Genomic DNA, 213604 nt, shown 5'->3' with positions numbered 1-213604 from the left:
GATAGATGGAACAGAATAGAGTTCAGAAATAAACTAAAATACACAGAGATTTATTTCAGCTACCATTTTATTTTTTTAACATCTATATTGGAGTATAATTGCTTTACAGTGATGTGTTAGTTTCTGCTGTATAACAAAATGAATCAGCTATATGTATACGTATATCCCGATATCTCCTCCCTCTTGCGTCTCCCTCCCGCCCTCACTATCCCACCCCTTGAGGTGGTCACAAAGCACTAAGCTGATCTCCCTGTGCTAAGTGCTTCTTCCCACTAGCTATCTATTTTACATTTGGTAGGGTATATATGTCAATTCCACTCTCTCATTTCATCCCAGCTTACCCTTCCCCCTCCCCGTGTCCTCAAATCAATTCTCTACATCTGTGTCTTTATTCCTGTCCTAACCCTAGATTCTTCAGACTTTTTTTTTTTTTTAGATTCCATGTATATATGTTAGCATATGGTATTTGTTTTTCTCTTTCTGACTTGCTTCACTCTGGATGACAGTCTCCAGATCTATCCACCTCAATACAGATAAATCAATTTCATTTCTTTTTATTGCTGAGTAATATTTCATTTTATATATGTGCCATGTCTTCTTTATACATTCATCTGTTGATGGACACTTACATTGCTTCCATGTTTTGGCTATTTTATATAGAGCTGCAATGAACATTGTGGTACATGTATCTTTTTGAATTATGGTTTTCTCAGGTACATATACGCAGTAGTGGGATTGCTGGGTCATATGGTACTTCTATTTTTAGTTTCTAAGGAACCTCCACACTGTTCTCCTTAGTGGCTGTATCAATTTACATTCCCACCAACAGTGCAAGAGGGTTCCCTTTTCTCCACACCTTCTCCAGCATTTATTGTTTGTAGATTTTCTGATGATGCCCATTCTAACTGGTGTGAGGTGATACCTCATTGTAGTTTTGATTTGCATTTCTCTAATGATTAATGATGTTGAGCATCCTTTCATGTGTTTGTTGGTAATCTGTATGTCTTCTTTGGAGAAATGTCTATTTAGGTCTTCTGCCCATTTTTGGATTGGGTTTTTTGCTTTCTAATTTTGAGCTGCATTAGCTGATTGTATACTTTGGAGATTAATCCTTTGTCAGTTGATTCATTTGCAAATATTTTCTCCCATTCTGAGAGTTGCCTTTTTGTCTTGTTTATGGTTTCCTTTGCTGTGCAAAAGCTTTTAAGTTTCATTAGGTCCTATTTGTTTATTTTTGTTTTTATTTCTATTTCTCTGTGAGGTGGGTGAAAAGGATCTTGTTGTGATTTATGTCACAGAATGTTCTGCCTATGTTTTCCTGTAAGAGTTTTATAGTGTCTGGCCTTACATTTAGGTCTTTAATCCATTTTAAGTTTATTTTTGTGTATGGTGTTAAGAAGTGTTCTAATTTCTTTCTTTTATTTGTAGCTGTCCAGTTTTCCCAGCACCACTCATTGAAGAGGCTGTCTTTTCTCCATTGTAAATTCTTGCCTCCTTTATCAAAGATAAGGTGACCATATTTATGTGGGTTTATCTCTGGGCCTTCCATCCTGTTCCATTGATCTATATTTCTGTTTTTGCGCCAGTACCATACTGTCTTGATTACTGTACCCTTGTAGTATAGTCTAAAGCCAGGGTACCTGATTCTTCCAGCTCCGTTTTTTCTTTCTTAAGTTTGCTTAGGCTATTTGAGGTCTTTTGTTTTTCCCTACAAATAGTGAAATTTTTTGTTATAATTCAGTGAAAAATGTCATTGGTAGTTTGATAGGGATTGCGTTGAATCTGTAGATTGCTTTGGGTAGTGTAGTCATTTTCACAATGTTGATTCTTCCAATCTGAGAACATGTATATCTCTCCATCTGTTTGTATCATCTATAATTTCTTTCATCAGTGTCATAGTTTTCTGTATACAGGTCTTTTGTCTCCTTAGGTAGGTTTATTCCTAGGTATTTTATTCTTTTGTTGCAATGGTAAATGGGAGTGTTTCCTTAATTTCTCTTTCATATTTGTCATCATTAGTGTATAGGAATGTAAGTGATTTCTGTGCATTAATTTTGTATCCTGCTACTGTACCAAATTCATTGATTAGCTCTACTAGCTTTCTCATAGAATCTTTAGGATTCCCTATGTATAGTATCATGTCATCTGCAAACAGTGACAGCTTTACTTCTTTTCCAATTTGGATTCCTTTTATTTCTTTTTCTTCTCTGATTCTTGTGGCTAAAACTTCCAAAACTATGTTGAATAAGAGTGGTGAGAGTGGACAACCTTGTCTTGTTCCTGATCTTAGTGGAAAAGGTTTTAGTTTTTCACCATTGAGAACTATGTTGGCTGTGGGTTTTTCATATATGGCCTTTACTATGTTGAGGTAGGTTCCCTCTATAACTACTTTCTGGACGGCTTTTATCATAAATGTGTGCTGAATTTTGTCAAGAGCTTTTCCTGCATCTATTGAGATTATCATATGTTTTTTATCCTTCAATTTGTTAATATGGTTTATCACATTGATTGCTTTGCATATATTGAAGAATCCTTGCATTCCTGGGATAAACCCCACTTGATCACAGTGTATGATCCTTTCAATATGCTGTTGTATTCTGTTTGCTAGTATTTTGTTGAGGATTTTTGCATCTATGTTCATCAGTAATATTGACCTGTAGTTTTCTTTTTTTGTGACATCTTTGTCTGGTTTTGGTATCAGGGTGATGGTGGCCTCATAGAATGAGTTTGGGAGTTTTCCTTCTTCTGCAATTTTTTGGAAGAGTTTGTGAAGGATAGGTGTTCGCTCTTCTCTAAATGCTTGCTAGAATTCACCTGTGAAGCTATCTGGTCCTGTGATTTGTTTGTTGAAAGATTTTTAATCACAGTTTCAATTTCAGTGCTTATGATTGGTCTGTTTATACTTCCTATTTCTTCCTGTTTCAGTCTCGTAAGGTTGTGCTTTTCTAAGAATTTGTCCGTTTCTTCCAGGTTGTCCATTTTATTGAAATATAGTTGCTTGTAGTAATCTCTCATGACCCTTTATATTTCTGCAGTGTCGATTGTTCTCCTTTTTCATTTGTAATTTTATTGATTTGAGTGTTCTCCCATTTTTTCTTGATGAGTCTGGCTAATGGGTTATCAATTTTGCTATCTTCTCAAAGAACCAGCTTTTAGTTTTACTGATGTTTACTATTGTTTCCTTCAGTTATTTTTCACTTATTTCTTATATGATCTTTATGATTTGTTTCCTTCTGCTAACTTTGGGTGTTTTCTGTTCTTCTTTCTCTAATTGCTTTTGGTGTAAAGTTAGGTTGTTTATTTGAGATTTTTCTTGTTTCTTGAGGTAGGATTGTATTGCTATAAACTTCTCTCTTGGAACTGCTTTTGCTGCATCACATATGGTTTGGGTCTTCGTGTTTTCATTGTCATTTGTTTCTAGGTATTTTTTTTATTTCCTTTTTGATTTCTTCAGTGATTTCTTGGTTATTTAGTAGCATATTGTTTAACCTACATGTGTTTGTATTTTTTACAGATTTTTTCCTGTAATTGATATCTAGTCTCATAGCAGTGTGGTTGTAAAAAATACTTGCTACTATTTCAATTTTCTTAAATTTACCAGGGCTTGATTTGTGACACATGATATGATCTATCCTGGACAATATTCCATGAGCACTTCAGAAGAACTGTATTCTGTTGGTTTTGAATGGAATGTCTTGTAAATATCAATTAAGTCCATCTTGCTTAATGTGTCATTTAAAGCTTGTGTTTCCTATTTATTTTCATTTTGGATGATGTGTCCATTGGTGAAAGTCCCCTACTATGATTGTGTTACTGGCAATTTCCTCTTTTTTGGCTGTTAGCATTTGCCTTTTAGCTGTTAGCATTTGCTCCTACATTGGGTGCATAAATAGTAATAATTTTTATATCTTCTCCTCGGATTGATCCCTTGATCATTATGTAGTGTCCTTCTTTGTCTCTTGTAGTAGTCTTTGTTTAAAAGTCTGTTTTGTCTGATATGAGAATTGCTACTTCAGCTTCCTTTTGATTGCCATTTGCATGGAATATCTGTTTTCCATCCCCTTACTTTCAGTCTGTATGTGTCTCTCGGTCTGAAGTGGTTCTCTTGTAGACAGCATATATACAGGTCTTGTTTTTTTTTCCATTAGCCAGTCTATGTCTTTTGGTTGGAGCATTTAATCCATTTACATTTAAAGTAGTTATCAATATGTATGTTCTTATATCCATTTTCTTAATTGTTTTGAGCTTGTTATTGTGGATCTTTTCCTTCTCTTGTGTTTCTGCCTAGAGAAGTTCCTTTAACATTTGTTTTAATGCTGGTTTTGTGGTGCTGAATTCTCTTAGCTTTTACTTGTCTGCAAAGATTTTAATTTCTCCATCAAATTTGAATGAGATCCTTGGTGGGTAGAGTAATCTTGGTTGTAGGTTTTTCCCTTTCATCACTTTAAATATGTCCTGCCACACCCTTCGGACTTGCAGAGTTTCTGCTGAAAGATCAGCTGTTAACCTTATGGGGATTCCCTTGTATGTTATTTGTTGCTTTTCCCTTGATGCTTTTAACATTTTTTCTTTGTATTTAATTTTTGTTAGTTTGATTAATATGTGTTCTGGCATGTTTCTCCTTGGATTTATCCTGTATGGGACTCTCTTTGTTTCCTGGACTTGATTGACTATTTCCTTTCCCATATTAGGGAAGTTTAAAACTATAATCTCTGCAAATATTTTCTCAGTCCCTTTCTTTTTCTCTCCTTCTTCTGGGACCCCTATAATTTGAATGCTGGTGTGTTTAATGTTGTCCCAGAGGTTCTAAGAGTGTCCTCAATTGTTTTCAGTCTTTTTTCTTTATTCTGTTCTGCAGTAGTTGTTTCCACTATTTTATCTTCCAGGTCACTTATCTGTTCTTCACCCTCAGTTATTCTGCTATTGTTTCCTTCTAGAGAATTTTCATTTCACTTATGGTGTCATTCATCTTGTTTGTTTGCTCTTTAGTTCTTCTCAGTCCTTGTTAAATGTTGCTTGTATTTTTCCCATTATATTTCCAAGATTTTGGATCATCTCTACTATCATTACTCTGAATTCTTTTTCAGGTAGACTGCCTATTTCCTCTTCATTTGTTAGGTCTGGTGGGTTTTTACCTTGCTCCTTCATCTGCTGTGTGTTTCCCTGTCTTCTCATTTTGCTTAACTTACTCTATTTGAGGTGTCCTTTTTGCAGGCTGCAGGTTCATTGTTCCCATTGTTTTTGTTGCCCCCAGTGGGTAAGGTTGGTTCAGTGGATTGTGTAGGCTTCCTGTTGGAGGGAACTAGTTCCTGTGTTCTGGTGGATGAGGCTGGATCTTGTCTTTCTTGTGAGCAGAACTACATCTTGTGGTGTGTTTTGGGGTGTCTGTGAACTTATTATGATTTTAGGCATACTCTCTTTTAATGGGTGGGGTTGTGTTCCTGTCTTGCTAGTTGTTTGGCTTGGGGTGTGCAGCACTGGAGCTTGCTGTTGATAGAGTGGAGCTGGGTCTTAGTATTGAGAAGGAGATCCCTGGGAGAGCTCTTGCTGATTGATATTATGTGGGGCCAGGAGATCTCTGGTGGTGCAGTGTCCTGAACTTGGCTCTCCCATCTCTGAGGCTCAGGCCTGACACCTGGCTGGAACATCAAGACCCTGTCAGCAACATTGCTCAGAAGAAAAGGGAGAAAAAGTAAAAGAAAGGATAAAAAAAAAATAAAATGCAGTTATTAAAATAAAAAAATATTTAAAAATTATTAAAGTTAAAAGAAAAAAAGAAAAAAGAGAGCAACCAACCAATAAAGAAATCCACCAATGGTAACAAACACTAAAAACTATACTAAAAAAAAAAAAAATTGGACAGACAGAACCCTAGGACAAATGGTAAAAGCAAAGCTATACAGACAAAATCACACAAAGAAGCATACATATACACACTCACAAAAAGAGAAAAAGGAAAAAAATATATATACAAAAAATAAAGCAAGAAAGCAAACCCTAAGTATACAGTTGCTCCCAAAGTCCACCACCTCAATTTTGGGATGATTTATTGTCTGTTCAGGTATTCCACAGATGCAAGGTACATGAGGTTGATTGTGGAGGTTTAATCAACTGCTCCTGAGGCTGCTGGGAGAAATTTCCCTTTCTCTTCTTTGTTTGTACAACTCCTGGGGTTCAGCTTTGGATTTGGCCCCATCTCTGCATGTAGGTCACCCTCTGTCATCTGTTCTTTACCCAGACAGGAGGAGGTTAAAGGAGTGGCTGATTAGGGGACTGTGGCTCACTCAGGCATGGGGGAGGGAGGGGTACATTAGTCATAATTGGAACGTGGGGTGAGCCTACGGCAGCAGAGGCCAGTGTGATGCTGCACCAGCCTGAGGCATGCTATGTGTTCTCCTGGGGAAGTTGTCCCTGGTTCATAGGACCCTGACAGTGGCGGGCTGCACAGGATCCCAGGAGGGGAGGTGTGGATAGTGACCTGTGCTTGCACACAGGCTTCTTGGTGCCTGCAACAGCAACCTTAGTGTTTCTTGCCCATATCTGGTGTCCACGCTGATAGCTGTGGCTTGCGCCCGTCTCTGGAGCTCGTTTAGGCAGTGCTCGGAATCCCCTCTCCTCACGCACTGTGAAACAATATTCTCTTGCCTCTTCGGCAGCTCCAGACTTTTTCCCGGACTCCCTCCCGGCTAGCCATGGCGCACTAGCCCCCTTCAGGCTGTGTTCACTCCGCCAACTCCAGTCCTCTCCCTGCATCCGACCGAAGCCCGAGCCTCAGCTCCCAGCCCCGCCCGCCCCGGCAGGTGAGCAGACAAGTCTCTCGGGCTGGTGAGTGCTTGTCGGCACCGATCCTCTGTGCGGGAGTCTCTCCACTTTGCCCTCTGCACCCCTGATGCTGGGCTCTCCTCCGTGACTCCAAAGCTTCCCTCCCCCTGCACACCTCCTGTCTCCACCAGTGAAGGGTATTCCTAATGTGTGGAATCTTTTCCTTCTTCCCAGCTTTCTCCCTGAGGTGCAGGTCCCATCCCTATTCTTTTGTCTCTGTTTTTTCTTTTTTCTTTTGCCCTACCCAGGTACATGGGGAGTTTCTTGCCTTTTGGGAAGTCTGAGGTCTTCTGCCAGCGTTCAGTAGGTGTTCTGTAGGAGTTGCTCCACATGTAGATGTATTTTTGATATATTTGTGGGGAGGAAGGTGATCTCCACATCTTACTCCTCTGCCATCTTGAAGGTCCCCCCTAAGTTGCCATTTTATTGTTTGTTTGTTTGTTTGTTTGCGGTACACGGGCCTCTCACTGCTGTGGCCTCTCCCGTTGCAGAGCACAGGCTCCGGACGCGCAGGTTCAGCAGCCATGGCTCACGGGCCCAGCCGCTCTGTGGCATGTGGGATCGTCCTGGACCGGGGCACGAACCCGTGTCCCCTGCATCGGCAGACGGACTCTCAACCACTGTGCCACCAGGGAAGCCCCTCAGTTGCCGTTTTAAACCAGTAAGGAATAGATACTCTTCAGGGAAAGATGAAGAACTGAGTGCTTAGGTGCAAAGAATGCAACAAATGACTTTTAAGATGCTTAAACATATTCATAATTAGATACATACAACTTACCATTATAATCAGATCTGCAAGTTCAAAAAATCTATAGTGAATTAAGGAGAGATAGATATGGGGAGTCAAATCCTGTCTTATATGGTTGGGAAAACTGCAGAGCCTCTTTGGAAAATACTTAGGCAATATCTATTAACCTAAATACTGAATATACCCTTTGGCCAAGAATTTCCCTTTCAGGAAAGTATCTTACAGATACTACTTACACATGGCACAAATCATTACATGCAGTGATGTTCACTGAAGCATTGTTGGTAATAACAAAATATTGGAAACAACAAATGTCCATCAAAATGTGACTGATTAAATACAAAATGATTACATCTACTCAACAGTTTATGCAGTTTAAAAAGTTGTTTAAAAAGGTGGAGGCAGATCACAGATGCTGATATATTGTAGAAAAGCTTCTAAGATTTATCATTAAGTAAAAGGAACCAGTTTAGAGCACTGTGTACATCTCCTATCTTCTATGAAACAAATAGGGAAGTATAGCTTATAGTGTTTTCTCTCTATATAAAATCTGCATAGGCTTCCCTGGTGGCACAGTGGTTGAGAGTCTGCCTGCCGATGCAGGGGACATGGGTTCGTGTCCCGGTCCGGGAAGATCCCACATGCTGCATAGCGGCTGGGCCCGTGAGCCATGGCTGCTGAGCCTGCGTGTCCGGAGCCTGTGCTCTGCAACGGGAGAGGCCACAGCAGTGAGAGGCCCGCGTACCAAAAAAAAAAGAAAAAAGAGAAAAGAAAATCTGCATATATATGCTTATACGTGGATAGAATGTCTTTGCCTAAAACTATTAACAGTAATATATCTGTATGAAGGAAATGAGAGTCTGAGGAAACAAGAGTAGGAGGGATTTACTTTTCACTGTTAGTGTCTAGTATGTTTGATTTTATTTTTATTTCTTTCATCCAAACATTTTGTACACACAATGCATTTCTAAGGGCCAATTTTGAAGCCAATCATCTAGAATTCAGAACAAGATATTGTAGTTCAAGCCCCAGCCAGCATAATTCATGAAATCCAATTCAAATGATAATACATGGATTCACTTATGAACACACACATACACTGGAAACAAACAAGCCATGTTAGTTATCTAAACTACTGCTCTGAATTGGCCATTAAGGTATATGGATTAGTTGAGCTGCATCTGGATGGGCTGAGCAGGCTGTGTGCGGGCCTCAGTCTGTTTAGTATGCTGCCACAGACACAGCCATGAATTTCAAAGCAGAGGAAGGGCTTGGTGCCACTGCCAATGAGGAATAAGTAAACCAAGCCTACAGTATTATTCGTCTCTAAGACACCCTCCATTTTGAGTGTCTCTGAAGCCTGTAATTAAACAGAATGAAAAATAGGCTTTTCACTGGTGAACTTATTTATTAGGTGGTCAGAAGCCTGACTTCCATCAGTGGAGTTGGTGATCTTAAGAATTCCTGGGAAAGGAAGGGAACGCCAGATAACTAGAAAAGAGGTGAAATTGAAACACGGGCAAGATATTTGGTTTAGCCTTAGAAACTGGAACTATGACTAACCAGATACATAGATTAAATAATTCTCATGAAACACACACACACACACACACACACACACACACAGGATCCCACAGCAGGTGGCTGACTGGGACTATGGCAGCTAATTGGAGGTGGAGTCTATCTTCACAATAATACCACAAGTGCCATTACTATATCTGATGCTAAAATAAGTTTCATACTCATCACTACCTTTCTCTTCACAGATTGCTATTTATCTGTTTAATTCTGGACTTTCTCAAAGCACTCTCAAAGGCCAGCATGGTAGATTTTCCTAAGACAGTAGTTTTCCTAGAGCATTCCCTTCCCAGCTTCATGACAGTTTGATGGTCTTGGAAAAGGAAGTCTGCCCATGAATGTCTTTTTACATGCATATTTAAGCTTTTTATTTTGAATTAATTGTAGACTCACATGCAGTTTTAAGAAATAATACATAAGCCTCATGTACCATTTACCCAGTTTTCCCAATGGTAACATTTTGCTTAACTACTGTACAATATCACAAGCAGGAAATGGATACTGATAAAATCTACCATCTGCATGATCTTTGTACTTTATGTTTTAACATTTAAAAGTTGTGATTAATCTAATAATTTTGTTCAACTGCATGCTTATGTACATGGACTTGTGGTAGTGAGTGAACATCCCTAGGAATTCAAGCTGAAGATGGATGACTGTTATCCATAACAATATGATCTCTTATGTCGCTAAGATTCTATGGACTCCTTATGTTTGGATGTAAGGGTGGAAAGAAGCAAAACTCTTGGAAAGAATCAAGAAGAAAAAGAAGAAGAAGAAAGAGGATGTGTACTGTGATGATATATGAGATTACACTCGCAAGATTTATTGAATATTTGGATGCTGGACCTATAATTATTATCTTTGTAACAAGAGAATGGGCAGATATATGTTCAATAATACAATGCTGGTCATTTTCCCAGCCTTTTACCTATGCTAAAAGGAAGTAAATCCTACAGGGAAGGAGGGACATGAGAGCATATGAAAGTATTCTCTGGATTCGGAGCCTGGCAGAAGTTCAAATTCCCTGAAGCTCTAAAGTCATATTGTTGTTTGTCCTTAAAGGTCATGGAATGCACCTGTTCAAAAAAAAAAAAATCTAAAGACCAAAATTCAAAGTACTAATAAGAATAAATAGAAGGTATGAATAGAAGTGGGCAATGCATAAAGGAAGGTCCAAAGAATAAGCAAGAAAGCATCAGCCACTCTCTTTATGGAAGTTAAAGGAGCAGGATCAGAAGGCCTGGGCTGAGTCATCACTTTGCCACTAACCAGAAGAGTGACAATGAAATGTTCATCTTCTCTAAAAACTGTGTTTTCTGCATAACTGTGATAGTAACATTGACTTATCTCCTTCACGTATTTTTTTTTTTAAGAATATGTTGGGGGTAGGAGTTTATTAATTAATTTATTTATTTTTGCTGTGTTGGGTCTTCATTCCTGTGCGAGGGCTTTCCCTAGTTGTGGCAAGCGGGGGCCACTCTTCATCGCGGTGCACGGGCCTCTCACTATCGCGGCCTCTTTTGTTGCGGAGCACAGGCTCCAGACGCGCAGGCTCAGTAGTTGTGGCTCACGGTCCTAGTTGCTCCGTGGCATGTGGGATCCTCCCAGACCAGGGTTCGAACCCGTGTCCCCTGCACTAGCAGGCAGATTCTCAACCACTGTGTCACCAGGGAAGCCCCAGTTCACGTAATTTTTAAAAAAATATCAACTTGAAAATATCAACATGGAATCAGATAAGGCACAGAGATAAGGAACTAATTACTGGAGCATAATAAAATAAAATAAAGAATTCCAAAATTAGTTCAGTTCATGGAAGCTATGGGAGTCAGGGTTATACACAGAGGACATTAAATGAAGAAGCATATCTTGTTGTCCAGTTTCATCATTTGCTTCTTCTCCCCAGTGAAGAGAAATATTGATCACATTGCTAAATCAATGGTTGATTTTCAGTCTTCATCTTACTTGACCTAATTGGTAGCATTTCACTTAGGTAATCACTTCTTCCTCCTTTAAATACTTCTTCACCTTGCTTCCAAAACAATACGTTTCCTGATTTGCCTCGCACTCCACTGACTGCTTCTCTCTATCTTATTTGCTGATTTCCCCTCATTTCCCCAGACTTGATGTGTTAGAAGTGTCCTAAGGCTGAACCTCAGACCTTTTACTTTTCTATACGCATTCACACTTTTGGAAATCTCATTCAATCTTGCACACTATCATTCATAAACTGACAACTCCAAAACTCACATGTTCAATCCAGATCTCTTCCCTGAACTCATAACCAACTGCATACTCGATGTCACCATTTGGTGTTTACTAGACTTCTGCAAATAAACTTGCTGCAAATCTATCTTCTCATTTCCCCCATCTCCCCTTACCCTTATTCCCACAGATCTTCCCTGGATCAGTGCATTGTAACTCTTTCCTCTTGGTTGTTCAGTCCAAAGAGGCTGGTAAACATTGTTGAGTTCTCTCTTTCATATACAATCTCCAATCAATCAGCAAATATTGTAGTCTCTACTTTCAAGGTACATACAGAACCCAACACTTTTCATTACCTCCACCAGCAACTTTTCAGCTGAATTAATTGCCAGTCCTCATCATTTGTTGCCTGAATTATTTCAATAGCTTCTTGTCAGTCCTTCTGTTTTTACACTTGCCTGCCCACAGTCAACTCTCAATACAGCAACCACATGATGCTCTTAACTGTAAGTTAGCTCTTATCACTCCTATGCACAAAACTCTCAAGTGGCTTCTAATTTCCTTCAGAGTGAAGAAAGGAAGTCCTTACAATGGGTTACAAAGCCTCACAAGGTCTGTTCTCTCTTCCCTTTCTGGCCTCATGTTCTACTGGTCTCCTTTGACTCACTCTGTTCCCAGCACACTGAAGTCCTTGCTTTTCCTTGAATTTCCCAAGCATTCTCCTACCTCTGGGCCTTTGCATTTACTCTTCCCTCAGCCTGTGAGGCACCTCCCTCATTTATCCATGTGACTTACTCCTCCACCTCCTTAAGCTCTTTGCTCAAATGCCACATTCTCAGTGAGGCTTTTTCTGACCTCTACATTTGGTATTACAACTTCCTTCCCAGCCAACACTCCCTATTCTCTTTGTGCGATTTATGTTTTCAAAAAAATTTTGTGAAATGCCTATTTATCATATACATTTATGACATTTATTTATCATTTTCTCCCTTTTCTGGAATAAAAACGTTATGAGGAAAGGAAGTTTTTTCTGTTTGGTTCACTGTTTATCTCCAGTACCTAAAACAGTGCCTTTCACATATTAAGTACTCAATAAAGATTTGTTGAATAGAAGAACTAATTGATTAATTGATGTATGAGTGAATGAGCTAGCTTAGAGTCTGGCTAAAGAACATCTCAGACAGCTGGCTGACTCTACAGAGAACAAGTTCCTTGTGGGAGCAGGGGTCCAGGCATTCTTCTACAGTGAAAGTGTCTTCCAGATTGTATGAGATGGAAAAAATAAGCATAAATTTAAGGTCACTTTTGCTCAGATTTTACTGACTGCACTACTCTTACATGGATATAAGAAGGTGTCAACCAGAAAAAAAAATGCAGCAGGAGGAAGAGAATCAGAATGATAAAAAGGCACAGTAGTCAGATGAATCTAAGATCACCTTGGAGAGATAGAGTCTCTACAGCTTTTTGAATGGAAAAACTTGACATTGGTTTGTTCTACACTCATTACTAGATTGTACCAACAACTAAGAGGCCATGTCTGAAATGGACCATTAAGTGTAGCCCTTTGCAGATTTAACACAAGTTATATCACTCTGAAGAGTGCTTTGACATAACTTAGAGTTAAACATTTGCTGTAAATGCCACTGTTTATGGTAATAATTGACAAAGCTTGCTTAGGTTAGATGTGAGTAAGAGTAAGAGTTGTTTTGTTAACTGGTAACATTATTGAATTCCTGAAAATTGCAAATTCTGTTTGTGTTTTAAAAACCATTGGATTAACATTGCAGTTGCTAAATAGCTGAGTTTGTTGCTCTGTTAAATATAGTGTGACAGATATTAAACTCTACCTCTTGGTTCCTCTCGCAAATTTCAGTGGAAAATTTTTGTCAAATATTAAAAATTTAGGCTTCTAACTTCCAATTTTGATTTTATAAAACATTACTCAAACCTTTATTAATGTGAGGGATAAATATTCTTAACTTCTTTTTCTATCTCACATCCTTCCCTCCCTACTTTCATTTTGGAGTGCCTGATTTTCTTCCTTTCACATAAAAATAGAGTCAATGTTTCTTTCAAAAGAATAATCAAAAAAGGCTTTTGAAATTTTTGTTGTCTTAAACCCAGAATAGGTAGTGGGAGAATTCAGAGTTTACCAATTTTGCTAACTTTGTTGTCATGACAGTAAAAGGCAAATGTGTCTTGCTTGGACCAACTATCCATGTGGAAATTAGTTCAATTTGGTTTGTAGAAAGAATACATGCTGCAGGAGGTTTAGTTTATTTCCATACTTTGTACTGACAAAATAGCCAAGACTTTCTGTTCCAAAGGGATTGTACTAACTGTAGCTACTAATTAGCAAGTGTCTGTCACTGTGCTAAGCAATTTATAAACATTGATTCACTTAAGACTAGCCATGCTTTATTTTCATGTAAAGTCATTCCATTTACAGTTGGAAAAACTAAAGCTATGGAACTTCCTTTACTTGCCAAAGTTCACACAGCTAGGAAGTAACAGAGGTAGAATTTAAATAGATGACTGTGACTGCCCTATGTATATACAAATGCTTTTCTTCTCCCTCTAACTTCCACTTATTGCCTTGTAGACATGAGTACAAAGTCACCATTCTGTTATCATAAGAATATCAGTGATGGTCACTCAATGAGCTTTGTTTCCACAGGACTTTCTTGGTACCCAATGTGTGCCAGATACTGGGATAAATAGGTGGAATCTCAAGGCTGTTCCTCATGTCTATTAAAGACTGACTGGAATAAGTTTTCTCTGATAGATGTGTAAAGAAAATTCAATTGGAATTTACAGAGATAGCAATTATTTTTGCATTGGAAAGAGTTGAAAGCAATGATGACTATCCAAAATCTACTCTGCCTTCCTTATAATACTGATTTTACTGAACCATTTTTTCTTCTCTCAACGCCATGGATGGCTCAAACATTTGTGTTGTCCATTCATTCACCTTGTTAATAATTAGTGTAGGCATGGTATGTTACCCAGTTATAGACAATGAGATATGAGAGGAAATATGCTGTAATAGACATGGATTATAGGAAATGTTCCTCCACACTAATGAAATATTAACCAGAGAATGATTTTAAAAAAGCTTTCTGACTTTGGATATTTTGTGTTTAAAATATTATGTCTATTTCATAGCAGGTTTCATGGGAGATGATACTGAAGATAGATCCAAGGTGCATTGTAAAAGATGCATAGAGGTAAACTGAAGTGCAAGGGTATCTCAGGTAGAAATAACAGAGTTAGCTAAGGTACAGAGAGTCAAAATTGTGTAAGATACAGTTGGGAATGGCAACCAGGGACTCCAATGGACCTAGGACCAGGAATGTAGGCCCAGATCATGGAGATTTTCAATATCAGAATAAAGAGACTAGAGAAGTCTTTCCCTTCAGGAAATAAAAATGGTTAGAAGATTTTGGGATAAGATGACACAATAATCAGTTTCTAATCTAAAGATGACTCTGGCTGAAGAAAATAACAGGTGAAGTATTTGCAGTGATTAACATCTAAATTCGTAAAAATGACTACATGTACTTCAGCGTATTATTAATAATTAATCATGTGTTTACTTAGTTTTTATTCAGATGTTAGACATACTAATAATTAACCAGATTTCTAACAGAATGATGAAAATAATTGACTATAAATATACCAAAATGTCAAAGAAGCAAAATATTTATTTTCCTTTCACATAAATTTGCCAGAAATTTTTTTCAATGAGGAATGTGAAAGAAAATAAAAGATTGACTACGGCATGCCCTGGGGAAAAATTTATGCTCCATGGAGTCTGCATTCCACTGTGGCTGAGGAAAGGAGCACTTTGTATTTGTAATTTAGACTATAATTTGGGTTGTGATAGGCTGACACTAAGTGGCTGAAAAGGGAAAGGCTTAGTCAATAGAAATCAAAATAAGAACAAAAAATTGCACTTGTGGTGACATTTATGACTCCCAGGCAACAGCATTAGGAAATTATACTCATAGTAGTTTGGAATCATTAAAAAAAATCAACATTAGCAATTTCTCTCCTTCTAAGTAGCTCAACTCTCATCCATTCTTATAAATGGATGATAAAAGCCAATGGAAATTGAATCATACAAGATAAATCAGTAAATAAGAGTTTTCCCTTTTAAATTAAAATATATATATATTTTTTCTATTGTATTTCCTGGCTCAAAGGTATATTTATTCGATGACATTTTTTCCTTTTGTGGTGTTATTAATACCAATAGTAAAATAATAATAATTTTACTTTTCAGCTTATAAAACTTACAGAGTTTTTTCAACTCAATATCTCTGAGTAAATTTACTCAAATAAATAAATATATACATAATATTTAGCTGAGATATTGCTTTTGGACCCCTTCAAAAATTTCTACCTGAAGGTGGAAGAAAACATGACATTCTGGCAAAATTTATAATCAATTTTTGTTGTTACTTCCCTTAATGCTTTGAGAACTCTCTTTTTAAAAGCAACTATATTTTTATTCACTGAAAATCAAAAGAACTTCCTAGTCCAATATTCAATCGTTCCTTATTTATTTATTCATTTCTTTTTTCATTCAATAAATATTAGATTGAACCATATAAAATTGTTATTTTTTATTTGTTAAAAATGGCTAGGACTTCTCTGGTGGTCCAGTGGTTAAGATTCCACACTTCCACTGAAGGGGGCACGGGTTGGATCCCTGGTAGGGGAAGTTCTGCATGCTGCACGATGCGGCCAAAAAAAAAAAAGGCTAAATATTGGCAATTACATATTATTCAACCTGCTATTTATTAAGTTATTTTGATGATGGTGGTAGATATATGGTATCTCTAATCATGGACCTCTGACCTCTGACATGTGACCCATCAGTCTAGTAGGAACAACCTCCACTGGGACAGCCCATTTTATCTTTTAGATAATTCTCATAAAATGTAGAAATTGTCTTCCTTCAGTTGAGCTAAAATCTTGCTTTCTGCACCTTCTAATATTGGTTCTAGTTCTGGCTTTTGAAGCCACAAAAAAGAAATCTACTCCATTTAATACATGATTAGTCTCTGAATATCAGAAAATCAACTGCACTTATTTCTGCTTCTATTTTGTAGTTTTACCTCTCTCGATTAAACATTTTAGTTGCCTCATCTGAAACGTGGTAATCCCAAATTGGTATTTGAAAATGTTGGCCACTGCATCTTCCAGATATTTTACCTCTCTGAGCTTCTGTTACATCTCTTTTCTGGCTTTCTTCCTGCCTCTCAGATTCTCCTTCATTTTCTCTGGATTATTGTTCTTTTACTCACCCCTTCAATATTATTGTTCCCATCCTTAGCCCTTTACCTTGTTCACTAAAGGGACCCTAGATGACCTCATCCTGCCCCTTGGCTTCAACTGTCACCCACTTGCTAAATGTTTCCAGCTCTAGCTGAAAATTCTCTTAACCACAGACCTGTATATTCAACTGCCTCATAGATATCTCTACTTGGAAGTTTCATCGGTACTAAACATATCCACTGCTCATGTATCCACAATACATCATCTTATATTCATCAGTTAATCTGTATTCTCTGTGTGTTATCTTTCCATTCACCCTGTCACTCAAGGCAGAAGCATAGATGTTGTCTGATACCATCATTCTTATCCCCTGCTCACCCCTCACCCCACACATATAAAAAGTAATTAATCAGTAATAAGCACAAATTCTATTTCCTTAATTGCTCTCAAAACCATCTCTTCCAAACTCAGTTCTTTTTCATTTGTGCCATAATTTCCAAATAAATATTTTATTTTACAGAATTATTGCAGTATAATAAATGTGACATAAACTACAAATTATTTAAAGTCTATACTTCAGTGAATTTGACATAGGTATACACCCATGAACCTGTTACCATAATCAAGATGCTGAACAATTCCACAAACCCCAAAATTTCCTCAAGCCTCTTTGTGTTCTATCCCTTCCTCCAACCAGTCCCCAAGCAATCACTATCTGATTTTTGATTCTACAGCTTACTAGCAGTCTTTAGAATTTTATATAAATGGAATCATACAGTATGAGCTCTTCTATGTCTGGCTTCTTCCACTCAAATTCAACCATGTTGCTGCATGTTCATTTATTTGTATTGCTGCATAATATCCCATTTGCCACAATTTATTTATTAATTAACCTATTGATGAATATTTGATTGTATGCAGGTTTTATCAATTACAAATAAAGCTTCTATGAGCATTCATTTACAAGTTTTTATTGGGGCACAGGTTTTCCTTCCTCTTGGAAGTGTCTAGGAATGGAATGTCTAGGTCATGTAGAAGATGTATGTTTAACTATTTAGGAAAAGTTGAAAATGTTTTTCAATGCAGTTGTAACATGTTACTTTCCCATCAGAAGTGTATGATAGTTACAGTTGCTCCACATTTTTTGTCAACATCTGGTACAGTCATTTTAAGGTATGCAGTGATATATCATGGTGTTTTTTAGTTGAATCCTCTGATGACCAAAGATGTTTAAGCATATTTTCATATGTTATTGGACATTTGTACACCTTTTATGAAATGCGTGTTCAAATCTTGCCAATGTTTTTAACTGAGTTGTATTGTGATTTAGTTGTAGGAGTTTTTTTTTTTTTTACTGGTTCAAGTTTTTCTTATTTTAAAATTTTTTTAAAAATTTTATTTAATTTTTTTATACAGCAGGTTCTTATTAGTTATCTATTTTATACATATTAGTGTATATACATCAATCCCAATCTCTCAGTTCATCCCACCCCCACCCCCATTTTCCCCCCTTGGTGTTCATACGTTTAAGAGTTTTTAATATATTCTGGATACAAGTCCCTTTGTCTCATATATGTGTTGCAAATATTTCCTCTCAATCAATCATTTGTATATTTATTTTATTACAGGTGAAAGTTTTTATTTTGATGAAGTCCAATGTATATATTTTTTTAATTTTATATCTCACATTATGCAAGATAAATAATGTGGAGATCTACCATAAAGTGTCTATAGCTAACAATACTGTATGATATACTTAAAATTTGCTAAGAAGGTAGATCTTATGTTAAGTGTTCTTACCACACTTAAGTAATAATAATAATAATAATAATAATAATAATAATAATGGAGGTGGAGGGAAACCTTACGAGGCAATGGGTGTATCTATGGCTTTGATGGTGGTAGTGGTTTCACGGGTGTATATGTATCCTCAAACTCCTTGAGTTGTATCCATTAAATATGTACAGCTTTTTACATGTCAATCTCGCCTCAATAAGGTGGTTTAAAAAACAAACATAATTTACTCTATAACAGAATAAAGGAGAAAAACCGTATGAGCATTTTAGTAGTTAGATGTAGAAAAAGGTTTTGACAAAATTTAACATTGATCTTCAACAAAAGTACTAACTGTACAACTAAAAGTACTAAAAGTACAACTCAATGGGGAAAGGAAAATCCTTTCAACAAATTGTGCTGAAAAACCAAATATCTTTATAGAAAAAAAACAAACATCAATTTCTACCTTGCCACATACCCAGAAATTATTCAAAGTGGATTATGGACCTAAATAAAAGAACCCAAAGTACAAAATACTTAGAATAAAATATAAGAATATGTCTTTGTAAAATTGAGGCAAAGATTTATTACAAACACATAAAACCTCTGTGTGTGCCATCTGTCAAGGCTCATGTATTTTGTCTGTGGGGTGTGTGCAACACCAGCCAAAAGGGAGAAGCCAAAAGCAGATTGTTGGGAGCACATGTCAGCTAGCTGTGTGGGTCTGCAGATGGGCTGTTCCTCAGGGTTGGTGTTCTGGGCTCTTGGTGGAGTCCACGAGCAGTGGATAGGATCTGTGGCCAGTTGTTGAGATCAACATGCTATTTGCTGTGAGTCCCTGTCCCTATTTTTTCTGCTCTTACCTATCCCCAGACTACAGCCATGCTAGTCCTCTCAACGTTCAGGTGGGGTGAGCCAGAAGTGGGCCTCCTGGGCAGGGTCCTGCAAAGCTGGGGAAGCATAGTGTAATAGCTGCTTTAAAGTACTATCTGATCATTTAAACAACTATATCATCTTGGTTTGGCATCTTTTGACTGTCTTTACTCTTAGAATGGAGTACCTTTCCTAATTCCTTTTATGTCAATTAATTTTGGATTGTGTCACTGAAATTGTGAATTCTTTTTTTGTTTATACTGTGTATATATTATTCTGCTATAATTCTATGGAAAACATTCTTATTTTTCTTTCAGCAGTCAATCAATTTGGTTATATTTAGAGTATAAGTTCCAGCTCACTTTCTGAGGATGGTGGCTCAGTTTCCTTTCTTGAAACTTCATGCCATTGTTTGAGTCAGTCCTGTCCATGCAGTTAGGCTAAGACTTGTGTGAGATTCATTCCCAGAATTAAGACTTCTTTCCCTAGCTCTTTTCCATCTTCCCACACCCCCCAGCCCACTTATGCTCCTTTCCTTGTTTCCTATGGCCAGAAAAAATGTTGAGTTGTTGGTATTTTAGTTGCTCACACTGCATCACTTTGCAGCTGAGGTTCACTTTCAAATATTTCCAAAGGGGGGAAAAATCCTGAAAATCCACTCTCATACTTTTCCATATTTTGACTCCTCTTCATAGCTACTACATTTGTTAACTCTCCTTAACAGACAAAATGTAGTTGTCTTTTTTTGTATTTTGTAGAGTTTGTAGCTGTTGTCAGCGGGAGGGTTGGGTTATTGGGGGTTCACATAACCAAACAAGAAATGGAACTCACACTGTTTCTTTTGTAAAGTGTTCTCTTTCATTTTTTTTGTCATATATTCCAGAGGGAATTATACTTTAGATTATAGGGGAGGAGAAGGGGTTTGACAAAAGGAGCTGTATTCAGTTACTTATCCTACACATTCAGTGTATGATGTAGCTCATGCTATAGAGGAAAGAAAACCTGTGTTTTTTCTATTTGAAATTAATTGGCTGTTCCTGCTTGAGAAAGTAACTTTGATTCTTAGAGCCTCAATTTACTTAGGAATATATTACCAGAACTTGGTGTAGAAATTCTTTAAAAACTCCATATTTCTACAGAAAATAGGAGTTGTTATAATCAAAATTCTGACACAGCTATTTTAGTAGATAGCTTTGTTTATTATTTTTGGTTATTAAGAAGCATTTTAGCATTAATGAACCTATTTTGTCCAAGTAAGAGAGAAATCTAAGAAGCCTGCAGAGATTGGGTTTTGATCTGTGACTTAATCTACATTGTTGCTGCCCTTGTTAGTTGAGGCTGAAATAATCATAATCTGCTGATCCAAAGCATATTTTTCTTTGCCTAGTTTTCAGGCAGGCTTGGAATTAGGGACCTAAATTAGAAATTATCCTATCTGCTTACTAACACATATTGGTTTCATTTTTTAGAGAAAGCAATTAAGAATATGATGAGCCCACAGTAAGAGAGGCTGTCTGAAAGCTCTTTACGGTCCTCATCACTTAAAAGAATAGCTATTCAATAAAATACATCTGAAATTTATGGATTTAAGACTTAAACCACTGTGACTATGATTTTTTATTTTAATAAGCTTTTTACTCTTCAGTAAATGAATGAGAAGTAATTTTTAAATTACATTTTGTCCTTCATGCAGTTACTTTTATTTCTGCCTCCTCACAACATACCCATTTGCTCATTAGAATTTGTATCCAGATATTACTTATAACTGGCATATAGGTAAAAAGCTATGACAAAAATAATTTCTTTGTGATTTCAAGACTTAAATTTTACTTAATCCTGGGAAGGAAAGGACAGAATGGAAATAATGACTTTTTAAAATATAAAAGTTATATTTTTTATTCCATTTTTGAAATACTGACACTATTTTAGGCTGGACTTTGAAATTACATGATAATAGCTGACACTTTTCATGAAACATTATCAAGTCAATTTCCTTGGCAAAATCATTTAGCCATGAATACTGAAATATATTATGCTTTAAGGCATTTTATCAGCTAATTCATGCATACCATATTTGAAATTTCACATTTGGGTGGCATATATGAACGTAGCATGAGAAATACCAAAAATTATTGCTGAGAACCTTTGAATTTCAATGGCTGTGAAGAAGTTATTTTATTATTTATTTCAGATTTTCAAAGAACTTGTCCAAAATTCTTACTTTAATATAATTCCAGCACTTTATTTTTCACTCATAATTCTTGTATTAGTAACATCTCTGGAACTACCATGCACGATTTTTGTATTCTTATGACCTCGATAATCATTTCTGCTCTTTGAAATTGTGTGACATATAAGATCCTAGAAGTGAAATCAGAAGAAGTTTCTGGGTGGTTCTAAATTTTGATTTTTGATAAACCAAGTAACCTTCTGGCTTCCTACCACTTGTAAATGGAGAAATCCTATTACCATTACCATAACAGAGGTTTGAATTAAAAGCTCTTTGTAAAGTGTTGTTTTATTCTCCTAAGATGTCCTGTGCATGGGAAGCTTTCAATACATAAAGTATTGAAATTGACGGACAGTGCTAACCCATCTGATTCTGGTAAAATGGTATATTAAAATGGTATAAAATTCCTCCCATTGTGAACAACTTGAGATGCTAGATATAATCAAACAATATATAAAATGTGTAGCTGAATTAACAAAATGCAATAAGAATCATCAGGTGATAGAAATTAAAACTGAAAAGTTCTTGTGATAGAAACCATAGGGCACAGTTGATAGAAACATTGAGAATAAGACTTAGTATGTCTAGTGCTTGGATTTTTTTTTTCTTCCATTTTTAAAGTCTTTATTGAATTTGTTACAATATTGCTCCTGTTTCATGTTTTGGTTTTTTGGCCACGAGGCATGTGGTATCTTAGTTCCCCAACCAGGGATCGAACTGGCACCCCCTGCATTGGTCTTAACCACTGGACCACCAGGCAAGTCTCCTAGTGCTTGGATGTTAATAACCTTACTTTGGTAAGAAGTTGGAAAGAGACTGATGCATGTAGCTGGGACCCTAAAAGATTTGAAACCTCAATCAAAGGGTAAACTAGAATAAAATCTATTTGCTGACATAGGAAGCAGATAGACAACAATGAATCTTCTCATCTTCTCTCTGCCTGGCTTTTGAATGGAAAAAAAAAGGCAGGGGGGAACTTGTAAACTTGGACCCAAGTCTTTGAAAATTGGAATCTAAATTACCAACGACTGCAAGATGTAGGAACCTCCATTTCAATAATTAAGATAAATGTTAGTCTCAAACCAGTGTGTTCCTAACAAAGGCAAATATAAAACCAACCTAAAGAGATATTCCACGGTCCCAATCACAAGAAAATCTCACAGAAGAAGGCTTCTTGAAATGATATCATAATAAAAGTAGTTTACAGGAAGTTATAAGAACTGAAAAGTGAATTAGAGAGTTGAAAGATAAATTGGAGAATATCATCTGTAATGCAGCACAAAGACAATGAGATAGAAACATGGAAGACATGTTTAGAGACAAGGAGAATAGAATAAGAATGTCCAATTATGTTTGATAGGTGTTCCAGAAAAAGAAAATACAGAAAAGAAGGACATCTATATTTGAAGACAGCATGGTTGAGAATTTTTTGAATTAAAATTCTTCATTTTCAAGAAGCATAAGTTCAATAAAAAATAAATAATTCCACAGTTAGACATATTTTAGTGAAACTTCAGAACATGAAATCAAAGACAATATGTAAAATCCAACTAAATAGAAAAGACAAATTACACACAAAAGAGCTATAATTAGAATGACTATAGATAGCTCAACAAAAACAATAGCAATCACGATTATGGTGTAACATCTTCATAACATGGAACAAAAATAACTGTCAACCTATAACCCCCTGCCCAGATAATCTATCAAGAATGAGCATTATATGAATCAAATTTCAAATAAACGAAGACTGAGAGCCCCTGACAGACTCCTCCTTCAGGAAGAAGAATTTTAAATCCTGGAAGAATTGGGATACAAGAGCAATGGTGAGCAAAATATTGGGAAATATGTGAGTTAATATAAAGTATTTTATAGTCTTTGCATTGTTTTTGTGGAAGGTAAAGCTTTTAAACTTTAAGTCAAATCTGAAGTTAAAAGTAACCACAAAAAGAATACAAATGAAAATGTAAAACCTTGAAACTAGTAGTGACCAAAAAAAGGAAATAAATTATATAACATTAAGATTAATCCAGTGGAAGAATAGAAAAGAGAAAAAGAGCAAAGAAGAAAGCATGATATGGAAAGCGTAAATTGTATATACAAATAAAATTTTGAGTGCATATAGTAAAATTAGGTAGCATTATTAGTGTGTCAGATGTGTTTTCTCATTTAATCCTTATACTGATGTCAGGCAATAAGTATAATAAGCATGTCCTTTTATAGATTATGAAGTTGGCATGCATATGATTTAAATAGTTTTTTCAAGCTTGCATAACTAATAAATAGTAGAACTTAGAGAGTCTGGCCTGGAGTCCATTCTCTCAGCACTATAATTTTTTTATATACAAAATTAAGATGGTGAAATAATTCTAAATTTATCAGTAATTATAGTAAATGTAAAAGATCTATACTTTCCAGTTAAATATAAATGGTATAATATTGCCTATTAAAAGACTCTCAGAATGGATTAAAAGAACAGTGACAACAAAGAGCTTGACATAATAAATAATAAAATAATTAATAATGAAAGTATCTGGGTGAGAAAAATACCAAAAAATGTCTAATGAAAGGAATATTACTTTATCTATATTAATGACAAAAAATAGACACTAATGCAAAAATGTCTTATTAGGAATTAAGATGCTTATTATATGATGAAACAGGAATAATTCATCAAGAAAATAGACAATACTATTAAATTGCATTTTCAAGATGAAAGCAAAAAAAAATTTGCAATTCTAAAGATTTTTTGGAAAATATATGAAAAACCTGCTAAAGAATAGTAATCTCTCCTTGATATTTACATATTAGAAAATATTCACAGTATAATTTTTCTCTAGTTTTACAAATGCCCTTTACTGACACTCAACAAATCAAGCTTGTTGAGAGCTCAAGAGATGAATATTTTAGCCAAAATTTCAAACATGTTTTGGACATAATTGCTCATCTTAACTTTTCCATGAAAACTTTCCTGATTTTCCCCACTAGGTATTTCTCTCCCTGTTTTGAATCTCCAAAGCACTGTGTTTATATTGCTTTATGGTACCTGTCTTTATTTAACTCGGTGGTCCTCACCAGGGGCAACTTTGCCCACCGGGGACATTTGGCAGTGTCTGGAGACATTTTTGGTTGTCACAACTCAGAGAGTATTATTGTGGGTAAAGGCCAGAAATGAAGCTAAACATCCTACAGTGCACAGAACAGTTCCCCACAATAGGAATTATTTGGCCCAAACTATCAACAGTGCTGAGGTTGACAATAAGAAATCTGGTTTTAGTTTGTAGTATATTCATTTGATTTTCCACCTTCTCTGCTTTCAGTTACATTATAAGCATGGTGGGTGGTGTATTGCTCACTTGGATTCCATATAACATGTAGTTTTTGTGTCTGTTACATGGTAAGTGGACATTTGTTAAATAGAATTTTTATTCAACAACAATCTTTAGTGTCCCTTATGTCTCAGGTGCTCTCTTCAGAGTTTGTGTAAAAGAGTCTAAGGAGGTAGTCTTTATCGTCTAGGAATTCTGAACTTAATACTGAAAGAGAAATAGAAATCGATAATTTATAATACAATACACTATGTAATTCAACAAAAATATGAGGGAAAATATGCAGTGGGAAATGAAAATAATCTGAGACTAACTCTGCTTAGAGGAGAAAACTTTAGTGATAAAACCACAGTGAGTTGGAGTTTGAATAAGGAAAATAATCTGAAAAAATAGAGAAGTGAATGAGACAACTTGTGATGGGTAGATGAGCAAATGATTCTATTCTAGCACCTCTATAACCAATCTACTGAGAAAAACAATGGATGATTGGGAGATTGGGATTGACATATACACAGTACTATACATAAAATAGATAACTAATAAGGACCTACTGTATAACACCGGGAACTCTACTCAGTGCTCTGTAATGACCTATAAAGGGAAAGAAGCTAAAAAAAGAGTTGACATATGTATATCTATAATTGACTCATTTTGCTGTACAGCAGAAACTAATACAACATTCTAAATCAACTATAACCAATAAAATTTTTTTAAAAGCCATGAATGGAGTAATTGTTTAAAAGTCATAGAATTGCAAAGGTGGAAATGATCGTAGAGTTCATCTACTCAAACCCCCAATTTTATAGATATTGGAAACTGAATTCTAGATAGGTGAAGTGATTAATAGTGTCTCAGAGAGTTTCTAGCAGAGACTGACCCAGGCCTCAGGTCTCCTGATTTCTATCTGTTCATTCTTTCTATTATAACCCATTGCTATCCTTCACCTAATGTCCAAGGAACAGCATATTTTCACCAAATTATGGAGTTGTGAGATGGCTATTTTGCCATGGTAATTTAGCCAGTGTATTAGTCAGGGTTCTACAGAGAAACAGAAACAGAACCAATAAGGTTCTGTTATACACACACACACACACACACACACACACCATAAAGTATTTGATTCGCACACTTATGGAGGTTAGACAAGGTCTGAGGTCTGCATTTGGCAGGCTGGAGATCCTGGAGAGCTGATGGTGTATCTTTAGTCCTAAAGTTGGCAGGCTCGAGATCCAGAAAGATCAGATGTGTTATTTTTGAGTCTGAATGAAGGAAAAGAACCAAAAAACTGATGCCCCAGCTAAGCAGTCAGGTAGAGGAAGTCCTTCTTATTCAGAATTTTGTTCTGTTCAGGTTCAATTGACTGGATGAGGGCCACTTTCATTAAGGAGGGCAATTTGCTTTACTCAGTCTCTGAATTCAAATGTTAATTTCATCCAGAAACATCCACCCAGAGACACCCAGAATAATGTTTAATCAAATGTCTGGATACCATGTGGCCCAGTCAGGTTATCATATAAAATTAAATATCGGATGCCTTCTGTTTACATACTGCAAAGTGCTTTAGAGGGCTATTTTTATTTGGCTTGGAAGAACTAAGATTTCGTATAGTAAATCAAAACAAACTATAACCTATTTGGTCTATAACAATACTAGACAGTTGTGTGGACTATTTTGGTTAGGTAAACTAGAATTAGAAAACAAAATGCAAGATTTAAAAATGTAACATTGGGGTTTCCCTGGTGGCACAGTGATTGGGAGTCCACCTGCCGAGGCCCGGGACGTGGGTTAGTGCCCCGGTCTGGGAGGATCCCACATGCTGCGGAGCAGCTGGACCTGTGGGCCGTGACCACTGAACCTACGCATCCGGAGCCTGTGCTCCACGGTGGGAGAGGCCACAGCAGTGAGAGGCCCGCGTACCACAGAAAAAAAAAAAAAAAAAAAAAGTAACATTAACAAGATTCTTTTCTACCAAAATAGAGAATTTTATTAGGTTTGCATAAAAGTGAGAGATTTCCTTGAACTCATCTTTCAGCATTTCTCTTGAATTGTTTACCTGAGTAATTATTCTAAATTCCAAGAACTGTTCCTTGTATTCATTTTTACCTTTTCCATGGCATTCTATTTTTGTTTTATTTATGAAATATTTTCTATAATCTCTCTGAAGCCTGATTGGAGTGTTGTTTTTGTTGGAAGATGGAGGGAATGAAAGTTGCCCACCAAACAGAAAAGACATCTTTTTTATTTTTTTAATAAATTTATTTATTTATTTAGGCTGCGTTGGGTCTGTTGCTGTGTGAGGGCTTTCTCTAGTTGTGGCGAGCGGGGGATATTCTTTGTTGCGGCGCGCGGGCTTCTCATTGCAGTGGCTTCCCTTAATTGTGGAGCACGGGCTCTAGGTGCAGGCTTCAGTGGTTTCAGCACATGGGCTCAGTAGTTGTGGCTTGTGGGCTGTAGAGTGCAGGTTCAGTAGTTGTGGCACACGGGCTTAGTTGCTCCGTGGCATGTGGGATCTTCCTGGACCAGGGCCCAAACCCGTGTTCCCTGTGTTGGCAGGCGGATTCTTAACCACTGTGCCACCAGGAAGCCCCAGAGAAGAAATCTTGAGACAGAAAAATGAGGTGGACAGCTCCATATAACCAATGAAACAGTTTCTAATTAAAGGATCAGTTTATTACTGGGTAACTTACTCAAAGGGTGAGATCATGATTGGGCAGACAACAATCTGGAAGCATTTGCAGCCACACTTCTCACCACCAAGGGGTCACTGGGACAATTTTACAGTTAACCTAGGGTCTGAAGGTAGAGGCTTGGAAATGGAACCTTCATTCCTAAGTCAAAATTCATGCATGGGTAACTGGTCTCCTGGGCACCTGGAATAAGTTAGGGAAGGTTTTCATCATTGTTTGGGGACTAACAGAGCATAGACTCCACCTGATCCTAATGATTATTTAAAAATATCTATTAACTACAAAGCCCTTGATGACAAAGAAGTGATTCGCTGCACAGTACAGTCCTGGGTAGGGTCAGCAAAAGGACAGGGGAACCTGTAAAGATCCAAAATGGAGTCAGTTATGCTAACAGTTATACATTTTTATATGGAGCTTAGTTTTTTTTTTGAATTATCTGTATTAGCCCCAGTGGTATATTTTCTCTGCTTATTTATTTTGTTCTGCTCTTTCATTTTGAAAGACTTATTTTATGTCTGATCACTATTTGTGTATTCATATTAAGATTGTGACACTAGGGCCTCCCTGGTGGTGCAGTGGTTGAGAGTCCGCCTGCCGATGCAGGGGATACGGGTTCGTGCCCCGGTCTGGGAGGATCCCATATGCCGCGGAGCGGCTGGGCCCGTGAGCCATGGCCGCTGGGCCTGCGCATCCGGAGCCTGTGCTCCGCAACGGGGGAGGCCACAACAGTGAGAGGCCCGCATACCGCAAAAAAAAAAAAAAAAAGATTGTGACACTAGAATTCAGTAAGATTCCTTTGTACAAAATTATATATAAAAATAAATATTTCCTATATTCAAACAAGTTCCATGTGAATACAAGTTTAAAACTATCCAACAACTCAAATAAGACTTGAAAGAGTGACAAAGAATGTCAGTTTTTCAAGGGAGCTATTATAAAAAATTATATCTATATAAATTACAATAATATAGAAATTAATTTATAATATGAATGAAATTTTGGTTTTATAATTATATTAACTGTTTTTAATATTCACATGGAAAACTAGACAAGCAAAATACCCAGGATATTTTTGAAATAGTAGAGAAATGAGAGGTAACACTACCATACATGAAGTGTATTATGACAATATAATCATTCAAAATGTATATTAAAATGTAAAAATAAAGATGACGTCCTACCTCACCTTCTACACTAAAATAAATGACATAAATGTAATTCATGGAGTAAAATGTGAAAATTTAGCCATCAAGGAACCAAGAAGATTCTGAGAGTTAAACACACGTGTACAAAAACACACCCATAAATGGCATGAAGTTGTCCTTTCTTATTATGAAAGAAAATTCAAAAGCCATGAAAAAAGTAAAAGATTATTGAATTAATTTTAAAATAGGTTTTAATCTGCATGGCAAAGTAGTATAAATAGTGAAAAGAAGAGGGAAGTTTTTTGGAACATATATGACAGATAATTGATCCAATTTCCTTAATACAGGGCTCCCATAAATCAGTAAGCAAAAATCGAACAGTGCAACTGAAAAGGGGCAATAATTATAAACAGAAGTGCAAGTACATATGCATTACTCAAGGTTCTCCAGAAAAACAGTATCAGTTGGAGATAGATAGATGATAGATAGATAGATAGATAGATAGATAGGTGATAAAGATTAGAGGAGACTTATAGGAAATGGCTCACATAGTTTTGGGGGCCAGAAAGACCCACAGTTGGCTGTCTGCAAACCGGGGACCAAGAAAGCTGATGGTGTAATTCAGTCTGAGTGTGAAGCCCTGAGAATCATTGGGCCAGTGGTGTAAGTTCTGGCCTGAATTTGAAAGCCTGAGAATCAGGAGCACTGTTATCTGAGGGAAGAAGATGAATGTGTCAGCTTAAGCAGAGAGGGAATTCACCCTTCCTCCACCTTTTGTCCTATTCAGGCCCTCTGTGGATTGGATGATGATCTTTGCAGGTGGTCTGCTGACTCAAATGGTAATCACTTCCAGAGATACTCTCACAGACACACTCCAGAATAATGTTTTACCAACTATCTGGGCATCTCTTAGCCCAGTCAATTCGACACATAAAATTAACTGTCACTACATACGACCCAAACATTTGAAAATATGCTTAACTACCATCAGAAGAGGAGCAATACAAACACGTTGAAATACAATTTTTCACCTATCAGAATGGCAATTATTTCTTTGAAAAATATTGATAGCATTCAGCATGGGTAAGAATGTAGGGGGATAGATAATCTGATGCATTTTCGGTTAGAGAATATTGGTTCAACTGTATAGATAGGTATTTGGCAATATCTATCAACATAACAATTCACATACTTTTTTTTTTTTTTTTTTTTTGCGGTACGCAGGCCTCTCACTGCTGTGGCCTCTCCCATTGCGGAGCACAGGCTCTGGACACGCAGGCTCAGCGGCCATGGCTCACGGGCCCAGCTGCTCCGTGGCATGTGGGATCCTCCCGGACGGGGGCACGAACCCGTGTCCCCTGCATCTGCAGGCGGACTCTCAACCACTGAGCTACCAGGGAAGCCCTTCACATACTTTTTTACTCGCAATTATATTTCAAGGAATTTATCTATTAGTAATCTTCCACATCTCTCAAAGAGAGATGTTATAATGCAATGATTAAGAGCACAGATGCTGGCGCCACACTGTTTGGGTTTGAATCCTGATTTTGCATTTACTAATTGTGTGGCCTTGGGCAAATTATTATTATTATTATTTATTATTATTATTATTATTATTTTGCCATACGCGGGCCTCTCACTGCTGCGGCCTCTCCCGCTGCGGAGCACAGGCTCCGGATGCGCAGGCTCAGCGGCCATGGCTCACAGGCTCAGCTGCTCCGCGGCATGTGGGATCCTCCCGGACCGGGGCACGAACCCGTGTCCCCTGCATCGGTAGGCAGACTCTCAACCACTGCACCACCAGGGAAACCCTGGGCAAATAATTTAATATCTTTTGTGTCAGGGTTTTCTGATTTGTAGAATTGGGATAATAATAGCAAGTACCTCATAGGGTTGCCATGATTGTTAAACATGGTAATATATATAAAATGCTCAGCACATAATAGGTGCAATATAAGTGGAGTGATCATGCATCTCAGTTTGCCTAGCATATAGTCCTAGTTTACACCTGTCCTGTTCTAGTGTAAATAGAAATACCCCTGCCCTTTTAGTCTCAAAGATGTCCTGATTTGGATGATATATAGGCACTTTATAGTTAAGTGTGAAAGTAATTATACATAAGGATATTAACTGTTGGTCTGTTTATAATAACAAAGATTGGAAATAATGTCCATCGATTACTTGTTAAATATGTATGTATACATAATATTATATATTAAATATCTAGTCCATCTTTTCAGAGGAATACTCTGCATCTATAAAGAAGAAAATTAAACCCAGCAATTATTAAGAACAGTGGTGGGCTTCCCTGGTGGCGCAGTGGTTGAGAGTCCACCTGCCGATGCAGGGGACACCGGTTCGTGCCCCGGTCCGGGAAGATCCCACATGCCGCGGAGCGGCTGGGCCCGTGAGCCATGGCCGCTGAACCTGCACGTCCGGAGCCTGTGCTCCGCAACGGGAGAGGCCACAGCAGTGAGAAGCCCGCGTACCGCAAAAAAAAAAAAAAGAACAGTGGTTTTCAGGCTTATTGGTCTCAGGATTCTGTAAACAATTAAGATTCATTGGAGATCTCAACCTTTATTTCTTATTTTTCTGGGTTATATCTAGTAATATTTACCATATTAGAATTTAGAATGGGAAAAATTTTAAATATGCATTTAAGGCTCATTTAAAAATAAAAATGATAAGCATATTCCATATTATTCCATTTTTTATAAAAAAACTACACTAAAATTAACATGAAAGTACATTGCTTTACATTTTATCTAATGTAAAACACTCTTATTTGCTTCAACATCCAATGTGCTGTACTATCACATTCCAGCTTCTGGAAACATCATTGCACACTCGAAAGAATACGAGAGAAAAAAACAAGTAAACTTTTAGTTTTATTATGAAAATAATTTTGACCTCATGGCCTCCCTGAAAGGATTTCTAGTATTCCCAGAGGTTTATACTTTGAGAACCACTGGTTTAGAACTTGGACCAAAAAAGAATTTTTTCAAGGAGGATTATTTTATTATTGACATTTCTTAGAAGTGCCTGCACATGATGATAATAAAAATAAGACTGACTTTTAGTCAGTTTTATTATGGTTTATAAATTCTCTATCAACAATGCACCCTCTTATTGCCTATGCCTGGGGTAGACCCCTCTCACCACCCCACCATTTGTATACCACCGTGTGACTGAGAACAAATTAGACCCAAATCCATCTGATGGACAAAAGCTGACATGTCATAGCATGTTAAAGAATTATGTTGGTACTAAGGTCTAAAAATTGATATACTCACTCATGGTTATTTAAATTGGAAAAAAAAAACCTGATTACACAGCGAAAATTCCCATCATAGACTATGAGATCAAGTGGGGAATGAGGGCAAAAATCCTAGGAAAAAAAGAAAACAACAGTTTTCAATCATTCTATTGAATATAAACAGAAGATCCAAACACACTCATATTAAAACAGATACAGTTACAGCAAAGTAAAAGGCATTTAAATCTCTGAAAACTTGAAGATAGTTAATTATCATTCTGAGATAACTACTGCTGTAAATTCAGTCATTCAACCTCTGTTTTTACAACCTGGCATTTTCCACCAAGAATAATCTGCCCTCCTCAAGAATTTTATTTTCTGGATCTTTCAAGGGTTCTGCCTGCTCAGCCCTGACTCACCAGCTGAGGCTCCCTGAGGAGGGGCAGGAGGGGAGAGAATTCCCAGCGCACATGCTCCAAAAAACTTCCTGGAAGTCCCTGCACATTTTGCTGTGACAGTTAGACTGTGTACCTGCAGAAAATAGTCTCATCATCTTAATTAAGTTAGTTTGAAGGAAACTAAACTAAAAAGGATCTGAAGTATGGAGCATTTCTTCCAGTGTAGCTTGAAATGAGAGAGAAGAGGGTCCATGTGAAAGACTTGTTATAAACCTAAGGAAGGTGGAGAGCAAGTAGCATTTGACTAATGAAAATGCAATGACTTTGGAAGCATAAATTATATCTTTAGTGATGAGGAAGAAGAAATGGTGCAAAAAAAAAAAACCCCACAATTTAATGGCTGAAGAAATAAAAAGAGAAAAGGAATGAAGGGGAATGTGAGTGGTATTGGTAATGACACATGAAGTGCCTTAGATTATTGGATGTCAGAACTAGATTACCGGATGTCAGAACTGGAAGGTATTTTACAGACCATCCAGACCACTCAAACCAACCACTTTATTTTTTTATATGGAGGAAATAAGGCCCAGAGTAGATAAAATAAAAGGACTTGATGTTTATAATGTTATTAATTTATTTATCATCAAACTAGAAGATATATAATACCTCTCAGAATCTCCACTTTTTTTTAAAGGAGGACATACTATAGTTTTTGTTTTGTTATACTTTCTTTTTTACATAACAATATTTAAATATTTTAACATTTTGTAAACTGATAGAACAATAGTGAGTGAATGCAACACAACCCTAAGTCAAAACCAAAGCCTAGCATAATGATTTGAACTTATAATTTTGCATTAGCCACATAATTAAATAAAATTCAAAAACACTGTTTTGATGTTTAATGCTTACAGGTACTATTCTTCACTCTGCAGAGAAACCATAAATTAATTCAACAAGGTTCCTGACCTCCAGTCATTTACAGTTATCCCAATGAGATTAATTATAGGCAAAAAATACAAAATTTATAGGCAAAAATATTTTTTTAAAGGAGTTTTGAGAGAATAGGTCATGGTGAGTTTAATTCTATTTAGAATTTAGGAAGTATTTGTGAAATTAAATTGAGAACAAATCTTGAAGGAATAATAAGACTTCAGTGGACATAGATTGAGAAAGGAGGTCATTTCAGACCAAAAGGAATGTACCCACAAAGGCAGAGAGGTAAGAATGTCTAGTGTGCTTTTAAGGAAAGATAAATATACTGGCTGTGTGTATTTAGGGTAGGGGAAAGAGAGTACAGTTGGCTTACTGACTGCAATGCTTGCCCATACACAGCCTATTCTTTGAGGCCACCCATGTATCCAAACATCACTCAGGACTTTCTCTTAGGTGGCCATGGACTTTACCATGTGACTTTGTCTCCAAATGCCCCTCATTGGATTAGAGGTAAGCTACTCCACAGGTTCATCAAAACATATATGTTGACCTGACCAAAAAGATGAATGAGGCTAATCATGTGCCATATTTGATTATTTGAATTTAAAAACACAAAGTTTCAATGGAAGATAAAAATATAGAAGATATTCTGGATATCTTCTGGAAGAAAAGATATAGAGAGAAAAACTGTAAGATAAAATCAGGGCTATGACGAATTGTAATTGTGAGGTGTTAGAAGCTCCGTGAAGAGAACCCATGGGGTTCTTGAAAGTCAGGAAGCAGTTTTTCCCCGGAGTTCCCTCTTGTTGATAAGTCCTTCTTATAAACCGAAACTGGAAGGAGTCTGTTTCTCAAACCAAAAGAACCTGGCTAATCCAGAGACAAAGTAAACCAGTGAGGAATTGGGCCACATTTTAGAGTACCTCTTATGGCAAGCTGAGTATTTTAGACTGTACTGTGTATATTAATAGCTGCTGGTTTAAGAATTACCAAAAAGTTTCATTTGAAAGGTACACAAGTTCTGACTCACTAGATTGAGGATGATACTAGGAATCTACCTTTTTTCCCCAAATTCCCCTGGGGATTCTGAATCAGTGTTTATGGACCATACCTTGAAAAACTCTGATGTAGATTTTTTTTTTAAGTAGGGAACTCCCATAATAATTTATACTTTATTTTGTGGGATGCAGGCCAAGGAGTGAGACCAGGAAGTAAGCTACTGAATATTCTAGATGGGAAATAAGCAGTTGTGGAAAAAAGTGGCTGTTGATACAATAAATAATCTTTCATAACTTTTCTCTATACTATCTCTGTCTCTCATATGCTCCTTTTATCTCCCTCCATTATTTTCTATCTGTGACTTATCTATTCCAGGGGTATTGAGCGTAATTCTATAGATGGATGTGAGGATTAGTACATTTGATTCCCAGGATCTAGTAATCTAACCAAAACTAGCTCAGTCTCATAGTATAAAAGGCTAAATCTTAATGCTGAGAAAACGTTTATACAATTAAGGGGCTCAAGTCTTTTAAGGTAGGGAATGGAAAAAAAGAGGTGAAAATCTAAGTGGTAAAAAAATATTTTTTAAAGTAGGAAACATAAAATCTAGTCACAGGTAATTGCATAGTACAGATTTACTTAGAGTAGAGAGAGATCCTTTCAGTTTTAAGTAACAGTAAACTAAAGCATGATTTTGGTGATTGACCAATAAGAGGGAGTTGAAAATGGTCATCCACAAAATGCAAAGCTCAGACTCCAGTATTTATGCTATATCCCTACTTATTAAATGGATTTTCAAATTGGGGTCTTTTTTTTTTTTTTTTTTTTTTTTTCGGTACGCGGGCCTCTCACTGTTGTGGCCTCTCCCGTTGTGGAGCACAGGCTCCGGACGTGCAGGCTCATGGCTCACGGACCCAGCCGCTCCGCAGCATGTGGCATCTTCCCGGACCACAGCACGAACCCGTGTCCCCTGCATCAGCAGACAGACTCTCAACCACTGTGCCACCAGGGAAGCCCCAAATTGGGGTCTTTAATACAAGAAACTGATTTTACTGATGAGTCACTGGCAGAAAGTGATCTTTGAATTATCATTATGATTTACTTTGGAGATTTAATTTTTAAGAACTCAAGTAGTTCTTCTGTATCTCTGAATGTGCCCAAAGTCACATAAACTACCAGGTTGTGAATAATTTCTAATCCAAAAGGGCAGAAAGGGAACTACAGAAGTAGGAAGACCTGATAAATTTGAAAAGACTTTTAGTTCTGTAATTAGGACTTTAATGCTAAAATAGAAGACAATGATAAAATAGAAGACACAGAGGAATCCCCCAAAGCATTTTTGGCTTAAATTAGCAATATAATTTCCTGAGTTCCCCACTCTTCTTTACATTCTTCTACATTATCTATGTTGCATATACTAAGCTGAGTAACTAGGCTCAGATGTGCTTTTGAAGGTTCCATGTAATAGCCAATCTACTCAGACTTCTAATTGCCTTAACTTAAAAAGGAAGTATACTTTTCTTTAAACATCTTTATTGGAGTGTAATTGCTTTACAATGGTGTGTTAGTTTCTGCTGTATAACAAAGTGAATCAGCTATACATATACATATATCCCCATATCTCCTCCCTCTTTCATCTCCCTCTCACCCTTCCCTATCCCACCCCTCTAGGTGCTCACAAAGCACCGAGCTGATCTCCCTGTGCTATGTGGCTGCTTCCCATTAGCTATCTATTTTACGTTTGGTAGTGTATACAAGTCCATGCCACTCTTTCATTTTGTCCCAGCTTACTCTTCCCCCTCCCCGTGTCCTCAAGTCCGTTCTCTACATCCGCATCTTTATTCCTGTCTTACCCCTAGGTTCATCAGAACCTTTTTTTTTTTTTTAGATTTCATATATATGTGTTAGCATATGGTATTTGTTTTTCTCTTTTAAAAAGACAGTATATTTTTTTAAAGAGCATAACTCCCTGCAAAACCAAATTAATAGCAAGGCAGAATAATTACAGCTTCTTCTGGTTGCTATAACGCCTCTTATACCTACGTCATCTTTTATCACAAGTGTTTTTGAGTGTTAGTAGAAGAGAGGATAGTGACATAAGATTAAAGGAATGAGAGAAAAAAGATCTACTCACTAAGGGTGACATTAAGAAATAATTTAATGTCAGAATTCTATCTAATGGAAACCTAATTTTCTTCATAGCAAATAATAGCACATATGTCTTATGATGCAATGACTTTAAGAGCTGGTACTTGAGGGACTGATCAGGAAAGAGTTTAAAAGTTTCTCACAAATGTAAAAATACAATAAATCTATCTATAATAAAACTGGGGAATGTTTGAGCTTTTCTTTAACCCCTAAGTGGTCTGGAACAACTTAATGATCATATAAAACAGCCGTGTTTTAGGAGAAAGACTCAATAGCAGAGTTCTTAGCGATGAAGATTTTTATCCTCTGGCAACCACTTTTGTGTGGTTGTGTGGCTTCACCCATTTGGTGGGAAAAGGCAGGATGACTCTTGCATAGGGAAAGAGAAAGGAAGAGATCCGGAAGAGGAAAGCAGTAGACTGAATGAATGGTAATGAGTTCAGAGGAGCCCCTTAATCGTTTTTCTACCATGGGCTTCTATCTGGATAGGACCAAAAGGGCTTCACTTAATGAGAAGATTTATCTTTGGTGTCTATGAAGCGAGAGTTGATCTGACATTGTTTAAATAGACAACATCAGAATGGAAGGGTTTAAAGCTAGTGTATTACTAAAATGTTCAAAGAATCTCATAACAAATACATTCAAAATACACAATCTAAATCCTTTTCAAAGGGCAACTCACATTAATCCCTCAGCTGGGGTTCCTCATTTTTATAGCATCATTTATCACTTTAATGTAACATTAGTTTAGTGACTAAAAGCCATGGCAGAAAACCTGCACTGAATGTTGGAACATTAATGACTTAAGCAAAAAGGAAACACTTGAAAGACCAGCCACTGCTCTAGTTCTTTCCCCTAAGGTTATAATCACAGATGCAGGAAGCAATTGCTGCTATATAAATAATACTGCAGTGTGGTTCATGTTGGCAGACCAGACTTATTTGTGACGCTAAAGGGTAAATAACAAAGGCTTGACAAACTGACTCAAGGGAGAAATGTGTGTTTATGTGTGTAGGGGAGGAGTGGTAAGGGGGAGAGGAATGAGCTCAATCAGTTCTTTGCTTCTGGTGCAGATTTTCCTAAAGAAGAAATACAGGGTGGAGATGAGACATAGGGGCGGGGCGTGGAAATACCAGGACATCCTAGCAGCGCAGATGGCATGGGGACTCACTGCCTCCTGCTACTCTTGAGGCTATGGAGGCTGGCTGCAGAAAAGCGGGTACGGATGTGGCTGGAGAGAGGGTTGGTAAGGCATTGCAAACTCCATTTAGGAGGGAAAATCCCACTCTTTGTGAAATTAAATTCCCCTCATTGCTTCAGCAACTTCCTTTTTTGCTTTCCCAAAACATGTATCTGACATATATCTGATTCTTTCCCTAACTTTTCCTAACATGATCTTAGGAAAGACACTTACCTTTTCTTGAATTATTTTGTGCACATTTATGAAAAGGATCTGAGATGGGGATGGTAAGGATGGGGCTGTCTAGATGAACTCTTTAAGCCCTTCTTGAACTTATCTTTTATAGATTTCCTTTGTTATTCAACACTGTTAATATAGCTGGTAATTTTTTAAATGATTGCCTTAGTGCTGTGATTGCATCATATCAAAAGCCTGAATCCATGGGCATAGTTTTCAGCCTCCAGAATTTCCTAAAGGTGAAGCAACCTGGGAAATTCCAAGCACCTTCAATGTCACACTTTGTCACTGAGTGACAAAGACTTTCTTCTCTATGCTCCTTCTGGACTAGACCTTACCCTCGGCCTATAAAGACCTGAACAGAACACTAACTTTATTTCTAACAGCTTAAGGCTGCATCCCTAGGATGACTCTGAAAACACCTGCCTGAGAAAACTCAGGGCCGCCAAAAGAATTTTTTGTTTGTTCCAGTCCACACCTAAGGACAGGGCCCCTGTCTCCCAGCCTCTGTGGGAGACCAGGAGCCTGACTTTGATAAGTGCCAGTTAACAAACACAAATGGGACTCTCCTTTCCTGCTTTTTGTAATTTTTCACTTCCCTGACTCTACTGAGCACTTGTTCTCTCCCTTCCTTATTCCCCCGTTCTCCCTTTAAATGCCCAGTCACCTGTGTACAAATCTAAATTGAATTCAGTTCATGCTGGACTCTTTTCCCTATTGCGATAATATACTACTGATTAAAATCTGCCTTAACCACTTTAACTAGTGTCCAGTTTTATCTTTGACATGAGACAGCCGCCCTCCATATTTCCCTAACATCCTTTTGGTTCAAAAGAGTAAAATACAAGCAGGTTTCTCATCCTGTGTTTTATATAGCCCATGGTGGGCATTTTCCAACTGCCCCACCTCTTCTGCTGTCTTTGGGGCCCATCTGGCTTTTGTTTTAATCTCAAACACAGCAGATGACATTCTCTGCCAATGAGTCCTATTTTCAGCTCCCTTGGGCAAGCTACGGAAGCTGAGCCATGCTCCCAATTTATTGCCAGTTTTAAAACAATAAAAATCTAGTACTTATTATTTCCCACTGACTGAAGGCAGGGTCTAAAAGCACTGACTCTGATTCTTCTGCAAAGATTTGAAAGCCTATTTTTTTAAAGTATTTTTATATCATTTGATTGCTTCACATGGCCCTCTATGGCTTGTGGGTCTTGGAGGAGTTCTTACTTGCTGAATTGAGAGTCTTCTCCAACCCAACTCTCCTCAACCACTGCCTGGGGAGGTAGGTCAAGCTTAGCTTGTATTGAGCTCTTTTGAGCTCTTTCACCCTCTCATTCTACACTGTAAATGTTGAGTGATCCCCACCTGCTGGTTCAGACTTGTTGCCTTCAGGATGGCTCCTTACCTAAGACAGCTCTGTGGTGCCTGGCAGCTAACTTGTCCTGACTCACTGCTTTGCTGTAGAGCTTTGTTACTCAGGAGAGGATCATCAGCATCCACACACCTGAGAGCTTGTTAGAGATGTAGAATCTAAAGTCCTACCCCAGACCTACTCAATCAGAATCTGCATTTTTGAGAAGACCCCCAAGTGATTCAAATGCACCTGAAAGTTTGAGAAGCATTGCCATTTTTAATGCTCTGACTCTGGCTTTCTCCTGGAAGCCTCATTATAATTCCAGAATCCTGTCTTCCTAACAGGCTTAGGAGGTTGTGGATGTAGACTTTTCCTTATTCTTTGCAGACTCTTCCTACATAGACTGTAGTTCCGCTCCTGAACCTGGAACCCACCACAGAGTTACCTCTCTGCCTGCCTGCTGGCACTCAAGCATCTCATGCATGTTCCATTTTCCCCTCCTAAAATACAGGGTTTACACCTGCAGGCTGGTCACTCCTTTGCATCACTACTCTGCTCACCACCTGCTTCATCTTGGTTAACATACCTGGCTCTAGGTCAGCCTGTTCTCATCAGCCCCATACTGTAAAGTATACCCTTTTGTGCCCATAGGGTCCAGAACACCAAGACCAAGTGAACTGCAGTGATAGTTGGGGGATATTGTAAATAGCAGGGACCTGAGGGCACAAAACATGGGATTTAGCTTCATGTAGTAGAAAATATAATTTCATCTATCTCAGAGATTGTTGTAAGGTTTGAATAATAATATGTACAGAAACACTTGGTAAAGTCAAGCAGTAAAATGTTATTTGACTGAGCAGTAATTATGGGACCAAATTACTTATCCATGCTGCATCCCTCTTACAAATATATTTTAGAAAATATTCAGGGACTACGATAAATGATGGATAAGAATTTCAGGGGGAAATGGGGGAAAAAGAAGCCATTCTCATTGAATGGGATTATGATTGAATATTTTCTCTCCAAAAAAAAAAAATAAGGAGGGGAAAAGAGCTTAATGGATACCCCTTAGTATGGCATTCATTCAATAACTTCTATGATGTGACACAACATATCCATCTTTCCACATCTCTCACTTTATTCCTCCCTTCACCATCACCTTAACCCACCCCACATAATTATTCCTTCTCCTATTTATTTCCCCTGAACACACTTGAGTTGCCTTTTCTCTCAACCTAGATGCTTCCTTCTAATTCCACGTATACTTGTGAAAAGATAAATTTTTGTTCATATGCCGAAAACCTCACATTTATTTATTATTCTAAATTAAATATATCTGGATTTGCCTCTACGCAGAAGGATTGGCATGAAATTTATCACAGTCATTATTTTTCTAAGGGTGGAAGGGTTTCTTCTCTCCCTCAGAATCATGTACAAATCCGGAAGGCTTATGGAGTCCAGAAAACTTGGAAAATAGTTTTTGGACCTTAGGCATTCATGGCTGTTTCTAGCAGGGATATATATACAGAAAATCCCATTTTTATGTGAATTTTCTTGATTTTCAAAAGTTGACAAATAATTTTATATGTCTAAAAATCCCTCATGGACCAGTCAAAAGATATCTGTGGCCAAATTCAGCCCACAGGCTACAAGTTGGTGAACTTTGTCTTAGACTTTAGAATACAAATTCTTACCCATCTACTTAGAATAGTGAAAACAGAGGAATTTTAAATTGGGTTTTCATCTTTATAAATTTCTTACGACTCTGAGCATAACATAGAATTTGAAGTTGAATAAATTACTTTGTTACACATATTGAAACCCCATGAAGTCTTCTAAACTTAGGTCAGATACCTTCCATGACTTTCCTGAAGACAACACGGACTACTTTATGCAATAAAATTGATTGGTATCTCCTCTATACCCTACAGAGTTTTGCATCCTCCATCCCTCCCATCTCCTCCCTTCCCTGCCTTCTTCTTTCTTCCTTCCTGCTTTCCTCTGACTAGTTTGATATATATGATTCAAACTCAGAGGGCAGTATAATCCAATGACTGAGCTTTTAAATACTATGCCATGAAACTTACAATACAGTGAAGACACTAGTAAATTATGCAAGCCAATACTCTTCAAAAAAAAAAACTGTTATGGACTTAAACAGGGCTGCTTTTTATTAAATTAGTTTATAGACACATACTTTACTATACTATAATTCTTTTGAATGGAAGATTTACATCTGATTGATTTATTGCTCTCCTATAGCACCTGGCACACTGACTGTCCCATAGTAAGCATCAAAAAATATGTATTGAATTGACTATCCATATCTGAACATTACCACTCCATACAGTCTGATTTAAATGTGTTTAACTATTGCCTCACCCTCTCCCCACCCCACCTTCACCATACTCTACCCTCTTTAAAAGACACTCAGAAACACACTCTACATCACCAGAGAGAATCTAATATCCTTTACAAACGTTGTGTGACGGAAAACTTAACAGACAAGGAAGCAGGAGGCAAAGGTTTGAGTTCTGATTCTGTCAGTCCATACTATGTACATTTCTCAGGCCTCTTTCTCTTATAAAACAGAGTGTGCACTAAATGATCTCCAGGCTCCTGTCAACTCTGGCAGTGCAAAAAACTGGCTTTGGAGTCATCACAGCAGGATTCAAATCTGACATTTCTAATTTTCCAGCATGAATTTATCAAGTTACTTAATATTTAAGACAAATGAAGTGCTTACCATGGTACCCGGAAAATAGTGTGCTCTCAATAATTGTTAGATATTTTTATTATTATAGTATTGTTGATTATTATAAATCCTTTAGGATGACTTTATCTAAGGCGTATATATATGGCAGCTCATTTTTGGTTATGGGCTGTTATTGTCTGCTTATAGCTACCATATATCCACCTCACATTATCAGAGGTTATGTATACTGCAGAAGATCCTCATAGGGACATGGAAACTGAAAAACTGAGTCATGTAAGGAGTTGTTTTACATCTGACATCTCCTTGATTTATTTCTCACTCATTTGCCTCTCTTTTCTTTTCAACCTGAATTGACAAGATTTATGGTTTTGTGTAGGCATAGCCCATGTCTGATCCTTAGCCACTGTTAAGAAAAAACAAGATCAAATGAGTGAATTCTTTATATTTATGAATCTTTCTGAAAATTCATCAGGGCTTCCACTTTCACCAAGAGAAATCAGCAGAGACAGGCAATACACATAATTTCTGATTGAGGAAATAGTAAACTTTCTCTCCTTTGGGGAGAGCTGTAAAATTTTAGGAACTGTCTTAAAATATAAATCTACTGAAGATTCAGCTTTGTTGAATTATAGAGTGTTTAGCTTCAACTCTCTATGGATCTTTGTGGTTCTTTATCCTATACCTATATATTTGTTATTCCTCCTAGCATCTGTTATTTGAACATTTAATGAATCTCCCTACTTTGTTTTTATCCAGTAACAGAAGCATTGAACCAAATTAGACACAAGATGGATTCCTGTGTCACTCCATTAGAATGTTTCCTCCAAGTTGGGACAGATAATACCCTACAAGCTCCTAAAGGATAGAACTGTCCAGACAAAAACCTCCTAGGTATTGTGAGAGGTCAATTTCACTCCCAATTATATTGCTGTTTCCTACAGTTCAAAATGGTTTCACAATATTAAGAATAGGGGAGGAAGGGGTAGATATTTGGAACCAAAATTGAATATGCAGTTTTTTCAATGACCCAAATTTCTCCTCAGTCTTCCCTTAGGGTTGGTTGCTAGACCTCTCTTTGACAATCCTCCCTCCTTGCTCCATTGAGTCAATCAGGATGAACCTGAGATCAATGTCTATTGAAAGTTATTTCTCCAAAATATGATATCCTCTAAAATGTTATTCTTTTTAATGATTGAGAGCTTCACCTTCCCTCTAATAAATATAATACTCTGTTGAAATATGTCACAAATTTAATTCTATTGATGTTTCAGTCTGGGCCCAGTTAAAAGATAAATAGAAAACACTTAGATTAAACTGGGGAAGTTAAATATAAAGAACTATTAGCCATGATGAAAGAATAACAGTAAGATATAAGGAAACTGTATAGTACCCTAGAGCTGATGGAGTGCCCAAGAAAGCACAAACTTGGAAGTGGTTCAGACTTCACTGGAGAAGGTGAGGTTCAGCCACACTATAGCAGAGATGGCTGGAGTTGGTCTGGAGTTGCAGGGCAAACAATAGGTAGCCCTCTGATTGCAGATGAGCTGCAGGGGCTCAGCAAACTGTGGTGTAGGAGTGCAGTGGGAGACCTGGCACTGACAGGGCAGAAGGGTTTCTGCCCTTCTGGGGGTTAGGGGTGGAAGCTGGGTGTTGGAGAGGCTTGAATATGAAGCCAACTGCAGATGTATGACCCTCTGGGCCACAGTGGGTTTGGGCTCACCCAGAGAGTCTAGGTGACTGCGGGAAGATTATCACCAGACAGAGGCTGAAAGATCCTAGAGAGACTGCGTTCTGAGCCCATGGCTGAGGCAGGCTCCACCAGATGTTCTCACACCCACATTGTTGACACCTAGTCTGCAGAGGAAGCCTCTTCCTTCTGCAGTGTCCCTCTAGTGCCCTCTCATGAGAAAGCTTGATGCTTACTTTTAAGGAAAAAAGATTGTAGGAATTTCATTTTTGATCACCGAGTATGTATTGAAGGATGCATTTGGAGCAGAAAGACAATATGCTGTTAATTTACTTGTGTAATTTTACCATAGCTTGGCTCTGATATATTGGGAAATTCTCTATACTTAAGAATCAGACAATCAGGATTAAAATATTAATGTTACTTACTAATATTACTTAGTTGCCTGTATGTGATTTGGGGCTATATATTTTGCTTTCCTGAGCTTTAGTTTTCTTGTCCGTAAAATATTCATACGACCTTCCTAAGAAGATTTTTGGGAGAATTAAATGAGATATATAAATGAGAATTCTTGGTAATGAAAATCTAAGTGTATTTTATTTAGTCTATGTCTCTTGAAATCATTACATTGTTTATAAATTGCATGTTAACAGCTGCATCTCGAAGCTAGAATGTTGACAAAAATGAGACAATTCCATCACTTACTTTTAGGTCTAAAAGAGGTTTTGGAGGTCACTGAATCACCTTCTTTGACAGTTGAAAAAATTGAGACTTGTATATACTAGCTGACAGCTTGGAGTAAAAATCAAAACCAAAACTCCAAACTAACAAACAAAACCCAGTTTTTAATTTGGTTTTCACTTTATTTCCATGGTCTGTGAGTGTGGTAATAAGAGCAATGAATCCAGCTAAACAGGAGGGGTAGGGAAGATTTGTGTATAGTGAGTCTATTCTGGTGTATGTGAAGAACCTTCTGTAATCTGACCAGAGTGTTCTCCCTAATTTAGGAGATGCAAAGGTTCCTTATGAAAAGGGGTCCTTTCATCTTTAGCATGTCACATTCATGTTCTTTCTGGAGCAATTGTTTGGAGCCTTTTCTCAAAAGCATTTCTCATAATTATTTAATATACTTACCAGTTCCTAATCCCCTCACTGTTTTAGGCCTAACATCACTCTGCCTTCCTTAGAGGAGAGAGCTCAATACAAAATGCTGGTTGCTAAGCAGTGCCTATTTTTACTCCACTTGAACAGAATAGAGGCTCACTCAATGAGATTCTATCACTGAGGCTAGCTACCAAGCTGCTTTTGTAGGTTAAGCATTTAGTGCTGTTTTTCTATGAAACTACAAACTCCATAGTTTGGCATCCAGGATGAGAGTGTAAAACTCAGGCCAAGGACCTGCACCAGGATTGTATTAATAAAATAATTGGAAAACCCTCAAAATACCTCAATACCTCAAGAATTTATTGAGCTCCTAATACAGTTTATGGTTCTGTATTAGGCACTGGGGAAAAATTATGGAATTAAATAGATTTGGCCCCTGATTAGAGTTTACAGATTAAATGGAAAGAGAGGTAGACAAACAAAAGCACCAAATGACAAATTGGGATAAGAAATAAACATGCTACTGAGACAGAATAACAAGGAGAAGGGGAGTTTGTTTAAACAGAGAACAAAGAAGAGGGTTTTCTGAGACTGTGATGCAAAGACCAAGAAGGCACCTGTCATGTGAAATGTATTACAGGCAGAAGGAACAGCTTGTGCAAATGTCCTGGGAGAGGCAATGTCAGGGTGGGGGTTGGGATAAGAAGTGGAAAGTGGGGTAGGCAAGGAAAGAGTTAGCCATGAGGAACTGAGAAAACACCAGGACAACTGGAGGTTAGTAAGTAAGGAGATGAGGTTGATATTACAGACAGGGATTTGGATTTTAGCTTCACCAAGTGAATGGAAATCATTGGGAGGACTTTATGCAGTGAATGCTTTGATCCATTTACATTTTTACAGGATTATATTTATTTTCTGGAGAGGAACTGGTAGTAGGAGGAAGGGAATGAAACAGTCCATTTAGGAGGCTATGGCAAAGGTCCAGGAGAAAGAATGATAGATGATTGGTGAGAGGCAGTGGAGATAGCAAAAAGGCAAATCTGAAATACATTTGGGAAGTAGAAGAAAAGAAACTTAGTGATAAACTTCTGGACTTCTACCATAAACCTGCTCCATTTACAATCTTCCCAAATTTAGTTGATGGCCACTCCATCCTTTTTGCTGATCTTTGAAATTTATTCCTCACATCCTTCATGCAAACACTAAGCAATCTGTTGGCTCTACATTAAAAATGTATCCAGAATCAACCACCCGCACCAATTCTACCTCTAAATCTCTATCCAAAGTGACCATCATCTCTCCCTTAGATTATTGCAATAACCTTGCCTGTTTTTCTGCCTTTCCTCCTGCAGTCTACGGTCCTACAACATTCAGAAATTCCATTAAAAATTAGATCAGATCATGTTAATCCTCTGCTCAAAATCTACCACAGCTTCACATCTCACTTTGAATAAGAGATAAATACCTTGCAATGGTTAAAAGGCCCTACATGATCTAGCCAAACATTATATCTCTTACTTTACCTTTCACTCCATTACAGCCACACTGGTATCTTTGCTATTCCTCAAACATGGCAAGTTTGCTCCCACCTCAGGGCCTTTGCACTTGCTATTCCTTCTTCTTGGAATCTCTTTCTCCAGTTAGCTATGTGATTCACTGTCTTACCTTTTAAGTCTTTGTTCAAATGCCACCTTCTCAAGTAGACCTTCTCTAACCACTCCAGATAAAATTATATTATAAACAACATTTTTTTTGCTTTATTGTTTTTCATAGGATTTATTTCATCTGACATACTATGCATTTTACAATTTATTTTACATAAATGATTAAGCTCCATTAAGTGGTGAAATTTTTAAAATAGACTTTAATTTTTAGAAGAGCTTTATATTTTCAGAAAAAAATTAAGAAGATAGCACAGAGAGTTCCTGTATACCTGGTACCCAGTTTCTTTTGTTATCAGCATCTTACTTTAGTATGGTACATTTGTCACAATTAATGAACTGATAATGAAACATTATTAACTAAAGTCCATAGTTTATTCAGATTTCCTTAGTTTTATTTAATGTCCTTTTTCTAATCTAGAATCCCATCCTGTATACTGTATTACATTAAGTTGTCAAGTCTCCTTAGCCTCTTCTTGGCTAGGACAGTTATTCAGACTTTTCTTGTTTTTGATGTTTTTGACAGTTTTGAAGAGTAATGGTCTGATATACTGTAGGATGTCCTTATATTGGAATTTTTCTGATGTTTTTCTCATGATTAGACTGAGATTATGGGTTTTGGAGAGGAAGATCATAGAGGTAAACTGCCATTTTCATCACATCATATCAAGAGTGCATACTATCAACATGACTTATGACTGATGACATTGACCTTGATCACCTGGCTGACGTAGTGTTTGTCAGGTTTCTCTACCATATTGTTACTCTCCTTCACCCAATTTCCATATTGTAATCTTTGGAAGGAAGTCACTGTGCACAGTCCACACTTAGTGAGTCCACACAGTCCAACTCCTTGAGGGTAGAGCATCTATGTAAATTATTGGAATTTTTCTGCATGGGAGATTTGTCTCTTCTCACCCATTTATTTATTTTATTTTTATTTTTATTTATTTATTTATTTTTGCGGTACACGTGCCTCTCACTGTTGTGGCCTCTCCCGTTGCGGAGCACAGGCTCCGGACACGCAGGCTCAGCGACCATGGCTCACGGGCCCAGCCGCTCCACGGCATGTGGGATCCTCCCGGACCAGGGCATGAACCCACGTCCCCTGCATCGGCAGGCGGACTCTCAACCACCACGCCACCAGGGAAGCTGTCACCCATTTATTCATTTATTCCATCATTTAGCTTTATTGGTATAAATGTACACTGCTTTTATTTTATGTTTTGGGTTACAGTCCAATACTACTTTATTTTGTCTCTCAAGTTGTTCCATCTTTGTCCATTCGGAGTGCTTTCTGTTGCTCCTGTACCCATTTGACATATTGTCACCAATTGTTTTTAGCACTTTCTTCATTTCTGGCATTACAAGATGGTCCAGGATTACCCCGTGTATTTTCTTTTCCTATCTTAGAATTAGCCATTTTTCCAAGGAACCAAGGTGAATCTTTGTCAATTCAGTTATCTCTATATCCCCAGCACCCAGAACAGTACCTAGCACAGAGGAGTTGCTCCATATTTGTTGAGTGAATGAATGAATTAATTAATTAATTGAAAGCAGGATTAAGCAATAGGGCAGTTATGGTCAGAATCCCCTCCTCACATCAGCCTCTTATCTCATCAAGGCCAGTGGGATCCAGCACTTTGGCATAAAACCTTCTACTGGCAGAATTGCAGAATCTAGATTTGCTCTCTTCTCAAATGTTATTATTTTTTAAGGAAATGGTCATCCTAAGAAAAGTGTCTGGAACTGTACAATTCATTTACTTTAAATTACTAAGCATTGCTTCCTTCAGTCAGAATTAAGTACTCTCCCCTCAGTACTCCCCACCTTCCCATGCCCTGATTAGAGAACTGATTTTATTCTTCCACAGTTGTCTTGTCTCTCTTGCAGGCCCTCACTAGGCTGTGAACAGCTCGACGAAGGGGACTGTGTCTTATTCTGTGCAGTGTACATAGAACCAAGGCAGCTGACACCCAGGAACCTCTCTCTCAGCAAGTGGTTCGAATGGATGGGCTACACAAAGAGAGAATATGAGAATAAGATTAACTGTCATTGCTGGTGGCAATAAGGATTCAAATTACAAAGCAAGCATAATCAAAGATCTAAGTTTTTAGCTGTGGGACAATTGTCTGAAAAAGGGTGCACTTCAGTTTTGAACACTTATGGGACAGAGGAAGTTCAAAAAAATGTAGCCATTCTTCAGTAGGCTAAATAACTGTCTTTTTTCCCTTCTATTTGTCATTTCCCATAAATTCCAATAAGCAAGAGTCTTTTTGTGCATGCAGAATCACAAAATTCTTAGTATAACCCTCAGATATGGTATAACTTCCTCATTTTAAAGCTGGAGAAACTAAGGCCCAGAGAATGGAGAAATGATTTTTCCATGGTCACATAGGCTTGACGTATGGATCTCGGTCTCCAAAATGCCATGCCAGCCTTATTACTGCTCTACCAGGAGGTCTCCACCAATGGTTGACATCATTGCGATATAAGCATATATTTTAGATACTTATTACACTGGAAAACACACATCTGCTGAATAAAACAATGGATAATGTAACTGAACTAATTCAAAGGTCTAATATTTTTAAGCATTTAATAATCTTGAAAGTGGGAGGGAGAGTGCACATTTAAAATCCACAAAAGACAAAGTTATTATTTCCAAATATTAAACAGCTAAAATTTGGTTAGAATAGAAAAGGGGAAAGAAAGCAACATAATACTGAGTACTTACCATGTACTAGTTGCCTGTACAGATTATGTGGCTTGATGTTTCAAACAACAAGGTAAGTACTGTTATGAGATGTTAAACAAATCACCCCCAGTCACACAGCTATTAATAACAGAGTTGAAATTCTCACCTGGGTTCTATGACTTCTACATCTGGATATGCCCTTTTTCTATATCATAGTACTTAAAACGCCAGGACTTGAACTATTCTGATTATAGATTTAAACCAAGTCTCATTATGCCTATGTTATACATCATATCGAAGTTGTATTGATTTAGTTGATTATTTGTAGTATTCACCATTCAATTCAATTTAGTTCAAACAATATTTACTAAGTGCCTTCTGTGTTTTGGGCACTCTATACCACGTTCAGGGCAAATAAAAAGGACGGATTCACCTGATCCTAAATAGGAAACACACACTCACACTTAACTGGATTGAAGGGGAATATATGGAAACTTCTTAAACAGATGGACAAAGTGCTAAATAAAGTGTTGCACATGTGTGTTTTTGTGTACACGTACATATATAGCAAGGGTACTTCCTGCTGTGTGTGGGATGTGTGTGTGTGTGTGCACTCGTGTATATATGCATATGAAAAATCAGTTCCATAAATTTATACTTGCCCTATATACATATTGTATATATGTAAGTAGATGTATATGAATGCTACTGTTTTGTTTCAGCAGGTTCTTTATTTTACCCACCGGGGCTTAAATCTTAAAGTGCAGCTTAAGGTGTTTATTTGCTAGTTTATACATAACACAGAAAAAATTTACACCTGCCTTTTATGTGCTTTTTTTTTCATGGTGATGATCTGATCCTGATAGTGGCTCAAGATTTTGGAAACACAATAAAAATGGGAATAATAACATAAAAGAAAAAATAGAAAAAAGCCTGACTGGCACAAAGTGTTAAGAAAAGGAACTTCTTCACAAGGACTTGGGATTTTCTAATAGGTTCACTTTTTATTTCAGACTTGGCACATTGTATAAGCATGCCTTATTTGTCAAATTCCAAATTTATAACTCTCCTTTTCTATTCTCCAGTCTCAAATTAATTTACTCTGTCATAACTCAAAGAAATTCAGAAAAATATGTTCTTATGATGCTCCATTTGCCCTGACATACATAAACGGTGAGTTTATAATAGTCATTTTATCTAGCTAATCTCTTCAGAACATTTGTTCTTTAGTCATTGTGAAATTCACATATAAGAGCAGGTCACTTGCAGTCTGACCTTTAAAACTCTCAGTAATGGGTTGCACGTTTTGCTTGTCAGATGTTGTCTCTCCTCCATTGTCCTTTGCAAGAGATGGTCCTAAGTAAGAAGTCATGAGCTGGAGTCCAGACAATTGGGCAAATCCCTTTTTCCGTCTCCTTTGAAAATTTAACTCTATGAATGCCAAGACTTCCATCAGCAGTAAATAAAACATAATATTTAAAAGCAATTAATGAGCAGAACTAACCTTAAAGCCAGGAGTGGAAATAGGAGAGGCAAAAAGATATCTTTAATTTTTTAATGGTAGTTAATTCAGGAAGAACCAACATAGGATATAAAGTAAGAGTGTGAGATGTTAGGTTGTAACAGAATTGTTTAAAACCAAGGAATATACACAAAGGAGACAATTTGCCAGATGGAACCAATTGGAGGGATTTATCTTTAATTTCTCTGAACTCCTTTGTACTCTATAACTGTCTATAGCTCTCATCTCATCTTCCTGGTGTGATATCTATTTGTGTATTCTTACCTCCTCTGAGATGCCAAGGTTTTGTTGAGTGGAGAGAATGGATGTGATTCAGAACATCCTTCTCCAAAATGCCTTGCACAGTACTTTGTACATAGTAGGTGCATGGTAAACAATGATTGATCGGCTGCAGGCATGAGAAGTAATGCAAGGATGACATTAAGGGCATGTGGATTACAGTGTGTGGTTTCTGTATCCCTGCATTGTGTCACCAATCAGTTCTACAGAATCAGTTTTGCTCCCTGTACCTTAGAGTAAAAGATACCAATGGGATGAGAAAGACAGCCACGTGATTTAACCTTGGCTAATATATCAGGGCTTCTTAGATGGCAAGACATCGTCTTGTTATATCAGCCAGGCTGACTTGATGAAGCCAAACCACATGGCATTTGGGTTCATGTCAGGCAGCTACCCTCAAACGTCTGGGAAAGATGCTGGCGATCTCCCTCTTGAGATGCCGATTTCATTTAAATAGTTTGCAGACTATGCAATTTCACCCGCTCGTTTTACACTGAGGTTCTTTTCAAAATCTCAGCTCTGAGTTATGGGTTTTCAAAGGTAAAGAACTCCAAAGAGTGATGGTTATTGTATGTGAATGGAGTATGAAAAGCATTGAGTAGTCCATATGAAATAATAATGATGGTTACAATAATTTTAATAAAATTGTCTTCTTGTGTCTTTCTCATGGGGAAGTCAACTGTCTCATGAAACCATAATGCAATACTAGGTGGAGCCTCGGAGTTAACACTGAATCCTAGTGATGAAGAGACTGACTTGCCCTGTGTTCCATGGGCATAGGCAAATAATAAAGCCAGAACTGCAGGCTGAGTGGGGGCTTGTGACTGAACAAGACTACACCAAACAGCATCATAAAGAGAATACAGTGGCAGACCTGGATTCAGGACCCTTTGCTGATATTTACTACATATTTACAATCACATCAACCAATTTGAGCCTCATGTTAAAATGGGAGTAACAATTCCTGCTTCTTAGCTTTCTTACATAATTGTTTTGTGGATCAAGTTACAGATGATAATGACTTGTAAGATACATAAAGTACATAAACATAAAGAATTATAATTATTACAACAATTCCAGGGAAGGACCTCTCTCTCTTCCTAAATTATGTAGGAGCTGACTCTCCAGCTACACCCCATTTGGTACCTCTGCTTCTCACAATAAATCAGGAAAGCATTTTAAAAACATAAAACATCCTTGCTGCAGGGTCAATCGAGAAAAAGTGCTTATTGAATGCTTCTGTAAATCAATAAATGTGTATCAAATATCTATCACCCGTAGGGAATTGTGTTAGACTTTGGGGAGAATAAGAATTAGTATCAGCTATGGTTCCCTTAGGGTACCTGTGGTTTCTAGGTAACAGGAGACAAATTATTAATTCATTTTAAGTCAAGCGCTGGAGCAGGAACTTCCATTTTCTGTGCACACATAATGCACTAGCCACTGTGGTAGGCACTTTAAAAGAATTACCCCATTTAATCCTTGTAGTAATTTACCTTTGGAGATAGAGGGATTTTTAATCCTCATTTTTCATGTGTAAACACTGAAGCTTTCTGACTTTATGTCAGACAACTTATTCAAGAATATGCCACCAATCAGTCAGAAAGTTGGAAATTCAACCCAAACTGGGGCCTTGGCAAATAATAGGAAATCCTGGCCAAGTATGGTGGGGCCTGATGGGAGTGTCCTTACCTCTCTTGTTTTCTATGGTTCTACTTTCATGTGTTCACACTTTTGGGAGGCTTACATCTCTCTCTTTCTCTCCAGGATTCAGCTTCACAATGAACTCTTCATTTAAGTGTTAATTGTTTCATATATGATGGTATCATATGATTTCATTTATCTCCACAAAATGCGTGATTATCACAAAGGAGATGAGGGCTTTACCTCATTTTTACAGGTAGAAATTGTGACATGTTAAATAATATCTGACATGTTTTGTGAATATATGATTTAAATATCGGTTATCACAAATTATTTAGTGAAGAAAAACAAATGTGCATTTATTGAATGAATAAACACATAAAGCTAGTATTGTTACCTCTAAAAATTATTTATTACAAAGAATATGTATCAAATCATACTTTTCTGTTGATGTCCATTATAAAATTGGAGACATATTCCAATAGAAAATTGTGTTTTGCAGCATTAGGTATGAACAAATACAAAGGAATATTACTAAACTCTTAAAACCATATATCTAAAACAAAAAAAAACTTTTCAGTAAAACAATAATAATATTAAAAATGAATCACGAATTAGATATGCTAAAACATAAAATGATAAATAATATTCTCAGTTTATTTGTATCTTTGGAATTTTCTATAGTTCATGATTTAAATTTCAGGTTTCTTTCCTTGTTTTTGTTTTTTTGTGTTTTTTTTTGTTTTAATTTTTTTTTTTTTTTTAATTTTTGGCTGCGTTGGGTCTTTGTTGTGTGTGGGCTGTTTCTAGTTGTGGAAAGTGGGGGCTACTCTTCGTTGTGATGCGCAGGCTTCTCACTATGGTGGCTCCTCTTGTAGCGGAGCATGGGCTCTAGGGGTGTGGGCTTCAGTAGTTGCAGCATGTGGGCTCAGTAGTTGTGGCATGCAGGCTCTAGGATGTGCAGACTTCAGTAGTTGTGGTGCAAGGGCTCAGTCGTTGTGGCTCGTGGGCTCTAGAGGGCAGGCTCAGTAGTTGTGGTGCACGGGCTTAGTTACTCAGCAGCATGTGGTTTCTTCAGGGATCGAACCCATATCTCCTACATTGGCAGGCAGATTCTTAACCACTGCACCACCAGGAAAGTTTCCCGACATTTTTTTTTTTTTTTTTTTGCTTTTATCCCAAACTAAATATTGTGCTTTGATCTTTCTTTCCAAAGGGGCCTTTCTGTGTCCAAATTACTTATTTGTTCACTTCTCCATGGGGAGAAAGAACATTTATTTTTAGTTATTTGCCATAGAGGAAAATATATTGACACCCCCTTTTAGAGGAGTAGTACCAATTTTATTTCTTTCACAAATAATACTGTTGTAGAATAATTTAAATAAACCATCATGAAGTTTAAATACAGTCCTATCATCTTAACACTTCAATTGTTTTCATTTTTATATTAGGCTGCAAGCCTATAAATATGTTTTGAATTCTGTGTTTTAAAATTTAAATATCATAAAAAAATTTTATACTTTGTATAATTATAATGACTAATGGATATATAATACTCTATCACATGACATTTCAAAATTGACTAAATCATTTTCCAATTTTTTAAACAAAACTAGGTTATCATTTTTTTAATTGTGGTAAAAAAATACATATAGCATAAAATTTATCATCTTAAACATTTTTAACTTTACAGTTTGGAAGTGTTAATTATATTTGTATTCTTATGCAACCAATATCCAGAACTGTTTTATCTCTTGCAAAACTGAAATTCTGTACCCATTAAACAACAACTACTCTCTCCCACATGCCCCCAGCCCCTGGTAACCACCATTCTACTTTCTGCCTCTATGAATTTGACTACCCTAAGTATGACACGTAAGTGGAATTACAGTATTTATGTTTTTTGACTAGCTTATTTAACTTAGCATTATATCTGGAAGGTTCATCCACATTGTAGCATGTTCCATAATGTTCTTAATGTTTAAGGCTGAAAACATTCCACTGTATGTCTATACTACATTTTGTTTATCCATTCGTCAGTCAATGAACACTTGGATTGCTTCTACTTTTTGACTGCTGTGAATAATGCTATGAATATGGTGTACAAATATCTGTTCAAGATCCTGCTTTCAATTCTTTTGGGTATATACCACAAAGTGGAATTGATGCATCATATGGAATTCTATTTTCAATTTTTTTGAGGAATCATCATACCACTTTCCACAGAGGCTGCACCATTTTACATTCTACCAGCAGTGCACAAGCATTCCAAATTCTCCATATGCTCGCCAACACCTGTTAATTTCTGGGGCTTGGGGAAGCTTTTTGTTTTGTTTGTTTTTAGAGTAGCCATCCTAATGGATATAGGTGGTATATCATAGTGGGTTTTTATTTTTTAAGATAGGAAACTTATATTTATTGAAATAGAAGTTGGTACAGCTACATTTTTTTACCTGTTGATCCTTAAACATTTAAATTATACTTTTAGCCCTCCTTTGAAGGATTCTCAATGAACTGTTAGTACTCAGCCTTTTACCCACAGTATACCAGGACTTGAATATATTTTGAGTCTTATCCAATAAAAACCTTGAATTATGCTATTTAAAAGGGAGGGTTAACATCATCTGTTTTGCAAAACATTAGACCTAATAATTGTCAGATTAGCCAGACCATTTCACACTGTTTTATTTAAAATCTCCTGGTAAAAGCAAAATGTCTGTATTGTATCTGCTCCATTATCTTTAATTAATTAATTAATTTATTTATAAACATCTTTATTGGCGTATAATTGTTTTACAATGGTGTGTTAGTTTCTGTTTTATAACAAGGTGAATCAGTTATACATATGTTCCCATATCTCTTCCCATATCTCTTCCCTCTTGCGACTCCCTCCCTCCCACCCTCCCTATCCCACCACTCTCGGTGGCCACAAAGCACTGAGCTGATCTCCCTGTGCTATGCAGGTGCTTCCCTATCATAGTGGTTTTGATTAGCATTTCTCTGATGATTAGTGATGCTTACCATCTTTTCACGTGCTTATTGGCCATTTGTATACCCTCTTTGGACAGGTGACTATTCAAGGTTTTTGCCTGTTTCCTAGTTGGGATATTTGCTTTTGTTCCTGAGTCATAGGAGTTCTTTATATGTTTCTGGATATTAACCTCAGGTTACCATTCAATCTTGCAATGAATACTTATGTGGATATATTTTTCTTTTTGCTTGAATTATTTCTTTAAGTAAATTTTCAGGATTGAAATTTTGTCTTGAAGAATATAATATTTTTAAGGTCTTGACTTTAATTGCCAAATTGCTTCTTCTAGGAGCTGTGTTTATTAAGCTTAGAATCATGGAAATTCAGCACTGTACCAGTAATGCCAAAATTTCACTAGCAAAATTAGGTTTAAGTTTTTTTCCAATAGTAAGCGTAAAAATGTTCCTCATTGTCTACATCTGCATTTCTTTGATTACTAGTAAAGTTGAATACTGTTCCATATTTTACATTCCCTTATTTATTAATAGTTAGATCACGTATTTGTCTATTTGACTATTGTTATTTAGGTGTTTGTCTCATGACTTTTCAAATATTTTGCAATATTGTCCCTATACATATTTTTTATTTTAGTCATGCTTTAGTTTTCATTGTAAAAAAGTTATGTGTGTGTATGCATAATAGTTAACTAAATCTTTCTGAGCTTTGAAATGTAATACTAGATTCTACTTCTTGCTATATTTTTTATTGTATATTTTCTATGATTCTTTCTTTAAAGCAAGGTCAGCCTGTACAAATTTTTTCAAGGTAACTCACAGCTGACTTGCCGGAGCTGTGGAATTTACACAATCTGCTGGCTTTCCTGAGTGGTGACCAAAATGTTAGCCTATGCTATTATGTGGACAGCTGAATATATTTGTGGAAGGAAACGCATCTTTTGTAAACATAGCACCAATAAATAAAAGGGACTTCAGGGGCAAAGAAAGTGTCTTGGTGTCAGTAGCAGCAATCAAAGCCATACTGGAAACACTATGGCCAAGAAAAGAAAGTAAAGAGTCCTGGTTTTGGGGGGGAAAGGCTGAGACATGCTGTCCCATGAATTTTACAGGAACAATAAAATTGAGGTCTCTGACCACAGAGGGTCTTTACAATGATGTAGGATAAATAGTGATATTAAATCTTGAGACCTTGGCTGAATTCCAACTTGGATAATTACATTCGGTCAATTTAAAATTCCCTCCACAGTTTCTAATGCAATGCCCTTCTGTGCTTCCTGATGCCAACCCACTGCATGTTGCTGCTCTGCATCAATAAGTAACTGGTAACCTCTACCCTGGAGAAGGCCTTGAAGCCACCAGGGGAACAGTCATTATACATATCATTGTGATCTTTCACTTCTGAAGAATCTCACTTCCAAACGTTTAGGCTGTTATAGAAAATTCTGGATATCTTGAAGTGTAGTGTATTTGGCATGGGTATTCTCCCATGACCCTACCGACCCCATTTCAGTAGATTGGGGTCAGTCAAAAAGATCTTTAGACTTCAGATCTGGTAGTCTGAATTCCAGTCTAAGGCCTCTGTCTCTTATTACATGTGTGACCTTAGGCAACTCACTCCCTTACTCTTCGACTTTCCCAAGGTTGCAGAAAACAATGCCTTAACGTGGCCAGGCCTGCCATGACTAGTCTCTCTAACTAACCTTTCCTACCTTATTTCTACATCTTCCTAAGGATAGAGATTATAGACAGGAAAACTGGACCATTTCTTTTCTTCTTGCTGTGTACTATGCCTCTGTCCCTGCTGTTACCTAAATTTCTCTTGCCTGAATGCATCTTGCCTCCCTCTCTTTTTGACAAATCCTATCCATCTTTCAAGATAAATCTCAAATACCATCTCCATAAAACCTTGCCTGATTTCTCAGCTGGAAGTCATCTTGTTATTCCATAGTATGAATGTGAGTGAGTGTACATAGCTATCATAGCTTTCATACTAGAAATTTATCTTCTTAAGTTTATTGTGCACTTCCTGTGGAACATAATACTGGATTTTACATTTACTAATTGTTTAAAATCTCTGTTTTAATCTTCATTGTCATGTGATAACTTTCTAAATAACAGAGCAGATCTCAAATAAGCAAATCATATTATAGTTCATTCAAGGTTAATAAGTATATGCAACCAAATAATCTCTTCCTTCTTGCGGACTTTATGTGATTTCAATCACTAACAATGTGTAAATTTTACCAAAGGTATTTTAAATTTAATTACCTCATGATAAAAACTGTGGGGTCATACTCTCAGCTGAATACAGTTTAAATATATAGTTTTTTAATGCAGTTTCTTTTGGAGTCTGGTTAAGTGACCATTTATGAACTTTTCAAAATTTATATTGGAACTAATATGTAATCTTAGAAACTTAGCCCTGGAAGATAACTGAAGAATCAACAAATCCAGTTTTTGTTTATATCAAATTTCAGTTTTTAGAATCACTTCTGGAGTGAGGTGATTCATCTCACACAAAGCCCATAACCCACAGGGTAGCATAAGAACTGGGCATCTCTAATTATTTGTAAAACCATTCAGAAAATAATAAAACAAAATTAAAAAGCCATGGGTGATTTACCTGCTTAGTTATAAGGGTTAATGATGACTGTTCCAGTATAATATTGCCAAGTCCATAACCATCTTAAAGGAAAGGAATTATAAGCTCAGAAAACAGAAGTGACTGTGTCCAGATCACACAGAAAAAGAGAAGCCAGACCTAGACTGGAGCTCAGGTCACCTGGCATCTGTCAAGTGCATTATTTTGCCTCTTTACTCTCCAACATCTTCACTTTTCCTTATCTTTTGCAAAATTTTTCTGTATCCAGGATAACTCTCTGACAACGTTAAATTTTACAGGTTACAACTGTAGAAATACAACATACCAGCATGTTAATCATTGATCATTTTCAAAATTAGATGCAGAAGTCTCACTGTCTCTTCTCTTTCTGCTGCTTGGGATTCAGAGCCATCCAGGTCTATCTCAGGTCTGATAATGGCTCTGGTGCTATTGTTTAATGGAGATAACCTCTGACTTAACAGAACAAACATGCTCCCTAAAGAGAGCTATCATGTACTGACTAATTCATTCATCAGGTAGGTTATAACTCTATAGTGCTTCAGTTCTCATGAAGAGTGTGTGTGTGAATAAAACTACAAAGGGAGTATTTTACCCCAACAGAAATGAAGATATTGATACCATAGTAAGTCAAACTCTGTCACCTGTGATAATATGTTTTCCTTGATTGTGTTTACTTTGTGAAAATTGATCATGCTCTACACATATGATTAGTACAATTTTATGAATTCATGTTATGCTTCCATAAAATGTTTATTGTAAATAATAACAACAATACTAACAAAACAACACTGCCCTAGCCTTGCATTTAGGGTAAGGCAGAGAATGAGAAAAAACTACAAGTTCTAGAGTAAAACTTTAAAACGTAGCTTTATATCTTCCTAGCTCTGTGATGTTGGGCAACTCTTTACCTCTATGAGCCTCAGAATTTTTCATATCTCTTAAATAAGAAAAATAAATATGTACTGACAATCCTGCAGCCTGTGGAATGAAAACCACATTCACAGAAAGATAGACAAAATGAAAAGGCAGAGGACTATGTACCAGATGAAGCAACAAGATAAAACCCCAGAAAAACAACTAAATGAGTGGAGATAGGCAAACTTCCAGAAAAAAAAAAAATTCAGAATAATGATAGTGAAGATGACCCAGGACCTCAGAAAAAGAATGGAGGCAAAAATTGAGAAGATGTAAGAAATGTTTAACAAAGACCTAGAAGAATTAAAGAACAAACAAACAGAGATGAACAATACAATAAGTGAAATGAAAACTACACTAGAAGGAATCAATAGCAGAATAACTGAGGCAGAAAAATGGATAAGTGACCTGGAAGACAGAATGGTGGAATTCACTGTTGCAGAACAGAATGAAGAAAAAAGGATGAAAAGAAATGAAGACAGCCTAAAAGACCTCTGGGACAACATGAAACAATAACATTTGCATTATGAGGATCCCAGAAGGAGAAGAGAGAGAGAAAGAACCCGAGAAAATATTTGAAGAGATTATAGTCAAAAACTTCCTTAACATGGGAAAGGAAATAGCCACCCAAGGCCAGGAAGTGCAGGGAGTCCCATACAGGATAAACCCAAGGAGAAACACGCCAAGACACATAGTAATTAAACTGGCAAAAATTAAAGACAAAGAAAAATTATTGAAAGCAGCATGGGAAAAATGACAAATAACACACAAGGGGACTCCCAAAAGGTTAACAGCTGATTTCTCAGCAGAAACTCTACAAGCCAGAAGGGAGTGGCATGACATATTTAAAGTGATGAAAGGGAAGAACTTACAACCAAGATTACTCTACCTGGCAAGGATCACATTCAGATTCAATGGAGAAATCAAAAGCTTTACAGACAAGCAAAAGCTAAGAGAATTCAGCACCACCAAACCAGCTCTACCACAAATGCTAAAGGAATGTCTCTAAGTGGGAGACACAAAAGAAGAAAAGGACCTACAAAAACACACCCAAAACAATTAAGAAAATGGTAAAAGGACATGCATATCGATAATTACCTTAAACGTCAAAGGATTAAATGCTCCAACAAAAAGACACAGGCTCGCTGAATGGATACAAAAACAAGACCCATATATATGCTGTCTACAAGAGACCCACTTCAGACCTAGAGACACATACAGACTGAAAGTGAGGGGATGGAAAAAGATATTCCATGCTAATGGAAATCAAAAGAAAGCTGGAGTAGCAATACTCATATCAGATAAAATAGACTTTAAAATAAAGAATGTTACAAGAAACAAGGAATGTTACATAATGATCAAGGGATCAATCCAAGAAGAAGATATAACAATTATAAACATATATGCACCCAACGTAGGAGCACCTCAAAACATAAGGCAACTGCTAGCAGCTATAAAAGAGGAAATAAACAGGAACAAAATAGTGGGGAACCTTAACACCTCACTTACACCAATGGATAGATCATCCAGACAGAAAATTAATAAGGAAACACAAGTTTTAAATGACACAATAGACCAGATAGATTTAATTGATATTTATAGGGCATTCCATCCAAAAACAGCAGATTACACTTTCTTCTCAAGTGCACATGGAACATGGAACATTCTCCAGGATAGATCACATCTTGGGTCACAAATCACAAATCAAGCCTTGGTAAATTTAAGAAAATTGTAATTATAGCAAGCATCATTTCCGACCACAATGCTATGAGATTAGAAATCAGTTACAGGGGAAAAACAAAAAACACAAACACATGGAGGCTAAACAATACGCTACTGAAGAACCAAGATATCACTGTAGAAATCAAAAAGGAAATAAAAAAAAATACCTAGAGACAAATTACAATGAAAACATGATGATCCAAAACCTATGAAATACAGTAAAAACAGGGTTTTGGGGGGTTTTTTTTGTAATTTTTTTTCTGTTTCCCCATTTTTATTTTTTATTTTTTTTCACACACACACTGTATTTTATTTTTACAAGAGATAAATTAAGTACCACCAAGCATTGTAAATGGATGACCACAACAAAAGCAACAATGATTGCAATTATCAAACATGAAACACACTCATACTATGTCATAATATTGACATTCAGTCCAGTAATCCTCCACAGTAACAGCTCCTTTACTTTTCAGTGAAAATTGTTTTGTATATTTTTACCTCTGAGTACTTGTGGACAGTTTTACTTCTTCTTTTCCAATTTGTATTCCTTTTATTTCTTTTTCTTCTCTGATTGCCATGGCTAGGACTTCCAAAACTATGTTGAATAATAGTGGTGAGAGTGGACATCCTTGTCTCGTTCCTGAACTTAGAGGAAATGTTTTCAATTTTTCACCGTTGAGAATGATGTTTGCTGTGGGTTTGTCATATATGGCCTTTATTATGTTGAGGTATGTTCCCTCTATGCCCACTTTCTGGAGAGCTTTTATCATAAATGGGTGTTGAATTTTGTCAAAAGCTTTTCCCCCATATATTGAGATGATCATATGGTTTTTATTCTTCAGTTTGTTAATGTGATGTATCATATTGATTGATTTGCATATATTGAAGAATCCTTGGATCCCTGGGATAAATCCCACTTGATCATGGTGTATGATCCTTTTAATGTGTTGTTGGATTCTGTTTGCTAGTATTTTGTTGAGGATTTTTTCATTTTTGCATTCATCAGTGATATTGGTCTTTAATTTTCTTTTTTTGTAGTATCTTTTGTACTATCTGTAGTATCTTTTTTTGTAGTTTTGGAAGTCCTAGTCATGGCAATCAGAGATGAAAAATAAATAAAAGGAATGCAAATTGAAAAAGAAAAATTAAAATTGTCACTGTTTGAAGATGAGATGATATTTTACATAGATAACCCTAGACATGCCACCGGAAAATTATTACAGCTAATCAATGAATTTGGTAAAGTTGCAGGAGACAAAATTAATGCACAGAAATCTCTTGCATTCTTATACTCTAACAACGAAAAGTCAGAAAGAGAAATTAAGGAAACTATCCCATTCACCATTGCAACAAAAAGAATAAAATACCTAGGAAAAACCTACCTTAGGAGGTAAAAGACCTGTACTTAGAAAACTATAAGCCACTGATGAAAGAAATCAAAGATGACACAAACAGATGGAGAGATATACCATGTTCTTGGATTGGAAGAATCAATATTGTGAAAATGACTATACTACCCAAAGCAATCTACAGATTCAATGCAATCCCTATCAAATTACCAATGACATTTTTTTACAGAACTAGAACAAAAATTAAAATTTGTATGGAGACAGAAAAGACGTCAAATAGCCAAAGCAATCTTGAGGGAAAAAAAACGGAGCTGGAGGAATCAGACTCGCTGACTTCAGACTATATTACAAAGCTACAGTAATCAAGATAATATTGTACTGGCAGAGAAACAGAGGTATAGATCAATGGAACAAGATAGAAAGCCCAGAGATAAACCCAAGCCCGTATGGTCAACTAATCTATGACAAAGGAGGCAAGGATATACAATGGAGAAAAGACAGTCTCTTCAATAAGTGGTGCTGGGAAAACTAGACAGCTACATACAAAGTAATGATATTAGAACACTCCATAACACCATACACAAAAATAAGCTCAAAATGGATTAAAGACCTAAATGTAAGACCAGACACTATAAAACTCTTAGAGGAAAACCTAGGAAGAACACTCTTTGACATAAATCACAGCAAGATCTTTTTTGACCCACCTCCTAGAGTAATGGAAATAAAAAACAGAAATAAACAAATGGGACCTAATGAAACTTCAAAGCTTTTACCCAGCAAAGAAACTATAAACAAGATGAAAAGACAACCTTCAGAATGGGAGAAAATATTTGCAAATGAATCAACAGAAAAAAGATTAATTTCCAAAATATATAAACAGCCTGTGCATCTCAGTATTAAAAAAATGAACAACCCAATCAAAAAATGGGCAGACTTAAATAGACATTTCTCCAAAGAAGACATACAAATGGCCAAGAGGCACATGAAAAGCTGGTCAACATTGCTAATTATTAGAGAAATGCAAATCAAATCTACAATGAGGCATCTCACCCTGGTTAAAATGGGCATCATCAGAAAATCTACAAACAACAAATGCTGGAGAGGGTGTGGAGAAAAGGGAACACTCTTGCACTGTTGGTGGGAATGTAAATTGATACAGACACTATGGAGAACAGTATGGAGGTTCCTTAAAATCTAAAAAATAGAATTACCATATGACTCAGCAATCTCACTACTGGGCATATACCCTATGAAAACCATAATTCAAAAAGACACATGCACCTCAATGTTCATTGGAACACTATTTACAATAGCCAGGTCATGGAAGCAACCTAAATGCCCATTGACAGACGAATGGATAAAGAAGATGTGGCACATATATACAATGGAATATTACTCAGCCATAAAATGAACGAAATTGGGTGATTTGTAGAAACGTGGATGGACCTAGAGACTGTCATACAGAGTGAAGTAATTCAGAAAGAGAAAAACAAATATCGTATACTAACGCATATATGTGGAATCTAGAAAAATGGTACAGGTGAACTGGTTTGCAAGGCAGAAATAGAGACACAGATATAGAGAACAAGCACATGGACACCAAGGTGGGAAAGTGGGTGGGATGAATTGGGAGACTGGGATTGACATGTATACACTAATATGTATAAAATAGATAACTAATAAGAACCTGCTGTATAAAAAGTAAATAAATAAAGTTAAATTAAAAAAATAAATACCTACCTCATGGAGATGCTGTGATGATAATATAATATTTGTAAGAAGCACCAGGCTTGGAGAGCACCTGGCCCTCAACAGATGTCAGTAATTGATTCATTTGTTCACTTTTTATTTCAAGCACCATTCTGTGATATAAAAGCCAATAAGTCACAGTTCTTGCTTTGTAATGAGCAATTTCAATAATATTTTCCCCATTTTTATTCCAATATCCAATTAAAGTACATTTTTTCCACTTTTCTTTTCCCATTACCTCCCGCGTGTTTTCTAGCTGGAGTCAGGGGAGTCTGACTCTTCCCCTTTCCCACCTCTTGGGGCCATGTGCAAACACCTTCCTCTGGGTTCATATGGAGGACTGCACTCTGTTTACAAAAGCACTTACCGCGTCACGTTGAAGTTATTTTATTTATATGTCAAGCAATAGTTGGATGGATAAATGAATGCTTTTCCTTTGTCCTGTAGTGTCTTACTACTTCCTCCTTTGTCACCATACATCTTTATTTCACCTCTCCTTCCAGTCCCTGCTATGACACCCTCTCTGTTTCTTTCCTTGATCCCCTCCAAACAGAAGAAATTTTCGTTCCTCAATACTCCAAGAGTACTTTATTTCAACTTTTTGGGGGACCTCATGGTAGTATGGGAAAATGCGACCTTGAGAATTTGTTAAACCTGAAGTTTGCTATTGGGTTCAACCTTAACTAGCTGTGTGTTCTTAGGTTAGTAAGCTTCTCTCACTCTATTATCTCACCAGTAAAAGAAGGGAAAACTATGTCTATTTCTGAAGGCTATTGTAAAGCTTAGAAATAATGCATGTTCAAAGGACATGCCACATAATAGTTGTTCATTGGAGGGGAGGTATTATTTCAACCTTGTTTTGTATAATCTATGTAGACATTGTGTCTTTTTCTATTATGAAAGATCCACGTCGACCCTATTTCAGCATTGCTCACCGTGCTCATGTAGAGCAAATATTCAACACATGTTTGAATACACGAATGAGAAAAAGATAAAACAAATTCCCCAATGCTGGTGGCAGAGAAAGAATCCTATACACAGTCTCTGAATCTCAGATGACTAGTTGAAAATCCCTCTCTGGAGATGAGTAATATAACAAGTGCCTGCCTGTTAGGGGATCATTCAAGCTTCCTATTGCTGCACAGAAAGAAAAAATAGGGCTGAATGGCATAGCCCTCTCATATTGCTGTAAGAACAAGCAAATATTAGCATGATTTTAACTGAAATGGACTGGTTGTTATTCACCAGATGGTGACCAATTTAGATTGAGTCTGCCCAAAAGGATATTGCAGGGGTTTGGCTTATGGGACAAGACAGGTTATGGTATCTATGTGAAGAGTATGCCTTCCATTTTGATTAGATTTTTGGAGGCTGGAAGCTGGTAAATGTGTTGTTAACTACTTACAAGGCTAAGTTAGAAACATAAAGATAAGTTTCTCCTGTTTACGTGCAAAGTTCTTGTCTTCAAATTTCCTGCTGTAGTGAAGTGTCAACATTGCATAATAACCATCCCCCAAGACTTTATTAAAATCCTGACCTTTGCTTCAAAGCTTCTGTTTGGAAGGAGAAAAGTAAGGAGAGAAAATTAGGTCTTTTCTAACAGTCTCCAGGAGCTTTGGGCCATAGGCCAAGAAGACTCAGTCTGTCAAAACATGTCTTTGTCCCTCACCCTGTCACTCATCTAGATCCGGTCCCTTGGAGGTGCTGGAGGAGCATCATTGTGAAGACAAGCATTCTAAGGGAGGAGGAGCCAGCCTTAAAGGAGAAGCAAATGGGAGGTTGGGGTGCTTTATGTAAACATAAAGAGTTGGTTTTGAACAAGTGAAATTTGAAATGTGTATGAAACATCTAAGAAGAGATAGTAAGGAGACAATAGTAGTGGCTTCCTACTGTGGATTTAAGTTTGCAAGTTTTTATCTCATAGATGTTTGAGATGAGATCCCCTAGGGAGGGACTAAGCACACCAAGGATTGAGCTCTGGGACATTCTAACTCTCAGAGGTCACCAAGAGGTAAAGGATCCAATGAAAGAGTCTGGAAAGGAGCAGCAGAAGAAATTGATGGGAAACAAGGAGTCAAATAAAAAGGAGTTTGAAGGAGAAACTGAACAACTGTGTCTGATGCTGCTAAATAGGTCAAGTAAGATGAAGACCACAAATTGACCACTGAATTTGGCAAAGTGAAAGTCATTAGATACCTTAACTATGGAGTATTAGGGACAAAAGTCTGACTGGATTGGTTCAAGGAGAAAGCAAAATTCTGTGGCCCCCTTAGAACTACTGCAAAATTATTAAAGATAACCTGAAAAAAGAAGTAGCGGTTAGTAGCAGAGGGAAGAAGAGAGTAATGATGCTTTTCCAAATATTCAGTCAATTTCAAAATATTTTTCTGAGCATTTCTTACGCACCCAATACTGTTAGGCACTGACACCAATGAGTTTGCAGCCTCATTCATTCATTCACTTAGGCCACAGTTGTTCATTGAATGCCTAGTATGTGAGTTTTCAAACATTTTTTAATTGTTACAATAAAATTTTGCTGTTAAGCAAATTTAAAAAAGAAAAATACTCCCATAATTCTGACACATTAACACTTTCCACATTTCTTTCAATTACTGTCAATTTTTTCATACATTTTATACAACCTGACTAACTATATTGTAAGCCTTTTCCTTTGTAGACACAGTTTCATAGTCTGTTAATTATGGCAGCAAATACTTTATTGTGTGAATATACAGCATTGGTTATCTAACCATTTTCATTCCCAGTCACTTATGTTGTCTTAAAATTACAGTATTTAATACAGTGATGACTTGTCTATATGACATCATCCTCATTAAACTATGAGTAGCTCCTCAAAGTGAAAGACTATGTCTGGTTCAGTTCTGAATCACCAACGTGTGCCTGACACAGAGTAAGGACTTCTAGAAAGCACATGAGACCATCTAGTTGGGTAGTTAAGAGCAAGGAGACTGCCTCAGTTCTCATTTTGCATTCTCTTCTTGTAGGTTTGTGGCCTTGGACAAGATACAACTTCTCTATGTCTCATCTATAAATTGGAGATAATAATAGTACCTTATAAATTATTGTGAGAATTAGCTGATACATGCAAAGTGCCTGCTGCATTGTAAGCACATGTTACAAGAGTGTTCAATGAATGTATTATATAAGAAAAAAAATGGATGCCCTGAAATATATTTAATGAGTGAATAATACATCAAAGAGCAGTTTTACTTCTGCTTCATACAATAAACTTTTAAAATTTTATATTGTTTCCTTTTTGGCTTAATAACAATGTCGTGAGCATGTACTGTGTGCCAGATATCCAGAGACAAATCATTTCTCAGGATTAATTTCCATAAGTGATATCAATAAATGAAACAACATGAACATTGCTACAGCTTCAATTATACTGTGGTTTTCCCTTGGGGAGTTAAACACTTTGAGGGCAGGGGCAGTGTGTGAGTTTTGCACTGCTGTCCATCTTTAGCTGGTACCTAGAGACTGGCACCTCCTACTTCCACCTACTAGTTCATGAGGACCTTTTCTTCTTTCCTGTCTTTTTTCCCCGTCTCTTTAATTGCTTTCTTTGGATCTCAATTTCTTGGATAAATAAATAAATACGATTCAATTAGGTAACTCTAAGAGCAGAAGAAAAGTCATGGAGGTGGTGGAGTAAAGCATGTGTGAAGAGACAAGTCAACTTGGTAGATAGCTTTTGTTAGGGAGTCCCAGAAATGGGGAAAAGTGATGAAGGGCCTTGCCAGTCAGGAAGACATTGTGATGGACTAGCGATAGAGAACAAGAGAAGGTTCTTGAGCAAAGGAGTTGACAGTCATTGTAAAGCTTCTCAGGATGACTATACAGACTACCATCTAGAGTGTTAGAGGGTGGCGGAGGGCTCTCTCAGAAATCTGGAGAAACGGGAGTGCATGAAAGGGAGTAATTCTTTTGAGATTGTTTGCTTCTATAATGATTATTTCATTCATTCACTCATTCAGTGCACATGTATTGAGTGCCAACTTTGTGCCAGGCACCGTCCTAGGCACACTGGGTATACACCAGTGGAAAATACAGGTTCCTTTTGGCTGTCCTGAGCAGTAGTTTGTTCCCATGACTGTCACTTTTGTAGCGGAGAGGAGCGCCAGGCCACCGAGATTGAGTCTGTTTCTTCCCGTCGCGCTCTGGGCTTGGCACACGATGGGGGCTCAAATCCTGCGGCCTGAATTGATTTATGGCCTTGGTGCAGCACGAGAGCTAAATACACAGAGCCGGAAAGAAAAGGCGATCTCGACTGTGAGGCCAGGATACTGCAATGAGCGCAAGTATGCGTCTATGTGTATAGCCGGGGACGCATCTCCCCAGGGCGCCTGGCATCGTGCCAAGCTGCAGGACCCACGCTGTCCCTTCCTGCGCGGTCCAGCCGGCACAGGCGGTGGCTGAAAGGCCTAGCGCAGCCTCTTGCCGGTCGCTGGCCCGGCGCCGCTCCTCCTCGCCGCGGGCGGGGCCGATCTCGGTGCCGCCCCGCGGCCTCCGCTCTGGGGAGCGCTGGTGGCTGGCGAGGCGGAGGGTGGAGCGGCAGCCGCGCAGCGCCGGCCAATCGCGCGGCGGCAGGGGAGGAGCCCCAAAGGGGGAAAAAAGAAAGTGCGGCGGAAAGTAAGAGGCTCGTTGCTGGAAGACTGGCCGGATCCGGGTCCCCGGGACTCTGCTTTGGCCAAGCGCACCGAAAGACACGGTGCTGGGCGATCCTGCACCCATCCCCGCCGCCTTCGCTGCGCCCGCTCTGCCTCCCAGGAAAGGTGAGTCTCGCGCGGTGATGAGGGCTCGGGGGATCACCGATCTACAGAATCTCAAGGTGGAAGAATTCTTAAGCATCGTCTCCTTCAACCCTATTTTACAGAAGGGCAAACTGAGGCACAGAGCGAGACAGCGGCTGGGATAGATCACAGCTAAGTTAGTGCCGTGGGCAGGACTCGAACCCACTGTCCAGAGTCCCGTCTTCGCTTTGTAGGCATTTAAGCAACGCAGTTGTGTGAGGGCTGCGCGTCACTGCAGCCGTCTCCCAGCTCTTTAAGGGATGTACCCCGGTATACCCCCGGCCTTGGTTTCTCTGGAGTGCTGCTGTGAACGGTGAGGATAGAAGGGGGCAGTGTGTCCCAGCGTTGCCACTGGGTATCACGTCGTTTCCAGCTTGGACCTGTGACAGCCTGGGTAAAGGCTGCTTGCAGCCTCTCTTTCTCTTCCCCTGACCTGTTTTCTCAGAAGGATGCTCCGCCGAGGGTGTCCGTCAGACTCCTGGTAGAGTCCATGGAGAGGTGAGGGACGTCCGGGCGCCAATCACCTCGTTTGGTACAGTGCTCTCTCCAGCCCCAAGGGAAGCGGGGCCGGTCGTCCTGTGGGAAATAGGATGCTTCTCTTACAGGAATAGCTGACCTCACGGAGCCATAGCCCCTCTCACTTCTAAGCCCTGGGAGGGAGCAAGGAAGCTGAGTTAAAGAGAAAAATCACAAACACAAAAGCAAACTTCTGCCGTTTCCTTTAAGAGCCAGTTCCCAGTCTGTCTTGCCTCCACCCGCTGGTTGTGAAATTGTGAAACACTTCTAGGTTAGCTACCAGCTGAGGAGGAGGATTTACCTGGCCTTCACTCCAGCTCTGCCACCTATTAGCCGTGTGAACTTGGGCAAGTTATCCAATCTTTCTGATACTCAGTTTTGTTTTGTTTTGTTTCCAGCCATAAAATGGAGATTTTCACGGTCATAATGATCCCTTAGGGCACTTGGGAGGATGAAACAGGATAATTCAAATAACATGCTTAGAACAGTGCCTGGCTTGGCACCTGTTCAGTTTGACATTGATGGCAACAATTATAAATATTACTGCATAGTAACCTTGGAGACAGTGGGTTTTTAGGAAGCTGAATTTTCAGATAGGGTGACTTTTTTTTTTTTTTTTTTTAATCTAGATGTTGTGGTTTTTTCTTCTTTGGAGTTTGAACAGGTCTTTTATAGTGTTTTCTGAATGCCCTCTACATGTGACTTTGATCGTAGATGCTTGACTTGGTGTATAAGATGTTTCCCAGTGATGCCAATGCCCTGCTAGTTTTTAGGCCAAGCCTCAGGTCTGTGAAACTTTGATCTGAGGCATCCTTTACTGGCAAAGAGGGTCTTGAATTTGATGAGAGGTAGAAAGACAAGAGGAGAAGTTGCAAGTTTCATCTATGTCACAGACCGTTCTAAGCCTTTTTTTCCCCCTGTGTCAGGTCAGACAAGCAGCTTTATATTTCTCAGCTAATATAGGAAAACAACAAGATTCCCGTGTATTTCTTTTGGATTATACAGTGATGCTGCTAAATTCAGTCTCTTTTGGACACAAACTTACCTCATATAAACACAAACATCCACATGTGCCCTCACTAGGCTTCCTTTATTATTGTCATTATTGATATTTTAAAATGAAATACTGTCCTTTACATACCCCCCACCTGGCTCATAACAATTGATTTTATTCTGATTGACTTCATACAGTTTTTACTATCATCCCCTGGCTATGCCTTAAGTCCCTGAACTGAGCATCCAGTATTTATAGTTGGCTACCTGCTCCACAGTCCATCACATATACCTGTGTTATTGATGTATGCAGAGCAGGGATGTGATACACCTTGAGGAAAGGAAAGAGTTCGGTGGTACCCTCTTAGGTAGCTCCCGCACCAGACATTTGCAGAGGATTGGATCGCTTGCTTCCGTCAGCCTGTTCCGTGTGCATGCATTATGATGAGCTGGCCAGGATACATCTGAACGCGTGCCTGAGAGACTGGGGACTTGTAGGGAAAAGGAGAATGTTCAAAATAAGGTCAGAACAAGGGGATGGGAGATTGAAAGCTAATTCCTTTTAGTTCTGGTTTTTTAAAGAAAGGATAGTCAGTTATACCCTTTCTCCTTATAGAGATTATTTGTTACCAAATATATATATATATATAACTTTAAAATTTCCACAGTGTATTCCATATATATTATCTTCCTTGTTACTTGCAATAGCCTTGAGAGAAGGACATGGCGGACATATTAATAGTGGAAGGATAATATAATGATATGATAAAGTATGAAAAAAGCTGGTTTTGTTGTCAAATTCAGATTTCAGCTCTAATTCCTATGTAGCTGGGTAATACTAAGCAATTTATTTCACCATTTAGAGTTTCTGTTTTATCCAATTCTAAAGTGAAATAAAAAAAAAAGCTTACCCCAAGGATGCATGTGAGGATTAAATTAAGTAGTATAATGTAAAGTACATGTAGTGAGTAAGTGCTCATTAAATGATATTTCTTCTTAGTTGATCTCAGTTTATTGAGAAAAAAATTGAGTAAGAGTCAGAGAAATGAGAAGTTGCCCAGGGTCACATGGTTCATAAGTTTCAGCCTTGGGAATACAGATCACAGCTTTTGACTTCTAGTTAAGGGCTTTTCCATCACACCCTGTCATCTCTCCAATGAGATCTTCAACAATTTACTTCAGTTGTTGGGTTGACCTTATTTGTTTGGTGATTTCAGGGTATCCTTTTTGTCCCAAAGAGGATATTTCCTTGCTAAGAGAACTATGATCTGTAGAGTTTAGTGGGGCCAGCTCTCAGGAGAGGAAGTTTCAGGGTGATGATCTCTAAGGCAGCCTGCCGACTCACATGTGTTTGAAGTAATGTACCTTCAATTCCTAGGAGTGAGGGTACTATGAGGACATAAAGCTTAGAATTATGTCATGTTTTTCTTCCTGTTCTGAGTGGTTTCTTTTTTCTGCCATCCTCGTGCTAATACGCAGGCTGTTAAGAAGATTGAGGAACGAATATCATGAGTGACCATACCATTTTTCTCTTCTTTTGCTAATTCCAAAGTCAGAAAGGATGGAATATAGTGAACAGTGTACAGAGGCAGCATTCGCAGGAAAGGCCACTGCTGGCTGGTGATGCTGATCATTGGTCTGGAGTTTCAATCCTCCCTGTGGAAACTGACGGCTGCAGGCTTATGTAGGAAAATGAACAGATCGGTTTCCGGCCCAGGCAATGGGGCCATTTATCTGTTGAGACTTCCCACAGGCCTTTAGGTTTCTTTGCTTTGCAGCAAGCAGACAGGCTTGTAAAGGCAGTTTGGGGAGAAACGCTGTGCTCCTTGCGTTTGGCCTATGGAAGCATATGTTTGCTTTTGCCAAAAGGTAGGCAGTCAGCGGCATCTTAACCTGGCACGGTTAGAAAAGCAGAATGTAGCTGTAGAAAATCAGAGGAAGAAGCAGAAGGAAAAAATAAAGGTTATCTCCAATATACACAGTTTCATTTGTTGCTCAACTTTGTCAGGCTTTTGCTGGTGACACAGATGTAGGATCTGTTGAGTCACTATTGTCTTGCCCGTGAAATATTAAAGAGAGCCACCTACTGTGCTCTTTGCTCATTTTGGAAATTGTTCTGTGGGAGAATAAAAACCCCAAAGAACAGGAAGGTTACAGAACATTTGGTATCTTATATTTTGGGGGATTAAATCAGGTTAGCTACTGATTTGCTCTTTTTTTTTCTCCTTTTTGAAAGTGAGAATGCATGGTTTACACTGACAAGTTTGTTAGGAGACCTCCTTCTAGCCTGACCATGTTCTGCCTAGCTCTAGCAGCTGTGGCAGTGTGGAGTCTTAGCGTCTGGAGGGTACCTCAGGCAAATTATTATGTTGAGATGTGCCTCGGTCTCCTCAGCTGGGAAACAGGAACACTGATGCCTACCTAGAAGCTTGAGTCTCTTTCTCAGTGCCTTTTTCATAGGAGGCGTTTAATGAACATGAATTCTTTCTTCTGCCATCAGTTCTTTCAGTTTATTAGTCTGTTCAGTTGTGAAAATCAAAATTTAATAGCCGCCCTTTAGTGAACTCCATCATGGCTTGTACTGAGTGTTTTACATCTGTCATCTCATTCAGTCCTGGCAGTAATCCTGTGTTTTTTTTTTTTTTTTTTTTTTTTTTTTGTGATACGTGGGCCTCTCACTGCTGTGACCTCTCCCATTGCGGAGCACAGGCTCCGGATGCGCAGGCTCAGCGGCCATGGCTCACGGGCCCAGCCACTCTGCAGCATGTGGGATCTTCCCGGACCGGGGCATGAACCCGTGTCCCCTGCATCGGCAGGTGGACTCTCAACCACTGCGACACCAGGGAAGCCCAATCCTGTCTATTTTTTGAGCCACCTGAGACTCAGAGAGGTTAAATAGCAGGACCTTATCGCGTAACACAAAGCAAGCACCAATGCTGAGACTCATCTCTGCATTTCATTTCAGAGCTAGGAAAGACCTGAAATTGTGCAGCCTCTGGACTAGAAGTGAGGATGTGAATTAGGACCCATGACCCACCCATCCCCATCCTGTCTTTCTGATCCTGGTATTATCTTGCCTGTGCCTGGGAAGTCGCTTTACCTTTGGGCCTAAAGTATGAGACAGCTGGTCTAGTTCATCTCTAAGGCTCTTCTGCTACAATACATTGTCATTTTTTTTAAAGATTCCTTTCAACTCTGAAATTCTATTGCCACATCTCTTTGTAAAAGTCAAGGCTAAAGATTGAAAGGGGAATAAAGAGAAAATACCCTGATTGTATTATGCCAAGAAATCTATTTTCTGGTTAAACAGAGGAGGGCAAGGGAAATCAGCATTCATTGGTGCATGTACTTCTGTCATTTCATTTAAGCATAAAAATAACTCTCAGGTCCATATTATTGTCTACCTTTTACAGATGAAAGAACTGAGGTTCTGAGAGACTTAGAGAATTGCCCACAGTTATCCAATTAGTGAGAATTAGATGTGTGTGCCTGAGCACAAAGCTCTTCGGTCTACTATCCCATGTTTACTAGACACCACAGCGTAAGACCTGAGGACTCGTATAACTAGATCCATAAATGTCCCCTCCTTGTGTCCTCACACCACCTCAGGTGCTATCTCCTTTCCCCTGCTTTCCTTCCCAAACCTACTACTCAAATCCCTTCTTGATTCTTCCCAGTTTTGGAGAACCCTTTAAATGCTTGTAACATATTTCTCTATATATTATAATTAAACTTTTTTTTAAAGTTTCTTTTTTAACTGTGGGCCAGTAATTTGTCCCTTTGTATTCTTGTCCAAGTCCCTGATTAGCACCCAAGCAGCTGAGAGCATGTTTTATCCTGCCCCATGCCTAGCACAGTGCCCTGTACTCAAAAGGTTGAGTTAAATAGACGATGGATTCATGCTGTGTCAGGTACGCCCAGCATTGGCTTTCTAGTTTTCTCATACTTTATCATATCATTAATTATTTCAAAGGCCATCTCTACAGACTAATAAGGTAACTTTATTTTATTGTTTTTTAATTTTGTGGTCACAAAATCAGACAAATGGTAAGGAGTCACAGACTCTAATAAGATTGAACACCACTGGCTCAGTCGTGGAAAAAGACATTTTTATCCCAATAATACAGGACATTTTGCAGCAAGCACAATGAAGGAGGACACTGAAGTTCCTGCATGCATTTACTGACAACAAGGCCAGTGTCAAGTGTCCTAAATAAATTACCTGAAAGAAAGTAGGAAGTTTCCAGGGAAGTGGGCAGCTGCAGTGAGCTTTGATCTCACTTTCTAAAAGCAGTGAAGAATTCATACCAGTCCAGCTATTATTTGATATAATTGGACATGAGGGCAGGTGACCTTTTATGTCTAGTTTATATGTAGGAGATGCCTGTAGTTTCTTCCTGTCTGACACATAAGTCCTTATGATTACACTGGCTTCCTCTTTTCCCAGTCAGCGCTAAAGGCAACAGAAAAGAGAACCCGTCATTTCTGAAGATGTTCTTTTCATAGATAACATGGTTTCTTATGCCAGTTTTGGTTAGATGCTATGGTGACCTAAAATTGTGGTTGTGTAACATCATGGGCTTTAGCATCAGACCACCTTCCCTGGATTTGACCTTAGATAAGTTATTTCGTTTATCCCTACTTTATGCTCATCATTTGTAAAAAGGGGATCATAAAACCCATTTCATCCAGCTTTTGGTAGGTGTCAGTCAGGTGCCAAAACATTTGTTAAGAGCCTGGTGTGTGGGGATTTTAACCTTCATTATGATTAACAACTATGGAGATATTCAACTGCATGCCCAAATCAATATTGGATTAGAAAGTAGAAGACCTAGATTCAAATTAACAGTTTTTGTTTTTTTATAGAATTTTAAGCCCTCAAAATACTTATTATTATATATGCACATGCACACAAGTAATTTTTTCTAACAATAATCTGAGGTAATCAAAGTAATTGTTCTCAACACCATTTTACATCCTGAGTCTGAGAGGCTAAATATTTTCTAAGGCCACACAGCCAGCGAATAGTGGAGTTGGGACTTGCACCCTAGATTTCTCACTCCAAGGTTATGCTTTTTCCCTCTCAATCATTCAGTGCAACAACCCTGGTACTGGTTAGTGGTTTTTCCTTCTCTAAGAGGCCTTTTTCTAACCTCCAGAGTGAGGAACTTGGACAAGGTCCTCTCTAAGGCATGTTGTTCTATGAATCTGTGCCTGGAAGGTAATGACTTAGGAGACACCGTGAAAAGCTAAGAATAGATCCATACTCTTAGTTCCACAGAGGCATCCACATGTCAGCATGTGGAGCATCATCAAATCCAGATACCTGGCAGCCTCCTTGCCCTCAATGAGAATCACAAGTGACCACTGCGTTAGGAGTCACATCCATAAAGACACTTTCTATGTCCTTAAGGATGTGATTCTGCTACATTCCCACAACCTGCAAACTGTTTTCTCCCTCTGGATCCAGGTTTCGGGGTGGGAGGAGTACACAGACACCTGGGTTAGGCACAGTGACATTGTTTTGGGGGGAAATAAAAGGAGAGCTTTTTTTTTTTTAATATAAAGCAAGCTCTCTATCACCATTAATTACCATAATCTTCTACAAAGCAGTAAAGGGATAAAATATTTAGCTTTAATTTGGACTGTAGCATTATGAGTGCATAATTTCTGCTTTCTTCTTTTGAGCTAATTTAGTGCCCATGGAAGAAGCTAGACTCTCACTGAAATAGATACAGGGTTTTTTTCCACTTAAAGAAATGATGGACACTTGAGAACGATAATACACACTCCATAGCTCTTTTCCGGAAGATTAGACTTCAGTTTGCCAGTTACAGTGTGAGACAGTGGCAGGGTTTGGGGGTTGAATGGATGAAGTGGGTGGTGAAAAGTTGGCTGGCTTTGAAGTCAGAGTTGGGTTTGAATCCTAGGTACAGCTTGCTTAGCCTGTCCAGACTTAGTTTCCTTTTCTGTGAAATGGTAATAAGCCTGCTCTAGCTATCTCCTGGTTGGATAGACCTCTATATCTATATTTATTCCCATCTCCACTCCTGCCATTCCTGATCTCACTTACCCTGCTCAACTTTTTCTCTTGTCCATAGCGGTTGTCACCTTATCAGCTTCCACATACTATTTAATTAATTTGTTTAGCCTGTCAACTGTTTAGTATAGCCCCACTAGACTGTCAAATCCACAAAGGCAGGGACCTTTGTTTTCCTCACTGCTGTATCCTGGGTGCCTAAAATAGTGTCTTAGCAAACAGTATCTGCCTAAATGATGCAAATATCATCATGAGTAAATGATGAACAAATAAAAGTATAGATGTTAGTATTATTTATCCTCAATGAGTAGAAAGAAATAGATAAGGAAATGAATTATAGAGATATATAATATTGAAATAAAAAATTTGTTATATATACACACACATATATATATACACACTTATACACATACACATATACATATATATGTGGGCATATATATTTAGAATATTGACCATATATTTAGAATATTGAAGTATAAATTTATGTGTATGCATATGTACGTGTGTAGATGTAAGTGTGTATATACATACATTTAGAAGTTATCCAAAATTGCCTTGGGAGACAGAGGTGTTAAGGTAATTCCTTGCTGTTAGCATTACTAAGAATAGTTTGGGAGAGATAAAAAATATATATATATATATATATATGTATATATATATGTGAACGGACAACAAACAAATAAACAGAAGACATACACGTGATTTCAAGGTAAGAAATAAGGGGCTGAGATTAAAACAGTGGCAAGAACAGCAATGTTGGAGGGCTGTGGAGGAGAGGCAGTTTTAAATAGGGTGGTCAGGGAAGACAACTCTGAGTAGGTGATGTCTGAGCTAAGAAAAAAAAAAGCCTGAGAAGGAGCCAGGGTCGGTCTGTTCATGGTTGAGGTGGCAGGGCCTGGTAAGAGGGAGAGAAGGGCTGGAACTAAGGCTCTAAGATAAGCAGGGGCTAGATCAGGCTGGCCTTACAAGCCAAGGTAAGGAGTTTGGATTTTATGCAAAATGCAGCAGGAAGTCACTGAAAGGACTAAAGTAGAATGATGACCAGATTTGACATATTTGGAACCTCAAACAGAGAGTGAAGGAGAATGGAAGAATTCATTTCTAAGATGAAAACTGTGCTGACCTCATGGAGGTTCCTAAGGACAAATGAGAAGACAGCTCAGTCTCATTGATCTGTCATTCATGGCCTTTCTTTCCCATTAGAATGTCCAACAAAACAACAACAGAAAAAAGCAGGCTAAATAGGCAAAATCAGATCCCTTTTCTTTTTCTCAAACGGTATCATTATTTTTTCCGAATGCACTAAGTAATAGATGGATATGTTAAGTGATGTTGCTCAATTCAATTCAGCTGGAAATTTTACAGTTCTTGTGTAGGTGTTTTATGTAATCAGTCCCCCAAAACACTGGACCTAGAGCTATTTCTTTATGAGACTTTAGGTACCAGTTTCTGAAATCTGCCGTGCTGAAGAGTGTGTGAAAGACAAATTTAATTCCATATTAGATCAATTTCTTCTTTCTGGCTCTAAAAGTCTAAAAGGTGCCTAACTCTTCTCTCAAGAGGTAGAACTCCTCCATGAAGTCTTTACTGACACATGGATATGCAGGCTCATACATGCCTCGTAATAATATAAGCTTTACAAATATTAGCTTATCAAAATCTTGGAATAAATTTAAGAGAGGCAGGTACTATTATAATCACTATTTTACAGAAGAGAAAACTGAGCCCAAGCTCACAGACTTAGTTGACAGTAGAGTCAGTATTTGAACTTGGGCAAGCTTAACCACTATACCATACTGCCCTGTGATTGTAAGATGTGACCCTGAATATTTTATGTATCTCTACTAGTCCCACTTCACGGTGCCTCCTGTGAAGGAATAGTTCAATAAATGTATTGAATCAGTGAATGAATGCATGACCTTTTAAGTTGCATTATTTCATTAGCATATAGTAGTAAATGTGTGGGTTTTAGACTGAGATAACCTGGGCAGGGTAATGCTACTTACTACCCCTGGGCTATAGTAAAATTACTTCACATCTCTAAACCTGTTTCCTCGTTTGTGTTATTGGCATAAGGTTATAGAACTGTTTTAGGATTAAATATGTTTATAGAGTACTTAGCAGAGTGCCTGCAATTTAATTAGTGCTCAGTCCACTTACGCTATTTTTATTTTTTGAACTAAAACAACCTCTCCAAACTTGCTTACACTTACATACTCCTTAGTTTTTCAGTTATGCTAGTTTTATTCACTTTCTTTAAAAATCAAAGCCAAAAATCCAATCATATAATCAGTGATGTTAATTTTGTTCCAGAATCCATTCTGGTACCTTGCCCTCAGCATGGCACTCCTGTAGGTAGAAGGGCCAGTCCTGGGGAACTGCATGGGGGCAAAGGTGCTATAGGACCGCCCTGTTTCTCTACTCCAAACATCCCTGTAGGCAGCACTGCCCATCCTTTCCCCAGCCAAAGCTGGCTTGCTGAAAAATTATTTTATATTCTAGTGGTGGCCCCAGAGCATTCTGGGTGACAAAGGAAAAACAGCCGAAGACTCAAATTTTGTCCCAGATAACACTTAATGAGGCTATTTACAAAGCTTGCCGGACGTTTAGGACCCCTTCTAATCATAATCACTGATATTGATCCAGTGCTTCTTGTGTGCCAGGAGCTGTGCTGAGTGCTTTATTTTCATTATCTCATTCAATCCTATTTCCAACCTATGTGAATTAAACCAGGGGGAAAAATTAGAAAGTGCCACAGTTGCCTCCTTGTGTGTATTGGGGGCTGTGATGGTGAAAACAAGTATTTCTTATATGTGTTTTTCTCCACATTTTTCTTCCAAAGCAAACTGTACAGGGTTGTAACACCTGTAGAGTCTCCAGGGACCTTCCCTGCCGGGAAGAGATGCTTGGCAGAGAAATGAGGCAAAGGCTGTGTGGGGAAGGCAAGCAGCTTCATTCTAGTTGACAGTTTATTTTGCCCTGGAAGAAGCTGGCAACAATGAACTCAGTCCTATTTTGCTGGCTGCATTTACTTGCTTTTTTGTAAGAAACCAATGTGGTGCTGATTTACAATGACTGCTGTTTATTTATTTATTTTTTGCTTTATGAGATATTTAAAAGGTGTAATTTTTATTGTCCCACTTCTCCCAAGTTTGATGATTTTCTTGGGGGAAAAGTACACACACACACACACACACACACACACACACACGAGAACAGTGCCTTAATCATAGTTAACTCTCACTACTTATTTGTTGAATAAATGCATGATAAAAAATAAAAATCCTCTTTTTTTCTGAGAATGGGAGCTACTATGGGATTTTTTAATGGTGAAATTTCAATATGTAACTTTCTTTTAAATTTTTTGTTTTAAATATAGTTTCAGAGGGAGATTATTCTAAAATATGTAGCATTACTAAATGTTGGTGACTCAGGACAGTTTGTTGGAGTAGGCTGTAATTCTTTTAGCATTTATTAAGGTGAGATCATTTACCTATATACTAAATGGTCCCAAACTGGTATACTTTAAATTTGTGTAATCTGATTTTCATAAATTTTCTGTCCACTTTCTCTTTCATTGTCTGCTATTACTTCTTGCTTTCAGCATGTTTTGCTCTAGCAGTTATCTATTCTCCATACAATTAGCTGTTTCTGCTTTGTTGTGGACTATGGAGTCAGCTAACAAGTTTTATTAGAACCATGTATAAGATAATAAAAAGCATTGGATTCGGATTGGAGAGGCTCTTCTCCAAGGGAAGAGAATGGAAAGGTAAAGTGACTCTAGAAATAGTCTCCATATAAGTGAGGCTACACCATACACAGTAGCATTGGGTTTTCCTTACCTGTGTTATTAAAAAGGGAGTAGTTGCATGGATAATTCATTTACTCTTTTGGACACTAAGCATTTTTTGAGATCCTTCTGTAGTTAAGACACTGGTGAGATTTGGAGATTAAAATGCAATCACACTAACACAACTCCAGAAGAATAAGAATTTATAGATCATTGTGAAAGATAAGATGCACCAGAGGTTGTAATACAACTTATATAATATTTGGATTAGTCTAAGAGTATATGACAGAACTTTTAAAAGATATGTGGTAAAATATTTTGATGTTTCAAAGGAAGAGGCAACTGTGTCACTCAGGAAGGGGTTTATGAGGAAGTGGCATTTGAAGTGAATCTTGAAATGATGGACAGGCAGGTTTTGGACGTAGATTGGTGGCGAGGAGTGACGTATGAGCTAGGGTCTGGCCAGGGAAGCAGAAATGATATGGATGAATGATATAGAATGTGGAATTTATCATAGGGATTAGTCTTACAATTGTGGGAGAAGGTGGGCAAAGAAAACCCCAAAAGGGGACAGTTGGGAGTCACTAAGGACCCTGAGAAGGAGCCAGTGAGGAAGTCTATTGCCCCTGCCTGTATTAGGCGGGCAGTCAGGAAGAAATGCTGGAAGTGATGGGGCTTCCCTGGTGGCGCAGCGCTTGAGAGTCTGCCTGCCGATGCAGGGGACGCGGGTTCGTGCCCCGGTCCGGGAAGATCCCACATGCCGCGGAGCGGCTGGGCCCGTGAGCCACGGCCGCTGAGCCTGCACGTCCGGAGCCTGTGCTCTGCAACAGGAGAGACCACAACAGTGAGAGGCCCGCGTACCGCAAAAAGAAAAAAAAAAAAAGAAATGCTGGAAGTGAAATGCAAGAGATCAACCTGGGGACAAACTGCAACCCTTAACTATCTCTGTCTGTATCTAACCATACTGTATGGGTGGCCTGCAGAAGGAGCTGGTGCTCTTAGCCATGGAGCTTCATACTTACCTGGCTTTGGGCATGAAGAAGTTGAAGGAGGAGATCTAGCAGGAGCTGAAGGAGCCATGGGCCTGGTTGCTGCCCCCACCTAAGAGGTGAACCGTCAGATCAGCAATAAGGTGCATGAGCTGCAATAGCACCCAGGTGCCTAGACAGACCCTCCCAAAGCAATTGCTACTGCTTCACTTCTCCTCTCCAAATCTCATGAACATTTCCCTGTGGTCAACCCTAACTCAGAACCATGCAGAGAAGGGGATTCTGGAAAACATAATTCCAGTTGAACTAAATTGACACAGTTAAAAACCACAAGTGATACTACAGATAAAGGGAACAGGGTGAAAACATAAAGTGAAGGAGGTAATCGGGTGTCTTGCCGGGGCAGAGTCCAGTTTGACCAGGAGATGGTATATGAGCACTGGGGTCATTGAAGATCAGACTTTCAAAAGGTGAGCAGAGGCTGTATTTTGAAGAGTTTACATACTCTGTTGAGCAATTTGTGTTTAATCCTGTAAGGCAGGAAGAAACACTGAATATTCTTGAGCAAGGGAAGGGTGTAATCAGACCTGTGTTTTAGACAGGTCTGGCAATGCAAAGCATTGGAGCTTCGAAAGGGAATAGGCGGGGCAATTAATGAGCATTATATTATAATAATCCAAGGAAGAAAATTTGCATTCCCAGAGCTCTCTTCTATTCTCACTGAGGGAGGTGACTCAGAGTCATCATAGAAAGTTGTTCAGGACCATCCTGGGAATAAAAAATATTTGTGTACATTGCAAGCCAAGCCGATTTGATCTAGGGCTAATATTGTCAGCTATAATATCCTTATGGCATACCTAGATCACTGTTGTTTAAAATCCCCTGATGCTTCTGCCTGTGGTATGTGAAGGGCAAGAGAAAGTGTATACGTAATTGGAACACTGACTGAAATGAAATTGGCTTACGAACCACGTCAGTATCCTTTTGAGAGGAAGATCCTATAAAATAAATATTACTTGTTTCACTTAGTAAAATAATGCTTTTTGGTTTTACTGAGTGGTAATAGGAGTGTCCCCATATGTCGGTCCAATGCCTTACAATCTGCATATTACTCGCATGTCCATTATCGCATTTGATTTGACAACAACTCTGCAAGGTCAGTTTGGTCTGAATTAGTATAAGTGAGAAAACTGAAGTTTAGAGATGATAACCATCAAGCGACCACTTAGCCCCTGATGATTCAAGAGCGCTCACTGCAGTTCCATAGATTCATTCAGTGGACACCTTTCTATCACTCATCCCTTCATCTCACTCAATGCACCACTGCCTGATAATTTTCTTGGGACACGTCTCTGGTTCTGCTGTGTCTCTGTTCTAAATCTGTCCTTAGTTTTTGGACTTCATTACCTTTAAGGTCTGTTCCCACCCAGAGAACAGGCCCCTTGTAACCCAGGTGTTACAGTTCCAGCTGTCTGATTCCTCACCCTCTTGCAGGATTTTTACTGCCTTCCCTCAAAGTGCAGAACACCAAACGCAGGGCAAAGAGGAAAGCCTTCTTTACAAGAGCATACCTGAGCAGGTACATTAGCATCCCCAGGAGATCCACACAATCTTTGAATTAGACCATTCCATAAGACTTCCCTGACAGTGCTTCCAAGCACATACTCCTGAATGTTTGAAAATCATATCTCCTGGCTTTCCACTTGTCAAAAGACAGCAGTTCATTCACTTGTCTTGACTTATTTAAAACACACACTTAAACCCAGTGCTGTATCGCTGAGATATCAACAGTGAACAGCAAGTGAATAAGAAAGCTATAACCTCCATTCAATGCACCCCTGCAGTGTTTTGTCCACTTAGAGGGGTCCCTATGGCATAGCAAGTTAGGGTGACAACTTCAGGTGCTATACTTTGGGACGTCTAGAACTGTTGCTGTAATTAATGTAGAGACACGGCTCAGGAGAGCAGGAAGGGGCTTACAGGAATCAAGCTTTCTAGTTGCCATTCAAAGGAGTACTTTTTTTTTTTTTTTAACATCTTTATTGGAGTATAATTGCTTTACAATGGTGTGTTAGTTTCTGCTTTATAACAAAGTGAATCAGTTATACATATACATATGTTCCCATATCTCTTCCCTCTTGTGTCTCCCTCCCTCCCACCCTCCCTATCCCACCCCCCTAGGTGGTCACAAAGCACCGAGCTGATCTCCCTGTGCTATGTGGCTGCTTCCCACTAGCTATCTATTTTACGTTTGGTAGTGTATATATGTCCATGCCACTCTCTCACTTTGTCCCAGCTTACCCTTCCCCCTCTCCATATCCTTAAGTCCATTCTCTAGTAGGTCTGTGTTCACTGCAGCTCTATTTACAATAGCCAGGAGATGGAAGCAACCTAAGTGTCCATCATTGGATGAATGGATAAAGAAGATGTGGCACATATATACAATGGAATATTACTCAGGCATAAAAAGAAATGAAATTGATTTATTTGTAGTTAGGTGGATGGACCTAGAGTCTGTCATCAGAGTGAAGTAAGTCAGAAAGAGAAAAACAAATACCGTATGCTAACACATATATATGGAATCTAAGGGAAAAAAAAAAGGTCATGAAGAACCTAGGGGTAAGATGGAAAAAAGGGGTACTTTTAATGGTTCTCTGAGAATACTGAATCGTAGGGTTGAAAAGACTAAATTGCTGGCTTTACAAATAGTCTAGGAAAGGATGTCCCTGGTTTAGTCAGTCAAGCCTGTCTATACCTGGCCTTCCAAGTTCTAGTACAGTGTACTTTCTACTATAATATGCTGCTTCTCCTGCTTTGGTTCTCCCCCGTGAGAACTGCCCTCATTTCTCTCTACCAAACAGGTGAGTTTTCTGTTTCCAGAATTTGCTACAGTGTGTAGGGGAACGTTTAGGAGAATTGAAGGCTAGACTTCTGGAATAAAAAATAATAATATCCAAGAAACTGGAGAACTTTCTATGTGCTAGGTGCCTTATAAAATTATCTCACATGATCCTCATACCTCTAATTCCGTTACTGACCCCACGCATGAATAAGGAAACTGAGACTCAGCATGGTAAAGAAGCTTGCACAGCTATAGAGGATTTGAGGCTAGGTCTATGTGACTCCAAAGCGTATGCTGAAGCCATGTGTTTTGATTCACTGTGGTGCGGTGTCCCCTCTATGTCAGGGACCCATCCCATTGCTTACACGCACATGAGAATCTTGTAAACAATCTTTAGTTACTACACTGATCTGTCCAACAGTTCCCCAGAAACCCAGCTTGGGTGAGCTAGCCCACTGGTCATTGGAGTTTCTGGCCGCTTATTGTTTTCCATTCTCCTTTTTCAATTTCCTCTTAAGCCTAACTAACATAGGAGCTGCATTAACCAACAGACACCAGTTCTTTCCATTTTAATGGCATTTTCATTTGCTCAGTACGCTTTTCTCACTATGAGGTTTGGAGAGGCGAGTAGAGAGCTCTATGGAGACACGGAAATGATGTCTCAAATACCGGAACCACTGGGTTAAATGTCCAAAGGTGTCCATAGAAGAAAGAGGCACGTTCCTGACATGGTTCCAGAGACCTCAACCAGGACAAGTAGGTAGAAATTCCAGGGGGTCAGAGTCCTGCTCAACATAATGAGATACTTACACAGTTCGGATCATATGAAAAGTAAGCTGGTAATGATTTCACCATCACTAGAGATATTTAAAGAGGCCCCGTACCTCCACTTGGCAAGGATCTTACAGGGAGAATTGAATATCGCAAAAAGAAGTTTGAATCAAAGTGACACTTGAGGGCCTTTCCGGCCCTGAGATTCTGTCTTGAATTCACTTAGAAACTTTATCTTGGGAATAAAGGTTTGCCCTTGTTACAATTAACACCAACTAGTGATATCGCCTCCTCCCTCCCCACTGTGCTTCCCCCGTCTGAACAACCACTCGATTTAGGACGGGGACTCAGGATGAGGAAGGATGTGGCTTCTTCCCGCTTGGCAGCAACTCTGTGTCAGAATGGAAGACTTGTGTCTGCGCCTGGCACGGATCCGTCGGGCCCTCTTACCAGCCCAGTCGTGTCTGTGACCAGAGCACGTGGGAGGTGCACATCCGTGTAGAAAAATCTCCCACTGGCTGCCAGCTCTGGATTTTTGTTTTGTAATTACTAATGAATGCAGTCTTGCCCAGGGCAGACCTCTTGGAGGAATGAAGACACACCCTGAAACAAGTCCGAGTCAGACCACATAAGCATCCCCTGCAAAATAATCCCTCTGCAGTTGGCAGCCTATGAGAAAGTGCCTTTGAGACCAGTTTCTTCTTGCCATTTCAAAGGAGAGCCGCTTACGGGCCAGGATGTCAGCAGTGCAAAGCTCCTGTTTTTTTGTTTTTTTGTTTTTTTTTCCTATTTTTTTTTAAATTTTGAATTGGCTTACTACTAATCTGAAAGCTATGCTGTTCAAAAATGATAATCCTTTGACTTAATGTCAGAAGTGAGACAATACCTCTGTTCTTGAAGGAAGGCATGCTAGAATGATAGAAAGTGTCCAGGAGTTGATTAACATCTTGGATTTGAAAGAATAAAAAGTTACCCAAACTGGCAGTGGGTCATTCAGACCAGTACTGCGTGTAAGAATGGACAGTGCTTTTCAATTACACGCGGTTCTCTTTCCCTTCAGGACTTATAAAAACTTTAACAACCTCCAAACCAGTTCAACTTTTTTATTTTTTAATGAAATGCTATAGCTAAGTATACTTTGCTCAAATCTGTCACATTTGGATATCTCAAACTGTGAAGTCCCTTACAGGGATGCTTTAGGAACTCACAGCTACCTGGTCAGGTCAACCCCACTGTCCTTAGGAAATAAACACGTGAGAAACTTCATAGGTGCAGGAATTTCTTTAGGGATCTGGTTCCACACTGCCTGAAGGTAGTTTGACCAAGATTTCATGCATACACCATACATCTTCACAATATCTTGGGAAGAGAGCAACAGCTTCAGCTTCTCTGGCAGCTGGCTTAGTGTTCCTGGGCCCAAGTAGCTGTCCTCTGTGACACAGGACCATTGCCTGTTTAGACATGACTCTTTCCTGGGATATAAATGGTGTGTTATTTTTATGGGACAGTTATATTTCTTAGTAGTTTTTCAGAGTTGGGAGGCAGCATGGCTTCACCAGAGAAAAGCTTGAATTGGGAATCAAAAGCCATCTTTTCACATTTCACAAGCAAGCTATTGACCTCATGAAAGTCACCTCTCCTTCCTGGGCTTCTGCTTCCTGAATAGTACCCCAAATACATTGTTTGACTTCTGAGGCCCTTTCTGATTTTCTAGAGGTCATCTTGATAAGAAGATAGATAAAGGGGGGGGGGCAATTAAAAAAACAACTAATTGTAGGATAAGGCTTAGGAAAATATGTTCTCTATTTTAAACAGAGGAAGCCTTTGTTGCAACAAGCTTATATTGCAAATATATGAAACTTCATCTGTATTGTATAATGCAGGGTGTTCGGATTTCCCCTGTCATTTCTATTTGCTAAGACTTGACTAGAAATATGAATCATAGCCACGAGGAAGCTTAGAAATCATCATGTTTAATTCACTCATTTTACGCATAAATAAACCCAAGGCCCTTACACAGAGTTACACAGAGCCTTGAACTCATCCCCTGCCTTCTTGGGCAGTTCTCTTTCTAATGCATCGCCTCTTCAGTTTATTTAACAGTAATGAGCCTTTAGAGAAAGAATCAGGCCAGATTCTCAAAGTTGATCGCTTCTAAACCATAGTTTAGTGACTATAAGAGCATGCTAGCAAGAAGATTTGATTTATGTATATGACTTATTTTCCCCATGATAAACGTTTTGGACATAAGTTCCCTTTTGTGCAGCTCTCTTTCTGGCCAACATATAACACCTTTCTTTCTCTTAGGTTTAGGAGGTCTCTTCTCCATGGAAAACTTATAACTCATTCTCAGTTCCCTACCAGGGCCACTCACTCTGACAATTCTGATTACAGTATTTCTTACGGTAAAACCTCAGCTCTCTGAAAAGACTCAGTTCTTTCTGGGATATAGAGCATTATGAAAAGTTAAACTTTCAGTTCCTAATTACCAATTTTGTAATCCTGGGGTAGCCACAAACACGGGATAAGATTCAACCTATCCTGGATTATAGGACTGATTATTTCTAACAAACAGGTGACCTTGGATCAGTCATGTTATCTTTGTACTTTTGTTTTTCTGTCTGTTAAGTGAGGTAGTTGACCCAAGGCCTTCCACAGGTCTTCTAGGATCAAGGATCTTGTTGTAACTGTTTTAATAGTATGTCTTTCTAAAGTGAATTCCATACCACACAGCTGTCTTATAGTGAGTATCCTGAGAAATTATACCTTTAATTAATAATTCAGGGCCATTATTTTGAGCATCAATTACTTTTTACTGTGCATAATGATGTCCCCAGGACCTACTGAAATATGTAAGACTCCAACACTATGTGGCCCCAGTCCTCCATATCACTGTTTTTTACTTTTCTTCTTGCTTTTTAGTTTTCTTGTTTGGCTTTTTTTTTTCTTTTTCTTTTAAATCCTTTGGTAATTTAACGGTAACACTTTGAGTGGAAACTTTTTTATTGATTGATTTTTTTGGCCACACCATGTGTATTGCAGGATCTTAGTAACCTGATCAGGGATTGAACCCACGTGCCCTTAGTAGTGAAAGCACGGAGTCTTAACCACTGGACTACCAGGGAATTCCTCTTGTTTGCTTTTAATAGCTCAACTTTCCCACTGCCATCAACATGCCTACTTATAAAAGATTTGCCTGGGCTTCCCTGGTGGTGCAGTGGTTGAGAGTCCGCCTGCCGATGCAGGGGACACATGTTCGTGCCCCAGTCCGGGAAGATCCCACATGCCGCGGAGCAGCTGGGCCCGTGAGCCATGGCCGCTGAGACTGCGCGTCCAGAGCCTGTGCTCCTCAGTGGGAGAGGCCACAACAGTGAGAGGCCCGCGTACCGCAAGAAAAAAAAAAAAAAAAAAAAAGATTTGCCTTCCATCGAAATTTGCTACTCTTCTGTACTTTGCCATAAAAACTCGGATAACCAAGTTGTTAGAATGGAGATATGAGGAATGCAGTGTAAGCAAAGTTGACTAATGTTTTTAGGTTGATGTAGAACTCATTCTGGTTGCTGTTAAGAGCACTGTTATTGGCTACTGAGTATTGACTTGGTGATTGACACTGTCTAGTAATTGAGTTACCAACTGTTGAGGTATAACCATATGCCTTTGATTCTGTGTGTTTTGCTTTCCTCCTCTTTTATTGATAGATGTTATGCTTCTTAGCCACTAGGATCACTTCAGAGTTTTACTGTGGTTTTCTGGGTAGATGCTAGGAACCTTATGGACTTTTTAATTAATACTAAATTCACCATAAGCCTAAGTATGGTATGAAAAGAGCAAATTTAAAAAAAAAATCAGAAGGCATCAATAGGGAAATGGTTAAATACACTATGGTATAGTTGGTTAATGGACTTGTATTTATCCATTAAAAAGTATTAGTAGGGGCTTCCCTGGTGGCACAGTGGTTGAGAGTCTGCCTGCTGATGCAGGGAATGCGGGTTCGTGCTCCGGTCCGGGAAGATCCCACATGCCGCGGAGCGGCTGGGCCTGTGAGCCATGGCCGCTGAGCCTGTGTGTCCAGAGCCTGTGCTCCACAACGGGAGAGGCCACAGCAGTGAGAGGCCCCCCCCCCAAAAAAAGAGTATAATTTTATGAACTGATCTGTCAAAATGGGAATGATATATTATTAAATTAAAAAAAGCAATTTGTAGACCTACACATGATTTGATTTTTGTAAAAAAGAAAAAGAAAGAAAAAATTACGTATGGAAAAATCTGAATCTAGGAGTTACATATGATTATGGTGGCAGTGGGATTAATGAAGGCTGAAAAGAAAGGGAAGGGCACATGTTTTCACTTCCTACCTAATACAATTTTTTTTAAAGGAGAAGTAGGATTATAGATAATTTCCTCCTCAACATTGTTTTATGAAACTGTAAAAGCATATAGTACCGTTGGAAATGTGTTACAGTAAACACCCATATAACCACCACCTAGATTCTACCGTTAATATATGATACCTGCTTTATTACTTGTGTATCCATTTATGTATTTATGGGTGATATTTATGTTTTTCAGTATTTTCAGACTTATTTAAGGAATAACCTGGAGCCGCTTGCTAAATGAGATTCACAGCCTATCCCAAAGAACCATAATGCCATATTCACAGATTTTACTGATTTGGGAAGACCCAGAAACAAATACTGATAGAGGCTTTTTAGACATCCTTACCTTAGATACCTTTTATCTTCTTTTTTACTAGTAACAATGTTGGCAGAGGAGTCAAGGAACTTGTCCATTAGGGCTGGCGACTTGCTTGAATTTCCTAGGCATCCTGTGAGTTCCCTTGTCCTCTGCTACCATGCATTGACTCTGTGCCGTGCCTTTTCTTGCAGGTAGCTGTGCAAACCCTACAAGCCTCATTAGCTTCCTTTTCCAGTATATTACATTATGAAATGTTTCTGGAAATTATCAGTTTTGGAGAAACAAATACAAATTATTAGTGATTCCACTGACCCGCTGCTTGATTTTAGGGTTCTGAATGCCTGAACTGTAAGACGCTTGGGACAGACCATATTTTGTTTCAGTCCTATGCAAACTCATTTGAAGAAAGGGTATTCAGCTGAGGATGGGCTATGATTTACAGAAGGCTGTTACGTTAAAGAACAATAATGATTTAGGTACTTAGTTATAAATATAAAATTGTGGAATATGAATAACTTTAGATCAGACCTAATTTCTAGAATGTATCATTCTGCATAATTTATTTTAACAGGTAGAATTTGCCTATCTTGTTGGGGATCAAATGTACACCCCACACTCCCCAAAAAAGGGATCAAATCCATATAATATCTCCATCGTTTTTCCCTGGCTTGTCGTTCTAGGCCCATTTCCCATAATCCCTTGTCTGCTCCTTGCAGACTCCACTCTAGTCTTACCAGATATCTTGCATTGCTCTAAATAGCTCAGGCACTTTTTTGCTTTCAGAACTTTGCTCAACTTATTTTCCCCTTTTGCAGTTCCTCCTCCTCTTTCCTTCTCCCCCCTTCCTTTTCACTCCCCCATTCTCCTCTGTGCGATCTCTCTGATACCCACCACCTACACAGACATACACATCTATTGCCTCTGCATCTCCACCTGTTTCAGTACAGGGTCTTCTCTAGGAAACCTCTCTAAACCTTTGGGCTAGAAGGAATCACATCTAACTTTACATTCCCATAGTCCTTTATTTACAAATACACTTTATCCCTTAGGCTGTTGCTTGTCAATCTATGGTCTGTGGAACAGAAGCAAAAGCAGCCTCTGGGGGTGGACTAGAAAGATAGAATCTTGAGTCCTAACTTAAACTTGCTGACTAAGAATCTCCATTTTACCAAAATCTTTAGATCATCTTTATACACATTTGCGAAATAGCATCTTAGAACAGATATCCAGCTTTGCCTTTCACTGATTGCTTTCGTGTAGTGGATTCTGATAGACCGCGTCTTGTGATCAGGGACTATGTCTTCTTCCTCTTTTACCTGCAGGGCCCGGTGGATGGCTTTGCATACAGTAGTGGCCCTTTAGTGTGTGTTGCTGAATGAAAACCTGTGTTTTCAATGAGGAGGGTATGTGAGGGAAATATATATGTGAATGCAGGGTATTTTCATGATTCTTTCAGTGAGATATCTTTTAAACTGCCTCATTCTTGTCATTGCCATGGTTGGGTTTTACAGCTCCTGGTCAAAGGGGCTTACCCCATTATCAAATCTGTTTCCTCCACTCACTTCTTTGAGAAGTGCCACAATGACATGGGGTATTGGAGCTTTCAGAAGCTCATGTGAATTCACTGTCCAAGGAATTACATTTAAGGCACAGAGAAACACTTTGTATCTGTATTTTATTAATAGAGTTGTATCTGTACAACTGACATAATTGTGTATTTGTTTCAAAAACTGGAAGCCTGATCACAAGTCAGAGTAAGGTTCAGAATCAGATTTTGGTGCATCTGATCTCAGGAAAATAATGTTAGTTGGTTCGGTTCGCTTTTTGAAAATTGAAAAAGGGCGAAGCTTCATAACTTCAAAAGGGCTTTTTCTATCTCCTGTTATAGATTATCTTCAGATACTTTCTCCCATCATCTCCATCCTTCCCACTTTGCCTGGAGTTATTATTTTTCTTGTTGTCTGTCCCTTCTGTCTTCTCTTCTAGTCACAACATATTTGTTTTGTAGTTTTCTTATTCATTCTACTCATTAGTCCCATACTCAGAACTTCTGAATTGTATAACTTTGATGATGTCTCTGATCCTTCACAAAAATGCTGAGTGTAAAATTACAATAAATATAAATAAATTAAAATAAATAAATACATACAACAAGTAAGTCAAATAAATATAATAAATATGTAGTAGCAATAAGTAAAATAAGTATAATAAAATAGATACAAATAATATAGTTATAAATAAAATAAATATAAATAATATGACTGTAAATTAAATAAAATAAAGTAAAAATAAAATAAAAAAACAAACAGTAGACTTTTTGACTTAAGTAAGTACAAGCCCAGTGGAGACTTGCTTTTTTTTCCTGTTATTAAAAACTCATCTTGACTATGTCATGCCTGTTAAATCCATTTCTTTTAGATTAATAAGGTGAAATTGTTTGAATATTTCTTTCTACTTCTAGTCATTAATTTATTTAGGGGATATTTTCTAGGTCTGTGCTCTCCATGTGGCATTGTAATGAATGAAAAAATGAATTATAAAAGACAAAACAAAATTTGCTTTTCCTTCAAGTCTTTAAAGTGCTCACGATAAATAGAAGAGATGAGAAATGTTGAGGAATAACCATAATACAATGTACAATAGGATAGATACTAACAAATGTTTAACAAAATTGTCATAGAATTTTTATTTAGAGAAATACAGGAGGGCTTCCCTGGTGGCGCAGTGGTTGAGAGTCTGCCTACCGATACAGGGGACACGGGTTCGTGCCCCGGTCTGGGAAGATCCCACATGCCGCGGAGCGGCTGGGCCCGTGAGCCATGGATACTGGACCTGCACGTCTGGAGCCGGTGCTCCACAATGGGAGAGGCCACAACAGTGAGAGGCCCCTGTACCGCAAAAAAAAAAAAAAAAAGAAAAAAAGAAATACAGGAGGTATTCAGTTTGCAGAAATGGCAGGATTTTTTTTTTTTTTTTTTTTTTTGCGGTACGCGGTCCTCTCACTGTTGTGGCCTCTCCCGTTGCGGAGCACAGGCTCAGCGGCCATGGCTCACGGGCCCAGCCGCTCTGCGGCATGTGGGATCCTCCCGGACTGGGGCACGAACCTGTGTCCCCTGCATCGGCAGGTGAACTCCCAACCACTGCGCCACCAGGGAAGCCCGGCAGGGAAGTTTTTAGACTAATGAGGGACTAGTTTCTATGAATTATGGTTACTGTTATTCACAGTAACATTTTCCTTCTCCTTCTCTCTCTCTCTTTCTCTCTCTCTCTCTCTTTCTCTCTTTTCTATCTCCCTTTCTCCTTCTAACACTCCATTTCTTCCTCCTTCCCAAGGTCTCTTTTTACCTTTCTTTCTTCTGTCCTCACAATGTTTTGTCTTTGGTGGACCAGTGTTTGCATGATGTCTGTTATGAAGCTGAAAGCCTCCAAAGTCACAGAATTCTCTTTTTGGAAGTCATTCTACAGCCCCTTTTCATGAGCCTGTCTACAGGGAAATTTCTACCTGTCTTGGCTGTACAATTAACCATTGATTTGTTTTCATAGATACCAATACTTGCTTGTCATTTTAAAATTTGTTTTGCCTTTTCTTCCAGAAGTTAATTTGGCCCTTTCTTCTGGTTTTCCTGCCAGTTTGTAATAATAAAAATTAGCCTTTCTCTTGTGCATCTGTGTTTTCGGGGTTTTTCCTTCTTATTTTAGTGAAAATTGTATGTTACTGGTTTAGGAGATGTTGGGGAAATATAATTAAAAACAAAACCTCTCAACCCAGAAATCCTCTTCACAAAGGTAAGAGAGAAATAAAACACTTCTATTATTGAATAAGCATTAAAATAGAATGTGATGCCAATCACAGGCTGCCCACTAAGAGACTGTAAAAACAGAAAGAAATCTCAAACCTTTATATAACCAAGCGGCCCACTGCATACATGTTTTCAAGATAAACAATAACTTGTTCTCAAGTAAGAGGACTTCATAGTATCATTTGTCATACAGAGTTTATCCTGATATTATTTGGTAATGGAGGTGACCATCTGTGTTAGTTAACTGGCTTTATCCAAAGGAAAAACTTCTCATATCTTTAATGTTTTTAATTATAATTTATTGTGGTAAGAAGACTTAACACAAGATCTATACTCTCAGCAAAATGTTAAGTCTACAGTACACTGTCGTTCACAATAAGTACAATATTGTACGGCAGACCTCTAGAGCTGATGCATCTCTCTTAACTAAGTCTATGCCCATTGATTACAAACTCCCATTTCCCCATCCCCCAAGGCCATGGCAACCACCACTCCACATTCCACATAAGTGCAATCATGCATTATTTGTCACTTGGCATAATGTCCTCAAAGTTCATCCAAGTTGTCGCCTTGCAGAATTCTTTTCTTTTTTAAGAAAGAATAGGATTACATTGTTTATGTTTATACAACAATTTTCTTTATCCATTCATCTGTAGATGGACATTTAGTTTTTTTCCACATCTTGGCGATTGTGAATAGTGCTGCAGTGAATATGGGAGTGAAGATATCCTGATTTCAATTTTTTTGGATCAAGACCCAGAAGTGGAATTGCTGGGTCTGACAGGGAGTAGTTTTGCAACCACAATGCAAGCAACAAAGGATTAATCTCTAAAATCTACAAACAGTTCATGCAGCTCAATATCAGAAAAACAAATAACCCAATCAAAAAATGGGCAGAAGACCTAAATAGACATTTCTCCAAAGAAGACACACAGATGGCCAAGAGGCACATGAAAAGATGCTCAACATCACTAATTATTAGAGAAATGCAAATCAAAACTACGAGATATCATCTTACGGGAGTCAGAATGGCCATCATCAAAAACTCTACATACAATAAATGCTGGAGAGGGTGTGGAGAAAAGGGAACCCTCCTACATTGTTAGTGGGAATGTAAATTGATACAGCCACTATGGAGAACAGTATGTAGGTTCCTTAAAAAACAAAAGATAGAGCTACCATATGATCCAACAATCCCACTCCTGGGCATATATCCTGAGAAAACCATGGTTTGAAAGGTCACATGCACCTTAATGTTCATTATGGCACTGTTTACAATAGCCAAGACAAGGAAGCAACCTAATGTCCATCAACATATAAATGGATAAAGAAGATGTGGGAGTTTGGGGGAGGAGAATGGGTACATGTATGTATGGCTGAGTCTCGTTGCTGTGCACCTGAAATTATCACAACATTGTTAATCAACTATACCCCGATAGAAAATAAAAATTAAAAAAAAAAGGAAGGAAATCTCTTCCCTTATTTTCAACAAGGAGAATAAGTCCTCTTATTTTTAACTTATATTTGGTCTTACAGAGGCTAGGACATATTTTAGTATGTTTAGCTAATTCAGTTTAGAATTAAAGTCTTATTTTTTTCTGAGTTGTGATCAACTAGAGATTCAGCTGAAGTTTGTCTTTAACCTTGTGTAACAAATTGTATCCCTTCCTAATGGAATTTGATTTGAAAATTCATTCGCATTTTAAAAATTTTTATTTTTTATTGTGTAAAATATACATAAAATTTACCATTTTAACCATTTTGAAAGTGTACAGTTCTGTAGTCTTAAGTACATTCATATTGTTGTGCAGCTGTCACCATTATTCATCTCCAGAACTTTTTCATCTTCCTCAACAGAGATCGTACCCTTTTAACACTGACCCCCTCTTCCCTCCTCCCCCAGACCCTGGCAACCACCATCATTAGCATTTTAACCTACCTATTAAAAACTACCCATGAAATTTCAATATCCTGCCTATGGGCAATAAGTGGAGTTCTGTTTGCCCAGGATTTGAAACACAAAGATGTTTCCTTGGGAAACTGCCTGGGAGAAAGAAGTTTAAAACCTTTGAATGTGATGCCCTCATTTATACAAGTGATGCTACACTAATTACAAATAATCTGAGTCTGTGCAGTTCCCAGAAACGTCTCATTTGTGCCACTCCATTACTTTCAAAGTAATAAAAATCATTTTCCCAGTGAGAATATTTTTTGCTTATAATTCAAGGATTTTACTAATGTAGATTGGCATTTTTCACAACCTTTGCTTCAGTGAATCTTTATCTTTTTTTAATTGATCTTTTGGGTTATTTTGTGAAACATACCAAACTAAATATTGAACAGTTCCTTCATATGTTTTGTTTATAGCCTGCCACGGGCATTGGGTGGAGGATAATGTAAAAGAATCGGGAGAGACACTCTGCTGTAATCAGAGGATCTTATTTAAAGCCAAGCTCTGGTCTTTGATTGCTGTGGTATCTTGAGTAAGACACTTCACTTTTTTTTTTTTTTGTGGTACACGGGCTCTCACTGTTGTGGCCTCTCCCGTTGTGGAGCACAGGCTTCGGACACGCAGGCTCAGCGGCCATGGCTCACTGGCCCAGCCGCTCCGCGGCATGTGGGATCTTCCTGGACCGGGGCACGAACCCGTGTCCCCTGCATCGGCAGGCGGACTCTCAACCACTGCGCCACCAGGGAAGCCCGACACTTCACTTTTTTGCACCTAATTTGTTCATCTGTAAAACAGAAAAATTATATTCCTTTCTCAATAAAGCTTGTGAATGTCAAGTAAGATGGAAATAAGCACTGTGTATACTGTCAAAGCATGAATTATTTCAGTGGAATAAGGTACCTACATATAGAGGGATTTGGAAAATATTTGTTGAATGAAAGAAAGATACTGTTCTCAAAGTTAAATGTCCTAGGGTTTCCTTATCTCCACATGTACTCCTGGTTCGGCTTATAACCTCTCTACTCCCTGCTTTCCTCTGGTTTCTGATCACACCCCTCTCTCCTGACCAAAATTATGCTTCAGGTTTAAAAATTCCAGAGTGCAGGATTTGGGGAGTGATAGGAAGAGGTCAAGGAAAGCCTGTTACATCCTCACATCAGCTCTTCCTTTCTATGTCTAGATGTTGCCTCAAAGCTTTTGAGGTGTTAGAAATGGCAGGTAGAAACATGGTTATCTGCTGGAATATATACAGTTAAGAAGAAGGGAATTTTCTTCTTGCTCAGTACCAGCACGATCAGGGGATTTCACCCAGGCCAAAAAATAATAAGCTGCAGTAATGTTGAATCAGACACTGTGAATCTAAATTAAACAATATTCCAAGGTTAGTCCCAGGAGTTCCCTCTGTGGACAGGTGGGCAGGAGCTCACTCTGGGTCTCTCTTTCTCAGTGTAATCATGCACAGAATAAATGCAAATATATGTATTAAAAGACATAACCAGTTCTTACACTGATGAGACAGATGACAGTCCCGGGGTATTCTTGTAAACTGTCTGACAGATTTTAGTGAGGAAACACCTCCCTAAAGATGATCTGGAGAAATAAATGACTGTTAAGAGGCCAGCGGTGTGAAAAACAAATGAAAGAGTTACAGCAGTTTCCTGGACTGAGAAACAGCTTGTAGAATCACTGTGTGCAGAAGACCACAATCATTCAGTCCGCAGCATGGAGCACTTTCATGTGCCAGGCTTCCTGCGAGGTCCTGCAAGACAGATATTCATCAGAGGTAGACCCTGTTCTCAAGGGTCTCAAGAGAGAAGACATACACACCTAACTGTAGTACAAGGCAAAGGATTCCATTACTGCTACTAGACGGGAAAGTTGTAGGGGAGAAGGAATAAATTACATCTGGCTAAAGGAAGCAGGGGGGTTTCATGAGGAAGTGTTTTTGGAAATAGATCTTGAAGGATGGGCAGTGTTTGTACATGTGAAGAGGGGAATGCAGGACATTCCAGGCAGAAGGAATGATTAAAAGGGAAAGGAGGAGTGGGGGTGACTTATAACCCCATCTGTGTGTGTACCTGTGGCCAAAGGCTGGGGTATATGAAGAGTGATGTGGAAAAACATTGTCTAGAGGAGTTTGCCGCCAGATCTTGGAGGAACCAGAATGTCGTATGAAGGACATCAGGGAAACAGAATTAACATGTGCTGTGTGGGAAAATTGATTTGGTCTTTGTCATTAGTCAGCCTTTACAGGTGTCCTCATGGCACCCAAAACTTACCTAAGGCTTTTACAGCCTTCTTGTTTGTGATGTGGTAAATATCTCTTCTTTTGGCTTTGGAGAACAAGATTTCAGTCTGTTTTTCAAGCATCAGTGGATAAAAAGAATATTTACATGCAAAAAGCCACTGATTTTTAGGTCAGCCTAATGAATACACATTTTCTCATCTTTCTCTTTTTCAGAGTAAGGCAGGCCAATTAAAAATAATAGCACTTTTAATGTATCTAGCATATATTCAGGTCGCAGAGGTTATTTTCCGGGTCTCCTCATGTATGCTGACTCGTTTTATAATTAGAGAAATAAGAGCTCTCCTCTGTTTTCTGACTCTTTCTCTATGGTGTCTTATGTTCTGATTTGGCAACAGCCTCAGAAATGCTAGAAGAAGTGAGATCATAATCACCGCCAATTAGCAGTACTGGCCGAGCATAGCACTATCATGCTTATACCCACGGGCATGTCCTATGTCTCACGTTAGCTAGTCATTATGCTCCTGTTTCTCCATCAGCTTTCACCACAGGGATGGCTTCACAGATTAGAAAATTGATTTGAATTTCCCACTTTTTTCTCCAGTTAAGAATTCATGACCCTTATCTCACTTAAGAGTTTTCTCTAACACACCTCCTGAGAGAATTGCCAGGAATTTCTCAAAGCTTAGTCTATTGCTGGGATGCCTTATACAGATGAAACCCCCCCTTTTTTTTTCTGAAAGAACTTCAGTCAGCATTTCTAAACTGTGCTGAGAATCCTAATGTTTAGAGATATTTTAAACAAGGATTCCTAAAGTCAATTGAGTTGGAGGGGCACTGTTAATGATTCCTAAGTAATTTAGTTTCACAGTATGCATTCTAAAGACCCTGAGATGTCATGTAGAAAAAGATAACTTTTTAACCTGATACATCACCTAATACTAACAACTTAATGTTTCTCTAAAATGAGGGCACAGTATCAAAGTGTAATTTCTTGAAATCACTTTGTAGAAGCCTAAGCTGGACAATATGGATCAATATGTGGTCTTTAGAGGGTCTAAGTTAATCCAAGAATAAAAAGTATCAAGAACCTTGAATTTAGTAGGTGTATTAGGACTATGTGTCGAATTCATCCTGTCTACCTACCAAGATTTATGTGAGGGGTTTTCTTTTTATGACTTGGTGATCCTTTAAAACCCTGTCTGTGTCAACAGAGCTGCTGCATCTAATATTATTTTCCTGAATCCAAGGAAACACCAAAGGGGACTAAAATAATAAGACATTAATTTTGGCTGCAAAATGCCAATGTTGCTGACCCTGCAGGGTTATTGCAGGGCAAGATTAATTATGCAGCTGTACCACCCTAGGCTTTGGAGTTGAAGTACCCTGTTGTAATTCACTGCAGGATCATTCATGTAGCCAGCATATTGATATGATTATTATTCCATCAAGGTTTTATTCACTCCTAGACAATTACAGAACCACTTACCAGCATCTCTCATTGACTTCTTATTTAAAATTCCCAGGGCCACAGCAGGTATTCAGGTCCTTTGTCAGAGACAGCTACAGATCGATGTCATGAGCAACATGGGATTTTCTTTAGGACACGATGAATCCTGTGATAGTTTGCTAAGCAGAAGGTAGACATTCAGACTCCAATAAAAAATCATGTTTCTGTGGCCCCATGTCTCTAACACAAACTTTTAAAGTAATGACAAGAGCAGAGAGGGAGCATGTAGTGGAAAGACCATGAGATTTGGTGTCATGGTATCTCAGTTTAAATACTGGCTTCACCATTTATTATCTGTGGAACTTTGGAGAAATCACTACTACTTCTGTAAAATGAGATTGATATTAAATACCAAACTCTAGGCAGTCTTCAGAGGTTTAAATGAATATATATGTGTGAACAAAACTTTGTGAATGGAAAAGTGTTTTAAAAATATTTTCTGTGCTAATGAGAAAGACTTCCATTCTTGAACTGGCAGTGTCGGTGTAATCGAACATGCTTTTTGTGGCCCCAGTGCTTGGGTAATGCCCTACTAACTCCTATAATCATTAGTATTGCTACCTAGGGCAGAATGTGGTAACCATGTGTTGATATGATTAGTGGCTCCAAGGAGTGTATGCCGTTGAAATGATGTGCAGAATAAAATTCCTATTCTGAATCACTGTTCCTAGTACATGGTTTTAGGGACTTCATAACTGCAAGATAATATTCATCTAATTAGAATCTTTCAACAAGTTTTCCTTCCTGTTCTATGCTCAGTGGTAAAATGTAAGGCTTGTTTTATTTTAATTTTGCCCTAAATGCCTTTCTCTTTATGCATGGCTGCATTTCAGAGTGTTAACAGTCTTCAGAATCCAGCTGTAAGGCCATCCAGTCCAGCCGCCGACCCCCCTGCCTCCACCCAACCCATCCCCCCACCCCCATTGAAGCACAAGTAATTCCTTCCTTAGAGCATGTTCCTTGGACTTACATGATACATAATAGTATGAGTATACACAGCTAAACTTCTGTATAGTTAAAGGAATCATAGATACTGTTATTCTCCCCATTTTACAGTTGAGAAAACTAAGGCACAGATAGATTAAATATCTTGACCAATATTCCACAGGTACTAAGTGGCAGAGCCAAGGATTGGAACATTTAACTAAAATAATAGGCTTTTAACTACAAGGTTAAATTAGCAAAGTGCATGCTGGAGATCCCTGCTTGGTTGTGAGGTCCTAGATGCCTGAGGCATGTTAAAATCTGTTTCATCCTTTAGCATTTAGCACAGAGGGTCCACATAGTGGGTACTCAGTTACTATTTATTAGCTTTGTATTGGAAAAGAATGCCCCTGAAAAGCTTAAGGTGCAGCCACAAAATGCCGCCCCTTGTACTCTGTCCATATTGTTTTTAGTGTATGTTCTGCCATCCTGCTCAATTTTCTTGTCAAAGCATTTTAAAGCCTCATATTAAGCACTGCTTGAGCACCTCTCTGTGAGGGCACTGGCTTTTTGTTTTTTTCCCTAAGTTGCTGTATAGTGAAGATAAGGCATACTTGTTGAAATTAGGGTCACTTGAGTCTTTAGTGGTTTATGGATCAGTAGATAACAGCACTATAAAATTTCAGCTCATTCTCATTCTGATTAGAGGGGGATTTCATGGTCTTACTTTGCTTGCCACAAAGTCACCAAATATCAAATGCATATATAACAAATTGCTGCCAGACCCCCCGCCTTTTCCCTCCATCCAGAGTGATCTGGTTGACTGAGGTCACATCCCAGACTATGGGACTGGTGGGTACACATTGCCATCTGTCAGGATGATCCTGGTGCCCAAAAATCAGTGAAAGAAGCCATAGAATTTTCTCAACAGGGACACAGACTCACACAGACCTCCTCAGTGTTAGTTCATAGGGGGATTTTCTTTAACACTTTAGATACAGAAAGATAATATTTTCCTTAACACTCTCTAGTTTTGGCTTATGTGGGTTCCCAGGAAGACTTGGAATGTTATCTTTGTGTTTCAGGGACAAGGTTGGGGATGGGAAGGAAGTCCGATGGGCTGTGTTCTCCAGTAGACTGAATGCCTCAAGGTAGAGGCTGTCCTGAAGCCCCTGTGCTTTCTCACGATCGGCACAGTGTCGGTCTGGTACATGGGAAGTCTTTTGTGAAAGTTCTGCTTTAACTTTTGATTTGAACTCTTCTTAACAAAGCCAGTTGTGAGAACTGTGGCACCAGGACAGTAAAGTGCATAGGCAAAGTCACACAACTAATTCATGCAAGAAGCAGGACTAGGACCTGGGACTCATCCCTCCTGTTTCTCTGTGTAAGTGAGAATGAGGAGCCCCTGAGTGCTGCAGGGTCTGTTTTTTGTTTGTTTGTTTGTTTGTTTTTGTTTGTTTTTGTTTTTTTGTTTTTTTGCGGTACGTGGGCCTCTCACTGTTGTGGCCTCTCCCATTGCGGATCACAGGCTCCGGACGCGCAGGCTCAGCGGCCGTGGCTCATGGGCCCAACTGCTCCGCAGCATGTGGGATCTTCCCGGACCGGGACACAAACCCGCATCCCCTGCATCAGCAGGTGGACTCTCAACCACTGCGCCACCAGGGAAACCCCTGCAGGGTCTGTTTGAATAGCTGAAGCTACTGAAACTTCCAGGTCCCTAAATAGGGGAGAAGGTGAAGTTCCATTCTGATAGATGATCTCTAGCAAACCAATCTCTTTCTCTCTGATGGAAGCAGGGGGATGACACAAGGAAATGCTCTTGTGAAAGGACAACTGACTTGGTGTTGTGAGACCGAGGATGACTTAGACCCATTCAAGTCTAGTTTCTGAAAACAGGTCCACTTTTTAGGCAGTGGATTTTGATGGGAGTCATAGAACTCACAGTGACATCTGTTTAGACCCACTCCTGGAGGAGACTGTATCCTCTGCATGGCCTTCAGCTTTGCTAAAGAATCTAGAGTTCATGTAAATACGTGTGCAAAATAAAAACAACAGTGCTTCATATTTGCATCATACTTCACCATTTATAAAGTTTTTTCATAAATATCAACTAATTGGATCCTTATAACAGCCTATGAAGTAAGTATTTGTTAGTCTATTTTATTGATGAGGATACCAGGCTCCACAGGAATTCAGTAAATTATCCAAGGGAGAAAAGTTACAAAGTGACCAACACCAAATTAGAACAGATGTTGACTGTATCCTGGGGAGATGTTCTTTCTACTACCCAGTAGTTGCCCTATAATTATATATGTTTATTATGTAATGGCATTGGACTATATAACGTGGGCACAAACTTGGAGTCCTAGCCCGAAAAGGGAGGTAAAAAGAAAAAAAACTTTAATAAAACAGATTAGGACAAAAATTTCTCAGGGCTCTAAGGGAGATACAGATACCTGAACTGAGTTTTCAGAGAAAGCATAGTATATTTCCAGCCAATGGCCAGACAAGAGAGAACCAGGAAAGGCTGCAGAGGGAAGGTGAAGCTGTGGGAAAGCTAGGACTCATTTCTTTCCCTAGTTTAGTCTCAAGTGCAGTTGGATGATTTTGAAAAGCATCAGCATCTTATGGACTGAAGATTGATCTGGGAATTAGGGCTGGGGCTCTTCCTTCCCTAATTAGGGCTTTCACTATTTACTTCAGTATTTCCAATGGAACCCTAAGAGTCTTAATGCATCAAAAAGGGGTTCACGGCCAGATAACTTGGTTTAATGCTGGGTTAAAACAAGTCAACCACAATATTTGCTTGGTAGATGACCTGAGTCTTTAAAATACTTATGTACATTGTGAATCTCCAAGAAAGAGCTATGTGACATATTACTTTTCAGAATCATTTGCTCACATGGTCCTTTGGCAGAATGCTCACCATGGGATGTGATAGTTTTCATCATGCATTTTGGTGTGATTGTATTGTCCTCGACCATTTACTTGTTCTTTTCTCTCTACTTTTCTTTCTATTTGTTTTGTGTTTATGTCTGACTTTGCTCCCAAACTATGAGATCCATGATTACAAGAGCTGTGTGTTTATTTCTGTATACCACACAGTTTCTATTAAAGTGTATGAAATAGGAGTTCAATAAATACTTCTTGATTTGAACAAAACTCGATTCTGTATACTCAAAAGCTAGAGCATACAGTCTTTATGGATAAATCTATGAAAACTTGGCTGCAGTTTTGTTCCTGTGGCCTCTCTGTGTAGATGGTGTCTCTCTCTAGACAGCCTCCCAGACAGGATCGTGATCTTCAGACTATCTGTTCGAATTAAAGAGGTTATTGGTGGCAATGCAGTTGTATTAAATTTAAGGGGAGAAAACCTCAGATGGTTAAGAAGCTTTCCTATGCTGAGAAAAGTAATGACTTTCCTAACCTGCAGGTGAGTAGATCTTAGTCTTTCAGGTGATAGGACTGTTTTGTGTCCGTGGTGGTTTAAATTTCTCCTAATTCTCTACTTTAACTTCAAATAACATCACATTTCCCCAGCGAGCCGCTCCCTCCTCTATACTCACATACTGTGAAATGCTTCTGCTGCAGCCCCGTTCTTTAGACTCTAGACGTTTATACGCCTCAGGACTGCAAGCTCCATGAGAACAGGGGAAGTTTCCACCTTTCTTCCTCCTTCAGACTGCGTCCACAGCTTAATAAATATTTTCTGAATGAATTAGAAGGAATGTGAGGTTCATCCTAAAAATTCCCCCCACAGCTTTGAAGAGCTCTGAGATATCTCTCTCACTCTGTGTTGGATTTTAAACTGCTTTCTTGATTTAAAAAACTATACCGTTATCCTATATCTTTCTCTAACCTCTCCTTGTTGTTTTAAACCACATTTTAACTTCAAGAAAGCAAAAGTTTTTCCATATTTTTTACAGAAGCATAGAATATTAACACTAAAGTACATAAATATTGCATGTACAAATTGCTGAATTTTTACAAATGCATCATCATGTAACCATCACCTGACTGAGGAATAGAACATTACCAGACCTTAGAAGCCTCATTCTTGCTCCTCCCTGGCAATGTCACCAAAGGTAATCTATGTTGTGATCTGAATTAAGCAATTTGTAACATTATTTTCTTTTTGACTTTAAGATCTCCACTTCTTCAAATTCTTTAAAATCTAAACAAAACAAAACAGCCCATCTCGTTTCATAATAAAAACCAATGTCATGACACTTTATGTTAGTGTAACACTTTATAATTAAATTCTTCCATGTGTCACATCATTTGATCCTCTACAACTGCCCTATGAGATATCAGGGCAGAGGTTTTCACTTCATTTTGTAAATGAGGGATTTGAGGACTAGAGAAGTGAGGCCATCTGGACCATGATTTTTCCAAGTTCAAGTTTTTTGTAGAGTGTATCATAACCATCTTGGCTTTTCTGTAAGGTACAGAGGCCCGACTTAAAACCACGACTGTCTTTTCTGAAATATTTTGGGAACAGAGTACTGAACTTGGACCTAGTACCTGCAAAGTGTAGGACATGGCACATTTTGCCCAATGGTCAATGGTCAATGGTCAACTTGAACCAAGTAACTTAGTCTATTATTTGTACATGATATTAATAGTAGCTCACATCTGCCTACAGCTCCACAGTTTCTGAAGTGTTTCTCATATATGACCTCATTTAATAAGAGTTAATGATAACCAGAATTTGCTGAGAGCTATTTATGTTCCTGGACAGTGCTAAGTACTCCACAGGAATTATCAAGTACACTCCTCCTAACAAACTGATGAGGTAGGTATTAGTTTCTTTCACCCCATGCAAACTCCAGCCTCAGTATCCATAAGTACAGAATACTTAGTCATCAAATTGTCCACCTACTAGGGAGAAAGTACATTGGAACACTCTTCCTGCCCTAACTAAGAAGTGTCCACAAATGCTTAGCACATCAGTTTTAAATTAGTCATCAAGACAGTAACCAGGTTATAACTGTAAGTGGTTGTTGTGAATAGTTCTCTCCTCTTCTGCCAGGCTGTCCAAGATCATACAGTGAAACTTAGAACTCCAAGTTCATTGCACTTTCCACTGAAAACCTAGTTCTAGTTCCCTCTTGTGAAGGGTGAGACTTAATGATGACATTTCTTCCCTCACCCCACTGAGCATGTTGCTATTCAAAATATTAAAGGACAAAAGGAAATCAACCTGCTCACATTCTATTCCAAGCTTCTAAAGGCGGAAGGTGGTATATTATGTTACATATGTCCTCTCAGAGTTCCAAACACTTTGAAGCTATTTAATAAGAAAGAGGAAGGCAGTATCTAAGAGGAGTGTGCTCATGTTTTCTAAACTTTGAGTCCTCTGTTGTATCGAGGTTAGCAACACTGGCTTGATGTGCTGAAAGTTAGAACAGTTTCATTGATCTCTCCATGTTCCTCTACTGCTAGACTTTTTTGGAACATTTTGTACTTAACGACAGGACTGTGTTATTTTCAAAGTGACCTTTGAAAATAGAAGCCAAATTTGGGTTAAAACAGCTTTCATTTATTTAAACTGTCTAAAGGGGTTCACAAATCATTTGTGGAGTTTTTAAAAAGAAAAATCATGCCACTTAAACTTTTTTTTAATTAACATGAAATAAAATAGACTTTTCTGGAAGTACAATTCTATGAATTTTAACTTATGGATAGACTCATTTATTTAATCACTGCCCCAATCAGGACAGAGAATTGTTCTGTCTCCTAAACGATGCCCTGTGCTGTCCCTTTGCAGTCACCCTTGTACTACCTCTAGCCCCTGATCTGTTCTTTGTCACTTTAGCTTTGTCTTTTTGGAAATGTCATTTAAATGGACCTGGATGGTGGTAACCTACTGAAACTGACTTTTTTTTTCACTCAGCATAGTATCTTTGAGGTTCATCCCAGTTGTTATCAACAGCCCATTGCTATGTACTGCTGGCAAGCATCTATTTTTTGGATGTACGAGTGTTTGTTTATCCGTTTCCCTCTTGAAGGCCATTTGAGTTGTTTCTAGTTTTTGACAATTAATAATGGAGCTACTATAAACATTCACATACAGGTTTTTGTGTGAACATCTTGAGTAAAGAGCTAGGAATGGGATTGCTAGATCCTATGGTATGTGTGTGCTTAACTTAGTAAGAAACTGACAAATTGTTTTCCAGAGAGGCTGTACCATTTTGTAGTCTCAGCAGTAGGAGAGCTCCAGTTGTTCTGTATTCCCTTCAGCACTTGGTATTGTCAGTATTTCTTACTTTAGTTATGCTGAAAGGTGTTTAGTGGTATCTCATTTTGTGGCTTTAATTTTCACTGCCCTATGGTTAATAATGTTGAACATCCTTTCTTGTGTTAATTTGCCTTCTAAATATCCTTTTTTGGTAAAGTGTCTCTTTAAGACTTTTGACATTTTAAAATTGGGTTGTTTGTAGTATGATTCCTACAGCTTTATTCTTCTTTGTCAAAATGGTTTTCAATATTTAAGGCATTTCTCTTTCCATACAAATTTTAGAATCAACTTGTCTATATCTATAAACAGATCTTGCTAGGATTTTTGACTGGAATTTCATTAAGTCTGTCAAGTAATTTGGGGGAGAATTGACATGTTTTCTATGTGGAGTCTTACAATCCATGAGGCTGGTATGTCTCTTGTATTATTTTCTATTACCAATGTAATAAATACCAGACACTTTGTGGCTTAAAGCAACATCCATTTATTACATCAGAGTTTCTGTGAATCACATGTCCAGGTACAGTGTAGTTTAGCTGGTTCTCTGCTTAGGGCCTTACAAGGCTAAAGTCAAAGTGATCAAATTGTCAGCAAGGTTGTGTTCCTTTCTGGAGGCTCTGGGGAAGAACACACTTCCAAAGCTGTTGACAGAATTTATGCCCTCTGGCTATAGGCCTGAGGTTCCTGTTTCCTTACTGGTTGTCCACTGGAGATTTCTCTCAGTTCTCTAGGGCCACCGACATTCCATGATACGTTGTACATTTATCTTTTAACATCAAAATATGTTGCTACATTTATCTTTTAGCATCCAAAGCCTATAGCTTCCCATTTCTTTGGCTCATCCTTCTGCTGCATCTCTCTGACTTTAGCCAGAGAAAGTTCTCTGCTTTTAAGGGCTCATAGTGGTTAAATTAGGCCCATGTGAATAATCCAGTATAATCTCCCTATTTTAAGGTCCATAACCTTAATTAAAGTTATTTTGCCAAGTAAGGTAACATAACAGGTTCCAGGGATTAGGACACGGTTAGCATTGGGAGCCATCCTGCCAACCACATGTTTCCATTTATTTAGGTTCTTTCATTTCTTTATCAACGTTTTGTAAATTTCAACCAATTTTGCACATGTTTGGTTAGGCTTTTTTTTTCTTTTTCTTTTTTTTTTTGCGGTACGCGGGCCTCTCACTGTTGTGGCCTCTCCCATTGCAGAGCACAGGCTCCGGACGCGCAGGCTCAGCGGCCATGGCTCACGGGCCCAGCCGCTCCGCGACATGTGGGATCTTCCCGGACCGGGGCATGAACCTGTGTCCACTGCATCGGCAGGCGGACTCTCAACCACTGCGCCACCAGGGAAGCCGTGTAGCCAGTATTTTTAAAAGAAGATTCTTTCCAATTGCTCATTGCTAGTCTATAGTAATATGTTTAATTTTTGTGTGTTGACTGCACATGATGTGACTTTGCTAAACATACTTATTTAGTTCCATTTTTAAATAGATTCCTTAGGATTTTCTATGTTGAAAATCATGTCATCTGTGAATAGCCTTATTGCACTGGGTAAGACTTCTAGAATGATGTTGAATAGTACTGAGAATGAACTTCCTTGCCTTCCTCCTGATGTTAGTGGAAAAACATTCAGTCTTGCAATATTAGATGTAATGCTAGCTGTAGGTTTTTTGTAGTTTTTTTTAATCTATTTGAGGAAGTTCCCTTCTATTCTTAGTTTGCTGAGAGTTTTTATCGTGAATAGATATTGAATTTTGTCAGATATTGTTCCTGCATCAATTGATACGATCATATGGTTTTTCTTCTTTAGACTTTAAAAATACTGAAACCAACTTTGAATTCCTGGGAGAAACTCTGCTTGGTTGTGGGATATCTGTAAATTTGTTTTCTTGTGCTGTCTGTGGTGGGTTTTGTAATCAGAGCAATATTGATCTCATTATGTAAATTGAGAACCGTTATGTCCTCTTTTATTTTCTGGAAGAAATTATGTAGAATTGAGGTTATTAATCCTTAAAATGTTTGGTAGAATTCACCAGTGAAACCATCTGGAGCTTAGATATTTACTTTTTGGAAGGTTTCTACCTGCAAATACAATTTCTTCTAATAATATAGGGCCATTTAGATTGTCCATTTAATTTTGGGTGAATTTTGGTAAATTGTGGTTTTTAAGATGTTGGTCCAATTCATCTAAATTGTGGAATTTATGTGCCTAGAATTTTTAGTATTGCCTTATGACAGTTATAATGCCTGTGTAGTGAAATACCCTCTTTTATTACTGATATTAGTGATATGTGTTATTCCCTCCTTGTTGGTTCTCCTGGTTAAAGGTTTAGCAATTTTATTGTTCTTTTCAAAGAACCAACTTTTGGTTTTATTATTTTTTTCTATGCTTATATTATTTCTGATTTAAAAATCTTTGACCTCTACTCTTCATTATTTCCCTCATTTTGCTTGCTTGATTTAATTTTCTCTTCTTTTTGTAGGTTCTTAAGGTGAAAGATTAGATGATTTTCTTGAGATCTTTCTTCTTTTTATATTGTGAGCTTTTAATACAGCAAATTTTTCTCTAAGCACTGCTTTAATTGCATCCCATGCATTTTGGTATGTTGGATTTTCAATTTTGTTCAATACAAAATGTTATCTAATCTCCCTTGAGATTATGTCTTTGTCTCATGGATTATTTAGAAGTATATTCCTTAATTTCTAAGTGTTTGGAGATTTTTCCTGTTATTTATTTATTTATGTATGTTTATAGTTTAATTCTATGTTCAGAGAATGTACTTTGAATTCTTTAACATTTGTTAAGGTTTTATTTATGGTGCATAACATTGTGGTGAATGCTTACGTATACTCGAAAAGAATGTGCTCATTTTTCCTTTTTAGAATCCTCAAAAAGTTGCTCCATTCACTCTGCCCAGGTTTATAATTACATTGATTAAGAAAGACAAAGTGCCGTATGCTTACTTCATTTTACCCAGATTCAGAGCCTTCTGTGTTACTTTGCTGAAACTTTTGTTTATTAATAAATATTAGATTCTGAAGTATTCTGCACAAGAATTCTTTTATGGTTCAAAAGCTATAAATTAGATAAAAGATTGATGAAGAAAATAACTCTGATTTATTAATAAGTGCTATCTCTTTTTCTGTAAAATGGAGTAATTAATAACTTCTCCTGTGTCCTTCAAAAGCTTGTTTGTCATATCTTAGGTCGGCATAGAAGCAAGATGCACTCAAACTTTATCAGAAAGTTAGAGAAAGGTAAAGGAAAGACCTAGATGGAATTAGGACTCAAGGAAGTAATTTGGCTACAGGGCCAATTTGGGGATGACCATTTTGGGCTTGTGCCTTGGTGTTTATGTCCAAGTATTCAGTGAGCAGGTAAAAACAAAGGGTCTCTGTCAACCAGGAATGAAGCAGATAAAGCTTCATGGTTGTAAGAGGTTAATCCAGCTTGGAGTAGGACCTTACAGGGAAAAAAATGCAGGCTCTTGGAACAGAGTGCTGATAAGCACCAGGTTGAAGGGCCAAGCTCCAACCAGGTTGCTGGGATTCAAAGAGTGCCTATGATCTGATTGTGGAGCTGCATATGGAATTAGGAAACTGATGGATGAATCCAGTCTTGTGGCCTTGTGAATGCTGTTGTACAGAAGGAAGGCTGAGCAAATGGTGATTCAGAGGTAATACTAGCCTTGGGGTAGCAAACCTAGTTTCAGCCTGGCCTAGTGAGAAAATCTAGTGGTCAGGGCTGACCCAGAGGCAAGGAAATCTTGAAGCTCAATAACCCTAGAGAATACAGACACTAGAAATATTGATTTGCAAGGATAGATGTTAAAGTATATGATAACAATCATTATTAACATCATGGTTTTTTTTTAAAGCTTTTTTTCATGTGGACCATTTTTAAAGTTTTTATTGAATTTGTTAAATTATTGCTTCTCTTTTATGTTTTTTGGTTTTTTGGCCGCAAGGCATGAGGGATCTTAGATCCCTGACCAGGGATCGAACCCACACCCCCTGCATTGGAAGGCAAAGTCTTAACCACTGGACCGCCAGGGAAGTCCCAACATTATGTTGATTGCATAGAACTAATTATATATTTGAAACTTCTTGCTAGATGGTACAGACATTATACTAGGAAAAATGGCATTAAATATGAGAGAAGTACTAATATCTAAGGGGAAGTGCAAAAATGATCATATAGTAAATAAAATGGATAATGCAGGGAAGGCTGACTTGGGAATTTATTATATGTAAGTTCCAATCATCTGAAGCAAGGGCAGGGGCTGTTAAACCCCATCACAATAATCTAAAACTAGGTAGTACTTCAGACCATGAGAAGCCATGCATTATTAGACAGATTCCTTTGCTTTTCTGACAGTTTCTTCATGTCTGAAAATACCCAGCACCCCCTCCCCACAAGAAATAAGAATCAAAAGTGTATTACTGGACTTCCCTGGTGGTCCAGTGGTTAAGATTCTGCGCTTCCACTTCAGGGGGTACAGTGGGTTCCATCCCTGGTCGGGGAAGTTCTGCGTGCTGTGCCGTGCAGCCAGAAAAGAAAAAAAAAAAGTGTATTACTAGTAAAAATAATAAAATTCTGAGGCTGAATGCAACACAAGGTTAAATGAATCAGTCTTCCCAAAGAGGTTTCAGACCAGACACTAACATTGATACCTTCAGTCTGTCAAAACCAGCCTGCACAATCACATTTTCTTTTCAGTCTGCTTTATTCTAATTCATCACAGGGCAGGACTGACCCTGGATTTGTGTTTGCACACAAGTTAGATCAGCTTTATCTTGGTGACCTGACTCCTTGCTGCCTCAAGTATAATCCAGTTACTCATGAAATTATCAATTAAGACTCTCAATCACATTAATTAGAATGTTTTCTAAGTGTTGCCATAGGAACTCAGAAGCTTATAAACAGGCAAATTGGGAAAATCTAGAGGTGTGAGGCTTTTTTTTTTTTTTTAATAGCCAAAAGCAATTTGGAAGGCTGGAGTGCTTTAGCATAGCTGAGTATTGGAACTGAGATTACCCTGCCCTGAATCGGCAGTTAAATGTCTGGTTGCTCTCTGTTGACAAGGATTATACAGAATGATTAATTACTTTTATTAATGACTTGGATGAGGACATAGGTGGAATGTCGATCAAGTCCTTAGATGACACAAAACTATGAGGATAACAATTATTGTGAAGACTCAGGAGCCACAGTGATTATAAGACAGAATTTAGTGGCAATCCATCCAATATGTGCCTGGAAGAATGCTCTCCATACGGCATAATTTGATGATCATATCATTCCTCTAATCAGAAACTTTCAGTGATTCCCTATTTTCTGTTTAAATGAAATCCTAAGTTCTTAGCCTACTGTTCAAGGCCTTGCAATATTCTAATCCTAAAACCCCCTGCTTTCCAACAAAATCTTCTATAGTTCTTTTTCTAATACCCTGTGCTTGAGTCAAACTGAATTATTTATAGACTATTTCCTATTTATGTTCCATGCTTTCCTCTTTGAGCATTATTCTCCACTGAGTTTCTTTTCCCCACATTTTTCTTCTGCCTCAATTCTAAATTTCTAAACCAGTTCTTGCTCAGTTCAAAGCTACCTCTTGCGTTTAGTCTTCTTTGACTGCCTTAGCTGGAGTAATCTCTTTCTTTGGCTAATCTTCAATAGCGCTTATTGGCCCTTCTCTATTTTTACCACATTACTTTGTGTTGCAGTTATTTCTTGTACACATTTTAAGTCCTTGCTAGAGCCTGCTTAGTGCTAGAACTTCCGATAAATCTTTGAATATCCTAGAGTGCCTCTGCGTGTGTATTATTCAAAGTTGCTGTTGCTGCAGTGGTTTGCATGTGGTTTATCTCCTCTACTGGGGATAACAGCCCTACACTTTGCTTGCCAGAGGCCCCTGTGATTATATCATAGTGACTTGTGAACAGAAAGTGTTCAATACATGTTTTATTGAATTAATGAGTGACTAATGGAGAGAACTCCCTAAGTTAATGGTATAAGAACTGGAAAGGAATGGTAGCATTAAGAAAGACATTTAATTTCTGAGATAAAATAGTTGTTTAAGATATAATATACTCTCCTGTGATTTGTGTACAATCATGCTAAAGAAGAAGCACAGTAGAGATTTTTGGTGATGTGTGGTCAAGAGAGGTGACAGATGTTGGAAACTTGCATTGTCCTTTAAAGTGACCACACACTCTGGATTGCTTGGACAGTACCGTTTTGGACCGTACCTTTTGGTACTGTCCAAAAGGTACCTTTTGTTTCAGTGTAGTGCTCTTAAAAATGTCCCATTTCAAATGCTGTTAATGTTACCCTGCTTATTAAATATCTCTTTGACCTTTTTAGACTACTGGGTTCCTGTGGTTGTGAAACTTGTGACATAGGCTAATGTTTAGGATAATAAACTTGTAGTTTTCCAGGTGTGGATATAAATCTCATCTCTGTCACCTACTAGAAATATAGTCTGGACAAGTTACCAAGACCAATGTAAGCACCCAGTGTGGCTGTTGTGTTCAAAACAGAGAGTGGAAGTCTTAAGTATGGAATTTATCAGTAATATTCAGGTTTCAGTATTTATAACCCCACAGTGGTTTTATCAGGGGCCAATATGTCTGGAGTAGTAGGGAAAGAAATATTTCACAGAGTTGTTAAATCTCCAGCCCTTCTGCATTAAAGGTCACACAACCAAATATAAGGGCATCGTTCTTTCTAGTTGGCTGTTTCAGCTGGTTATCAACAGAAAGTCTAAAGATCACAGAAATTGGAATTCAGCCTCATCATTTGTCTCTTTGAATGAGAAGATAAGAGCAGGCACAGCAGGGCATGAGGATTATACATTTCCCCTTACTATAAATTCAGAGTATGATGGACTGCAAACCAAGTCTGAATCCAGTATTTGTAGACTTTCTATTCATCACTAAGAAGGAAAACTGTCTGGATTATAAAATATTTCCAATTGGGAATAAATAAGAGAATATGATGAAGGGTTAATAGGAACAAACTCATCTACCAGAAATTCAACTCTGATGAAAAAAATCCCTAAAAATATTTTTTTTAGTAGGCAGTTAGAGTTCAGTGATTAAGAGGCTGTTCTAGAGCCAGGCTACTGGAATTTGATCATTACTCTACTACTTTCTAGCCACAGGATCTTGGGTATGTCATTTACATGTGTCTCAGTTTTCTTGTCTGTAATATGAGGATGAAAAAAGCCTATCTTACTGGTTGGTTCTGACAATTAAGTTTGTTAATATTGTAAAATTCTTAGAACAGTTCCTAGTCAATAGTCAGCATGCATATGCACAAATATTATTTAAGCACTTGAGAGTAATAAGTACTCTCCTTACCTTTGTATTTATATTGACAGGATGAGACTTCTGTGGTGTGTAATGAGTCTCTACTTCTATGGGATCCTGCAAAGTGATGCCTCAGGTAAGTGAATGTCTTTTGACAATCTATTAAAATGCAAGTCACACATAGGGTAATGTCTCAAGTCTTTCTGAAAATGAGTTAAGAGAACATAATGTTGTTTATATCCACTGACTTCTGTGGTAACATGGAATCTTATCTTTGTCAGAATTATAGAATTTTGGTGCTGGGAGGAACCACTGATATCTTTAGTCTTCATGGAACAAAGTGCACTGGGGGGAGTGCACTTTCTAATTATAGGAATTTTCCATCACCTTCACAGCCAAGCCAACTAGAATCCTATTTCTTCCCCTTACCTCAGGTCCTATGGGAAGAGAAATGACAGTGATGGTAGTATGACTCTGTTTTCCAAACTTGAGCCAGTGGTGGAGAAAGCCTCAGTGGTACCAGTCCACTGATACCTTATAGAAACAAGTAGATAAAAATGGCTTTTTTGTCTACTGCTTCCATATAGGAAAGAAAGAACTGGTCATTAAGCTCATTCTTTCTTTGGATGTTGCTTCATAAGCATAAGAAGAGGCAGCCAAAATCTTTATTGAGTTTAAATAACCAAACTCAGTTATCATGGACTTGGATCATATGACATCAGAGTTACAGGGGACTTGAAAGTCTGTCCTTGCAGGTCTCGTCTCATCTTCAGAGGTACTGCTCAGAACCATTCTATGGTACCTCTAACTAGTGGTCATCGAATGTTAGCCCATTATGTCTTTGGACTGATCAAATTCTTAGAAATTTTTTAGTACATATAACTGAAATTTGTCTCTTCATATCCATATATTTCTTTGGTTCAACTACTGGATTTAAATAGAAAATACCTAATCCCATGATTCTCTAATTTTAATTCAGGGAACTAAGGTATCTTCATTTAAAAAAAGCTTGCCATGTATAATTTCCCTGAAGACCGTGGACCATACTTTGAATATCATTGCTTTACTTCCTCTTCTATGTGACAGGCTGTCAGAGATGTTAAAATAGTGGTCATAAAACCATGACCATGTTGTCCAATACATGCCTTCAACTGTTCTTCACATGGCATGGATTTGAGCCCTCCTGCCATCCTGATGATCTTTTCTGGGTGTGTTTCAGTTTTGCTACACCACTTAAGGCATTTTATTGGAAACCAATAATAGCACTAAAGGAGGGGTATAATTAGGACAGAGTACAGCTCAAAGCCAAGAGAAAGAGTGATAACTTCTAACCTTGTTGGCCCTTGGAGACTTCACAGAGGAAAGGATATATTATAAGCAGAGCTGATATTCAGCTGGGATGCACTAGTGTACAGCTCTACTGGCTGTTTAGACCAGCATCTTTCCTGCTTGACTGAGTGTCCCATTTGACTGGCCGGTGTCCTGATGTCCTGATTTTTAAATATGCTGAATATAACGCCTGATTGTTGTTTGTTCTTATTTGATTTAGTTCTATCCTTGACTGGTATCTTCTTACAGAGGCCTTCCTTAACCATCTTAACTAAAATAGCCCTGCCAATCACTTTCTATTCCTCTATCCTGCTTTAGTTTTCTTCATAACACTCATTATTTCTTGACACTATATTAACTCTTTCTTTTTTCTCCTCCTCCTTTTCTTCTCCTTCCCTTCCACCTTCTTCCTTTTCTTTTTCCTCCCCAACCCCCATCCTCCTCTCCTTTCTTTCTTTCTCTTTTCCTCCTTTTCCTCCATCCCTCCCTATTTCTCTGTTTTTAAGCTCCCTAAGGACAGGGACTTGTCCATTTTGTTTGTTACCCAAACACTTGGAGTAAAGATTGACATATAGACACAGAGTAGGAACTCAACTTTTATATTTATACATATATATACATATATCTACAAATACATATTTGTAAAATGGATGAAAAAAGTGTCCCTTCACATCCTTTTTTGCCCAGATTGGTTAAGTTTATAATGGAACTTGTTTCGATTCATGCCGGCAATTCATCAATGTGGTTTTATGTTCCCACCTTGAAGGAAAAGGGGGAGATGACCTTGTTACTCCTGTTAGAGATCAATGAAGTTTCAGAAGTTAGTGGTTGGTTAGTGCTGGTGCCTCCCTACTGGTCCTGGCCACGTTGCTTTCTGAATGACCTTTACTGTAATCCATCCAACGGGCCCCCACCCCACCCCCTCAAATGTTGTTGGAAAATGAGCTTTCTACCCAGGAACTGACTCATAGTTCTGCCAGGGAAGCTGATTTCTTGAATAAGATAAGTTCTCATACCAGCCCCATTGAGTCACCATGGGAGCAGGAAACATGTTGTAATGCCCTCAGCCCATCTGGCCCATGTTTATTTGCCTTCCTTATGAAAAGGTATATTGTGTCTGTGTCAGTGATGTACTTCCTAGTTGGAGGGAGAGGAACAAAAAGGAAGTGTTGTTGACAAAAATAAAAGGGGCAACTGGCTCTGGGCTATGAGAGGAAAAAGGGATCAATGCACATACCGGGGGATCAACCAACCTCTCATGCATCATGCCTCTTACAACGAGGTAGATGACAGTAGACTGGTTGGTCTTTCATGAGGCTCTTTTTGTGCTTTAGGTACCCATGTTAATTGAACCACAAGATTGATGTGAGGAAAAAAGGAGAAATAGCTTTAAAACCCTAAATCTCTGTACATGCATATAATATTAGTAAGAGTTTTGTCTTGTTGCTCTGGACCCCTCCATGTGGACCCTTCTTTTAAGAAAAGCCCACAATTTTAAAAAGGAATCATAACAACATAAGAGCTTTATTTCCACGTGGTGCATTCAAGTGCAGTGAACTGGGCTTCAAGGCACACAATTCTGACTAGAGAACATAACCTTTCTATAGCAGTACAATGATTTCCATCTTCACTCAGGAATGTGGGAGCAACATTTCATCTCCGGTGGTGATAAAAGCAAATAATCAAAAACCAACATTTACTTTCTTTTAAGGAATTAAAGCTTGGATAATTATAATAGTGATAATATAATTATAATGTGGTATAGTGGTGATAATAAAGCTTCCTTTGCTGAAATAAAATTCCCTTTGAATTTTACATATTCTGTGTCATTTAGTTCTCACACCCAAAACAGAGCAGTCAGGGTACTTCTTATTTGGATAAGAAAATTAGGATCAAAGTGGCTAATTGAGCTACCCAAAGTCAAACAGCTAATACTTAATACACCTGGGACTTCAACTAGTTCAGTTGAAGTTACCAAGAAGCATGTTACTTTTACTAAATGCATTCCCCTTATACTCTACTGGCAGATAAATAATTCAGAAAAAAATATTAAGATCCAAGGGGTCATGGGTTTTGCCAACTGTTAAAGAACCACTCAGTAATATATTTCTGTGTTTTCTAGATAAGAAGTATCTTTACTCACCCTGCCCCCTCACTTAAGGTGCTCCCGCCCCCCAATTGCAGTGATTTTCCCCCAGGAAGCAAATCACTGTAGTGTAAGCTCAAAAGTCAATATTCCTGTTTCCGCTTATTATAGAATTAAACATTTCTAATACTAAACTCAAAGAAGTGCTCCTTTGCAAGAATCCCAAAAGCAAACTTTGACTTGTCACGCATTTCTCTTTTGGTGTGTTTCATTGGAAACATGTTAAAAAGTTGAATCGTTAAAGCTGCCTTTAGAGTAGAAATAGACATTTGGAACTTGTGATTCCAAGTTGGGGAGGTAGTTAGAATGGCACCACATATAATATGGTGAATTTAAAAAATACTGCCATATCAAAATTATTTGCTACACAGTCCACATAAAAAATGATAGCAATGAATTTTCTTCCCCAAAGGCATGCACGCACACACATACACACACACACACAGATCTTTGAATACAGCCTTTTATTTCAAAGTCAACAAACAGTTGACTGTGTGCCAGGTGCAGGGCTAGATTTCACTCACATTATCATTAACTTCACAGAAAACACTGTGATGTGGATGGGGTGTAGGTATTCTTACACCCGTCTTATAGTTTAGGAAATGTAAAGCCAGGGAGTTGTCTCAGTTAATGGTACTCATGATAAGGTTTCGTAGGCTGCCTTCCCTCCAAAAGCAGAGCTCTTTCTTTTATACAGCATTACCTACCCTTAGGGCTTTCTTCTGCTAATGGAGGTAAGATCCCCTTATTTCTTTATCATTATTTTTAAGAAATTTGCAGAGGGTGGAAATAATCGTGTGGCTTATTGAGAGTGAATTACACTCTGTAAAATAAATAAATAAATAAAAACATTGTGGCTTACCAGGAATCAAGAGACACTGGTTCAAGTTCTGACTGTTTCACTTTGTGAGCTGTTTAATGACATTAAAGTCATTTAATCATTCTGTTTCACTGTGTCCTTACATATAAACCAAAACAACCAACCAACTAACAACAGCAAAATAACCATCCAACCAGCTAAACCAACAACAGCAAAACCCCAACCAATTCTTCCTTCTTGCTTTTTTATTAAAGAGCATTATGGGTCTTATTATACACCATGGACATACTCAGGGTACACTCTTCCTATTATTTAATTATTTCTAATGACAAGTGTTTATCTTACAATGATTTCACTTTATTCTAAAGGTCATGTGTTTGACCATTTCATACTGTAGAAACCAAGGAGAATAAAGGAAGGTTCTTATTGTAAGTATCTTACAGTAAAATTTGAGAGAAAGAAGAGAAAATAAATACCAAACAAAATTGCATAAGACGGCAGAGAAAGTTATTAGTCCTGTAGGGTGGTACTGAGGACGACTTCTTAATCAAACAACGACTGCTGTTTTCTAGGAGAAAATATATCTCTTATTTGGGAACAGAATAGTTCAGTTCAGTTGAATTCAGGGTTAGTGTGAAGGCGTTTAGAAGCCAAGCTGGAAAAGTAAGTTAGGAACAGATTGTGGAGGACAGGAATCCTTGCAGGTGAAGGGAATATTTGTGTTTAATGTATTTTAGACATAGTTGGCTAGTTCCTTTTTTTTTTTTTTGGTCTTTCTTCTACAAGGATCTATAATATTTTAATGCTATGAAATGGTTCTTTCAGCTTTTGGTAAAGATTCAATTTGTTGCCAGCACCAGTGGCCTCATATTATTTGAATATGCTCTTTGAAAAACTCCATACTTGGATCTACTTGTGACATTAAGTCCTATCTCTGTTGCTCATGGCTGGTCATCCTGAACACGCTTCATTTCTATGCAATTTAGTCCAAACGTTTGAAGAATGTGTGAAGAATATAGTTCCATTTTATTCTTAGACCTAAAGGTCATTGGGATTATAACATTCACCCTGATGTCCTATAAATGTCTCTATGTTTCTTCTTCGGAGCAGGTATCTTCACTTTTTTTTTTTTTTTTTTTTTTGAGCTGCATTGAAAGACACTGATGTTTATTTTTAAGTTACTTATACTTCCCAATGGTGGGTACTGAAAAGGGATTTGAGTACCACAATTTATTGGCCTGATGCTAGCTTTGCAGTTATAAATTCTCTAGAAAGGCTTCTTGTATCACAGCGATAATTCTATGTTTAGAAAAATGACCTGATTCTTCCATCACATGTGTGAGTTAAGAGAAGCCACTATCTTTGCAGGGAATACATGGGTGTATATGGTTATAAGTGACAATATCTGGCTTATAAGACAGTCTTCTGCACTTTGAATCGCCTTTGTTTTTGCGTTCCCCCCTCCCCAATATTTGTTTCTGCCATATTGAGATGAGCTTTATAGAACCAGATGACCATCTGATTATCAGTGCCTCACTCCTGGGCTAGTTCTCACTCCTTTTATTTCACTACTTTAAAAATTCCTTTTCTATTTAGTTGATGAACTTCTTTAAAAAATAAAATATACACCTACCCTTGAGATAACAACACAATAATTACTTAATTCTAAAATCCACTAGGTGCTGCAATCACTCATTTATTTTTGAGGGACAGAGAGAAAATGGATACATTTTATAAATAATATGAGAACCTCAGTCAATAACTTCAAGTACCTGCCATCCAAACCTATAAAAGCAATATACAGAATTGCCTTCTTTTGTCTTTCTCAGTTTTAGAGGCAGTAGGAATAATGAAAATACAAGGCGGCTGAGAAAATAAGAGAAAAGAGACAAAATAATCACACACTTGATAATCTAGACTTGGCTGAATTCTGTTGTTTTCATGAATTTCATTTCTCCTTCTGCCACCAGAATCAAAACTCTTGGTAAAGCTGTAAATTATTGGGAAATAAATACCACTTTCCTATGGTGTTTGTCAGTAGTGTCTGGAATAATAGTTTAAGGCTCTTTGCCCATCATCTCATTGTTTTGTTGTTGCTGTTGTTGTTGTTTTTTGGTGTACACGGGCCTCTCACTGTTGTGGCCTCTCCCGTTGCGGAGCACAGGCTCCGGACGCGCAGGCTCAGCGGCCATGGCTCACGGGCCCAGCTGCTCCACGGCATGTGGGATCTTCCCAGACCAGGGCACGAACCCGTGTCCCCTGCATCAGCAGGCGGACTCTCAACCACTGCGCCACCAGGGAAGCCCTGTTTTGTTTTTTTTACTTCCGAGATACTTTCACATTTTTTGAAGTACTCCTTGAGGTAAGCAGGGGTGTCCATTTTGATATATAAACCAAGGTACTGATGTTTGCATTTTTCCCATAACTTACATAACAGAACATTGTGGTCCTTTTAAAGTCTGGGCTTTCCATGCCAGCAAGAAGGACCAACTGAAGAGTATTTGCCAACTATGCTTTCTCCATGGAACCTGTGTAGATATTCAAGGGGAAAGAAACAGAGAGGCCATCCATCTGTTACTGGTAGCTTTTCTATATAAACATAACTATTAATATAATACCGTGGGTTTTATTTGATTCTTAATTGCTTGCATACAACTGTAGTTGAAATATAGGACTCTATTATTGTTAAGGCAAACACAGATATACAAATGGTTTTTCCCAAGCAGATCTCAACCATTATCAGCCATTATTTAACATAGCTTTGTTTGCTCTTTTTTACTTTGGGAAGAAACCTTTAATCCTTCACCATGGACTTGTCTGCTGTTTAAACACATTACACCTAATAGCTTAAATTGATGCACCTGAGTTAATTCTGTCCTTCCCTAGATCCTCTGGGACTTCAGACTGCCCCAAAGGTCTCTTAATGAATTAATTTTTGCTTTTCAGATAGAAAGCATTACTTTTTTCCTCATAGTTTTCTAATTTGCTTTGGACTCTTTGATCTATTTGGTCCCCTGAGGAAAACAGAATTTCTCTTATGCAAGACTTTTTCACATCCATGGCTTGCTTCTAAATGTCTTTTCAGCACTTTTAAATTGTCCACTCAAGGTAAAGGAAAATAAAGAGATGGAGTGGGGCTGAGGAGAGAAGAAGAAAGAAAAAGGAGAGAGGAAGAAAGACAAGAGATAGTGATAGAGATAGAGACAGGGTGAGAGAGAGGGAGATACAAAGAGAAAGAGGAGATACAGAGATAGTCTTTCCACAGAGGGACTTTGCTGCATTTGATGCAAACCCAGGTATATACTTTTTCAGATCATTAAAAAAAAACCTTTTTTAAGTACCACACTTAAATACTCTCTTTTTTAAACTGAACTTTACATTGGATGGTATCCTTTTAGAACAGTTCGGTTTTGTTTTGTTTACCTTCCAACTCTTTCCTTTAGTATGTTAAAATGATGAGCTGAAATAGAAGCCTTAAGTATGATAGAAGTTTCCTTGTATCTAGTGTACCTCTAGCCAAGAGAGCCATCAGTATCTTCAGGATACTTGTATTATGAAGGAAGTATACAGCAGAGAGGGTGGAGGCATAGATCTGTGCATGGCCTTCATGATATTGAAGGAAGAGGAGATGACAGGCAAGAGTGCTCCCTTATGCACTCTGCATACGTAAGGTCCAGGGCGGAAGCAATCTGCTGGTTGCAACTGACACTGAGCTGTAAAATGTCTTTTCTTTTAGCAGTGTATTGCTGGAGGCTCAGTAGAAACCCAGCTTGTATTTAGGTCTAAGAGGAGGGTGTCGCTTTGTTTGGAGGATAATTGAAATAATGGAAAGTGTGCATATAGCAATTAATAACTGGAAGTGTTGGAGGAGTCCCTCCCACTACATACAATGTTCTTCATGAGATGCTAAGCAGGATTTCAGGAAGAAAGTGAAGACAGGGTCTTTGTTCCTGGTTGCTTTATTAAAGCAAGCTCTTAGTTATCTCACCTTTATTACTCTAAATATCCTGTTTTTAAAAATGTTCTTCCTCTTATCTACAATGCAGTGATAGTTGATGACTGCAAAATAGCCATGAAGCATTATACAATACTGAATTGTTTTAATGGCTAAAGGAAGATCGTGTTAAGTGAAGCATGGCTTTAAATATCTTTTATTCTAATTCTCTTTAAATTGGAAATAACTATATAGTGGAATGTGTGTGTGTGTGTGTGTATAATAAAAAAAGAAGGAGGGTGAATGAAATAACATTAATTGAATCAGGGAGTAGTGTTTGTGTGAGTGTGTGTGTCTGTGTGTGTATTAATATAAAATATTACATCAATTTCTGAAGAGCCTCATAAGATAGAGATAGATGTTTTCATCTGTCTTTACCAGTGAGGAACTCCAGATTCACAAAGGTGAATTAAAAAGCTAAATTAACAACTTACTATAGCTATTATAAGTAGTAAAACTTGTCTACCTGATTGACTTTAAAATGCATGCTATTCGCTCAATACCACGCTGCCACTGAGTTCTTTATTTTTTTTATTTATTTTTTTTTTCTGATAAGATTTTAATTATTTTTTTTTTTTTGCTTTATAACAAATTTAATCAGTTATACATATACATATGTTTCCATATCCCCTCCCTTTTGCGTCTCCCTCCCACCCTCCTTATCCCACCCCTCCAGGCGGTCACAAAGTACCGAGCTGATCTCCCTGTGCTATGCGGCTGCTTCCCACTAGCTATCTACCTCACGTTTGGTAGTGTATATATGTCCATGCCGCTCTTTCACTTTGTCACAGCTGACCCTTCCCTCTCCCCATATCCTCAAGTCCATTCTCTAGTAGGTCTGTGTCTTTATTCCTGTCTTACCCCTAGGTTCTTCATGACATTTTTTTTTCTTAAATTCCATATATATGTGTTAGCATACAGTATTTGTCTTTCTCTTTCTGACTTACTTCACTCTGTATGACAGACTCTAGGTCTATCCACCTCATTACAAATAGCTCAATTTCATTTCTTTTTATGGCTGAGTAATATTCCATTGTATATATGTGCCACATCTTCTTTATCCATTCATCCGATGATGGACACTTAGGTTGTTTCCATCTCCGGGCTATTGTAAATAGGGCTGCTATGAACATTTTGGTACATGTCTCTTTTTGAATTATGGTTTTCTCAGGGTATATGCCCAGTAGTGGGATTGCTGGGTCATATGGTAGTTCTATTTGTAGTTTTTTAAGGAACCTCCATACCGTTCTCCATAGCGGCTGTACCAATTCACATTCCCACCAGCAGTGCAAGAGTGTTCCCTTTTTTCCACACCCTCTCCAGCATTTATTGTTTCTAGAGTTTTTGATGATGGCCATTCTGACTGGTGTGAGATGATATCTCATTGTAGTTTTGATTTGCATTTCTCTAATGAGTAAAGATGTTGAGCATCCTTTCATGTGTTTGTTGGCAGTCTGTATATCTTCTGTGGAGAAATGTCTATTTAGGTCTTCTGCCCATTTTTGGATTGGGTTGTTTGTTTTTTTGTTATTGAGCTGCATGAGCTGCTTATAAATTTTGGAGATTAATCCTTTGTCAGTTGCTTCATTTGCAAATATTTTCTCCCATTCTGAGGGTTGTCTTTTGGTCTTGTTTATGGTTTCCTTTGCTGTGCAAAAGCTTTGAAGTTTCATTAGGTCCCATGTGTTTATTTTTGTCTTTATTTCCATTTCTCTAGGAGGTGGGTCAAAAAGGATCTTGCTGTGATTTATGTCATAGAGTGTTCTGCCTATGTTTTCCTCTAAGAGTTTGAGAGTGTCTGGCCTTACATTTAGGTCTTTAATCCATTTTGAGCTTATTTTTGTGTATGGTGTTAGGGAGTGATCTAATCTCATACTTTTACATGTCCCTATCCAGTTTTCCCAGCACCACTTATTGAAGAGACTGTCCTTTCTCCACTGTACATTCCTGCCTCCTTTATCAAAGATAAGGTGACCATATGTCCGTGGGTTTAACTCTGGGCTTTCTATCCTGTTCCATTGATCTATCTTTCTGTTTTTGTGCCAGTACCATACTGTCTTGATTACTGTAGCTTTGTAGTATAGTCTGAAGTCAGGGAGCCTGATTCCTCCAGCTCCATTTTTCGTTCTCAAGATTGCTTTGGCTATTCGGGGTCTTTTGTGTTTCCATACAAATTGTGAAATTTTTTGTTCTAGTTCTGTGAAAAATGCCAGTGGTAGTTTGATAGGGATTGCATTGAACCTGTAGATTGCTTTGGGTAGTAGAGTCATTTTCACAATGTTGATTCTTCCAATCCAAGAACATGGTACATCTCTCCATCTATTTGTATCATCTTTAATTTCTTTCATCAGTGTCTTATAATTTTCTGCATACAGGTCTTTTGTCTCCTTAGGTAGGTTTATTCCTAGATATTTTATTCTTTTTGTTGCAATGGTAAATGGGAGTGTTTCCTTGATTTCACTTTCAGATTTTTCATCATCAGTATATAGGAATGCCAGAGATTTCTGTGCATTAATTTTGTATCCTGCAACTTTACCAAATTCGTTGATTAACTCTAGTAGTTTTCTGGTAGCATCTTTAGGATTCTCTATGTATAGTATCATGTCATCTGCAAACAGTGACAGCTTTACTTCTTCTTTTCCAATTTGGATTCCTTTTATTTCCTTTTCTTCTCTGATTCTTGTGGCTAAAACTTCCAAAACTAGGTTGAATAAGAGTGGTGAAAGTGGGCAACCTTGTCTAGTTCCTGATCTTAGTGGAAATGGTTTCAGTTTTTCACCATTGAGGACGATGCTGGCTGTGGGTTTGTCATATATGGCCTTTATTATGTTGAGGAAAGTTCCCTCTATGCCTACTTTCTGCAGGGTTTTTATCATAAATGGGTGTTGAATTTTGTCAAAAGCTTTCTCTGCATCTATTGAGATGATCATATGGTTTTTCTCCTTCAACTTGTTAATATGGTGTATCACGTTGATTGATTTGCGTATATTGAAGAATCCTTGCATTCCTGGAATAAACCCCACTTGATCATGGTGTATGATCCTTTTAATGTGCTGTTGGATTCTGTTTGCTAGTATTTTGTTGAGGATTTTTGCATCTATGTTCATCAGTGATATTGGCCTGTAGTTTTCTTTCTTTGTGACATCCTTGCCTGGTTTTGGTATCAAGGTGATGGTGGCCTCGTAGAATGAGTTTGGGAGTGTTCCTCCCTCTGCTATATTTTGGAAGAGTTTCAGAAGGATAGGTGTTAGCTCTTCTCTAAATGCTTGATAGAATTCGCCTGTGAAGCCATCTGGTCCTGGGCTTTTGTTTGTTGGAAGATTTTTTATCACAGTTTCAATTTCAGTGCTTGTGATTGGTCTGTTCATATTTTCTATTTCTTCCTGATTCAGTCTTGGCAGGTTGTGCATTTCTAAGAATTTGTCCATTTCTTCCAGGTTGTCCATTTTATTGGCATAGAGTTGCTTATAGTAATCTCTCATGATCTTTTGTATTTCTGTAGTGTCAGTTGTTACTTCTCCTTTTTCATTTCTAATTCTATTGATTTGAGTCTTCTCCCTTTTTTTCTTGATGAGTCTGGCTAATGGTTTATCAATTTTGTTTATCTTCTCAAAGAACCAGCTTTTAGTTTTATTGATCTTTGATATCGTTTCCTTCATTTCTTTTTCATTTATTTCTGATCTGATTTTTATGATTTCTTTCCTTCTGCTAACTTTGGGATGTTTTTGTTCTTCTTTCTCTAATTGCTTTAGGTGCAAGGTTAGGTTGTTTATTCGAGATGTTTCCTGTTTCTTAAGGTGGGATTGTATTGCTATAAACTTCCCTCTTAGAACTGCTTTTGCTGCATCCCATAGGTTTTGGGTCGTCGTGTCTCCATTGTCATTTGTTTCTAGGTATTTTTTAATTTCCTCTTTGATTTCTTCAGTGATCACTTCATTATTAAGTAGTGTATTGTTTAGCCTCCATGTGTTTGTATTTTTTTACAGATCTTTTCCTGTAATTGATATCTAGTCTCATAGCATTGTGGTCGGAAAAGATACTTGATACAATTTCAATTTTCTTAAATTTACCAAGGCTTGATTTGTGACCCAAGATATGATCTATCCTGGAGAATGTTCCATGAGCACTTGAGAAAAATGTGTATTCTGTTGTTTTTGGAAGGAATGTCCTATAAATATCAATTAAGTCCATCTTGTTTAATGTATCATTTAAAGCTTGTGTTTCCTTATTTATTTTCATTTTGGATGATCTGTCCATTGGTGAAAGTGGGGTGTTAAAGTCCCCTACTATGAGTGTGTTACTGTCGATTTCTCCTTTTATGGCTGTTAGTATTTGCCTTATGTATTGAGGTGCTCCTATGTTTGGTGCATAAATATTTACAATTGTTATATCTTCTTCCTGGATCGATCCCTTGATCATTATGTAGTGTCCTTCTTTGTCTCTTCTAGTAGTCCTTATTTTAAAGTCTATTTTGTCTGATATGAGAATTGCTACTCCAGCTTTCTTTTGGTTTCCATTTGCATGGAATATCTTTTTCCATCCCCTTACTTTCAGTCTGTATGTGTCTCTAGGTCTGAAGTGGGTCTCTTGTAGACAGCATATATATGGGTCTTGTTTTTGTATCCATTCAGCCAATCTGTGTCTTTTGGTGGGAGCATTTAGTCCATTTACATTTAAGGTAATTATCGATATGTATGTTCCTATTCCCATTTTCTTAATTGTTTTGGGTTCATTATTGTAGGTCTTTTCCTTCTGTTGTGTTTCTTGCCTAGAGAAGTTCCTTTAGCATTTGTTGTAAAGCTGGTTTGGTGGTGCTGAACTCTCTCAGCTTTTGCTTGTCTGTAAACGTTTTAATTTCTCCATCAAATCTGAATGAGATCCTTGCTGGGTAGAGTAATCTTGGTTGCAGGTTTTTCTCCTTCATCACTTTAAGTATGTCCTGCCACTCCCTTCTGGCTTGTAGAGTTTCTGCTGAGAGATCAGCTGTTATCCTGATGGGGATTCCCTTGTGTGTTATTTGTTGTTTTTGCCTTGCTGCTTTTAATAGGATTTCTTTGTGTTTAATTTTTGACAGTTTGATTAATATGTGTCTTGGCGTATTTCTCCTTGGATTTATTCTGTATGGGACTCTCTGTGCCTCCTGGACTTGATGAACTATTTCCTTTCCCATATTAGGGAAGTTTTCAACTATAATCTCTTCAAATATTTTCTCAGTCCCTTTCTTTTTCTCTTCTTCTTCTGGAACCCCTATAATTCGAATGTTGGTGCGTTTAATGTTGTCCCAGAGGTCTCTGAGACTGTCCTCTGTTCTTTTCATTCTTTTTTCTTTATTTTGCTCCGCAGCAGTTATTTCCACTATTTTATCTTCCACCTCACTTATCCGTTCTTCTGCCTCAGTTATTCTGCTATTGATCCCATCTAGAGTATTTTTTATTTCATGTATTGTGTTTTTAATCGATGCTTGATTCATCTTTAGTTCTTCTAGGTCCTTGTTAACTGTTTCTTGCATTTTGTCTATTCTATTTCCAAGATTTTGGATCTGGGAAATAGAATCTTGGATCATCTTTACCATCATTATTCTGAATTCTTTTTCAGGTAGAGTGCCTATTACCTCTTCATTTGTTAGGTCTGGTGGGTTTTTATCTTGCTCCTTCTCCTGCTGTGTGTTTTTCTGTCTTCTCATTTTGCTTATGTTACTGTGTTTGGGGTCTCCTTTTTGCAGGCTGCAGGTTCGTAGTTCCCGTTGTTTTTGGTGTCTGTCCCCAGTGGCTAAGGTTGGTTTAGTGGGTTGTGTAGGCTTCCTGGTGGAGGGGACTAGTGCCTGTGTTCTGGTGGATGAGGCTGGATCTTGTCTTTCTGGTGGGCAGGTCCACGTCTGGTGGTGTGTTTTGGGGTGTCTGCGGACTTTTTATGAATTTAGGCCACCTCTCTGCTAATGGGTGGCGTTGTGTTCCTGTCTTGCTAGTTGTTTGGCTTAGGGTGTCCAGCACTGTAGCCTGCTGGTCGTTGAGTGAAGCTGGGTGCTGGTGTTGAGATGGAGATCTCTGGAAGATTTTCGCCGTTTGATATTATGTGGAGCTGGGAGGTCTCTTGTGGACCAGTGTCCTGAAGTTGGCTCTCCCACCTCAGAGGCACAGCACTGACTCCGGGCTCCTCAATTTGGGATGATGTGTTGTCTATTCATGTATTCCACAGATGCAGGGTACATCAAGTTGATTGTGGAGCTTTAATCCGCTGCTTCTGAGGCTGCTGGGAGAGGTTTCCCTTTCTCTTCTTTGTTCTCACAGCTCCTGGGTCTCAGCTTTGGATTTGGCCCCGCCTCTGCGTGTAGGTCGCCGGAGGGCGTCTGTTCTTCGCTCAGATAGGACAGGGTTAAAGGAGCAGCCTCTTCGGGGACTCTGGCTCACTCAGACCGGGAGGGAGGGAGGGGCACGGAGTGCGGGGCGAGCCTGCAGCGGCAGAGGTCGGCGTGACGTTGCACCAGCCCGAGGCGCGCCGTGCGTTCTCCCAGGGAAGCCGCCCCTGGATCCCGGGACCCCGGCAGTGGCGGGCTGCACAGGCTCCCGGAAGGGCGGTGTGGGCAGTGACCTGCGCTCGCACACAGGCTTCTTGGCGGCGGCAGCAGCAGCCCCAGCGTCCCACGCCTGTCACTGGGCTCCGCGCTTTCAGTCGCGACTCGCGCCCGTCTGTGGAGCCCCTTTAAGCAGCGCTCTTAATCCCCTCTCCTCGCGCACCAGGAAACCAAGAGGGAAAAAAAAGTCTCTTGCCTCTTCGGCAGCTCCAGAGTTTTCCCGGACTCCCTCCCGGCTAGCTGTGGCACATTAGCCCCCTTCAGGCTGAGTTCTCGCCGCCAGCCCCAGTCCTCTCCCTGCGCTCTGACCGAAGCCTGAGCCTCAGCTTCCAGCGCTGCGCGCCCCGGCGGGCGAACAGACAAGCCTCTCGGGCTGGTGAGTGCCGCTTGGCACCGATCCTCTGTGTGCGGATCTCTCCGCTTTGCCCTACCCAGGTATGTGGGGAGTTTCTTGCCTTTTGGGAGGTCTGGGGTCTTCTGCCAGCGTTCAGTAGGTGTTCTGTAGGAGTTGTTCCACGTGTAGCTGTATTTCTGGTGTATCCGTGGGGAGGAAGGTGATCTCCGCGTCTTACTCTTCCGCCATCTTACCCGGAAGTCCCCACTGAGTTCTTTATGATTAAAACTCTTCTCTTTCTAAATATGCCAACCAAAGCTGTCAATAATTGATGATACGGAGCACACACATTTGAAAGGAAACATTCAACCAATTAAAAAAACAGAGAACATAGGATATAATTTTTTCATATTGCAAATACTATTTCAAATTTATTTGTTCCAAGCTTCCTCAAACATATACAGTGTACTACAATTGTGTACATTAGATAACATACATTTTTCCAAGGTTATAAAAAATTTCCTAAGGGAAAGCAGTGCTTAACAAGATTACAGATGGATGAAAGAACAATGGTTCAGTGCAGATGCAGCGGGTTTGAGTGGAATGGGAAGCTGTTAACTTTAGTATGTGGCAAGGTTGCTTTGGCGTTATTCATTTGGCTTCCCCTGTGGCTAACTCAGAGATATTGACTGTAACTCCCTGTCTTCTCCTTCTTCTCCAACTACAGAGGTTCTGTCCCTCTTGCTAGGTGTCTAGGGACTTTGTAAATGATGTTTACCTGTGGCTCAGAAATTTTTTGGTACCCAACAGTGTATAGCTTTAGAAAATTATTTTCAGTCAAAAAATGCCAGTTTTTTTTTTTTTTTTTTTTTTTTTTTTTTTCCTGCTAGCCTTTGGCAGTGATTGGGTGTGAATTTTGAAATTTGATGGTGGATTTACTCCACGTTCCATTTTATTTCTGGTGGGGCTGGAATGTTTCATCTTTTTCAGAAACTATCCCTTTGTATGTGTGTGTGTGTGTTGGAGGACAGAGGGAACAAACATACCCACTGAACTGAGAAGGCATCTTGAGGCTGAAAAATGAGGCAGACAGCTCCATATAATCAATGGATTCATTTCTTATAAGTAACTTACAAGGTGGGATCAGGTTTGGGTGGACAAGTATTCAGAAGCATTCACAGCTGCTCTCTGCACCACCGAGGGGTTATAGTTAACCTAGGGTTTGGAGTTAGGTCATTGGAAACAGGATATGCATTCCTAAGTCAAAATTCATGAATGGGTAACTAGTCTTGTGGGTGCCATGAATACGTCAGCAAAGGTTTTCATCATTGTGTGGGGACTAACAGAGCATAGAGGCCATCTGATCCTAATAATTATGAAGCAATATCTATTAACTACAAAGCCTTTGATGACAGAGAAGTGACTCAATGCACAGTACAGTCCTGGGTAGGGTCAGCGAAGGACAGGAGAACCTGTAAGGGCCAGAATGGCGTCAGTTATGCTAACAGCCAAACACTGTGGCAATAAAACTGCTAGAATAACTGTTATCTGGATTCAGCAAGTGCACAAAAGTTTTGACAGGGGGCATTATCCTTGATCCATACCCAGTGCAAACTCTCCAGAATCACAAACCTGAAAAAGTGTTCAGGTTTAATGCACAAGTCCTCTTTAATCCCAGGGAAATCTGTGTTTTCATAGGCTAGTTATCGATTTTAAAGCATGCAATACTTTTATCACAGAAGGATAAGTATTTCCCTCCTGTTTTGAAAATGTACCTTTGTGATGTAATAGAAACAGGTCAAACATCTACATGACATCCATATCTAGGGTAGGTGGTCCTCCATGACTAGATGTGGAACCCAGCTCAGCAGATGTTTCCTGGGCACCTGTTAATATGCAAAGCTTTGTACCACAGGGGACGTAAAGAAGAGTAAGACACTTTGCATTCATTCATAGTCTATCAGTATGTGCTATACACTGTGCTTGCCTGTATTTATTGGTAAACAAGACAAAAGTGGTATCTGCCATCATGGAGCTTAGTCTTGGGGAGGCTGTAGGACAGAAGAAAATAAGTAAATAAACACATTTTTAAAAAGTGAAGATTATCTATAGGGCATTATACTGATGGAAAATAATAGGACAGTACTCCCATTGTTGGGTGGTTGAGAAAATCTATTTGAGAAGATGACATATTCTATTGAGAAGTGAAGGAAAGAAGGACCACCATGCAAAGCAGAGACAAGGCAGTGGATGGCAAGTGTGAAGGCCCTGAGCCATAAGGATCATGACACCAGTATTGCTGGAGCTTCAAGAACTGGGGGAAACTTTCAAATATACAATTCAGTGTTATTAATTATAGTCCCCATGCTATACATTATATCCCCATGACTTACTTATTTTGTAACTGAAAGTTTGTACCTTTTGACTCCCTTCCCCATTTCATCCACCCCTCCATCTCCCACCTCTGGCAACCACCAATCTGTTCTCTGTATCTATAGACTCAGGTTTTTGTTTATTTTATTTTATTTTTTAGATTCCACATATAAGTGAGATCATATGATGTTTTTCTTTGCCTGACTTATTTCACTTAGCATAATGCCCTCAAGGTCCATCCATGTTGTTACAAATGGCAAGACTTCATTCTTTTTTCATGGGTGAATAATGCAATAATAATATTATATCTTTTTTATCCATTCATCCATTGAAATTGCTAAGTGGGTAAATCTTTTTTTTTTTTAACATCTTTATTGTAGTATAATTGCTTTACAATGGTGTGTTAGTTTCTGCTTTATAACAAAGTGAATCAGCTGTATGTATACATAGATTCCCATATCCCACCCCCTTCTTGCGTCTCCCTCCCACCCTCCCTATCCCACCCCTCTACATGGTCACAAAGCACTGAGTTGATCTCCCTGTGCTATGTGGCGGCTTCCCACTAGCTATCTATTTTACATTTGGCAGTGCATATATGTCCATGTATAAATCTTAAAAGTCCTCATCACAAGAAAAAAAATTGTAACTATGTATGGTGACAGATGTTAACTAGACTTACAGTGGCAATTATTTCACAGTATACACAAATATCAAGTCATTATGCTGTATGCCTGAAACTAACATAATGTTATATGTCAATTATACCTTGATAAAAATATTTTTAAAATTTGCACACACACACACACACACAAGAAAACTCTGGGGGAAAGGGCCTGAGATGAGGAGGAAGAGGTCTGAGATGAGGAGGAAGAGGTAGTCAGAGTCCAGGGCCTATTACGGGTGTTATTTCATTTACCTTCATGCCACAGAAGGTCACTGAAAGGACTTGAGCAGGTCCCTGACATTATCTAGTTATTGAATGTTCATGCTACTCACCATGTCGGAAATAGCTTGGAGAAGATTTTAGTTTCTCTCAGTATGGTGGACAAGGTCCCCTAAAAAACCCTTTTCCTGTAAAGCAGCTAGAAATGCTGCATTTAAAAATAAATGTCTTGCTGAGTTGGTAAGAAATTCTCGGAGGACAAAATTGAAGTGAAAACAAGAATCCAGAACAGAAAGGAAGCCAGCTCTGCAGCTGGCGGTTACCCAAGGTAGCATCCAGAGTCAGTGGAAAAAGATGTATTTAAATGCTAAGACATTTGGATAATTTCTATAAAAATAAAGTTAAATTCTTACCTTATTCCTTACCCCCAAACAAATCTCACTTGAATTAAATATTTAAATGTAAAAAAATAAATTAAACCCTAAAAGTGCTTGAAGAAAATATATGCAAGTGTTTTTATAATGTTGAGATAGAGAAAGCCTTTCTAGACATATCATCAAGGGTAAGGGCCATTAAAGAAAAATAGATATATTTGACTACATAAAGATTGACAAAATTAGTGGAGCATCAAAATATTATAAGTTAAAGGATGAATGAAAACTTGGGAAGATACAGGTATATGGCAAATGGTTAAGTCAGTACAACACAAGGAGCTCTTGCACACAAAAGAAATCCTTCCAAGGTAAAGTATACTCTTTGAAAAAAAATGAGAAAAGATTTTTAACTAGAAGTTCAGGCAGTTCAAGAAGAGAAAAACAAATGGATCATACTTAAAAAGAAGTCAAGTTCATGAGTAAGAAGATAGATGCAAATTAAACCAACAATGAGATGTCATTTTTCACCCATTATATTATATTAGCAACAATTAAGGAGAACAGTCCTACCTAGCATTAGACAGGATGTGGTGACCTAATGACCAAGTGTGGTGTTCTCATACCATGTGGGTAAGAGTGTCCCTTGAATAGGCTTTGTGAAGGGCACCTTGACTGTTCATTTCAAACACACCAAAGTGCCTCCCATTGACCTTGTAATGAACATTGCACACATATATCCTAAAGAAATAATCAGAGAAGTGCATCAAGCTGTATTCACAACTTTATTTGTCATACGGTTGTTCAAATAGGTAACATTGGACAAAGCAACGTAAATATCCATTGATAGAGGATACCAAAAAAATGGAGAATATTATTGAGTCTTAAAAAAGATAAATTTATATTTGTTGATAAAGAAATGAGTTTATGATAGATATTTCTGTTTAAAAATAGGTACCATACAGCAGTTTTTTAAAGTCTGAAACTTTTAAAAACAGTGGCAGTTGTTTGCTGAAGCTAGATTGCAGTGGTTTATGAGAGCCATTTGTTCAATTTTGAGGAATTATGTGAACCAGCTATTAAATCATTTCTAGTTTGAAACTGGCCTTGGTGAGAGTATTTACCCTATGGAAATTAATAAATGGATGCTGTAAATCAGCCCCCGCCCTGACCCAACCCTGGTTTACCACACACCACTGTGTGTATGTGTGTATAATTACATACGTGCGCACATATAGAAAACCTTCCGTACAATACACCCAAGTCTTAACAGTGATTATCTTTAGAAAGTGGAATTATGTTTGAGTTTATTTCCACCATTTAAAAATAATTTTGTGTCATCTGAATATATTACAATCTAATTATATGTATAACTAGAAATATAGAGTAACAATTTTTGGAAGTAAGAAGGAATGAAGACCTGAACCTTTGGAGTGCTTGGGATGGTAAACAAGGGGCAATTGTGAGGTATTGTTGTTTAAACATTGTTTTTTTGTTTCTATATTTAAAATGATATGTTAATAACTTCCATAGAACAGAGATAATTTCAATATTCAGGAAATGCCCTTGGTAAACTATCAAGTTAGGTGATTTGTGAGGGAAAAGTGATATTACTCTTGAATTTCCTGCATTATAAGTGTGGCTAGTATTTGTGTATTAGTTAGATATGTAATGTCAAGAAGATGAAAATTAGCCACCCAAATTTTTGGAAGTTGAAATCAGTAAGTTCTAGCTTCTCCACTTCAAAGTTTTCCAATACTGGTTACTCAACCCAAAGAGTAGTTATGTACCCTAATTCTTGCCTGTTTTATCTGCTCATTTAAACATTTTGATTGATTATAGGCAGTTTTCTTTTCCTTTTTTTTTTTTTTTAAGAGATCAGTACTACAAAGTATACTCAGCCAATTGCCAATATTTCAGTATCTGTAGACATGGTTATACATATGTTAAACAAATGAGTACTTCTTCCTTCACCTGTCAGCATTCCTTCATTTCTCTATGCAATAAACACACATACTATTGGGCTTATAGTATGTGCCAAATATAGTTCATATTATCATTATATCAACTAATCATTATAGTGATGAACAACATCATATAGTGTTTTATAGTTTAAAAATGCTTGCATTCTATGATCATCAGAAAAATGATAAATTATATCATTATTCTTGTTTTGCAGATAAGGAAACAGAGACTTGGAGAGACTAGGCGACTTAGCCATAGTCATAAAACAGTAAACAGAAGAACCAGAGAACCAGGACACAAACCCTTGTCTTGTACTCCCAACCTATTATTCTTTTTCCTGGTATACCCAGGGGATTCCAACCCTTTCACTACTAAGGACATTATTTATTTTATATTTTTTCTAAAGACTCCATGTGTTGAAAACAGTAGCAACCAGTCATGTTAGCACTCATCACTACATCTATGTTAAGAACATATTCATCACTCAAAATAGAAACTTTGTATCCATTAGCTGCCATTCCACATGACTTCTTTCCCCCTTCCCTCAATCCTGAACAACAACTAATCTACTTTCTTTCTCCATAGATTTGTCTATTCTGGACATTTTCTAGAAATAGAATCATATGTAGCTTTTTGTGACTGGCTTAGAATAATGTTTTCACTTAATGTTTTAAAGGTGCGTCCATGTGTAGCATGTATCAGTACTTCACTGTCTTCTAGTGATGAATAATTCTGTTGTTTATCCATTCATCACTGATGGGCATTTGGATGGTTTTTACTTTTTATCTATTATGAATAATCCTGTGAACATTTGTGTACAAGTTTTGTGTGGACATATGTTTTCATTTCTCTTGGGTATATACCTAGAAGTGGAATTGCTGGGTCACATGGGAACTCTTTGTGTGACATTTTGAAGGACTACCAAAGTATTTTCCAAAGTGACTGTGCCATTGTAAATGTCTTTTGAATTATGGAGTAGCAGATGAGTCTCAGGCTGTGTATGATAGACACCACAGCCGCATTCCAGGATGGTTCCTTAAGGTTAAATACATTGCATCAAAAAAGAAGAGACCATGGTGAATTCAGAGGTCTTCCCAGGACTCACCCCCCTAATCTGTGATCTAGGAAGGGAACACTTGAGCACTTCCTTTTTTGTTAGTGTAGCAAATTTAAATCTCAGTGCTATGGGAGCTCAGAAAATGCCCTGGATAATTCACAATATGTAATGTAGAGAAAAAGAAATCCTGCAATAGAGTCAAATTTGGCTCCATGTGACTCTCTGTCTTTATGAAATGAAGATGATACTGTTGGCCGTACCTACCTCGCAGAGTTGTTCTGGAGATTCAGTGAGATATACACTTCAAAGTTTCCCTGTAACCAGCAAAAGCAAGTAGGTAATCAGGTACTCAGTTGAATAAACTTGAAAACTGACACCATGCACTGGCATATGGGTAAGTACCAACTGGTTTCCTTTATTATGAGATTAGGATTGAGATTTTTGTACTTGAAGGTGGGTGTTTGCCCATAAGAATCCACATTTCCAAGTGCAATTAATCTCTTGTCAAAGTCCCTAGCCAATCACTGATCTGTTTTCTGTTTCTATAATTCTGCCTTTTCCAGAATTTTATACAGATGGAATCATATGAGCTAGGCTTCTTTCACTTAGTATGATGTATTCGAGATATATCCACATTGTTGAGCATATCAGAAATTCATTCTTTATTGCTGAGTAGTATTCCATTGTAAAGATATTACCACAGTTTGTTTATTCATCAGCAAGTTGAAGTTAATTTGGCTGCTTCAAGGTTTTGGTGATAATGATTAAGTCTGCTATAAACATGTGTGTATAGGCTTTTGTCTGAACATGACTTTTCATTTATCTTTGGTAAATACCTAGAACTAATATTGCTAGGTTGTATTGTAAGTATATATTTAGCTTAATAGGAAAATGTCAAACTGTTTTCTAAAGTGATTGTACATCATTTTGAATTTCCATCAGCAACAAATGAGAGTTCCAGCTGTTGCATATCCTTGTGAACACTTGGTATTTTCCACTTTAAAAATTTTAGCTATTCTAGTAGGTGTGTAGTAGTATCCTGTGTGATTTTTAATTGGCATTTATCTAATAACTAATGATTTGGGCATCTTTTCATATGCTTATTCACTCTTTGTATATCTTCTTTAATAAAATGTCTGTTGAAATCTTTTATCCCTTTTAAAATTATTCGTTTTCATATTGAATTTTGAGAGTTCTTTATATATCCTGGATGTATACTTTTTTTTTTAAAGAGGCAGCTTTATTTTATTTTATTTATTATTTTTATTAGCTTCTTTTTCTTTCTTTCTTTTTTTTTTTTTTCTTTTTCTTTTTTTTTGGCTGTATTGGGTCTTCATTGCTGCACTCAGACTTTCTCTAGTTGCGGCGAGCGGGGGCTACTCTTCGCTGTGGGTCACAGGCTTCTTACTGCAGTGGCTTCTCTTGTTGTGGAGCATGGGCTCTAAGCATGCGGGCTTCAGTAGTTGCAGCACTCGGGCTCAGTAGTTGCAACATGTGGGCTTTAGAGCACTAGGGCTTCAGTAGTTGTGGTGCACAGGCTTAGTTGCTCTGTTGCACGTGGGATCTTCCCAGACCAGGGGTGGAACCCGTGTCCCCTGCATTGGCAGGCAGATTCTCAACCACTGAGCCACCAGGGAAGTCCCATCAGATGTGTAAATTTTTAATTTTTTTTTCTCATCTGTGGCTTGTATTTTGCTAAACTTTAATTTTTCCAGTTATTTTCAAGTCCTATTCTTCAGCCTGTCACTGAATCTACCCTATTCTCTTTTTCACTCTGCATGTTTACAGAGATTCTTGGCTTTTTCAGGCACGGCGGGGGGATGGGGATGGGGTGGGGTATGAAGATGAAAAGGACAATTGTCCTATTAACAGGGAAACCTTAGGTAGTCAGAAAGAGAGTCCAGATATCTAATCATCTATAACTCACGGGCTGATGTTCTGAGTACCATAAGGGATGCATAGACAGTGTGCTATACTACAGAGCATTGCCATTCATTGAGGTTTCTGGTTATTAAAATATTTTGAGCACAAACTCCATAAGAGAGAAGCAATAAAAGTTCTGGATAATTAAATTCCAGAAACTGACATAAAGTGGCTGCCCCCTCTACAACCCCATGTATGATCAGTGATGATAGGAGGGCTGGGGGATGGAAAAGGAACAGGCAACGTCTTTCTCATCTTGGTAAATCATAGTCCTCTAATCCAACAGTTGTGGAGCTAGAGGACCACCTCAGAAGTGATTAGCTTCACTGCCTCCACATCCCTGGAGCCCAGGTTACTGTAATTTTCTCTTTTGTCATCATTTGTGGTTTGTGTAAGTAAAAGCAGAGATAACAAGTGGATAAAGAAATTCCATTCTTGACACTTGTGGAGGTGCATGTGTGTGTGAACCATCAGACAGCCTCAGGGGGCACAAACGTATTTCCCAATCCAGTCTTCATCTGTGCCATAATTATCATTAATATTTGTCACTCATAAGTCAGAGTTCCTTACCCTGTATAATCCTAGTCTCCCACTCTCATGCTCAACTAAACCATCCCACACTCTGTAATCCAACCCCAGCTGATTTACAGACCAGTTATGGTTCCTTTGCCCTCCCAGCCTTTACTTACAATGTTCCATCAGCCTGGATTCCTTCCTCTGTATCTGTCAGCACACATTTTATTCATTTTTCAGGCTTAAATCAGATGCTATCTCTTCTGTGAAGGCTTCATTGAACTCCCCACCCTCCCCTGCAGTCAGAATTAAGAGCTCCTTCTGCCCTCTTATGTCACATTGTATCTTTTTCTTTTTCACATTTACTTTATTTTGCTTTGCATTAAGATTAATTATTTGGCTGTCTACCCTCTCTAGATAGTGAGACCTTTGAGGGCAGAAACCATGTCTTCCCTGTGTCTTTATCTCCCCATTGGAGCTGATTATAAACTGTTGCATGTAGTAGGTTCTCACTGAGGGTTTATTGATTAAAAGACATGGCATAACCCACGGTTCCCCTTGCTTTGTGAACCAGACAGAAGAGGTGTCTGAGTGGCTGATAGTTGTAACTGGAGGTGACAGGGTGATCTGATGTGTCCTAAGCAAGTGCAGTCTTGTTTCCCTCTTGGCTGTGATTATGCTCTCCTGTCTAGAATAAGAAAAGGGTGATTTGATTTTGAGTAATAAGCAACCCGGTTCTAACTGTGTACCGTAAGTGCCTTCCATTGTTCTGCTTAAGGTGATTTTCTACCAGCATGAAATGTTCTCCTTCCCAGACAGTTGATAGAGGAGCTGAGTCATGCCTGACCATATTTAATAAGACAGAGGCAGCTAATACCTGAGGGAGCTGCCTTTGAGGACAAGCTGACTTTTCTGACTCCTCTGCTTTTTAAAAGTGGGTGTTGTGAGAGAAACTTGTGCATGAAGATAGCTTCAGAGTCTCCACTGGAAACAAGACTAGATGATGACACTCTATAATTCAGACAGATGTGATCTGCCCCACTGCCTCTTGGCTGTGATATGTGTCTTCAGATGCTGGAAACTGCTAATCATGGATTTTCTGCTCCTTATTAAAGAGACTCATTCAGTTTGTTCCACTTTCTATTAACAAGTGCGCACCCACTCCCACTCTTGTCCTTGAAAAACTGGCTTGATTTTATATTTTTAAGTTTCAGGCTAGAAAACACGGTTGAAGTTAGCACTGATTATAAACCCATCATATTATAGAGGTGGAAAGGGTTAGAGATCGTCTGGTTTTACTTCCTTGTATTATACATGAAAAAATAAAATCCAAGAAAAGGGAAGTTACTTGGCCACAGTCATGGTTAAATTTTAGACCCTGGAATGAGGCTGATCTGTGTTAGAATCCTTCTCTCTCACTTACTTGCTGTTGTTAAACGATAAACTGGGGCATATTGAAATTTTTAAATTTTAAGAGGGTATTTGAGCAAAAATCGATGCAAATTGGGCAGCATCAAACTGGACATAGTTAGGAGCACTCCACAGAGGGGAGCCAGGGGCAAGACTTCTATCGGGAAGAGGTGGAAGCAAGACAAGGAAAGTATTTGATTGGCTACAGCTTAAGTGGTTGCATTAGTTGAGAAAGTCCAGTTGGCTGTTTGTAAGTGATTGTCCTTAGGTTTAAATTTTCTTGACCTTGAAGCATTCCAGCTTAGGTTTTGGTTTGCTTAAGTAGGCTTCCAGGACATTACAGCCACCCCAGTCTAATGGCCTCTTTGTTTAGTTAATTTAACACTGTGTAATCCTGCAGATGCTCTTTTACTTATCTAAGGCTCCTGTTTCTCATTTGTTAAATGTGGACAATAATAAAACCATCTGAAAGAGTTGTTATGCGACTTAAAAGAGACAATAAGTGTAAAGCACTTAATACCTGGCATATGGAAAGCATTCAGTATTAGGTGGTAATTATTATAATAATGGTGGTCTCACTGGCAGAGTTAGTGCAAGAAATCAGGTCTCCTGATCCTATGTTGTTATTCTCCATAAAGAATACTACTAGATGTACCTCAGGAACTCTGTTTAATGGCAAGGAAGTTTAAAGATATCTGTCTGACCATGAATTCTATGGTCAAAGAGAAGTCTCAGCAGTTAGCTGTAAGACAAAAGAACATGGTTTAAGAGGCTCAAGAATCAATGTGAATGGAGTATTTGAGGGAAGATTGTATATAGTCTCCAAACTAGAAGCCAAAGGACTGAGTATGATACCAGAGTCTTAGAGGATCAGTAGAGAGAGGACTGGTTCTGGAATCAGAAACTTCTACTGCCCAATAGCACTGTGAGCTTCCCATGTCACTCTCTGAGCCTCTCCAAACCCCCAAACGAGGCAACAACCCCTACCTCCGTGATCAAAGAATACATTGTGTCTGAAACTGCAGTGTCAAGTATAAATTATTGTGGACTCTGTTAACAATTACAGATTTATAAACTTTGGTGGGATGTGGTGAGGGAGGGGAAGTAGGCACTGATTCCTGAGTAATAAGTTTGGGACATTTTACTGACTTAAAGAGTATGAAAATAAAAAGCCATTTCTAATCAACCACCTCCATCATCACTTTCTCTACGAGGCAGGGAGCCACAGCATTGGGAGGCTAAAAGTGCCCAGAGAAGAGTGTCCTGACTTGACAGTTTTGCCTTGGGATGTATACCTTGGATAGACACATACACACACAAAACAGAGATATATACATGGACAGTTAAAGTTGTATGTTGAAGCTCCTAAAAGCCTTCTTGGTATGACTGCAGACCCATTCCCTGATCTAGCACCTATTTCTCTTATTTTCATTTTTCTACTTTATGGTAATTATTTGTTTTTTTTTTTTTTCAGCGTCAGAACACTGACATGTATCCCCTCGTGAGTGTCAGTAGAGAAAGTGTGTATCACGTGAAAGAGGGCTGATAATAGTAGGGTTATTAGCTAAGATCTTCTACGTTTGATTTCTTGGAAGTGTTTGCTTTTGCTTCCTATATTGAAAATTTATTCTCCCGTTTTGCTTCCTATGTTTCAAGAGCTCTGGAGTTCAGGAAAGTTGGTTTGTGTTTTCTGCTTTCTCTTCAGCAATAAATATGTAAGAGGCAAATGTTCTCAACCCTATAGTGACTCAAGAAGCTGAGCATAAATATAAGCATAAAAATTCAACCTTTGATATGCCAGGAGAAAAGAAAAAAAGAAACTGATGTAAGTGTGGTATAAACTCTCTTCTGTAATTAGTTTTATAGGCAGAAGTCATGTGTGATATGGGAAAAGTAGCTAGGAATCTGGAAGGTTTCATCCTGCCTCTGGTACTAACCCAGTGTTTCACTCAGGCATTCCTTCACCCCTCTGGTCTCAAAGCCTAATCAGTATAATGTGTCCTGGAACTGGATGATTTGTAAGGCCCCCTTCCAGCTCCAACCCATAGTGGTTTTTCCAGATGCATAGTGGATTACGGGTGGCTTAAATATTCAGAAACTTGGACCGTGATTTAATCTTGGCATTTATCTTCCCAAGACCTTGATTCTCCCCTTGGGAGCTGACACTGTTCTCTTCCTGAGGGACCACTGAAAGCCCAGCCACTTGGAACCCCTACCTCGTGAATTCTTCCTACTGCCCCATCGTCATTCACTGCCAGATGTTTCCCAGACCCCATTTCTAATGCTCAGCTTTTGTTGCTTGCTTCACCTGATTTTCTCTCAGAATCTTTTGTGTTCTGCTTGTCGTTACCAGCCTTCAAGAAAAATCTACATGCTTGACACATTATTAAAATGGAATGAGACTGCACTGGCATTTCACAGGTGATGCCTCTCTTAAATGCACTGGCAGGATTGTAGCCCCTGTCTCTTCCCCTGGCAGGTGATGAAGATCTCAAACGCCCTTTTACTCCAGGCAATTTCCTGAGAATTTCTGAGGAGATTGCTGGCAAGGCTCACGAAATGCTCTTTTTTTTTTTTTTTTTTTGACTTTGTAGTTTATAGAATATGATTGCAAATCTTGAGGCATGGGAATCATATAGCTTTTAATTGAAAGTTGAAGGCCCCTGATGTACTTTCACTGAACAAGCCCCCCTCACCCTCCATCTTGGATGTGAGATGTGGGGATGGAGGGTTATAGAGACATTTTGAGTATGTGGAGGGCTTTAAATTTTCATCATGGAGAAAAGTGATTGCTTGGCTGTCTTTACTAATTAAGAAGTTGGTTTATGCTTAGCCTGCTTTCTACATTTTAGGACTCAAATTTAATTTTGGATTTTCTGTCCTGGATCTGGTAAAGTGCAATAAAAACTCAAAAACAAATGCACATAATATTTTTTCCTGCTATCTTTCCAGGCCTTAATTCCCTCATCTCTGAAAATCAAAATAATAATTGTAGCTAAAATGTATTACATTCTTACTATGCACCCAAGCATATAATACCACATATACGATCTTCTGTACCCCCGTCAACAGGTCTGCTAGGTAGGTACTTACATTAGCTTCATATTTTGCTTCATGTATTATTACATGTGAGGAAGCTGGGGTATGGGATCTTTCTTTCCAAGTGCCATACTTATGGGCAGCATTGCCACCTACTTTACTTGAGTATCAGCCTCAAGGATAAGACCCACATCCCATATATCAGCTTCTTCACCTGTAAAAAGAAAAGGAGGAGAATTGGGTGGCTTGATTATGTAGAACGCATGTAGAGTTACCTCCTATGCTCCAGTATTACTGGTATCTGTTTCAATCTTCCTGGATTTGCTTTTTTTGCTTATTTCAACCTCTGTTTTGAAGGAGAATATACTATTGTGCTATTTACATTCCCAATACCAACTGGGAATGTTTGTGTAGATATGCATTTTACTGGAATGTTAGAGTAGACAGAACGTGACATTTGGACTGAAAAGAAGTGATTCTATGCTTGCCATTCATGAGCTCTATGCCATTCATCAAGTTAGCTCTCTGAGCTTAGTTACCCCATTTGTAAAATGAGAGGATTGTTCTAAATGTTTTAAAACTCCCCTCTAGTCTAACACCCTCAAACACTGTGTTAGAGGTGAGTCCCCATAGGTTAAATGATAACATTTGTTGGGCCACATTTAGTTTGAAATTGTCCATACTCAGTTTGGAATCAAGAAAGAGAGGAATATAATATTAAGTAATATAATATTAGGAATATAATATTAAGAATTAAGAATTGCTCACATGGTTAGCAAGTAGCAGAATGATTTGAAGTGGGGTTGTCAGACTCCAGAGACTCCATAGAGAAAGTAGTTTCAGGATATGAGTTTCAGGTTTGGTCACTCCCCACCTCTATCATATATTGTTAGCCCATCTCTCAGACCTGTCTTTTATCCTCTCTTGGCTTCATTCACTTCATCTGTAAAATGGGGATATTACCAGCTATTGTACTGGAACAGAAGGCTACCACAAGATCTAAGACCCTTGTGTTCTGGGATTCTATGATGCTGCCCAAAATACCTTTACTTCCAATGCTGAGGATCTGTTACTTGCGTGGAAATTTGAATGCAGAGACCTTGTTTTTTTGCTACATTTTGTTTATAGCCCTAGCACTCATAGGACCCTGAGTAAATATTGTGTAATAATGAAAATGAAGAGAGTGAAAGTTGCTTGATTATTATATGAGAATAGTAATTGGATATTTACATCTTAATCATGGATTAGAAAAAAATTGCTTGGGGAAAATAACATAAAAAACAGCTAATGACTGCTTAGAGTTTCCCTAGTGCACTGTGCCACACTTGACATAAGCCCGTTTACTTACTGTCACAACAGCCCTGCAAAGAAAATCATTCCCTTCAGCCATATGAGGATGCTCATTACAGTGATTTTTTTAAGGAAAAGAGGCAGCATACCCATAATCCATTCTTTAGCCTGCTAACCCCTACTGGCACTTTGGTGAGAGAAGCGAAGCCTTTTCTAGGTAGCTATTAGATGATGCTCTTCCATGTTCCTCCTTATTATGCACAGAAACAGGAAGGGTGGTTGTTGGACCTTTCTTGGACCTTAACTCATGATGATGAAGGGTCTCTTTGTTGGTGCTGCAAGAACCAGTTGGGAAATGACTTGATGGAGACGAAGAGTGAGCCTGAAGACCTTCAGCAGCTCCTGTAGACCTGAGAACTGTAAACATTTCTAGAGCACACATGGTTTTTTCTCAAGTCCTCTGCCACAGGGAAAACTTCGTAGAAAGTGACACTCATGTTCACAGACTAAGAGAGGAACAGCTACATGGCAGGACTGAATGAAAACCAAACTGTTCATAGACCCTAGAGTTCTGGTCCTATAACAATAATTAGACTTTGAAAGATCTCAACTCTACATCATCCTTCAGATGATTTGATTTTGTAGCTTTAAGTATCACCTACTTTGGTATATGTTTTGGATTTAAACCTCATAAGTTTGGTTGTTTTCATCTATGAGGTTTCATTGTCCCTTTTCACCTCTTCTCATCTTTATTTTCATGTTTGCCTGGTAATGACTTTCTCTACTTTTTTTGTTTTTCATTGTGAGGACTACCACTTCTAATTGGTATAAAATAATGGTCTTTAGGTCAGTGTAAAGATAAGTGCCCAATGTCACAGGGAGGCATTGTACACTATCTGGAATAAAACTTGTTGTAGCAACAGACCCTAACAACCTCTGCAAAGCTGAAGCTGCAACTTGTGGATCTTCACCCTCCCCCAACCCACTTTCTGAGTTTGGCATTCTTTCCTTATCTGGCAAATCTTATCATCTGCTCAGAGCTAGTTCTTATTTTTTTCAAATTACCCAATCAAGAAAACTCCCTTCTTTGGTGGGAGTAAGGTATGTCTAATTATCTGGTCCAGGAAAGCCATCTGCCAGTTATTAGCTCAGTATTGTTGAACAGTACAAGCAGCCTGAGGATGTCTGATGGGTGCTCACAGCCACTCCAGCTTTCCTCCCCCACCAGGAACTTCTCTCTCTCCTTTTGATGGCTTAGTTGACAACTATTAAATTTCAGCAACATTTTCTAGACCTTTGAGTAGCTCTCCTCTGAATAAAACATATCTAAGTTTTAGTCATCTTTTTTTCCACGGAAATCATACTCTAGGAAATGCAGTTCGTAGTTTTTTTTCTTTTGTTTTTGAAAACTGGTGGTTAATTAATAGGACACTGCTAGAAAAATATCTGGATAGTTTTAGTATTTTTTCCACTGAGGAACAAAAAGGAATATATTTTTCAATGTAAATATTAATCAAAAACCTAGAATCATGGGGTGGATAAAACCTCACAAATAGTTCAACAACCCACTTGTTATAAGAGATGAAATAAGACATTTTTATCAATTAGAATGATGATCAGCTGTGAATAAGGAGACAACAATACATTAATACTTCCCCAATGTTGATGTGCATAGGAATCAACTGGGGATCTTGTTAAACTGTAGATTCTGATTTGGTAGGTCTGGGTGGGGCCTGGAAGTCTACAGTTCTGACAAGCTCCCAAGGGATGCTGATGATGGTAGTGGGTCATGGATCACACATTCAGTAGCCAGGATATTAAAAAATACATATTTCCTATGTAAAATCTAGAGGTAGAAAATTCAGGGCTGATAAGCCAGCTCCATAATTATTCAAGGTCCCATCTCCACTCACTTTCACATTCCTCCATCTTTAGGGTGTGGCCTTCATTCTTATAGTCCATACGGTAGCTCCAGCTGTCACATCCATGTTCCCAGCAGCAATATGGAAGAAATGGGATGGTAACAAGAGCACAGGAGACATAGGATATGTCAGTGTTTCTCCAGGAAACTTTCTGGAATCTACCACATGACGATTTCAAACATATCCCATTGCCCAGAACTGTCACCTGACTATATCCAGGTGAGAGGAAAGCTGCAGAATATAGCCTTTATTCTGAATGGCTATGTGCCCAACTGAAAGTTCCCATGCACTAGAAAAAGAAGGGTGTGGGGCCATGCTATATGGGTCATGTTTAACAGTCTTTGCCATAGACCTGGAGAGAGGAAATCACCCTCAGGCTTAGTCTCTGCTCTTCCATTAGACTTAGTCTCTGCCCTCAGCCTTAGATAGAATGTGCTGATGGGTGTTAAGGTGACTTCATCCACATCGGGTTCTAAGATGGGATATTAAAAGGGCCTGCTTCTCATCTCAACCCAATCTCAGGACTACCCTGTCTACCCACACCTGTATATACTATACTATACTATACTATCTATACTATACTAATGTAATGAGTATAATCCTGCCTAGAAGGCTGTTTTAACACTTGATTCATTCATTCTACCAGCTATTTTCATTTAGTTAATTTTGCATCTATGTCTTTCTTTTTCCAAGTTTGTTAACCTCTTGATGGACAAGGACCCATGCAGATCCAGCTAATATGTACTGAGCTCCTTTCATATGTCTGGCCCTTTGATTTTGAAACATACAGCACTATAAGATAGGCATATGACACATGGAGAATCTGAGTCTGAGAAGGGAAGCATTTTCTCCAAAGTCATATGGCATGTAAGTGGCACAGGGAAAATAATAACATACAGAAATTAATTCCACCTAGGTCTTCCAATATTTAAAAATTTCCTCTTCTTTTTTTTTTTTCCTATACCTGAGCTTCTTGAGTTCTTATATCTGCATGTCTCTCTACCATAGCACACAACACCGCAGGTTTTCAGTAAATATTTAATAAATACAAAAATATGAGTAGCTTTCCTGTGGGAAATATCTTGCTTTGAATGTGTGAACATAGAGTTGGGACAAGCATCCCAGATCTATGCTCAGGCAGCTTTTATTTGTGCTACCACTCAGGCAAAAGTAAGTCAATTAATCTCTCTGTCTTCATTTCCTGGCATGTAATGTGGGAATGGGCATGAAAGCCCAAGAGGGTGCTGTGAGATTAATTAGTTAAAATGTATACCCTGCTATATAAATGCTAATTGCTGTCAGGAGCGTGGGTTGGATTTTCCAGTGACTTGGCTTTGCGACGGCTTTGCATATTTCCATTAGTCCTCTGTGGCACCAAGCCCCGGCCTTAAGAAATCCTTTGGCTGAGGGAAATGATGACTTTGTAGTTCTCCCGTGATGAGGGGCCAATTTAGAGAGGATTTCCACTATGGAGTGAACTGGTTAAGGGACATTTTAAACAAAAAAGTAATTTGTTGTGCCAGTAATTCACTAAATTCCCTTTGCTGTTATTAGAGACAAATCTATTTGCATAACAGCCTTTTCCCCAGTCTTTTCTTCGGCTGGTGGCTGCAGTGAATCATATAATTAATTTGGTCTTACGTGACACTCCAGCCCGTTGCCATAGATTTTATTTTTATTTGTTCATTGAATAATTTACAAAGCTCTGACAAAATGCCCTCAGGTGGCTGGCTAGAGAAAGTTAAAAAACCCGCAGAACTAATTTCAAATGGGCAAAGAAAAAGCTCAATAAAAATCATACCATTTTTGTTAATGTTCATGAATACTAATATGTGTGTTTTGGGTCCCTTATTATAGAGGAGTCTGATTCACTTTATAGATATATGCATTTGGCCCATGAAACATTCTGTAAGGGAGATATGTAGCAGGTATAATGATGTCTTTTCCCCTTGACCCTGTATTGCATTTAATTTGGTTGAAAAAATATTGTCTATGGAATTAGCCAAAAATATTGATTGACCTGTATTTAAATTTTAGTGTGTAAGGGCCTTTAACATATGCTATTTTAAAAATAACTCTTTTCTGCTCTTGATTTATTGTTATGTTATGAAAGGAAAATTCTGGCTTCCTTTATTAGTCAATACTAGTCGCTATAACAAATTATGTCCACCAAATGTCAGTGGCTTAAACGATAGAGATTTGGCTTAACACAGTCACAGCTCTTTGAAAGTGAGATGGCTTTCCTGAGAAGCTCTGCTTTGACTGATGGCAGGAATCCGGGCTCCTTCCATCTTATGATGCTGCTCTTTTCAAAAATTTCTGGTCTTCAAGGACTCCATGGAAGGGAAAGAGAAAACACCAAAGATTATGCTGGGAGTTTCAAGTTGTACAGCATCTCTGGCCACACTCATTAGCCAGAACCAAATCACATGGCCCCAACCCAACTGCTAAGGATATGTAGGTTTCATATGGGCCGAGGAAAAGAAAACAGGACTAATGAACATTTAGCCAGTCTCTGCCACAATCTACCCCAGTGATCACCAAAATTCCATTTCATACTTCTTCCTAAATTGGTCTGCTTGAGTACATGCTTGTGGTTGTCATGTCACACTAGCTCTCTTTTTCCATCTCCCTTTTCACAATTAGCATTCTCCTACTTTACAAAAGAAAAATCCAACTGTCACTTATCATCTCTCTTGATGTTAATTATTGTGCAGGGCCATAAAGACTTCCCAGAGCCAAAGTAACAATTTATATCCTCGGTATCTGAAAGTCTCCTTTAATCAAGGTAACATTAACCCCCAGAATGGCTTCCTCCTTCTCTCCAATTTACTAGTGTTCCTGTTAAAAGCGAGCCATGATATCAGAACTGTGTTCTACTGACCCAAGTTGGGGTGATCTGAATTGAGATATATTGTTGAGTGGGGTTGCAAGGAGAATGATATTTTTCATTTTATAGCCTTGACTCTAAATCATTCAAATTTGAGCAAATAGTTTAAAGTTCTTTACAGAGAGGTCTTTAGGAACAGCATAAAGAAGATTTTCATGAAATACAGAAGGCAGTAGCATCTTATTTCATCCAGACAACAAACTTAATATAGTGCAGTTCCAGACTCCATCAGCTGCCAACTGTCTCCCTCTGTCTCTTTCAACTATATCTTATAATTTAAAAGTGAATGAATGTCCTGCCAATGCATATTAATACAAATTTTGGAATTAAAAAACAAAATCAATACTTCTTTCTCACAGAAAGTAGGTATGATTAGGATGGTTTAACACTGAGAGGGACTTTGCCAATTGTATTGCACAGTGGATATTTCCTTCCTTCCCCCTTCCTTCCTTCCTTTTTTTTTTTTTTCTAATTAATATTTTAATTATTTTCAAAGCAACTCATGCACGGAGGTATTTTAAGGCCAATATATTAAAGGGGATACGAAAATAATTGTATTATTTCTGTCATAATTTTCCTCCCCTCCTACTAGTTCTCTTCTTCAGAGACAACCACTTTTGAGGATTTTATTTATTTTTTCTGGCATTTCCTATCTATAGTTTGCTAACCAATTTGTGTATATTGTTATTTTTCATTTGGTCAATGCTATGTGTTATCTCTTCACTTTTTAAAATTATAGTAAATAAGGACTCTCTAAAGTGCTATCCCCTTTGCTTTCCTTACTCATACCTCTCTATATAATATTATTGCAATATTTGGTTGAATCAATAATCATTCAATTAATATGTCTTCAAATATTAACGAACTATGATTATGTTACCTTTCTTATTTTTTGAAGTTATGAATTGCCTTGCTTTCATATGCTTACTCTAATTAGTATCCTTTGGTAACCATTTTCATACTTTTCAATTACACTTCAGCATCATTTTTCACAGTGCAAATCTAATCAGATAATCCATCAGTTACAATTAATTTTTCTTTATTGGGGGTTTCCATTTTTTTTCTATCTACACTGATTTACCACCAAGCCCTACTGCATAGCTGCTTTCCTGGGATATCCTGCATTGTTATTCTGGGAATCCCTTCCCCTCTCTCTTTAATTGCATCCCCTATTCCTTGATCTCCTGTTTTCCTTTTTCTTGTTTTTTCTCTCATTTTGTTGGCACAAATCTCCCAGAAGCTTCTTGAAAAAATAGCACATAGGATATAAAAGTACTAAGTCTTTATGTGTCTGAAAATGTCACTCACACGTGATTGTTTTGTTGGGTTTAAGGTTCAAGATTGCAAATAAATTTCCTTTAGATGCATTGCTTCATTATCTTCTAGTTTCCAGTCTTGTTTTTGAGAGTTGCAAAGCCATTCTGATTCCTAGTCTTTTGTATGTGACTATTTTTTTTCCTCTTTCTTACTCGCTGGTAGTTTATATAATCTTTTCTTTTTCCACAGTTTAAAAAAAATATTTTTGTGGTGTAAGTCTGTTTTCATCCACTGTGTTGGGGCAATTGACAGATCTTTTTTAATTTAGAAGGTTATGACTTCAGTTCTGAGACTTGTTTTTGCTTTGAATTATTTATTGGAGAGTTTTCTTTTTATTTTCTTTCTTTTGGGGATCCTACTATTGAGATGTTGAGACTCGTGGACTGGTCTAACTTTCTTCTCTATTTTCTGTTTTTCTTTCTACTCTACTTTTTAGAAAATTCTCAAATTTAACTTCCAAATAAACCATTTATTAAATTTTACCTTTCTTCAATCATGTTTTTAATTTTTTTTTTTTTTTTTTTTCTTTTTGCGGTATGCGGGCCTCTCACTGTTGTGGTCTCTCCCGTTGCGGAGCACAGGCTCCGGACGCGCAGGCCCAGCGGCCATGGCTCACGGGCTCAGCCGCTCCGCGGCATATGGGATCCTCCCAGACCGGGGCACGAACCCGTATCCCCTGCATCGGCAGGCGGACTCTCAACCACCGCGCCACCAGGGAGGCCCATGTTTTTAATTTTAATAAGCTTTTTTTCTCTGAATATTCCTATATCATTCTGTTCTTGCTTCATGAATATAAAAGTTTCCTTATCTCTCTGAGGATGTTAATGATAGTTTTTTTTGTTTTTCTTTAAAAATATTTCTTTTTCTTGAATAATCTTGGTTTTATCAAATTTTCTTTTACAATGTTTCTTTGGATGTTACCTTTTATAGTAGAGATTTTTCTCGGATGTCTCCTGGGGCTGTTTGTTCATATTTAAGAAGAAGAGATTAAGAAGCTGATTAAAAATTATAAATGTGAATGTGGGACTTGTTAACCTTGAGCTTTTCTATTGGATGATATGATGATATGGCTGTACAAGTTGTTTAAAAAAAAAAAAAAAAAAAAAACCTCTGATACTAAGATTGTTCGATCTTTCTTCTGAAAGTAGTCAGATTTTCTAGAGAAGATTCATTCATTCTCCTGCCTGGAGAGTAAAGGTCTGGCTGCTCCTATCCTTGGAGCACAGTGAGAAAGGTTCCTGAGTGCTAGGAGGGTGGGGTTGGAACCAAAGATGTCACTTTTTGACATAGCGTTCATCCAATTCTCCTTATTTTACTGTCCCACCTATGTGCTTATTTTTAAGGTATCTGGTTGCATTTGCCAGGATAGGATAGATTATTCATATTGGTAGTAAGCAAATCCCAATTCTCTATGACTTAAAATAGCAAAGCTTTGCTGTGCGTCATTCATATAAAGGGAACCAAGCTAAAGGAGTCTCGACGTCTGTGCTTTCATATTTGCTAAGGCAGAAGAAAAGGAAGCATGGTGAAACATACTCTGGCCCTTAAAACACTCAACAAAGGTGACACTCAGTACATCATTTTGGCCAAAGTGAGTCACATGGTATCCCCTTATTTCAGAAGGGCATAAAAGTACAATCTTACAATATGCCTAGTAAGAGAACCCAGAAATATTGAGTGTATGGTACTAGTGATTACTTATCTTGATACTGACAGTTTCTCCTCCTGGGTTTTCTCTGCATTCTGCATTGCAGATTGGTTTGTTCTCCAGCTCTCCCCTCTTCATTTAGGATTTTTCGTTTTAAATGTGCTAAGCTGGTCACCACTTGTCCATTTGATGTTGCTATTATCTTTCCTCTTGTTATTGTTATTACTTGGGTTTACGTCTTGAAAATTATTTTAGTTTTAGTGGAATTTCATAATGGAGTGAAATTGGATGCATGTATTCAATCTGACATGTTTAACTGAAAAAACTATGGTTATAACTTGCTGTAAACTGAAGGAGCTAATTCTGCAACTATGCAGTTTTAATGAAAATATATTTAAAGAACGTTATGATAGATGTTTAATAAAAATATTTTATTATCAATTTCTATTAATGTGAAAACACTTTGATCTTTCCAGTTCTTTCTTGTGTATTGGATTTTAAAACATGTTTCTGAATGAAGCATAGAAATTGTAAACAATGGGAATTTGTTGATTCTTGGAAAAGTCAGTTTGTTAGATTTCCCAGAGGTCTATTATTTACTTAGAAATGTATTACTTACTTACAAAACATTTTGCAAGTCATAAAGCTTCAAATTCTTTGCTTTTATTAAAATTAAAGTAGTCACTAATTTAGTTGTTCTGTTAGCTATCTGCTTATGCCCAAAACGTTGCCTAGCAAACAATCATAAACTTCATTTAATTTATTACACATGTATTATTGCTCATGAGTCTATAGGTTTTCCGGGTGGTTCTGGTGACATAAGCTCAGATCAGCTGATATAGGCTGAGCTTGCTCTTACGTCTTTGGTCAGCTGTAGAGAGGTCTGACAGCTGTGCTTCTGGAGGGTGCAGCTGTCAACAAGGGTGCCTCAGCTCTACTACATGTGGTCTCTCTCTTATTTACTAGGAAGCTTTCTTGTGTATTCTAGTCAGTTTGGCTGTCTAATCTAATACCAGTGGACACACATGACTAATCCAAATTGATATGTGCAGTAAGTGTAAAATACACTGAATTTTGAAGAGTTATTACAAAAAAAGAATATAGGGGCTTCCCTGGTGGCACAGTGGTTGAGAGTCCGCCTGCCGATGCAGGGGACGTGGGTTCGTGCCCCGGTCTGGGAAGATCCCACATGCCGCGGAGCGGCTGGGCCCATGAGCCGTGGCAGCTGAGCCTGCGCGTCTGGAGCCTGTGCTCTGCAACGGGAGAGGCCACAGCAGTGAGAGGCTCGCGTACCGCAAAAACAAAACAAAACAAAAAAATGAATATAAGTATAAAATAGCTTATCAATATTTGGGATGTTTTGGATATATCTAGTTTAACAAAATACATTATAAAAATTAATTTTACCTGCTTTTTATTTCTTTAATGTGGCAACTAGGACACCTAACATTAACTATGTAGCTTGGATTTTATTGCTATTGGACAGTGAAGACCAGGGGAGAACTGGGAATCTTAGAGGGTTGCCATTTCAGTTACAATTTTCTCCTTAGAATCTCTTTTGTCCCCGGAGGAGTGAAAGAGTACATGCTTTCTTTTCCAGGTGAGATTCTCCCCCATACCTTGTAGGGTTCAACAGGATCAAGCTATCAGATCACACTGTTATCCAATAGATAGTCAAAAGATAATAAATGAATGAGGGGAATTCTCCTCACACCACAGCTGTCTATTACATGCATTTATTAGAAAGAGGCTAATGAATATGACCCGAGAAGAGGGTCCGGAAAATACTGGGGTATCCTAAAGAGAAGGTGTGTTCTCTGGAGATGAGATGACTCCTCTGCCTTTTCTTTCTTTTTGACTGTTCCAGAACGCTGTGATGACTGGGGACTAGATACCATGAGGCAGATCCAAGTGTATGAAGATGAGCCAGCTCGTATCAAGTGCCCACTCTTTGAACACTTCTTGAAATATAACTACAGTACAGCCCATTCAGCAGGCCTTACTCTGATCTGGTATTGGACAAGGCAGGACCGGGACCTTGAGGAGCCGATTAACTTCCGCCTCCCTGAGAACCGCATTAGTAAGGAGAAAGATGTGCTCTGGTTCCGGCCCACACTCCTCAATGACACAGGCAACTATACCTGCATGTTAAGGTAGCCTGACCCTTGTGGTGACTTTCTCTTTTCCCTTTCATTCCTGAACCGTTTTCCAAGCGATGCATGGGCCGTGAAGGTGGGAAGGGGAAGAAGGAAGCATGTAGAGAGATTTACACTTCACCTCATTGGCTTAGCTGAGGTTAGCTGAAAGAGATGTGCAGAGAAAACGGTTGAGCTTCTGAGAACATTCTCAATAAGTGGTTCCTTTTCAAACCTGACATACATCGGGGTTGTCTAGAGGTGGAGGCTTGTTCATTTGTTCCCTTTCCCTGACATGAATCTGCCTCCACGTCTGCCTCACCTGAAGGTATATCCGTGTCCCTGGACAATGAAGACGGCAGGCAGTAGAACCCATTCGTATCTGTTAATCTTGGCAACTTTTTAAGTACCTAGCACAAATAAAGCCTCAGGATGCCGTATAAAGGAAAGAATATCTGAGAGGCATTAAATATACTTAGAACAGGACTTTTCAAACTTTTCCACCAAAATTTCCCTAAAAAGCAAATGAATACCAGATCTCTGGGAATCTAAGAATATAATCCAAAGCACCCTACCATTACTGCAAAATTTCCTTCAAATCCACTTTTTTTTCTAAAAGTTCAATTACATTTTGCATTTTACTTCACAATATACCAGTTTTCCTTTTACAACAGATTAATTTTGTTTTTCCTCTGGAAAAAAAAAAAAACCCTTGAAAAAAGTGAGGGTCCTTCTGAAAAATAACCATTTTAAGGCTTAGTACTTTGGCTACTTTTTTTCCTGAGGTCCCTTTTTAGCTTCCAGGCTTTATTTTATTTTTTAAACTCTCATCTGGGTTGTGAATTTTTTTTTTAAAGATAGTTTCCTACTATTTAATAGTACATTGGCTTTCCTAGGTCTTCCATAACAAAATACCACAGACTGGGTGGCTTAAACAATGGAAATATGTTTTCTCATAATTCTGGAGGCTAGAATTCCAAGATTAAGGTGTCAACAGGGTTGGTTTCATTCATCTCTCCTTGGCTTGTAGATAGACATCTTCTCTCCATGTCTTCACATCATTTGACCCGTGTCTTCTGTGTCCTAATCTCCTCTTCTTATAAGAGCATCAGTTATATTGGATTAAGGCCCACCCATATTACCTCATTTTACCTTAATTACCTCTTTCAAGACCTATCTCCAAATGCAGTCAAATTCTAAGGTATTCAACTTCGACATATGAATTTAGGGTGGGGGACACCATTCAGCCCATAGTGATAGAGCTGGATGACATAACAATAACAGAAGAACATAACAGAATAATAAGTAAGCCCAGACCTTCTTCTGAATGTTCCTTGTCTCTCACGGATGTTATAAGTGTTCTTTGATGGAGAACTATGACTATGTTTTGATAAATTTAAACAATGTTATGATTTAGTGAGAAAGGACTTCTCTATCACAGAAAAAAGCATATTGATCACTGTGGTTTGGGAGTCCCTTGTAACCTCTTCAGTCCCTTCTGAGGCTTTTACCCCTTCTATTTAATTTTGTTGGAGTTAAATCTAGACTGGGATGTGAACTTCCAAGGAGCCTGAAATACTCATGTGTCCATTGTTTATGCCCTAATACAGCTTTGGTATCTATACCCACACAATGAGAAAGCCGGCCTAAATGTTCTTTGAGCTCCTTTTCATCTTTGGCAATTGTTAATCTAGTAACATTTCACACATACACTTTGGCAAATACCTGGGGAAGAGTCATCAATAGCTTTCTGGTTGACCTTGGTCTCTACTATGCATTCTAGTGCTTCAGTATCTCTACTTTTTTTTTTTTTTTCCTTATCAACCCACTACTTCTTTAGAGCTCTCCTCCAAACTTTTCCAGCCTTCTTTTATATTATAGGAACAGGGCTCATGACTGTCTAGGCCTGAGTATACCTTTAGTGTTATTTATCAATTTCCAGATTGCCATCTCTTCAGTTTACCTGTCTGCCTATCTTCTAAAGGAAATTTGAATTAAACTTACATGGTGGCAGTACCAGGATCTTCCCATTGTCCTGTGGTGATTCCTAAACTGAGAATGACCTTAAACTGAACCATGTGAAATCATAGGTCTGATGTCATTAAGAAAATAAAGTTAAGATTAATCCTCTAGGATTCTACTGCTTGTATTCTTGCTTCAGTACCTCTATTAAGATAACATCCAGATTTGACTTATGGAGCTGGAAAAGTCAGTCCATTCATTGTTCATCACTTGATTTTATAGTCAGGAAATGTATCTTATTAAGCTGAAATTTACCTTCTATAACTTCCACCTATAGGGTACTTCTACTTAGAAGACCTTTTGTTATCTGTAGGTAAAGATTGTGCCTGCCACTCTCCCTTTCCACCTTATTACCATTGTCATAAGTCATCTTTAAACACTCTCTCCTCCCATTCTGGGGAGGGTAATGAATTCTCCCACACTTTCCACTGGATTTAGTCTTAATTCATGAGTTATTGAGTATGTAATATGTCTTAAATAGAAATCACAAAAAGGGGTGGACAATGAATGACCCATTTACATATCACCCTAAAAAATCACTTATTTTTATTATCTATACTCCCTTTATTGTTTTCCTATATGTAATACAGTTTTATGTATATTCCATGTATCCAACAAATATTTATTCAGTGCCTACTGAAAGTTTAGGCACTGCACTAGATGCAAGAAATAAAAGAAAACACATATGGTTGTGACTGTTTGAACTATGATAAATTCAATCAAGGAATTGTCCAAGGTGCTGAGAGGATGAGAGTACTAATTTAGATATGGGGTGTGTAGAGAATGACATAGACCTCCGTGTGAAAGGTAGTGTGATAGGAAAAGAAGAACCCTCCAGGCCGATGAAATGACTTACACAAACATTAAAGGTATACAGTTCCCCACCATCTTTTTTTTTTCTTTTTTTAAAGAATTTTTTTTGATGTGGACCATTTTTAAAGTCTTTATTGACTATTTCTTCTGTTTTATATTTTGGTTTTTTGGCCACAAAACACGTGGGATCTTAGCTCCCCAATCAGGGATCAAACCCGCAACCCCTGAACTGGAAGGCAAAGTCTTAATCACTGGACAGCCAGGGAAGTCCCTCCCCAGCCATCTTAACATGTTTTATGTGTTTGTTAGTTTTTTCCTTCATGCTTGATTTTTTTACATATGTGTACAATAACTTTGGATGGCTTTACCATTTTTTTTTTTTTTTTTTTTTTTACAGTCTTCCTTTTCATAGGTTTTTCTACTGATTCCAATATCTTCCTTTCTGATATAGCACAGGATAGGCATTTTTGATCATGTGCTCTCTCTATTCTCACTTTTCCTACATCTATCATGTGAGAAAATCTCCAGAAATAAGATTACAAGGGCAAAGGCTAAGGCTTTTAAAAATGTTTTTGGAAACATATTTAATTTTCCAGAACTCATTTATACCATTATCAACCATGAGTTAATGTGCTGTTCTTACCTGTGCCTTACCTGTACTGAGTGTTATTAAGAATGTTTTAAGGGTAAAATTAAACATTATATATATGAATATACACACACACATACATATGTATGTTTAGGAACATATCTAAAAATCTAAATAGTTTATCAATAGTAGCTAATTGTGTCTGTTTTTATTCTTTTGTGTCAGTTGTTATAGGAAATACCTCCATAACACATTTAATTGTTACATGAACTTAATATATAAATAAAGTCTCAATACACAGCAGTACTTCACTTAGCTCATTTTAATGTATTTGCTGCATCAAAACAAATGCAAATGAGACTGCCCATTCATTGCATATTTTTCTTTTCAGGAACACTACATATTGCAGCAAAGTTGCATTTCCTCTGGAAGTGGTTCAAAAAGATAGCTGCTTCAATTCTCCCATGAAACTTCCAGTGCATAGATTATATTTAGAATATGGTGTTCAGAAGATCACTTGTCCAAACATCGATGGATTTTTTCCTTCTAGTGTCAAGCCAACCATCACTTGGTATATGGTAAGCAAACTAGAGGGCAGTTACCCTCTCTAAAATGACAATGATTATTTGTTGAGTTAATATAGAAACTGAGATTTTTCTCATCATCATTTCCTCCTTAATAACTTTATACAAATCTTTTACTGCTTCCTCACTTTGTACCATTTTAAAGGAAGTGGTGAAGATGCTTTGCCTCAACCCACCATGTCTTAAATTACATTCACTGGACTACCAGAACTACCTTATTTCTATTAACTTCCTGTGAAATACAATTTGAGAAATATTGCCCACTTCTACTCACTGCTGGGTGAAGTCAGAAGCTGCTAATTCATCTGGTGAATTTCATCTCTTTGGTTAATAAGTACTGTATTTTATTATTTGTATGTGTTTTCATGTTTGCCTTCCTTTGTGGGCACAGTCGCTCTGTGGTCTATTACACATCTGAGAGCTTTGGAAAGTATTTAATCAAAATATGAAAGTGTTGGAAGATGACACTTGGGGCAGCAGCATAGTTTTCTAATCTCTTCAAATATCCACCTGAGCCAAAGCCAAAAACTCCTGAAAAACATTTAAAACAAAACTCAGTGACAAGTTATCCATAAGAATCACGTTCAGTAAAATAAGTGAGATAAATCACCAGTACAACCCATATAGAATCAGAGTCTATAGAGAAGGAAGCTGATGGAAATAATATGGCATCTGGCAGGCTCAAGAACAGGAGAAACCCAAAAAAGCCAGTGGGTGAAGCAATTTGAGAATAGCAGCCGAAATTTTGCTCTCTAATAGAGAGTGAGTCCAAGCAGCCTATAGCAAGACATTTTGAAGGAATTGGAATAGTTCTAGTGCCTCGGAACTCTGAAAAACAACCACCCACACTGAGGAAAAACTGCTAGGAGCAGAATCAAAATAAACAGGATCAGAGTAATGTAGACGAAGGAAGGAGAACCTGCTGAGAATGGAGGAGCAGAACAGAGTCAGGAAATATCAAGACTGTAGTTTTGAAGAAGGATCTCTGTGAAATTGGAAAATCCTGCCAAATCCTAAAGCTCAGAAAAACTAGTTTTACATAATAATGAGCAACAAAAAAATCAAGGTAAAATTCCATTCAAAGCTGTAAGAAAAAAGGAGAATAAGAAGCAGAATAAAATTTCTATAGAAGAAAATAAAAGCATTCCAGAACGACCTATTGCAACCTACTGTTTCAAAAATTGGCACAAAGACATTAAGAAGTGATGCAAAATGAGAAAGAATAACAAATAAAAATTAGAAAATTCCAAAAATTATACAGCTCAGTAAAAACTTAGAAGAAAATTAATTATTTCAGAAATAAATCTAAACTAAGAGGAGCAAACAGAAAATAAACACAACAAATAATACCTTAAGATTAAAAGAAAGTGGAATGGAGAAAAATTTTTGATCAAAAATAAATGATGAATAAAAATAAAAAGGTTAGAATGGATATACCAATATCATATAAAGTAGACTCTAAGATGATTAATATTATCAGAGATAGAAATGACTTTTCAGAATAATAAAAGGGTCAACTCATCAGGAAGGCATGAAAATAATAAAAAAGTGTATATGCTTAATAACAGTGCTTCAAAATACATGAAGGAAAAGTTGACAAAATTAAAAGAAGAAATAGACAATTCTACAATCCTAGTTGAAAATTTTAGTATCTGTCTCTGTTTAAGCCATTAATGAAGTGACTTAGGGAGCCAACTTTAAGAGTTTTCCATTGGCCAAGGATGGAAGAATTTAAACTTTAGTAAGGATATTAATTGCAATAGGTTGAATCTCATGAATTAAATTTAAATCCATAAGTTCATAATGCTATTTCAAAATATGGCCACATTTGGATGAGAATAGGAAATAAAAACTTTACTTTGAAAACCGGTAAGTAAAGGTGAAAAAAGCCAAGATTTTATTCTGCCTTTTCTATAAGAAATGTATTGATATATTGAGTAATGACATAGTGCAGGGAAGTGTACTTTTATAAAAGTATATAATCACTTTGCAAACCCCAATGAATTACTAAATCTAAGCATTATGCATCATTGACTGTTAATATCATAAGGAGAGAAACAGCCACTTTTCTTCTGATGAAAGAACACAATATTACCTATAATTGTGCCAAATGGATTCAATCTGAGTCTGATAAAACCTTTGGATCCTGCTGCCATTTTTGCAGGAAATATAGAGAACAGAGGAATGTATTGATCTGCACCATGAGTTTGCAATCAGCAAAATCTAAATTCTGAGACACACTACAGGCCAAATGTCTTGTGTTAGTCAACAGATAAATTGCAAAAAAAGAAAGGCATAGAGTGGGAATGTATAAATTAAAAGAAACGTAAAACATTTAAAACACTAGAGTGGATGAGAATATAGTATCTAAGGACATATATGAGTGATAAAATCGTACATGGAAACAAGGAAGTGACTTCACTATGAAGGTATAGATAGATGCTACTTTGGGGGATAGTAAAGAAGGTGTGATTGACATGGGACATGTGAAAGGCTTTCAAGGGTGACTGGTAATGTTCTATTCCTGGACCTGAGTGGTGGTTTTAAAAGTATTTGCTTTATACTAATTCATTAACTCACACATATGTTTTGAGTGTTTTTCATATATGCTTCATTCTATAGTAAAATGATTAAGAGGAAGGGAGATGATAGGAAAGGAAGGGGAGGTAGAGGAGACTGATTTAAGATATATAACAACCAATTGCAATATATGGACATTAAGTGGATCATGTTTTATTGAAACAAACTATAAAACATGTTATGAGAAAGTCAGGGAAATATGAACACAGACAGAATATTGATGATATCTAAGTTATTATTACTTTTAAAATTATGATAATGGTAATGTAGTTATGTTTTCAGGAGGGGTCTTGTCATTTAGAAGTACACACAGAAATATTTACAAATTAAATTGTATAAAGTCTGTGATTTGCTTTGAAATAATATTGGGTTGCAGTGAGTGGGTATAGGTGAAATAAGACATAGCCTGAATTGGTGCTTTTGACTCTAGATATGGGTACAGGGATCATTGTTTATTCTATGATTGTACTTTTCCATAGTAAAAAGAATTAAAAGAATTAAATTAACAATTTGACATCAATAAGTGTAATATGTCTTCTGGTTAAAAAAATATGTTCATCTATTTATCTGCAGCAAGGTCTCTCGTTTCTAATGAGGTCCTATACACTTTTTCTATATTTTGAATGCTTTATGGTCTGAAAAAATAATTTTACTTTTATACATATTCTATTATTTTTCTCCTCTTTTTCCTCATGTATTCCCTCTGCCTGGAACATCCTCTTTTTCTTCTTTAGGACAAATCAAATTCTACACCTTTGTAAAATGTTCCCTGTACTCTCCAGCTGAAATAAATTTTCCCTCATATACCCTCAATTAGCTATTTATTTGTAACTGTTTCAATGTCACTTTTTACTTCCTTTATTGTTTTATAACCATTTATTCATGCATATATTCAACACATACTTGTTGAAGATCAACTGTATTCAATGCAATATATCTGGGGTCTGGGGAGTACACGGTAATGAATGTGATATATGCCCTCCCCAACATAGTCCCAAAGGATCTCAGTTTAATTCAAACAAATTTATAAATAAGAATTCCTGTTCTTATCAAAAAGAATTCTAAGTTCTACAAGAGTGTCAAAGAGAATGTATTATTGGTTTTAAGAAGAGGGACAGATTTACGTACAGGTATTCTATGAGATTGACTATATCTTGAGGGTAAAGTTATGCCATATCCATCTCTGTATCTCCAATGATTCCCAGACTACTGGTTTTCCTGATTGGGCTGATGTCAGTGCTATTAACCAAGGTATGAAATAGCAGAGGAGGAACAGGTTTGGGGATCAAATAATGTATTTAGATAATGTCATATTGAGTTAGATTTATCTGTGTGACATCTAGGTGGCAGTGACCAATAGGTAGTGGCTACATGTGTATCAGTCTGGAGCTTATAAAAAAAAAATCAAAGCTGGAGACAGAGAATTGGATACATCTATGTGATAGTTAAAGCCCTTAAGAAGACAAAATAAAGTGAGAAGAGAAAAGGGCTAAGATAAAAATCTGGAGAGAATGTTTATGGGGTGAATGAAAGCACAAAGCCTGGAAAGAAGACCAAGAAAAAAAAGTCATGGTGGTAAAATCATCACCATGGCAGATAACCAACAATGTGCAGATGACTAAAGAGGGTAACCAGTAACCAGCCATCCTTTCTATTCTCTGATTATGAAAAGGTTGCTATGGATGTGTGTTATACTGCTTTTAATTTCTTTACGTTTTGGTAATTGACACCTTTACTCCTAAGAGTGCTTCCATATCGGGAACAAAATAAGGGTTCTTGGTAGCTGCATTTTCCTATCACTGTGTAGCAATGCTGCTATTGTTTTTTGCTTTCCACCTTCTACAGTCACTCCCTGCATCCACCAAGGTATTTGACCCTCCTACAGTAGTCCTCTTTCAGTTGTTATCAGCTGAATTCCCTATCTTGACATTGTAGAAATGGTCTCTTTTAGTAATACAAATAACTCTATGGAGTTAAAAGACACATTAATCAGTTCCAGCAAATTTGCTTCCCTGTTAACGGAAGGATGAAAACTGATGAATTGAAAGAAGGAAAAGGAAACTAACATTTCTTGCATCTTACTAGTACAATATATTGTGCTACGTACTTTAAATGTTATCACATGTAACACTCATCACAATCCTTCAAGGTAGATATCATCCTTGTATAGATTAGGAAACAGATGTTTGGAGACATAAACAATAAAAGTTAACATTTATTGAGCACAGTAATTCTTCTAAATGCTTTAATAATGTCACTCATTATCGATATCTCAACGTGAGGTGGACTCTCTTGTTTTCTCTGTTTTTTAGTCAAGGGAACTGAGGTGTAGAGTGGTTGAGTGATTTGTCCAAGATTCAGCACTATGCAATCTGTATCAAGAGCCCAGACTTTTACATTATCTTATATAATTTGCTCAAAATAATCCAGCTAATAATAGGAGAATCTGGAATTTCAGGCCAGTTCTGTGTGGTTCCAAGACATATGCTCTCCAGAAATGGCACAGGAAGGGTGGTCTAGTCTTTACTTCTGGGGGGTAGGGCACTTTGAAGGGCAGAGCAATCTTTGAACACAGATTGGGTTGTAGGCTGGACTGTGGAACATAAGGAAACCTGTGAAAATAGAGCCCTGGAAAATCATAAGGCGCTCAGAAAAGCTGAGATTGGAGGGAACAGAAAATCTAAAATTTGTATTTTAGAATCTTAGGTTAATGGGGCAGGATTGAACTTTCTTCCTCTGCATGTCTTCTCTTCTCTCATCCTGTCTTCTGCACGGCATGGTTTTCTTCATTCAGGGCCCAGAATTCACAGTTCTCTAGTTCAACAATCCTGTGAGTCAAATTGATGTTCAGTAAATGTTTGTTGAGTAAGCCAGGATTTGTAACCAGCCTAGAAAGCAAAACATGGTTTGTAAGTGATTTACTGAATTTCAAATAGCCAGCTTCTAAAAGAACTTCTGGAACACAACATGTATATAAATTGGAGGCTGCCTATTTATTCACATGGTCTTCCAAATATATAGTAGTAATGACACAGGTAAGCATGATCTTGTTTTTTTTTACTATTATTATGAAATGTATTCAAAGAACTGAGCTTTAAAATATGGCAAGCCATCTTAACATTCATATTACTGGACTATTTCTCTTTCTCATTGTTATAATTAGGTATTTGAATTATTTTTCCTAAAGACACTTATAAAAACAAAGTCAGTTTTCCCCTTCTTACTAAGGATCAGAAGGACCACTTTATTGGGTGCTTTGGATGTTACATTTATAGCAGCTGCTGAAATGCTCTCAATTGCTATTTAGCAGAGTAGATATCATTCTGGATATCAGTTTTCAAAAAGCTGGTTGTCCTTGTCCTCAGTGTGATCATTAAAATTGATATTTTACATCCACCTTTAATTTTCAGTGTGAAATTAAGCAGAATTGTACAGGTATTGTTTATAAATCTCTCAGAAAATAGGAAAATCTTTGCTTTCTCTGACAAAGTGCCATCAGGAAAGCACATTTCTAAAACAGTGCCAGGCTTGGCCTTCTTGTTGTCATAGCACATATGGTTGGGAAGTTAGTCCAAGGTCTATCTAATAGACTTTATTTTTAAAGTGCTTGTTTCAATTTGATCTGACAGCTTAGTTTGGTTCTTTATCTCCTCCCTTTTCCTAAAGTCCCTATATAGTGATTTTTAACCTTTGGTATGAAGGAAGTGCGTATCATATTTTCTTTCCAAACTATACATATTTATAAATTTATTTATTTATTTATTTTATTTAGTTTTGGCTGTGTTGGGTCTTCATTTCTGTGCAACGGCTTTCTCTAGTTCCGGCAAGTGGGGGCCACTCTTCATCGCGGTGCGCAGGCCTCTCACTGTCGCGGCCTCTCTTGTTGCGGAGCACAGGCTCCAGACGCGCAGGCTCAGTAGTTGTGGCTCACGGGCCCAGTCGCTCTGCGGTATGTGGGACCTTCCCAGACCAGGGCTTGAACCCATGTCCCCTGCATTGGCAGGCAGACTCTCAACCACTGTGCCACCAGGGAAGCCCTATACATATTTAATTTAATATACATATTTAATTCCATATTTTCTTTCCAAACTATACATATTTAATTATGTATATATGCATATATACACATAGCATTCTACATATAATTTCAGGGCTTCTGGGGACCTAAGATTCATCTTTTAAACTTAAACTCAGTTCAGACATCTGTGAAGCCTTGAGGTTCAGTTAGGCTGAGTGAATCACCCACTCTACATTTTGACAGCACTTAATTTATATCTCATTTTTGTTACTATAATGATTGCATAGCATCTTTGTTACTATAATGATTGCATTTCTCTCTTCTGTACTAAGTAATGACTTCTCTCCTTTGCTTTCCCTTGACTATCAAGTGCATATCACAAAACTGAGCCAATATACTTTGTATTTAGGAATTGATTAAATAATTGAATGAATTAGACTGGAGTAGAAAATTCCATGGAAATAAGGGCCATTTCTGTTTTTACTGGCTACTTACTGTATGCCCAGCTCCTAACACTGTGCCTGACACATAGGGGAGATTTCATAAGTATCTATTGCATAGACACAGTTCTGCTGTGTCTATGCATGACATAGTTCTGCTCATTGAAAGTGACTGATGTATAAAACTCTTATGAGTCTTTGTGAACAAGTGTGGTGTATTTTATAACAACTTAATCTTGGAAGCAAAAATGTCAATAGATATTTCTAACTGTTTTAACCTCATAACTCAATTTAACTCTTTGTATCCTTACTTCCACTTTCCCCACCCATCCTACAACTCACCCATCCCATGTCTTATAAGTCTATATACTCACCCTCTTATTATCATTTGCATACCACATGAGCTTGCAGCTCCATGTCTATGTATTTGCTTCTCTGGTTCAGTTCATATTTTTGATCATGCAACACCAATGTATTGAGCATTTACCATGTGTCCAGTATTGGGCAAGTAGCTGGCTATGCAGATACAGTACTCATCCACCTGCCCGACCACTTTACCCCATAGAAGTAAATTTTCTGGAGAAAGAGATAAGTGAAAAGAGATCATTATGATAAAGTTAGTTAAGTACTAACATGGAGGGCAAAATGCTATAAGAGTGAAGGGAAGTTGTTTACACTTTTTCCTGTCTCTGGAGCGTCTTTCTCCATGTCTGCCCTCCTCCTGAATAACTGTTAATAATCTACACATCCTTTAAGATCCAGTTCAGGTCTTCTTTCTCCATGATGAGTTTCTAAATGTTTTCTGTTTGGTCTTCTTCCTCCACTTCCCCACCCCAGTATGCCTTTCACAGCATTTGTTGCAATCCTCCACTAGACTGCTTATTTACAGGTTAAGAACTGTGTCTTTTCCATCCTTGTGCCTTAACACAGTTCTTTAAAAGTTGTAGGTTTACTGAATGGACATATTTATTCTTATTTAGTCATGCCATCCCCTCACCCCCACCCCGTACCTCACCACATGATTTATTTCCTCTCAAGGATCTCAAAATCATTTCTTATGCTGTTCTTTACCTATATACTGCGGTAAGTTGCCATGGCTACCATTATGTTGTTGAAAAGTTGCTCTCCTATTTAACTTCTCTCTTTTAAATTCAGAATGAGGAACTGATGGCTCAACTAAATGAATGACTTGTCTTCTGGTCAGACAAGTGTTTGCTTCATAGTGGAATCCACTTACTGTTAACCCATTTCTTATATTTGGAAACATGTTTTTATTATTCTTTGGGTATTGAGAGCTTTGTTCATATCTTTTTTTTCCCCCTGGATTCCAAATAAATGATTTTGAAATCATCAAAAAGTTTGCAGGATTTATTTTCAGGAATAGTTTATTATGTTTAAAAATGCCCTTTGTTTCTTAGGCCCATGAAGGGCCTAGAGAAGCAGCTGCTTATAAGACGTAGAGAGAGCTTATCAGATACTACAGACTAAAGTTAATGGGCATTTATAGTTCAACAATGCCCTGAAGCTACCCTTACCACATACATAAACACTTATAATGTAAAATATTTTCTTCATTTCCTTTTCTAACATAAGTCTAATAGCTTTTAATTATTTTTCTTTTTCCTCTTTTGTTTATTTCTTTTTTTTTTTTTTTTAGTTAATTTATTTTTTCATGGTCAGATTTTTCTGAATAGTAGATTAGACCCCAAAGTTTTCCATTACTTTTTATGGAATATTCCTCAATTTGAAATAATTTTCTAGACAAATCAGCTCCAAGAAAAACCTGTCCTCAGCCTACATTTTTATCCTACCTTATGGAAAGAAGAGAAAATCCCAGAGAACCTGACTTACAACACTGACACATAGGTCCAATGATAGTCTTAGGCACATCCAGCCCAAATTTCAAGTTCATCCTCAAGAGTCTGGAATAAGGTGAAGAGAAAGGGGGAGCTGGCAAGAGATCAACACACACCTGTTTTATAACACTTTCCTTGCTATTTAGATGTGTCAGATTCCATTTTTCTGTTAATGATAAGTCCATGAGGGTGGATTCTTTGTTCTCTTCAGTGCTGTACTCTCAGAACCTCAAAAAGTGCCCGGCATGTGGTTTATTGATTAATACTCAAGGGTGAATGAATGAATGAATGAATGAGAAGACTTTGAGTCAGAAGCATTTCTTTATATTTGTAGCACATACTATGACTCCTAAAACGATGTGTTTGAAATAGTTTTTACATAAATGATATTTGGTGAGTAAAAAAAAATTTTTTTTAACATTTTATTAAGAAGTACTGTTGGCAAGTTTAGTATTAATAGCTAACTTCTCATACTGAAAAGTATGCTTTTCCAGTTTACCAATAATTGTAAGAATCAGCCTCATATAAGAGTCACACCACACTATTAACACTGAGGCTGGCCCCAGATAGGTCAGGACCACAGTGTAGTGTGAGACAGTGTCAGGTGGGATTAAGAGCAAGGGCTACAAAACACGTAGATCTAGGTTTAAATTCCAGCTCTGACACTGCTTGGCTCTATGATAATGGCATTCGCTTAACCTTTATAGTCCTTTGTATTTTCATCTATAAAATGGGCAGAAGAGCATTCCAAATTTGCTAAGTTTGGAATAAGGATTGGATGTGATAATGGAGTATACCTAAGCACAGGTCTCAGGATAATTTTTTCAGCCTCAAGTAATGGATGAAAATTGATGTTCATTCTTGGTTAAGAAGCTAGTAAAAGACCTTTACTCAGCTGTGTAAAAAACTGAGTTTTAGCTCTGCACTGTGTTACCTAGAATATCTCTTTATCTATCTCATTTTTTTCCACCTGAAAACTAGGGCATATTTAGTCTGATCTGTCTACTTCACAAGGACTTAAGAACAGCTAAGCTAACACATGAAAGAGGCAAATAGCTTTGAACTGTTTAAATGAAAGATGCCAGAAAAATCAAATAGAGTTCTATAGATAGTCTAAACTCAATTTAAACCAAATCTGACATAAATTTATTATAAGAGTACAGGGCTTTATGGCCTTATACTTTGTAATAACCTTAGAGTATTAAAATATTGGGCTGATGTGACAATTTTCTAGTGTCACTCCTTATCAAAACAGGATAAATTGTATTCAGAAAAATAACTGAGTATATGTCATTGTCCTCTTCATGATCATCTCCATGAATCAAAAGTTTAGCACTATTTCTAAACGATGTTATTTCCTGTGACAAAGAATTACAAAATGTGCCACTTAGTGTAACTGTCATATTTCAAAACACATGCTCCAGGAATTGAAGTAAGAAAACCTCGAGGATAGAAGAATTAAAGTTAAATATGTGAACACGGGAAATTGAAAGTACAACCTGGTAATAGACTCCCAGATTATTAAAGATCAAGAGGACCCAATTATTTTTGACATAGATGAAGTATTGATTTTTAAAAGACAAACACAAGTTTTTCTAAAAGTAAATGTTCAATGCATATTTTTGTCAAATATGATGTATTGATTTTTTTCTTGAAAAGAAAAAAAGTAAAATGATATAGTCAATTAGTGGGGCTGCGAGATCCAAAACAGGATTCTAGTTATGTTGAATGAGATATTTTAAACTCAAAATTTAAAAAAAAAAACATAGTTATATGAAAATATGAGTTGGAGCACAAATAAACTCTTAACTCTTGGTAAGACTCATAAAATATATTTTATTTTTAAATTCTGGAGTCTATACTATTCAACTAAAAAAAATGGGATAAGTAGAAGAAAAACAGAGAAGTTTGGAAATAACTGATACGGTGATTCACAGAATGATCAAGAATGCCAAAACCAGACATCTAAAACAGTGCCTAGTTTGTCAGCATGACTGTATTTCTCAATTAACATAATCAGTGAAAAAATATAGAAAAATGAAAAAAATTGTTCTTTAAGTAGCAGGGTATACATTTACTTAATTTGCCTTAATCATTTTTTGAAACTTCAACCTTGCTTTACTATTAACTTGGAATTCCCAGAATTTGAATACTAGATCTTGAGACAGGAAGCTTGTGCTTTTGAATTCATATTTCAGTTAAGAATGTTAACTTTCCTCTTGCAGAAATGATAATAAAAATTACTGCATTCATTCTTTGCAGAAACATCATCAAATACATGAGCAAAATAGTTTTGTGAAAAGTATAGTTTTGTTTTGTAAAAAGTATAGCCAGCATAGATATTTCTACGTTCTGTGCAAAGTTAGATGTGTATGCATATATTTGTTTGTATACTTTCTATGCATGTATCTAAATAGTAAACATCTTTTCCTTTACTTCTTCTTAGGGCTGTTATAAAATACACAACTTTAACAATGTAATACCCGAAGGCATGAACTTGAGTTTTATCATAGCCATGGTTTCAAATAATGGAGATTACACATGTGTTGTTACGTATCCAGAAAATGGACGTACCTTCCATCTCACAAGGAGTCAGACTGTAAAGGTGGTAGGTAAGCATGATTTGTATTAAGTGTGCACAACAAAATGCAATAATTTTGTTTAGGCTCTTAAGAGTTTATTACAAACAAGTGTGTAAATTCTGAAAGAAAAGAGGGTTATCTTTTATCTTCACTGCACTATTCCCAAGGCCTCAGCAATTCCACATAGATAGTAGGCATTTAACAACTATTGTTCTACTGAATGAATATGTGGATGAATGAAGTAAAGGCAGCTTGGAGAGTGAAAAGAGTGCTGGACATATCTGTGTTCAAATTATACCATTGCCATTTATTAGCACTATGACTTGCCTGTACTCTAGGACTACAACAACCTAACATTTAGTATAGTTCAGAATATTAGAAATAATATACATATTATGCTGATGCATTTCCAGGCAAGCAGTAGAAACTCAATGAATATTAGTTAATACTGTTGTCAAAAAAAGCATTTTACTTGAATTAAGTAAAATATGTCTTTTATGTACTGGAACTTCTATAGCGATTGCTGAAGCTATTTGCTGGAAGTGCTCAACCATTGCTTTCTTTGGGGGTGAGAAACTAGAGAAGTGGAAAGGACAGTGTCTAGGCAGAGTCAACAGACTCCCATCAGACCTAGAAATCAAGAGAACCAGTGTCAGGATAGGTGGCATTTAGCAGAGAGCCCTAAATACTACTGCACCCACTGTGCAGGGCTTCCTGGTGGCGCAGTGGTTGAGAGCCCGCCTGCCAATACAGGGGACGTGGGTTTGAGCCCTGGTCCGGGAAGATCCCACATGCTGCAGAGCAGCTGGGCCCATGCGCCACAGCTGCTGAGCCTGCACTCTGGAGCCCACAAGCCACAACTACTGAGCCCGCGTGCCTAAAGCCCGTGCTCCGCAACAAGAGAAGCAACTGCAATGAGAAGCCTGCACACCACAACGAAAAGTAGCCCCCACTCACTGCAACTAGAGAAAGCCCGCGAGCAGCAATGAGGACCCAGTGCAGCCAAAAGTAAATAAATAAAAATAAATAAATTTATAAAAAAGAAAAAAAAAGAGCATATCAGAGTGAGAGTTTTTCATACCCCATCTTTTAATAGATGGAAACATTGAGTCCCAACAACGGAAACTAACCTGTTTAGAGAAGCTCCCTGAGTTAGTGGAAGAAGTAATTCTAAATCCCAGGCTTCTGACTCTGTGTTTAGGGCTTTTTCTACTAGTCTGACACCAAGTTCAGCACAATTTTTTTTAAAGGGCTTTAACATAGTGCAAATAAAATTCACATCAAACAACTTTGTAATCACTTCTCTTTCTCTGCTTACCTTTGGAATAATGCTGACTTGGGGACGGATTCAGAAGAAAAATCAGACTAAATTTAGAACCTAACATGAATGGACATTGAAAGTCACATGAATAATCTAACCATATATTCCTCTTGGCAATTGTTTCCAATGTATATATACTTCAATGTATTCATTTTTGGAGAGTTGGGAATAGGCATACATGTTCACTTTGACTTATAGAAATAGAAGTTGACAAACACATATGTGAGGAGTGTGTTTCTTATCCAACTCCCAAGTTTGTTTTTTAAAACTGAAGTATTGAGTGCTTATTATATACCAGTAGGATGCTTTAATATGCATTACTTAATTTAATCCACATAATGAACCTGTGAGGTAAATTTAATTACTCTCATCTTAGAGTTGACTAAATTAGATTTTCAAAGTTTAAGTAAAAAAAAAAAATTGTATGGTTTGTATATGGTCAATTCAAGGTTAGAACCCTGGTCATTAAATCTTTGAAACTTCTACACTTAAATACTACACTATTAAACCCTTTCAGGGCATCTTTCTTTCAGTTTAGGAATATATAATGTTATAAAAAGCAGCAATCCTATGAATGAACATTCAACTGATAACTAGATAACAGGTAGACTTACGTACTGACCTCACAATTGTGATTTTGAATTTTCCATTTGCTTGTTCATTAATTAATACTTACTTATTTAACCATTTCCCAAACACTCTGGCATGTTGAAGAGAAATATATAGAAAAGAAACAATTGAGAAAGACTTGAAATCAATTAATTATTAAGTAGTATGAGAAAGAAGTTTATCTTTTATAGGCTTTGGGAAACAAAAACACTGGATAAACATTCTATCCAAAACATGAAGGATCCTCAGTATATATGTTTTTCCTTTGTTTGCCTCTTTTAAATGAAAGAAGTGTTGTAATTGACTATCCATTGACTGTGGGCCCTCTCAAGAATTGGCAAACTATGCCAGGAAGTTGGGCAATGTTTTACTGAAGAGCAGAATTTTGAAATGGGTTATGTGGAATAAAGGCTACATGATTTGACGTCATATCCCTTTGTCCCTTCCTCTCTATCACAGGCTCTCCAACTGATGCATTGCCTCCCCAGTTCTATTCACCCACTGATCTTGTGGTCTACGAGAAAGAACCGGGTAATTATAGCTGTGCCTCGGAATATCAGTTAGATTCTCTTAATTACAAGGAATAAAATGTCACTTAAGTTAACACAAGAGAGTAGAGGGGACATGTTTCTTTCTTGTAAAGAAACACATGAATTGAAACTGAAGTGCTCTCAGAAACCTAGTCAGCTCTGGGTATTAGCTGCTTCATTGATCTTGTGGGCAGCTCAGGGATTCTCTGCTTCTCTCACAGCAGATGCTCCCTTCTCCCTCTGTGAGCAGTTTTCTTCTGATTAGCGATTTCTGTTTGATACAAACTTTAGCCTGTGCAGGGCTTTGGTTTACCGAGACTTCAACATGAGCACCAGATGTCCTTTAAACTTCTACCCCACTACAAAGGAGCAGGGGGTAGACCTGGAGTCAGAACTGTGAATTCAACAGGTAACAACTAATAGGACTAGTACACCTTGATTCAGAACACCATCGAATGCGTACGCTGGCGTCCTGGGTTTCCTTTTAGTTTTCATAATTTTTCATTCTAGACAAAAATCATTTGGAACTGGCCAAATAAGGCATAATCTGTTATTCTTCTGACTCAAAGCCTCTCACAGTTAACTCGAAAAACCATAGAAAATTGTAACATTCTCTATATTGCATCCTTACCAATAAATTCACTTCAAACCCAATGAAAAGGATAAAAGAAAATTTGTTTAAAATGTACTAAAGATAATAGAAGCCATGTTCAACATAGGTGGAGAACAACGACATACCCCCCACCCCCAAATTAAGAAAAGGTTTCAAATAGTGATCTGCCTTATGAAAAAATAATACCAAGGGGAGTCTGTCAACCCCAAATGGACCAGATTTCCTAGAATCAGTAGTGGTTTTATGTATTAATATGAACATTCTTCCTGCTATCAGGGTAAACCCTTATTAATCTTCTAAATATCTTTCCTCTATTTATCATATTATGGTTATAAAAACATGCCTGAATCCATATTCACTTTATAACTGGAGAGGAAGGCATAAAAACCATGCATTGGAAAAGAGGATAGAGTATGACCACTCAGTGAGACAAACCTGAGTTCAAATTGGGATGACAATATAATTTATCATCTCAACCCAGACACCTTTTGAGAGTGAAAGCAGTCGATATTAATAAATAGCTAGGAAAGCAAGCATAAAACAGAACTGTTCTGGGCAAACTGCAATGGAAAATCAATCTAGGTCAAATCCTGGTCTGCCACTTATTAACAATTTGACCTTGGAATGACATGTAACATCTTTAAGCTTTAGTTTTTATATCTATAAAACATGAATTTAAAAAAGTATTTCATAATATTTTGTTAAAATTAAATCAACTTATTAATAAGTAGCCAAATATAATAAATATTTAACACAGTGAATTATTCAAAGTTCTCAGTGAGTGCGCTGCTGTTGTTGTTATGATTATTATTACCAGTTTTGCCTAGAGATCCCCCTATCCTCATGTTCCATCTCAGAAGGATAGCATGGCATTTCTATTTAAAAGTTGTCTTTAAACTCCTTGACTTCATCCTGATAGCTTGGACATTTCCAGATGCAGCCTGCCTGGCCAATCCTCTCAGTGATGGCATTGCCCCATCTTTTCTGGGCCAAGGTCCAAAGATCTGGAGAACCTTACCTCAATCACCCATTGTTTGTGAGGGAAATAACAAAGGAGAAGAGTAGTCCGTGGAGGTTTAGGGCTAAAAAAAGGAATGTTGTCATAGCCTTTTTGAATAAATACTGTCATTTTAGAACATATATAGGTTGTATTAAAAGATGGGCAGTCTAATAGTTTTATATAAAACTGCTGTCCTTTTCTTGGTTTGTTTCTTATGCAGTGAAGGAAAAAGTTTACCTTATGGTAGCCCACTTGAAAATTAGTCAGAAGTAGGGTTGAAGGCACACATAAATTTTATGGCTTCTGACTAATCACAGAATAGAACCAATATAACCATGTGAAGGTTACAAACTGATGAGTTAACTTGTTTTTTTAGGAGAGGAGCTACTCATCCCCTGTAAAGTCTTTTTTACTTTCCTGAAGGACTCTCGCAATGAGGTTTGGTGGACCATTGATGGAAAAAAGCCAGAGGACACCACTATTGACGTAGCTGTTAATGAAAGGTATCATTGACACAGGCAAGGGGGTGACTAACCCTTGTCCCTCAACCTAATGCCTTCCAGTGTATGCTGATCAATGAGAATTAAAATTCTATTTTTTGCCTATCATTAACAAAAATCAGCAAGATTTTCAAGTCTTTAGTGGCTACACCCCAAAGCAGGATTATTGGACTTGCAATCCAAGCCCCAGATGCCACCTGATGATTACATCTTGATGATACCCACTTGAAGGTAGATGGAATGCATATCCTATATGAATGAAAAGGCCAGGATATAGGGTTATGGATAGATGAAAGCCTGCCAGTGTGGCCCTATTCTCTTTCTCAAGTCTGGAGTCTGGGCCTATGTTTTTGTGCCTCAGATAACTGTGTTAGTTTCTTGTCTTATAGTCGGCATATATTTCCCGTCTTCCTCCTCTTTCTTAATTTTCGTAGCATACAAGTCACATTTTTAATTAATAATAATTTTTTTTTTTTTTTTTTTTTTTTTTTTTTTTTTTTTTTTTTTTGCTGTACGCGGGCCTCTCACTGCTGTGGCCTCTCCCGTTGCGGAGCACAGGCTCCGGACACACAGGCTCCGCGGCCATGGCTCGCGGGCCCAGCCGCTCCGCGGCATGTGGGATCTTCCGGGATCGGGGCACGAACCCGTGTCCCCTGCATCGGCAGGCGGACTCTCAACCACTGCGCCACCAGGGAAGCCCAATAATAATTTTTAATATTGACTAAATACATTAATGTTCTTTAAATTTTATTTTTTAAATGGATGGGGTAGTAATATAGCTCATTCTTAAAGTAACAAGCTGGGTCATTTTATTCATAAATAAACATGACTTTTTTTTGAAGTGGCTTGAGTTGGCAAGGAGAACTGCAACAATTAATAAAAATGAGCAGCTGACTAATTACATGACAAAGTAGTTCTGAAAACTTACGCCTTATCTATCATCTGTGTGTGGATATATCTTAGGCTACTTGAACTTCTACAATTTAAAAGATATTTATTCCCTACTAGTAAACTTAGACTTTATGCAGAAATTATGAAATTTCATCAGGTACTATGCAAGATACTTAGTCCCTAGGGCTTCCCTGGTGGCGCAGTGGTTGGGAGTCCGCCTGCCGATGCAGGGGACACGGGTTCGTGCCCCGATCCCGGAAGATCCCACATGCCGCGGAGCGGCTGGGCCCGCGAGCCATGGCCGCGGAGCCTGTGTGTCCGGAGCCTGTGCTCCGCAACGGGAGAGGCCACAGCAGTGAGAGGCCCGCGTACAGCAAAAAAAAAAAAAAAAAAAAAAAAAGATACTTAGTCCCTAACTGAGTAGATTTTATAGGAGTAACAATGATAGAACAGAAATGCCAGTATAATGTGATAAATGCAGTGAATGGGAAGTATGGAATGTTAAAGAAAGATTTAGTTGGGGATTCCAGTCAGCTTTAGGGGATTCAGTAATGCTTCTCAGATGATACAGAGACTAAATAAAGATTTGAAGGATGAGTAGAAATAAACTAGATAAAGAAATAAAAAGTATGTTCCTGGTAAAAAGAACATCATGTGCGAAGGTGTGGAGGTTTCGAGAAGCAGAACATATTTAAAGATACAGAAGGAGTTTCCTGAAATTGGAGCAGTTTTTGCTGAAGGAATTGATGAAAGATGTGGCTGGAGGCACAGAAGGAGAGTTATTATTTCAGGAATTCTGAACATTGTGCTTTTTTCCAATCCTCATAATAATAATGAATGAATAGTAATGAAAGTCATGTTGTTCTTCCTTGCTGCTCTTGAAACACAAGTCACTGTTCATTGTTCAGCAGTGCAGTTAAGCTTAGGTTAAATCCATCTCAGTCCTTAACCAAATTCTCATGACCTACAGTAAACTGCATCAGAAGAACCCGGATGTCAGTCAACTGTAGGAGAGAGAATTTTTTTTCTCCTTTTGAGCAAAGTAGTTCAAAGGTATCTTAAATCTTGATCTTAGACCCAAAGCACTTGATCTCTAACTTGCTGAGAATTGGATATATTTATTTTCACAAAGTTTACTTGCTCTGAGAAGTTTCTTCTTTTTAGGATATAACCATGAGGTTTGACCAAAATGTTCCATCTGTGTTCAAAATCCAAGTTTTGGGAATCTCTGAAATGCATCAACTATCACTGTGGGATAATAATAATAATAGCCTAATTAAACATTGTTCTAATACTTGTGCATTAACATACTCAATCCTCAGAATTCTTGAGTAAGTTAATACATGCAGTGCAATATGTAGACATTGCCACTTTCCTCCTTTTCAAAGGAGGAACTAAGATGTGGAAAGATTAGTTTCCGTGCCCAAAGTATATAAGCAATAAGTGGCAAAGCCTGGATCAAACTCCAAAGGGGTCGGGCCTCAGAAACTTCTCTCTAAAATGATGCTGCATCCTACCTCAGATGTTTGAGGATAGGAGACATTTCCCTTTGAAGACAGATCTGTAGTATGATGCTAACTCTGGGAGTTGATCTACATATCGGGATTGTGTGTAATATAGATGGTGAAGAATGGTATTGGAATCTAGAAGCTAGTCTCCTTTTGTAACTCCTTTTGGATCACAGGCAACTCAGATTATCGACATCCTCACCTAGGAGCTCTGGCCCCTGAGTCTCGCTAATGGTTTGATTTTCTTTCCCCTACTTCTAGTGTAACTCTGAGTTTAACAGAAGATGAGACAAGGACTCAGCTTCTGAGCATCAAGAAAGTTACTGCTGAGGATCTCAAGCGCAACTATGTCTGTCATGCCAGAAATGCCAAAGGGGAGGTTGACAAACAAGCCAAGGTGAAACAGAAAGGTAATGGATGCACTCAGCAGATGAATCTGTGAACTCCAAATGCAACACTGAGGTGAATAAGAAAAAAGGAGAAACTGAGAACGAGAGAGCTCCAGCACTTAGCATATCTGACACATAGTAATGAATTAAAGTTGAATGAAAAAATTTTGAAAGTTTCCATTTATATAAAGATACTCAAAATATTATAATATTTCTTCTAGTTTTAGTATCTTAATGCCCAAATGTGACTTAAAAATTCCATATGATTATGATAATGAAGCATAGTTTTATATCTATACAGTAATGAAAAATAAAGGAAATATTTAAAGCTACCAAAGATTTAATAAAACTGGTAGAGTCACTTGTTGGTGAATTGTAAAGACCCTTTTAGAAATCATTGACGGCAGAGTTTAGGCGTTACAAAAAATGGTCGTACCATATGACTTAATACTTTTGGAATTTTTCCTGAACAACTAACTTAACAGAAAGAGAATTATGTCCCCATCTACATTCTTAGACGCATTATCTATATAATGAAACATTATAAATAGCAACCATCTAATTGTATGCAAGTAGTTAAGATATAAAATATTCTCAAAAAATATAATTTTAAAATGATAATTTTAAACACTATGTGCCAATATTCAAGCAGGTTTATAATATACCACTAGCCACAATTGCTGAAATGAAAATTAATTAAACTATGACTTAAAATGCTGTAAAATGATTTCTATGTCGATATTACTATATTTTCCTACAATAAATAAAAATGATAAAGCTTTCTTGTGTGAGCTGTTGCTCCTGAAGCATATTGTGTCTAAGATCCTCTATGGGTCTCTCACCTAACAAAGAACCCCAGACAATTAATTCTTTCATGAATGTTTTTCAGTGATCTGGATAATAATGATGATGATTCATCACACATGAAGTTAAGCCATTCAGGATTATTCTGGATCCCAGTGTCGGAGCCTATAATGTTTATATAAAAAGTAAAAAATGTTAATTTATAACTGTTGCATTTTTCAATGGGAGTTAAACCTTTTTTTTTTTTTTTTTTTTTTTGCCGTACACGGGCCTCTCACTGTTGTGGCCTCTCCCGTTGCGGAGCACAGGCTCCGGACGTGCAGGCTCAGCAGCCATGGCTCACGGGCCCAGCCACTCTGTGGCATGTGGGATCTTCCCAGACCGGGGCACGAACCCGCATCCCCTGCAGCAGCAGGTGGACTCTCAACCACTGTGCCACCAGGGAAGCCCTTAAACCTTTTTTAAAGCTGATGAGGAAACAGACTTCACTTTAACATTTTATTACAATATAGAAAGTAAAGAGCAAAGGACTGAAGTGTATATGCCTCTTAAGAAGACTTAGTGGATTTGTTCTGAATAGTTAATTGCTTCTGCTCCTCAGAAGCTAGTGTAAAGAGAAAAGACTGAACCCCTTGACGTAAGGCAGTGTTTCCCGAAGTTAGTTCCTAAGAACACTACTAAGACTCTTTATAGTACTGCAATTCATTATTTTTACTCCAGGCACAGATAGCCTATATTGGAATACTGGTTTCTATGTAATCTAATTCTGTGATCTTGGAAAAGTCACTTAACCTCTCTGAGCTTCAATTTCTTTCTATAAAAGTCACAACCTCTCTGAGCCTCAATTTCTTTCTATAAAAGTCACTTAACCTCTCTGAGCTTCAATTTCTTTCTATTTAAAGTAGGCAAAATAATACCACTCCCTCATAAGGTTGTTTTAAAGTACTCAGCACAGTTACTGGCATATATATGTATATACATATTAAATGCTCAATGAACGTTAGCTCATTATTATTACTTCCACACGATTTTCACAGGTATTATTTGACAAATTCTTTTATACTCAAGTATCATTAAAGTCTAGGGTAAGCAAAATCAATCAAGTTAGTTTAGTTCAGGGCCCCTTAGGTTCTTTAATATATTAATATTTGATGTGAATATCTGCAAGGGGTTGGAATATAGTAGGTAGGATTTTTTCAAATATATTTGATTCCAGATTCTTTAAGTATGGAGCATTCTGTGAGATTCATCTTCTGAAGCATGTGTTTTGGGAAACATTATGGAGGAAAACATAATAACATTGTCAGATGGATAGAATCAAAACAATCAACTAAAATAATGTTTAATCTAGGAGTGATGTGGAAGTCTGTCCACCAGAGCTGCTTGAGTAACTCTCCTTTCACAGAAGGCTGTGTTCTCAGTGGTTTAATATGAATGGCATCAGGAATATGGAGTGACAAATGCAGCTACTGGACCAGATGATCTGTGCTGAAATTGCATTAATATTACATATAACCCAGTTGGATCTGTGTACATCCAGTGGTATCAGAGGTGTTGTTTACTTGGATTCTATTCTGGGCCAGCTAATGCTGAAATTCATAGGTGATAGCTATGTTCACATTCATACACTATATGTAGGGGTCTTTCTCTGAATTCTGAATTCATTGACCAAGCATTCTATGTACATCACCAAGATGACAGGAAGAGGCTAGAGCCTAGAATGAGAAGAATTAACTGGGATAGGTCTTTTGACAGCTGCACAATTTCATCTAGTCAGTTAAAGCAAAGTATTAAAGGAAAGGCAGCTAAAGTCAAAATGATAAACATAAGTTTTATAATAGCCGAGTTGTAGGGACTCAGGCACGGTGTAGACTGAACTTTATGAGAACCTGCCAAACCTGTTGCCAAAGAGGTTGTACCATTTTACATTTCCATTAGCGGTGTATATAAATTCCAGGTGCTCTACTTCCTCGCCTACTTTTGGAGTTGTCAAACTTCTAAATTTTGGCCATACTAGTAGATAGGTACAGGTATCACATTGTTTTCAATTTGCATTTCTCAGATACTAATGATATATGTATTACATTACCATGAGCACTTTTTCATGGATTTATTTACCATTATATAATAGTTCTTCTTTCTGTGAGGTGTCCATTTGTTAGGGTTATTTGTTAGTGATTATATCTATATCTATATACCTTTTCTCAGATATATGACTTGTAAATATTTTTATGCAGTTTGTGAATTTTTTCTTTTGATGAGCAGAATTTTTTAAAATTTTATGAAGTCCATTTAATAAATTTCTTCTATTATAGTTAGTACTTTCTAAATCCCATATTAACAATGTTTGATTTATAAAGACTTTTCTTCTATACTTAGGCATATGATCAATTTCTTTTTTTTTTCCCATACAGAAACCCGTTGTTCTAGCCTCATATTGAAAGATTCCTCCTTTTTGTATTGAGTTGTTTTGACAACTTGGCCAAAAATAAATAAATAAATAAATAAATGGCTCTTTGAGTGTGGGTCTATTCCTGCATTCCCTATTGTGTTATATTAATCTGTTTATGTATCTTTAGTCCATTACTACTTTGTCTTGATTAACAACTTTAAAGTAAGTCATGAAATCATATACTTTATGTCCTTCCCTCCATTTTTTTCTTTTCCAAGATTGATTTGACTATTTTAGGGACCAAATATTTTTTCATATGGATTTTAATATCAGCTTGTCAATTTCTACATAAAGCCTCCTGCAGTTTGATTGGGATTGCATTAACTTATAACTTGATTTGGGGAGAACTGAAATTTTACCAATATTGAGTTTTTTAATCCATTAACGTGGTGTAGCTCTCAATTTATTTAGGACTAATTGAATTTTCTCAGCAATGCTTTTTTTTTTTTAGTTTCGAGTGTACAGGTCTTTTACACATATAGTTAAATTTATCACTAACTATTTTGTTGTTGATGCTATTACAATGATATTTAAAATTTTTCATTTTCAAATTTCTCATTGATAAAAAATAAACATGAAATTAATTTTTATGGCCCTTTGACTTTTCTAAGTTCACCAAAAAATAGGGTTTCTGTTTGTTTTGTTTTTTCAGCGTCTTAGCATTTTCTACACACTTGATCATGTCACCCACAAATAAATAGACTTTTACTCCTTCTCTACACTTCATACTTTTGATGTCTTTTTCCTGACTATTTCACTCTTTTGGACCTCCAGTAGCCTAATCAGCAGAAATTGAGAACAGCCATCTTTGCATTGTTCCCTATCTTAGAAGGCAAATATTCAGTTTTCATGATACGTATGATGTCATTTGTAGGTTTTTGTAGATAACCTTTATGTACATGAGGGATTAATCTCCTGTTTTTGGTTTGCTGAGAGTTTTGTTTCATTTTGTATTGTTTTTATAATGAATGTCTATTGAAATTGGTCAAATTTTTTTCTTATCCATTGAGAAGTTCATATAATCTTTCTCTTTAACTCGGTTAATGTTAAACTTTACATTGATTGATTTCAAAATGTTGATCCAACCTTTCATTTCTGAGATAAACCCCAACATCATCATGATTTATTATCCGTTTTTAAATATACGTGCTTTATTTGCTAATATTTTTAGAAGATTTTTGTTTATGTTAGGGATTTTGCTCATATATTTGTTCATGAGGGATATTGGACTGTGATTTTCTTTTCTTGTAATGCCATTGACTAGTAAAAATGTCATGTTGGCCTCATGATATGAGTCGGTTGATGACCCCTCCTTTGCTATTATCTGAAAACTTACGTGTAAAATTGATATTACTTCTTACTCGAATATTTGAAGGGAATACCCATGAAACTATCTGGGCTTGGTGTTTTCTTTATGGGAAAGCTGTTAATTATGAATTCAGTTTCTTTAGTAATTATCTGGATATTGTTTCTTCATGTGACAATTTGGGGAATTTGTCTTTCAGAGAAATTTTTCTGTTTCATCTAAGTTGTCACATTTTTGGCATAATTTTTTTACGTTATTGTTTATCTTTTCAATGCCTGCAGGATTTGTAGTGATTCTCCCTCTGTCATTCCTGATATTAGCAATTTATGTTTTCACTCAATTTGCTCATGACTCAAGAAAGATGTTTTCCAATTTTACTGATTTTTTCAATGAACAAAGGTGTTTTCTTTTATTTTTCTCTATTTTGTATTTTATTCATTTTACTCTGATTTTTTTCTTTTTGCTTACTTTGCATTTAATATGCCCTTCTTTTCTCTCAACTGAAAATGAAAGCATGTCATTGATTTTAAATAATCCTTTTTTACAATATAAACATTCAGAGCTATAAATTTCCCTTATAAGACCACTTTAGCTGAAACAAACAAATGATGAAATCTTGAAGTTTCCTTATCATTCAGTTCAAAATATTTTAATTATCCTTTTACTTATGTTTCCCCCATGGTTTATTTAGAAATGTGTTACTTAATTTACACATTTGGGAATTTTCCAGATAACATTTTTTATTACATTATGTATTAAAATGTATTTGAATTTTAGAACTGACTTTATTTTCTCTCAATCTTGATAATTTTTGATATTTCCTATTGTCATTTAAGTCTAGGTAATTTTTTTAAAAATCAGCAATGGATATTAAAAGGCAAGGAAAGGGTATCTCTGACTTAGAACTACCTGGGAAGACTGTATAGTGAAGTGGAAGGAACATGGGATTTGGTGCTAGACAGACCTCAGTTCAAGTTCTGACTCTGATGCAGACTGTGTATATGAACTGGTTCAAGGCTTCCATTTTTCCTTCTTTTGATCCCAGCTCTCAGTGTGTCTGTGAGACTAGAGGGAGCAAGTAACAAGTACTTAGCACAGTTTGGCACATTTGATTCTAATTTCTAATTTAATTCCTTCATGGCCAAAAAAATATAGTCTGCATCATTTCACTTCTTTTAAGTTTATAGGTGCTTCTTTTATTTTTTTAATTCCCAGCAGATTGTCTATTTTGGTGAGTGTTTCACATGCACTTAAAAAGGATGTATATTCTGCAGCTTTGGTGTTCTATAAATGTCAACTGAGTCAATTGGTGTCAGTGAAGTTCAAGTCTTCTATATGTTTATTGATTTTTAAAAATCTGCTAATATTTCACCTTTTGAGAGAAAGCAGTGTTGAAATTTTTACATAGAATTATGTTTTTTTTCTAATTCTCCATTCAGTTCTGCCATTTGCTTCACATTATTTTGGAATTGTGTTTTTAGATACATACACATTCAAGATTGTTATGTCTTTTCATTGAATTGACTCTTAAATTATGACATGTCTTTTTTGGTTAATATTCTGTGTCTGATATTAATTTAGCCACTCCAGATTTCTTATAGTTAGTATTTGTATTGTATATCTTTTTCATTCTTTTGTTTTATCTATCTGTGTCTTCATATTTAATGTACATTTCTTATAGACAGCATATTATTGGGTTTTGATTTTAATACTGTATGATAATTTCTGCCTTTTAATTTATATGTTTAATCCATTTGTCTTTAATGTAATTATTAGTATTATTGGCTTCAAGTCTACCATCTTACTATTTGTTGTCTACATTTACATCTATTGTTTGCTTTTTTCTCCTTCCCTGCCTTCTTGTGGATTAATTGATAATTTCTTAGTATTCTATTTTATCACCTCTTTGGCCTACTGGCTTTACCTCCATGTTTTGTTTTGTTTTTTTCTATAGTATTTACAATATTTATCTTGAACTTATCACAATCTGCCTTGAATTAATCACTTTACATATTTTATAAGAACCTTAAAGTGGTATACTTCCATTACTTCTCTCCTGCCTTTTGTTTTATTGTTATAATACATTTCAGTTCTGCATTTATTATAAATGCCACAATACATTGCTGTATTTTTTGCTTTAAATAAGTATCCTTTAAATACATTAAGAACTGAGAAAAAATATTTTTATATTTATTTACGTATTTTCCATTTTTGGCACTATTCATTCTTGGTAACATTTTAGTCTGAAAAACTATTTAGTATTTCTGGTGGTGCACATCTGCTGGTGACAAATTCTCTCAGCTTTGTTTTAATCTGAAAGTATCTTATTTCATCTTAATCTTTATATTTCAACACTTTATTAAGAAAGTTTTCAAATACATGGAAGATTTGAAAGAATTATACAATGAACGATCATATATCCTACCTAGATTCTATCATTTTGCTGTCTTTGCTTTATCACATATCTATCCATCTATCCATTCCTGTATGCAAACATTAATGCATCTTATTGTTGATGCCTTTAAAGTAGTTACAGACATGAGTAAAATTTATCACCTAAACCTTTAAGCATCTTATATTATCCAAATTTTAATATTTATTTACAGTTCTCTTGATTTTTTTTTGAGGTAAAACTTGTATAGGGTGACAAATTGCAAAACACAAGTGTATAATTTGACAATTTTTAAGAAATGCATATATATGTATGTGTGTAACCTAAAATCAAGATATAGAATGTTATCACCATAGATAATAACCTTTCATTCCTTCTCCTTATCAGTCAATCCTTGCTACTCCTACCTCCCCCACCACTGGCAAGGCAATGTTCTGATTTTCCTTATCAGAATAGATTATTTTTTCCTATTCTAGAACTTAGGATACCTAGACCTATACAGAATGCACTCTTGTGTAGAGCTTCTTTCATTCAGAAAATATTCTTAATATTCATGCCATTGTATCAGTCATTAGCTCCTTCTGTTTGCCAAGGAATGTTTTTTTAAAAGAATATATCACAGCTTATTTATTCATTCTCTGGGTGGAGGACATTTGGGTTGTTCACAGTTTTGAATTGAGCTTCTGTTAATATTCTTATCCAAGTCTCTTTATGGACTTTTATTTTTACTTCTCTGATCTGAATATCTACTGTGGAACTACTGGCTTAGTTTTATCAGAAACTGCCAGACCTTTCTTCCCAAGTGGTAGTATCATTCTGCACTCTCACCAACAGTGTATTCACATCTTTGCCATTTGGTGTTGTTAATCTTAGTTTTAGCCATTTTGGTGAGTTCATGGTAGTACCTCACTGTAGTTTTTATTTTTCATGTCACTGATGACTAAGATACTGTGTACATTTTCATATACTTATTAGTCATTGGTATCTTCTTTTGTGATATGACTATTAAAATATTTTGTTCATTTTATAAGTGAGTTGTTTGTGTTTTCATTATTGAATCTTAGCAGTTCTTTTTTCTATCCTGGATACCAGTTCTTTGTCAGATAGATGCTTTGCAAATACCTTCTCCCGGTCTGTGTCTTGCCAGTTCCTTTCTTCAGTGGTATATTTTAGTGAACAAAGGTTATTACTCTTGATGAGGTGTAATTTATTAATGTTTTCTTTAATGGTATTGTGTTCTGTGTTCTAAGAAATGCCCTCAAGTCATCAAGCTTCATCTTTTTATGGGGGAGTCTATGATCCATCTCCAATTATTATTATTTTTAATGTATTTTGTGAGGTAGGGATTGAAGTTTATCTTGTGTTATATGGATATCCAGTTCCAGCACAACTTGTTGGAAAGATTTTTATTTCCTCATTATGTTGCTCTGGTGCCTTTCACTGCATACATAGCTTTAGATTGGAAGTGTTCTTTTTCTTTTTATTCTTTCAGCCTTTTGAAGGTGCAATTCCATTGTCTTATGGCTAATATTATTTCTAATATGAATCAGGCAGGATTTTCTTTTTAATCATTTTTCCCTTTATGTACGCCCCCTCTCTTTTTCTTTGGCAGGTTTTAAGACTTTCTCTTCTTCATTGATTTTCAAAAATTACATCATGATACACTTTGCTGTAGTTTTATTTGTATATATCTTCTTTAAGGTTCTTTATACTCCTTAGTTCTGTGAGTATATTTTTTATTTAATTTGAAAACACCAGCCATTATTTCTTCAAGTATGTTTTGCTCATTCTTTCATTTATTCATCCTTTCCTTTTATTCTAGTACTTCAGTTATATTTAGGATAAACCCCTCAGCATTGTCCCACATGTCACTGAGGTTCTCGTTATTTTTTTTCGTCCTTTTTTTCACTCTGTGTTTCACTTAGGATAGTTTCTGCTGACTATTTCTTTCTTGATATCTAATCTGCAGTGTTTTTAATTTCAGGATTTTCTTTTTCAGTTTTTGAATTTATATTTCTCCATCAAAATATCTGTACTGATATTTCCTATTTGCTCTTATAATGTTCATGATCCTTTTTTTTAATTCAACAGATATATTTATAATACTCATTTTAAAGTATTTATCTCCTAATTCCACATGATAGCCATTTTTATTGGCTATCTTTCTTCTGATTATGGGTCTTTTTTTGGCTTTTTTTCTGTCTAGTTTTTTTTTTTTTTTAATCCTATACTGGACATTATAGATGGTACACTATTGACTGTCTGAATTTTATAAATGCCTGTGAATTTTTGTTCTAGCAGGTAGTTAATTTACTTGCATAACATCTTGCTTATTTGAAGCATCTTGCTTATCTTTCTAGAGTAGGTCCAAACTAGGCTTCTCTCTAAGGCTAGATTGGACATATTTCTAAGGCGTATACTATCTGGGATCTCTACTTAATACTTGGGGAACTAAATAAAGTTTCTTCAGTCTGGGTGGTCTTAATTCAAATGTCTCTCAGCCCTGTGTTTGCTCCTAAGTTGTTCAGTTCCCAACTCTTTAGCAGTCATTTCTTCCCTGGTGGTTTTTCTTTCACTGGTAGCTCTTCCTTGCCTGACCCTGAGAAGTGTCACTCTTTGTATTTTTCCAAAGACTTGTGGATTTCTAGAGCTCTTTGTCTACATAGTTTTCTTCTTTCCAGTACCCAGGTCTACAAATGCAGTAGTCATGAACTCTACTTTTGGTTTCCTCGCTCAGTGTATATACTGTGTGTCTGTGTCACAGTCCCCAAAGTGCCATTAGGCAAAAAGCCAGGGAGATCGTGAGCTTACCTTTTTGTATCCTATCCTATGTGATCTCACAGATCACACTCCTACACAACCAGTTGTCCAAATTTGAAAAGTTGTTATTTTAGATATTATGGAGAGAAGGCTACCCCAATCACTTCTCTAAGATCAGAAGCTGAAGTCCAAAATACACAAATTTTAACACACTATGATAGCCAAACAAATCAGGTGGTTAGCTGGAAATCTGGGCTCTGGAGCCTGCCATTACTATAGAATTGCAAAAGGAATGGAGGGAATTCTGATTCAGAGAGTAACAGCAGAGCAAATTGCTAAATTTTACTCCCTCCTGAATCAAATTATCAGTGAGATCAAAGATAGAAGCAGTTTAGGAGTCCAATTTGGTCAAAATACATCACTCCTTTTGATTGGAAACCCTTTGGTTTGGGATTGCTCAGAGGATCAGTGTGGGGCAGACAGAAAATGTGGGCTAAGGGTCATCCTTTCCCTACAAGGCGACAAAGCTGTATTTGAAAGCTTCTTAGAGCACTTCCTGAATGTGATTCAAACCATTTAGAAATTCAGACTTGTGAATTATTTATCTTAAGAGTTCAATTAGTTAAATAACATTAGGAACTTCTTGATATCATCAAGATGGTCCAAAAAATACAATCTGTAAATATGACACATATAATTGTATGACACAAAATTTTAAAAAGTTCTACTAGAAATAAAGTAGGCAGTAGTAAAATGAATGTGACAGAGGGAAAGCCATGAGTATAATTTATCTCTTGATCACTAAGCAAGGTAACTATTGATATTTTAAAAAAATCCATTTCAGGTTAGTGCATCCACTGACCTCTTTTATTTTTCCTTATTGTGAAATGTTCACCCAGAGGGAGCCAAAATAACTGAGCAAATAATGAAGATGACAGTGGGAATTAACCCAGTATGTTGTTAACATGTACTCAGAAATACCAAGGACACAGCAATTTTCATGCCAGCTACTCAGATTGATCTTAGTAAATTCTCATCAACTGCACTGACACAGCTTCTGGCATTTTATCATGGGACTTTTCTTATTTTAAAGCACCATTGTTCATGGGATGAGTACAAGAGTACCTAATAATTCTGCACTGCAGAGTCCCAGGCTGTATCTACATCAGAATTATACCCAGAATTTAGGATAATGAACTCGAAACTTAATGATTATTCCCTTTAATAAGAGAACTTCAGACTCCACTCCACGCTGCTCAACTTTTTCCCCTTAGAATAGCTACCTGTTTTAAAAGGGATTTTTCCACTAATATATGATCAATAATTGAACTTCATTGTAGTGTTGTGCAAAGATCTCTGAACTTTGGAGTCAGGAAGGCTTGATAACAATCCCAGGTTTGAAGAAAATTTTTCTATGCCTAGTCCAGGCAAACACATAACACCTATGATGTTCAGGTGCTCAAAGGGGCCTTTTCTCACCACCATACCTGATATACCTCTCCTGCCCCAACCCCCCCACCCCAGGTCACTCCATCACATTATCCTGGTTTATTTCCTTTATAACACTGATCACTGTCTAAAAGTAAATGTCTTATTTATTTATTTCCACATTTACTTCCCTGCATTAGACTTTTAGCCCTAAGAGGGCAGAGACCCTTCCTGTCTTATCTACCATTATAACCTCGACAGCTTCTAGCATATAGTAGATGTCAGTAAGTAACTGTCAAATCAACTAATACATAATTTAAGCCATTTCTGCTTCAGATCCAATAAATATTTTGTTCCATCTCAAACTCTTAAGTTTCATTTTCACAAGCTAATAAAACAGCCAAATGAAGTTACTAATACATAGTATAGTACTAGATTTATTTTAAATATCCCAAAAGTGTGTAGTGTTATATCAATAGATGCTTATTCAGATCCTAGAAATTCTCAGGATAAGATGGATGAAGCAGACATAGTCTCTACCTAGAGGACTGCAAATGTATAGTTTAATGGGGAGTGAGAAAGGGTGGAGAAGCAGGCTTGTAGAATGTGTATCCTAGTAATGTAGACCTGAGAGATACTTTCAGGGCCAAGCATACTCAGCATTTGGTGGATACCCTCATTTTCTGCTCAATTATAATAAGATTTTTGAGGCCTATTGCCAAATATAAAGAAAAAAGAATTAAATTTCTTCCATATGGCACTGGACAAGAGGAGGAAATTAAGACTGATATAAACACATTAAAATTTTTTTCTCAGGGGCTTCCCTGGTGGCGCAGTGGTTGAGAGTCCGCCTGCCGATGCAGGGGACACGGGTTCGTGCCCCTGTCCGGGAGGATCCCACATGCCGCGGAGCGGCTGGGCCCGTGAGCCATGGCCGCTGGGCCTGCGCGTCCAGAGCCTGTGCTCCGCAACGGGAGAGGCCACAACAGTGAGAGGCCCGCGTAATGCAAAAAAAAAAAAAAAAAATTTTTCTCAATTCAACTGCTCCAGCAATTAAAATTCTACCAATATCATGGGCTGGTCCAGGTAAGAGATGCACAAACAGAGGATGGAGTTACTTTTCAAAAATATTTTTGAGGAGATTCAGATGTCAGTTTGTGAGTTTAATTGGATGACCTTTTAAATTCTTCTCAATGACAAGATTCTGTTTTAATTTGTATATCATCAAATTCTATTCATATCATCTAATAATTAAAAAACACCTTCTGTGCCACTTTCTGGAAACAAAAAGATAAATATGCCACAGCCTAGTATTAAAACATAGAGCTTAACCTCTACCATGTTATCTTGTTCACACAGGTAAGTCAGATTCATGGCTCAGCTGCTTGGCGTAAACAGCTATTTACAGGATGATGGATCACCAAAATCATCACGTACAAATCAGTTTGTTTCTTTGTTTTTCATTCCAATGCTAGCTCCAAGATACACAGTGGAACTGGCGTGTGGTTTTGGAGCCACAGTCCTACTGGTGGTGATTCTCATTGTTGTTTACCATGTTTACTGGCTAGAGATGGTCCTATTTTACCGGGCTCATTTTGGAACGGATGAAACCATTTTAGGTGAGTAATGAAAGTTTGTTGTAAATCTCCCTACTGTCATCTTTAGAAAACATGTTGGCTTGATAAAACCTAGATTAAATGGAAGTTGTAATTAGACTACCTTTTGTTTCAGCCCTTGCTATTGAAAATCTTCCTAATGCATATTATTCTGCTTTCTTAGGTCAATATGTGATTTAGTTTAGATCAGCACTATTCAAATAGAAATACAATGCAAGCCACATACATAATTTAATGTTTTTCTAGTGTTCACATAAGAAAAAGTAAAAGAAAAAGTGAAAATAATTTTAATAATATCTTATCTAATTTAATATATTCCAAATACTATCATTTTTAGCTTGTAATTAGTATTAAGTTAATAGAGATATTTTAGTCTTATTTTTGGTACTAAAAATCTTCAAAATTCAGTATGTATTGTATTTTACACATATAGCATATCTCAATTCAGACCAACTGCATTTCAAGTGCTCAATAGCCACTTGTGGCTTGTGGCTACTATACTGGACCCTGCATGTCCACACTCTTTGTAACCACAGGTGATCCATGTACCAGAAACATCACATGGGAGCTTACTAAGAGGAGAATCTAAAGCCTAACCCCTACTCTGAATCAGAATCTATATTTCAACAGTATCCCGAAATGATTCATATATACACATTCAAGTTTAAGGAGCACTGTTCTAGTGCATATGTGCCTGGTGACAAGAATGAAACATTTAACCTATAGATTCTTAGACCCATCCCATAAAGATTCTCATTGAGTGGGCTTGTGGAAGAGACACAGAATCTGTATTTTTAATGAGAGGTGATTTTTATAATTAGGCAATTTTGAGAAAGATTGATTCATTGAATCTAAGTATATTTTTAATCGTAGATATTTTCAGGTGTACATAATTAGACAGTTTCTCAAGGTTTTGCTCAATTTATAATTCTAACTTATTAGTAAGTGACATACTAGGACAGGAACTAGAAATTTTCTGCATGCTATTATTGCCAGCACCTCTGATTGAGTATTTGCTTCCTGATTCTGTTAATTCATAGTTGAATGAGCCAAACCTCACTCATTCTCCACTACAAAATCTGAACTCAGTGAGATGAGAGGAGAAGGCACATCAGATGAAATTTTCAGTTACACCTTAAAATAGTCATTTTGCCTGGACACCTGTCACAGGTGGGAAATCACACTGAAATCTGTCAGCTAATTTATATAAGTAAAAAATGAAAATGTCTAATATTCAAAAGTTTGATTTCAGAAAAAAATGCAATACTATTGAGGAACATTCCTAATTTATATTGGATCTGTGTTTTCTGTTTTTTTTTTTAATTTTTGCTAGATGGGAAGGAATATGATATTTATGTATCCTATGCAAGAAATGCTGAAGAAGAAGAATTTGTCTTACTGACCCTTCGTGGAGTCTTGGAGAATGAATTTGGATACAAGCTGTGCATCTTTGACCGAGACAGTCTGCCTGGGGGAAGTAGGTATTTCAGATGAATAGAGGTGATGCTACACTTAAAGGCAGAGAAGATCCTTAGCTTTGGGTCATGTACAACAGTCCTGGTACAGCTCTTGGCATCTTTGGACATTTAAATGTCCAAGGCTTTGATGTAATAGACAGACTCTAGGAATAAATCTACATTGTAAGATGTAGACTATAAGTACAGTTTATGGTATTAAAATATTTTCCCAGGTAAGCTTTAAAAACTTAGTGTCAAAAGAGTGTAGATGCACGGTGGATTAGATCTCTAAGTGCCACAGCTTTAAACATTTTGTTTACTCACATTTAGATTTTTAGAAGGTTTAGCTAATTTGCATTAATCTGCCTCCAATTTTTTCATAAAGACTGAGTTTAAACAAAACACTTTTATAAAGACTGAGGTTTACTCAATTTTACTAAATATGAGGTGCAGAAGAGAGTGCATGGAATCCTTCTTTATATTACTTACTGATAGTAAGTAGAATGTTTCTCTGTGGCATTTGCTAATGTCCTTTTCTTCACCCTTGTTTTCTGGCAAACCAGTGCTACTCAAATCCCCCCTTTTCTTGTGTCTGTTTCTTCCTTTCTATCAGATTACACATTTGAGATAAGCTTAACGTTTTACAAAGGCCAGTATATTCTAATAGGTTTTTAAAAAGTTCGAAATGCTGAATGATTTTAAATAAAAGTATACCTCTAATTTTCAGATCCAAACAGTAACACATAAAGTGATAGTACATTTGAGTCTGTTTTATAAATGCACAGTAGCACTCCTAAACCCATTGTTAAACTCCATACTGGTAAAAATGGATGTAATATCTCTAATCTTTACAACAAACTAATTTATTTTCTCCCCCTAAAATCCTGTTTAATCACTTAACATGTTTTTTAAGGTTACATTGGTAATTAAGATAAAGAATAGACATTAATGTTTATTCTTATTTTGAATTAGCTGGATCACTTACTGTGTCTCCCCATTCATCACCCAAAAGTCCATCATGCTTCCGTTCTACAGCGGATATCTCTTTTGGTATAATTTTGCCAGGAAATGATGACTTGACTGTATAGTTAAAGGATAAATTCCACTCATTTTAAGGCTTAAAATCCTAAATAATTTATTTATCTATTTATTCATTCATACAGCCATTCAACAGATATTTACTACTGTGTGAAAAGTTATATAAAGATACATGGTATAACAACAGTGTAAGACCCTCCAGTACGAATTGATAGTTCTTTGAAGAATTCACGTTCTACATAATTACTCTTGCATCTTGCTTTTGATGGTTGATGCTTGTGATCTTTTGCATTCTCCCTGCTGTTCTCACTCAGTCCCCTTTGCCTCTGGGTCTCTCTCCCTGCTTACACACAGTCAACCTCCAGGAATACTGCTTGGAGAGGGCAATTACTTATTCCTGGATTCTCCTTAAGGCTGCACATGCTATTTTAATTGCAAGTCTTTCCCCACTGCCTCTGTACCTGCAAAGATTAAGGCGCAAAATGACTGCTTAGTGGAGTATTGTAAGCCATGAAATAGCTTTCCATAACACTGGTGCATTCCCTGGAGTTGGCTTCTATCTGAACCCCAGGTAAAAGATTATTCAGTCCTTGATAAGCAACCTCGAGGAGATAGATTATTCCAAAGAATTTAGTGATAGGAACTAATCATAGCCCTTGACAACAGAATAAGATTACACTGCACTTCCATTTTCCCTGCTTTTTCTTCTTTTTGGACATGAAGAAAACATTTGCCTGTTAGTGAAGGCACACACATCAGCTAGCAGCTGCCGAAACACATGGCTTCACAGTAATGATAGGAGTTTAAAGAGAAAGATTCAGGGACTAATTTAGGCTCCAGAACAGAGCAGAATAGAAAGCTGAGCTGAGAATGTGTTACCAGCCAAAATGCCATTCAGTTGGCTAGATTTTCTTAATTTCCTATTCCAATGACAGTGATACTAGTCTGAGTTGGGGAGGTGTCTGGCAATAGAGAGGGAGTTTCAAAAAATGAAGAGTTCTACTCTTGCTGTCCTGTGTTAGTGAAAAAATGAACTTCTATGACTTTGACTCTATAATGTATATTTTTTGAATGCTCACTGGCACTAGAGAGTTAATACATGGGTGTCTTTGGGGAGAAAGGGCTCAGGAGCTGATTTTGCTGGGCCACAACATGTAACACGGTTTGAAGTAATTGATTTCAGTACAGTCCACTCATCCTTCACGTCCCAAATAATGCTTTTGAACACCAAGGTCATAGAAATACATTTTGGCTTTATGCTTGTTTAGAACTCTTTTTGGGTTGGAATATGTATGTATAGATTCTGTTCCCCGGAGGAGAGTGACATTTTGTGAACAGAGTGATTGGGACTAAGGACTAAGTGTTCTTCATAAAAAGTTTCACCTCAGTTCTCAGTCTGTTACCCTAATTTCTTTTCACTTGCTCCTCAAGTCCTATACCTTGGGGGAGTTCTTGGCCAACACTAATCCCCATGGTGTTTTCTTTCCCAGTTGTCACAGATGAGACCTTGAGCTTCATTCAGAAAAGCAGACGCCTCCTGGTTGTCCTAAGCCCCAACTACGTGCTCCAGGGAACCCAAGCCCTCCTGGAGCTCAAGGCTGGCCTAGAAAACATGGCCTCTCGGGGCAACATCAACGTCATTTTAGTACAGTACAAAGCTGTGAAGGAAACGAAGGTGAAAGAGCTGAAGAGGGCTAAGACGGTGCTTACGGTCATTAAATGGAAAGGGGAGAAATCCAAGTATCCGCAGGGCAGATTTTGGAAGCAGCTGCAGGTGGCCATGCCAGTGAAGAAAATTTCCAGGTGGTCTAGAAGTGGAGAGCAGGGTCTCTCCTATTCATCCTTGAAAAATGTATGAAAGGGCAAATGAAAGGGGTAAAAAGATCCAAGGGTACTCCAGGAAGGAAGAATTCCCCCTTCTTTATTCCCAGTTTATTGCTTCATGGACAGAAAAAAAAATCTATGGAAGCCTCCCCATAGAGATAAATTCAGGGTGACTGTAGGAAGAGCTGTTCTGCTTCCTCAGGCAATAGTAAGGCTTAGAATGCTAGTGCCACCTCCTGTCACCAGTGTCTGATGTCACTATGTCCTTTGCAGACAAAGACTTGGTTGATGCGAATTTCCCCTTCTGCATCCTCCATTCCTCCCCCTACTCATCTCTATCCTCTCTCTCTCTCTCTCTTTTGAAATAATCTTAACATTATGGGGCAGCCTTTGCTGTGGATTTAAAGACCCTTTAAAGATGAGTCATCTGTTAACAGGGTCATTATGAGTTTCCAAGTATAGTTTTCATTTTCTTTTATTTTTACTCATCCATTAAAAAGGTAATCAGGGCCTAAATTTATTTTAGCTAAGGATAAAAACTCTTTTGCTCATTCAGCTGTATCAGTCACCCTCATAGCAAGACTGACACCACTTTGGATGATACAAAGCAGAGTAACTGAAAATATTCCTTAGACAGTAATTGGTTTAAAGGGCTATCCTGAATTGTCTCCTACTATGCAACCCATGTCCTCTATCTCAGGTAATTGATATCATATTTGTCAACTTGAAAAATGTATAGTAATTTTTATTAAACTCCCGATTATCTGTAGGTTGACCCATATTTATCATTCCATCTCCCTACCTACTGCATCTTGTGTCAGTCATTGGGAGTTTGCAGGTGGTTCCTCACTTGGTTCAGTCGGATAGGAAGCTTCTTTTAATGGTGCTAATACCAAGTAAAATAACAGCAAAAAGCTTTTAGGGCATTTTCTGTCTTATGAGAAAAGCACAGAACAGGGTGTTTGTCAATTTGCCTTTTAATCTCAACCTTGCTAATGTGAATATTAGGAAAGCAATTTCTCATTTGTTTCTGTCTCCCCATTGTAAAGTGTGAAAGTTAGACTTAGTGACCTTGAGAGTGCTTTTAGCATGAATATTCTAAGAGCATTAACTGGACCCCAAGCATTTTTCATATTTTATTCACTGGTACAGTTAATACACTCACTCCAAACAAGTCAGTCTGAATAGTCACTGTTAATGAAACGTGTTTTAGTTTATTTTAAGTAAACTTTTACTGTTCTTAAGACTTGGAAAAGTGAAAACTAAGTCCAGAGTTTACAGAGTGGTGAATATGTATGTTACATATAGAGTTTTACAAATATATGTATGTATATACACACAAGAATTATATATGTATATATATTGCATATATATACACATGAATTACATATATATACATATATGCATACATGAATTGTATATATTATATATATATAAATATATATATATATATATACACATACTCACACTATATATACACATACAGACATATGACTTTAAATAGTTATTGGCACAATATTATGAATTACTAGGACTCTTATCCAGTTTTTAAATTACCTTCTTTACTGTAATATTTTTGTGTCAGTGTTTTCTGTACATTAATATTTGTGAATTTACAGCTCACAGAGTGGTAGTTGTTGTTAGCTCTTGCTTTCCCTAAATTAGTATAAATAACTTACTACTGCCACAGTTGATCTGGGTGCAACAGAATCTCTTGTGCATAGAGCTTCCATGGTCACTGCTAAGCAGTAGTCAGCCCTCTGGCATTAACTGATCATCTACTATGTTCTGAGCACACACACTTAGAAGCTAAGCTATATTAATCTTAGTGCTCAACTACTGGAGAGATAAATCTCTATTTGGACTGTTAAGTAATACAGGAAAAGAAAATAAAAATACCTATAAATGAGACTGGGTATCCTATGAAAAATGGGAATTCATAATTTAAGGAGATCCTTATCTTAGTAGTATGAATGTTTATAAACAATTCTAAAACTATCTGCTACATTTGTGTCCTCCTGAGGTATTAAAGTCTATTTAATAAATCATTTTTCTACAGAGAAGTTAATGATTATTTTTATTAAAAAAAAAAACCTTCATGAATCATTGACCATAAACCTATGGTATGGGGTCACTCTTGGATCTAACTTTTTTAGCCTTACTAATGCTTTTCTTTATTAGAAACCACAATTACTCCTCTTATTAACCCTTCACTCACAAGACCAGAGGAGAACTGACTTCAGATAAGATTTGAATATCAATTCTAGCATGAATTTTAGGTAAATGAAGGACAGCCCCATTACCAAGGGGCTGTTCTCTTGCCAATGCTGCATTCTTTTTGCACTTTTGGATTTTATATTTACCCCAAATGCTGTTTGGTGCCCCTAGAAACTTCTTGATACTTCTTGTCCTATTTATATCCCTGTATTTGGTACTGAAATTTTCCGAATGCTAAAATCTAAAGCAACTCAAATCTAAATGATATGTCTCATCTTAAGATAATTTTGTTTCAAGATTTTTTTGTTTTATGTCCCAGAAGATGCCCAATACAGATTATCTGAGTGAGATGGAGAAACATAATTTGGAGAACAAGAAGAAATCACTCTCTAATGTTAAAAATAAAAGTATCTAATCTTAAAAAGAAAAACCTTAATGGTTTTAGATATACGATATAAAGACCTTCTGCACCCAAGTTAACAAAAAACCATGATATATAAGTGTCTAATTACACAGTCATGTAAAATTATTTAATATTTTTCTGTGTTGTAATTTAGAAGATTCCCTAGGAGTCTAATAAACAAGGACGTCATTGTATTGGAGAACAAAAGCATTACTCCATTTGTTAATTATCTATTTTCTTTCCATAGGTTTTCATATATTAAGATTATTTTTTTTATTTTATTCATAAACTTTTGTATTTCCATTTTCCAATGATTTGTAAATTTGTTTATTTTAAAAATAAACCATTTATTTTAAGCTTTGAATTTTATTTTGTGCATGTGTTTTATGTCTTTATTTTCATGTTTGGGTATAAGAGATGAGAATACAAAGATTAATGATACACTTAGAAAAAGAAATGTTATAAGAGACATTAATTTTCTCTTTCTGAGAAAAATCTGAGAAAACTGGGAACTTCAACTCAAGAACATTTTTTTTTACATGTGAGTAAAAGAGTTACTTAATTAAAATGGTTTGATCTAGTATACCAGATGTGTGTATGTATGTGTGTGTATATGTGTGTGTATGTGTATGTGTGTATATGTATCTGTGTGTGTGTGTGTGTGTGTGGGTGTGGATTGAGAGAGAGAATCAGAGGGAGAGAGAGAGAAGGAGAGAGAGAGATGGGGAGTAGAGACAGGGAGAGAAAAACAGGCAGAGAGAGAGAGGAGAGAGTTTTAAAATAAAGACACAAGCCTATTCCTTTTTTGTTCAACTTGAAACTTGGGCAGCTTACAGTAATCTCTTACTTTTTATACGTTTTAATACAACCCTAAGGCAGTTGTTTTGAAAGATCAATTAACTAATGCCTTGTCGTTAGTTAATAGGTGATAATTTGAATCAAATATGCATTTCTATCACAAATTTCAAACAAATCAGTGATAAATATTTGGAAAGGCATTTTCTTTTGAGTTAATATTAAGTCTGTAGTGACAGGGAAGATTTCTTGCTCTTTAAAAAAAATCTTATTCATTTATTCCAAGATTATTTATTGGATCTCTATAACTGAGCTGGTTAGCTTAGTAAAAATTTTCCTACTGAAGAATTTCCAAGTTTCAAACCAGTCTCCAAAGAGTAGACTTAAGATCAATGAATGCAAGTTACAAGAAAACAATTTCTACTCATTTAAGAAGCAACTGTAAAGCAAAGCTAAACAATAATGTATTTCACTGTCTTTGGAGATATTAACCCCACCGCCATTACTAGAGGTGTACAAGCAGAGATTTGATGGAACTTATTGAGATTTTGTAAAAGGTTTTTTTGCATTGTATAAGTAATGATGATCCTGAAGTTGCTTCCAACTTTGAAAATGACTTACTGGAACACAGTGGTGACTATTTTCAATATCAGCTGTTTCAATATCAATAGTTTGGATATGATGGCTACCTGGCTATTACTGACCCTATTAAAATTTTTAAGATGTATCTTTCAGTCACTTACTGAAGTTACTAAGTCTATGACACAAATAAACTTGCAGTATAACAGAAGAGACATGTTCAGCAACTAGTCTGTCTATTTCTCTGTTTCTACTCAAGAAATATGAGGTATTTTTAGCATGGGCTAACAGATTATGTATTCCAGTAGTATTTTTTAAACTGAATAGACAGACTTTTAAAAATTAAAATACACATTTTAAGATGATTCTTTAAAGTTACCATTAGAATCAATCATTAGTCTATACACTATTTTTATATTGTTCTTTATGTATTATTTTTATTGTTATAAACAATATATAATATCATTATTAACTATAATAATATAATTGTTATTCAGTTTTGTATTATTATTGAATAATAATTTAATCAAGGTGATTAATTCAAAAGCGTACCATGCACTAGATATTTACCTATAGGTATCAATGTGTTGTCTAACCTACAATTTTGCTCTCATTATATGCATTTTATAGATGGATGAACTCAAACTTTTAAAGATATTAAAATAAATGATTATACTATTAAGATAAAACATTAAGATAAATGGAGAAACCAATATTTGAATTCAGATTCATCTTCCAAATTAGGTGCCCCCATTTTTTTTTATCTGTACTTCAAGTTTTAAGAGAGAGAGAAAGAGGTTTGCTACTCTTTCATACACCAGTAAACTAGCCAAAGAACAAATTTACAGCCCTAGTTTTCTTTTGGTTTTCTTTCTACTTTCAAGTTGATACCAAGGAGATTATGACTTTTACACGCCAGAGTGTTCTGGAATAGTGAAGAGTTCTAGATCAGAAACTGTGACTTCAAAACCAATTTAGTACGACACCAGAAAACTGATCTTATCAATCTACAGCCACACCTCAGTTTTGTTTTGTTTTTTTTTTTTTGAGCCAAACAGAATAAACGACCTAATTTAAGATGCCCTGTCCAAATAATACTCAGCATTAAAAAATAGTAAAAATTAACATCCTCAAATATGAAGTTGGACAATATGGAGGATAATAGAATAGGCCATAAAGGAGGCAGTTTCCTTCAAAGTATGTGAATACCCCTAGGTATAGCCCAACCCTTATCTGAGAAGCATATCCTATATCCATTCCTCAATGTCTGGAATTCCACAATTCATATTTGTTTTGGTTTGGGTTTTTTTAGCATTACCCTCTCTCAAATGCAAACCCTCCATTTTCAGGATGAGGTAACAAAATTAAAAACAAACCAAAAAAGCCATAGGATTTAAAGACAATTTTCTTTAGAGAATCTAAGACAATGTTTTATTTTCAACAGTGGTACCGTCATTGGACAGAACAAACATTTTCCTAAAGTGACTATTTTGAAGTGAAACACCCATACCCACACTCACACACACTCCCCCCACACACAATTTGAGTGCACAAGTTCCTTTTGTTGAAAAACTATCCATGTTATCTTAAGGTTATATCATATTTCTCATGATACAGGAGAAACAGTAGAGTTCCTACCCTTACATTCTCAGATTTATGAAAGGCAGCAACATAAGATTCTGAGCAGGACCAGAGAGGACAAAGGAGTTACCAAGACACACACACACACACACACACACACACACACACATACGGGCTTTGAAGATAAGTGAAAATTTAGATTTATCTTTTAAGAGTGCAGCAGAAATTGTCTAAAACACTTCATGCTCTTGATAAAACCAGTCAAAAGTTCTTAAACATTGAGCATGTTTCATTTGATTTTCCTTCAAATTCATGTTAAATGCATCAACTGGAAATAAATAATCTGGTAAAGAGCACAGTTCCTTCATTCCCTATCAAATTCATGATCCAATTCACTGAAAACTTCCAGCTTGTCTTCACAGGCTGAAAAGTTTCTCTGTCAGTGTTTTACCCCTGGCCTCAAAAGTGTAGGCATTCAACCTCATGGTCTGTCCACAGTACCTGTTTTCAGAGTTGTCAACGGCTGCCATTTATAAATTTGGAATTCCTTTCCTTTAGGAAATCACATTGTTTAAGCTCCTAAATCTCACAGTGAGTTAAGCACTCCATTTATCTCAAGAACTTTCCACTGGGTTCTGTCCAAATTGACCTCAATAACTATTAGAATTGAATGCTTCATGCAAAGTCTCAACTAATTGCCTGATTTTTACCAGTCATTTTTGTCATCATTGTTGACCCTTTAATTGATTTCCAGGCCAATCCTTCACACATACACACAAGAAAAAAAGAAAGGGAATTTTGGTTGACAGCACGGTCAATACTATGAACTGTCTGCTATATCCAAATATTTTAAGTAGCAAGAACTATAACTCTGTGTATCTTAGGAGGTAGTAATGCCCTATTGACCTTTACTGATAAGACTGTGTCTGGAGCATTATGTTCAGTCCTGTTCAGGGTACTATTTTTAGGAAACACATATATATATATATATATACTGAATATTATTAAAAGAAAAATTATAAAAGTGGGGAAGAGACTTGATACTGCATCATATGGAGAATAACATAAAATTCATGAAGTCATTTAATCTAGAGATAAGAAGAAAATACAATGAGATCACAAGAATTATGAAATATTTAAGATATTTTAAAATGTCAGATCCAAGACCACTGGATAAAAGTGGAAGGAATTTCAAAACAAGAAATTATTTACCAACGGAGCTGAAATTAGCTGCTTTTAGATGTGGTTAATTCCTCATCCTAAAGGTAGCAGATACTTTGCAACCACTGATAACAGTAGTGTAGATGAGATTCCTTACCTGGGTAGATTATTTAACACTTAGATCTTATATTCTCAAGTGTTCACTGCCTGTCCTTTGCAGGATTGTCAACAATGAACTGAAACCTATATAAGTTTTCACTAGGCATTGTCCTATCTTTCCATTTTCCTATAGATACAGTGGAAGCGGTTTTTGACTTCATTCAAAGGAGCCGGAGGATGATTGTTGTCCTGAGCCCAGATTATGTGACAGAAAAAAGCATCAGCATGCTGGAGTTCAAACTGGGTGTCATGTGTCAGAACTCCATTGCCACCAAGCTCATTGTGGTTGAGTATCGTCCCCTTGAGCATCCACACCCAAGCATCCTGCAGCTGAAAGAGTCTGTGTCTTTTGTGAGCTGGAAGGGAGAAAAGTCTAAACATTCTGGTTCTAAATTCTGGAAGGCCTTGCGATTGGCTCTTCCCCTGAGAAGTCTGAGTGCCAGCTCTGGCTGGAATGAGAGCTGCTCTTCCCAGTCTGACATCAGTCTGGACCACGTTCAAAGGAGGAGAAGTCGTTTGAAAGAGCCCCCAGAACTCCAGAGCTCAGGGAGGGCTGCAGATGCCTCTCCAGCCCCAGACATGATGTCCAAGCACAGAGGGAAGTCCTCTGCAGCCTGTCGCTGCTGTGTCACCTACTGTGAAGGAGAGAGTCAGCTTAGGAGCAAAAGCCGGGCAGAGATTCATACCCAGCCCCAGTGGGAGACACACCTCTGTAAGCCTGTTCCCCAAGAGTCAGAAACTCAATGGATACAAAATGGCACCAGATTGGAATCCCCTGCTCCCCAGATCTCAGCCCTTGCTCTTCACCATTTCACGGATTTATCCAATAACAATGACTTTTATATCCTATAATTACTGTGTGGTGGGTGGTGGCTGCTATTTCTACCAGCCCATTTTGTGTCATGAACCTATGGGAATAATTGACATTTTTATCATCTAATGGACTATCAGATTGTGTCCCTTTATTGATTTTTAAAAACTATTTATTTCTAGGAGACAAAAGATCCGAAGGACCCGAATCCAGACTTATTGCCTCTAATGGCCTCAGAAGAGCACACTCTTCTTGGGTCCTAGAAGGTCAGTATGCGCAAGTTGCCTAAAGTCTGATCCTCTCTCTTGCCCAATGGTTTTAAATGGAGCAAAGAATTTTATTGTTTCCTTTGAGTTTGTTGACCAACCTCATGTTATAAGTCAGTCAGGTGTACTTGGGCTATGACACTTACAGGGTATGTGTATCTTGAGGGAACATTATGGAAAGAAATTGGTTTTGATGGAAGCTGTAGGACTAAGCTCAACAGAAAACCTATAGCATATTTTCCCAGGAAGAACCAAATACTCCCACGCAGGGATACATGGTGTCCTCTGTCTCACTGTAAACTAGTGTTCTCTAAACTGCCTAAAGTTGTTAGCATCAATAAAGTTATATTTTTATGTGATTTCATTTGTACTAACAAATTTTTACCTCTCTCTCTCCCTTCTACCTTTTATGGCTTTTAAATTCATATCTGAAGAGTATTCCCTTTAAAGAAATTGCGATTTGGTTTGGGTACTAGGAAAACTGAGATGTCTCTTTAGTTTCTTTCTAATGTGTATTAGAAGTGATCCGAGAGGGGACCAAAAGAGAGTAAGAAAATGTCTCAAAGGAAAAGGAGGTTTATACAAAAATATCATTATATTTTTAGAAATGACACCTGAAAAATTTAGTACCATTAAGGGTTTAGGGTAGAGTTTGGTACACCAATCCCTTCTTCTCATTCAGAATTCTGAGAATAGTCAATTCAAGTGCCTACAAGGATCAAAAGTTAGAAAAAAGAGAAAAGGGAGCCAGATATATGTATAATACAATGCTCTCCATCTAGGACCCATGTGTATAGGGACATAGGTATAGATAAGCATTTCTTTAAACATTTTAACACAATCATAAAAGGCACATGGCATTTGATTTCCAGGTCAGGGAGATAATAGAGATGATTTAGCCTGGAGGTAATTGAAGAGTATATATTTCTTTAAAAGGGAGCATCCTCTACTCACCTCCATTTGATTGCTGTCACTGATTTAGCCCCAGTGCTGGAAGATTGTCCAGTTTTTCAAAAGAATCTAAAAATCCAGATTTTTATGTAATCTGTCAATTATGGAATGACTTTAACTTAAAAAAAAAGAAAAGAAAAGAAAAAAGTAAAGAACCAACCAAAACACATGAACATACATTTACCCAGAGAGCCACTAGTTTATAATTTCAAAACGAAGGTATTCACCCAAAAAACATATGTCAAATGAAGATCCAAATAACCCTGGTGATTCTGAGACCGGAGAATACAGACTGGCCCTAAGGAAGTAATGGAAGACATTTATTTCCTCCCCAAATTGAAGACATCTGTACACTCAGAATAGGGCTGATCTGATCCAACACTCCATTAAGAAGAAAAAGCTAGAAAATAGTGTGCCTTCCATCTACTCTGTAAAGGGCCTCTGCCTGGTGGGTTTACAGTAAAAAAGTTAGGAGCACAATCTGCTGCTCCTGACCAGGAGCAGAGTAAAAGGAGCCAAAATTCATACCAGACATGAGCGCTCACCTTCAGTATATGAGCCCTGGCTGCTAGTGAGCTATGGCCAAACAGGTATCATCCATTCTAGGTTATTAATAATGAATGAGAGGTGGAGAAAGAAGCCAGAGTTTTCATCCCAATACTCCTCTTGGAGAGAAATACAGAATTCTATAATGAAAACAGAAACAATTAGATCCTTCTCCTGCTGAAATAAGATGAGGAAGTAGGGCCCTCCAGAGTAAATGGGACTCAACATGGAACTTGTAATTAGAAAATGACAGGCCTGAATATCTACCTGAATATCCAGCAGAAAATGATTGAGCACAACTCGTGTTCTACACTGCATTCCTTCTTGAAGGGATTAATCCATTCTTGATTTATGTTCAAGAATCTTCACTTGGAAGACAGAGAGTAGTTTCTCTCTAAATCTGTTAAATAGTGGGTAATGTAAGTTGCTCCAAATCCCAAGAAGGGAGAGAATGCTGTTACCTATAAGCAGTCTTATTCCTTATTAGCACAGTATCTCAAACCATAAAATATCTTTGGGGAAATTAAGACATTACTTTTATGATTTATAAATTATTTTCTAAGTGAAGAAAATAAGTGAAAGGACTAGTGACAGAGGCATGGAAAATTACACCTGAGCTCTTATTATGAAAGCATAGCTGGATAATCACGGTGTTCTCAAAAGCTAAATGTTGGTCAGTATCAATTTCCATTGACAATATAAGTACAGTGTAAACAATAAAGTCATAATTTTTGGCATTAGCTATGCAAGGGTCAGAAAGATGATAGACCATACTTGTACTGTATGGAGAAAAGCGATGAGGTTATGTCATTATTTCCTGACCCAACATGCTACAATTGAATGCAGTAATCAGTACCATATATTTCAGTGGGTGAATAAGAGGAATGAAATTTCCTCTTGGGTCATGCATATTCCTAACTGAATTAATATGATTGTAAGTTAAATGGACATCATTTACATAGGAAAATTGCCTATTTAGGAGTAAGTTTCAAGTCAAGTAGAGATGAATATGAGTCCTGCTTCTCTCCTAACTGTCTGTTTGACTATAGGCTCTCTGGGCCTCCATCTCCTGCTAGCTAAAATGGAGATAACATTATTAACCTCATTGGACTTCACGAGCATTAAATGATATAATGCATGTAAGTTCATAGCACAGTGTCTGGCACACTGTAAGTGCTCAATATTTGTTGACAAATTTTATACACATAGTGAAATCACTCTTGTGGTTACCTAAATTTCCATTTGCATAATTATTTATGGCTTACAAATCAATTTTATTACATCATATTTTTTTAGCACAAAAGCAGTTCAGAACTGGAACATATTATCCAGTTTAAGTGACTTTCCTAATGACACTCAGCCAATTAGTGATAGGGTTGGGCATCTAATCTAGGCTTCTGACACCTGACCCAGTGTCAACTGTAGAACTACTCTTGTAAGATTTGATTGGAAGTACATCTATTACAAAGCCACCTAACTGGAACTATTTAATTTGAACCATTATACATTCAAATCAAAAAGGCAGTAAATGTAAACCCACACACAGTTAATTAAATGTCATATCAACTGTCTGATGTGTCATCTGGCTTTGTCATCTTGTGATTTTACATAATTTCATTTAAAAATATTATAACATCTAAGCATTTAAAAAGTAGAATTTTCTTCTAGACCCTATGATCATATTATAATTTCCCCCCAATAAATAATTTGTATTTTTCTTAATGCAAAATAAAAATATGTTCACCATTTATCTTAAAAATCAAATATAATCTTTCAGGAGCTACGATTTACACTGTGGGTTCCAATTACTTACTCTTATAATTAGTAAAAACTCTAGTAATAATATATTCACTTACAGTGTGAAGATTTGAGGTGGTCGGTAAAACTAATGTTCCTGAACTAATGTTCATGAAAAAGTCATGAATAATAAATTGAACTAATCATAAAAATGTGTGCAGAAGGACAAACAATCCCTATGGCACTGGTTTCAAACTTTTTGTGTCTAAAAACTTGGGGGGGGGGCATCTTACAAGTGAGGATCTCAGGTGAAGCTCCTACTCCAGAGGGACTGATTTATTAGGTAGTGGACATAGTCCAGGAGTCTGCATTTTAACATTGTACCCTTGATAATTCAGATAAGGTATTCCATGGGTCAAACAAACAACTACCTATGAGAATTTTTTCAAACTAGTCTTACATTTTTATACTATTCAAGCTATAAGAAGAGAGAGCCTTTATTAGAGACCAGACTAAGTCTTCTCAAAGCATATTCTTGATGCACCAACATCAGAACCAATTTGGTTTCACATTAAAATGCATATTTCTTGACCCCATGCAATACTAACTAAATGAAGGTCTGCAAATCTACCCCACTCAAGAGAATAGGGCAGATTTGCACTTGGAATAAACTTCCCAGGTGATTCTGATGTACAAAATGTTTAAGAACCATTAATTTTTATCTTTCTTTAACTACTCTTTTACCCTTGTAGGCTCTGATTTTCTCCAGCCAAGGAGGACTACGAATCATCCTTTTAACAATGTGTTTACAGGAAGTAGATGAAAATGTAGGACAAGTTTAACCCTTGGAGTTACCTCAGCACAAGGAGATATTTGAATAGATGAGCAGTTAATAGAATATATTTTTAATATTTGAAACATCAAACACTGACATTTGGAATCTGATGGGATTGCTGTAGTTTATCATATACATTAATCAGAATCTCATAAGCTATGCTGTGCTAAAAAATAACTCCAACATTTCAGTGGCTTCATACAAAAAGACTTATTTCTTGTATATGCTACATGTTCAGTATAGAGGCTTACTTTTTTGTAGCATTTCCACCTGAAATTTGTAGCTTCCTGCTGTTCTATGCTTCAGACTAATTATGGCTTTTAATACTCTTACTCTTGGCCAGAACTAGCTACAAGTACTGATCTGGTCATAGACAAGGCTGGAAAATGTAGTTTTCCTGTGTGCCTTGGAGAGGAGAATGAAATAGAACTGGGAGAACACATAGCATTGTCTGTGTCTAAGAATGAGATATTGAGATTGCCTAAAGAGTCAAGGGACCTTCAAATTGAGATATGTCACATATTTTGATAATGAAGGAAAGAAGGACTTTGCTACCAACACCCCGCCTCAGGTTACCAAAGTGTCAAATCAGACAGTTGTGAAGAAAAGCAGTGTACAGAAAAGTGTAGACCTTGTATTTAAATGTTCCCCAATGAAAAATTGTTGAAGGAAAGCATAATAAGTATAGCTTCTGGTTAAGAGGAAGTATTCTTAAAAATTGGAAAGTTTCTGTATTTGGTTAATTTCCATTCAGTGGCTTTAGTTAGCTCTCTAAGAATGTGATGCTCAAACTATCTGCCAATGAGCCATTTCATTTTTGAATATTCAGAGAGCCTCAGAAGAATTGAAGACATTTAGAACACAGCAGAGCATGTAACATGGTCATTAGAAAGTATCACTTAACCATTTATCTGAAAAGCTAAATAGGGAATTCAAACTGAAAATGTTAAAGCTTAGATGAAGGAAGAGACAAATGCTAGATTGGGCATTATGAAGTCTGCTGCTATCTGTGCATCTGCTCTATGGTTTGGATTCTCTGTATTAAAATCTGAATTATTGTATGACTCCTTTAATACTGTGAAATAACATTTGATCAAGAAGAAAAGCTCTCTTTGGGTGGTGAAGATCAGTGCTCAAGGAGCTTTTTTTTATTGAAGTATAGTTGATTTCCAATGTTGTGTTAATTTTTGCTGTATAGCAAAGTGATTCAGTTATACATATACATATATACATTGTTTTTAATATTATTTGGTTATAAGTTATAATGTTGAACAAAGAAGAGGTTTTATTTTCTAGTGTAGTGAGGAGATTGTTGACACAGTCCAAATTCTTCAGAGAATAATTTACAAAGTTTTCATTTTGGAGAATTCAAAACACTTAAAAATATTTAAAAGGGAAGAATTCTCTTTGAAATGAGCTCATGGGAAGAAAGCAGGAAGATTCAAAATAAACTCTGAATTCAGATCATGAGCTATTTTTATCCTACTCCAGGTGATGGGACCATTAATACTCTATTGCCATATTGAAAAAATCTTAACATAAAATCTGATATGCATATATTTATTTTTCATTTAAGACACAAAGGCATACATAACAACTTATTACTTTTCCATTGTCAAAAACTGTGTCATATGCTTGCAATTAATTTGTAATTTAGTACCATGTTTTGAAACACACCTTGGACAGTGGTTCTTAACCAGGATTAGACATCATCTTTTTAAAAACTGAGGTTACTGCAGACTGCTAAATCTACCAAAATGATTTATATACATAATCTTGTAAAGGATAACTGCCTCAAGTTATCCTTATAATATCTGCAAATGTTTCAGTGAAAAATCAATAGTGATATATTACAAATTTGGAGTAAAGAGGTTAAAAAATCCTAATATTCTAGATAATATCTTTTCCTTAAAGTGCAAAACTTAAAACTGATTCCCAAATACTGAAATTTGAGTCTTTTATTTTCATATCTTATTATGAAATTATATAAAATATGAGAAAAACCAAATACAGATGATAAAATTATAGAAATCACCAATGAAATTACTTAACTGAATAGCCAAAGAAAACCAGAACACATGTAATCAGTCATCTAGAATTAGAGAGTGTTTAAAGTATAACACCTGGCTATAGGCAAAACAATTAGATGACTTTTAAGAAGTACCAGGAGCGGGCTTCCCTGGTGGTGCAGTGGTTGAGAGTCCGCTTGCCGATGCAGGGGACGTGGGTTCGTGCCCCGGTCTGGGAAGATCCCACGTGCCGCAGAGCAGCTGGGCCCGTGAGCCATGACCGCTGGGCCTGCGCGTCTGGAGCCTGTGCTCCGCAGTGGGAGAGGCCACAACAGTGAGAAGCCTGCGTACTCCCAAAAAAAAAAAAAAAAAAAAAAAGAAGTACCAGGAGAAAAAAAGGGAGAATAAATTAACCCGTTCAGTTATTCACAAACCTCAGTAATAATAAAGAGAAGGGTTATATGTAAAAATTCCCAAATATCAGACTTGAAAGCTAAAATGTGGAGTGGATGTCAGGCATGAGGAAATAAAGTTGAATGATCACTTCTACTATAAGGGCTCCTGATACAGTGCAAAAAATATTAGATTGGAGTCAGAAGACCTGAATTGGAGTAACAATTCTTCTATAAACTATGTGACTTTCAATCAGATACTTTTGCTCTCAAGTACTCAATTTCCTCATATATAAAATGGGAATGAAACATAATATCTACCTCATTGTATTGTTGTAAAAGGTAAAATTATATAATAAATGTAAACCTGTAAAATGTGTAAACTACATGCTTGGTAGTGGGACGATAACGATGGTGATGATGATGGTGATGATGATGATGATGACGATATTATAAAAGAAAGCTAGAGGAAAAGAAGAGGTCCAAAAAAGCTCCTTAGCCTGCTGAATCCTAGGGTACTTCCCACAGTACATGGTCTAACTGTAATCGTTCATACATAAAGATTAGGGCATAGATAATACAGTTTCATATGACTCTAAACACTGAAGACTACAAAAAAAAATCATAGTCTCTGAAAAAGTAAGAAGTTGAAAAATAACAGTATTTGGTTTGCATTGCCATAAAACAAATTACCCCATAGCAGCTTGAAACAACAAATATTGACTGCATCACATTTCCAGTGGGTCAGGAATTCGGGAAAGGGTTAGCTAGGTGGTTCTTGATCAGAGTTACACATGAAGTTACTGTCAGAGTGTTGGCCAGGGCTGCAGACATCTGAAGGCTTGACTGGGGATAGAGGATCCACTTCCAAGTGTAGGCACATAGGTGTTGGTAGGAAGCCTCAGTCCCTTGCCATATGGACCTCCGTGTAGGGTCATAGGGTTCCTTGAGTATCATCAAGACTCATCAGCTGGTTTACCCTAGAGGGAGAGATGAGAGAGAGAGAGGAAGCCTCAGTGTCATCTATGACCCAGTCTCCAAAGTGTTATATCATTACTTCTACAATAGTCTATTGGTTAGAAATGAGTCCCTAAGTCCAGCCCAAACTCAAGAAGAGGGGAATTCAGCTCTTGAAGGGAGGACTATCAAATAATCTGTGAACATATTTTAAAGCCAGTACTGTAACATAGAAAGCCCTTTATTTTTCAGTTAAATTGAAGACCAGAAAAGGAAAGTGACTGGTTCTTAGCCTTCCTAACTTCATCCCTAACCTGGTAAGCTAACTAGCTGTAGTGATGCCACACTCAAATGAGAGCTAACTATCTTGTTCTGGCTAGGGCATTTCTTCTGCCTGGTGAGAGATTATAGAATGGGGGAGAATTATATCATCTGCAGTCCTGGTATCTCTCTCTCTGTCTCTCTTTCTGTCTCTTGTCTATCTCTCTCTTCTTTCTCTCTTTCTTTTCCTCCCCTCCCCTCTTTCTGTTCTACTCGACAAAGAGACAGGCAGGCTCTGAAAACTGCAGATGGATGAGATAAATGGAGATGGTTAGCCATATTCTTGGTCCAGGGTTGAGTCCTGAAATAGAACTTTTATTCTGGGTTTGCCTCTAAAGAGATTGGAAGTGACTGTTTATTCCAAAAAGCAGCTGCTGCAGAAGGAAGGATGAGCAGGTAATTGCTCTCTTTGAAGTAACCCAGGTTCTTGTCAGCTCTGAAATGAAATGATTATATATTAATAATCAAGTCATTTCTCCCCTATATCTCAGACTTCTAAGACCCTTACCACAAATGGATGGAGTTGGACTAGACACTCTGTAGGATGTTATAATTTTATGTTTCTTTGGTTTACTTAGTAATGCATAAATAACCCCCTCGCCTCTCATATACATACACACCAGCATCCAAGGTCTAGTGATAGTTGGAAGAATATTTAAGAGATGCATGTCTTCTTCTCAATAAGACTTAATAATAATAAATAGTAAAGAGTACTTCTGTCTGTTTAGACCTAGTTCCTGTAACATGCATTTCTCACATGTAAAGCTAAACAGCTTACTTCTGTTCTCCGTTATCTGTTTTCTGTCACTGCTTGGTGCCAGTAGCTTTGAGAAGATACATTAAGTTTACATGGAGCCTCTTCATAGGTCAACTCTGTTGCCTCCAATTTCTCCAAACCAATTTTAATCACAAGTTCTAAGGTCACTACTTTGCAAATAAGATTGAAAAAAAATGTTACCTTCTGACTTCTTAAGAGCTTTATGCCCTTATCTTTTACCCAAACAAAAATCCAAGTGACCTTTCTCTTGTGATATATGTCCATATATTTCACCATGCCAAAAAATAAATGGAAACTGCTTTTGAAATTATATAGTGTATAAACAGCAACATCTATGGAGTTAGGAGATCTGAGTTCTAATTCAAACTATAATTCTTTTACTGTGAGATGCTGAGCAAATCACTAACTGTGCCATAGTTTCCCCATCAATATAATTCAAGGATCACTATGTGCCTTTGTATCTCTGATATTCTAGGAGTTGATATAATAATAATGAAGCAAGACTTTCCTGTGTGTTTCAAGGTACAATCTATGATTCCTTCTGATTAATCAGATGTCCAAGGTCAGATGTCTAAGGAATAGATTCTTCATAAGTATATAAAATGCTAGTTGAGTTGCCCAAAGTGAATAAAGATCTCAGAGTTCTCTCCTCCCCATTCATCCTGAGTCATTTGTTCATCAACACTTGTTCATCTATTTCCCAAAAGTCTTTCAAAATTTTTCTCTTCTCCCCAGGAATTCTAAGAATATGAGCTGCATACACGCTAGCACTCTATTTTCTGAACATGACATGCACTTTTATGCTCTATATGCCTTTTCTAATGTTACTTCTGCTTGGAATGCCCACTCTTTTCCTCCTTCATGTTAGAGCTCTGCCAGTGCCTCAAGTTCAGCTCAAATGTTTTCAGACCTATGAAATTTCCCTGGTAGAGTTAGATACTCCTTCCTCTGTAGTTGTATTGTTCGTAAGACTTCTGTTATTGAATTATGCATTTCTGCATTGCTCTTTCACCTACTATCCTGTAAGTGTCTCTGCACAGATACTATATACTGAATCTCTAATTTAAGCACTTAGCAAGAAGACAAGAGCATAACGTTTTTCCACTGATGTTTTGTTAAATAAATAAATTAATTAAGACCAATATCATTGGAAACAAAGTAATAGAGCCTTGTCTCTTTCTTTCTTCCATCTCCACTCCACTATAGATGCAGTGTTCCCTAAAAGGTACCATTTTAGGATTTTGTTCATCACTGTGTAAAATGAATTTCAATACTGGAATTCTGGGACTCCTAACACCACATCCAGCACCGCTAAATTTTACCCTTGCCATTGCTTGGGGACAGCTGATCCATGCTCAAGTAGGGGTAGAAAGAGTCCCAGCTGTACCATGCCTGTCCTTGTTGTCACCCCCAAATAAAGGACCCCCATCCCTGTTCCACACTATTTGCAATTACAGCTGATGCTGGAATCAGCGTCATGCTCATTGGCAGATGTTCTATTTGTGATCTTGTTATTAAGTGGGCTCAAAATGACAGGACATTAAGCTGTGATAAACACCTTCTACCTACAGTGTACCATAGAGTATTTCTTGCTAATGTATTTAAGAAGAAGAAAATTAAACCTGTTTATTATTTTAAAATTCAGATGATACGGGAAAAATGAATAAAGTACTGTGTTGATTCAGGGTTAATTGGTAATTAAGAGATCAGTTCTTCCAAACACCCTGCATAATATATTGGTTTACTCTAGGGGTCAAGAAACTCTTACAGGACAATACATCTTACAGCCCTCCTTTCCATGTTCATCACCACTACTGTGGTTCAGGACTCATCACCTCTTGTAATAGCTTTTCTAGTTTCTCTCAATGACTCTACTCTCCTTTCTCTAAACTCTTGTGTATCCCACCACCAAATTAGTCTTTCTAGGATACAACTTGGACCATGACACTTCACTTCAAGTCCCAAAGAGTCTGCACCTCTTTTCCCACAAAATAAAACTTGTTTTGGTTTGCTTTACGCTGCACTTGGGATACTCTGTTCTCTAGCCTGAGCCTGTCTTCAACAACTTACTTCTTTCCTGCTTCTGCAGTCAACACTCCAATCCAACTGAAAGACAATGTTTCTTGAGTACTTTTCCATCAATGTGACTTTGTTCCGATTGTTACTTCCTGGGAAAACCCTTCTACTCATCAGCCACATCCACTCTTAAAGTGCAGTTCAAATATCATTCTTCTGATACGATTAGCTGAAAATATTTTCTTTCCTATTAAATCTCTCACTGCATTTTTCCTGTTTTTTCATTCATTCACTCATTCAACAATATTAACTGAGCATCTACTCTGTGCCCAGCACTTCTGTAAAAACTCGAAACACGTCAGTGAACAAAACAGATCAAATTTCTTTCTCTCCTTAGGCTTACATTCTAGTGGAAACAGGGAAAAAGTAAAGTAAGTAAGATACAGAGTATGTTATATAGTGATAAGTTCTAAGGATTTAGATAAAGAAGAGACATGGGGTAAGGAGTATTGGGAGGGGACTTTCCATTTTAAATAGTGTTCATAGAAAGCCACAAGGAGAAGGTGGCTTTTGAGTGAAGACATAAATGAGGTGGTCGAGGAGTGAAGAGACTTAATAGCAAATGTAAAATCCATAAGATATCAAAAAAAAAAAAGCAAAGAGCACTGTGGCTTCTATGGTTGGTGTATGGAGCACAAGGAACATGTGGAAGAATAGGGAATGAAGTCAGAGGCACTGGAGTAAAGTAGCAATAACGTGTGTCCTTGTAGACCATTGTAAAGTCCTTTCAGTTTACTCCAGGTGGAACAACAAAGGTAATCATAGTCTCAGCAGGAATCAGATGGCATATATAAAGTGAGAAATTTAAGGAGAGTTTAATTAATTTTTACTTTACAAATGTGTGCAAAAGGTTGAATAAACTTAATATGAGATAGCACAGTACCCAGTACTAGTAAGAATGGGCAGTGTAACTACCCTAGGCCTAAACTGGCAAGGAGAAAGAGACACCAGGGGTGTCTGTATGGAATGGGCTGCTACACAGCAGCTGTGGCTTTCAGGGAAACAGCTAACACTTGTTGATGATATAGTAGCAGGAAGAGATACCTAGACCTCACTCTCCTTCTGCCCACCAATTTCTTTTTAGTTTCTCTCATTGTTGACTCCAACCAGAATATAGAAATCAAGAAATCTGGTAGATGAGATCTAACAAGTTCAGCCCCTTTGAACATAAAACAGTGTCTAGGAACCACACAAAGATACTTAGATCTGGGATCTCTTGGAGGGTTCTGAATGACATACATTATATCTTATCAGAACATTCTGTCTGTTTTGTGAAGAATAAACTATAGGAGAAAAAGAATGGACATGAGAGGCTACTGCAAAACACTAAGTGAGAGATAATGAGGATTTGGATCAGCATGTTTAGCAAGGGAGCAATGAGAAGTGGTTGCAAACTATGCATTTTGAAAGTTAAGCTTACAGGATTTTCTGACTTTTTAGAAGAAGGATATTAAAATATGAATGGAGCTTAAGTTTAAATTTATAGTTTTGGCCTGAACAACTGGAAAAATAGAGTGGAAGTTTTTTTGTTTTTTTTTTTCTTTTGCGGTACGTGGGCCTCTCACTGTTGTGGCCTCTCCCGTTGTGGAACACAGGCTCCGGACGCACAGGCTCAGCGGCCGTGGTTCACGGGCCCAGCCGCTCCACGGCATGTGGCATCTTCCCGGACCTGAGCACGAACCCATGTCCCCTGCATTGGCAGGTGGACTCTCAACCACTGCACCACCAGGGAAACCCCTCTCCTGACCCATATTAATGGAAGTGTGAAGGATAGGGACTAGGCTCTTTTCTTCCTGTCCCGTATATAATGATTTGTTTACATGTTTTATAGGGCCCTAAGAGTTTCTTAAAAGCATGATTATTGACATTTGCATAGTTTCTCCATGCTCCCTAAGGTCTCAGCC

The 213604-nt window shown here is 37.5% G+C and overlaps 1 protein-coding gene across 2 annotated transcripts; it reads left to right on the top strand.

Moving 5' to 3' along the window:
* Nucleotides 1-68475: 68475 nt before the first annotated feature.
* Nucleotides 68476-200873, top strand: IL1RAP (interleukin 1 receptor accessory protein; the record flags this gene model as incomplete). Of its 2 annotated transcripts, none has more annotated exons than XM_082625580.1 (11): nt 68476-68637; nt 113346-113410; nt 152937-153222; nt 157020-157206; nt 168553-168718; nt 171078-171149; nt 173138-173264; nt 175922-176070; nt 188667-188810; nt 190141-190284; nt 200155-200873. In XM_082625580.1, the coding sequence occupies exons 2-11, from the start codon at nt 113347-113349 to the stop codon at nt 200871-200873; spliced, it is 2058 nt and encodes a 685-aa protein (XP_082481706.1). In that variant the 5' UTR covers nt 68476-68637; nt 113346. The 2 variants fall into 2 exon arrangements, with proteins under 2 accessions (XP_082481706.1, XP_082481707.1); XM_082625581.1 differs by lacking the exon at nt 200155-200873 and adding an exon at nt 192793-196102.
* Nucleotides 200874-213604: the final 12731 nt, after the last annotated feature.

Source organism: Mesoplodon mirus (assembly GCF_964341445.2).
Source record: "Mesoplodon mirus genome assembly, chromosome: 6".
Taxonomy (NCBI): Eukaryota; Metazoa; Chordata; class Mammalia; order Artiodactyla; family Ziphiidae; genus Mesoplodon; species Mesoplodon mirus.
Note: the sequence above shows the minus strand (reverse complement) of the source record. Positions and strands in the feature narration are given on the sequence as shown.